Below are 288,358 nucleotides of genomic sequence, written 5' to 3'. Positions count from 1 at the left end.
GGTTCTACAGAGCTGGACAGAACTGGTAGAATTCCACCCCTGCTTGTTACCTATCATGCTGTAATGCATTACGTGGTAAGTAAGTGTTTAAATTACAGTAAGACAGATTCTAATAGAAGAAAATATTTGAAGCTCAAGGCTGAACTATGGGGATCTTGCTGCTCTCTGAGCTTGGTTGTTTGCTTGTAGACATGTACTGCTGATGTTACTTACTCAGGCAATGAAAGTTCAACTCAGAGAGCATCAAAGATTCCACAATCATATTCTAATATAACATGGATACAAATGTTCTAATAGCAAGAGCAGTTCAGCAATAAAATTAATTACCACGAGATGGGAACCTTCTTTCAATTGGATATGTTGAAGCAAGGACTGAATAACCATTTATTGTGGATACTTTCACTTGGATTCTAATAATGAGCAAAAAATGGTACCCTGTGTAATAGGTCAGCTCATCTAAATTTATGATTTGATTATCTATTTGCATATTTGACACCAATATTTTGGTTAGTTATCCTACAATATCCACTGTAAGATATTAGGTAGATATCCTACAGTATCCAAGCTTTTTTATAAAATGAAATCCCTTTCCTAGCATTCATAAATGACCACAGTCAATTGTTCTATTTTAGATAGAATTGTGTTGCTTTAAAGAGGGATTTATTTTGGTTATTAGTCACATCACTTTGTGAATGAAAAACAGAAAAAATCCACGCAAAGATATATGTGCATATTTCTTTTTTGATAAAATGTGGATAAAATGTGTTTAAGGACGCTTTATCGGCTGATGTTCTTGCCAGCAATAACAAAGAGAAATGTGTTGATAAATTGTGGTTTTATGCTTAATGAACAGTTGATGTCCATCTAGCATGAATCAGGCCATGCAGCTCAACTTCATTGTATTTATAGCTTGCTGGCTAAGGCCATTAAATTTCTGAGCTGTGGTCTGTTGTCCTTATCATTTTATTACATACTTTATTGCCCATTGTTCATGGACAAAAAACAGACATTAGATTTAAAGCCAATGCTATATTTATGTTAGCTCACTTATAGGTAGTAATCTCTGTTCTTCTCTTTTATCTTTCTTAATTCCAGGATAGCTAATTCGGCCAGAAAAGTACTATAAGTCATGTCATGATACTCCACAGACACAGGAAGGTCTACGGTTTGCATTTTACTCAGCTTAGGAAAATCAATTCCATATCAATTGTGTGTCACTTCTGTTGACCTTTAGGGAATCTAGGCTTTCCCCCTCCCCTTTCTCCTTTCATTGTTTTGACAATCAATCTTGTTTTACTGGAAGAAGGAAAAATATGTCAGTAAAGACACACACATACATATAATACACATAAGGAAGCCTTGTAGAATCAGGCTATCCTCCCTAATCCTAAAACATAAGCACACATAAACATGCATACAGAGAACCTAGAGTGAATATTATGGTCATCCATTTCAAAACTGTCATTGATTAAGTTTCTTGAAATTTCCAGAAGTCATTTTTAAAATTAATGATATTAATAATAGTTTCCATCCCCATCCAATGTCCACTTGTCATTGGATTATACACTTGCGGGCAACATTTATTTTCATTTATCTTTGTTTAACTGTGAGAGTGTTTCCAACTAAAGCTAGGATATAGTGGCTTTTAAATAAATATATAAATAAAGCATTTTAAAAGGCCAAATTTGGCTATACCTAATCAATCCTGGCAGATCTCAGAAAAGCTAGAGCTAGAGGACGTCAGATCTGATTAATACTTGCATGAGATACTTCCAAGCATTATCAGATGCTAAGAGACTTGACTGAGAAGTTTGTATTATATATATATATATCTGTTTGAAAGCAATTATGAAAGAATTGTGTTTGGGAGAATTACTGGTAAAAAGAAACCAGGCCACCAAAAAACACAATGGTTGGACTCCATGAAAGATGACACTAGTCAGGGCATAGAACAACTCAAAGAAGTAGTGTAAGATTGGAAGATGTAGAGACACCTGGGCCAAAGAATCATCAAGAATTGGACTCAACTGAATGGATAACATTATCTAGCTAACTTTCCATCTAGCTATCATCTATCTCCTATCAGGTGGATCTCATGTGTATTCTTGCCATAGGCGTGTTATTGTGCTCATAAGGAGCTGTCTCAAAAGTGATTTTCCTTGTATGCATGATGTAGCATTCCTTCCAACACTAAGTAGTATGGAAACTTACCACAACATATTTACTTTTGGAAGATAATTTGGGTCAAGAAGAAAGGTTATCCCAAATGTCAGTTTTAACATCTCTTTGCATACGAATAGAATAGAATAGAATAGAATAGAATAGAATAGAATAGAATAGAATAGAATAGAATAGAATAGAATAACAGAGTTCGAAGGAATGTTGGAGGTCTTCTAGTCCAACCTCCTGCTTAGGCAGGAAACCCTACACCCCTTCAGACAAATGGTTATCCAATCTCTTCTTAAAAGCTTCCAGTGTTGGAGCATTCACAACTTCTGGAGTTGCTCCACTGATTAATTGTTCTAACTGTCAGCAAATTTCTCCTTAGTTCTAAGTTGCTTTTCTCCTTGATTAGTTTTCACCCATTGCTTCTTGTCCTACCCTCAGATGTCCTGGAGAACAGCTTGACTCCTCTCTCTCTGTGGTAGCCCCTGAGATACTGGAACCCTGCTGTCATGTCAACCTAGTCCTTCTTTTCATCAAACTAGACATACCCCGTTCTTCATGTTTTAGCCTCCAGTCCCCTAATCATCTTTGTTGCTCTTCTCTGCACTCTTTCTAGAGTCTCCACATCTGTTTTACATTGTGGTGACCAAAACTGCAGTTTTCCAAGTGTGGCCTTACCAAGGCATTATAAAGTGGCATTTTGTTACTTAGGTCTACTTAGTTCAGGAACCTGGATAATTTTAAGATTGCTAAGTATTTTCACAATAAAGCTTTCTGTAATGGGCTATCAGTAAAACTTTGAGGAACAGGAAGAGCTGCAACCAAGACAATGGTCAGTTAAGAGAAATTTGAATCAAAAAGAGGATGTAATCGGATGAAACAATAAGATTTTATTCTTCCTAATTCTCTTGAATGTAAAGGCAAGAAGGAGAGAGGTTGTTTCATACCACCCTCACCACAATTAGCATCACGACTTAATTGATTTTTCTTTTTATGTTACTCTTCCATCTGGGGGATTTGAGAAACATGCACAAAAATAACAGTCTTCAATAATACAATTTAAAAAAACAATTAATAAGACAATGAATAATTACATTTTTAGCACAAGACAATAAGACAAAAAGGAATATGTTAAATTTAATTTTAAAATAACAACAATCTTGGACCAGTAGTCTTCTTGCAAATATTATATTATTTATTTTAAAAAAAATATTTTTGTATCTGATAACCTTGATCAGTTTGCCAGCAATACAAAAAAGTAGAAGAGAGAACTTTCAAGGTCTTTACTTAAATATTGGCAATCTAATTTACTGAAATGGAAGTGATGGAGTTGAGTTATAAAAGGTACCGCTGTCAACTAAAATGACAGCAAACTCTATTCCACTTTTCATTTTCTATGGGATTAATGATGACATTTCTGAATACAGGGGTTTGCAGATGTTTCAAAAGTGTAACACTCTAAACCCTTAATAGAAATTCTAGAAAATGTAATCCCAACTTGTTTCCAGAGTGCCGGGTGAAATAAGATAGCAGAAAAGATGATAAACAAAGAGCTTAATTAATACTAAATATTGAAATAATGTTAAGTTATACCCATTAACAGCATGCTGCACTTCCTGTTTCATGGGAGAAATTTGTAAACTGTGATTTAATAAATTAATCTAATACATAATCTAAGCAGCATAAATTTTACATGAAAATAATTGAGGTTTGTTTTTTTTACATCACAACCCTCACCACAGGATTCATTAGGCATTTGCAAACTTTAAATAATTTATGCCTTGTCCCCTGTAAAACAACCCATTCCCTGCCTTATGCCCATTTGGCAATGTTAGTCTTTTTGCTTGCTTAGATTTCATTGAGGGACTATCTGTATCAGCTGCCTTGGTTCAGTAAATATAAAAAAACAACTTGCCAGTAACATCCAAGGTGCCAATTGGTGGTCTTGTGAGCATAGCTTTAACTGCAAAATGACAATCTGTGCTTCCAGTTTCACCACTGCCTTATTCATTATATATTACACCTCCCAATTCTTGTATGAAGAATAATTTTTGGCTGCTTTGTTCTTGTAACTCTGATATTGCTTTTGATGGGTTTGCAGCTCCTGGAGTAGGGAAATGAAATACATCAAATATAAGTGTGATGACATAAAGTTCAAGAAGGGATTCTACAGGATTTGTTATAACTGTTTATTGACTTTCATATTTTGTTTAATAAGGTTTTGCCTTAGGACCAGACTGGGAAAGGCATATTTAGAAAAGATCTAGCAGCAATAAACAATTTAAAAAGGCTTCCATCAACTGCATTGACTAAAGAAGCTGAAATAGACTCCCCCAATCTGATGTCCTATAGGGAATGCATTTCCCAGAATTCCAGGTTCCTGGTGTCATCTTTGGATAATGGCCATATGGTCTTCTGGGAGCTTTAGTCCTAGCACCCTTTGTTTTCTCTGCTGGAAAAAGAAATATGGTGGCTGTCTATTTCAATGAATCTGCTACTCCTGATTTACCTCTTTAATAAGTGCTATATAAAAACTCATCGGATGTGTCTTTGCAGAAATTAATCACCCAAAGGAAATTTGGATTTATGAATAAAACAATGTTTTATTAAGTTGCTAATAACTTTCAATCGAATAGCACTCAGAATACATTGAAGCAGACATACTCCTGCAAGTAATTGGCTTGCCACATCTGCCTTCCTTTCTAATTGGACTAATTATGGCAGTGTAGGATCATGTTCATTGCTCCACTGAAAGCAGGAAGCCTTGATTTACAGCAACAGGCATGGCAATTAGAGAGAATTAATTCATAAGGCAACATCTAAATAAATCATATTATGAGTAGGCAGCAATGTAATTACTGTGACTGGTAGTTCCCTTGTGGAAAACATCATGCCTCAACCCAAAACGAGCTTTTGAACCTTTCCAAGAATCCAATGCAGCATTTCCTCTTTCAATAACATTTGGTTTGATTTGATTTTGTTGTTTCTGAAGATCTAATTGATGCAGTGTCAAAAAGAGGAAGACCTGAAAATTCTCCTTGAGCTAAGATCAAGTCCTTGTTAGTTGCATGTTTGTACTTCTGCTGAATTAGAAGCATATTCATCTCCAATGAATCAGAGAAGCCACTTGTTGTAACCAGTGAAAGATGAAACCTAATATTTTTATTGTATAAAGTTTCATGCCTCTGCTTGTACAACATATTTCTCTATTTTAATAATACTGTTGACAAGCCTAGACTATTAAACTCAAGGTCTGGTATGGAGATGATTCCCCCAACTTTTTTCTTTATCATTCATTTTGTGACCATATCTGGATAGCTAACAGGGGGCAGCAAAAATGTTAAGAGAGTTTTAAGAATATCTTGAAGTCTAGATTTCCATGGTCAACTAGATCAGTCATCATTTTGTAAGCTGATAGCAATGAGAAGGAGCCTGACAGGATCCTTTCAGACTAACACATTTTATTAAAATGCATAAGCTTTCACGAGCTACAGCTCACATCTTTAGGTACATGGAAAGCTTACATTTTTGAATGCATTCTGTTGGTCTAAAAAGATGCTAGAAGACTAGTAGATTTTTTACTACCATACCATAGACTAAGAGAGCTTCCTTCTACAGTGTAAGTAAAGAGTATGTCTAGACAGCTTTAATAAACTGCTCCATTGATTTCTTATCATCAGTCTTCACTTGTGTTATTTCTGCCTTGTTATTACAGAGTTTTTGGTTCCTTCTTTTTTTTTTCAGACACAAGATTCTTATATTAAAAGTGCCAATCCTTAGTACTTCAATGCTTGTCCTAATCCGTGGCTTGTTTCACATCTGAAAATATGAATGTTGCCACTTTCTTAAAGTTGACAAATTCTTAATCTGAAAGGCAAACAATGATTCCCAAAGGTATTCATGTTCTGCCATAAAGTAGCACAGATGATATGCACTACTAAAGAGTTAGATTCATATGCCAGGAAACTTGAGAGATCACCAATTGTCATATACATGTTTTTATAGGATGTGTGTCTTCATAGTTTTGAGATTATTTATAAGTGCGTCATGCATGTCACCTCCTTTCAAGAGAATCGTTTTAGAGGGGATTATTTCTGGATGCTGTTTGTCATATACTAAGGATTCAAAAATGTAGATACCTACGTGGGACAACTGGGTATGAAATCAGACGTAGAATATCAGCAAAACTTTGTAATGACATTCCTTGACAACTTGAAAAATTTTGGTTTAATTGCTTGTAATCAATAGGTGAACAAAAAGTCTTTTTGACTACATCCTGTGGATATCCCTGACTACTACCAAAAAAATTGGGAGGGAGGGAGGGAGGGAGGGAGGGAGGGAGGGAGGAAGGAAGGAAGGAAGGAAGGAAGGAAGGAAGGAAGGAAGGAAGGAAGGAAGGAAGGAAGGAAGAAGGCTCTGTATTTCTTTTGATGGATAAAAGTTTTTTAAAAAGATATATAAGGGGCAGAGAAGTCGCATTATACTTGTGTCAGAAGCACCAAGGCACTTCTGAGTTGAAAGAATGAGCCAATGACATACTATTGCCCAGGGGATGCCAGTTTGGGACTCCTTTCATGCTCCTGGCAGGAGCTGAAATGAAGGACAGGAGGTCACCCCAGCTCACAGCTGCACTTGGGTCTTCAACACAAACTGCTGCTTGTTAACCCAATGTGCTCCTTAGGGGCAGGAAGTGAAACCATATTTTTGATGTTTTGTTTCCAACACACTTTTCCTTCACCAACTAGTTCTTTAATGAAAATAAGCCCCATTAAACTGAATGGGGCTAATGACACAAATGATCATAACTGGAAATAGAAATCACTTAATTGAATAAAGGGAACACATTGCAAGAGAATATATTAGTACAAAATGAATATTTGTGCTGAATTCCTGGTATCTGCAATCAGGCCAACTTCCCTAATCACCCAGTAATTAACCTTTAAAGTTGTAGCTGCTATTGCCGCTAAAAATTAGAGGTGAGGGCATCCCTTCATTTTTTTCCTAAATGCTAGGCAGTCATTTTCTGTTATGTTGAGTCATATCATACATATGCACATGATGAGAATTAGCATAATATGATATTGTTTATATCTGGAACATGACATGTCATAAATCCCTCTCATCAAGGAAACTAGGCTCCACATTTGAGCAATTATCCACTTTTAGCAGATGCCTGATCCATTAGAGAGTGGGGTGATAAATTACCCGCTAAAAAGAGTGGAAATGTAGTCATCTTGATTTGCAGTATCTTCATTTTGGCAGATAAACACAGCCATCAATTATATTATCTGTAGACATAGGGAACTTTGCAAGAACTTAAAATTAACACTGTTACATATCATATCGCATTGGTTTCCGATAAGGTAAACATAAAGGTTCCCCTTGCACATATGTACTAGTCATTTCTGGCTCTAAGAGGTGGTGCTCATCTCTGTTACAAAGCCGAAGAGCCAGCACTGTCCAAAGACGTCTCCGTGATCATGTGGTCAGCATGACTAAATGCCGAAAGTGCACAGAACTCTGTTATCTTTTCATCAAGTGGTCCCTATTTTTCTACTTGTATTTTTACATGCTTTTTGAACTGTTAGGTTGGCAGAAGCTAGACAAGTAATGGGAACTCACTCTGTTACACAGTGCTAGGGATTTGAACCACCAAACTGCTGACCTTTCTGATTGACAAGCTCAGTGTCTTAGCCACTGAGCCACTGTGTCCCTTCTTTGGTTTCCTATAAAAAGGTAAAGGTTCCACTCACACATACGTGCTAGTCATTTCTGCTCTAGGGTGTGGTGCTCATCTTACAAAGCTGAACAGCTATACTTACATCCAAAAGTTCATCCCTCAAATTGTTTTGCTATAAATCCCATGTTAATTTCAGTAGAAACCTGAAAGATCCCTTTGTTTGTGAGAATGGTGGTGGTTTAAGCCATAGTACCGTGTTTCTCACAAAATAAGGCTGGGCCTTATTTTTTTTTGACCCCCGAAAAAATGGCTAGGCTGTCTTTTTGGGGGTGACTTAATTTCCTCCCCCACCTAGAGCAGCCCATATGCACGTAACTCACCACGAGGCCGCTTCTATCGGCCCCACGAAAGCTCCCCGAAGGCAGAGTCCCCAGCTGCTTCAGGGCATGGCGTGGCTGCTAGTGTCCCCTTGCCTTTAGGCAGTCTCTTTCGGGTGATGGAAGCTCCCCAAGTGCAGTCACCAGCCACTTCGATTGGCTGGCAGAAGCGGCTTCAGGACAAGGGCACATTCGCACTCCCCTCGCCGCAAGGCCATTTCTACCACCCAATCGAAGTGGCTGGTGACTGCACTTGGGGAGCTCCCATTGCATGAAAGAGACTGCCGAAAGGCAAGGGGACATGGGCAACCACACCATGCCCTGAAGCAGCTGGGAACTCTGCCTTCGGGGAGCTTTCGTTGGCCGATAGAAGCAGCCTTGAGGCGAGGGGAGTTTGTGTATGCTCTCACCCGAGCCACTTCTACCGGCTGATCAAAGTGGCTGGTGACTGCACTTGGGGAGTTTCCATCACCCAAAAGAGACTGCCTAAAGGCGAGGAGACACACGCAGCCACAACATGCCCTGAAGCAGCTGGGGACCCTGCCTTCGGGGAGCTATCGGCTGATGTTCTATTGGTAGGCTACTTGCAGGGCACTCCTAAAGGCAAGTTTTCTGCCCACCCGCCCTTCCCCCCATTTCTCTTCACCTCGTGTAGTTCTAATGAATGATGTGAAAAATGGAAGGGAAATGCATGGTTTAAATAGGCCTAAATTTAGGGGGTGGGGCTTAAATTCACCTCATGCCTAAAAATCATGCTGGGCCTTCCTATTGGTGGAGGCCGTATTGTTGGAGAAACACGGTATTTAATGGAATATGTCAAGACCCATAATACTCTTCTTCTGATTAATTTGAACTCATCCATATTGTTTAAAGCCCAGGACCCTCTATTAACCAGCCCATATGTCCATAAATCAAGGTTTAATTTCATGTTGTGCTTGTCTTTCCTACAGGTAGCAAATATAAACATATTTTTCTGTAATCTGTTTCTTTGAAGGACAACACTAAGGGTTCCCACATCTGATACGAAAGTGCTGTTCACATTATCATTCTTTTCAGATAGTTTTTCTTTAAATCTCTGTTCTATGATTGTCAGCTCTGCATTGACTTATACCAGAGATACTACTTTACTGAGATTTTCTTTCAATAAAAGTAGGTTCCAGGAAGAAATCCAGCTGAGACAATAAAGCTACCACTAATTGCATATCTGGTTTCATATACTACATTAAGCCAGAAGATTTGGTTAGTCCCCCAAACCTGGGCAGTGGTAACCTGGGCAGTACACTTAATAGCTTGGCATATTATGTGAACCTAGTGCACTATAGTCTACTCAATAAATATAAACCATAATTTAGTACAATGTGAAAACACAGCCTGTCTGAATTCAAATGAAATTATTTCCAGGAACTATATATTACACTGTACACTCAGTTAACTTGGTCACTTTTGTTGAACTTCTGGTCAAGTTGCCTCCTCATGCAATATCTTGTTGGATGAATAGGCAAAACTGAGTTCAGTTCTGTGAAACTCATTTGATTCCTATCAATTAAAGCACATACTGTAGGCCCATTGCATGAATTTTATCCATGTAGAAACAATGAATTAAAGCAACCAGATTAATTTTTTTGTGAATAGAATAGGATAGAGTAGGATAGGATAGAATAGAGTAGAATAGTCATTTTAAATGTATACTAATTGGCATTCATTAAAATGACATTTCTTTGCATACAGTTGTCAAAGGGTCATCACCTCCAATATATACTACATAAACATGAAAAAATATGGATATACCCACCATTTTAAAGGAGAACATGAGGAATATGTTAAAGGCATGAACCTCTGTGATAGAAACCAGATAAATTAATGAAATAATTGAAGTTGCTAATGATCCTTGTGAAAAAAAGATTGCCAAAAACTGAGTGACAGAAAAAAGCAAACTGGATGTCAGAACAAACTATAGAAATTGCCAAGAAGATAAAACAAAGACAAAAAAGATAAAAATATTAAAAAGGAACTTAACAGAGGTCCAGAGACTTGTAGAAGAGGTAAAAAGTATAGGTAGTCCTTGACTTAGTTCACTTAGCAACTATTCAAAGTTACAGTGGCACTGAAAAAGTGATATATGACTGTTTTTCACAGTTATGATCTTTGCAGCATCCCTGTGATCAGATGTTCAAAATTCAGATGTTTGGCAACTGACTCATATATATGACAGTTGCTGTGTCCCAAGATCATGTGGTCAGCTTTTGTGACCTTCTGACAAGCAATGGGAAAGCCAAATTCACTTAACATTTGGGTACTAATTTATCAACTGCAGTGATTTACTTAACAACTGTGGCAAGAAAGATCATAAAGTGGGGAAAAACTTACTTAACACATGTCACATAACAGAAATTTTGGGCTCAATGGAGGACTCAATGGAGGACTATCTATAGTATTACAACAACATCTCTAAAGAGATTGAAGATAGAAACAGACGGAAAACCAGGAAAGTATTTATGCTGAAATTAGAATTAACAATTGCTGGTTTTGATAACATCTCTAATATTCTTGATAAATTTACACTCAAACATATTATGAGAGGAAAATGTGAAATAGACTTGTTATCTCTTCCACATCTGAATTTGAACTCAGATGGTGGTTCCAAACTCAAACTGCTATGCCAAAAGATAAATCTGGCTTCCCCATTGACTTTGCTTGTCAGAAGGTCACAAAAGGGAATCACATGACCTTATGATTATGTAACCATCATGAATACATGCCAATTGCAGAGCATCTATATTTTGATCATGTGACTATCAGGATGCTACAATGGTTGTAAGTGTAAAAAAAACAGTCATAAGTCACTTTTATCAGGGCCATTGGAACTCTGAACAGTCACTGAATGATTGTAAGTTGAGCACTACCTGTACAGTGACAATGTGTACCACTGGAAGAATAGTTAGGGACAGATTTTCATGGGATAAAAATCTATGTGGTCACTATGAGATGACACTGACTTGGTGGCACTTAATCACCTTCCAATAGCTTTATGTTCTTCATCTTCTAATCAAACAAATTTAAGCAGACAAATTTGCTTAATAAAAATATTTCTTCTAGCAATTCTCTGTATTCTTGATGCACATATTTCCCAAATACATGTTGTACACATTTTAACTGGAGAGCTAAATTATAAAATGTTGAAAAGTATCTACGTTCAATTTGGATTCACAATTAATTGTTGGTTTTGATAACATCTCTAATACCCTTGATAAATTTACATTCAACCTATTATGAGAGAAAATATGAAATAGACTTATTATCTCTTCCTCTGAATTGCTTTAAGATGTCTAGAGATATTTTTCTAGAATACAGAGCTATTGGAATCACTAAACTGAGAAATCCTGAGAAATCCAGCAATGAAACAGTACTTTTAAAGCAGAGAACCAAATCTTTAGAAAATTAAACTGGTCTGTTCATAAAAGGTAGATATTTATACTAGCTCCTATTAACTGTAACATTCTCAACAATTCTTATTGTTGAGAATGAGAATAATAATGAGATTCACAATAGAACAAAAGGAGATTTCCAAAAATAAACACATTCAACTCTCACAACGTTAGAAGCATTTTCAAGGTAAATGACACAGCTAATAATTCACCCCATTAGTCTTTCATCACTGCAGAACTGAAAGCTGAGACAATTGCTAAACTGCAATTACAACAGATTTGCATTGAAAGAGAATTTGCAACTACATGTCCTCCCTCTTTCTTTTAAAGAAAAAGGTGGGTACAAAAACAAATGAAATTTAAAAGAAAAAAAACCTTCACAACATTTTTAAATTACAAACTATGGAAAGCAAATGTGGAATCCATAGAAGAATTTAGTTGCTTGAATTAATATTATCTAAGCAATTGACTGCAAAACAGGAGACATGTCAAATGGATCATGATTGGAAATATCTTAATGATACTTTGGGCATATGGTAGCTAAATAAATCCAACCTATAATTCCCTTTCCCCACCCCCAAAACATTTCATGCTGCTATTAGTCATACCTTTCCCTATGTAAGTTATATATACACAAAGGTTTTCTATGGAAAACATGGAATACTTCCAATGCATTTATTAACATAATTATATTTCCAAACTTTTTAAAACTATTGTGCATACATTTCTACACTTGTTTGGAAATACATATCCATTCTTTTTATATTTTAACTTCTGTAATGGCATAATATATGGCTCCTTTTTCTTTTCTTTTTTCTTTCTTTCTTTTTTTTTTTTTGTAAGTTCACACGCTTAAGATTCCCAGTATATTTCTTTTAGATGTTTTGAAATCTTATAGTAAGACTTTTAGTACATGAGAATTCATTTTAAAAAACCAAACTATTAACCTTAAAAACTATATATCCATGTGACATTTGTAAAATCTGCAAGATTTTACTACTAGAAATACTTCTAACATTACCATATCCTCAAGAAAGAAGGACAGATTTTCAGCTTTAGTTAGTCCTCTCTGAAGATCTAATTGCCAAAATAACACTTACCTTTCTTTTTTAAATGTTTTCTAATGTTTCTTTTCAATTTTCATTGTCAGCAATTATTTATGTGATTGGGATTTCAAAATTGAACATCTTATTCTACATTTATAGCAAGAGGATGATTGTGTTTAACTTTCACAAATACCAACATAAGTCTGTCGGATTCTTTGATGAGCTCACCTGTCTCCGACATCTTACTTGGATTTCTGTCACTCCCATTAATTTGGAATCTACATGCCCTAAACACAAGATTCCTCTATACTAGAGGGAAAAAAACCTTTCAAATAGATGGATCCAGTTTTCCTTTTTAACCATGGTTACCAGACTTAGGTAGTTTTGCCAATATAAGAGAATACATGTAGCTAAAGATTGAATTGTAGCAATGGAGGGATTCAATTTTTTTTACTACCGGTTCTGTGGGCATAGCTTGGTGGGTGTGGCAGGGGAAGGATACTGTAAAATTCCCATTCCCTCACCACTCCTGGGGGAAAGTTATGGCAAAATCCCTTTCCCTCCCCACCCCACTAACCTTCTTTCCAGTTTCATTCTCCTGTGCAGGGCAACAAAAGAAAACTCAGGTGATCAGCCTGGACTTGGGAGGCAGAAAATAGATGGGGCAGAGCCAGTTCTCTGAACTACTCAAAATTTCCATTACCGCTTCTCCAGAACTTGTCAGAACCTGCTGAATAGCACCTCTGAATTGCGCAAAAGTCATTGAGCAAAAGGAAGCAGCAGAAGAAAAATATATACCCTGATGTAACTGCTTAATATTTTAGCACTTTTCTAGCTCCTCTTCACCAAGAGCTTTGGGGCAGAAGAAGTCCAGTCAAACAAACTGTTTATTAACATTCTTACTTCTCTGAAGACCTGCAGCCAACATTGGCTAGACAACAAAAATAGGAAATCTTCTAATTCAATTCACCTCTAAATCCTCTCCTTTTCTCCAGAAAATCCCAATGACTTTGGCTGTAAAATACATGAGTCATCATGCAGCCCAAAAGTTCCTAAATACAGTACAACTATAGAAGTTTCTGATGGGTGTTTTTTTTTTAAATAATGGAAAACATGGATAGAAATACATCCTACTCCTCATTCTTTCCCATATTTAACTGATATTAAAGTATAGGAACGTGTACCATTCCATTTTTGAAATAAATTTTGTACAAGATAATTCATTTAAAAAAATTAAAATAAATTTCATTTGTTGAAATTTATGCACAGTACGCATTCACAGATAAATTGGATGAACAACTAGAACCAAATGGAAGATGTTATAAACAAATTATTTCTCTCTTTTCTCTTAAGTATTTTGTAGCTACAATTTAATCAAGTTCTGGAAGCTTGTTGATGTTATTGAGTGACTTGCAAGAATAAGCATTGGTTGGAAAAAATGAGATTGGGAAAACTATCTAATCAGCAATGCTTCCATTCAGTAATATAGCTTTTCCAATTTACATACGAACTGTAGTGGTTTTCAAATATTCAGATTACTGGACAAAGTCCTTGCCAAGGATTAACAAGAATATCTGAATAAATTGAATAGGAATGCTAAATATGGGATTTGTATTCAGTGAATTTTAAAACAAAAGATACTATTTAATTAACCTCATTTGTGAAGTTCGACATTGTTACACTCTGCAGAACTGATAGCAAAGCTGGATGTCACCCCTCATGTTTTAAGTATCATTGTTGGTTCAACTAACGAAGAATTGAAATGTAGCAACACACACTCAGCCTCCCTTGAGAAATATTGCTGGCTAGAAACACAAATAATGTAATGGAACTTGGAACTGCTTGTTAGAAGCAAATATGAAAGGGAAAGCATTGTTAACCAATTTCTGTGCAAATACCCTTCCTCGTTGCAGCTACTTAGGACACAAATGTAAAGATTAATTTATCCAACTCCTTCATCTCAATGTCATAAGGTTTTTATTCAGTTAGAATTAATACAATGGAAATTAGGTTTAAATGCATAACTACAGCCTCAACAAATTATATTTAGGAAAGAGTCATCTCAAAAAAAGTTGAACAGCTGCTATCCTTATCTGACCTAACTAAAAAAAACAGGTACTTTGTTAAAAGGAAGGGAGGGAAGGGGAGAAGGATTTAGTCCAAAGTATTCATTACTCATTAGTACATTCAGCACTGTTGAAATCCTCTTTTCCAGTGAATTTTCAACTTGAAGTGATTTTACTTTAACTACAAATGAAATATTGTTTGTTTTCTTATTTTTCAGTGATAAATGTTGAATGTGTGAAAAGTAAAAATGTGTCCCTATATTCCAGTTCATTCTCTTCTATTATATCATCCGTGCATATGCAACACTATTACTGGGAATCATGCATATTTAACATCTTGGAGTCCCAGTGAATGGTTAAACATGAGCCAATAGTGTGTAGCAGCAGCCAATAAAGCTAATACAATCCTTGATTGTATAAATAGAGACATAGATTCAAAATCACATAAGTATTAGTAGCACTTTATAAATCCTTAGTAAGACCACACTTGTAATACTGCAATATGTTTGGTTACCATATTACAAAAAAGACATTAAGACTTTGGAAAAATTGCAAAGAACAACAACTAACATGATTAAGGGCCTAGAAACAAAAACATATGAAGAATGGTTGTGGGAATTGGGTATGGCCAGTCTAGAGAAAAGAAAGACTAGGGGTAACATGATAGCAATATTTCACTATTTGAGGGACTACCACAAAGAAGAGGGGGTCAATATATTTTCCAAAGCAACAAAAGGCAAGACCAGAAACAATGGATGGAAACTAATCAAGGAGAGAAGCAACATGGAATTAAGGGGACACTTCCTAACAGTGAGGGCAATCAACCAGTGGAAAAGCTTGCCTTCAAAAGTTGTAGGTGCTTCATCACTGGAGTTTTAAGATAGGTTTTTAAGCTATCTATCAGAAATGGTATAGGGTCTCCTACTTGAAGACTATGTTGTTCCTAGAGAATGACATTTAACAGACTTAGAGTAAGATCAGTGGGGTATAATCCTGCATATAAAAATGCAATATTTGAAATATTAAGGTATCAGCCCCACAGTTGTTGAGGATGGAAAAAATTTAATATGGTTTCCATCTCATCCAGGTTACATAAGGATATTTCCTCATCTCAATTCTCGCCATGAATTTCTGTCTGCTGGAAGATTTGTGGAAGCGGTAGGATTTGTCCTCTGGGAGCTGGTAGAAGCTGTTGCATTCAGCAGACTGACCTGCAGTCTTCACTCCGGTCCATGCTTCTAGGGGAAAGCCCATGCCTTCCACTCTGTCAAATCTTTGCTCACATCCAACACGGTACTAATACAGTTCAATCAACAGCTGCCTTTAGTTCTAGCTGCAGACACTTCTCCTTTTGGCATAGGGGCTGTTTTGAGTCATAGACTACCAAATGGTTCCGAGGCACCCATTGCCTTTTTCACCAGAACCTTTTCCTCAGCCAAGCGCAACTACAGCCAGATTGACAAGGAGGCTTTGGCTACAGTTGCTCCTGTCAAAAAATTTAATGAGTTCCTCTATGGACACCATTTTGAATTAGTCACGGATCACAAGCCTCTGTTAGGCTTTTTGTCTGGTGAAAAACAAACCCCTCAGATTTTGTCTCCAAGGATGACCTGGTGGACTTTATTTCTGGCTGCTTATTCCTACACCTTTCATCGTCCTGGAAAAAACCTTTGCCACGCTGACGCTCTCAGCCGCTGCCCTCTGCCTGTTCCTGTTGAAGATCGTGCACCAATTAATGCTGTTTTCGAGATCAACAATCTCAATCTTCCCATCACTGTCCATGACATTGCTACCCACTCCTCAAGGGACAAGGTAATCACCCAAGTTCTGGACTGGGTGGGAAGGGGGTGGCCAGCAATCCCTTATGCCCCTGAATTCCTGCCTTTCAAGACTCGCCAGCAAGAACTATCATCTCTGCAGGGCTGTTTACTGTGGGGAATGAGGGTAGTCATCCCTTCCAAGCTGCAGGGCTCAGTTTTGAAGGTCCTGCATGAAGGCCATCCTGGCATTGTCAGGATGAAGGCCCTGGCTCGCAGTTACGTGTGGTGGCCAGGCATGGATGCCCAGATCTCCAGCTGGGTGAGCGCTTGCCCACCATGCCAGGTTACCAAGCCAGCTCCATCCACATCTACTCCTGGCAGGTGGGAAGATGCTGGGGCCCCTTGGTCCCGGCTGCACATTGATCTAGCTGGCCCGGTGCATGGGTGAACATTCCTGGTAATGGTAGATTCCTTCTCAAAGTGGATAGACCTGGCCCTGTTGCCCTCAACAACCACTCAAGCTGTTACAAGGGCCCTAACTGGGGTATTCATCACCCATGGCCTCCCTGACACCATTGTGTCTGACAACGGCCCCCAGTTCACCTCCTATGAATTTGAGGTTTATTTAGCCAACTTGGGAATCAGACACGCCCTTACAGCTCCTTTTCACCCTGCTAGTAACAGGATGGCTGAAAGGGCAGGCAGGTCAGTAAAGGAGGCCCTGGAGAGGTTTGGCCCAATTGACTGGCACTCCAAGCTTTCTAGGTACCTGTTAACCCAACATACAACCCCCTGTGCCACTACCAACAAATCCCTGGCCGAGCTCCTTATGGGCAGATGCCTGAGAACCACCCTGGATAGGCTACATCCTCATTATGCCCCAGTTACCGCCCTGGGATCTGATAGCCAGACCAGGGAGTTTGCCCTGCATGACCAGGTCTATGCACGTAATTACTCAGGCCACCCCCTTATGGGTGCCAGGGCAAGTCATGGCAGTAACTGGACCTAAGTCCTACAGGGTCTTGCTGGAAGATGGTCGTACCTGGCGCAGACACATCGACCAGCTGAGAAGGCGCTGGAGCATGGCTACTGACAACCTGTGTTACACGCAGAGTGAAACGGACCCACCGACACATGCTGAGGCTTCCCCGGAGCACCTCGAGTGAGAAAGCCTACCTGGACTGCTGCCTGCCCCTCTGCCAGAGTCACCCGATGATGAGGCTCCAGTTCCTTCGAGTTCTGACATGGCCCAGCAAGCGGAGAACTTCATCCCTGCTGCAGCTCCACCAGACTAAGGCGATCCAGCTGCCTATGCAGACACCCGGCCTACTTGAGAGACTACGCATGCTCCTTGCTAGGGCAAAGGAGTGTTGCATTCAGCACTGACCCGCAGTCTTCACTCCAGTCCGCGCTTCTGGCGGAAGCACAGACTGCTCCCATTGGTCGATGCTGTTTGACAGCCGGCTATAAAAGGACCTGTCAAACGGCATCAGCTGTTGCCGCCAGCTGACTGCCTGTTAGCCTGGCAGCCATGGCAACCCTTTATTCTTTGAAATAAAGTTACTAGATGTTCGCTCCGTGTCTGCCACAGTGATTACCGCCCCTCCACAACAGAAGCTGTTATAAAATGCCTTGTGATGTTCAAATTCTTGCTCACCCTCCTGTGCTCCATCTGTTACTGCAAGTCTTATTTTTGTGCAAAAGAAAGCAAAATAGAATTTGAATAGCTTGATGAATGGTCAGTACCGAATGGTCAGTCAGTATTATTCAAGTAAAGGATGATCATCTGTAAGGCTGTAATGGTCTAAAATTTTAGGTCAAGACAAAACACTATATAAGAGAAGGAAATCCATTAATTAAAGTTCTCAGTAAGAACAACATTCATAAGGGACAGTTTGGAACTTTCATTCCCTTACCAGGGTATTTCAAAAATTTTGAAATGGCCTATTGGTCTCCATCAGTTTCATCTGCTTAATTTTACATTTTTTACATTCCACAAACTGCTTCAATTCCCACAAACTCAGAGGTGGTATCCAGCAGGTTCTAACCAGTTCTGGAGAACCGGTAGAGGAAATGTTGAGTAGTTTGGAGAACTGACAAATACCACCTCTGACTGGAGATTTTATAGTATCCTTGCCCTGCCTTGCCCACCAAGCCACACCCACAGAATCGGTAGTAAAAAAATTTGCATCCCACCAATGCATAAACTGATAAGATGGAAACTTCAGCTTCATACATTCAGAAATATATTAATCTGATTCAGTTCCACCAAATACTAATAGAAATAACAAAACTAATCATGAGGTTTATAAAGGCAATTTATTTAAAAAATGTCTCTACAAAGCTTCAGATATTTTAACTGATCCCAAAATTCCCACATTTTTTATGATCCATCTATGTAGAAGGGAATCAAATGTTTTCTCCTCACTAGCATAGAATAGAATAGAATAGAATTCTTTATTGGCCAAGTGTGATTAGACACACAAGGAATTTATTTTGGTGCACGTTACTTTTAAAAATTACTTTAGCTCATTTTGAATATTTTCGCATTGCTTTACCTATAACACCAACTAAGTTTTAGTTCTTTGTGAATTTTTGCTGTTTTCCTTTTGCTGACTTGAATTGAGAGAATTTTCTTCAGATTGAATTTGCTGTTATACTTGCAGACATTTTGAACAGGATATGTCTCCCTTTTTGTTTTTCTTTATTAAAAAGATGTTTTCTGTTGTCATACAGTCTTCATTTGTACTTTAGTGCAAGAGTAAACTGATCAGCCAACAACGTATGGTTAAATATTAAAGCAAAAATCTATTCCATTCAGTACCAGATACATTTTAATTCTCGATTTTCTATAAATGCTTCTGAACCATTAATTTCCTTGTAATTAATCTTTGCATAGTTTTCCTTTGAAATTAATTTTCTGTAGGATAAATCCATTGTGCCCTCTTGTTAGATCCAATTGGGCAATATCAGAATATTCTCTAAGGTGCAAGACTTCTTCATGGTCAGGTTTCAAGATATTAATTTCACTTTGATGGTACTTTGAGCCAAATTACTGTCCTCTGGAACACTATTCCCCACCACCCTTGCTCAATTTAAATAAACCATTCAAACCTGGCTCAGACTTCAGGTCTTGGGTCAGAGTGGGTGATGGATCCCTTGTGTGTTTTAAATGACTATTGATTTTTGTCTCACATTCTCTTTTGATTATATAATTCTGTATTTTATTATTTCTAGGGAGACTATAAATCTCATCAATAAATAAATCCATCTCTGTTCTATAAAACTGAGGATGACTTGTTATAAATATAAGTTTGGTTCATATTGGTCTATGCAACATATAATGCTACAATCATTTGTTTTAGTTATTGAACTTTAGCTATGGCTTTAATTCCAATGTGATTTTTTTTTGTAAGAACCAGTTTCAGTATTTCAATTTTCCAAGTTTCATTTTTTTTTCAATTCAGCTACAGATTTTTCTTGGTTTTGTTTTTCTCATTTTCAGTTTCATCATCATCATCCTTGTTATCATCACCATCATCATCTCAAATTATAACCTAGGCAAGGCAGGCATTTATTCATGACCTTGTAATGTTTCCATTAATCAAAATTCTCATACCATTTGATTTGATTTATTATGGCTCTTATAGTCATTTTACTCTAAACATATATCTTTCAGAGACAATCTTAATGAATGGAAGGAGGTCTTCTTAAGGTCTCATACTACAAGATTATCAAAATGGTAATAAGTACAAAAAACAATGCACATGAACCATAAATGAGGAAAATGTATATATTGACTGTTTCCTAGTATGATTTGATTGCTTACTGTACCCTATGACTATTATTAAGTGTTGTATCTTATGATTCTTGACTCTTAACAAATGTTTTCTTTTATGTATACTGAGAGCTTTTGCACCAAGACTAATTCCTTGTGTGTCCAATCACACTTGGCCAATAAAAGAGTTCTATTCTATTCTATTTTATTTAAGGAAAAAATGAATATTAGAAAAAAAATTGGCTAATATTACCCATGTTGCCTCACAGCTTCATGAGCTGCACTGTCTGCCAGTTTGTTTCCAGGTACAGTTCAAGTTATTGGTTATGACCTTTAAAGCCTTCCATAACATAGGTCCAGACTACTTGGTGAATTGTTTCATCCTGTTAAGACAAGCCCAACCTAGTCATGCTGGCAAAGGAGGCCTCCTGAGGATGCTGTCGGGCAAGGAACTCTTACTGCTAGGATCCAGGAGAGGAATCTTTTCTGGGCTGTAGCACTGACCTTCTGGAACATCTCACCCCCTGGGTGAGACTTGCCCCCACCCTCCTATCCTTCCACAAGGACCTGAAGACCTGGTTCTGCCAGTTGGGCTGGGGATTCAGGAGGGGAGTACTTCGTTGGAGGTGGTTGCTGGGTTAACTAGTTGACCTCACCCACTTATGCTTCTTGTTCCCCCTCTGTTCATCTTTTTAATGTCATATTACTGTACTTCCACTGTTTATTTTTATTGTTTCACTCCTTTACTATTGTTATTTTTACCATTTTATTGTTGTTAGTCACCTAGAGTAGCTCCACAATGAGATGGGCACAAATACATTTAACAAACAAATGAATAATGAATTGTGGGCTTTATTCAGATAAATTTATATTATAGATGAATGTGGCAAAGCCGTATCTGTGCAGCTTCCTTTCCCAGGTTTGTAGTACTTATTCACAGTGATGAAAATGAGATACAAATGAGAGTTTGTTTCATTTCCGGTCATGTGAACATTGAAAATTAAATTGCTCCTTCCCAGATTTTTTTCCCCTTTTGCTTGCTAAGGGCTTCTTGACTGAACTTGGTACTCAAACATATATAAATATATAATACCAATTAAATATACACGTAATAGTTCTTTGTGGTCCTTATATAATATTACCTTTTTCCATTTTCTATCTCCCTTTGGTAAATCTTGGTAAGTTCATAATATTGATTAATATTTTCAATTTGCTAATCCTATTATTTTCAGCTAAATTGGATGTAGCTGGCTGAAAGCCTAAATCATATGAACTAAAATGAGAATGCCGTGGAGGGAAAACACACACTTAGAATTTCTGTTATTAGGACACCTTTAAAAAAAAACTCCCAGAGACCCTATTTCACTATAATAAACAAATAAACAAATAAACAAATAAATAAATGAGGGTGTTTATACTTTCTTTCAGCAAAGCTACCAAGATGGCACAAAATTGTTCAGATAATGGTTTTTCCTGGTGCCCTCTATGAAAGAAAGTTGGTTTTTCAAGAGTTTAGGAAAGATATTGATGCTTTTAAACTTTGGTGTGGGAGAAAACTATGAAGTAATTCTAGTATTAGGAATGAGTAATATTGCTTGCATTTTAGGAAATCTGAAAGCTTTATTACAGATCAGTAGAACTGGTTACTATCAGTAGAACAGATAGTGGGATGGTGTGAACAATTGAAATAGAGATGCTTAGAAAATGTCTTGTAAACTCTGTTTAATTTGCTGGAGCACTTGCCTCTACTCACTTGTCTTATCCTCCCTTTTCAAAGACTCATCTGGAGCAGGAAAATGGAGACACAGTAACAGATTCAATGAATTAGTAAAAAAAAAATTTTGTCTGCTGAGAATGGCATCAAAAGCACAAAATCCAAAGTAAATATCATATTGTTTACATACCACAGAGCTCAATTTCTCTAAGAGCTATTGTAAAAGTATATAGTCCATCTTCTCCCAAGCACTCATAGAAAAGAGGTACAGAGGTTACATTATGCTTCCATGTATTTTACATGATTTCCATCACCTCAGAGGAGGATGAAAATTATTTTTATATACAGTTATCGTGACCATAAGAAAGACAATATGTCTGCTATCATGCTATGGGGAAAAAAATCAAACATACTGTTATGTCTTTGGGACTGGTTGGTGTCCCCAACCAGGTCCACTGTTTGAGCGGGAGCACCAGCCGCTCCCATTGGCTGGCACAGTTTGACAGCCGGCCATAAAAGGCGGCTGTCGAGCAGTGCCAGCCCCGTTGCCGCCAGCTAACCTGCCTAGTTAGGAGGCAGACGCGGCAACCCTTTATTCATTGCAATAAAGCCTTTTACGTTTCACTCTGGCTCAGCCTCGTTCCTCCGCCGCTCCACAACACTGGCGACGAGGGCGGGATGCGATCGAAGGCTGCCAGACGTGCAATTCAGAGGAGCTGTGGTCACTGAGAGTGAAACCACGGGCGCTGAAGCCGCAGCCGCCGATGCTCACAAAGAGCGCGAAATTCAAAAAAGCCTCCGTAGCTTTTGAGCTGTAGTCACTAAGAGCGAAGCCACGGGCGCAGCCGCCGGCGCTCACAAAGGGCGCGAAATTCAAAAAGCCTCTGTAGCCGGAGAGACAGACACCGCCTGATAAGTGCAGCCGCTAGCGCTCTTCTAAGAGCACGAATTTTGAATCACGACTGAAGGGGACGAACCCTGCCGCTTCAAAAATCAATGCCAATCCGACATTCCCACCATTCAAGCCAGCCGAGGAAACGTGGGACTCATACAAAAACCGTTTCAGCTACTTCCTCGATGCCATCGGTTTAGCAGATGCTGCTGAACACAGGAAAAAATCCTACTTCCTCAGCTACTGTGGGGCTGCGGTTTTTGACCACCGCTACAGCACTAGTCGCCCCTCGCACTATCAGGAGCATACCTTGGGATGAACTCCAAGAGATCCTCTCCAACCACTACTCACCTAAACCATCCCAGATAGCCAGGAGATATGTTTTCAGAACAAGAAGGCAGGCTGAGGGAGAGTCAATTAATGAGTATATGGCAGCTCTGAGGACAGCTGCCTTACAGTGTGGTTTCAGAGACTACCTAGAAGACCTATTATTAGACCAGATCATCTGTGGGGTTAGAGACCTTAGGCTTCAAAGATGTTTGCTAGCAAAAAAGGACTTAAACCTAGCTTTAGCCGTGGAGGAAGCCCAAGCTGCTGAGCTCTCTGCCCAATCAGCAGCTGAAATTCAAGGAACTCCTTTAAAACCCTGCAGTTCCACTATTCATTCAGAGGAAGTTTCCTCTTGAAGAAGACCCCATAGACTCAACAGACATTAACCGCCTTAAGCAACAAAAGCCTTCACAGGTAGGAGCAGGGCAGAGAAACAACTTCGCCCCAAGCAACCTCCCATTTGCCTAGCTTGCAGGGGCTCCCACTCTAGGGCATCCTGCAGGTTTAAGAACGCCATCTGCCTGAATTGTCAAAAGAAAGGCCACCTCGCTAGAATCTGCCAAGCAGGGCGAACCTTTCCTCAAAGACCTCCACCACCTACTAATTTTCAAAGGCAAGTGAAGGACTGCTATACCTGCTACCACGCTAACCAAACTTCCCAGACTTCTAATAAAATCAGTATTTCTGTTTCTTTAGACGGTAAGCCCTGCAGGATGGAAGTAGACACGGGATCTGCACTTTCAATCATCTCCTGGGAAACCCTAAAGAAGATTCATCCCAGATTTGCGAAGAAGAAGCTGCAGAGATGCCACCTGACACTGCGGGACTACCAGGGCAAGAACATCCCTGTCCACGGAAAGGCAAGTTTTTAGTTCAGTTCCAAGCCTTTAAAGGCCATTTGCCTTTGGTGGTTGTTAATGGTGCCCTCCCCAGTCTGTTGGGGCTAGATTGGTTCCCCTCCTCGGCCTTAGTATAACTGGGATCCATGCTGTCTCAACTTCTGACGTAGACGCCCTATTCTCAGATTACTCTGATGTTTTTAGCAGCGAGCTGGGCTGTTATTCTGGCACCCCCATCTCCTTCTCTGTGGACCCCAGGCAATTCCTCTTCACCTTAAGCCACGCAGAGTGCCTTTCGCCATCCATCCCAAGTTAGATTTAGAATTAGATAAGTTACTAAAGCAAGGGGTGTTAGAACCAACTGACTTTGCCAAATGGGAGACCCCCATAGTCACCCCACTCAAGAAAGATGGCAGTTTAAGAATCTGCGCAGACTATAAAACCACCCTCAACCGTTATCTGCAGGTCAGTGCCTACCCGGTCCCTGTTATTCAACACCTGTTACACACCTTCGAACCCAGCACCATTTTTGCCAAATTAGACATGTCCCAGGCATACCAACAGTTCCCTGTGGATGATCAGACAGCTGAATTACAAACCATAGTCACACATAGAGGGGCATTCAAGTGCAAACGCCTCCAATTCGGTGTGAGTGTAGCCCCGGGTATATTCCAATCACTCATGGAAAGGATTCTCCAAGGTCTCCCAGGGGTTGTCCCTTATTTCGATGAGATCTTAGTCTCAGCAGTTGACAGACCTCAGCTCATACAAAGGGTCAGAGCAGTCCTGAGAGAAGTTTAGGCAGCATGGCCTCAAACTTAAAAGGGAGAAGTGCGCCATCGCCACTAGGCAAGTGGACTTTCTGGGATATAGGATAGATGCCTCTGGCATTCACCCAATCGAATCCAAAGTAAAGGCTATCCATGAGGCGCCTACACCAACTAACAAGACGGAGCTCCAAGCCTTTCTGGGGCTACTAAACTTTTACGCTTCATTTCTCCCGCACAAAGCATCTATTGCTGAACCCTTACACAGACTGTTAGACAAAGAATCCCCTGGCATTGGGGACCCAAAGAAGCCCATGCCTTCAAGTCAGTCAAATCCTTACTCACATCTGATGCAGTTTTAATCCAATATGATCAATGACTTCCCTGGTCCTAGCTGCTGATGCATCCCCTTTGGGATTGGGGCTGTTCTGAGCCACAGGCTTCCCAACGGTTCCGAGGCACCAATTGCTTTCTTCTCTAGGACCTTCTCTACTGCAGAAAGGAACTACAGCCAAATAGATAAGGAGGGCTTGGCTGCAGTAGCTGCAGTAAAAAAGTTTCATGAATTTTTGTTTGGGCACCATTTTGAACTTATAACTGACCATAAACCACTCCTGGGGCTGTTATCAGGGGATAAGCAAACCCCGCAGGTACTATCACCTAGAATGACCAGGTGGACTTTGTTCCTGGCTGCTTATTCATTCAAGTTGGTGCATCGCCCTGGAAAAACTTGAGTCACGCCGATGCCCTTAGTCGCTGCCCCTACCAGTCCCAGTCGAAGACCCAGCACCTGTTCATGCCATTTTTGAAGTTAATGAACTTAAATTGCCGGTCACAGCCGAGGACATTGCTGCGCACTCAAAAAAGACAGAATAATTGCCCAAGTTATGGACTGGGTGGGAAGGGGTGGCGGAACGCAATACACTGCTGACTTTGCTCCTTTCAAAACCCGTAAGCAGGAATTGTCGAAACTACAAGGATGTCTGTTGTGGGGGACAAGGGTAGTCATCCCAGCCACTCTTCGTGTACCCATCCTGAAGGTACTTCATGAGGGCCACCCGGGCATCGTAAGGATGAAGGCTCTGGCCCGCAGCTACGTTTGGTGGCCCGGCATGGATGCCCAAATCTCCAGCTGGGTAAGCTCATGCCAACCTTGCCAAGAAACCAGGGCTGCCCCACTAACAGCTACGCCTACCAAGTGGGAGAGTGCTAGTGGTCCTTGGTCTCGCCTGCACATCGAGCTGGCTGGACCAGTACATGGCAGGACCTTCTTGGTTGTAGTAGACTCTTACTCCAAATGGATAGACTTGGCCCTACTACCCTCGACAACCACTCAAGCAATCGTTAAGGCTCTGACCCGCCTCTTCGTTACCCATGGGCTCCCTGACATGCTGGTGTCTGACAATGGCCCCCAGTTCACGTCGTGTGAGTTTAGCATGTATGTTGCCAACTTGGGCATCAGACACATCCTTACAGCCCCCTTTCACCCCGCTAGCAACGGGATGGCTGAGAGGGCAGTCAGGTCAGCAAAAGAGGCACTTGCCAGGTTTGGCCAGGAAAACTGGCACTCCAAACTGTCACATTACCTCCTGAGCCAACATACGACGCCATGCACCGCTACAAATAAATCCCCTGCTGAGCTCTTGATGGGGAGACGCCTTAGGACCACCCTGGACAGGTTGCACCCCACTACTGCCCAGACACCCCTTTAGGATCTGACAGTTTGGTCAGGGACTTTGCCCTGCATGACCTGGTGTATGCCAGGAATTATGCAGGGGATCCTCTGTGGGTACCAGGTCAAGTTGTGTCAGTCACAGGTCCTAGATCCTACAGGGTCCTCCTGGAAGATGGACGCCTGTGGCGTAGACACGTGGACCAGCTCCATAGACGATGGAGAAGCACAACTGATACCAACCCAGCCCAACCTCCTAGCACCGAGGACTCCCTGCCGGTACCAGCCTACCCAGACGGAAGCTCCCTGCAGGATCCGATCTACCCCATCGACCAAGAGAGTTTGCTGGAGGGTCCGAGCTACCAACAAGGGACACCGAACCAGCAGCCAAGCGAACCTGTCTGCCGGCCGGACCAAGCGACTCGCCAAGGTCAGCCCGAACAGGGGACTTACCTAATTCACAGAGCACCACACCGGACCGAGCCCACTCCCAACAACCTCCGAGACGATTCCTGGGGGCAAGGACTTGACGCCCAGCCAGCAGCTTGCCTGGGTTGCGACGTTCTTGCCGCCAACGCAGACAACCAACTTACCTGAAGGACTACGCATGCTCCCAGCTGGGGGAAAGGAGTGTTATGTCTTTGGGACTGGTTGGAGTCCCCAACCAGGTCCGCTGTTTGAGCGGGAGCACCAGCCGCTCCCATTGGCTGGCACCGTTTGACAGCCGGCCATAAAAGGCAGCTGTCGAGCAGTGCCAGCCCCGTTGCCACCAGCTAACCTGCCTAGTTAGGAGGCAGACGCGGCAACCCTTTATTCATTGCAATAAAGCCTTTTACGTTTCACTCTGGCTCAGCCTCGTTCCTCCGCCGCTCCACAACACATACTATAGGTATGCAAAAGTTATTGTATGATGTTCCAAACTTGTACCTGGAATTAGACTACAGACCACTAAGTGTCAGGAACTAGATAGCTGCTAAAGTTATTGTACTGGTTACAGTTGTCTAAAGTACAAAGACAGTTAAATTCCTGATAGATGCTCTCAGCCACACAGAATAATCTCTGGCCACCCACAATCAGTAAAATAGAACAAAACTGGTCACATGGTATGCTTAATTGACCAATTTTCTTTAAACTTGATGGGTTATTATGGTTCTGGATAGACATAAAGCTCACAAATGAAATTATACATCAGGTATATAGAAGGATGTGCATGATAACAAAAGCATTTCAGCATGACAGAAAGAAAGAGAGAGAAGTGCTCTGGAAAAATGTATAATATTTTGCATATTTTATACAAAAATATACAAATATTTTAAAATAATATTACAAAGATTATTTTCAGACTAAGCAATTTATTTCTTATTTAAAAGAAATAAAATAATGGAATTGTCATACCCCTGTTGGTGACTGACTCCAAGGGAGAGGAGGAACATCCAACAGGGAGTGGAAGTGTAGCTCTGGAGGAAGCTGGGGAAGGGCACAGGCCGGCTGGGCAGTCAGAGGAGGACCCAGGCCATCCCCTCTCCATCCTAGGTCATGCAGGGAGGAGAGGATAAGGGAGAAATGTGAATAGTGTGGTCTATGGAGGAGGAAAGGGTCTTGATTCCTCTTCATGGGCTGCAGCTGTGAGAACTGGTTAAAAGGACGGACTGCTGAGCCAGTGCTGGAAACAAAGTGTCCATTCTTACCTGAGTTTGGTATCCTTCCCAGTGTGTACTCCAATATCTGTGTAGATCTTCAAGTCGTTACCTTGCCTGGTTCCCTTAATTGCTTCAGTGTGGTTTGAGTTGTTTTTTCTATTTATAATTTATAGGTATTTTTAGTTTAAATGGCATTTTCTCCTTTTTGCAACTGTTTTTGGGGAGCTTTTTGTTTCCAGTCAAGGATATTTGGAGCTTTGAAGGAAAGTTGAAGGAATTAAAGGGACTTCACCTGTTTTGGGGCTTGTGTTGTTTTTGTATCCCACCCTGGGTCATCACAGGAATTTTGCAGATTGACCCTCCTGAGTATATTGATTTTCCATCTGCCTTCCAACTTAACTATTACTGAATCTTGTATTCTGCAGGACTTCTTCATATAATATCAAAGTTCACTCACTGATCAACTCCTAAGTACTGACACACCAGTGAAACAGACTAGTGACTGGGGTTTCACAATTGGATATTTCTAACAGGTCCTTCATGATTTTTATTTATGTTTGCAACCAGTTTTTGCTTAAACAGATTGAATAACTAACCTGAACTGAATGTTGAAAAACTCATCCTATTATATTTCACCTCTGTGCAAGAAATATTTTTGTCTTGTAGGTGATTCATTAAGTATTGAATTGGTTATGATATCATTATTCACAATATATTTGAATTTATGTTAGCCATTCTTTAAATTTTCTTTTAAAGTATTCTGTTTACATATTGGTCAAATTGAAGATTCTCCTTACTCACTCTAGAATATTATCTATCAATCAATATTTCTTTATATGTAGCTATGAAATTTTCTTCAATATATTTATGGGGGAAGGAATCTAACTAGATCTGACATACTAAGCTTCAAAATATATTGTTACCCACTGAGAATACAGCTTAAAACTTCAGTGAGACTGAACTGATTGCTACTAAAAATATTTACTTCAATTTAAGCAACTTTTGATGATAGGCTTTTGGTTTTAAAATGTTTTAAAGAACATCCTTGAATTGACTGGTCATTTCTAGTCTTTGTATTTCATGAATTAAATATACACATTGATTGCAGTGAACTTAACCAATTTGTATAATGTAATGAACATGAAAATCATGTCATTTTATAGTCTATAATTTTGTGCCACCCACATGAATACAAATGTTGATTGAGTCTCCTAATTTGCATCCCTAATTTTGCTTTAATCTTTTCTATGGAATTTGAAATGCTTTTTTTTTTTTAGAAAGAACAAATAAAATTGTTTTCTAAGATAAAAGTAGTACTGTGTTTCTCATATAATAAGGCCAGGTCTTTTTTTTTTTTTTTAGCCCCCCAAAAATGGCTAGGCCGTCTTTTCGGGGGTGACTTAATTCCCCCACCTTGCATCCTCAGGCAGGCGGGTAGAGACGTCTTCGATGTTGACCCGGCATTGGTGGGACACTTTGTATCGGGAGACCTTCTGTGACCGTTGCCTTCCCTTCTGCCAGTGCTGACCTAACATTTAGAACAACGCTGTGCTGTTTGGCGCAGCCACGCAGCATTTGGCACAGCCATGTGGGCTGGCCAGGGTTCCTTCCTGCAAATGGAGCCCAGCAGAGATACTCAGCTTCAGGCACTCCTGTCTCCACCTTCCTGGGCATCGTTCAAAGGCAAAGCCCATTCTTTTAAAAATGGCACCCTACTACCGGTACGACAAAGCCTGCCCTACCCAAGAGGGCAGCCCAACCCCACATGGGGAGGTGAATCTCCAGGGGCCACAGCACAGGATCAGCCCACCCCGGGAGAAGTGCCCAGCTGCCATCCCTGCCTGGCGCCGGGCAGAGTGCGAAGAGCTTCGCCTGGGGTGCCCAGGGCAGCTGACAGGAGGGCCCTCCTGCCTGGCAGCGGAGCTCTGGCCAAAGCAGCGAGCACCTCCCTGCTGGACTCTCCACTCATCTCGCCAGGGCCACGCCGGAGCTGAGTAGGGTTGGCAGAGCCGGGAAAGTGAGACACTGGTGCGTACCTGCCTGCCAAGCGAAAGAACCGGGCTGTCTCAAGCTTGGCTTCCTTCCCAAGTCCCTCCAGCCCAACCCACTGGGAGAGGCCGCCCAAGGCAGTGATAGCGCTCACTCATCCATGGACAGGGAGGCAACCTGAGCCGCGTCCTCCTCCGAGCTGAGGCCTGCCAAGTGAGCGCCTCTGCCTGATGCCCATGCTGCTGCAGTGTTTGGAGCTGCCGGTGAGTTTGGAGATGCGTGGGGAAAGGGATAGGCTGGGTGAGGAGTGGAAAGGACGGGTGGCTTTGGGCTCTCTCTGCTGGACCTGCTGGCCAGGGAAGCAGCACCTGAAGCCACATGTCTCCACCAGGCTCCAGTTGCAGGGAGGAGCCCTGGCTGGCTGCGCGTGGCTGCACCAAACTCCACGTGGCTGCGCCAAACACCATGGTGTTGCTCCAAATGCCACAGCAAGCCCCCCGCCATTCCCCCCCATTTCACATGTTTTAATATAGGCCTTAATTTGGGGGGAGGGACTTAATTTCATTTCATGCCAAGAAAACATGCTGGGACTTCCTATTGGGGGAGGCTGTATTGTTGGAGAAACAGGGTAGAGAGAATAGATCAAAGCAAAAAATACTTAAATATATTTGTCAAATATTAATTATTGTATTTGTACATATATTTAATTCACAAAAATATGAATGATTTCTATTTTTATTGAAGAACATGTGTACTACTTTTAGACACCTTGGACAGAAGAAGGCACATAAAAATAGACTGAATAAATAACCAGAATACAGAATGCTCTGAGATAACTGAAGACAAATAATGCTAATTCAAACTGAGGGGAATGCGGTGTAGAAAATCTTATTCCAAATCAATTTTATTTGCTCTGTTTGCATATTTGTTATCATCCAGCAGGTTTCTATTGCTATATTAAATATATTAATATATTAATTTTTTGTTCCTGTTTTTTAAAACATAATGAAATGGCTTCTGTAAATAAGTTAAAGAATAATGACAGTCCTGCTATTTTCAGAGTTTTTGTGATATGCAACTTACTAGTGTTCCAAAAATGTAGCTGCATAATTTAATGGAAGAAGCCATTAATGGTACATATATAGCACTAGAAAAGAGGGAAATATTGCAATATTACAATCCCTCATAATCAAGCCAACCATTTATATTATCCAGTGTGTAGCAATATCAATATCATTTAGACTTATATACCACTTCACAATGCTTTACAGCCTTCCCTAAGCGGGTTACAGAATCAGCATATTTCTCCCAACAATCTGGATCTTCATTATATTGAACTTGAAAAGGTGGATGGCTGAGTCAACCTTGAACCAGTGTGAATCGAACTTAGTCTGCAATACTGAATTCCAATCACTGCACCACCACCACCACACCAGTGAATATCACAATCATAGAGATATCATATTCAGAGAAAGTTAAAATATTCTGACTAAGCTTTTTTTTCCATTTACAATTTTTATTCCCATGGGACAATGCACAATTATGTCCTATTATTAAATTGCTCACTGTGATAGGAAAGTTCTTATCTATATGAAAGGGGAGTTAAGCTTATTATCTGATAATACTGGGGATAGGAAAAGAAACATCAGGTTATAATTAATAGAAAAGAAATCTAAGGAGGAATTTCTGATGGCAAAACAGAGGGCAGGGGGCGAGGCATGTGTCAATCTGGACCTCATTTCTTGGTTGCCGAGGGCTTTCCAGAAGGCTTCTCACATAAAAACAGAAGCTGGGGATGACACACACGAGCAGCAGCAAGATGCCCCAGAAGAAGTGAGCCAACAGCAGGATCCTGCTGGGCAGGGCTGTCATTGCTGCCACCTCAAGGTGAGTCAGTGTAAGACACCCTCCTCCCCAAAAATAAGACCTGGTACCTTTTTTGTTGGCAAAAAGTATATATAAGACCAGCTCTTATTTTCGGGAAAACATGGGTAGGACAAATGCTATTTTCATTACAAATCCTTCAAATCTAGAAAGATTTCGTGACAACCATGTAGTTCAAAAAAGGATACAATGCTACAAAAGGATACAATCTGAGTTATTTTCAAGTCATTTCTTGAGGATTTAAGGAAAAGAGGTCTCTGACATTCTTCCAATATGACAGAGGGCTTCCAGTGGGCTGATTTCTTGCAGAGACCATTGAGAAATGTAGTCTGTCCATAAAACGGAACAGCCTACTCAGTCTTTTTGTCCCAGGCATCCATCCATCCAGTTCCTTCAGAATTTGTTTAGTTCTGCTTGATATATGTTACTATTTCAGTCGTGACAAAAAGATACACCATGCTGCATCTTCCTTTTTACAGGAGAAATAAACTACTGTATTGTTTTCCCTGAAAGCAAGAAATATCCTATTATTAAAAACTCTCTGGCTAAATGTGTCCAATTAAATGCATGTGCCATGTTCTCTAGATAGCTTGTAATAGATGAGCTGATTTATAGTCAAGAGGAACTGGTTCGCTGGCAGGCAAAGAGCCAACTGGTAAAGAATGCCCTATTTTAGCATGATTCCCCCAGAGGCAAACTTTAAACAGTTGCATTTACAAACAACTTGATTTCATATTAACCCAGTTTTGCAATTGCTTCCTTGGGAAAATATAATCAAGGTTTCTATATCCTCTCTCCCACAACTTCAGGGCATTAATATGAGCAATTAAAAGGGAGGGTGTTAGAAAGAATTGGGTGGAGAACAGCTGGAAGCCATATGCATTGGGGACATCTAAAAGTGTTAAAAATATCTTTTTAAATTGTTCCATCTATATATTAGGGAGAATTCATTATTTTATTTCTACCAGCCCAACATGAGGTGGGTTTTTTTTGCCACAAATACTTTTTATAATTTCAAAGGGATTTTTAAGATTAGGGTTCCACTTCAGAGAAATGCCCATGGAGGTTATCCTACAATTGTTTGTAGAAATGTTGAGAGGGAGAAGAAAGGAATAAGACAACTCAACATGATACACAAAACACCACCCCATAAAGCCTGTATATCCAGAGTTACAACCCTGCAGTTATGGTGATTATCTTCACTTTTTGACAACCTCCTGAGAAAATGCAAATGTTTCTGGTTAATTCATCCCTGGAGGCAGGGATGTCTCTCCATCTTTCCTCAGTATCACATTTAAATGATCCCTTTTTTAAAGATTACTTAATACTTAAAGAAAATGTATTGATAAGAATGAGAAATTAAGTATATGTTGGCTGCAATGATGCTGACTTGTCATCAAGCTCTTTCTTGCAACAGGTCAAAGAAAAATTAAGTTCACAAAGTTTATAGGATAAAACTGAGAAACATGAATAGAATGGAGTGTTACAATAATGGATATTAGAACTTCCAATGGTCATATTGTCTTCCTGTCTCCTTTTGAATCAGCAGTCTTGTAGCTACTACCTATTGTATTACCTTGTAGCTATTTTCTTTGCTGCAACATTTTTCTTTACCAAAGAAGTAGTATAAAATGGTTTGTTCCTTCAGCTACTTTGTGTTAATTACCAGTTTCTATTTATTTCCTTCTGACAACCATGATTAAACTATTCATTAAGAACATAACTATAACTTACACATAGAAATGTCTATTGTAGCATATATATGAAGTATTGTCAATATGAGATAGAATGTATATGGAATACCTAGATATGGTGGAAGATGGTGAGAAGGAGAAAGTAGGCAAAGAAAAAGTAGTATTGTATGTATAGATGAGCGAAGAAGAGAGAGAAGTGGATGCTACCATTTGCAACTACTGAACTGTAGCAATAATCCCTTGCTTGTATTTCTCCACTACATGGCATAGGTTTAAATAAAGGGTTAAAAACTCTAATTTAGGTATGCTTATCAAAAGTGGTATTGCCATTTGTACCACTTTTATATCACAATGATTTAATTAATTAGCCACCAGTTAGCTTCCAGGTGCATTTTAAAATGTTACTTTCAATCTATAAAGTCCTATATAGCTCCTCTATTCTGAATCAGTATATAAGATCAGTGGTCCGCAATCTTTGTGGCTTGTTGACCTGGCTGGGAGGAGAGGGAAACTGGGCCACACAAGCAGTGGGCTGGCATGTATGTATGTGCACATACAGCCCTTGCACAAGTTGTGGGTTGGTGTGCATGAGTGTAGCTTGACTTGTGGGAGTGGCGGGCCTATGTGTAAATGCGAGAGTGCCCATGAGCCCACTGCTTGTGCAAGTTGAACTGTGTGCACGTATGCACTCTGGTCAGCCATTCGTATAATCCAATTCTAAATAGACCACAACCCAATAGAGGGCCTCAGGGTTGGAAACCCATTTATTAGATCATCTAGGGAAACAATACCCCTGGTGCTTACCAATGGGAATTAAAAGAAGGTATAGCAAGGAAGTGCTGGTTTTGGGATGGCAGTATTAATCCTCTGGGAACAGAGGATCTCCCTACAGAGATCAGGCTAGCACCATTCCTGAGTGCATTCAGGAGGATAAAGCTATTCTTCACAGCATTTCAACCTGTTCTAGGGCATCTTTTGTTTTTTATGTTTTGTTTTTATTTCAATATCATAAAATTTTATATTTTAATCTTTTTTCTTATCAAGGATGTTTTACATTTGTTTTCCACCATATAAATCACCCAGATTTGAACTGATTGCAGGAGAGCATAAATACATACTGTAATCAAGTTAACTTTGCAGCCTATCTACAATTGCCCAACATTTCAATCACTGCCACCAAACTTGTAATACACCTTAGATTTTCCCAGTAATATACTGAAATTCAGCAAGGTTGACATTTAAGGATTAGCTTAGTACAAAATTGGCCATGTATTGGTCTATTTTCTCTCATACTGTTTCTAATTCAAGGATAGACTTGTCCTTTCTGAAATGCATATTCTACAACTGTTCTTAGAACTTTAGTCAGGCTTGAGAGCTTTACACAACAATATTTTTAAGTATATATAAATCAGGGGTGTCAAATTTAATTTCATTGAGGGTCACATCAGGGTTGTGTTTGACCCCCAGGAAGGCCAGGGGGCATGGCCAGCTCGATATAATTCATGCCAGAGGTGCTGGTGGTGGCCTGAGCACTCTGCCAGCAAAATCAGGCTCCCAAGCTCAATTTTCAAACCTCCTGCAACCCTCTGCCAGTGAAAACAGACCTTGGGAGAGCCACCCATGCCCCTCCCAAGCTCTGTTTTAACTGGCAGAGGCACCACAGGCCAGTCCTTCACTGTTTCCAGGGCAGCCCCATAGGCCAGATCTAAGCACTCTGGCCGGATCTGGGTTGCGGGCCTTGAGTTTGACATCCCTGATATAAATTATTCCTTTGAAGATTGATTCCAACTGACTTTTACACCCCTTTCCATTTTCTCTTTCTTTTATTCTTGAGTTAATCAAGAGCATCTGCGTTCTGTTCTTTTAGTTCTGTTCTCTCTTTTCAACTTCTCCATATATATTGATTACCTATCTTTTTAGCTGCATAGATAATTTCTTGCAATTCATAAGTTCTACCCTTAACACTTTGCCAGTTACTGGATTATGCTTGAGGGATTTTCTGGGATTGTATTTCTGGTCATAACTTTCCCTCATTTAGAATTTGTCTTGTCTCATAAGTGGTTGCTTGTAAATGATAAAGTTTTTATATCAATAAGAAAGCATAGGTTGGGTGCCAGAGCCCACTTCTGAGTCCCCCAGCAATCATCAATTATAACATCAACTCATGTCCAGGTCCATTATGGAACTTGGTTCTAATATACCTCTGTTCAGTGAAATACACAGCCTTTGCATTTGTAACAATAACTTAATCCATTCAAACTTCCAAGTTAACAAAAAAAGTTCATTCCTGAAAATCCATATTTTAATAGTCACACGTTCAATGCTGATTTGAAGAATGAACTGGATTCTTAATGACATTCTGTGCCTTTCATTAGAAAATCAGAGATGTTACAAAATGACCTTCATGCCAGTTTAACATCAAATTACAAATGGTTTCATAATACTGAAAAGAAAAATGTGTATCAAATTAAAATCCATTTTATATTATTTTTTTCCTTTTTTCTTCATATTTGCAAATGGAAGTAGTTATAAGACAGACATTACTTTAAGTTGAACTAGACAAATAAAATAAAAAACCCAGTTAGAAAAGAACGAGTGACCCACTTTAAAAGCAACTAAAGAAAGAGATGAATTAAATTTCTCCTCTACTGAAATGATCAGATAATTATAATTGTGTGTTCTCTCATGGACATTCATTGGTCAAATGGCAGAAGAGTTTAATGAATATTCTTAAAGTCACAGTCAAAATTTATATTGTATTCTTGATTATTTTGAGAAACTATTTTATGTATACCTATGGTTCCGATGACAAAGGAAAGCTATATTAAAACAAATTGTATTTTTATCTAACAATGAATTTTTGGGTTTTACTTGTTGAGAGAGATGGTAAACCTATGACTCACTTTTTAAAGAAATTATATGGCCTATTGACTGATGATTATGGCATTTGTTATCCAATGTTAATGGAAGAAACCATGTTAGAGAAGATGGCCCAACATATCTTAGATGAGTCTTTCATCAATGAAAATATACTTAATGTATATTAATGTATTTAATGTATAAAGTATATTCTAGTTTAGTACTGTATGTATTTCACTACATTTAGGATCCCAAATTATTAATACTAGACATAATTAAAGGCTGATTTTTTTTTAATATGCATTTTTCTCCTTTCAGAAAGCAGACAGCAAAATAAGTTCACCTTGCTTTCAACTTATCTCCTACCACTCATCTCTTTTAAGGACTTGTCCAGTTCTTATGCTACAAGATTACTGAAACTGGTTGACCTCTGACCAGCTAGCATATATTAGTATAGTCTACTATGTGTATTCATATATATAGTTAATTCTGCCACCTTGTCTTGTCATTAGCTATAATTATCTAGCACAGCAAGTCAGATATCTTTAAGCTGTCTAAGGAAAGTTCTGAGCATGATCCATGATGTAGGTACATACTGTACAATCATGAGAATTAAAACTTCGTTCTCACATCAACAAACTTGCTTTACTTGATAAAAATACTAAGTCATCTGAACTCATATCTCAGAGTCATAGATACATTTCTGCTGAGAATTAATGAGCAGGTATAATAGAAAGCTACAGTAGATCGTATCAGCAACTATAATATACACCCAAGGTCTGCATTCTTTAAAAATGCAGTAGGTACTTTTTCTTCAAACCATTTGCAGAAAAATTATATCTGCTTTTCTTGATAATGCTGATATAAGCTTAAAATCATTTGATTAACATTCATGAAATTGCTCATTTTTAAATACCTATATAGAAGCAGAATGGTGACTGTGTATTTAGTATATTCTTTGAGTATTTAGTATTTATTTGATTTGTCAATTGCTTACAAAATACAGGTATAAGAATAAATATAGTTTTGAATACATGAGATTGATACTTATAAGAAAAATAAATAACAATAGGACAGGGATGGTAGGCAAAATTGGTGCGCTTATGCACGCCCCCTACAGACCTCTTATGAAAGGGGTGATGTCAATAGTAGACAGTCTAAGGTTAAAGTTTTGGGGGTTTGGGGAAGAAACCACAGAGTCAGGGAGAGTATTCCAAACATTGACCACTCTGTTGCTGAAGTCGTATTTTCTGCAATCAAGTTTGGTGCGGTTAACCTTGAGTTTGTATCTATTGTGTGCTCTTGTATTGTTATGATTGAAGCTGAAATATTCATTTGCAGGTAGGACATTGCAATGTATGATTTTATATCTATATTTAGATCGGACCGGAGGCAGCATAGTTCTAGATTTTCTAGGTCTAGAGTTTCAAGTCTGGTGGCATAAGGGATTCTGTAATGAGCAGAGGAGCAGAGAACTCTTCTTGTGAACTCTTCTTTTCTGGACTTTTTCAATTGTGTTAATATCAGATACATGATATGGGTTCCAGACTGATGAGCTGTATTCAAGTATAGGTCTAGCAAATGTTTTGTATGCTCTAGTTAGGAGTGTGATATTACCAGAGAAGAAGCTACGTAAGATTAGATTAACAACTCTTAATGCCTTTTTAGCTATGTAGTTACAGTGGGCTCTAGCACTTAGATCATTTGAGATGAGTACTCCAAGGTCCTTGACAAAGTGTGGATCTTCAACAAGGTCTTGACTATTTAGCTTGTATTATATTTTCTGATTTTTTTCTGCCAATATGTAAGACAGAGCATTTATTTGTTGAGATTTGAAGTTGCCATTTGGTTGACCATTCTGATACATAGTCAAGGTCTTTTTGGAGGGTAGTAGTATTGTCTGTGGTGTTGAATAGCTTTACATCATCAGCGAATAGAACGCAGTTTCTGCGTTCACAGAAATCATTTATTCACAGAGGTCATTTATGTAGAGTATGATGAGAGTTGGTCCTTGGGGGACTCCACTGTTGACAGGTACAGAATTTGATAGGATGCTCCCAATTTTGACCATTTGTTTTCTGTTTGACAGGAATGCTTCTATCCAGTTATGTAGGTATCCAGAGATACCATAAGATTTTAGTTTTAGTAGTAGTTTGTCATGTACCACTGAATCAAAGGCTTTACAGAAGTCTATGTAGATTGCGTCTATTGTTTTGCCCTGGTCGAGTTGTGTAGTCCATATGTTTTTGCAATGTAAGAGTTGCAGATTGCAGGATAGTGTTTTTCTGAAACCAAATTGTTTATTAGAGAGTAGGTTGTTTGTCTCTAAGTGGAGGATAATGGATTGGTTAATAATTGGTTCCATGACTTTACAGGTGACACAGCATAAGGAGATTGGTCTGTAATTTTCAACTAGGCTGGGGTCTCCCTTTTTGAAGATGGGGATGACCGTGGCAAGGAGCTGGTCCTGAAAGATTTTTCAAAGATTATTCTTAGAAGTTCGGCTCTGGCAGTGGATCGCTTTTTTAAGAAGTAGGTACATATTCCATCCAGTCCAATTGATAGGGATGGTTTTAGATTGTGCAGTGCTTTTTCAACAATGTCTTCTGTAAAATCAATATGTATGAGATCATTGTAGTTGTCTGTGGTTTGACTAGGAAGTACCGGGCTTGATCCATTGCTGTTTACAAATACTGAGCCAAAGAATATGTTAAAGAGGTTTGCTTTGATGGTGTCATCGTTGCAGTCTTTGCCATTAGGTCCTTTCAGGGGTGGAATGGACCTTGAGTCTTTTAGTTTGTTGTTTACAAAATTGTAGAAAGCACAGGTGGAATTTGTGCATAGAAGGTTTTCCTCTTGTTTAATGTGATAATTAGTGCATTCAGTTTCTATCTGGTGGCATAGATTTTTGTATCAGCTTTTGAAGTTGGCAACGTGACCAGATTTGTTTTTTCGCCAAAGTGATCTCTTTTTGGATTGAAGCTTCCTTATTGTTATGGGTGATTTGTTTTTCCTGGTTTTGGAAATTGTTATTTTTACATATAGTTTGATGGCTCTTTTGATTTCTAGTAAGAATATGTTGTAATGGTCTTCAACAGTATTGCATCCAGTGAATACAAATTGCCAAACAAGGGATGAGAGATCATTGTCTATAAGATCATAGTTGCCTTTTTTGAAGTTATAATTGGGGATTTTGTCGTTGTGATGATTTTTGTGTGGATGTATGTTGAGACAAAAGTCAATCATATTGTGGTCACTTTTGGAAAAGGGTTCTTTAATTTGTATTTCATAAATTGAATTCAAACTATTGCAGAAGATGAGATTGAGGCAGTTGTTAAGCCTAGTATTGTTGGTTACTAGTTGTTCCAGTCCCAGATTTGTTACAGCATTGTAGAATGTTGCATGTATGGGTTCAGTTGTTTAGGCTTCAGTTAATATGAGGTAGATTGAAGTCACCAAGAAAAATAAAAGCATGTGGGTAGGATGCTGCCCAAGTTAGTAGTTTATTTAGCTTGTTTACATGTTCGATGTCATAATCAGGGGCTCTGTAACATAGTAAGAACCGAAATGTGATATTTAAGGTCAGTTCAGAGATAATGGTCTCAGGAAGAGCAAGGTCCTGGGTAATTTGGATGTATTTTAGATGTAGGGACTTTTTATAGAAGATAGCAACACCACCTCCTCTATGGATTTCACGATCAGATCGGTAAACATGATAGTCTCTTACTGTGATAATGGAGTCAGGGAGAGATGCATTGAGCCATGTTTCACAGACAAATATGATGTCGAATTTAGCCATATATAGTGAGAGGAAAAATTCAGGTATTTTATTTACAAGGCTTCTTGCATTGAGTAGGTTGCATTTAAGGCCAGTTGTAGTTTGAATTGAGGTAGTTGGGGGCATGTGTGCCTAGTCTTGGGTGATGGTGGATTGGTTGAAGAAGGTTTGGATGCTGAGTTGTGGGTTGTGTGACTTTCTTTTGATACAGTCTGCATGGTAATCAATGTACAGATCCTTCTCTCCATTGTCTAGACAATTTTTGATTTTGATTTTACAACATTTTGGGTGGTGGCATCTTACAGAGAAATCCAAAGGCTTTCCTCACAGTTCCTTTAAATTGCTATCCACCATTCCTGAGCCAGCAGATATCAGCATAAAATTGCTGCCTTCATTGCTGGGTCCTGTTTATGATAGAAAAAAATGTCATCAAATAATGTTGTAGAGGATGTATTAAGACACAGATTGAGGGACCACCCTGGCTTTGTTATCCTCCTCTGTAACTAAACTTTGTTACTCTCAATAGGGCATGGAGAGCAAGCAAGTTTTGATGGTTTGCTGTCTTTGTAAGTTTAGCTGTCCTTCAACATTTTCTCCAGGTTTTGAAAAAGTATTCTCCAAAAGTAACAGCTGGGTTAATAGCTCTCTTTGCATTGCAGAACCTATCCCACATGGTTAAAAATAATCCAGTGGGGGCTGATGGGTAATATGCCAATCAAACAATTTGCAAGACAAGCTGTTATGGGTAGAACTTAGGAAATGCAAGAAATTACCTAAGCAAGTAAAAAGAGATTCTACTATGCATTCTCCCTACCATTCAAATGAAGCTTTCTAGATCCATTAGGTGTATTTATAGCCCATATTTTTTTTCTACAAGAACTCCCTACTCCAAATTTCCTTGTAACAGCAACACTATGACATATGTTAGGTTGAGAGAGTAACTGGTCCAAAGTCATCCACTGAATATCTATGGCTCATAGTGGACTAGAATCCTAGTCTAACTTTAACTACTACAGCATGCTCTTTCAAAGTTAGGTCTCCCAGCCAGAGATTGCAGTTAGGATTTATCTTGATCCCATATAATTTTTTTTCCACATATAAAACTACCTTTACAGAAAATATCAGAAAGAGAAGAAAAGCTACAGTGGAATAAATAATCTTCCAGAAAGGAAGATTTGCCTGTTTGCTTGCTTGTTTGCTTGGAGCACTTATACATTGCTCTTCCATTGAAGAACTCTGAGATTCATTTGCATAATGATCAAAGCAGAGAGACTCTGCTTCACAATATTAAAAGAAGTGACACAGGGGAAAAAAAGGAAGGGAATATATCTTAACATTTTAGCATTCCTGTAATAACTATTAGTAATAAAATAGGCTACTCAGGGAGTTTCAGATAACACCATTATTGTTTGAGTTGATGGACTTGTTGCAATTTTTCACATGGCAGGTGGTCTCTATAACAAAAGGTAGTACAAGAGTTTCATTTGTTATAATAACAACAAGCAGAAATGGCAGGTCCTCACTCTTAAATTCTTTCTCATTTGGTCTTGGTAGCCTTTGTGAGAAGGAGGAGCTCGGCCACAGCTTCTTGTGATGGAGCCAGTGATAAATTTAAACATGTGTCATGACACCAGTATACCATGAAGCAAACTTCACTTTTCTGTACTTTCATTATCTTGGCATCATTACAGTTAGGAATGGATATCTGTTAGCCCAGCCAATCTAATAACAGCTGTGACAAACCAAGAATTATAGGCTTACAAACTCTCCTTCAGTTGCTGTTCCATGATCTTTTTCACACAAAACACAACATCCTGTTAATATGATTTGTCTGGCTATGAACCAGAGTCTAATAATATAAAATCCAGTGACCACCAAGAAATTAGTATGGTGATTGCCCTTCGGTATTGAATACTAATCCTTTTTTGCTCACATCAGAATATAAGACCATGGGATAAGGCCTCATTATAATCACGATAGCTGGCATTCTAACAGAAATAGTTAACTCCACAACAGTATCTATTATGACTATATAATGGAGTGTAATACATCCAACCCCACCCAAAAATTCCAACTCAGCAAAATATAACAATGGTAATTTGATCAACTTGTTAGAGGCATTTTTGGTGCAATGTTAGTTTGATGCTCATAAGAGGCATTTCCAACTATTTTGCTGCTCTTGATGAAATCTAGAGTAGTACAATATATTTTCTAGAGCAGTGGTTGCCAACCAGTGGACTGGGGACCACTGGTGGTCTGCGAGAAAATTTTGATGGTCCACAGAGAAATGTCCCCCTCCAAAGCACTTCCCCCAAAGTAATTTACTGCACAGGAACACAAGGCCGCGCCACCCACGTGGCTTGGCCACCTGCTGGCCTCCACCCTTCAGCTGAATGCAAACCTTATCTTGAGTAGAGCCATGCGAGCTAGAACTGGAAGGTAAAACCAACAGCGGGGGAGGGAAATCTTTGAGGTGGCTTACTGACATTGGTGGGAAAGTAATCCAGAGCTGCAGTAGTCACAAGACTTGCCCTTTGGTAATCCCAGAACAGCTTCTCCAGTCCATGGCAGGATGGTGCACCCTGGTGGAGGAGCAGCTGCTCCGGGATGACCAAAGGGCCAGTCTTGTGACTGCTGCAGCTCTGGAATATGGGACTGACTTTTCCACCAATGTCAGCAAGCCACTGTCCGTCAAAATTCATATTAGTGGTCTGCGGGATTTAAAATTATTAGTTTGGTGGTCCCTGAGATCCAAAGGGTTGGCAACCCCTGTTCTAGAGTGCTAATCTTAAAAGCCAGGAAGGTATTACCCATGAGAGAAGACAGCCCAATCATGCTATATACTTTGCACTTCATTAAGTTATGCCTTAGGCATCTAAAAGCTACAGTAAGGCACCTTTTGCATCATTTTTGTGCATTTAATAACCAATATTGATTTAATATCAAAAGAAGCACTGAATGGTGTCCATTAAAACAAAGTATCATGGGCATTTAGATACTTATCTATAGACATGCAGTAACAAAGACATTGAAAAAGATAAACATTCATCTTAGAAATGACACTGTTTTGCAATTCCTTTGTTCTAGTTAACAACAGTAAACAATGTTCCACTGACCTCCAGTGGAAGCTATTGGAAAATGCATCACTCTGCTTCTTGAAGGTGATAGAGGAGATGTCTTCCTTTCATATTTGTTTTCTTTTGTGTTATTCTAATAACACTGTTCTAATCCACTCAAGCTAATGGTGTGGGTGATTTCAGAATATTTACTTCACCCAGTAATGTCGGAAAGTTCCCAGGAGAATCCAAGAACCTGCTTCTTCACCATATAAACTTGATGGCTGGAAGCACCGAGGATATTGTTTTAAGGTAGTGAGGTTTGCCCACATAAGCGTGAGAAAAGTAATATTGATCAATTGATAAATTTATCAACAATTGAACATACCCATGTCTATACAATATGATAAATTATTTTCTAGTTGTTATTGTTCCCAGTCACCATAGAGTTAAAGTCAATTTTACTGGGCCTCCATTTTACTAACAACTAAATATTTTTAACCTAAAATATTCAATTAAAGCCAGAACTTTTCCTTTTATGGTTTATGGATAAACAGTTACCAGGCTCAATAGCAGTAATATGAGCCAGCAGTGTGCAGCAGCAGCCAAAAAAGCTAATTCAATCCTAAGTTGCATTAACAGAGGGATACGATGAAGATCAAGTGATGTCAGCCTCAAGATCTCTTCGGGTACCCCAACTATTATCCTTTATTTCTCCCTTAGTATCTCTACTACTAGGCTTACTTCTTTCGGCTGTCATTAGCAACGGGGGAAGAGAGCTGGAAGTGTTTTGCATTCTTTTACTGTGGGCAGAAGAAGGGGGATTTCTTCTTTCCAATTTTCCATTTCTTTCCTAGCCTCTATCCTTTTGCGCAGCTGCGAGGTCTTATCAAAATATGTCAAGGTCAACGGACAGAGGCCTCATCACTACCTGAAGATGCTCACATGATCACATTCGAACTTTTAATTGGCAGAGACTTCTGGACTTTGGGGGTGGGAACAATTCCATTTCTTTGTATGTGTGATCTGCGCCAAATTCTCACTGAATTCCATTTGTAGCTTCCTTTTCATCTTCCAGTAAAAGAAGAACTTTGCTCTGAACCATGGAGTCTGAGTATTTCTTTCTTGGATTTTGAAAGGAGCACATACCGACATTATTCGAAAGTCCCCATCAGCCCACCCGGAGAAAACACCAATTTTTCTTCCGAGGGGTTTTCACATCATGTCATCTCCAGCCAGCGAGGAGGATGAGCAGGAGCTGTGGGGGCAGCAAATGCTGTTACCAGAGATGCCAGCCACCGATTTGTTAGCTGACCTTACACTGGAAGAAACTCCAACCGAGATGCCCAGATGGTCGTTAGGAGTTGGATGGAAAAATCCGGAAGACCCCCTCCTGGAATCACTGTAAGTCGAAGAGGTGCGAGGGAACGGCTGTGGCAAGGGGGAGGAGATGGAATGCAGGCTGATCAAGCCGGGAAAAGCTTTAAGGATGCTTATGAGAAACCCGGCAGGGCTCCAACATATGAGGGGGAAGAGAGAGCGAGTTCAGCCTGGGAAGTCGGGCTGCCACCACCCCCTGGCCCATCCCACGCCGGCGCAACCACCAGCTCCCGTCTGGGAGCCCCAGCAGCGGGGTAATGCCTAGAAGACGCCACCTGCCCTCCTTAGATGTGAAGTTTGGAGGAAATCCCAAGGACTTGGGGTTTTTCCTGGTGCAGGTTGGAAGCTATATGGCAGAATATGAAAGGGAGTTCACCTCTGAAGCAGCCAAAGTAAGATGTGTTACCAGAACCCTGGAGGGGATGGCAGCTGACTGGGTGGTGACTCTGTATAATGATAACTCCCCCAACTGCGAAGCCTTGATGTTTTTATGACTGCCTTGAGGAGGAGGTTTGAAGACCCTCTGGCAGAGAGAAGGGCCAGGATCAGGATGAAAACCATAACTCAAGGGGGAAGATCAGTTGCTGACTACACCCAAGAGTTCAGACAGCTGGCATATCGCATTCGAGGCTGGTCCCAGGAAGCTCTAATAGAAGCCTACAAAGATGGCCTAAATGAAGAGGTATACCACATGTGCATCTCCAGAAGGGATCCCCATGACTTGCAGTTGTGGTACCTGTTAGCGGAAGAGGTGGAAATAGATCTAGCCCGAAGTAGACGCAGAGGAGGCTCCGCATGGAGCACCATGCTCCCTCCTCGGCCCGAGAGATCCCTAAGCCCCGGAAGGGAGGGGTGATGACAAGGGCCAAATCCACTGCCTGTTTCCGTTGTGGGAAGGAAGGCCACCGAATTGCGGATTGTCGAGTCAAACCAGATCCAAAAAGGACGGGCCCTGAAGGAAGCCCGAATCCTCCCAACCAGGCCTCGCGAAACCGGGCTAACAATAGGGAGGTTGTAGAAGTCACTCCCCAGCGGAAAAGAGCTGGGACCCCGACTCCTCCCGACGAGAGTGAGACCGACTCGGAAGATGATGTCTCGGTAAGTCCTAACCGAGGCCCCCTTACCATTCCAATTAAATTAAGGGTGCCCACCTGGGTACTGAGGGGGAAATGCTGGCCTTATTGGACTCGGGTGCACGAGGTGCCTAATTAGCATGAAAGTAGTTAAAGGCATGGGCATTGACTGAGAAATTTGAAAACGCCCATATCCTTTTACCAATTAGATGGGTCTGAAGCGGGGTTGCCCTGCACGGTTTATAACGGAGCCCTTAGAGATGACCATGGGAACCCACAGCGAGACCTTGTGCTTTATTGTGGCTCCCGGGATGGAACACTCCCTAATCTTGGGATTGCCCTGGCTTCGGAAATGGAATCCCCAAGTAAACTGGAGAAAGGGGTGGATACGGATTCGTACTGACCAACCTCCAGGAAGGGAGGAGCAAACCCCCTTAAACCGGGAGAATCCCCATCCCAAGCCCCAAACCCCTGCTGAGACAGCTTCCACAGGGGCCGAACGCATAGAAGGGGAGGAGAAAATCCCAAAAGAGTACTGGGACCTAAGAGAAGTTTTTAGCGAAGAGGCCTCCGATGAGCTCCTCCCCATCGGTCAACCGATTGCAGCATTGAATTTCTACCGGGGTGACACTACCAAACCAAAGATGTATTCGATGACCCCAAAGGAGTTAGAGGAATTGAGATCGCTTATCGACAAGAATTTGAAACGAGGGTTCATCCAACCTGTCAGACCTCGAGTGGCGGCCCCTGTGATGTTCCGCGAGAAGAAAGATGGCTCCAAGCGCTTGGTGGTGGACTACCGAAATTTGAACGCGGTATCTGTGGAAAATGTGTACCCCTCCCTCTAATGAAGGACATGTTGGCTCACCTGGCCAAGGGGAAGATCTTCACGAAACTGGACTTGAGGGAGGCCTATTACCGAATCCGAATTAAAGAGGGAGACGAGTGGAAAACTGCATTCAACTGCCCAATAGGTTGCTTCCAATTCAATGTTCTCCCGTTTGGCCTACAGGGGGCACCAGCTGTCTTCATGCAATTGATCAACCAAGTGCTCCACGAACATTTATACAAGGGGGTTTTGGTCTACCTTGACGATATCCTTATCTACTCGGAGACCAGAGACCAGCATGTGAAACTGGTACGGTCCGTGCTGCACAAATTGCGCGCTGCCAAATTGTACGCCAAACTGTCCAAATGTGAGTTCCATCAAGAAAAGATTGACTACCTGGGATATCGTGATCTCACCCGAGGGTCTTGAGATGGACCCGGAGAAGGTACGAGCCGTATTGGAGTGGGCCCCACCAAGAACCCGAAAACAACTTCAAAGTTTCCTTGGATTTGCTAACTTTACCGGCAATTCATCCCATGTTTTGCTAAAATAGCCATGCCTATCACCAACCTCCTAAAAACAAAGGGAGAAGCGAAGCCAAAGCCTAGCCAGCCGTTGAATTGGTCTATGGAGTGCCAAGCCGCTTTTGAGAAGCTAAAAGACTATTTGCTGCCGAGCCAGTGCTAAAGCATCCGGACATGGATGTCCCCTTCGTGATCCAAGCTGATGCAAGTGATGTAGCGGTAGGAGTGGTCTTACTTCAATTAAACGAGAAGGGGACACTACAACCGTGTGCCTACACATCCCGTAAATTAACTGACACTGAACGTAGATGGGCTGTCTGGGAGAAAGAAGCTTTTGCAGTCTGCTGGGCTCTAATGACCTGGAGGCATTTTCTAGAAGGCGCGAGATACCCATTTGAGGTTTGGACTGATCATAAAAACCTGGAGGCCTTAAAAACGCCTCGGAAACTATCTCCTAAGCAAGTTAGGTGGGCCCAGTACTTCAAACGATTCAATTTCTTTCTGAAGTACATCCCAGGAGGAAAGAATTTTATGGCGGATGCTTTATCTAGGATGCCACAATACAACAGTGTTCGAAAAGAAGTGATAAGTCCGATTGTGCCCACCACACAGCTGGCAGCACCAGTGGTCACCAGGGCGCAAAAGAAGAAACAAGAGGCAGATCTGTCCAATGATTTGATCGAACAATTTAAAGACGCTTTGAAAACAGATGAATGGTTCCAGGCAAATGCAAATAACTGCACTGTTAGAGATGGGTTAGCCTGGATGGGAACGAAGCTGTATGTACCTAAAACATTGAGGAGCCAAGTATTACAACAAACTCATGATTCCAAGGCAGCGGTCACTTTGGTTTCGTGAAGACCTTACACCTGGTGAAACGGCAGTTCTGGTGGCCCTCTTTGAAAAAGACATTGAAACTTATGTAGCAAGCTGCCCAGTTTGCGCCTCAGCTAAGAGACCTCCCGTAAGCCGCCAGGTCTGTTGCAGAATGTGGCCAGGCCAACTGCCCCTTGGAAGGAAATCTCTATGGACTTTATAGTAGATTTACCTGAGAGTGCTGGGCACACGGTGATCTGGGTGGTGACCGACTTGTTTTCCAAACAGGCACATTTCATACCTTGCACCAAGATTCCCCAGCGAAGTCGTTAGCCAAACTGTTCATTATACACGCCTACAGACTGCATGGTGTTCCTGAACGTATAATATCAGATCGAGGAGTTCAATTTACCTCGAACTTCTGGAGGGAATTTTTGAAGTTGATAGGCTCCACCCAAGGGTTAAGCTCCGCCCACCACCCCCAAACTAATGGGGCCTGCGAGAGGACTAACGGGGTACTAGAGCAATATCTCCGATGTTACATAAATTATCAGCAAGACAACTGGGTGGACCTGCTACCTTTGCCGAAGTAGCGTATAACAACTCCGTTCACAGCAGCACTGGTTTTACCCGTCAAAGTGGCCACGGGACAAGATTTTGTACCCATACCTGAACTTCCTCGCGAGAAACCCAATATCCAGTCATTGGATGACTGGATATCTCAACTACAACTCAATTGGCCAGTCGCCGCAAAGCTCTGGACGAAGCGCATCAATCCCATAAGAAGTTTGCAGACAAGAAAAGAGCCCCACAACAGTCGTATCAAGTAGGCGACAAAGTATTCCTCTCAACCAAGTATCTGCAAACCACTCAGAGATCAAAGAAGTTAGGCCCTAAGTATGTGGGGCCTTTCCTATTGAGCGAATTGTGAATCCCGTGACAGTTCAATTGACGCTACCAAAGACTCTTCGTCGCATTCATCCTGTTTTCCATGTCAGCCTGCTAAAACCCGAACACACCTGTACATTGAGACCGACCCAGACTGATCCCCGTCCCATTGTTGATTGAAGGTGAACAACATTTTGAAGTTAGAGAGATTTTAGACTCTCGAAAAGGAGGGGTCGCCTACAATATCTTGTAGCCTGGAAACATTTCCCCCTCTCATGCTGAGTGGGTGAACGAAAAGACGTTAGAGCTCCTGACCTGCTAAAGAAATTTTATACTAAGTATCCTGATAAACCATAAGAATGTATGCAATGCTTAACATATCTTTTTATTCTCTCTTACAGGGACTAATGTCCTTTTTTCTAGGGGGGTCCGAATGTCAGCCTCAAGATCTCTTCGGTACCCCAACTATTATCCTTTATTTCTCCTTAGTATCTCTACTACTAGGCTTACTTCTTTCGGCTGTCATTAGCAACGGGGGGGAAGAGAGCTGGAAGTGTTTTGCATTCTTTTACTGTGGGCAGAAGAAGGGGGGGGATTTCTTCTTTCCAATTTTCCATTTCTTTCCTAGCCTCTATCCTTTTTGCGCAGCTGCGAGGTCTTATCAAAATATGTCAAGGTCAACGGACAGAGGCCTCATCACTACCTGAAGATGCTCACATGATCACATTCGGAACTTTTAATTGGCAGAGACTTCTGGACTTTGGGGGGTGGGAACAATTCCATTTCTTTGTATGTGTGATCTGCGCGCCAAATTCTCACTTTCGGAATTCCATTTGTAGCTTCCTTTTCATCTTCCAGTAAAAGAAGAACTTTGCTCTGAACCATGGAGTCTGAGTATTTCTTTCTTGGATTTTGAAAGGAGCACATACCGACAAGTGAGGTATTAATGCCACTTTATAAAGCCTTAGTAAGACCACACCTAAAGTACTGCATCCAGTTTTGGTCACCACATTATAAAAAAGATGACTCTAGAAAAAGTACAGAGAAGAGCTACCAGGATGATTAGGCGACTGGAGACTAAAACATATGAAGAACGGTTACAGGAACTGGGCACGGCTAGTCTAGTGAGGAGAAGGACCAGGGGAGACATGAAAGCAGTCTTCCAATATTTGAGGGGCTGCCACAGAAAGGAAGGGGTCAATCAATTTTCTAAAGCACCTGTAGGCCAGACAAGGAATAATGGATGGAAACTGAACAAGGAGAGATTTAACCTGGAAATAAGGAGAAACTTTCTGACAGTGAGAACAATCAACCAAAGGAACAGCTTTCCCTCGGAAGTTGTGGGAGTGTCATCACTTAAGACTTTCAAGAAGAGATTGGACTGCAATATGTCAGAAAGGGTCTCCCGGTTGGGTGGGGGGTTGGACTAGATGGGTCCCTTCCAACTCTAATTATCTGTTATCTGTTACAAAAGAACAGTGGAAAATGATTTCAATACATGATTACTGAAGCGAGATTACTATCTGCACAAAGAGGGAAAGATTCAGCATTACAGTAACCTACCATGGATTACTGAAATTGACAGAACTTGCTGAGATGGATACATTGACTTCTTTGATTAAAGAAATGTCATTTTTTTGACACATCAATGACTGGAGACTTCTTGTGGTTGTTTTTTTTTTTTTTTTTTTGCAAATGGAAAAATGATTTTGTGACTTGTGGTTTTAATGATTAGAAGGAATAAATGATAGAAGGAATTATGATGAAATCTCGAGACTTCTTTTTTCTTTCTCACATTTCTTTATTTTTCTTTACATGTATTTCTTAGTGTTATTTAAACTGATTTAATAAAAATATTTTAAAAGAAGAAACATTGGTATTAACAGAACAGCCAGAGTTGCTTTCTTATTATTTTTAAACAAGTAAATTAATTTCAAAATAAGTCATGCTGGACTTGGAGAGAATGAGAAGCCTAGTCTCATTAGTAATGATGGCTCTGAAAAACGTCCACTGGGAAAAATGTGACACGTATATCAATCATCAATATATCATCTCAAAGATATAGGCTTGATTCTCAAAATATGGCAAGGATCAAATAAAACAAAGAAACTGAACTTGCCTTCATATTACAAGAAATCACTTTCAGTAAGAATTATGCTACTATTTACTGTTTTCTCTTTTGAGAAAACAAAGACAAAGAAAGCTAGAAGCAGCTAATTATTTCTGGTTTGCTATAACACCCACGTATTTATTCTCGGTTCCTTACCGCAAGTTCCACATCATTTTCAATAGAAATGGAGTCCCTACCTATTTCCCTACAGCAGACTTTGGAACAACAAGAGTAAATACTTTTATGTAAAGATTTTACATAGATATAACATTTGAATGGGCATAATGTTGACAACAACATCAAGTTTAAATAGGGATGACATCAGCATGAGTAGTAGGAGATTGGGCTCTATAAGTAGATTTGCAGAATCTGCTGATGCTGAACAGAAACCTGGTGGGGCAAATTCTGAGAGGGAAACATTCCCTTCTCCAGTCTTGGTTATGCATGCCAGATCAGCATCCTCAATCACAATAAGATCATTTATTCTAAACGACAATAAGATCATTACAAAACAGATTTATTGAAAAGCAATTTGCATTCAAAAGTAGAAGCCAGAATCCATAGCTACTGAGGATCTGATTAACAGGTAGAAGAAGTAAATGCTGAGGATCAGACATCAGGATCAAATGGTGTCCCCAGCATTCTCAAGTAAAGCAGTCTCCCAGATTCCCACATTTTCCCTGCCCATCACAGCATTAAAGATAATACTTGCCTCTCCTACCCCCTAATCTGTCTCAGCCACAGCCCCCATGTGCCATGCTGAGGCACACATGCTGTATATTAACTCATCACCATTCTAATCATGCCCACACAAATGCATCATCTTAGCCCCTACACATAATTATCCTATGTTAGGTATTATATTTCCACTACCCAGAAATATATAATCAAACACACACTCTAAATTGGCTGATTGTATTGTATTGTGCTATATTTCAATGATTGATCAGCCAATTTTGGAATCTTATATTTTGATCCAGAGATGTGAGGTTATAAGGCAATATCTCATCTCATTCTGATCCATTATATAACAAAGGGTGCACTTTGATCTTATCAGTCTAAGTAAAGATGACTTAAGAAGATTTGATCAAATATAAGCAGTGGTTTGATGGTGATCTTTACCAAGCCAGGAAAATATTGATTTGGACAAAATATTTTTTCTAACATTAATATCTCATAAACTAGAGCAAATTCAGATGCTCCAGTGTGGCATTAAAATGCTATGCTAACAGTCCTTGTAAGGAGCCACATTTAAATGACTGCTGATTCACAGGGACACTAATTGGATTCTCACAGAAATGTTAGTCTCTTTTTATTCAACAAAATGCCAATCATACGCATAATCTGTATCTTGTTAAAATGGTGCTATTTCATAAATCTCGCCCTTTCTTCCAGTCATTTTTCTGCTCATAGGCTGAAATTATTCCCAGCCTTCATCTCAACAGAAAAAGAACATCCTTCTTATCTATCCAAAGGCCGGGGTGAGGGGAGGAGAGAGACCACTCTTTCCATCTTATTGCATTAACATTCGGCTCATGGGTTACAGGTTCCTCATCCATAAATAGATTTAAAATTTAGATACAAGTGTGGCATGTTTTCTCCTCCTCCTCCTCTTCCTCCTCCACCTCCTCCTCCTCCTCCTCCTCCACCTCCTCCTCCTCTATCCCAAAGCAGGCTATAGATTATCAGTTGGCTAATTGTTATTTACTGGAACATGAACTATACTGTTATAAACTTAAACAAGTCATGTGGAAATCTGCCTGCACAAGGCATGCCCAAAGACACAGTAATATACAAGCTTCATTTGTGCAGAAAATGATATAATTCTCACTCCAAGCAATGTCTTCCTCAACTAGAAATTCAGTTACATGAGTTGAAAGCGGCTTTTCTTTAACAGGAAAAGACATGCAAATCTGCCCAACATTAAAGCATCAGAAGAGCATTTCATTTTAAAAGAATTAACTCACCTTGCTTCCAAACATTTCATATAGTTCTAAGACATCATGAACAGATTATCAGTTTTGATATTTTTTTACAATTTCAATTTTTTGTTGGTTAAAATTCCATACCTCTATTCCGTCCCAAAAGGTTATACTTACATAGCTGCTTTAAAAAAAAAAAAAAAAGTCTGTTTAAAAGCAAATTTGGGTGGGATGGAAGGGAAAGGATTCCAAATAATGCCCGTGGCTCCTTCCTCCTCCCCCCCCACCGCAAAGTGGCAGGCAGTTCCTTAGGTCAAATGAAGAGCACCCACACAATTGGCAAAAATTAGCACCTCGGGTTCACATTACCATTACATTTTAGAACTCAATGGGCCAAATCACTGATTCATAGCCTACCTGGCTTATTAAGAAGTTAAAGCACCATTCATAACTCCATGGGGATGTGGAAAGATTGCTGATATAAAATATTCATTCTTGGTTTACTCACAGATTCCATGTTGGAAAGGAGAACTTAACAAATAATTGCTGGCATGCGAGCTGCAATATTTGACAGATAAAGGTATTTTTATTCCCTGCCTCGTTCCCAGCAGAGCCCAAAGCAAGCCCTAGCAAGGAGCCTGTGTAAGAGTTACTGAGGGAAAGGGGAAGTAAAATAATCAAGATGGTGAACACCGCCATGTGATTGAAAGTCCATATTTTTTAATGTATTTTCATGTGAAAAGGTGCAGCCCTTCAATCATATAGTCATGTCCACAAATTTGACATTTTAATATATATAATCTTAGTGCAGTCACCTCTTAGCTGGTCAATAGAAGCTCATATTGGAGCATCTGTATGATGGTATGAGTGGTTTTAAGATTCTTACTTTTCTCATATTAGTTCTTAAAGAGAGCAAACCAAAAGCATCTTTTCTAAAGCCTCGTTGATTTCAGTCATTAAATGAATTCAGGAAGTTTTGTCTTGTCAATCAATTAGCTCCAATCACCCTTGCAATCAGTTTAACTCTTGAAGAAGGAGAAAATTAGATGCATTGACTCATGTTGCATGGATGTTATACAGAAGAAGAAAAAAAGGAAAACTTTGAAAAAGAAGGAGTATTCATTCAGCAAGACCTCATTACTTTACTAAACATCTTTAGTGGATTTCACTTGATTCTAAGCACTTTCAATATTACACCAACTTAACCTTTTAAAAGGGCTTTTATTGATAGTACAATACAGCCATTCTTGCTTCCTGGGAGTTTGAAAAAAGGGAAGGGAGAAAATTAAATTACTTAACTTAGTGGTCTTAATTATCAGAAATAATTACCTCCACTCAATTCTCAAACACGAACTCTCTTGAGAATGAAACATTTTCACTGGGGGAGTCAGCAAGGAACTGAGTCCAGAGGAACCTGTTTGTAACTTATTTAGAGGCTTCTAATTAACCCACTGAGTGTATAATGCAATCAAAGCTTCTCTGTTAGACTTAATTATTAAAAGCTATTAAAGACGAGAAAGCATGTGCCTCGAAAAACTGTGTGTGTCCAATATCCCCAAAGACAAGTCTACTTCTGAAAGAAAAATGAAGCATGCAACACTTTGCAGGTAAAGCCTACATGAAGAATAAGCTATGCACAGTATTCTAGAAAATACATATGAAATGAATTTTCTTATGCCATCAATCCATAAAGGCTTGGCCATCCATCACTTAGAAATGTATCAGCCAAGATGGCAGCTGTAAGGATAACACTGGGCTAAATTTACAGTTACCATCAACAAGGAACGCTGTTTATTATAAACCACCTATGCTGATCTTGTACCTGTCTACAATTTTCTGATATCAAACTGGCCATTTTAGGGATCTATCCCATACTATAAGACCACATATATAAATGACAGCCAGAGATAGAAATATCTGCTTTTTTGAAATTCTGAAAAGTAATGATACATTTAACTTGCCTTCCAGTGCTTCCTAAGGATATCAGATGACTGAAATATTTTCCTGTATAATATTTTAATATTTAATTTGTTTTAAATATATGGTCCTTGAAATATAATATTGCTTATGAACAAAATCATTACCATATTTTTAAGATGTGGAATATGGGAGAAGAATTGGAAATTCTATAAAGAAAAAATTACCAAAATTAAACATTAATTGTTATAAATTTATACTGATTATCTTAATTCAAAATCTTGGGAAAAAATGCCTTCACCACTTAAGAAGGACTCCCATTTACAAATTTAGTGAATCAGTCTACTATTAAACAGTAAGAGGATAGGCAGCATTTTTAAAATGGGATCCAGGAGCACAACAATGGATAAAAAAGATTAAACTCATGGCCCCAGTGGGGCCTTCATGAGAGGAAACAGGAGCAGGTAACAGGGCATTAAGGGAACATAGACATCTGCTACAAGCTACAACGGTGTCAAAATGACAACATGTGCATCATTACCTATCATGCTGCCTAAGAAATTTTCATCATTTGCACAATGATCTCTTTATGTATGCATCATAGTTTGAACTCTGTACATGTCTGATGCCAACACGTCAAACAATCTGAAAGCATCAAGATCTACCTGAGTTCTTTCCTTATGGGATTATTCAATATAATATAGAATATCTATTATATGCTGCTAAAATTCTCATTGTCGTGATTTGTAACTCGGCGAAACAATGCATCATAGGACATTTCTTGAACCAAGGTCCCCCAAATAGGCTAGCTTACATAATGGGTACAAAATCTAGGATTTATGACTACTACCGTGTTTCTCCAACAATATGGCCTCCACCAATAGGAAGGCCCAGCATGATTTCTAGTCATGAGGTGAAATTAAGCCCTGCTCCCAAAATTTAGGCCTATTTAATCCATGCATTTCCCCATTTCTCACATCGTTCATTAAAACTACATGAGGTGAAGAGAAATGGGGGAGAAGAGGAGGGAGAAAACTTGCCTTTAGGAGCATCCTGCAGGTAGCCTAGGGTAGAATACCCCAATCTACTACTGATAGAACATCGGCCGATAGAAACTCCCCAAAGGCAGAGTCACCAGTCATTTCTATCGGCTGGTAGAAGCAGCCTCGGGGCGAGTGCCCATGCGCAGTCCCCTCACCATGAAGCCATTTATATTGGCCGATGGAAGCTCCCCAAAGGCAGAGTCACCAGCTGCTTTTATTGGCCAGTAGAAGTGGTTTCATGGTGAGGGGAGTATGCGTGGGGCACTCGCCCTGAGGCTGCATCTACTGACGGATAGAAGTGGCTGGTGACTCTGCCTTTGGGGAGCTTCCATCAGCCGATAGAAACGGCTTTGTGGCGAGGGGAGTGCATGTGGGCACTCACCACGAGGGCGCTTCTACCAGCCGATAGATTTCCTCCCCCCACACACACACACACCTAGAGCGTCCCATGCGCACTCACCTCTCCACGACGCCACTTCTACCAGCCGATAGCAGTGGCTGGTGACTCTTCCTTTGGGGAGCTTCCATCGGCCGATAGAAGCAGCCTTGTGGAAAAGTGAATGCACATGGGGCACTCTAAGTCGGGGTGTGTTGGGGGGAGGAAATTAAGTCACCCCCGAAAAGATGTCCTAGCTGTTTTTTCAGGGCTCAAAAAAGAAATAAGACCTGGGTTATTTTATGAGAAACACAGTAAGAGAATGAAATTTGGAGGAGTTGTGGCTGCTTCAATGCTGTGGTTGCTGCTGAAGTCACATGATCTTCATTTCCAACGTTCTGTGATAATTTTCCAGCAAGTGCTGTTAAGTTGGTATTGATTTTCTCCAGGATGAGCTATCCACAACTTGGGACATAAAGTCACCCAACAAGTGCATCCATTACTGTTGCACTTTCCTATTTACCAGATTGGAATATTTGCATAGTATGAATAAGGTAGATGTTATTTGTAGCCATTTGCAAAGCTATACTGTTAGATCGGTGGATCGGTTCACATTAAGAGGCGAGACACGAGAGTGAACATTCAGCTCTTTATTGTAGCTTAAGAAGAGGAACAGAAAAGGCTTGCGAGCCGCTTGGCTTTATACAGCCGGCCGGCAGCTCGGCGGCCAATGGCAGCGCTTTGAATCTCCCGCGATCGGCTCAGCCAATTGCGGTAGATTCTTAGCGCTCCAATCACAGGAGTTCAGTAAGCCAATCACGTTGCAGTCCGGGTGGACCAATCGGAATGCGAGTCTACAAGAATGCTAATACAGAACACCCCTCCCCTCATGGTTTCGTCCAACGCAGCGTGGTGATGTAGTCGCGCCGGTAGGTGGGGCTCCGTACCTGCCTAGTTGACCTGCGCGGCTCAGTCTGTGTGTGATCGTCGGCCGGTTCGGCCGGGCTCCGCGTCGCTCTCAACCCTGTCGATGGAACCGCCTGGAAGGGTGAGCCGGGCCTGTCGCTGCAGCTCCCGCCCGGACTACCTGGGTCGGTCGAGCTGTGGTTCCTGCTGCTCCCGCCTGGTCTTTCTGGGCTGGTTGAGCTGGCTTGGCTGTACCTTCCAGGTGAAGCTCCCGTCTGCGACAGCTCACGGTCTGCCGGTGAGTATGGTTGGTTTATTTGGACGTTGCTATCTTTTGGTGGGGGGTGTTCGGCTTGCGTTTGGGGGTGTACCACTGGCGTTTCCGGCCTTTTGTTGTTCCCCTGCTTGGTTGTTGTGGTTCCCCCTCCCTCTCTGCTTTCTGTGGTTGTCGTTGTCAAGGCGTCGGGGGTGTTGACGGCTAGCCTGGACCGTAGCTGGTCGATGTGCCGCTTCCAGCTTCTTTCATCCGTTGTTTGGAGTCTGTATGACTGGGGGGCGGTTACCTGTGTTATTTGCACAGGTACCCAGAGTGGGTCTCCCGTGAAGTTCTTTGCATAGACTGTGTCCCCGGTGTTGAATTCCCGGTGCCGGCTGGAGGAATCCGGGGGTTTCTCTGGGTTGTAGGTGGGGTGTAGCCAGTCCAGCGGTGACCTCAATTTCCTGCCCATCAGTAACTCTGCTGGGCTCTTGTTTGTGGTCGTGCTGGGCATGATGTGCTGTATGAGAAGCATTCTGTTTATCTTTTCTTGAATGTCGCCGGTTTCAATTTTCTGGTTGGTTTTCTTTGTGTATTGGACCATCCGTTCCGCCCATCCATTCACCGCTGGGTGAGCCGTCGAGGTTAGGGCGTGTCTGATGCCCCGTTTGGCCATGTATCTTTCAAATGTCAGTGCCGTGAACTGCGGGCCGTTATCCGACACTAAGACATCTGGTAATCCATGTGTCGCAAGAGTCTGTTAAGCTGACCGCTTCTGTTGTTGTTGTCCTCATGGTGCTTACCTCCAGCCAGTTGGAGTAGGCATCCACGGTGATGAGAAATGTATGCCCCTTGGTCGGCCCGGCGAAGTCTATGTGTATTCGCGACCAGGGTCCTCTGGGGGTTTTCCATTCCAGGACTGGAGCGGCGGGGGGGTGGATCTCATCTCTTGGCACCTCTTGCACCCGGCAACCCATGTCTCGATTTGCTTGTCCATCCCTGGCCACCAAGCATAACTTCTGGCCAGGGCTTTCATCTTGACAACGCCCGGATGCCCCTCGTGTAGCATTGCCAGCACTCTTTTCTGTAGTGTCTCTGGTATAACTACCCGGTCTCCCCAGAGTATGCACCCTCTTTTTGTGAACAGCTTGGTTTGGCGGTTTCGGAAGGCTTTGAACTGTTCGCTGCCCTCATTTTCCGGCCACCCCTGCTCTACCCAACTCAATACCCGCGCCAGCTGTTTGTCTTTATTTGTTTCTCGGGCAATGTCTGGCGCGGTTAAGAGCGGGCTGGGTAGAGTCTCTATTTGCAGGGTCGTTGTTGTGGGCGCTGGTTCGTCATCTAAGTCTGGTAGTGGTGACCGGCTTAGTGCGTCTGCGTGTGGGATATTCTTGCCGGGCCGGTGTGATAGTTCATATGAGTAAGCGGCAAGGAACTCGGACCACCTTGTCATCCAGGGTGACAGGATGTTTGGGGTGGCTTTGTTCCCTGCGAGTATTCCAAGTAAGGGTTTGTGGTCCATAATGATCGAAAAGGTCCTACCGTAAAGGTACTCGTGGAACCTTTTCACTCCGGCGACGATGGCGAGGGCTTCTTTGTCCAGCTGGCTGTAATTTCTTTCCGGTCTGGCCAGCGTTCTTGAGAGGACTGCTCCGATGCTGAAGGGCGATGCATCGCATGTCACCGTTAGCGGCAGGGTCTCGCTATACTGGATTAGGACTGCGTCTGATGTTAGCAGGTTTTTTGTCTGTTGGAATGCAGTCTCCTCCCGCTTCCCCCAGGTCCAGGTGGCTGCTTTATCGAGTAGCCGGTGCAGGGGTTCCGCCACAGTCGCCTTCTGGGGTAGGAAAATATTGTAAAAGTTAAGCAGTCCCAAGAATGCCTGTAGTTCCGCCTTGTTTGTTGGTGTGGGGGCTTCTTTGATGGCTCTGAGTTTCTTTCCGGTTGGGTGTATTCCGTGCCAGTCTAGGAGGTACCCCAGGAATTCGACCCTCTCGGTGTAGAGTTGGCATTTGTTTCTTTTGACTTTAAGGCCGGCATCTTTGAATTTGTTAAGCACCGCCCTTAAACGGGTTTCCAATTGTTCCTTGTTGGCAGCTGTGACCAGCACATCATCAAAATAGGGGACCACTCCTTTTATTCCCTGGAGGAGTCTTTCCATGAGGCTTTGGAAGACTCCTGGGGCGACGCTGACTCCGAATTGGAGTCGGTTGCATTGGAAAGCCCCCCGGTGTGTGACAATCGTTTGCGCTTCGGCTGTCTCGGCATTGACCGGCAGTTGCTGATAGACTTGCGCCAGGTCGAGTTTTGCGAAGACCCGGCCACCCCCCAGTGAGTGCAGAAGGTGCTGTACTACTGGGACGGGGTAGGCGCTTTGCTGTAGCGCGTGGTTGAGGGTGGCCTTATAGTCACCGCAGATTCTTATGGAGCCATCGGGTTTGATGGGGGTGACTATGGGCGTTTCCCAGCGGGCATGGTCGATTGGCTCTAAAACCCCTTGTACGATGAGCTTGTCTAGTTGCTCGTCGATTTTCGGCTTGAGTGCGAATGGCACTCGCCGTGGTTTGAGGCGGATCGGGGCGACGTTAGGGTTAAGGTTGAAGGAGATAGGGGCCCCTCGGTACTTGCCTAGATAGTCATCGAAGACCTCCTGGAAGTCCTTCACGAGCGTCGCTTCCAAGTCAGCCTCGTGTGGTGGATGCCCATCACCTCTATTCCCAGCAGGAAGAACCATTGCAGGCTGAGCAAGCTGGGGCGGTCTTTGTCCACGACTGTGAGTGGCAATACCTTGGTGTGGTTTTTGAAGGTGACTTTAAAATGTCCGATGCCGGCCGCAGGGATGCGGTTTCCCTGGTAGTCCTTCAGGATTAGTTTCTGGTCGTCTAGCTCATTGCAGCGGATGGTTGGTACTAGGCGCTTGATTGTGCGCCAAGAGACCATGGAGAGGTAGGACCCGGAGTCCACTTCCATCTCGCAGGGCTGGTCCTCGATGCTCACCTCCACGTGTACCTTTCGGGCGTCCATGGTCGATGAGTGGCCGATGACGACCGTCTGCTGGGTTTCTTCGCGTCGCTGTGCTTCACTGAGTCATCCGCTGCAGCCATCGCAGCTTCACCAGCTCTCGGTTTGGCGGTCTCGGTGCCTGGGGGGGTGCTGTCTCGTCGTCAGGGGCTGTTGCCTCGTTGTTGTGGGCTGTAGTTTTTCTTGTTCCGGCACACCTTGGCGATGTGCCCCCGCTTCTCACAATGCCGGCAGATGGCGTCGAGGAAACGGCATTCGGAATGGGGGTGATCGCCGCCGCAGCCGGCGCAATGGAATCCTGACTTACGTCCCCTTCGGTCCCGCCGGTCGCGCTCGGCCTGTAGCCGATGGATCTCCTCTTCCTCATCCTCGGTGTCAGATTGGGGATCGATGTCGCCGTGATGTGTAGTTGTTTCTCGGCGACTGGCTTCTCTGGGCTTTGCTGGTGCCGGGGTCGCTTCGTTGTTTGGCGGCCGTTCGGTTGTGTTCGTCTGCCGCATCTGGGCTGCTGATTGGCAGGTGGCCTCGGCTGCAGTTGCCTCGGCAAGGGCATCGGCAAGGGAGATGTCGCCCTTGGCCATCAGCCGGCTCTGCAGCATGGGGTCTCTGAGTCCGAGGACGACTCGGTCACGTAGCGCCTCGTCCAGGTCGGCAAACCTGCATAGACCTCCTAGGTTCCTTAGCTGGGCCACGAAGTCGCCTATGGTTTCGCTCTCGCACTGATCTCGCCGGTAGAAGTCATGCCTACAGATGAATATGGGCATGGCAGGGGCATAATGGCGGTGCAAGATGGGCTCGAGGTCAGCCCAGTCCATTTCTTTTACATCGGCGGGCTTGGCCAGCACCTTGGCCATCTTGAATACCGCGGGGCCACAGTGCGTTAGGAACACCAAGAAAATCCAGTTGCTTTTTGGGACAACTGTGAAAATCTCCATAGACATTTCTCCCAGATACCTTGAAAATGTGACTATTTTCCAGTGGTCAGGTGGTCAAGACCAGGGTGAAGTACATGTAACAGTTAAGCAAACTATATTCAATAAAACTTTTATAAGTACAGGAAGACACTGTGTGCTGTGTGTTCATTACCACCTAATCATATCATTACTTCCTAAGACCTTGAATTCCTGTTTCACTTAGAACATAGAATAATAGACTCTCCATTTAAAGCACCCAAGTATATATCCATCAAACACTTCTTCCCAACCACTGACCAAGCTGTGTAGCACAAAGCTTCCATTGCACCTTACCAGTGTCTGGTTTAAAAAGAAAAGAGAAATGGAAGGCATATGTCAGAGAGATGCCTGAAGGTAATAGTGAATGAATGAAGTATAAGTGACAGAATTTTCAACAGAAAAATGAGTGATAGTAACAGCTCAGAAGCCAAGGCCATAAGAGATTATACATAGAAGGTAAAAAAGAGGTAGTTACAAGTATATGAATAGAGAGGCACACACCTTTCCAAATGAGGTCCAGTCTATTCACAACCTCATGTAAGTTTTTAATATCATAGTTCAGTTTCCCTAATATTGGCAAAGCGACATGACACGTGCAAGCAAATGAATATGAGCAGTTTTGTCACAGACTGAGGAAACTGGGATCCAATCAGAGTGTAGTTTGTTGTTGTTGTTTTTGTTGTTGTTGTTGTTGTTGTTGTTATTTGTGCCATCACTGAGTAAGAAGCATCATTATGAGAAGACCACTTAGTTGTTCTGGTATTGTATCATTTTTCTTCAAAATTATTCACAACCACCACCCCTCAAACCTCTCCTTGGTCACTCAAATGTCTGTTCCCCATGACTTTCTCTGATGCCGGACCATTCAGCAGAAGAAAACACTGTTTGCACATCCTGCGCCTGCATACATTTAATGAGAACAAAATGCCCCAAATATTTATTGCTTGATCTATGCACAGCAGCCAGCAGGGTATTCTCATTTTTCATGCAAATGAATGCTTCCTGTTCAATATGTCAGAGTTAGAGCTATTCTGCTTTGCTAAGCCTGCACAGTCCACCTTAATCATAAGCCTGGGCTGAGGAAAGATTCATAGCTCTGTTCCTACAGGGAGCTAATCATAGGCACACACACACCTACACACACTCACCTACACACCCATACATACATACTTACTGCAATAGGGCATACAGAAAACCAAGGCTAGTTAGAAAATATGGCACTAAATCTCCCAACAGCTTTTTCCCAATGAACGTTTCATATTTTCTGTTTACCAAAAGAGAAATCATCTCAGGCCAGACTGACAAGAAATCTTGCACTACAAATTAATTTAGTCTTTTAATTTTATTTCAATAACTTTCAAAGAAACAACAAGAGGGATATCCTTAAACAGGTATTGTTATAGGCCTGTTTGGGGATCTGCAAGCTTTTTTTTTTTTTTGCAGCCCAGACAAAAAGAAAATATTTCATTGGTTTTAATTAATTTACTTAGCACATATGGGAGGCAAAACTGCAGCTTTTACTCAAGGCAAATAGACCAGACAATTCATTTGCCACAAGGGAGGAGTCACTATGGAGAAAAGCAGCCATACTGATGGCAGAAAATTATATTGTGTGTATTATCCTAAAATGCCATATGTCACAGAGTTTATGGTGCCAATTGTCTATGGGCACTGCAGGTAACTTTTTGAAACTGTGGCTTTCTTTTCTCTCCTTCCCTTTTATTTTTCAGTCACCTCTTTCTGATATTTTTGCTACTGTGGTAGAAAATTGAGAGAAGGAAAGAAGCTTTACTGATTTCCTGGCAGCATGTTATCATTCAGTTAAAAAAATGCCCCTGAGATTCTGCCTTATTTCAGATGATAGCTTTCTTCAGGCTCTGCAGAACAATGTACAGTATACAAGCAATCAAGTGGAGAAAGAACATGTGTATATCTCTGGCACCTTCTGTTACTGCCTTTTAATGTTCAGGTGTCTGCCAGAGGATGTTCTGCTGCTTATGGAACTGCTCTGTAAAACCCTGATTTTCAAAGGTCCTCAATCAGCATTTCTCTGGACTCCAACACTTTTTGCAGCAGCATGGCTAATTCTGTAAACTGGTATCTACATGTATGGATGGCTACAAGATTAGGGAAGGCTATCTGAAACAAAGGTTGCAGACAGTTGATTGTTGGAAGTTGAAATCCATCCCCTCCTAGGAAAATGAAATATTTTAGGATATATTAAAAGGGCAGAATATTTTCCCTAAAAAAGAAGTAGAAACTCAGAGAGGCAGAAACTTAGCTCCCCCCACCTTTGTTAATATGCCATTAAGGCCTGGGGCAGTCTATTCTACATAACAAAGATCTACCTCCTTCAGGCAGAGCCATAAAAAGAATTGCCCAAAGCCCTTTCATTGCATCACTCACCAAGTTTCAACCAAACTTAGCACACAGACAACCTACAAAGCTAGTTATGACCTCTGACAGCAACTAATCAGGATACTCTTCCTGTGCCCCAGGAAGTTCAAAGCCAGAGAGGGTATAAAACCCAGGGACTCTCAGCATCTCTTCCCTTTTCTGCCCAGGCACCCATCCCATTCATCAGTCACTTTTCCAGCAGTCACCATGTTTCCAGTGTCTTTCTTCCCCACTTGAAACTGAACCCAAAAGGATATTTCTTCCAACATGATCTTAATGTATACACCAAGTGATCATAGAGAAGGTGGAGATGACTGATTACTGATGATACTTCTATTCCTAGAAATTGTAAGGGTTAGATATTACATTTAAACCATGTCTGCACTGATTTAGAGTTTGTTCCTTTATTTAGATTTTAAGGTTTTCTCTTTTCTTTTCCTGGAATATTCTGATTTTTTTTCTTTTTTATATTTTTAGCAAGCAGTTAGATAGTACGGGCCAAATTATTTAGCAAATTATATAGATAATAGAGGCCAAATTATTTAACAATGGTCCTATGTGTAAATATCAGGTTTTACAACCAGCAGTTGCCAGTCCATCCATTCTGATGGATAACCGCAATATGGTAGCTGTCTTATAACTATTACATGAAAATATTTAAAATGTACACTGGAGCCCAACACTTAGTATGCATTGGTCAAGGCCAATTTATCACTTCATAGAGTGGCATAGGTCACCTGGACAATTATTTGGAGAACCACTGCTATATGCTTGTTAGGTAAGGATTGTTGGAATTAATGAAATAATAGAATAGGGGAAACTGTCTTCCTTGGGACTGTTTTTTCCTTCAGTTTCTACACCATGTTTTTAATGGTTACAATATCTCTAACCCTTGTGAACATGTAAAGCTATTCTAGCCAGTTGTACAGTATATTGATATAAAATGCTGTTCCACAAAGCAATTTTATGGTGCAATGGTGAGGAAAAAGCAAAGAGTTCCTTATGAGTAACAGAAGCAAAATTCTGCTAGATTTAAGTGCTTCTCAACCAAAACACATTAACCTCTGTTCTTCTGGTTTTTCCTCCTGTTCCATTTTCTCCTCCCCAAGGACACAGAAGAGAAGGCAAGAAAACCTCCAGCAATAATTAAAATGCTTCAGGTGGTCCAATGTAACATTAGAAGTTAATATAAAGCAGCACAAAAACAATCTAAGCATACATATTCTAGTAAATGTTCAGCATTTGGTTTTTACTTTAAATGGGTACCAAATACATTGTTAAATCTAAGTTGCATTAAGATTTATGAAGTTTCCCCAGGGTAAATATTCCTCTTCATCCTAGTGCTCCACCATGAAAGTACTTAGTACTTATAATAATGCAATTTTTGGAAGAACACTAGATCACGTTCACTTTGACATCCACAGGACTGAGATCAACATAAAAAATAGCATTCTGAACCTCAGCTAGAACAAAAACCTTTAGAGATGTTTTCTAAAGAAATGTCACACTAATCCATTGACATTTTTCCCACTACAAAGCAAGGAACTTGGGTCCCTCTGTAGTTCTTGAAAAGATTATGATCACTTTAAAAGCAATAACTTGTCAGTTTTCCTGACTGTGCAATAAGGCCTGATTTTCTTGGCTTTCATTTTTATACTATGTAACTCAGTATCAGAGAATGGAAAAGAAAGAAGGGTGGAAATGAATCAGTAGCGAAATGAACAAATATTGGATCTTGAAAGGTTACATTTACGAATGAACTGTTGCTGATAAACTCTGTTCCACTGTCAGAATACAAAATGCAGACATAAACATGTGACAAGAATACAAGGAAAGCCAAGTTTATAAACTGAATCTGCAGATGAAATTTATCAAAGGCCTTAGCTAGTGACATTTCTAAATCATATTCGTATGCCGCATTGGGACCTGCTCCTGCTGCAACTTCCTATCAAAAGGAACAAGTCTGATACGGATTATTTGCTTATATAATATTTGAAGACATAAGCTTACTCAAACAGAGCGAAATAGCAAATATCTGAATTATGTATTTGTTAATTGCAAATTAAAAGAGTCTCTCCATAAACTTGTGAATTATTTAGAAAATGCATGGATCCAGATGTTTCTGTCTTTCATGATTTCACTCATTCTCACCCCATGAGTTCTGAAAAATGGTGGTTGCACAATAGTTTCTACTGATTACTTCAATATTTGGGGTGTAATTATTTGACCCTGCAGATTCACATTCTTTTAAATTAGCTAACTTATTTCTTCCTTTCAACTTTTATCAACCATGTTAGTATTTGCCTCAAACTATATTTTAATTTATTTTAACTGCTGCAGCATTATATTTTTGAACAGTGGAACACAACAGTTAAACATTCTATTTAACCCATTGGATAAGGAACATGTAGTCTTGTCAGTTGTTGCTGAACTACAGCTTCCAGCAACTTTATTCACCATGCCAATGGTAAGATTGCTATAAGGTATAATTAGAAAGCCACAAATTTCAAATTCCATTTACATAAGAGTTGGCAATTCAAATTTGTCAAGGATTTGCATTTTAAAAAATGAAACTTATAATCCTTTTACATTCTGAAGCTGATACAATAAAGTGTTTCCAATAGAAAAATAAGATACCAAAAGTGTGTGTGTGGGGGGACATTAAAAACATCAGGAGGAATTTTCAATAATTCTTTACCTTCTAACTTTCTACCCACTAATCACTACTTAAGAATTTATACTTTCTTGAAATACTGGAAATGGTTGGTTATATTAGACTGCAGCAAACAGTGCTTCCAGGATGTTTTTGCTACCACAGTAGTAATAGCCTGGACTTTTGCAGCATAGATATGGTATGTTAAAGGTGTAAACAGATCAGAATCGGTTTTATTAAAATGTTTGGTTTAGTGATATCATTGCCACAAAAACAACAAGAGCACATTGTAAGCCATCTCTCAGACCTATTTCATTTTTTAAAGTTCAGATATAAAATTCTAATAAAACAGTGCGTGGGGGTGAGTGGGTGGGTGTGCGCGCGCGCACACACACACACACACAAATATACAGCTAATCTTTTTCAATATAAGCAATGCATCCCTCCATTTGGCTAGTGGTCCATTTTGTCTATTCTTTGAAGTTTTTTGTTTTCTTTTGGTTTCAATTTATTTATACTTTATTATTTTTAGTTATTATTTTTATAACTTCTATCTTATAATTTTTGTCTGATGATGGACATATGTTTATCCCAATCACATTTAAATTTAGTTACTGATGAGTAACTCGCTACCTCCTCTGGAAGCTGGTTCAACCTTCTAGGAGAATTTTCTGAAGTAAAATTTTATCTAATCTGGCTTTAAGTAGAGGAGAGAAATAATATATAATTAATAATGGAGAATGTTTTATATTCTTTTTGATACTTAAACTTTCCCCTCTTATTTTAATCATAAGATAAAGAAAGGCCAGAACAGGAAAAATTTACAAAACGGAATATAAGAGGAGAAGAAAGAAGAGAGGAATTTTGATTCTGACTCATCTAAAAAAAGTTATATTTTGTATTGTTTCATTTGCTCTGCAATATTCTGCAGAGAAGCAACATTCCCAGTGTTGTATGCAATGAAGGAACCACCAAATCATTTGTTTCTGTGTATTAACAAACATATGCTAACCTGCACATATCCATATGCACAAATAGTCATTGGAATGGAAAACATTTTCTAAAATGTTGCATACATAGCAGAGCCAATATATGTACCATGTTTCTTTAAACTGGGAAATACCTATTTCTCGGAAAGGAATGATCATGAGGATCCAAAGAATTAGCATGCAAACCAGTAGCATGTACTGAATAGTAGATTTGAAAGCAGGTACTGATAATGTGATTAAAATCTCAGGTAGTGTCTATGGAGATTCTCAGTCATGGTTGTCCCATGTTGCTTTGTTAAAAAAGCAACTAATTTTCTTTGTTTTTCTTGAAGATGTTTCGCTTCTCATTGAAGAAGCTTCTTCAGAACTGAAAAAGCAACTTCGATGAGAAGCAAATGTCTTCAAGCAAAAACAGAAAGTCCAGTTGCCTTTTAAAAAAGCAATCTCACATGGTGTAGGTAGGGTTGGGATTCTACCAGTTCGTACCAGTTCAGGCAAACCAGATGTTAAATTTGCATCTGGTTCGCCCAACTGGTGGATGGCTCCACCCACCCTGCCCCTCCCCTCCCAGGAGTCTCCACATGACCCATTTTTGATACATGTAAGTGCAGGGTCTGTGCAGAGGCAACTAGGCAGTGAACCAGTTGCTGGGATTTTTGAATCCTACCCCAGGTGTAGGGAAGAAGGACCATAGATGACCAGGACTCAAAGCATTAGTGTTTTACAAAACCAGTACTTTGATACTTGCCATAATTAACTGACAGGGCTCTCTCTCTCTCTCTCTCTCTCTCTCTCTCTCTCTCTCTCTCTCTCTCTCTCTCTCTCTCTCTCTCCCTCTCCCTCCCCCTCCCCCTCCCCCTCTCCCTCCCCCTCCCTCCCTTTTTTTCTCTCTCTCTCCATTTTAATTTGCTAACAAGAGCAAAATTTATTCCAAGAACCATCTAATCAGCTTATTTATAAGCAATGGACTGCTGCTTTTCATGTTAATCCAGCCTGAATGATTTTGAAAATATTTCATGTCTGTTGTGGAAATCTCTGCTATCTCTTCACCCTAATATATATATAGCTTAAGAATGGGCAGAGGAGTTACATTTTTGGCTCAGCTTTCTCATTTATTAGTCTCATCAGAAGATTCCTAGAAGTTCCATAACCAAAGAATAAATATTAATATAAATATTAAGACATGCTTTGCTACAGATATCAAAAGATGGTTTAAGATGTAATTGGCCTCTATCTGCTAACTATTGATCCCTTCTTTATGGAGGTAACCTAAAATCTTGCTTAGGACTCTGTTCAATTTTTTTCTTGCATTTAGGCAAGAAAAACAAAATGCCTAGGTACAGTATATGTGACACCTTGTTCAACAGTAGTAATTGTGATAGGGATCTTGGAGTCCTAGTGGACAACCATTTAAATATGAGCCAGCAGTGTGCAGCAGCTGCCAAAAAAGCCAACACAGTTGTAGGCTGCATAAACAGAGGAATAGAATCAAAATCACGTGAAGTGTTAATACCACTTTATAATGGCTTGGTAAGGCCACACTTGGACTACTGCATTGAATTTTGGTCACCATGATGTAAAAAGATGTTAAGACTCTAGAAAGAGTGCAGAGAAGAGCAACAAAGATGATTAGGGAACTGGTGGCTAAAACATATGAAGAACAGTTGCAGGAACTGGGTATATCTTTAATGAAAAGAAGGACTAAGGTTGACATGATAGTAGTATTCCAATATTTCAGGGGTTGCCACAAAGAAGAGGAAGTCAAGCTATTCTCCAAAGCACTTGTGGGTAGGACAAGAAGCAATTCGTGGAAACTAATCAAGGAGAGAAGCAACTTAGAGCTAAGAAGAAATTTCCTGACAGAAGAATTATTCAGTGGAACGACTTGCCTCCAGAAGTTGTGAATGCTCCAACACTGGAAGTTTTTAAAAAGATGTTGGATAATCATTTGTCTGAAATGGTCTAGGGCAGGGGTGTCCAACCTTGGCAACTTTAAGACTTGTGGACTTCAACTCCCAGAATTCCTCAGCCAGCGCTGGCTGAGGAATTCTGGGAGTTGAAGTCCACAAGTCTTAAAGTTGCCAAGGTTGGACACCCCTGGTCTAGGGTTTCCTGCCTAAGCAGGGGAAACCCTACACCACTTCAGACAAATGGACTAGAAAAACTTCCAACTCTGTTATTCTATCCTATCCTATCTTATCCTATCCTATCCTATTCCATTCCATTCTATTCAAGTCTACTTAGAAACTAGTTATTTTCTAGCCGTTGTCTCTTGGTTATATGTGTATAAAATTCAAGCCTACATGGCTGCAAATAACAAGAATGGATTTTGAAAAATCTCCTTTCCTAAATGTTTAAATAATTGTGGGGTAAATAGAAATTTACTAAAAATATTCTTCCTTGGGGTTGAAATACAAAAACCAGACTCTATAACTATTTCATTTTATTGTTACATGTTAAACAATAAAAAGCCATCAGAAAAAGCTGCCAAATATTAATTATTATATCCACATATGTTCTGCAACATCCATTGGTTTATTACATTTTTATGAAATGGTTTCTGAAAAAAAGTAAAAGATTAACCATACTCACTTTATAATACAGAATGATTATGTATTAGAATTATCGAGAGCTGTGTAGTTGTTTTCATCATTCACTTCTAAATAAAAAGCTTAACATGCAGAACCCAAGAGCAAAAGAATGGATTGTTTGAAGTCAGACACCCAAAAGTGGGCTTATAATGTTACTATCTAAATAATGAATGAATTGTATTCCAGTCACATTAGGAGAGCGCATTGAATCCCTTGAGTGATAAATCAAAGGACGACAAGTGGCCTGCTAGCTAGCACCACAAAACTGATATGCAGCTTTATGAGAAAGGATTTAGGCTCTCGGAAGGATAAATCAGTGTAAATCTTAGTGGATTTGAAGTTATAGCACTTGGCAATGCCAAGCGAAGACCCTGTAATAACTCAGGCCCTTTATATGGGAAGTCTAGTGCTAGTAGATGAATTTACAGACTGATATAAGCCACCTTAACACTTGTTTATATTTCTGTAATAATAAATTACATTAAACATTATGTTGTTCACCAATTTTGTGGAATATACTAAATGTCTCTGATGGGAAGTGCTAATAAAAAACAGGAAATTGGAAAATTGGCTGAGAAGGAAGCACTTTTCTGCTACTTTAGGTCCAAGTAAAACTCTTTGGGTGTATATAATAATAAAAATGATGCTAGATCAGGCAAGGTCAGGAAGAAACAGCCTGAATACAGTCTAGGCTATAAGCCATACAGATGGAAACAATTCCTTCTGGCTTAAAACCAGTGGGCTTGAAACCCTCAAGACCACTGCACTGTGCAGAAAAAGGAGCCAGAATTTGAGCCTTCATTGTGATACAGGTAGCATTTTGTACATAGTAAGCACTGGAAATCTTTCCAAACATTAGTTTGCTCATAATAAAAAAAAAACTACATATAAGGTATTTGTATCCTTAAATGCCTGCACTTTTAGTTCTTGTATTTGACAAGGAAAGCCTCAATATTTAGCATACTTACTTTGCTTGGTCCGTGGCCCTATGGACCACACTTAATAAAGCATAGCTTGGTTTCTTATATACATATTGTAATATGCTGTAATGCCGCATCATTGACTTGATAGTTATGGAAAATTACTATAGCAGAAAGGAAAGGTAATAGCAGAAGTATTCAAGTAAATAATTAACCAATTTATTCTCAAATCAGAATGTTGATAGTATTAGACTATCATTGGCTGATTCATAATGTCTAGGATGGTGAACATAGTTTGTGATTTGTGAAAGGGGAGAGGGAGGGGAGATATAATTTTGCCATCTGGTAGAATAATAGGAAAGAATGTTTGCAACTGGGAATTTGAAGAAAAAAGAGATGAGATGAGTAGGGAAGAATAAGTTTTAGCCCTGAACAAAATGGAGTTGCAGAAAGAAAGACTCAAAGCCTGCTAAGCAATGATAAGAGATCTTCTGATTGATAGAAGATTACTCAGTAATTTTAGAGGAGAAGCACATATCACAACTGTTTATTTGCAAACGATTTACCAATAAAAATCATGTATGTATTATGGAAAGGGAGCCACCCAAGTTTCCCACACCTAAATAATGAATCCCTAAAGAAGAAAGGAATAAATTAAATTGCAGAACCTAATTAGGCATAATGCTGAGTTATGCACCTAGATCTACCTAGGATGCTTCAAAAGAAAGCATCAAATTATAACAACAATAATGAAAATGATATGGCACTGTCCAAAGAAAATCAGTCTGAGGAATCTGAAATAGGATCAGATTCAAAAATGGCTGCTGACACATAACCAGAACTAGAGCCTGAGTTAGGAGTAAAGAAATTTCAAAGATCTAATCAAGATCTGATGCCCAGTTACAATAAGAAATGTGCCTTGTTCCAATTCATGGAAGAAATACAGAGAGTGCCTGCACTGGAGCACAGAAATTGAAGGAAGCTGAACAGGAGGATATAGAATCCAAAACATGGATTCTAATATAACTAACAAGGGGCAAGAAAGCCATAGGCTATAACTGAATTTTCAAAACATATCATAATGTTCATGAAAATGTGCAATACCAACAAGCTAGGATATAAACAAAGGGCAACCCACAAAATAAGACTAGGATTATGATGTTTTTGTATAGTTAATATGCAAGCATCAGACTTTTACTACATATAGCAGCATTTGGAAAATTGCATGTGAAATACTTAGATATCAGGATAACATGTATGTGTGGTGATATGAAACAGAGGATTTACATCAGGTTTTGAAGAGCCAGGCAAAAAAAGAGATGTGTAAATTGCAAAAATCCATTTATGTGCTTAAGCAAGCAGCCAAAGCACAGTCTGATTAAATTAAATTAAATATTGCAAAACATAGATTTTGAACAAGTAAATGCTGACCCAGGCTTACATACAACAGTAAAAAAGGACCTCTGTACATTTGTATTAGGTTAATGATTTAATTGTATGTGCAGAGGACAAAAGAGACAGCTTTGAGATAATATGCAATTTAAATAAAGAAGTGGAGTACAGCCTCTTGGAGATATTAGCCACTATCTTGGAAGTGAAATAAAAAAGGAAAAAAATGGAGGGAATTTGCATGGCTGCACAAATTACCACAAGACTTTAAAATAAAAGAACCAATCTCAATGTCATTATTGGAAGACAATGCATAAGAATTGCAAAGACAAAGCAATCCAGATCCAATATGAAACACATAAATATTAAACTTCACTATGTGAAGGAAATACACTTTACCATTACTATCAGGAACAAGTAAAACTGAAGTATTGTGTGGACCAACTGATGCAGATTTCATTTCCCTGCTCAGGGATCAAATTTTCAAACACTGGGACTCAGAGGATGAAACAGTGCATAGTAGTACAACCTATTAGGCTGCACAGATGGGTGCACAGAGCTGATGAGAAGGAGAATGTTTGATACCACATTCTTATCTACCAAATTGTTTGTTTAATGATATTGAATAGAGGAAGGATATCCTGGCATCCCACTTTCCACCTTTAGTCTCCTGCTATGAAATACCAAAAAGGATTTAGGATGGGATAACCAAAAGCCACTGGATGTATATAATCTCTGTCTCCATTGAAAGTCAGTTAATAGGAATAGTACTGTATGTAACTAATATGGACCGTCCCAAAGTATATATCTCATTATTGATATTTATATTATCCATGTAGATAATATTAATTCTCAACTATTCAGTCTCACACTTTTTGTTTTTACTTGCATTTTATCCAGGGGTGGGATTCAAATTTTTAAACAACTGGTTCTGTGGGCGCGGCTGGGTGTGGCCAACTCAATATCACTCACATCAAGGCACGCATCTCTTTGCCTGGCCTCTCATGACTGTGGGGATGCTGTTGTGAGTGTGAAAAATGTCATAAGTCACTTTTTTCAATGCCGTTGTAACTTTGAATGGTCACTCCACACAAGCAAAGTACCAGCAAAGGAGGGGAAAAAAAAACCTCCAGAGACATTTCTGAGACAGGAAGTCTAGTCCTGCCAAGGATGTAATAAGGGTTAATGGAGAGGCAGTTTCTGTAAGCAACACCAGAATGTTTCCTTCCTGCCTTCCATACAGGATTAGGCCAGTAATTTCTTCTAACAATTGGTTCTCCAAACTGCTTAGAATGTTAACAACCGGTTCTAGCGAATAGGTGCGAACCTGTAGAATCCCACCCTGATTTTATCCAATTGGTGTATAATAAATAAATATCAATCTGTATATCTCCCAAATGGGATTTTCTGCTGGAAACCCACAAAAATGTCACAATTGTTAAATGATTTGTTGTTGTTAAATGAATAGCTGTTAAATGAGAACTACCTATACGTACATCTATATGTACTTATTTCAATTATCTCGCAGCAATCTATGATACTTTAAAAAGTGTTTTAAATAAACCACTAGAATTATAAATACTATTTATAATGATGAAATAATATTTCCTCATTTCCTCATGTCTCTCAATTTAAAATTGTAGTATTCATTTTTATGAATCCAGTTTATATGAGGTACATATCCAATTTACAACAGTAAGATCCTAATCAGAATAACTAATGTTTCAAATTGATATCAGTGGGACCTATGAAATCAATCTATTTTGTTTTCCATAGATAAATAGATGGATAATAGACAGACAGACAGACAGGCACACAGACAGACACACAGACACACAGACAGACAAATATAGTTTTTTCAGAATTTGTATGTACTGTTAGTGAAATGAGAATCAGTTGCTTTCCATTTTTTCCTTACAAATCCTCAAAATGTCTTTAGGAAAGTTTGGGGGGGAAATTGCAAGAGAATCAGGAGGCTCAGAGCAAGGTTTTCAAGAGAAGAGATCAGGACGAACATCTGTTACATGTGCAGATTTCTATTTGTATAACAGTAAAAGTTATTTACATGATAGAAAATGTAAATATTATTTACTAAGGGATCAGCTATTGAGCCAAAAATATCATTCCGTAGGAAAGCATTCCACAACTAAGAAAGCAGTTTGCTGCAAAAGTTTCCAAATATCATGAGTACTGAATATGGAAACTCAAATTCCGGATAAAGATTCTAATCTACCAATAATTTGCCATGTCATTTTAATGGCTTCCAAACAAATTAGCCTCAAATTCTATTTTGTATTTTAAAAAGTTATCAATCGCCTTAAGATATGATTTATTTTTCTGTAGTTTAAATTTTAAAATAATAATACTCTCACTGCTATGATTATCTGCCCTGAGAGAACAGAGTCTGAAAAGATGGAATTCAAATTTTGTAAAGCAGGCAAATAAAAAGATAGATGATAGTTTCCTGAACCTAGAAAATGTTAATTGCTAGAAAGCAACCTGAATTAATCTACATGCCATAAGCCCTTGGTTTGTGTAGGTAGGTATATGTACAGGTCTGTGTGAGTATATGTGCAGTAGGATATCTCTGAAATTGAATCATTAGCATAAATAATGAAATTGCTCATCATTATTTATCTACTATATTAGATATAATAGTTAATACTTTAAAAGTATGTTGTGTAAAATGGAAGTGCTGTAATTTCTATTAATGCTTTGATTTCTATCAGTTTTCTTATATTAATTTGCGTTGTACAATGGGGATTCTGTGCTCTCAGTATCATGCAAATTTGCAAAAAGTTTCCCTCCAGATTTCCTCATTCAGTCATGAGGTATGAGAATAAAAGAAGGGGGAATGAATAGAAGGAAGACATAGATCAAGCATCAACCTCCAAGAGGCTCCAAGACAGATGATATATTTTGCCTTATAAAGCTATGTGAGGAGGGCTATCAAGGACACTATTTCAGCAAAACATCAGGTATTTTTCTGGATGTCCTCCATATTGCAGCAAATGCCAAGGTCAATGGGGGATAAGGTGATCAAAGAAGAATAATTAATTATTGGCAGTTTTAGCACTAACCTTAAAACTATAGCCATTACCTTTTGGGCTTGTTATTTTGTTAAGCTACAAATAACTTACAACAGTGTAAACTTTTTTCTCCAAATATATAGTTAGCCAAAATAAGAACCACAATAGTAAAAAAGTAATGTTTTAAAACCATAGTAACAATGTTTGATATTCAAAAATTATAAATTTGATCATTATTTTCAGAAACGGTGATGAAGATATATTCCATTTTCCCATTTTGTATGTGTTTGTGGTGGTGTGGGGTATCAGTGACAGTCACTATATGTAGCATTTGCTTAATTGACTCAATAGAAAACACCTTCATGTATGCAAGCAGCATTAAGCTTTCCAAATCTTAATAGCGGTAAATGTAGACATTTCAAATTCAAATATATAGGTAGCTAAAGTCAGGTATGTGCTTGTGTATACAGAATTTATGCATGTACACATTTTGGTTTTTTTTTTTTTTTGATATTTAAATGTAACTTTTCCCTTTTCTTATTTTTAGCAATTGAGGAAGTGCTGTATGATATTAGAATGCATGAACATGTTGGTATAATAATTACAATAAAATATAGTGGAGATTTCAAACATGTGGTTTTGAGAAGCTAGAATAGAGTCCAGAGGTCAATAAGTGAACAGATAAATTAAGTCCTGCTCTTCCATAGCTGAGAGTCCTTACAGAAAGGGATGAGTCTCTTGACCTAGCCCAACTCTCAACATTTTTACAATGACAGTCCTAAAAGTAAAAGCTTTAAGCTCCAAAGGGGTTTGTAGTTTCATATGAGATCAACAGAGGGAGCAATGGACTAAGAAATTTCACTAAGTAGGACGGTCACTGGAATTTGCCAAAAAACTATCACATTGCTAAGTGCATGTGATGAATAAATAGGGACTGAGATTCAGTTCATGCATTTGGGACATCTGTTTTAAGGTTTAATTAATTATCTGCCAGGTTTTAAAGGAATTGATTAAGTCCTAAATCACATTTTTAAACCCTTCATTAGTATTCTTTCTTGGTGGCTTGGTCCTCTAATTATTTTTTCATTCTCTTTTTATTTTAATAGTGCCTAAAACTTTGTTCTGGTAATAAAATGCCCAATTAATCAAGCACTGATTTGAGAGTGTTATTTTGAAATATATGTCTGTTGGTTAAATTACAGTATTCTCTTGCAGAACTGCATTGCAACAAAACAAGGAACCAGCCTCTAGAATCATCTTTATTTCCAAGAGCAGTCTTCAGTTACACATCGACCAGTAGATATTTGTATGTGTGTTGCAGGGGCGGGGGGAATGAACAGTAATAGATGGTGGTTGGAACCTAGTATTTTTGTTATAAACATGCCAATCTGCCCAGGAAAAAATATATCAGACATAGCAAGACTGGGAGTTGAACTTGATAATGGGAGATGGGGAGGTTAGAACATTTTTTTTTTCAAACTTGGCAACTTTAAAATGTGTTTTAAAAGATGTGTTAAGATTTAAACTTGCTGACTGCATGGTGAAGCTGACACATCTCAATATTGCCAAATTTGAAAAACACAAGTGGCAAGGAACAAGCTCAACAGTTTATCTTCTGGCATGCTTATGTTTTTTCTAGCTACATTTCAGTGGCAGCCGTTTTGTGAATGGATAGCCCATCACCACCATGACAGTCATTTACTTTGAACTTCTATGATCTGCTTTCAAAATGTCAGATATGTTCAGTAACCCCCGAATATTGAAGAACCTGCATTAAAAGCCATGGCGGTGCAGTGGTTAGAAGTCAGAAGCAGGCTACTTCTGCTGACTCTCACTAGGCTCATAGTGAGAGGCTCATAGTTGATTCAAACTTCCATCCTTCTGAGGTCAGTAAAATGAAGACCCAGATTGTTGGAGACAGTATGCTGACTCTGTAAATTACTCCGAGAGAAATGTAAAAGCACTGTGAAGTGGTATATAAGTCTAAGTGCTATTTCTAATGGAAGCTCACTGCCTTATTTCACTAAAAATTAAACCACTTGATTCAATAAATATTAAATATCTCTGTCATGTAAACATGAACCAGATTTGCTGCATACGGCAATCATCAGTACCTGAGGGAGAAAGGCTATCTCTATGAACCCTGATGTAAATTTTTAATTTGATTGTGTTATTGTTTTAGAATTTATTCATCATCTCAAATAGCTCTGCATAGAGTACATTATTTATAAACACCATAAACAAGGAGATATATATTCTTGGTTTCTTTTTAGACATTGTGTCAGCTTTCACATGCCTTTTATATTGGTCATTTCCGATTCCAGCTTATTTCTCTATATTCATTTCAGCTGTTGTACCTACCCTACCATCAGCCTAAAGTGAAAAGACACCTCTCCTGTGGCTTGTTTAGCTATTTGGTGAATTTTACATGCTGACAATAGCTAGTATAGTAGGTGTTCTGTCCATCATAATAACTTTGTTTAAATTGTTTTGCAAAATATCTTCCTGTGGGCAAATCTGCTGCCCAAGTTTTTCTGGAACAATTGAATGTTCCATGAAAGGTCTCCCATGTAACCCTTTGTTCATTTTCTCATCAGTCCCAGCTGTGAACTATGCAGTCATAGTTCAACCAAACAACTCCACTCTTCTTTGAATTTGGCATAATGTGAAAGGCATACAAAAAGAAAGATTGACTCTAAGAACTTGAGCCAGTGAGCCAGTATTGCTGCTACAGTTACATTGGATAACACTATTAACATATTGGTATACATGAAGGAAATTCAAATAGATCTACTTACTTACACATTTTCCTTCTCTTTTGGTTGCTTTGTTTTTTTGTTTTGTTCTTCAAGATCAGTCGTGTCTCTGACATGCCATAACATGCTCCAAAGATAGTTAGGATCACAGTAAAGAAATGATGTAGGCAGTCAAAAGCTAAATTTAATATGGTTGACATTATTACTTTCCAAATTATTAATTGAATATGGCCTCTTTGTAGAGCATTCAGAAGCTACAACTAGTGCAGCACTGCTGTTCCGTGAGCTGCACTGGCTGCCAGTTTGCTTCCAGGTGCAATTCAAAGTGTTGGTTATTACCTTTGAAACCCTATATGACATGTGTTCAAGCTACTTGAGGAGTAGCTACCATCTCACTTCAGTGGGACTGGCCTACCCCACCAATGCTGGAAGAAGAGATATGCTGAAGACCTTACTGGTCAGGTAATTCCAGTTGGTGGGGTCCAGGAGAAGAGCATTTTCTGCCATGGCCCTGGCCCTTTGAAACCTCTGGTCCCTTGAAGTGAGATTGGCTCCCATTCTCCTGACCTTCTGCAAGAGCCTGAAAATCTGCTTTGCAGTTGGTCTGGGGCCCCAGTGGGGGAGTATCTGGAGGTAGTTGATAGACCAATAGGAGATTCCCCCCCCCCGCCCCTACATTCATTCTGCTCTTTCCCTCCCCATCTTTTAGTTATATCCTGTTTTATTTTTGTTGTTTTACTGTGAATATATATATGGTCTTTATTGCTTTTAATGTTGTGAGCTACCCAGAGTCACCTCATAGTGAGATAGGTGGCAAACAAATTTAATAAATAATAATAAATAATAGAAAATACAAAAACTTGTAAAATAAAAATAGAATGACTGTGGCAAAAAAAAAAATGTAGTACCAATAGACGTCTTAGGTGGCAAACCCAAAACAATTGGAGGACTACTTGAATATCATCAGCATTGAAAAATTCACCAATCAATCAATTGCAAAAGGTAGCTTTACTTGGAACAGTTTACATCCTGCAAGAATACCTCTAACACCATAAATCATCCACATCTGTCTATCCCAAAATCCTTGGAAAGGACTTGATAAATAGACACAAATGTCAAATCCAGTCTGAACATCTGGCTGACTGTTTGAAGAACTATCATAGTCCTCTTTTAACATTTGGTGGAAGATTTCTGGGGCTAAGGCCATGTTTTCAGGGACTGCATGAATTTCAGAAATTTCCAAGTATCTATTCCTGCCTTTTTTCTTTTCTTTTCTTTTCTTTTCTTTTCTTCCAATTTTATCTTTAGTATAAAAGATATAATTTTATATTCTTCGGGGACTATAATGGGTTTTAGAGGGGCCCAAAGGTGGGTTTTCACAACAATGTTTTCAATAGCTCCAGAGAAAGCCTAATATGGACTGCTTTGCCTCTATTCCTATAAAGCACTTGGAAAAATTGAAATCTGAAAGATGTTTAAGTTTTTTTTAATTCACAACCAGCAAAGGGCAAATTGCCCTGCACCATACACTAGGGAGCACTGTTACAAAAGGTTATCTAAAGTTTGGGTTGGAATTGCTCTACTCAAAATCTCTCAGATGCTGTCTCTAAAAATATTATTTCAAATTTGCCATAAAATTTTGTGCAAAATGAATTTGGAGGACAGACCTTATCCTAGGCATTCTTAATCCTAGCTGCTACATGAAGTATCTCCTCACTCAAAAAAAAAAAAAAAACAACAACCAACCCCAGTAATACTGAACAGTAGATATACTCATGCAAATACTTATTCAAGCTTTAGTAATATTTTATGAATAACAGTTAATTAGTTTTAACAATATAGATGCTTTCTTCATTCAAATTAGTTGCAAGGTGATTTTCAGCAATTAGAACAGAACAAGAATAAAAAGAATTGAAATACAGTGGAAGTCAGTAGTTGAACACCATCCTTATAATAAGCAATCAATTGTATTTTTTTTTAAAGTTTGAACAAATAGAACAATATTTACTTAGGAAATAAAATTAAGTAAAGAGATTATTAAACAAATATTAAAAGATTGTGTTTTACAGCTGAAGAATCACAACAGGAAGAAAGCTCTGCTTGAAATCCATTCTGGTCTTTTAAAGATGAATAAAAATAACAGATGTACAAATGAATCTCCTGGAAGTTTCTGCATTGAATTTTGTCTGGCACTTCCCAATACTCCTCAAAACTTTGCTTTAAGAAAATAGGAAGTACTACTATTATTCATCTTCCCTCTCCTATCTCTCTCTTTCTCTTGTCCCAGTTAGTTCTTAAGCAATACCACATTAAATATACAAAAAAATCTTCCACAATAGTTTATGTATTGAACAGCAAGATTATTGTCATAATTTTGCTGTTCAATATACTATAACCTGAATCAGTCCTGACTCTGGTTTCTGAATTTGCTGGCCTTAGCTGGAAAGCTGACAGCCTGGGATCGAGATTCAAGTGTTTTGCAATGGGGTGAGCTTTCATTATTTGCCACAACTCCTACCTGCCTACCTAGCAGTTTGAAAGCATGTAAATGTGAGTAGAAAAAGGGGTACCACTTTGCTGGGAAGTGAACAGCATTCTGTGCACCTCAGCATGCAGTCATGCTGGCCACATGACCATGGAAATTCTTTGGACAATACTTGCTCCATTGACTAAGAAACAGATTTGAACACCATCCCCTAGAGCAGTGGTTCCCAAACTTTTTCAGTCCACTGCCCCCTTGATGCTACAAACTCATCCTCGGTGCCCCCCACCTAGGGGTGGGATTCAAATTTCTGTGGGCATGGCCTAATTTAAGGGTGTGACTTGCTGATTATGTGACTGGGTAGGCGTGGCTTGCTGGTCACGTGACTGGCTGGCATGGCTTGCTGGCTGGGCATGGCTTGCTGATCACATGATTGGGTAGGTGTGGTTTGGTGGTCATGTGACTGGGTGGACATGGCCAAGTGACTGGCAAACAAGTGGTCCTCACTTAATGGCTGGTTGTTTAGCAAGTGTTCTAATTTATGACTGGCCTCCCCAGAGATACTTGATCTGTTTTTGGAGTTTTGATAGCCATGCACACACATACACACACACTCCCTTCTAACACTTCTAACCCTGCTGGAGCAGGTCATTGGACTAGAATCAGCAAAGCATCTCTGATTAGATTCTTTTCAAACATGCTGCCACTGCCCTGTTCTAGATGCCAGCCCTCCAGGTCCACCCCATTGAGCCCACTGCACTGGAGGGACCTGCCCAAGCAAGTCAAGTCAATGGGGTGAGCCTGAGAGAGAGAAAAAGAGAGAGAGAGAGAGAGAGAGAGAAGAGAGAGAGAGAAGGAAGAAAAGAAAGAGAAAAGGGAAAGAAAGAAAAAGGGACAAAGAAAGAGGGGGATGGATGGAAGAGACAGAAAGAAAAAGAAATAAAGAAGGAGGGAGGGAGGAGAAAGATAATGAGATATCTATTCTAGTCCAATCACCTGCTCCAACAGGGTTAGAAGGGAGAGTGTGTGTTTGTGTGTTCTCCTTGTAATTTACCAGTACATTTTGGTTTTGCCTTCTTCAGAATTGGCACTGTAATACATTGGGGAAAAGTAATTTTTAGGGTGGAGATCTGGTCCAATGGATCCTGTTTAAAGCCTTAACAAAATGTGAGAGCTTCCTGATAGTCTTGACCATGTTTTCGTCCACTTCCTCCCACCCTCCCTCCAGATTAGCTTTGCTCTACTTTCCTGATGTGCCTGTGGGGCTGGCACTTTGAACATGGATGGAGGGATGGATGGATGGAGAGAGAGGGGGGGAGGGAAAGGTAAGTAGGTAAGTAGGTAGGTAGGTAGACAGGCAGACCTTTTGGATGAATGTATGGATAGGTAGGTAGGTAGGTAGATTGGTAGATAAGTAGATCGATAGATAGATAGATAGATAGATAGATAGATAGATAGATAGATAGATAGATAGACAGAAAGAAAGAAAGAAAGAAAGAAAGAAAGAAAGAAAGAAAGAAAGAAAGAAAGAAAGAAAGAAAGAAAAACAGAAAAACAGACAGAAAGACAGACAGAATGAGACAGCAGTGGCACTTTGGGAAAGTAGAGCAAAGCCAGAGTGGGAACTGAAGTCCACACAACTTGCCAAGGTTGAGAAACATGGGCTGAATATATCAACCCAGCCATTCTGGTTAGAGTTTAGCATGCTGTTTGATTCCAGCTTAGTCAATAAACCATGGCTAAGATCTTCCTGCTCCTTAATGCAGCTCCCACTCTGCTCCTTTCCACCACTTCCCACCTCCCCCCCCCTCACAAGCTTGGCAAGGCTCACCGCACAAAGGTTCCACATTCGAGGCACTGGCTACAGAGCGATGAAACAGTCAATGGGCTGTGTGGCCGGCAGTCAGTGAACCTGCGGGTCCAGTACCTCAAATGCCCCCCTGCTGCCTCTTAGTCACCTCCTCCCCCTTGCCTCTTAGCACCCCCCTAAAGCATCCCACCAACCCCTGGGGGGCGGTACCGCCCACTTTGGGAAGCACTGCCCTAGAGTCACAGACAACTTTTAACCTTCAATACGTTTAAAAGAAAAGAAGTTGCCAGGGAGAAATGCAGGCAAATGAAGTGCAATGTTGCTCTATTTAATTTATGGTTTAATTATTAATATTTTAATTCTTTGAGATTTTATTGTACATTTTAACTTTTTATTTTATATTTAAAAACTATTGTAAATTGCTTTGAATAATAGATTTTTGAAGAAAAGGTGAATACATGTTCATATTGGATTTGCCAAAATTGTGCTTGGATATCTTCATAAAATGTAGATCCTCTCATTCCATGTTTCTGGGTTCTCAATCCTCTCACACTTCCCACATATAATTACAATTTTGTTTACAATTTTTGTTGTCATCACATCCTTGTCACATGATATATCACAACTAATTTCCCCTTTGCTAAACTGGAAGTGAGTGTGGATAGCGCATGACACATCTGGCCCACAGGCCGCAAGTTTGACACCCCTGGTTTAGAGATATAACAGATATGCATACAAATTGTATTCTTTCTCTTCATTACTTTGGAAAGCTTGAAAAAAGTGATAATCAATACATAATAAATGAAATTTCTATGAAATTTCCTTCCGCTAACCATTTTCATTTTTGCAGTGAATGCATGGCCTAGAAAGGGGACTGCATCTGTTCCTGATATAGATAACAATCACATACTTATCCAAAGATTGTACAGTAGCTATGTGCATGTAAATGGTACACAAATATACATTCATAGAATTATATTTTATATCTGGTTAGACCAGATAGATTAGAGATTATTTAATGTAATCCTGTGGTTCAATCTGTAGACCCTGTGATACGACAAGAATAATGCAAAGAAGAAGAAGAAGAAGAACCCTGTGGCTCAATGCACATCCCCAATTCCATTGTGGAAGTAGAAGTCTTCAGAGTTATATAGATAGCTGGCAAAAGAAAGCAATTCTTTAGAATAACTAGGAAACTTTTGGTCCTATCACTCAATCTCTATCCCAGGCACATTGTATACATAATACAAGAGACTAAGAATGCTTTTATAACGATTGTTGTTTCATCTCAAAAGAGAGTCGAGCTCCTGAATTAGCTGTCATACAAATATCAGTGTTAGGAGAAAGGTAAATATCTGTCCTTGCCTGAAAGTTTCTCGATTTTCCGTTTAAAAAGAAAAAAGAAATAAACATAACTCCAGGGAATGCAATATCCCCACTGTGAGATTCTTTAAAACCTCAGAGCTGTGAAAATCAAATTTATTATTTTACATGTACATAATTAACCCCTTGAGTATGTATTCAGCTAAATCTAAATAATTATGGTACTTAATGTTCCAATAGCCAATGGAAATCTCTTTTAGCTCCTAATTGGCTGCCACCTTCTATTAGACCTCACTTTGAGCATTTAAAGTGATCCACTTGGAAAACAGACTAGTTCACTAAGAAGAGATAAGGCCACAGCTGATAGAATGAGCTATGTTTTGTTCTCTAGGATAAAGTGCACAGCTTAGTGGGAAATATTTTATCTAAGTGATGCAAGATGTGTCACCAAGCCACTTAAACTGACCCAGTTAGTGGATGAATAATGCATTCCACGTAGGTATAATTAGGGCAGAGAATACCAGAAGCCATTTTCTGTTGATGACAATTATTCAAACTCAATAAAGATGATACCTGATCTCCCTAAACTACAACTCTGAGCATTCTTTACCTTTGAGTATGTCTGGGAAGAAAAATTACACTTTTTGTCCACCCTTCATGTTTTTAAAATGTGTTTGTTTTCTGCTCATGAACACTATCCTGCATTTCTGATTAATTTTTGATTTTCAGTTCCATTATTTAAGGCTATTTTTTTCACACTACATCTGCTTACTAAAAACATAACAATGCAGTATATTTAGAAAAAAGAGAGATTAAAAAAACAAATACAAGGAAAAAAGGGGAAAAGGCAAGGGGACATACTTACATACCAATTAAGCCAAAATAAATGTACCATTAAGGTATCTGTAGAAGCCCTAATTATTTTTAGTATTTTAACATTCTAAAAAAAAAAAAAGATTTATGTGGTCAAAGTAATAAAAAAGTTGCAAAATAAGAATTGCTTGCAAACAATTAATTAATACTACCCTGATCATGATCATTTAGAGAATATTGTAAGAATATATATTTATTCTTGGTTATCATGTCTAAGGAAAGTGAACCTCAATGCATTGGCAAACCCATGAAATAAATAAAATTTGTTACATTTATTGAGATATATGACAAATAGAATATAAATCAGTTCCTGATGTGAGTTTTTAGATGTTATGAAAGAAATATATCTGTTTATTCATTTTTTTTTCTTTTTCATGGAGCTATCATAAAAGCATGAAATTCTACCTCTTTAAGGAGGAAGCATTTTTCAACGCAGCAGATGAGTCAATTTAAAGGTCACAGAAATCATTATCTCAAATTGAAATTAAGGATGATGTGCTATGTTTAGAAAGTAGATCAGGTTGATTACAATATTGTAACCTGCATTGCACCATTATATTTATTAATTTACTAGGAAATTACATATTTTTATTATTAGTTACATTGTTGTTTCACCAGTTTCCCAATGTATGATATACTTGAATGAGAATGGATGTCTACATCTCTTGATCTTACTAATGCAACATCCTGAGTTTCTTTCAGAATCTTTAATTCACCCACTCATCCTATTAGCCCCTCAGCAGTATTAAGAAAAATGTGTATTTGATAACAGTAAGGAAGAGAAAGTAATACGAGACAGGTATTGGGGGTAGGGAAAGGGAGGGGAGGGAAAAAATATGAATGACTCAGATGAAATCCAGATAGATAGATAGATAGATAGATAGATATAGATATAGATATAGATATAGATGTGTGTGTGTGTGTGTGTGTGTGTGTGTGTGTGAAACATGAATAGTTGCATATGGACATAATGTGAAATGTTATGCCAAAATCATGACTATTGTACAATGTATTTGTTAAAAAGTTATCTTTATGCCATGGCTTATTAAAATAGAATTTGGATTCATCATGAGACAATTAAAAAAGCCCACTTTGGAACAGATGAAAGTTAAGAACTTACCACTAGTGGAGTATAATGAAGTATTAAATTGTCTTAGAAAAAGTGTTTATTTATACATCCCATTGTGAATTTCTAACTACTACCTGAAAAAAAGCTCAACTGAACTTGACAGGATTTAGTTGTCTGTAAATATAGTTATGGCTTACATTAGAAAAGCTAAATTTTCATTCCCTTGGATAGAGACAGAAATAATTATTTTAAAACTTTGCATTAAATCCTTGTTATTTTTAAATTCCTGTTGCCAGAAATCAATAATGATCAGAAGCAGCTTGAACCAAAAACTAATTAAGATAGATTTAAATCTGTATTTATGCTGTTTTGCTCCTATTTATTCCAGATGGCTAAAAGCAAGAACTTACCATTCTGTATATTATGGGTTGATACACTATTCCATTATTTAGCTTCAGTTAACTCTTGTACTATAAAACGATTGTTGAATGCAGAGGTACACAGACTGCAATGTTCTTACCCCCTCACAATAAGCCTGTATAATACTTAGTGCAAGGAGAAGAGAATTTTTTAAAATATGAGACTGAAGAGCAATTATGTTAACCATTTTTATATAATGCATGGAAGCATTAAAAAAATAAAACCAAGTTCAGTTATATATTGCTGGATTTAACCAGTACATTTTGCTCTGACATGAGACTGACATCTGACTGACCACCATGTCACTACCCCAAAATAACCCCTGGTTAACGTTCAGACAGCTATGCTTATTGTCTGCTATTTGCAGTAGAAATGAATCTGTGGGCATTAGATTATTTCTGCATAGATACAATATCCATATGATAATTTTAGAAGTTGTACAGTTTAAGCATTATGTTCTTCAAGCCTCAGAGCCATCTTCTCCTTTTCATGGCCCATGATATTGAGATGAGAAGAAGGAAGATTTTTTTTCTAGGCACAGCTAATGATGACTTGCTAAGTCATGCAGAAGCCCAAGTCTCTCTTATAGAACTAGTCCAGTTGCTGAGTACTTTCGCTACAAAACTTTTCTTTTTACTCTTTGCTCCTGGTGTATAAATAAATGCTATATATGAACCAAAGCTTCTGTATTCCCACTGCTGACTGTCCCATTGTTAAAATATCTGCGACCTTGCTATCAACAGAACTGTTCCCCTGACTGGATTGGGAGGAAATATTTATCACATTTGCAATGTCACATTTTTCCCTTCTCCATAATTTATATAATTATCATTTCTATTTCTGCTTAATCTCTGCAATTGTATTTATGTTGTGACTTTGCTTTTGGGGCTACAGGCATTGAGCTAGATACCTAATAAGGAAAAGTGAGGATGAACTCCTTGCTTCCTGCTGCAGAATAGCCTTAATTAATTAACTTCATTTCCAAACTTCTTTTCTGTTCAGAATGAACATTGGGTGCAACTTATAATTAAAAAATACATGCAAGCACTAAGTAGAAAAAAATTAATAAATGTGAATTGACACATGAATAATTAAATTCTGATAATGGAAAGTGATTTCATTAGGCCAGCAATTCCTGCTAGATTGATCCTTGTTTCGTTCTTCTATCTTGAAGGCTAGGCCAGGCCAACCTCTGAGTGCATTTTGAAACTGCTACGACACTTGATAGAACCTAATTTCAACTAAATGACTGGTATCTGCAGTATCTTACCTAATGAAGAGACCTGAATTGAACTCTTATACATTTTTTGATAATTTTTAGAAAGTCTGTTAAAAATAATACATTTGCATAGATAGCTTCTGAATAATGTTGATTATGCCTTTTCCTTTGATAGCTAATTATACCTCAGTCTTTATTTCAAATGCAGAAGAGCAGGAAGGAATTCTTGGGCTTTATAAATCACCAAAGCCCTTTTGAAAATACCACTGAAAGACTTTCTACTAGTTCTAGCTGAAAGACTAGCTCTACTTATCATTGGGCAACTTGGTCCAGTGACTATTTCCTAGCCCACCTTCCAATGTGGTTGGTAAGGGGGAAAAACGGAGAATGAGCTGATACAACTATATAGTAATAGTACTTGGCAGCAATCATTATAAAGAATTGGCACTGAATTTTTTTAAAAAAGAAAGTATGTCTCACTTTTGTGTAAAGTGGCAATATCTTCTACTATGGTTGCCTGATAGAATAACAACAATTAAAATTACTATTCTACTGAAAATTTTTCTTCAAACATTTCCAATTCCATTGCCTATTATTTGGTTCCATATATGACAAAGACTTATTCCTTTGTTTGTGTATAATTAGAATTTTTCAGATCCTAAGTTTCAATAAGTACAAACAAAGCATTAGAAGTCTAAGCAATCTAAATGTGAAATATTACAGTATCTTAATTGAAAAACATAAAAGTATTGATATCATTAGAAACTCAAAATGAGTTAGCATTAGACTCCACTGCAGTTAGCACATACCATTTCTTTTTGAAAGTACTATGTTAATAGCTGCCATTTCAAATTCATATATAAAAATTGCATGGGTAGTTAAGAAGAGAGAGGAAAATAATTTGGTTTTTGATTTGGCTTTTTCCTATCATTCTTGATTTGTACAACGTAAGAGATGGAAAATAGCAGGTTTTGTAAAATTAACACTATAATTGCAGAAAAAAAAACCTCTGAGTTCTCCATATATTATGGTAACAATCACACGGTTTCATATAAATTCATTTATTCATTTATAAAATACATGGATCATATCCATCAAGACCATTAACAATATTTGAAAAATGCATATCTTAACATTATATAAAAACATGTATATTAAACATGACGGGGTCCCTGGAAGATTTTTTTAAAAGTTTGGGAGGATGATTTAGGCATTGAATCTCATTGAGTTCTTTTGTGGCATAGAATTTCTTTTAAATATGCTTGTCAGGTTTCCAAGTGATGAAATCCATTTAAAAAGAAAAGAATAAAGTCCATCTTCCAAAACAAATTCTTCTATTTAGGAAAGCATCATTGGCAAAGTCTGTGGTAATTCTGGATCTGACACAACCCAGAATTACCCCACAATATTACAAGTTAGAAACAACCCCCAAAAATCGCATTCTCCAATGGAAGTAATTCAACTGTTGCTTGATGTCATAAATCTCCACTTCAAGGGGCCCGTTGAAAGATCACCTAGCCAAAACACTCTCTTTATCTCCACTCCTCCCCTCTTAGGAATGTGGCAAGACCGAAACCCTTCCCCCATGACTGCCACAAAGAAAGTAAGAAAAAGAATATACACTAAACCTAACTAAAATGTCTACACATGTCAATTTTGAGCTTGACAATGCTACTTTTCTAGATTGTTTTTGTTAAGTATGGTCGGTGGGTCCCATAAGAACGAGGCTTGAGTAGTGAACAAACAGCTCTTTATTTAACAGGAAGAATTCTGAGACGAAACCCTAGCACACGGCAGCTCTTCTTATAGAGCTGGCCGCGGCTAGGCAGCCAATGACAGTTCTTTGAGCTTGCCGTGCTTGGTTGTAGCCAAACGCGGCAAGCCCTATACGAGCCAATCAGGGGTGTTTAAGACATCCAATCACGGTCCGGCTTTTCTGGACCAATAGGAATGCAGGTCTTCAAGCCGGCTAATATGGAACAGTTTTCATTGGGGTTATAAACCAATCAGTACATTTGCATATGTCCATTAGTCATATTAGCCCATCTTAATAAAGTGCATTTGAAGAATTTGGGGAAATCAACTAACAATATTTTGTAATGAAAATTGAGATTGGCTTACTTGTCTATATCTCTCAAGACCTATAGATTGATCCAGGATTTTTTAAAAAAACCTGATTTTATTTGTATTGTTAGCAAATAATAAATTCAGTAAAAAATCACTATTTGTTAGCTATACCATCTATATTTTCTACTAACAAATAAGTTTTGTCCAACAAAATTCCAGTTTGGATGAAAATATGTGGTTGTTTACAATAGGGGTGTGTGTCCCCTCAAAACTGCGCCAAAAGTTTCAAAACACCTTTTGGAAATAGAAATATCATATAGCTATTGGTTGTTTTAACAAATCAAACCAAAGAATTCATTTGACATTTATCAGTGGTAGAAGTGAGAAATAAGTCAGTCTTGCAGATGAACTAGCAATCATGTTTTTTCTTTTATTGTCTTTAATCTTAATTATCAAACTCATTACAGATGGAGGGGAACATTCATTAATCAATACAATTTAGCAGTTTTGAATTATTTCTTACAAGTTTGAAATAAATAATGAGCTTCCAATTAGAAAACAATACAAATGCCACTTCACCTTTTGAAATTGAATTGGATAGCCATGGAAACATTAAGCAGTTTAGGACAGTGAATTTGGATTCTGCAGAATTCTGATTTATAACTAACTACTTTTGTATCTCTGGCAAGGTCCTCCTTTTTCTTTCTTTTTCCCCTAGCTCATTATTCTTTTTCTTTTTTAATTATCAGGCAAACTATCTCCATCCACTTTGATCCAAACTGGATTTCAGACATAATGATTAAAGTTTTCAGTTCTTATAAGATCTAATTACCCACCTACTTTCACAAATTTTTAGCATCTGCTGCAAACCTATCACCAAACTGTCTTTGAAAAGCTGCCAAGTAGATGTCAAGATAGAAATGGTTATCAGCCAGCATGAAATGAAAGCAATCTCCTGTGCACATATTCGTGTCAGAATTTGGCAGTGTAACTGGAGGAACACATCTAGGGACATGACTGGAAAGCTTATGTCATTGATGCAGGAGAAAAGACTACAAAGTGATTCCATCACACTAAGTGAGCCTGTAGCATTCTAAAGAGACAGAAACATTTTTATCTAACATATTAGGTTCATAACAAACTCCAATGAGTTGGAAAAAAAATCTGACAGAAAGTGAAAATAAATAAAAAAGTCCAGCCTAAAAAATTTTTTTAAGTCATCAGTCAGATTGTGGCTTAGGAATATGATTCTGTTTCATCTCAAATTAATTACCCAGATTTATTTTATTTTAGATTCCCCTTTAAAAGTACTCAGGATAATGTTTATGCCTCATGTTCTTCTCTCAATAGTTTTGTGAAGTAAGTTAGTCTGAAAGATTGTGACTGGTTATCATCCAGCGATCTTCATGGCTGAATGAAGATTTAAATTCTGGTAAGTTTGGTCCTGATGCAACAATCCTGATACACTAATTGGCTTTCTATGGTTGGGTTTGCATTTTGTAATCACCCCATAGGTTTGTTTAATTCTGGCTAAATGCATGTACAAATCCATCCATCTAGGATTGTAAAACATGGTTTATGACTTAAGGTGTTGCATAAACTGAACCACTTTAGATTTATTAATAATTCATAATTAAATTATAAGTTATGGTCATTTATTTAGTATTGAATACTATTTTATGTGCCTTGGGATTCTCAAAATTTCCTAAAGCTCATTCTCCATCCAAAAAGTAACACTGGTACCTAAGATGAAAGTATGACCTAATCATTAATAAGTTTAACTAAAAATTATTTCCACAAGCTTCAGTTAGACTATTAGAGTGCTTTAAAAAATAATTAAGGATAATATAAAAGAAAATATTTGAATTCATGTATTTCCCCCCCTTAATACACTCAACAAAGCACTGGTGTAATTTTATATTCTTAAACAACTGTACCTTTCCATTTTTTTAGTAAATAGATTGGCATGAATTATAATAACCTTAATAGTTTATAGTGATAGCCAAGAAACCATAACAAGAAAACAATATGCAATATGACTTGGTGATTTAAAGCACATTTTTCCATTTCAATGGAATATATATATTAACCACAAAGAGTAATTTAAAAAAAGGCTACAGAGAACTTCTCTGTAAATTAGGATAGGGAAGGAGGTATAGAAAGACCTCAAGCTGAAGCTTAGGATAAACTGTTGCTTTGTAATATACCTGCTCCTGGACTCTGTCATATCTTTGGCTCACATTCATTGATGGTCAACGAACGTGGAAATACTGACCTTTTTTTGTAAGACAAAATACATAATAATGCACAGAAATTACTAGATCACAGAGAGAGATATTATTCTAATGTACAAGACCTGCTGGTTTGAAATCATTACTCATTTTTCTCATTATATTTCAGACCTTTGTGCATCTCCTATGATAATATAGTCTGGTTACAAATGCTATGTGGCTTAGCAGTTACACTTCTTTAGCAATTAACAATAACTGTATTAAAAGGACCATCTCATAGTTTAAAAGCTAGTATTTTAACATATTTATCTCTACATGATCCTCTTAGACTTTGAGAGAAATAATGGACTTCTTCTATTTCAGAATATTGCCATTCAGCTGAAGTTATCTTAGTCACATGTAGATCATTATACACTCACTTCAACTATTTCAATAAGTAGTTTGGTCCATTTCTATGAGTAGTGCTATTGGCACAACCAAAATGTTCTTATCTTGGTGTATAACTAAACACTAAGTGGGGAAGTAAGAAAGAATTATTGCCTTTAGTATGCCTGGCACTTTGCAGGAAAAGGGATACAGGTCTAGACAGACATTCTGCATGATCCATTAGGGGTTGCTTCATGTCTTCATGTATGGTACTCCAGTTGAAAATGTTGCAAGAAATAAAATTAACAATCCTAGGCATGAGATCTGAGTTATAATTATTTTGGGGTACTATGTCAAATTTCCCTTTTGCATGTTTAAAAACTTGTTTCCTAGCCAAGTTTCTTCTTAGTAGATACAGAATGTCATTTTCTTTTCTAATTGGAAAATAACAAAAATTATACATGGTTGAAGCAATATTGCATACTAAAGTAGAGTTTCAGAAATTAAAAATTATCATCGCTGCTCCTATCAGCAAATGCCAGAATATTTACTTGGTAGTAGATCTATAGTCCATGTCCCAGGTATAGAATCTAGCAGCTGAATCTACAAAAACAGACCACTGATCAATGATTAGTGGAGAAATAGGAAAAGAACTAATACATTTACTATTTGTAGGATAATTTTCCTCAGTTGTAGCGGTCAGCCTCTTAAGCAATACTCAGCTGGACAATCTGCAGCTTTGTACAAGACAGAAGTAACTTAAATATATTACCAAAATTTGTAGAGGTTTCTTTTTTAAAAAAAATCCAATTACTTTAATTCATGTGTTTTAATATATTTCCTATTTGTTCAATATTTTTGTCTTGTAGAATCAAAAGCCAACAATCTTCCTCCAAAGAAAGCATCTGTTATAAAAATCTGGTTCATCTTAAATATGCTTGGCATTTCCCTTGACACTATAGGAATCCTGAGAAATCTAGTTATCCTTTATGCTTTCATCAGAGCCATCTGTCAGCAAAACATCATTCCCAGTGAATTCATTTTTCCAAATCTGCACTTGTTAAACTTCTTGTGGATACAATCAAGGGGGAAGGGCCCCACTGACTCTTCAAAGAGTGGAACCCACACCATATATAATGATTTGAACTATGCCATCATGCTCTGTATCTGTTATGTGAGCAGAGCCAGGAGTATCTTCTAACTTCCATATTAGGTTGTTTCCAGTGTCTCTATTTTGCTCTGTGTCCACTTCATATTTATGGCTAAGGCACAGCATCCTCATAAGACTTCCTTCCATCATGATTTCCCTTTTATTTATTTTTTTCACCCGACTGGTCCGTTGCACCCATTTGTTTTATTCTATGCCTCACACTGGCACTAATTGCACCAAAGAAGACATCATCGTCATATATGACTTTAGCTGTATGGTATTTCCTAGCAGTCTTTTGTACTTTGGAAATGGAGTGACGTTTTTTGCCCAAGATATGTTCTGAGGATGATGACCTTGTCTAGTGGCTACTTTTTTCTTTATTTTTATCAGCATGAAGAATGGATGAAACATTTTCCCATCATACAAATGAAACATGCAGTAATGAACTGATTCTGTACCTTCTCAGCTTTGGGCTAGACAGCATCTTCTGGATGGTCAATCTTTGCATATCTCCAGTCTCACTGAGGTTTGCTAAATCATATGTGGTTTATTTTAATATATTCATGCTACTGTTCTGTTAGTCCACTGTTGATTATGTTTTAAAAACAGAAAAATTAAATAAAGCATAAAATGTGCCATTTGGAAATCAGGCATCAGCAAATCTAATTCTGTTTATTATTCTGTAGCTTCACTTTCCAATTTGTATTATTTTTCTTTTAATTAGAAGTCCTGAACAGTGGCTTGGTGCATATGAATTTTTTACAGGTTTGAAATGATAATGGTAAATACAATAATGGTAAAAAAACTAAACAAATGAACAAACTTGGGGATCCTATTTAAATAACATAGCAAGCATTTCTTATGTTTTAACACTAGTATGTCCAGTCATACTAACTTATTCTTGTCTATTTTTTTCACTATTTGAATGAAATTCCAGTGACAACTGCAGCTTTATTAAAGGCTTAGAATATCCTGTCCCTGAAATCAAAGGGCAAATTTCAAATAATAAATCACTAGTTATTTATTTCTTTAGTAAAGAATGAATACTAGAGATAGACTATACTCTAAATTTGTTTAAAAAATTTCTTGGAAAGGAACCAGTTCCAACCGGTTCCAACAATTAATCATTTCACATTATCCATAAGCTATGCTTTTCATATTATTTAAATATGCCAGACGTCTTCACATTAAAAATGAAATGTTTTATGGATGTGCCCTGTTGAGGTAATTCCCCGTTAGGAGAATGAGCGCACACAGGGAGACATAGTGAGAGTGGTGAAGAATAACACGCACACAGCACACAGCTACACTGTATTGTAAAATGTAGGTTTTTACTTCCAGTAAAACAGTTAAGCAAAGTTAAACGAACAGTCCAAGTCATTCATAGTTAAAGCAGTCAGTTTTCAGTCCAGGGATAATCCAATAACAAAGTCCAGTATCAAAAACAGTTCAGTAACAGACTTACATCAAATCCAAGACTAACGATGATCAGCAACAGTCAATGCAGGAACAGCAACACTCTCAGCAACAGGACAGAACAACCCAGGTTTCTGGCTCCATCTTATGGCCATTTGAGGAACCATACCCAATTACAATTTTAGCTTTCCTTTAAAGAGACAGTATTAAAATGTGTATCCTGGTTTATATATTTTCCAACCCAACTGTTAGGTGACTTACATTCCTAGCATGCCCATTTGGACCAATGTGTTGATAAACACTGTAAAAAAAAAGCTTATTACAACATTTTTCTTCAGTCATGTCAATGTAGATAAAACACTGTATGAGTATCCTAAAAACTAATTTACAAATCTGAGCAGCTCCAAAGTGTAGCATTTGACAGGTAGTTTTAAAATGCTTGTAAAAATGTTCCAGGAAGTAATTTTATAACTTTAGTGTTATAAAGCACTTCCATACCACTAAGGTCTCCGAGCCCCTCCTCCCCTCAGTCTTTCATAGTATGGGAGTAAATTATTATCTCATCCCATAATAACTTCACTTATGCCATCCTTGAAATTCAGGAAACATTATGAGCTATTCACTGATTTTTGTTGTTTCCTATATTTGATCAATACAATTGTGCAAACAATGTCTGGAAATGTAACAAAATTCACTCATCTCTCATTTCTTATTAAATGTGCACATACACTCTTCTATTAGCTTACCTCTATTTGTGACATCAAAATCACAGATCATACATTGTTATGTCCATCTGTTTATATTTGCATTGTGATGCTCTGACACAAGTTCTCCCATTTCTTTTTTGTGTTGTGATGTATGCAAGTATATGAGATGGAGTTACTTTGGTTGAAAGACTATGATATATGTTTTCATGAAATGAAAATACAAAATATGTTAGCTATGTCTGATGAATTTAAAATTGCTGATGTTTGAGGAACCACAAAAACCTTTGTTACCTACCCTAATGCCCACATTTAAGATGGAAAAGAAATGGAGAAGGGTAATACCATTTATAATCTGTATCCAAGAAGTATGTCTAAGATGATTCAACCAGTCATAAATCATCTAACTGTTTACCTTTCTGGTGGCAATATTTCATACCCAGCATGTATATGCCTTCTGGGAAGGCCTTTTGAAGGCAGCTTTTCTGGAGGTCACAAGGCAGCATGGTAGTAATGGAAACACCTGAACATCTGAGAGCTGATATCTGTGAGCCATTTATCCAAGAGTCTAATTAGCTGTGCCCTTATGCACAAAGAGCTGCACTATGTGATGCAGACAGGGACATAATCACCTCAGTTTGTAAATTATATGATTTTGACATTTTGAGTAGAAAATGTTGGCTAGCTGGGACAGGAGATCACATAATCTGGGAACTAAAAATTAAATACTTAAAGTGCATATTGCACTCTAGAGTCAATCACATAGGTATGCTGGGACCCTCGGTTAACTTTTTAAATATTTCTCAATAGGAAGCTAGTTATTCTAACTTGTTTTGTATGCCTGGCTACAAAGCAATAATGGTGGAGGTGGTTTATTTAATTTTCCAAAGTACCTTACAGCTCTGAGATTTCTCGTCAATGGATTTCCCATCCAACCCAGATTTGACCATGCTTAATAATTTTGAGATTGCTATGGTTAACCAGGTTACCTTCTGCAACTAGTCTGTCTTGGCTGGGAATTCTGGGAATTCACACATCTTGGTCATCAAGGTTGAGAAACATGACTATAGAGTGAGCCCCCAAGTAGATGTATTTAAAACAAAAATTCTGCCTCTGTCAAGAAATATATTGCCTATCCATCTTGTGCTGCCCATTGTAGCTCTCATTGTCTCGAAAACTGTGACCTCCAGTTACCAAAATTTCCACACCCATATGGAAATGGAACTTTAGAACTTCCATGCAGTCTCTTGCCTTCAGATGATCATAATTTGGTTCACCCATACAGGGGTGAAAGCAATCTAAACTTTTGAGACTTTCCCACTGCAATCATTCTTCTCTATTTTTAATAGCTGTAAAGAATGAGAACTGTTCTAAGTTTGACTTATACTGTCCTTGAAGTGTTGTGCATTGGCACCACAAGACAGCAAAAACAGGGCCAAGAAACCAAGGAATAAAAAATAAATTTTACTGCAAGCTTCCAAAAGATCTTTCTTGTGTTTGAACATTACAAATGGTGTTTTTCTGAACTTTTATTGACTACATTCTTCCTCCAAGGATCTTGTCAGGGAAATAATATATATTTTGAACAATTGGAATACTGTGGCATTATTACAGTGGGAAAGACCATTACAACTACCTCCAGCCAAAAAAGAATGTAAGTATTGACTTCACCTACTCACATATTATTATTGAATAAGGTCACAGAAAGCCTGTATGTTTTATCAAAAGTATTACTGACAATTGAGTCATTTCCATAATAGTTAAAGATCAAATATGAAATACAGTCATACTGCAGACAGAGATGCAGGAAAAGAACCTATTGATATAGCCTTCTTTGGTTGAAGATATTGGTAATGGTCAAGGTTGCATCTTCAACTGATTTGAAAAATATTTTTCATACCTGCTGGATTTGAACAAATTGTGAAAATAAAAACTGTATATTATATGATATGCAAGATTACAATGCTGACACTATTTAAAAGCATGGGAATAACTGTATGAGTTTATTAGGATTCCTCCATCTCAAAATTTTATGAGACTGCAAACACACACAGTGCTCTTAGAAACTCTGTCTTTCTTTGAAGCTTGATTAGTTCTAAATACATCCAAACTGGAAGTTATAAACTAATTTATAGTCACTGAAGCAGAAGTATATTTCAATCTAGGAAATAACATTTAACTGTGGTCAATTTCTTACAAATGTTATTTCAGTCAATTGACAGATTCAATACTAAATTAAAATTCCCAACCAATATTGTTCAGGCCCCCTATACACTATAAAGTTTAGCAATCAATCTTACAAAATGTCTGACTGGTGTGTGTTTGGGCCATAAACATTAATAAGTCATTTGATTATCACAATTTCTAACAACATAAGTATTCAAAATGTATTGCTCACCTTTTTGCAGAAAAAGGCTACTACAATTCATACCCTTAGAATGAAATGTTTTTCATCCAGAAAAACTCTCTTTTTGATATGCCTCTCACAGACATTGGCCATTTCATGACAGAAAGAATGAATCCCACTATATGAAAGGATAAAGTCATAATAGTAATACTTCAGAAGCCTGAGGAAATTGTGTTTTTTCTAATATCCCACTTCAAGATGCTGAAGAGTGTATTGATGTGCTCTGGAAAAGGGGCTTTATGCCATGGCAGCAATATTGTGGTTCACTTGGTTTTCCTGATTTCTCATGGAAGTGCCCATTCCATTGCTCAATCCCCTTTTGGCTTGGGTGGGATCCCAGTACTGTGGTTCACGGAACATGTTGATGAGCCTTCTATTATCTGTTCTCCACTGCTCTGATATTTATGCAGTATAACTCCAGATTATTCATTTAACTAAGCAGACTTTTCCCATGGCATGTTTGGTCAAGCATGAAAATTCCACATTTAAAATACCTTGGTACTCTTATAATTCCATTCTAAATACTATTAACCATGTATAATACCTTTGACACTTGCATTTTCTTTGTGCCCTTTGTTTCTTCTTTCTTTTCTAAGTTGGATTTGATAAACTTTACCATTCTCCATGCTTAGAAATACATCCTTAATGATTGTGGGCCAAGTTTTATCATTTTTTATAATAAAACTTTATTTTTCCTAAGTAAGCTATACTGTGGAACAGCCTTTAATATAAAAATACAAATCAATACCATTTAGAGGAGGATGTGTGTAGATATTCACTTTGATTAAATACAGTTCTCTCCAAGATGAGGTCTAGCCAAAGCATCAAAGTTGTACTGCCAGCTTCTTAAAATTCTCATAAACATTCTTTCTAAATGTTCTCTATTTAATTCATTAAAACTCTGTGTAATCTAAGTTTTCATTGCTTATAGTCTACTGCCTTCTAATGGTTAGAAAGAGCCTGACAGGTTTTTTTCAGGCTAACACATTTTATTAAAAATATAAGCTTTCTTGAAGCTCAGGTTCACTGCAGACCTATAAAAGCATATGCTTTTAATAAAATATGTAAGAATGACTTCTTCTGATTTAAACTACCATAAACTAAACTCTCCTTCTATAATAACAGTCCTTAATATGACAACTAATTTTTAAGTCATCCATAGTGGATACTCAGGGTAAGTTTGGATATTTAACTTATTAATTGCTTACAGCTTTTTTTTAAAAAAAGGAAAAGTCAGAATAATGAAACAGTCATTGCAAAGAAAGCTGATTTGCTAGAGTCCTCCATAGATGCACCAGACTTGTGGGGGGACACCCAATTGATCAAGGTAGGGTCCTCTCCCTTTGCATTTTTAGAAAAAAAATGATGACCTTTTTCTGGTGGCATACTGTTTACTAAATCAGATAAAATAAAATAATGAAACACCAGATATTACAAGAATTAACACTTTAGCAAATGTTCTACAATCTGGATATTAATTAGGTATCATCAGCATGCTCATGATACGGAATCCAAAACTGAATACACCTTCTCCTAGTGTTTCATATTAATATTGAATAAGGGGATAGAGAGACTAGAATCATATGAGTGAGGCTGAAGGAACATTCTGCCCACCAGCACCATTTCCAATCAGTCATGGAGAAAGAAAAGAACCATGGTAAAATAGTGATTCCTATCTCTAGCCCCCCGAACAAGCTCAGAAGGATATCATAGTTGATGGTATCAAAAGTCACTGGGAATTAAAAAAGCACCCATCCTGAGTCCACCATATGTCATCCATAAGTCTAACCAAAGGTATCTCAGTATTAAATCTAAGCCTGGAGCTGAACTGATCTAGCCTGGGAGTTCTAGTAGCATTTGAAAATAAGAAAGCGAAGGCAAGAAAAAATCCCAAGGGTAACATTATGCCTTTTCTTCTCTTCTCCAGATCACCTCTGGGAAATTCCACGTTTTTACCCATTTTGTTAATTTTCATGGAATTCTCATTTTCTCAAAGTTCCACAAATGAAGAAAATTAAAGACAGCAATCATTCTGAACAATTGATACCACCTATTAGCATGCTTAAATTTTCCACACTGAAAGTTTCAAATGGCTATCACACCGTAAAAGTGGTCTCTAGATACAACTCAGAGGGAAATCACTGTTGAATTTGGAAAGAACCGATGTTGTTCTGCTACTGATTAGTCATTCTGTACGCAAGCCCCATTCCTGTAGCAACTTAAAATTTCGAAAAAGCCTCCCTCCCACCCTTTTAATTAAGATCATATATCAGCTATGTATGAACATTTTCAGACAGCCAACTGTTGACTTAACTGCTCACTGCAATACTTAAGAATTACCTGGTACACGTAGGAGACAACAAGAAGAAGGAAGATAAATAAATCGACTATCTTTCACAAACTAGAAAAATGATTAATCAGCATCTTTTTGGGGAATTTTGGAATGCTAATTTGAAGAAAATTGCCTACTTCTAGTAACAAGAGTACCTGAGTCCTCTTTTTTGAAAGGATAGTAATTCCCAAGTTTCTGATACTACCTATTCAGCTTGCTTTTCAAATTCAAACATCTGAGGCTGCTCTTGGATAAAAATGAAATATAATTTTGCCATCTGATATATTGGAGGTCAATGTCTCATATGCCTGTTTTCTCTTTTCTAGCCTCCCTCCCACCCTTTTAATTAAGATCATATATATATTATTCATTGCAAACCCAGACCCAGGTCAGCTAAAATGAGAATATGCAACTGTGTATGCCAAAGTTGAAGGCATTTCTGGTTTTTTTCTCTGCTAAATTTGGGAGACAAACTGGGGGAAGTGGATTGATTGATTGATTGATTGATCAATTGATAGTTTTATGCAATTTAGATGGCTACCCAACTTGCAAATAGCAGCCTTAAGGAAACATTAAAAATATAAGCAATGAATCTAAAAACTGTAAAAGCAAAAATACAGTCACACAAACACAATATATTCAGCAAACGATTTGCCCCAAATCCTGGAAAAGTACCTTTTACAGACTTATGGATGAACAAGTCTAGTTTCTAGGAATTTATGTATTTATTTCTATCCCACCTTTATTATTTTTATAAATAACTCAAAACAGCAAACATAGTAATACTCCTTTCTCCTCCAATTTTCCCCAAAACAATTCAGTAAGGTAGATTGGGTTAAGAAAGAGTAATTGGCCCAAAGTTACCCAGCCGGCTTTCTTGTCTGTGGCGGGACATTATTCCAAAAGATAGGTGCTACAACAAAAGAGATATGCTTCCTTGCATCCCTTTAGATGGCATTGTTTCATAGAGATAACTATTATGTTGGATGTCATGGGACAAGCAGGCACAGTCAGCCAAATGATAGATGGTTGATGTGACACATGAGAACAGAACACATTTTTCAAATAGCGTCTTCTTTCTTGCATTTGTCTTAAAATAGCATGTCAGCATTATAATCGTTAGCATATTGCAGAGAATCAGAGGGGAAAGGCGCTAGAGATTTCTTTGAGGATTTGTGGCAAAGTTTACTGCACTCAATTCTTCACTTCTTAAGAATCATCATTTTGCAATATTGTCCTGATATTTCAAATTGGACTGTTGCTGATTTAGCTTACCTAATAAACTCATGGCAGACAGAGCAATGCTATCGTAATAAATTCTGAAGTACAGGAGCTCATTACAACAAACCTTATAAAACATCAGTTGTTCTGATCCATTACACACATATATTATAATGTCTGTCTAACTTTGGGGAAGATGTCTAGAAAAAGGCAGGTCAGAGATTACTGCCTGAAGTTAACTGATTGCATGAAGAACAATGACAAATAGGGATATTATCACAGAATTATGCTATTTTGTGTCCTTTCTCCACTACGTCACTGGAGTTTAAATTTAACATTTAATTGTATTTTTGTCACTTAGTCATTCTGCAGTGATTCATCTGGTTTTTGTTCAATTCATAATACCAAGTTAATAGATCAAACCAATTCAATTCAGATTATAATGTTGTTTATTTACATTCTCAACACACACAGTGGTGGCTCAAGGTATAAGAAACTTTGTTAAATAGTCCATAGTCCAAAAGATATAGTGGTAACCAAGACAGAAGAGGACTCTCTGCTACTCAACTACAAATTTTACCAGTAGCTATGAATCAGAATCTCTTATTCTGTGCCTTGAATAACAAATTAGAAAAACAAAAAAGCAAAGCATCTAAGAAATTGCCATCTTCTTACCACACTTTTTCTTGCTTTTCTCAGGACAAAAATCAGTGCGATGATCAACAAACTTTAAGTCCTCTACAGTATAATGAGCAAATTATTATAGTAATCATAAATACCAAGTTATGAGGAGTAGGTTTGCATATAATTATCAGCCTAATTAAAAACAATTCTGTATTCTCATGATTAGAAAAATCAGTCAACTGTGGAGGTTTTTAAAAATTATGCCAATGCAAATTGCAAATGCTTCTTCTTTTTCTTCTTTTTTTAATCTGGTTAATGGGTTGCAATTATAAACTAAAAATCCAAAAAAGCTGAATTCAAAAGATTGGCTCCAAACTTCCTTAGGAAGGGAGCCAGTTAAATAGAAATTGTCATCATGTGGAACATTTTAGGATATGAATGCCAAAAAGGAAAAGAGGACACTCTTGAGATACAGCTGACTCATAAGATAATAAATACACTGAATGGGTGCGGTTTGGTATTAGTTTTATGTTTTATATTTTTAAGATTTTAGGTCCATCTACAAGATACTCATTATTTTAAAATATACAAGAATTCTAGACTAACTACACAATGTTGAGTGGGAGGGAGGGAGAGAGAGAAAGAGAGAGATAAACAACCTTTTCAACAAATACAGCTGTAAAATTCAGTATATTCAAAAGACAAGATAAACAATTTGGAGGGAAAATAGGATTCAAACAGACTCAAGATAAACAATTTGGAGGGAAAATAGGATTCAAACAAACAGTAAGCAAATTAAATGAAAGAAATACAACAAATGAAAACAACTATATAAAACAGGCACTTGAATCATTATAAAAGCCCCAGTATTACAGAACATGGGCTATAGATTCAATTACTCCCTCACTGGGCTATAGATCCAATGATTTCCTCGCTTCAAAGGCACATTCTTAGCTTTCATAAAGTCTGTTTATATTTTCTCCCCAGAAAGCTGCTGGGAAAGCATTAAAGTGTGCTCTCCATAGTTTGAGAACTTACACTGTTGCAATTTTCACAAGGATGATTTTTTTTTTGCATGTTAATTCATAATTATCTGCCATAATCAAAGAACTCAGATTTTCCCAAAGAAGCAATGATTTTAGCCAGTGAACACTCATGTAATTCTGTACAATAATTTCCACTTTAGTCAGACTATTCTCCCTTTTTACTGCTGCATTAGTACACCTGGGGCCACTTGAAAGACATTCTGTATTGACTCAAATGAACTCCAAACAAAAGTTATATGCAAATCTTCACCAAATATAAGTTTAACTCTGCTGGAATATGCTGTGGAAAAATTTACAAAGAATTTTAAAAACTAAGAATCTTCTAAAGCCATATTTTTTTTTAAATTGGGATTAATGAACAACTAGAAAGAGCCATGGAAGATTATTTTTATATACTATCACTGCAGTGACACAACAAAATGCAAAAATAAAATAAAAATGGAAAGACTCTGTAATACCCACAATGGAGATTGATTGGTGAAGAAGATGGCACTAGCAGAAATAGCAAAATTAATTTACTTGCTTAGAGAAATATCAATTACTATATTTATTGGTGACTGAAAATCCTTTGTGGACTTTTTATTTATTTATCATATTTATATGTTATGACTCCCCTTCGAAATTCAAATGAACAAAACAGAAAGCAGCCGTTTCACAATTAAATCAAACGGAAAGAAGTCTTATTAGATAACGGCTGGCAGAAACCACAGCATAAATCTTACTCTGTCCGGCAAACCAGTCCTGGCAATAAATCCTCAGCCTCAGAGCTCTTTGCTGTAACGTCCTCACTCAAATAGTCATTTTGTTCCTGGCGAAATGCACCAGCTCAGCTGTGTCCTTTTATACCCATTAAGGCAACGTGCTAATTAACTGGCTTGCCCTTCAGATTAACGTTTCCTGGTTCTGATGTCAATCCACGATCTAACAGTCATCAGAGTCAAAACTCCCAACAGGACCGATCCTTGCAATCACAACACTATCCCACACCGCAGGGCCCTTCCCCCGAGTCTGATGATTAACTTGACGATGTTTCGTTGACAACCCCACTCTGTCTCCCACAACCAATGAAGGTGTCGCTCGTTCCAATTGTCTCAGGTGGTCTACACATTGGAGACTTGGAAAAGAAATACCGTTCTGCGACCAAGCCACCAACGGATTGTGCAAACGCAACCAGGACATTCTGAGCACCAAAGGGAGATGAAGGTTCGAGGTGATATAAAAACTTATCGCCTCCTCATGATCCCCAATGATCATACGCACTGGCTGGGTGGCGAAACGAATGGGCCCAGACTTGAGCTCACGCCCATCCACGGTTTCCACCTTAATGGGTGGATGTACAGCAACCAATGGGATCCCATAGTGCGTAGCAAAAGCTCGGTCCATAAAGCTGGTTGTAGCCCCTGAGTCCACCAACACAACAGCGGGAATTCCCTCCTTCTGTGACTGTAGAAAAATTCGAGTGTCCAAAAGTAAATGCCGAGGAGGGCCAGGATTTACTTCAGCAATTTGAGGTGGGGATGTGAAATGTGTCCGACCTAGGGTTTCCTTGAGGTCAGGTCTACCCTGTTTTCCTGACGAGCCAAGAGTGGTTTCAGGTACGGGTCTGCGGGTCCCTCTCTGTTTGCAGTAATTAACAAAATGTCCCAGACCCCCGCAATAAAGGCACAAGCCTTCCTGAAACCTTCTCGAACGTTCTCGCGCCGTTAAGCGAGGGCAGAGTGCTCCCAACTCCATCGGCTCCTCTGTCTTAACTGTAGCTTGTGAACAAAAAAGAGAAGGTGGTTCCACAACGGGCCGTCTGCTTCCGCGCTGTTGTAAACGGGCTTCAATCCGTAAGCACTGAATTATTAATGCATCCAGAGTTAAAGCCCGCTCTGCATGGACCAGCTCATCTTTGATGGCAACAGACAAGCCTTCCTGGAATGCAGCCATATGAGCCGGTTCGTTCCAGTTAGAGTCCAAACACAGCAAACGAAATTCTGCAACGTATTCCTGCAAGGAACGTTTCCCCTGATTAATGTCCCGTAACCGTCTGTCCACAGTTTGTATCTTAATTGGGTTCTCAAACATCACTCTCATTTGTTGAAGAAAACCCTGGAAATTATTCAACAACGGGCTATCTTGAACCAACAAGGGAGTAGCCCAATTAACAGCCTGCCCGGTTAATAAACTGATCATAAATCCTACTTTAGACTGGTCAGTTGGGAAGTCTTCAGGCCTCAGAGAGATAAACAATTGGCATTGACCCATAAATGCCGGGAACCTGTCCATTTGCCCAGAAAATTTCTCCGGCATGGATACTGGGCTTTTCCTCACAGGAGGGGCAGGGGGAACAGCAGCAGGGCTTGGTAAGCTGGAAACATAATTCAGCAATTGTGTTACCTGATTCTGAAGCGTCACATTGCTTTGCAGTAGCTGATTAATTTGTTGTTGTTGCTGCTCTACCAAACTCTGCAGTTGATTTGAATACATCTTGCCAGGAACAATAATGTTATGACTCCCCTTCGAAATTCAAACGAACAAAACAGAAAGCAGCCGTTTCACAATTAAATCAAACGGAAAGAAGTCTTATTAGATAACGGCTGGCAGAAACCACAGCATAAATCTTACTCTGTCCGGCAAACCAGTCCTGGCAATAAATCCTCAGCCTCAGAGCTCTTTGCTGTAACGTCCTCACTCAAATAGTCATTTTGTTCCTGGCGAAATGCACCAGCTCAGCTGTGTCCTTTTATACCCATTAAGGCAACGTGCTAATTAACTGGCTTGCCCTTCAGATTAACGTTTCCTGGTTCTGACGTCAATCCACGATCTAACAGTCATCAGAGTCAAAACTCCCAACAGGACCGATCCTTCCAATCACAACATTTATATAACTCTGAATTTATTATTTGTAATTTTGATGTTTTTAGTAAAATAAATGTACCTTTAATTGCTGTTAAAAAAGACTATTAAGCCATTTCTTTATCATTCTTTCTTTTATTATTATCTTTCTTTTTTATTACCTTTGCTGTATTGCTATGACTTTTCTCTATTTCTCTTATCTTTAATTTAAAATTTGCATTGTATTTACACAGTGGAAATCTTATTTAATCTACATTGGAAAAATGGAATGACTATATGGATGTCTGATTTTGTATTACATAATTTGGATGTGTCCCAATCTTGATAGAACGATGAAAAACTACAGCCAAATATTTAAAAGTTTTAATTTGTGTTATTGTCAAATTATTTAACTTCATAACTTGATAGAATTATGAAAAACTACACTCAAATATTAAAGGGTAACTTGCTCTATTGTCAAACTATTTAACTTCAAAACATGCCCTATTTTTTTTTTTTTTTTTTGCAAAAGTTAGGAATTTCGTTCTAGTGTAATTAACCTCATGTGTTCCTCAGAAGATATGTGGCTAGTGTCAATTATAGTTCAATGGCTAATACATTCAAATAAATAAAACATGCCTCAGAGCTTACTTAAATGCAGTGTAATAAGACCACTGCATCATTTGCAAACAATAAGATTGCAATATGTTTATTGGCCAATTTGTAGTATGGATTAATTTGATCACAAGAGATTATAGTACAAATGTATCCCTGTCTTATTCTTTATTTAGAATTTCTTTAGTATAGTATATTTACATACTACAGAGAACCCTTATTGTAGAATTTTTATGGAATTCCTAGATTAACAGAAGTAGTTATCTATCATAGGGTTTTTAAATTTTGTTCTGGAGGTAAGATTGAATGTAGAGCTAAACTCAAGGCCTGAATTAGAATATATAAGGCAGAAGCTATTTTGGACAAATATTTTTCAGCTACGTGTTATAAAATAAAACAAGGGCAAAAATTGAGTGTCCAGATCTGAAATCTACTACCTCAACTACTATAACATGTTTATTCAATAAAATGATTTATTATATAAATGCTTAGCATTAACTTTTCATATTACACTAAAAAGACTGATGAGTTTGCACAGCATTTAACAGAAATAGTTTGGTTGCTCTTTTTCTACATAGGTACTATAATAGCTAAACCCCAATTCTTTGATATTGAAAATGTGCCATCAGTATAACTAAAAAGAAATCTAAAACAGGGATATATCATTCCAGATTGCTTTTTAAAACTTCAGCAATAATAAAACCATTACCTGGGCTATTAAGCACAGTTGAACTAATTGGTACTTACTTTCAAGTACACATGTATAAAAGATGCTGCTGCCAGTCACTTATTCCCCAGACTCCTATTGATCATCTTTTATACTGTAGGGGCTTGTGAGGTACAAGGGATTGGCTCAACAGAAGCCGCCCTGGGCCAACTAGTAGGACCTGAATTTCCAAAATAATTTCAAAGAAGCGTTCATCAAATGGGGCAAGTTTAAGATGTGTGGATTTCAACGCCCAGAATTCCCCAGTCAGCATGCTAGGAGTTGAAGTTCACACATCTTAAAGTTGCCAAATTTAAACAATATTTTTCTAAAGCATGGGTGTCAAACTTGCTGCATCACATTGCTGTCATGTGACATATGTCAACGTTTTTCCCCTTTGTGGAGCTGGGGTGGGTGTGGCCTGTGTGTGATGCATGAGCCTTGGCAGGCCACCAGTTTGACACCCCTGTTCTAAAGAGGTAAAATATTAGGGGGAACATTTTTTATTAAAAATCATGAGCTATCAGACTCCTCCTGATTTTCAACTACTGCAATGTCTAAGGAAGCAAAAACGCGATTAGTACTATATTCCTCACTGTTTTAAATGCATCAATTCATACTAGATAGTTGTGCATTCTATTGCTAATCTTAAATTATCATTGGAATACATTACAATAAAGCAGGTTAGGATTTTCTGATTCATTTTACCATGTGCTAGATCTGCAAGTCAATAATATCTATTTTGACTGGGATTCATTTGGATGGGGAGAGTATCGTCTTCCAGATGTCCAAACAGCCTGGTAAACGATGAGGGATTCAGAACTGTTTAGGAACTCTTGAAAGCTGTTCTCTCTGTGTAATCTTCATAGCCAAGGATATTCAGGGAGCCAACATCCTTGATAAAACAACAAATTGTAGCAGGAATCAACAAATGGAAATTCAGCTAGAAAAATGCATGGATTAAAATGATATGTCTGAGATTTTTGTATGGTGATGATAGCTAAACTGTTTCACAAAATAATTACCCACTTAGGTCATCCTGAAAGAACTGGGTTTCATATGGTTGGGTTATTTTCTATCTCCTCGGTAATGTAAGAAAGGGAAAAAAGGTTTTATCTTACTGACTTCCCATTTTATATATATATAAAATAGTCCCGTCCCCATGGTGTGCTTTTCTCCTAAGCTAGAGTGCCCTCCAGTGGTAAGAAGGAAGTCTACATTCCAGATAAGAATTTTATTAACCAACTCTCATTTATCAGTCCAGAAAATATTGGCTTTAGCAATTACCATTTCCATGTTGCTTGAGTATAGCCACACTAAAAATAATGCAGAGCAAGCAGACTCTGGCTCATGAAGATATTGTGTTAGAATATTCGCTAATGCCATTCCAGAAGATGATAGCTATTTATGAAACCATTTGATGGATTATTTTGCCATCATTGCTATTCAATCGTTATTGTTGTTGATGTGTTCATATTTTACAATATTTAGAAATTATGTTTTTTTACTTATTGTAATTAATTTATTTACTGTCCATGTTTTGATTACTTGTACTACAATTGCTTTAGTGGTCAACTGGAAACTGCCATGATCCTTGGATACAGTTGGCAGTATAAATATAGAATGGATAGATGGATGCATGCATGCATGTATTTGCATGTGATTGCTTGTCACCTTTGCTTTGAGATTGGAGAGACTGGTTTCTCACCATTGCCATTTCTTTCAGCAACCTTCTGACAGCTTCAGAAAGCGGTTTACCCTTTACAGAAGAAGTGTACTCTCCATTCTTGCCCCAAATCTATGCAGCTGCACTTATGAATGTTAGGCACAAGTAACTAGAACCACATATTTTCCAGATGTGGAAAATCTCAGGCTGAAACTTTATTGTTTATCACCTACATTACAAGACTCTAATCAGATTACTTGCCTTCCTCTGAGAATGACTAGATAAGGCTTCATGGAACTTGGGGGGACCTCATGTTTGTGCTATTTACAGCAATACAGCAAGGATTCTAAGCTCAGACCTCGTTTGTCCTCTCCCTCCAGTGTAGCTGGCAATTCCTCCACATCTGTAACTATCCTTTGTTAGTCACTGGACCCTCCTGGAAAGAGAGGGTTATAAAAACTACTTCAGTTATTGTATAGAACAAGAGATTGTCCTGAACTCATGCCTGCTAAAATATATTTTAAGCTCCTTCTCAGATTGTCCTTTGGATTTTACTCTTGATAAATAATGATGACAATTTGGTTCACACATTGTAGGAAAATATGGATTGTTTAATTACGGATTTCTGGATGAATTATAAATGGATAGGTTTGAACACCACATTATACTATATAATGTCATATGGTTCACAAAACACAGTGCCTAGGTTCACACATACTAAGTCAAAAGAAGCAAACCATATTATAATTTAGTGTAATTCTCAAACTCATTGCAAGGTCCATGGGAGAGCTAATTTGTTATGCAAAGGTTGGCACAAAATTTTTTTCCCTTTTCTTAATACCAAGGTCTTTAGTAAGTAAAAACGAAAAAAAAAGATTATCAAATATGCACTTATTGTTCAAAAAGTAGTGAATTGGCCACATTTGATAGCCAGAGTACCACATTTTGATTTTATTGTTGTTGAATACCTACAAAACTCATGAACTTTGTATATTACCCAAATCTCTCTGTGAATCAGTAGTCTCTAAATCTGATATGTAAATAATTAAATCTAATCTAATCATCTGAATCCTAGTAGGATTTATCACCTCAGAAGAGGCAACTATGCCTAAAAAATACCGTACCATGTTTTATTGAGTGTCATCCTCTCATAAGAGGGTATAATTTCTGGGAGTGCTACTTAACTTCAGATTTCTTTTAATGGAAAGAACATTAAAAATGGTTAAATTTCAGTGTGTGGTACAGGAAAGTGGGGATACATGAAGTGATAAGTTAGTCCCAAGAATAGGAGAGATCAGTTTCTCTGTGTTAGGGGAACCCATCAGGCACACTCCTGGAGATGGGCAAGAAATTGCTTTGTCCTGGAGCGATAGCATCCTCTCTCCAAGAAACAGAGTACAGTGGGAGTACCTCCTTCTTGCTGCTAGTTCCACCTGTGATCAGGAGACTTGCTCCTGAGCCCCGCTTGACCAAATCATCAGGATTTGCAGAGAGAGGCTGCACCAGTGCTGCTTTTTGCTTCTGTCCTTCTCCCCTGCCCTAATAGTTGCAGGGCCAAGGAGACATAAGTCTTCACCTTACCCTCCTTATTGTCCCCCTCTCCCTAGCTGGGGAAGTGGAGGGTATCTACTAAAGGTCAATACAAAGGGAGGACGTAGCAAACAAATGAGCTTCTCTGCTCCCATCACCCTAACTCCAAATTGACCAGTTCCAGCCTGAGTTGTGACAAAACAAGGTAGGGCTAGAAATGTGGCCTCTCCAGACCAGTATTGTAGTCATGCCTTTCTCATAGCGTAAGGGGTGATGCATAGGATCTGACAAAATTTAGCAAGTTGCTGCCTTATTTTCAACCATTGCTTTTCTGAATACGCCTCTACGAGCCTCAAGTCATACAGATCGCCTGGAGGCCTTCGGTGCAACCTGTCACTTTGAATCTGGTTCAGTATAATGCAGAAACTTACTTTATTGCACAAGCCTTTTGATCTTGACTTGCTTTGGTCCTAAGCTCTAACTCAAACTAGACCACTATTTTGGCTTCTGCTCCTTCCTGCATTTCATTTTCTGGCATGCCCTCCTGTTTATGCTTGGCACAGCTTCTGGTTTCCTGATCTTTCATAATGCAGCTCTGGCATCTGAAAGCACATTGGCATTATGTGGGTAGAGTGAGTGGATGAATGTCGTTATGACTTTTCTCATATCCATTTTTCTCTTTTCTTTAGTTAGTAGAAGAAGCAACATAAATAAGCTTAATCACTGGATGGGTAATCCTGTTCACCTTGGGCCCACCTCTATTTTCTTCTGTTTTATGGAACAAGAATGCAATTATATCATTTTTAAAAAGTATATGTTTCAACCAATTAATTAGGAAAGCTGAATTTGCCATGTTCTCAGTGCTGATATCCAATTATCTGTTCCAGAAACATTCATTTAGTATAAATCAACATTTACATTTTGGATCATTTTTCAGTGTTTGGAGATGGAATTTGGAAATAGAATGGGAAACATTTAGACTTTTGGCCTTTGTTCCTTAAAACATTTTTTTAGTGGGGGTGAGAAAAACAATTAAAATAAATGTTCCCATGCCTTCAATTATGTAACCCCATTATACAGTGTTCTCCTGTTCCCATGCCTTCAATTATGTAACCCCATTATAAAGTGTCCTCCTATAGCTTTGCAGAAGGACAAGAGGCTGACTTGCATCTTTCAGCCACAAATAGTGCTTACCCCGATCTGAAATTCTCCTAAGACTTTTGTATGATGACCAGGGGTGTGGCACGAAGGCAACACAGACAGAAAATAGCTATGAGTCCCTTTATTTGCTCCACCTTTGCCTCCAATATCCCGGTTATTCTCCGGCCTAGAGAAAAGCTCTCCCATGAACCTACAACAGCCTCTGGCTGCAAATAACTCCAGTCCAAACGCTGAAAGCAGAATGACTGCAATCAATCATTCCAGCAGGGCAAGATAATAAGTCCAATAATTCCAGCAAGACAGATAAGTACACAGAAGCACAGCAATAATTCACACAGACAGGAGGAAGGTCAGGAATTCAGGCTAAAACTCACACCACTAGATGAATTCAGCGATTATTCCTGACAAATGCTCTTCCCAGCTGCCTCTCCTTTCAACTCCACCCCAGATGTGCCTTGTGAAAGGAATCTGGGCCCTTTCCTTCCTCGTAAGACACGCAACCCATGTTGCTCTCTTCTGCTTTCTTCCCTGCGTGCCCTAAGATGAGGAGGGAATGGGCCTTGGTCTTCCTCTGAACCCACTCTCCCCTGTTCTACCTCTCCCCTACTCTGGCCAGCCTGGCTTTTCCCTTCCCCAGTTTCCTCCACAACCAACAGAGCCACCACCCCGGTCTCTGTCAGCTGTTGTCTTCCCCCCTCAGATTCAGACTCTGCAGGGGTCATGATATTTTGTTTGAAATTCAGAAACGTAAGACAAAAAGAAAAACTCTGCTACCTCAGATTAGTGGCTTATCTAGTACAGTATTTCATTCACATAGATGTATTAGGAAGTCTATTATTACAATCAGAGATGGCATCTACCTTACAGTTTATAACCTGATATCAAAAAATAGTTTGTGCTTTCTCTCAAATTCATCAGGACAGGATTCAGCAGTCCATCTGCATCTAAAAACAAGGGTCACTCTTTTGAAGACAGCAAAGTTCACACTTTGGACAGAAAGGACCACTGGTTTGAATGAAAAGTCAAAGAGGTAACCTGTGTCAAAATTGAACAGCCTTCCTTCAACAGGGGCTGGGTGGATGAATTTTCTTTTCTTTACAATTTTCAGCAGTATCAAGATTTCAAACTCATTTGTGATCTGATTCTGATAACTCCAAGAATACAGACAAATCCCCGAGTGGCCTCAATAACTCTCAGAGAGTTAACAACTGACCTTTGAGTGCTAAATACAGATGATTGCAGTCATCTGCAGCTAGCATCTGAGGTCAGTTGTCTCCAATCAATTAGATTAGTTGTCTCCAATTAATTAGAACTGAAGAACCTTCTTGGATGAGAAGCAATATTTTTCAAAGGGAAAAAAAACCAAGAAAGTCCAACTGACTTTTGGAAAAAGTACCTTTGAGGCAACCATGACCTGGATAATTGAGAATTTTCATAGACTTTCTCTCTGAACTGCATCATCATTGGTCTGGAGTCTAGGGTTCCTTTTACTCTAAACACATTGTAGTTTAAAATGCCACCTCTATTACAGGCAACTGAATTGAAGGGGATGAGCATTTTTAATAGGAAAAAAATGTACCAAATCTACTTGGCGGGGGTAGATGGAAATATGACTGGCTCTACGTTAGCTTTACACTTTTTATTGGACTTAAAAACTATGGAAATACTTTTAAACTTCAAATACAAGTATATCACAGTTCAAACAATCTGAAGCCTTTACTCCATAAATCACTTTATTCCAACAGTCCATAAAGCACATGAGTAAATAAAAAGAAAAGAAAAATACTTGTTCGCATTAATAGTGGGTTTTCTGAGATCTGAGTTGGTGAGTAAATCCAGCTGACTGACTGAAATTATTCCCTACTATGGCAAATCCCTGGAGAGCTATCACTATTAAATTGCAGCATTTTCAAGGCCAACCTAATGTGAGGTGGCATTTAACCATATCATTAGTCCTTGAATGCTAAAGGCTTTTATTTTTCTCTTCAAAAACAACTGACTACAGTAAGAAGATATAAAGACTCTCCTGGGGCTAGTGTGGATTTAATCTATTACCCCGTGCTGTGATCCAGTTTGGGGATCGGCCATATAGTCTTACAAATTGCATTGTAAAAATAGGTCTTCTGTGAAGCAGGGAAAGTTTTTCCTTCCAATGAAAATTGCAACAGGAGAGAATTGGTGACAATGATAGCCACAACTTGTTTATTTTCATGGCCAGGTCCCAGTCTGTGGCCCCAATTCCTATACATTGTGCTAAATACATGTGGAAAATGAAGAAGCTTTCACCAATGTAATTAATATCTCAGTCTTGTTCTTTCCTTTCTTTTCCTTTTCATTTCACTGATCCTCTTCCTGAAAAACAGGTTCCGGGTTTATGGAATTTGGAATTAAAGGAACAACCCAGGGATTAATGAAATATTGAGACTCTTGGCTTGGTTTGACTTTTCTTAAATAAACTGCTTTAAAAGAGCTTAGGGAAATAAATCAAAATAAAATTGAATTTTATTTTAAGGGACTTCCTTGTGATAACCTGGTGATATATAACACTGTATTTGCGGTCACAGACCAAAACACAAGTACAACAAAAGAAGAACATGGGAAAATTAGTCATGAACAATTGGTCACCAAAAACTTGACTAAGGGGAATTACAGCATTCTCCTCTGATGGTTATGGCTCTTTAAAAAAAATTGGAAACCTGAGAAGTGATGTATCAGGAGCCATCCCCTAGACAATATAAGAACAAATGACTAACATTGGGTCTAGAAGGGTCTGTTTCAAGGAAAGACAGTAACTTAGATCTGACTGTGTTATACATAGGGCAATATAAAAGGACATGCTCCACAGTTTCAACCTCAGCTCTGTCACAGGGGCATAGCCGCTTGTTAATCAGGAGCCTCTTAAATCGCCTATCCAGTAGTGCTGAGGGCAAGACATTAAAGTGAGCTAGGGAGAAAGCTCTTCTATACTTGGGAATGGTTAGAGTGTAAAAATAGGAAGCCATCCTCAGTCCATAATTATTAAATTGGCTGAAGATCAGAGGGGAGCAAATTTTGTTATCTCTGGGTCGTAGATAGTCAGTGTCCACAAGCCGTTGGACTACCCTAAATTGGGCGTCCTTAAGGCCATAATCTCCCAGGGCATCCCCCGTAAAATCTAGCAAATGTAATTTCTTCATCAGCTCCCTCTCCCAATGAGAAATATGAGAGTCAGCCAACGCCAGGGAGAAGTAGCTACTAGGAACTGCCAGAAAGAGCACCCAAAACCACCATAACCCTACCATAATAACTTTGGGGATAAGTTAAAAGGGAGGAAAGTCTTTGAACTAAGACTTGAAAAAGATTTCCCAGAATATTTTTTTTTTTATTTAATAGACATTTGAATTCAGCAGTCTGCAATGTGCTTCATTATCATTTACTCCTAACTTAGTACCACTGTAGTCTTACTTATTATGGCCTATGTAACAATCAAGACTGTAATATTAAAGTGCATGTGCAACAGATAGCAGTGACAGGAATTTTAATGGCAATATTCCCCCTTTATATATAGGTTTAAATTACAGAGTCTTCTGATATTATTTGTTTAGAGAAGTCTGAAGGGCTACTGATTTTACTGAAAAGTAGTAGTGATGAATAAAAGCTTAATTAATGTATTTCTCCTGTACTATTTCTGATTAAACATGACATGTACACAAACTCAGAGCTAATACTAATTCAGTTTGAGAAATGTATTTTCTTAATACTCTTTATATAAGACACAAGTTAGAAGAACGTTAGAAAAATTAAATTGCATGTTTTATCCAGCAATGTGGATAAAATTGTGAATTATTGAGCTTTGAAGTCTGCCCATTATTCACCCCTAGAGGGCAATGTTTGATCACACATTAGGAAAAAAATAATGATAATTTAAATCATAAATATTATATTTCTTCATGTTAGTTCTCAGATATAGGAATGTTATAGTGGGAAAAGTGACTAATCTTATCCTTTTGCCCTCAACTGCATTTAGATGGCCAGTAAAGTTGTTTTTAAAAAGTTGTATTTGTTGTAAAGTCCTTCTCTTAACATTAATATGAAGTATGATTGCACAGAGACCATCTGTTCTAAAATGTGTATACCAATTTCTGTTGAAGAAAAATTCCATCCTCCCTTCAGAGTTGACCAAGGAATAATAATGCATTGATGAATCTGGATTTAGTCATGCTTACAAATGACTCACTGAAGTTAGTGCAACTTGAGTTATGGTTAATTGAAGTTTGACTGATTTCAATGGAAGTTCCAACTTGACCTGAGGATTCTTTGGTTCATAGGCTAATAATATGTTAATTTCTTTTTGCCTAACCAAGTTTCTTCCTGCCTCTTCCTCCAAACTTCTGTTCATGCTTTAGGTTTCCAAATGAATGGAGGTAGATACTGTTTCCAAAGATTTATCATTTGTCATCATCCAGTAAATCAGTGGAATTGCATATGGGAAGAATCCAACCCTTTTTGCCAGATTCAAGTCTCGAAACTATGATCACTTAAATGTATCTATGATTCATATATTATATTAAATTATAATGTTGCTCGTTTGGTTCTAGCTAAGCATGATGTAGGTATCCAATTTGGATTACGGTTTGGCATGATTTAAGAAATTAGATCAGGTCTGGCTATAATTCCAAATTTTTATTAGAATTTGGTTGTGTGAAATATTATCTCTGAATCTTTTTAATGTACATTTCATTCACTACCATGTAACCATTTGTCAATGATAAACCTTCCTTTCTTCTGAAATTAAAGCTGTGCATTTCAAAAATTAATATAATCTCACACTTGATCTAAGATAATATAACATTGTACAATAGCCATATTGCTGATTTTTCCATCTTTTCTCATTATTGATGGTATCTTTTAGCATGAATGGCATGGACTTGACAGGATAGAATATTGTGTATTTGCAGTGGTGGGATTAAAAAAAATTACTACCAGTTCTGTGGGCGTAGCTTGGTAGGCATGGTGTGGCTTGGTGGCAGGGAAAGAATACCGTAAAATCTCCATTCCCTCCCCACCCCACTAACCTCCTTTCCAGCTCCATTCTCCTGTGCAGAAAAGCAGCCAAGATCCAGCCAATCAGCTGGGACTCAGGAGGCAGAGAATAGATGGGGGCAGGGCCAGTCAGAGGTCATATTTGCTGGTTCTCCGAACTATTCAAAATTTCTGCTACTGGTTCTCACCTCTGCGTATTTGTTCATATGTGTATGTTTGGCTACCTAGTTTCCTTGCAATTTATGCAATTGAAAAGGATTCTGTGTTTGGTTCCTTGATCCTTTTGTTTTTAGACTGAAATTTAATTTCAGCACCATTTAATTTCATTTACTTTCAGCCTCCAGAAATTTGCTTTGGCAGAAATGTGTGCCATAGCTGGGGGAGGGGGAGGGGGGGCAGAGCTTTACTAGAATCCTAGCAAGCAAGGAAAAGGAATATGTATCAAATGCTGTTTTGACTATTCCAAAGCAAAAGTAGACCCACCTACAAAAAGGGCTTGGAGTGTTTAAGGGCAAGTGTAAAATGCCATTTTTATTATTGTTACAGAAACACCCACCAAGAAGTGCATGCTGCTGCTAAGTCATCACCCTGTGAGAGCTTGCTTAGCTGTGATCTCATGAAAGGAGCCTCCTGCTTCCCTCCCCTTTAATCTTGGTTTATTGTTAGCATTAATCCCTGTAGACCTGTAGGAGCTGAACAGGCAAGTCAGAGAACAGAAGTTCCTTCGTTTTAGTCTGGGGGTAAGTCGATCCTATTTTCTTGACAACCATTTATGTTCTGTGTCTGTTTTGTCAAAACTATAATGTGCATTCTGTTCAGTCTGTTTCAGAGTATGTTTGCCGTTTTCATCATTACAGACTGCTTTACTGATTTTGTATCCCAGCATAATACTTTTCTCTGTCATTTTGCTTATGATTGAATAAACTGTGGAACGAGACGAATCACAGGGCTAAAAAATCTTTGCAAATGCTTGTAACAATTTGAACATTAATACCAGAAGTAATTTTGAGTTCTTTTTTTCAATGACCTCTAGCAAAATGTATTCCTTTGGCATCAATAATGTGGTCTCTTGTTGTTTACTATATAGATTAAGTTTTCTTTTTAGCATGTAATCAGTTGGATATATACTGGAGACTGCAGTTTTCTTAGTAATTAGGATGATGGAAAGAAGAGCTGTGTTAATGATGCATTGGATTTTAGATGAATTATTAAGTTTTATTATACAAATGATTCGCTTTACATCCACTCTTTTGGGTAATATATTAAGAGTCACAAAAGGGGGAGGAGAAATCACATAAGCTTTATTTTGCTTTTCTTTCCATTTCAACTTTGACTGAGTTAATTCCTGTGTTTCTGTAGTTTTCCTAATATATCCTTTCAGCAGCCTATGCTTCGCTGCTTGTGCTATAGGATATGAATGCTGAACAATTTTTACCAGTGAAATATTTATCCATGTTATTAGATTGTATTGCATAGCACATTATTCTCTGTATCAAACTGAATAAAGCAAGTCCTATACTACTTTGGCTAGGAGAGATAGAGTGGGAAGTTAAGCTTCTGTCATCTCTTTATGCAAAATACACTGCTCAAAAAAATAAAGGGAACACAAAAATAAGACATCCTAGATCTGAATGAATGAAATATTCTTATTAAATACATTGTTCAGTACATAGTTGAATGTGCTGACAACAAAATCACACAAAAATTATCAATGGAAATCAAATTTAGCAACCCATGGAGGTCTAGATTTGGAGTTATATTCAAAATTAAAGTGGAAAAAAACACTACAGGCTGATCCAACTTTGATGTAATGTCCTTAAAACAAGTCAAAATGAGGCTCAGTACTGTGTGTGGCCTCCACGTGCCTGTATGACCTCCCAACAATGGCTGGGCATGTTCCTGATGAGGTGGCGGATGGTCTCCTGGGGGATTCTTTCCACACCTGGACTAAAGCATCCCCCCAACTCCTGGACAGTCTGTGGTGCAACGTGGCGTTGGTGGATGGAGTGAGACATGATATCCCAGATGTGCTCAATTGGATTCAGGTCTGGGGAATGGGCGGGACAGTCCATAGCATCAATGCCTTCATCTTGCAGGAACTTGCAGACACACTCCAGCCACATGAGGTCTAGCATTGTCTTGCATTAGGTGGAACCCAGGGCCAACTGCACCAGAATATGGTCTCACAAGAGGTCTGAGGATCTCATCTCGGTACCTAATGGCAGTCAGGCTATCTGGCGAGCACATGGAGGGCTGTGCGGCCTCCTAAAGAAATGCTACCCCACACCATTACTGACCCACTGCCAAACCAGTCATGCTGGAGGATGTTACAGGCAGCAGAACGTTCTCCATGGCGTCTCCAGACCCTGTCACGTCTGTCACATGTCCTCAGTGTGAACCTGCTTTCATCTGTGAAGAGCACAGGGCACCAGTGGTGAATTTGCCAATCTTGGTGTTCTCTGGCAAATGCCAAACGTCCTGCACAGTGTTGGGCTGTAAGCACAATCCCCACCTGTAGAGGTCGGGCCCTCATACCACTCTCATGGAGTCTGTTTCTGACTGTTTGAGCAGCCACATGCACATTTGTGGCCCGTTGGAGGTCATTTTGCAGGGCTCTAGCAGTGCTCCTCCTGTCCTTCCTTGCACAAAGGTGGAGGTAGTGGTCCTGATGCTGGATTGTTGCCCTCCTATGGCCTCCTCCACATCTCCTGATGTACTGGCCTGTCTCCTGGTAGCACCTCCATGCTCTGGACACTACGCTGACAGACACTGCAAACCTTCTTGCCACAGCTCGCATTGATGTGCCATCCTGGATGAGCTGCACTACCTGAGCCACTTGCGTGGGTTGTAGACTCCATCTCATGCTACCACTAGAGTGAAAGCACCGCCAGCATTCAAAAGTGACCAACCCATCAGCCAGAAAGCATAGGAACTGAGAAGTGGTCTGTGGTCACCACCTGCAGAACCACTCCTTTATTGGGGATGTCTTGCTAACTGCCTATGCTTTCCACCTGTTGTCTATTCCATTTGCACAACAGCATGTGAAATTGATTGTCAATCAGTGTTGCTACCTAAGTGGACAGTTTGATTTCACAGAAGTGTGATTGACTGGGAGTTACATTGTGTTGTTTAAGTGTTCCCTTTATTTTTTTGAGCAGTGTATATGCATCCAAATTGAGACCCAAAGGGAACAGTTTTAATTCCTATGTAGTCTTGATAAGTAGTAAAATACATTAATGGATTGTCCCATAGGTGATTTTTCAAAAGGTAACTGGATTTTGATTTTTACTTGAAAATGTTTCACTTCGCATCCAATAAGTTTCTTTTGTTCTGAAGAACTGAAGAAGCTTCTTGAATGAGAAGTGAAACTTCTTCAAAACAAAAACAAAGTCCAGTCGTCTTTTGAAAAGCACCTTTGGGACAACCATGACATGGATGACTGAGAATGTTCATAGACACATTAATGTATTATGCGCTTTTTACCTTTATATAAGGCTCTAAGGATCATTTGTTTTAAAATACAGTTTGGTAGACTCTTTGTGCCACTTCATGGGCATTTGATTTATTAGGGCTATGAAGGTACACAATTAATTGTCCATTCTTACACTGACACATAGGACTTGGCAAGAATATTTTGCAAATCATTTATCTCTTATCTTAAATCTTAAATGTATCTTAAATCTGTTCTCTGTATAATTTAATAAACTTATATTACATGCATACTATGAAATAAATTGCATACTTTATTTCCTGGTTCTATATTTTCCCTCAGTTTCTTTCCTGAGGGCCACCTCTTTATGAGGTATCAATATAGTTTCTTTTAGTGAAAACCAAACAACAGTGAAATAGAAAAAATGTGAATGATTTCAATATATTATATTACATGCTTAAAATGTTTTTTTCATTTTACTCAAAAAATGTAACACATTCAACGATGTAAATGAACATCATGCATATTTGCAAAACAGGTGACAAGGGGAAAAAAAGACAAAATGGAAACTCTGCTTTCTCCCAAATGCCTGTTTATATATTCTGTTACATGCTAATTCCACATGTTTAAGAATCATCAAGATATCAATGTCAGATGGTATACTGCTATCTAGACCAGTAATTATACTTCCACACAATCTGCTTCATTCACAGCTTCCTTATTTCATGCCTGATGATTACATTAGTTTCTTGGTTGCTCATCTTTTTTGCTGTTCATTCAGAAGCTTAATCAAAGTAACTTTTGGAGCTTAGCCTTATTTAACACCCTGGTGATTAACAGGGTACATGCTGACTAGTCTAAGGCTACCATAACAGACTAGTCTAAGGCTACCAAGAGCCCACTAAGATCTAAGTTTGTTCTGTTTCCCTTTGCTGCCACCTAATGGACACCTGGGTTTCTGCATCTCAGATATAATAGCTAGTCTGGGACCAATTTGTTTTTACGTATGCTTGTTCTGTATATTTTTTGGACAGAATTTATCGTTACAAATGTATTTCTAAAATAAACTAATTAACTAGTTGTGAAATGGCTACATTCTAGAAGCTGCCAACTTTAACTGGGTTGGCATCAATTTCTGAAATGAGTTATTCATGACCATAATGTTACACTTATCATAAGAATTAAGCCACCACATCAAATTATCCTAAATTTACTAAAATGAACACTCACCAATAGCTGACTATGAAATAAGTCAGCTTTTTATGAAATAAATGGCATAAATTTGTATTTAGACTAAGATGTCAGGCTTTACTCATAGCAGTACTCATTCAAATATACCGCTGTCAGAAAATGCTTTTATTGTTGATATAGCACTACCTTTAATGAACAGACATTAGTAAACAGACTACTGGAAAATCTACAACATTCCACATTTCTTTTTCCTGCCATCACATTAAAAAAAAAAGATTGACAGCCATTTGTTTTTCAAAAGTAAGAACTGGTTGGCGCCTATGTGTTGCTATTATAGCAGACTTGTCTCCTGACTCTCACTTAACTCTTTTTTTTTTTTAATGAAAGTAAGTAAACAGGCCAAGAAGCCACAGTTTGGCACAACTTCCCGTTGCATCAAGTATCTTTAAGATTAATGGCTCCAAATAAGTCAGGAAAGGGAAACACTTCTGAAACCAGGGTTATCTCTATGAGAAGAAGATAATGTGAGACAAGCTGCATTAATAAAATGGTAATATATCTAACTGATCTAGAATAATTATTTTAAAACCTTAATTAAATCCACATTTTATTAGTATACGCAAAGAAAATTAGAACGAATCGTCATTGTTTTAGTGATGCATTTTCTTTCATATATTCATATATATTTTGGCAATATATATGGCCATTCTATTTTCACAAAAATCAGAATGGAAATAGAAAAAATGATATAAAAGGCAAACACTTCAGGTACAATTTTATATTTCAATATTCCTTCGTTTTTTTAAAAAAACAAATAAATAAAATCTCTGTAAGGATAGACTAGACTAGAATTTGTTCTATCATGTCCTAACCTCTGCTAGAGTTAACAGATAAAATAGAATGTAAAAGTTACATTCCCACCTTTGCAATTTATCATTGCATTTTGGTCCCTCTATTGTCTCATATTTATGGGCAATGGATTGATCAGGCACATAAAGATCACCAGAAATATGGCTTTTTTTTGCAGAAAGGAAGCTAGAGAATATAGGACTTCTCACTAGGTATGTTCTATTGCCACATGAATCTCATCAAGAAGAGGTCTTTCCCTACCACCAAATCATCATGCTAAAAGAAAACTATACTGGTATAATTCCTCTTTCTGCCAACTGTTTGACTTCTCTTCAAGATAGGGAGGATAATCAAGCCTAACAGATTTTACCCACCTCAGTACCTGCCTTCAGTTTCTTCAATCAGCTGCATCTTTTCCCAGGGTCACCTGCAGCTGACATTGGGAAAAGAAATACCTGCTCTACTGGTTCTAATACCATTTAAAGCATCTTTTTTGTCTGCACAGACCTATAAACTAATTTATCCTGGATTTATAAGACAACATCCTGGGATGAAACTAATGAAGTCATTGCTGCTACAGCCAATAATACAGCTTGAACTTGCCTTCAAGGCAAATGCCATAGCCACGATGATAGCCACTGATATGACCACAAGATAGGGCAAAAATGTTAATATGGAAGCCAAATTGTGGTGTGATCAAAACTCTGCCCCCCCCCCTCTCTCTCTGTGGCACAGTAGCAGCTTTTGGCATATTTATTTGCAGTAATCTGCCTAGGCCTCACAAAATCATATTGGCATTTCTTTTGGAAGATAGAATAGAATAGAATAGAATAGAATAGAATAGAATAGAATAGAATAGAATAGAATAGAATAGAATAGAATTCTTTATTGGCTAAGTATGGTTGGACAAGGAATTTGTCTTGGTGCAAATACTCTCAGTAAACATAGAAGAAAAGATACATTTGATAGATATTTTTGACAAACCATGCCCACTCTAAATTCATGATTTATCTTTCTTGGCAGTTATTTTTGAGTGTGCCTGTTACACGATCCCAGAATTCCAAACATTTTCCTAGCCTCCAAAAGTTGAATCACAATGAATTATGAGAGTATTATTTATTTATTTATTTATTTGTTTGTTTGTTTATTTGTTTATTTGTTTGTTTGTTTGTTTGTTTGTTTGCTCATGGAGACTCAAGGCAGCTTACACAATGTAAAATCATATTTAAAACAAAAAATAAAAACAAAAACAGTAAGAACTAACAAAAAGAATCAAATAAATTAGTAAAGTACAATAGAACAAAAATTGGGGGAACCAACTCCCACCCCCCCATCCCGATGACAGCGGGTCACACTAGCCATTAGATGGATTCCATCCCTCTCTGGGTTCCCCAGGCCCACTGGCAAAACCAGGTCTTCACTGCTTTTCAGAATAGTATTGATGAGGGGGCCATTCTAATCTCTGGGGGAATAATGTTCCAGAGAGATGGAGCCACCACAGAGAAAGCCCTTCTTCTAGGTCCCACCAGGTGTATCCCCTTCAAGGGTGAGACCCACAGTATTCCCTGCCTCCTCGCTCTAATGGGTTGGGTAGATGTCACTGGCAAGAGATGTTTCCTCAGATAACCCAGACCCAAGCCATGAAGGGCTTTAAAGGTGACAACCAGTAACTTGAATTGCACCCGGAAGCAAATTGGCAGCCAATGAAGCTCCTGGAGGAGATGTAATACATGTGCACACCAGGGTTTATACTCTTATACTCTTATGCAGCTTTCTCCAATCTGCTAATTAAACTGATGTTATAGTTACCTTTCCCAAGTTATAGCCATTCTTATTGGGAATGATAGTAATTGCAGTCCAACTGCAGGACACCAGGCTGATGAACACTGTCTGCTACAAAAATAAACAAACAAACAAACTTGGTAGTCCCAAAGGTGCCTTCTCAGGAGGCAACTGGACTTTCTTGTTTTTTCTTTGAAGATGGTTCATTTCTCATCCAAGAAGCTTCTTCAACTCTGACTGGATGGTGGGGAATGGAAGGATTTAATTCCTTGCAGACAGCTGATCATTTGCATTCTTTCAGAGAGTCGTTGAGGCCACTTGGAGGTTTATTTGTGTCGTCAGGGTCACCTGAGTAGTGTGAATGGGTGTGAAGCTTTCTTGGCTGCAGGATGTTTTCTGCCCTGTGCTACTTCACTGTTGAAGACAAGTGCAGGCTGTTGGGGATGGATCTGCATTGTCTGCATCTCAAACTGAAGTGCAAATGGTTCCTATAGTCTGCATTTTTCCAGGAAATCCATTCATTCTCCCACACCATTCGAAGTGTGTTCATCCCAAAGTGCATAGCTAAAAGTCTGTGGATGTTCTCAGTCATCCAGACCATGGTTGTCCCAAGGGTGCTTTTTTAGGAGACAACTGTACTTCCTTGTTTTTTTCTATGAAGATGTTTCGCTTCGCATCCAAGAAAGTTGTTCAGCTCTTCCATTCACCACCATCCAGTCAGAGCTGAAAAAGTTCCTTGGATGAGAAGCAAAATGTCTTCAAAGAAAAACAAGAAAGTCCAGTTGCTTCCTGAAAAGCATCTTTGGGACAACCAGGACCTGGATGACTGAGAATCTCCCTAAACAAACTTGGTACTTTCAAATATTGTCAATAAACCACTTCCTTTTTCGCATTCTTAAGCTCTTAAGCTAAATGTGTCTATCTAGAGAAATATACAAAATATATAAAGAAATGCAATTCTTAACAAGATTTGGAATCTAATAGTTGACTAGGGATCAAGCACTGTTTCAAACATATTGGGTTTTAAAGGTTTTATAGACTGAAAATGTCATTCTTTAGCAGCTGAGTCCATTTCTTTTTTACCATGCTTGAATTAATCTTTGATGTTCAGTTCTGGGACACTCAAAAATTGTGTAACTCCACAATTTTTCATTATAGGTGGCAAATACTATTTCAGTGGGAAATGAAAGCCTTAACTACTTGCCACAAAATGTATTTTTTTTCTTCCACTTTTTTTCCCTGTGCAATAATGATTCCCTCTGTTCAAAATGTCCCTCTTTTTAACAAAAGATTCCATTTGGCCATTGGCAAATGCAGTCATGTGTATAAACACTTTTGCTATTCCTGAAAAAGAAGAAAGTGAAGGAAGAGTGATGGTGCTTCAGCCTGTGAGCAATGTTGGGCTTTGCACCGATCTTCCAATTCAGTGTGTTTGCTCACAACAGGACATTTCCAGGGCTTCCATTTAGAAATGCTTTCAGAACTCTCTTTAATTGCAGAAATTATTGTTAAGTATAGCTGAAAAAAAATCCTGATATGTTTGCATTTTGTCCCATAAAGGGCTTCTACCTGTGTAAGTCAAATGTAGCCATGGTGATAAATAGAGTTACTGAGAAGATCTGAATTCAGTCTGGAATTAAGAGCTCCCTGGAAGATCTATAGATAATGGTAGTGGGACAATTAAAATTAGTCAACATCTTGATATGCCTAGGCTTGAGAAAACATACAGCATCTGTTGTTTTCATTTAATTTCTATTTAATTCTCAGATCAAGGCAGAGCACTTTGTAAACTTCCTCAACACATTTATACTCTGTTAATAAGGCAAGTCACTAGTAGAGTGTAGCCTTGTTCCTTCCTATCCATGTTTCCGCTAGTCTGTTCATTAATTTATTTAATATTGATTTCCATAAAATGCCAGTCTCCAAGAATACACACAAAGTACAGCTTTGTGAAGCCTTTCCTTTTATATATATGTGTCAATTTCTTGAAGGTCCTTAATGTTGCAATCTTATCTGTTACCCTTTGGAAGTAAGCTCCTAATAAATGCAGAAAATCAGGCGCTGATCCCCACAACTTACCTGCCACTCTGCTGATCAAGGAAGCAGCATAAAGTTTGCCTGCTGGTTGGTGCTAGGCTTCTTTGGATTTTTCTTGTCAAAGGATGCATCAAGCAATTTCACCTTTGACTGTTCACCTTTAAATACGATTCTGCTGATATTTAATGAAGCCAGCACTGGTTTTATACTGAAATTATGATCCAAAAAGAAAGTATGATGCAAAAACAACTATGAGATTCATTCTCCATTCTTAAAAAGCACCCATTTTTAAAAAGAACTTGGAGAAAAAAAATAAAACTTTTATCAATCAAAATTTTTAACGTTTCATTGCTGTTTAACATACATGGTAACATCCAAACCTAAGCATTGAAAATTCCCGATTATCCAATTCTTGAAAGCACTCCCAAAAGACAAATGTTTAATGCTCTGGATATAACTACCATTCAATTTGTATCAAAGTAACACTTTGAGTTTATCTTTCTTTCAGATTACTCAAGCATTAAGATTTATAAACTGATCAGTTAAGTGGCTATAAAAATTAGAATCTGTGTAGCTTTATCTGCATCTTCTATGTACTCTAGTGGAAACAGATGATAGCTCATTCTGGGCTCGAAGCACCATATACAAAAGAACAAAAGGCTATTCCTCCATCTTATCCACTCAGGATTTTTGTTAGAAAAAGACACATGCAGATGCATTTGTATATTTTTTTTAAAAAAATAAAGATTTATTTTAAAAATAACTTCATATGATGAAGAGCCTTCTTGTAAACAATGTTACTCTGGAAAAAAGATCAAGCTTTCTTCTCATACCAATAGTCCTGATTCAAATAAAAGCTTTACTCCCCTCCTCTCCCTTCACCATCGTACATTACAACCAGGAAAAGAAAAGAAATAGGTAGCACAAAATATGTTTTAATTATCATGTAGTTTTGCCCTAAGCCTCCTATTTGAGTGTGTATATGTAAAATGCTTTAATTTAATTACTGTTTGAAGAAAGGTTTATTCTGTGTTGTGATTGTCTGATTTTGCCCATTCTTTTCTTACAATGAATCTGGTCTGTACATTCTATTCAATTCACAATTATATAATCTGTTTCAGTTTGTGTTAGCTCTGAATTCCAACAGTAGACTATTAACTTAGATGAGCAATAAGATTACACAATCTTTAGAAGCAACTATAAACTAAAATCATTACTAATGAGTATGTTAGCAACTAATATCCCTGAGTTTTACATTTGGTATAAAATGTGGATCAATCCTAATAAAAATAGCAGCCTAATTATTATTGCACATTTTATTGCGATTAAAAGGAATGGAATTTAGATTTTCTAAGTGATTTCCAAACTAGCTTTACTGAGTACATTAATACTGGTACTAAGTACATTAGTCTCTAATGTATTTTATGATGATAGTCCTATACGCTTTGTCACAATGAATAACAAGAACCAGCCATCTAGAATAATAGCAGCAATTATTTCATCATCACCCTAAAATAATCCTACTTTGAAATTTGCAGATCAACACTGTATTTTCCAAAGCCTCTGAATCACCAGATCTAAATTTTCATATGCCAAAATACAAAATAGTCCAGAGGAATATTTCTGACTCTCAGTAAGAGTTAGAAGCTCAGATGACAAGTCTTTTGACAATTTAAAGCTTCATAGTGCTGAAAACCCTCCTGGGGCTTACAAGTATTAGGAAATGCTGCCCATTAACACAAGAGAGTAGTTCAGGCCCATAAAGAAGAATAGGATAGATGATGACAGTATCAGCATTGTTTTATTCTACTCAGGTTTGTAATTTACAGAAGAATTCCAGAGCTTGGATAGTAACCAGGAGATCAAATTGTAGAAATTAAAAGGTAACCAGTAATAAACAATTATTACCGAATGTTACAATCAGTAGTACTATTACCACTATAAACAATTACAAAGACAGATTCTTTTCTGCTGGACTGCAGTTGTGTTAAAATCTGCTAAAGATGCCAGAAACCTGACACAGAAAAATGTGAGAACTAATTAACTAATATGTTGTCATTAATAACTGTTTATAATAATAGTTCTTCAACCATTATTATATCCTTTCAGAAATTTCAGCATAAACTCTGGAGAAGATGGGTTGCAGACAAGAGGATGACAGCACTTCCTGGAAGAAACCGACTGCCAACATCAGAAAAACATTCATTTTCATGGAAGTACTTGGATCGTAAGTGTTTGCTGTTCCTTTTTATTTTTATTATTCACACTATTTCATTTCTAGCTGTAACAAAGCTAGAAGGATACTTTCAGAAGCAGCTAACAAGTGAAGAGTGAAGGAGCTTTGGACCTTTGGGGAAGATTCTCCTTCATAGAATGTTGTTCTTCAACTCAGACACTTTACCTCACATGGTGTTCATACAGGGTAAGGGAACAGTGGTGATATTCAAAAAAATTTACTACCGAACTTCTGGTTTGTTCATCATCGTACTCAGAGTGGAATCCATGATTGTGTGTGGTTTCACCCTGAGCTCACTTGCTGGAGGGTCCCGTTTGAAACCAGAACAACCCTGGAAGGGTGGTGAAGAAGTGGGGAATCACCTGGGGGGTTGAGGGGAGCTGCAACTCCCCTCCCTGATAGGAAAAATCCCTCCCAAAGGCAAGCTGCAGCCGTGGTCCTAAAATGGCCACCACGAAGATGAAGAACACGACAGAGACAAAGACTGTGCTGGAGCGGAGAAGCAGCAAGCGGAGTGTGAACCAGGCAAAACACTGGATTTTGAGGTATCCTGGTATTAAAAAATAAAGGACTATTTTGAAGAAAAGTGTGTGGAAGCAGCGACCAGAGAAAGTGAGAAGGAAATTGGATTTTATAAAATTGGCTTGAATTATTGTATTGGATTAACTGGGAGGAGAAAATTTAAAGGAAAATATTTGAACACAACAAAGGTTTAGAAATTAAACTGGACAACTATTGGCACTTAAAGGGCATAACTAAATGCTGAAATTGAGTATGTTGAAAAGAAAAGAAATAATAGCTAATGATTGAAATTAGTGAACTTAATAAAAGTACTATATTTAATAAAGAAAGTTAAAGTTAAGGAAGGAGTGGATTGTAGAAAAGACTCAAGAGCACCACCTGATGGTACAGGAAAAATGTCAGTGACTTTAAAAAGTTCTTGGTCTTTCTAAGAAATTGGACTTTGGAACTTAAAAGAAAGTACAAGAAACTCCATTATAGTAAAAATAAAAATCCTGGAAAGGGACATCAGAATATTTCAAAGGGGAAGATATTTGAAAATATTGTCATAGAACTACCCAGTGACTATGGGAAACAGTTGGGAAAGGGCTAATTAGAAGACCTGGAACAAAGACTTAAGGACATTGATTGTTGAAAATAAACTTAAAGGACACTGGCTGAAATAATATACTGGACTTTGGGATTGAATACATCTATTAAGGAAGAGGAATATGTCTATTAAAGAAGAGAAAAGAAAAGGGAAAAGGAGAAGATATAATGGAGGACTTATTTATTTAAATAAGATTGGACTTGCAAGATATAAGGGAAATGATGAAAATTAAACTTGAAATGTGCAATTACATTTTACAGAAATTAGAAATGGCAACTCAGCTTGTAGAAGAATAAAGTAAACCAGAGGGGGAGGAGTTTAACAAAGAAGAAGCCAGCTTTGAAGAACGCAGGGAGCAACAAGCAGGAGGGAAAGGGGGGAATGGTTCAGAAAATGAAAAAAAGGAGAGGGAAAAAGCAGAAAAGGGAAGTACAAAAGAAAGATCAAAAGAGAAAGGGAGATAAATGTATTAATTGGAATGAGAAATGGAGCGGAATAAGAATGGGGGAAAGAGAATTAAGAGAAAGAACCAGAAAATAAAGTGAAACGGGGAGCAAACAAGGATTAAAAGAAATTTCATTGTTAAAAGAGTGAGAGATAATGGGTAAAAAAAAGGATAGGGAAGGAGATTCCGCAAAGTAATATGTTGTGATATATAAGAATAAGTACTGAAAATAGATAAATATGTAACTGATATGGTGGGGGTTTTTTAGTTTCCTTTTTTCTTTCTTTTTTCTATTAAAGGATTATAGCTACATTAGACATAGAACTTAATGAAATAAATATGGAATTGGGAATTTATAATAGGAATATTATATATTAATTCATGATTAGTGATGTATAAGAAAAGGAAAAAAGGGGGAAATGATGAAATGAGAACCATTATGGAAAGATTAATATCAGTTGCTATAATTAATTGATTAGATTAATATTTTTATAATGTATAAGGTGATTGAGAAAATGTAATGTGGAATCATATATATATATATATATATATATATATATATATATATATATGTATGTATGTATATGTATAATATATATATATATATATATATATATATATATATATATATATATATATATATATATATATATATATATATATATATGGTATTCAGCTTTGTTTGGGTATTTCCCCATGTCATTATAGTTGTGCTTTTAAAGTTGTAGCAACGTTTCGGCATAATCTCATCTGCAATCATCAGGCTTCTGTATTGTGTTCATCTGCGAGTCAGACTTTCACAGCCGTTTCATTTTTAAATTTGGGGCTAGTCTATGCTGTGCCAGAATGGTTTTTTTCTTCATCCTGACTGGTTGGGAGTCTTGGTCTGTGTTTATTGGTCTTGGAGTTTGCTGTGTTCTGCTTGATTGGTGTTTCTAATATCTTCTGTCTGTTTTGTGGCTTTTTTTGTCTTGATTGGCTGGCAACATTGTGTTCCTGTATTGGAGGCTTTTAGTGCAGCTTGGCTCCGAGTAAATGGACGGCTATCATTTGTTAGGAAGCTAGGTTTCATCTGGGTGCCTGGTTGGGATGTGTTTGAGCTGGAGGTATCAGGGGGGATCTGTTTCTGCCCAGGTGTTTGCCTGGCTAGTGGTGTGGAGATTTTTTTTTTTTTGTATATATATATATATATATATATATTTTCTTAAGTTTTCGCGGGTACTTACATGTATGGCATTCGGCTTTGCTTGGGTATTTTCCCACGTCATAGTAGCTGTGCTTTTAAAGTTGTAGCAACGTTTCAGCAGAATCTCATCTGCCATCATCAGGCTTCTGTACATCCAGTCCAAAAAGTGTAAGAAGGCAGAAACTTGGAGAAAGAAGGTCTACAATGCTTCTTGCTACAATAAATAGCACCCTCTCTTCTAACTGCATTAGTCTCCATCAGAAAATGAAATAGAATTTTATTGTACTTTAAAATGAATCTATTTATCATTGCATAAGCATGATATACTTCTGAGGCATCTGATGAAATATATGGTGATCCATGGCAGGTTATGGAAGAGTAAATGCATTAACCTTTAAACTGTCATAATATCTTTCTTTATTAATAGTTTCCCGCACATTAGTATACATGGTTGTTAGGGTGCTTACTCTCATGCTTCCTTTAAGAATAACAATGTCAGCTCTTAAGCATGTGTAGCTGAGAGATTAATTTTTCTCCCCCAGAACTATTTTATTTCTAAAATTCCTCTTGCTCATCAAAGCAATCATCTTGTATGTTTTCTTTTTAAAAAATACTCCACTGGCTCTGCAGTTGGTCTCTTGATTATGATTACTAAGCTGAACGGTCAATAGATTGTTCTTCACACTTTGCATCCACTTTATTTCTCTCTTGACATTGAAGTGACTCCAATATTGTATCATAAATGTCATTTTCCTCCTCCCTGAAGCCAACAAGGGGTCTGAACATCCTATCAATTAGCTTTTTCCACCAACTCTCATTTTATCATAATGGACTTTTAAAAGCATTCCATTCACTGTATGAGTTAACATTTTCCCCAAAGTTTCTTTTTATAAACACTCTAAATAACTTAAGAATGACTCAAACTGCCTTTTAAAATGCTTCAACTCCACTGCAGTTCTGCAGTTATTTACAATTCTAATCAGAACACATTTCTGAAATGCTGAGAATTGCCTTGGAAGAATGCAGTGTTGTATATTGATTTGGGTGCTAGAAGAGCACTAGGAAAACTCAGGTCTTAGTCCACCCTGAGCTATTAGAAGCTCTCAGAGTGACTGGATAAGAGACATTTTCTCTCAAACAACTTACCTCACAGAATTGTTCTTATGGAGGAAAGCAGGAGAAAGTAGGGATATGCATAACATCTTTGGCTCCAGGATGTTTGAAATGGGTCCCAAAAATATCTAAAATAAAATAAATATCAGGAACAATTGGGATAGTAATTGAAAAGATGTCTACTACTTGATCTCTTTGATATTTTATATTCATTCTAAAATAGTGGAAACTAAATCAAAGATGGTTCATATTTTCAGATGATGCAATCTGAATCCATTTCCTTCTCTAATATGTAGTTCTGAACAATGAGGGAGAAGGTCTAAGGATGAGTTGTAGCAGCTAGGAGTTCTCTCCACTATTTTGTAGTGTCCAGGTGCTGTGAGACTAAAAGCTTCACCATAATTAGAGAAGGAACACTAGGCACCATAGCCCATTTCTAGAGCTGGCTGTTAGTATTGCAAGGTAGTGTACACGAATCACGTTGTCACATGTATTCCCAATGAAAAATCTTTCATTTTTACCATTTCATGGCTCCTTTCCATTCCATTCCTATTTTGTCAGTGATAAAAACTGAACTAATAGTTTCCAAAGAGGTATCAGCTTTGATGGCAACATGGCTGATCCAGCATTCAGTAGTATGGTTATTTTTTTTCCATTTATTAAGTCACTTCCCATAAACTAAACTCCAGCCAGATATGAGTTATCGACAAATTATTGGCTACTCTGCATGGAGAGCTGCTACTACAATAAAAATTTCTATTTGAGATGCATTTGAGAATTTTCCCCTCAAGAGAAACAAATGGAGAATTCTTATTTCCCTAAGTTTAGATACAAAATACAGAGAGAAGCCATTTAATGAAGTAAAAAATATATTGGTCCTACTTCCAAAACCTTAATTGGAACCTGATCAAAACAGACTCTCATTGTGTTTATGTTTATTCAAGAACAGATCTTTTTAAATCTGGGAAACAATATTTTGAATAAAGATGCTTAAATATCTAGTTGAATGTATATAAATCCTGCCCAAAATTAGTTGGGTGTCAGTAGGATCAAAAATAGTGGCATCTACAGTACTCCTGAGCTATAATATATCTGACTAAATTATGCCTTTATTTTTCCAATTAGAGTGAGAAACAACACAATTGTAATTTTGCTATATTTATCAAAAACTGGATACACAATCTGAAATGCCTAGTTTCTTATTGCATGTTAGATGATGAAGTTACAGAAAATTTTTTGCGCTAACTGTTCATTAATTTACAATTTAAATTCCAATGGATATCCCTATTGCTGTGTTCACATCATATATTGGAAATTAGCCAATAACACTTTAGCCTGGCTTACTGTGTGAATCCAGGCAAAGAGTCATGTGGATAGATTAATATTTTACTTGCTTGTTTTATTTTTAGTCTATACTTAGTGGAAGACACTGCTACTGCATTGCTTTAATCCAGTTACTAATTCCTTACATTAGTCCATCAAAACTACACCTTTGCAGCTTGAAAGGGAGAGTGTATGTCAGAGTAGATAGAAAAAAGAAGGATAAATAAACTAATAATAAACATATTTTTCACACAATACTTTGAATAAAATAACCTCCAAGTTCGTATATGGTAAAGCCAGAAAAATCCCACAATTTAAACCTGCTATTTCATTTGGCAGACTTTCGTTAATATAAATGAATCTGGAGTTGTCAAGGACATTGTAACATCTGTTCTTTCAAACACTCAAGAAAACATGTCTCTTCTACTGTCATTCTGCTTCACTTGTGCCTCCAAATGCAAATGTTCTTAGTCTGTAATGTATTCATGGTTAGTCAGCCCTTTAGATTAAAATGGTTATCCAGAGCCAGTACCTTTGTATTTCATGTTAAAAAAAAACACCTACAGAAGCTTTTGTTTCCTTTGCAACAGCTTGTTGATTCATGTGGTCTTAAATGTGGGCTGTAATTATCATAAACTGTTTAGGAATGAAATGTGAAACAGATGTCAGTGCATATGATCTGTGGGATGATGATTTCCTACTATCTTCAATTGTGAATTTAGGAATTATTACAAATTGTTATTGACTTTCCCAATGCAATAGGAATTTTATAGAAAGAAGTATAACTGAAAAGTTCAGAAAAAAAAGAACTAAAAAAAGTAAAAAGCAGAGAATTAAAAAAATGAAACAGTATTAACATGTTGGCAGTATTATGCTAAGTATACATTGGTTTTTATTGATTGTGTTGCATTCTGGTTTAGCTGATATATGAACCAGGTTTCTATGGCTCATTGAACAAATATTACTAAAATTATTATGTAAGATTTGTTGGTCTATGTTACTGTCAATGTGTGAAATTAGGTATTTTATAGAATGCCCAGAAATCTGTAGAATGTTAAAAATGGGGTGTCAAAATATAAAACAGTTAATGTTACATGCATTTCCTAGGTATTCCAGGCAATGCCAGAAGGCAAACCACAAGGTATAAAATGCCATTCTAGCCTTCCTAATTGCAACAAGTAAGTCAATACTGGTCTTTCTCTCTTGTTTTGAATAGGAAAGTCCTGTACTTTACTTTGCATTTCTTCTTTCATTTTCATATATGTCTTTTCAATAAAGGGTTAGGGTTAGGTAACTCTATTTCTTTTCATGACTCTCTTTTCATACTTTGCCTAAACATTCCACATAATGCCTAGGTATTATATATAATGCCTAGGGATAGTATGTAGCAGGGGTGTCAAAGTCAGGCCTGCAGGCTAGATCTGGACTGTGAGGTAGTTGGGTCCGGCATGTGGGGCCATCCTGGTCTACCCATGTTGCTTTGGCTTGGTCTATTCATGTCACTTTGGCCTGGTCTACCCAATGCAGAGAGGAAAGGTTAGGCTAGCAAAACTTCGCCGGTCTACCTAATGAGAAGAAGAAAGCCAGAGAAGCTTCGGCCCAGTCTACCTGGTGCAAAGAGGAAAGACCAGGCCAGCAAAGCTTCAGTCCGGCCTACTTGGTACAAAGAGGGAAGATCAAGCCAATGTAGCTTCAGCCCAGCCTACCCAATTAGGCCAGCATGGCTTCAGCCCAGTCTACTCAATGTGAAAAGGAAACATGCCAGCAGTTTGGGGGTGACATCAAGCTGGCCATGCCCATCTAGTCAGCCACATCCACCCAGTCAGCCATGCCCTCCCCCACCGAGGTCAACCACAGCCCTGATGCATCCCTCAATGAAATTGAGTTTGACACTCCTGGTATATATTATATTAAAATAACACAGACATTTCATACTTTATCTAGAAATGTCCCATATTCTATAGATTTCCTAAGCATTCCATACAATGCCAACTTTTCACACATTGCCAGTAACATTCACAAATCCAGCTACAAAATACTCCCATATAATCAACAGAACTTAATTTAGAACTTCATTAATTTTAGTCTCATTTGAGTCCACTCCAAGCATACATGCAAATGTGGTTCTTGTATGTAAATGAGATGAATAAAGAATATAAGAGAGAAATTCAAAAATCTATTTACAGTCAAGAAAAATAGAAGCAATGACCTCTGTTTTTTAAAGTCTTAGTTACTTAGACTAGTTTACTTCTAGATATTTATGCTTCAAGTGGATATGAACAAGAATCAGGTGAAATAAATATGAAATGAGTTGGAGGAAAGGATAACAAATGGAATAACATCCTGATAAATGTGATTACAGCTTATATGCAGTATCTCTAAGGACTTTGAATAAAGTCTACAAGTGGAACATAGCTTGCTATTAACATAAAATAAATATGCCTTGGAGAAACTGTTGCTTCCCACTCCCCTAGAGAATAGCATGGATACATTTGTAACATTATATAATGTTTATTACCCCCAGTTGAAAAAAACCTGTGATGGATCTTGCTCAGGATTGCTAAACTTTGTCGTCAACCCCCATTGTACTATCTCTGCAGTTCAACTTCTCAGATGTTGAGAATGTATTTTCAGTGACCTGATAAAGTAGACAACTACATTTCAATGAGATCTGTGCACAGTGCAGTCTACGCAAAGCACTGATTCACAACTTAAAAGAGTTACAAATGATCTTTCTGACTCGAATGAAGGATAATTGACCTTCAAATATCCAATTTTCATTGTTTTAGATGGAATAAAAGTATTACTTTTCCACTGTTCTTTGCTCTTCACACATTTGCTGTCCATTATGTGGGCTAATGACTATTCCCTCATTTTGTTTTTTCCTCCAACTACATTTTTAGTCTTCTTCCCTGATTTTCAATCTATTTCTGTTTAGTTCTCCTGATCTTAACAGGCTAATTATATGTATTGACCTGGAACTGATTTCCTAAGGTAGGAAATCTAAAACAAAAAAAATCTAATCTGGATAGTTTAAGTGGCCATTTTCTATTCATTACCTTATGAAAGATTTTGATAAGACATAGCTACTAAAGGTAAAGGTTTCCGTTTACCTTTGTGTCTGTCTGACTCTACTAACTATACAATATATAACAATTTGAAGTTTATAAACCATAGTCACTGGTTCTTAATCCTGGAAATTGTGTTTACATTTAAATCTATAACTGATACTAGACCACCCATGCTCCACTGAGTCGTTGTTTCAGAGATATTTCCTGGCTCGGAAGCTGGCTTGGAACATCAGAAATCTTCCTTCCTTTCTCCCTTGCTTCCTTCATTCCTTCCACCTTCCCTGTTCCTTCCTCACTCCCTCCTCCCCTCCTTTCCTCCTTCCTTTCCTCTGCACTCCCATCCCCTCTCTTCACTCCCATCCCCTCTCTTCCTCCCCTTCATTCTGACCTTATCTTCTTTTCTTTCTTTCCCTCCCTCCACAGTTTGAGAAAGTGCATGGGAATGCATAATAATTGTCCTTTGGCTTGGGCAAAGTGTAGGCAACATGAGTTGTGGGAATGGGAAGTGGCCAGCAGAGGCCAGGAAGGGTGTATGGTGGTTCATTCCTCCCTGTTCCTTTCCTCCCTTCCTTCCCCTTTTTTCTTCTTCCCTTCTCCCAAGTAACTTACCCCCAAGTAAGTGGTTGCTGCTGGATGAAAAAGGGAGAAAAGGATTGCAAGAATGGCTGGGAAACTGTCATATACCATTTGAGATGACATGATCACAGCAACAGCCTCTTTTGTAAACCCATTTTTCATGCCTGGTATTATATTCTTCATTTTGCTTCTGTTTTACATATTGTTTTGCAAAGCAAATGCAGAAAGTACAGACACAATTCTCATATAGGCATCAATGGTACATAAATGTTTTCTTCCATCAATTGTATTTATAGCTAAAAAGCCTAAAAGCAATTTACAAATATAATATAAACCTGGCATTGATAAAACATTTTAATGAATAAAATATTTAATAAATATTACATAATGTTTTCTTTAGTTTCTCTGCTTGCTTCTGAAAACACCAGGTGTCAATTTTGTTTACTGCATAAACTGGGAAGATGTCTCACTATTAAACTGTCAAGCTCATAAATATTTACAATTCTAAATTGGACAGCTTTGTACATTTGATTTATAAATAAACATTCCTTTTAGACTCTAGATTGACAAAAGTTAGAAAGGCTAGACAGAAAATTTTAGGATGTTGTCATGTCATAATAAATGGTAGCCAATAGTTGCCAACTCCTGTGATAAAAGAAAGCATAAGGATCTTGATCATCATACTGTATAAAAGTAAAGGTTTCCCCTGTCCAAAGGTGCTTTTTCAAGAGACACCCTTCTGGTTTTTCTCTGAAGATATTTCGCTTCACATCCAAGAAGCTTCTTCAGCTCTTGGACTGAGAATCCCCAAAGACATTTCCCTTGTCCAGTTGTGACTGGCTCTAAGGGCAGCGCTAAGATTTTCTTAGCTGAGGGTACCAGCATTGTCCGAAAATGTGTCCATGGCCATGACTATACTCAGAAGCACAGAGAACACTCTTACCTTCCTATTGAAGGGTACTTATTCATCTACTTGTATTTGCATACTTTCAAACTGCTAGGTGGGCAGGAACTGGGGCAAGTGAGCACTTGGGCCTCAAATCCAGGCTGTCAACTTTACAGCTGACAAGCTCAGCATCTTTAACCACTGAACTATTGTTCTCCCTTCAACCTGTGCACAGGTTTATAACATAGATGCAATTGTCATTTCAAGTTACAGTTCATTCCAGAGTTGATGAGATGTAGAACAGACCTATTTTAAGTTTTATCCCAGGAAATCCCCATCTAATTTAAAACTTACTGATTTGAGTTAGGTTTTTCTAATTATGAATAATTTTGGATTTTGCTTAATACAGTGAAAACTATTAAAAGTAATAACAATTTTAGCTTAAATTTCATCCCTTTCTTTTTTACCATAGTTTGCTGGGAAATGCTGTAAAAAGCTGGAATACTTTGTTCCTCAACTATCTTTCTTTATATAATTTTGTTCTCTTTACTTTTCACCAGCAAAACAAGATTACCTAATTTGAGAAGCATCCTTTCTATTTATCTGGGATGCGGACTTTTATGGCAGAATGTTGTAAAAAAATTTGTAATGCCTTTTTTATTTTATTTTTCTGACTTGCTTTCTGTTGAAGTCTCTTACTTGGGAGTCTGAACAAATGAACAGAACCATTTCAGGATTTTGTGGAAGTTGTAATTTTGGTTATACAAAATGAAAAGAATTTGCCCCTGTAGGAAGTCAAAGTGTTTCCTGGAATCTTCTGCTTTACTGCTGCAGAGAACAAAATAAGTGACTTTGATAGAAACATGGCAAAACTGTTACCTAGGCAAAGAAGAATTAAACTTTTTCAAGTCCTGGTAAGCAAGGTAATATTCAGAAAAAACTCAGGCAAGTGCCTTCTTCATTCAGTGGGATGTAGGAAGAAGTGATTTAGACGTACAAATAATTTGCAGTTAAAATCTTTCTGTGGATTAATTTCACTATTATATATTAGGGTTTAAAATTACAAAAAATGTTAGGGTTGTAATCTGAATGATGAAAAACAGGTACTATTATATCCAGAAAGCAGAAAAGTCTCTAAATTTATGTAAGATTTTCAGTATTGGTATTGTAGAGATTCCCTTGAGATCTGCTAATCCTGGTGCCAGAATGGAAAAATCACTTAACAATGAATATTACCACTATTGTGCAAAGATATGTAGAATCCTACTTATTCTTCACACATTATAACTTGACAATTAACATAATGATAAGTTATCGTATGTTTTATGTTCTGTTACATAATTGCTAAAATTTAGCTGATGTACCTAACCTTATTTCTATGCCATGGTTTCCTGTCTATATGGCCATTGCATAATAAATAGAACTCAAATCTCACAGGGGATTTATCCAATTAATACTCTCGAATTTGCAGCCAAATCCCTGGATCGAAATAGTAGCACCATCTGTTTCTGAAAGTAGTGTTAATGTATCACTATCTTCTTTGCAGGGTATTTAATGTGGCAGTCTTTATGTCTTAAGAATTAAGTCAACTACTGCAGTACAATGCCCAGTCTTTCATCTTTGTTTTCCTTACAGAGGGGCCTTTTCAGAAGTTTTCCTGGTGAAGCACAGAATCACTGGCAAGCTTTTTGCTTTGAAGTGCATTAAAAAGTCACCAGCCACCCAGGACAGCAACCTGGAGAATGAAATAGCTGTGCTGAAGAAGTAAGTAGAGTTGGGAATGCATGACAGAGTTCAATGTTTCTTTCAAACTTCTTCAAGAAGTCTACAAGTTACTTATTTTAGAAGAATTGGGAGGGCAGTAAACTAAAGATTGTCTCAGCTGACTGAAGGCTTCACAGATGAAACATAAATATTTCTGCTTAAAATCCACTAAAACAGTGCTTTCCAACCTTACCAACTTTAAGATATATGCTAACAAATGAGGGCTACTGGACATGAATGGTAAATAAATAAACTGTGCATTTAGAGTAAACTGTGCATTTAGAGTAGTATTGTATCAGGAACTGTTTTCCAGTTTAGCTATAAAAACACCCATAAAATAGTCATCTCTTTTACTATAGATAGTCCTCACTTAACAACCACTCATTCAGTAACCTTTTGAAGTTATAATAGTGTGGAATAAGTGGAACTTGCTACCAGTTTTTGCATTGTTTACCATTGCCGCCATGTGGCCAAAATTCAGATGTTTGTTGACCAGCTTGCATTTCTGACCATTGTAGAATCCCATAGTCATGTGATCACCATTTGTGACTTCCCCTACCTGCTTTCAATAAGCAAAGATCAATCTGGAAGCCAGCAGGAAGTCACAAGATGCCTTCATAATCACACAAGGTCTTTGTTTAATGACCAATGTCTTCACTTACTATAAAAATGCTATCTTAAGTTGTGGTGGTCATACAGGTCTTTAGTTAATGAATAGAGTTTCCAGTCACAATTAGTGTCTTTAATTGAGGACTCACTCAGGTTTTCAAGGTACATGACTATAGCCTTGGGAAGTCTATAGACATCAACAGTACAGATCCATTAAAAAGACCCTGCACTGAAGCCCAAAGATATTGGCATAGAATAAACAAATGGTTAGAGGAAATAACGGCAGAGCAAATTGAATTAAAACCAGAATTCTTCTTATTGGGGATATTTAATAGACAAATTTCTAAAAAAGTCAAATATTTAATACACCACATTCTTACTGCAGCCAGAATAATCTTTGCACAATGTTGGAAACAAGCAGATATTCCAACAGAGGAAATGTTATTCAGAGGCTGTTATTCAGAACATAACAGCCTGTGCAGAGATGGATAAGTTAACCTTAGCACTTAAGGAAAAAGAAACATCAGAATATTATAGAAGCTGGGAATGCTGGTATGACTGGATAGAACAAAAATAGAAAATATATTAGTAAACAATGGAAAATGCAAAAGAGGTAGTAATTATGTATTCGCAATAAGATGTATTTGTAAATATATCACCAATATTGTAAATATATCACAAATATATAACCAATATCTCCAATATTGATAACAAACAAGGAACCATAGACTGTCGATAGGCAAATTGTTAGTTTTTAATCATTTTCTTTTTTCCTTTTCCTATTTTTTCTGTGTGTTGTGTATGTGGTTGTTTGATATTTTAGTTCTATAATTAATAAAGTTTTTTTTTTTAAAAAAAAGACCCTGCATTGTGGTCTAAAATCATACTATATTTGATCAAGCAAACCACATCCACATCAGAACTCAACCAACATTCCAATTCCAATTCCCTGAGCAAAAGGCAGATCTTCACAACCTTCTGAAAGACCAAGGTTAAGGCTATCAATATTTTAGAGAGGAGGCTATTTTCCAAACAGGCCCATGACAGAGAAAGTATATGTTCTAGAACCCACTTAGTGACATTGCTTCTCTTACAAGACAGACAAAACCATCAAGGATAGGATTCATTTTGTGAATTTTAATTTTATAGTTGGAAATTGTGATTTAGGTAGATCTTCAATCTGATCCTTCAAGTATATTTACATTATTAAGAATAGAGAAGAAAGAAAATGTAAGAATTTATTTTTAGAATAACGTATTTTAAGAAAGCTATACTAGTAAGAAATCTTAAATCTTGCCTCCTTATAATAGTGTATGGAACATAAGAAAAAGTCCAGTCATATTCTCCTAGAAAGAGTACAATTTCTAAACAAGAAAAAAATGAAAAAAAAATGTATGGCTAACCCTAGTGGGGAAAATGGATCTCTTGTTATTAGAAGCTGAAATACATGTTTGTTCCTTAAATGAAAGAACCAGAGTTTAATCTGAATTAAAAACATCTGGCACCAAAGAGGAGTGGATGTTAGCTTGCTTTTTAATGATCTCTTATTCCATCAGATCAACATTGCATTCTGTTTTTGGTTGCAGAATAAAGCATGACAACATAGTAACACTTGAGGACATTTATGAAAGCACAACTCACTATTATTTGGTAATGCAACTGTAAGTATCAACATATAATTATGTAAAAAATAAATGTTGCACAATTTTTCAAGACAAGAGTCAGTAGCTTTTGAGAATCATAGCTGAACACACCTGGGTCACACTAGGTTGTAGAAAGTGGCATTAAACAGTCTGGTAACAATGTGGGAAAGTTTTTGGTTTTTATGGGAGCATTGTAAACATCTCTGTTTTTATGCTTAAAAGAAAAATGGTAGCCGTAGAGATACAGCCCAACCCAGCAGTCTTCATTGTGACATCAATACATTCTCTCTCTGTGTTGTAAGTTTACAATGCAAATATAACATAAATTATGTAAGATAAAGTTGCAAAAAATGTAAAACACTATTCTAACAATTTAAAATAAAGGGTTTCTAATGAATTGGACCACTTTATCTTGTTGATCTGATTATTTTTGCCCTTGATTTCTTAGGTTCTATCATAAACTAACATATAAAAGATCTAAGAAGAATTCTGCTTTCTCTTTTTCTTTCTTAGGATTCTTTTTAATGGCTTTATTTTATTCCTTATTGATCAATTGTTTGTTCTTCCTGCACTTGACTTTAAAGCACCAAAAAATCTCAGACAGTTGAAGATTCTCTCCCCCTCTATCTCTTTCCCAAGTAGTTCAAATTGTTTCTCCAAAATAAATTCATCAAGGGAAATCTTGAAATTTCACAATATATCAAGTTTTTTGCAGTCTAGTTGTAGTCTAACCCTTCTAGCCTTGCAGTAAAGAAACAATATTTTCCTGTTTGGGTGGTTCTAAAACTGGATTGCCCAAAATACGTGAATACAGCCATAAAAGCAGCTTCATTTTTATAGTTTGTTTAGGTATTGTAAAGAATGAAGAAAATATTGTTAATAACAGTATGAAAAATATTTTATATCAAAATTGCATTATTTTATACTGTCTCTGATCCCCTTTTTTATCATTTTCATGACCCACAAGTAACCAAAACTAGAAAATCATGTTGCAAAGATTACTAATATACTTCTTTCCATGATAATTAATGACTGGGCTAAACTAATTAATCTGAGAAAATAATAGCAGACAGACAAAAACTTTACACAGTACAGAGTTTCCCTGGGTATACAGAAGTAGTACCAAAGTCAACACATAGGCACATATCAAAGGGGAACAGATCTACACATTCAGCAATATATATAAGGGCATATTCACACACACATACTAAAAGACTATGCCTATATGTTTCCTATAAATATTCCCCAAGTTTCTGTACCCCAATCTTGTAATCTACTTTCGAGGATTTATGTCTCAAATGAAAAATTTCCTTTTCAAGTAGCATGTCTGCATTTTATTCTGATTTGTTCTTGCACGACCCCAACTTGGATCAGGACTTCAAATACTTATAACAATTTGACAACCCAGCCAAGAGTCTGAGACTAACTTGGCCAGGTGACGCAGCCCGGGTAAGACTTCACCTAGATGGCACCAGACCTTTTTGTCTGGAGGTACTGCTTTCAGACCCTGCCCACTTGGCACTACAGGTAAAGGAAGTTCTGAGCTTTGAACCAAACAACTGCTTGTATGGGAAATAATCAGCAAGTACCTCATTTTTTGTGTGTTTGGGCCCGGGGAGTTGGTGGGAATGTATGTGTATCCCTCTCCATCTCTTTCCTCCCAGTGCAGCTGAATCTTACTTCCAGTGCCATTCCCAGCCGTACCCAACTTCCTACAAGCCCTGTCAAGATTTAGAAGAGAAATAAGAAGAACATGGTATCTAATTTGTAAAAGGGATGGCCAATATTAAGAATTATGCAACATAACATCCATGAGTAGGAGAATTGCTACACAGCAGACAGATGAATCCTGCACAAAAGTAGCATGGATTCACTCACATTCAAAAGTGGAAGGAATTAATGAGAAAATATATAAGTTTTGTATGCTGAACCTTTAAAAGGGAAAATAGGTTTGCTTGTCAGCAATAAACCAGGCTCTGAATTCAAAGCTGAATTGGAAGTAAATTCATCTAATTAAGATATTTCCTGCTAATTATGTCCTAGTAAATTACATCAGGCAAGAAGGAACTTCTTTATATGCCAGATTTAACAAAAACAAATCCTAGGCATTTGGAGACAGGCACAAGCATTGCCTGATCTAAGGCTTAACTGTCTTAACTGTTTGATATGTCTTGTCCTGTATTATAAGCAATCCATTTTTCTTTGCAGATCCAAGTGTGATACAGACCCATAGGGAAGCACTTGCAGTTTATTTCTAACTGAGGCCTCAAGTTGTTTAGTGGTGAAACTGAGAATTAAAATTAAATGTGTTTATTTATGTTTGACTTCATATATAAATTGAGTAGTATTGAGGGGTGGAATTAAAATTTCTTAACAACCGGTTCTGTCGGCATGGCCTAATTTGTGGGTGTGGCTTGGTGGTCACATGACTGGGTGGGTGTGGCTTGCTGACTGGGCATGGCTTGGTGGTCATATGACTGGCTGGGCATGGCTTGTATGTTAATATTGTAAATATTTGTGTAAATATTGAATTTTTTATTTAAAAAAGAGCAACTTTTATTTAAAAAAGAGCAAAACAGGCAAGCAGATTGAGTTGCTCACAGAATCACAGATTCACTTAGAGATCTATCTGCAATCTGCTACCTGAGTCTCTCACATAAAATTGTTTGCAAGCAAACTCATAAAATTAACTCACAACACACCATGTATGTAAATATTTTAAAAAATTATAAAAAAAGAACAACTTTTACCCAAAATCAGGTAAAGCAGGCAGGCATATTGAGTTGCTCACAGAATCACAGATTCACTTAGAGATCTATCTATCTGCAATCTGCTACCTGAGTCTGCACTGAAAAATAGAAGCTTCAATCCTAAGGAAGGTTCAGCTCTACTTTTAGACTAGCTAGAAAGCAAGAAATTCAACGATTTCCTGCTTTCTAGCTAATCTAAATGTCTTGGCACAGCAAAACAGCTGATGGTCAGGGGGGAAGGAAAAATAGCAACTTAGCAGGCAAGTTTGATAGTGCATGTGCCAGGTAAGGAGTGGGTGGGTGGGGAGGGGAGGAGCCAGCCAGTGGTGCAATTTGCCAGTTCTCTGGACTGGGCAGAATAATAACAACCGGTTCTATAGAACCATTCAACCAGGTAGAATGCCACCCCTGGTAGTATTGCTAGCACTGAAGCTTTACAGGAATATTTTTTTCTAACCTGAGAATTAGAAGTGACCCAGCAACAGGTCCTACTTCTATAGTTTAGCATCTAGGTTTATAATCCCATTCATATGACGAATAAAGCATGTAAGAGGTACAAAATTTCCCAGTGTTACCAGTAAATTAACTTATTTGACACTGTATATAAATTAACACAGGAAACAGATCATAGAAAAGTTAAACCAATAAGATTCTCTCTACATCAGCATGTAATCCAAACTGAATTTTCTTGCACAGAGTGTCTGGAGGAGAATTATTTGACCGTATTTTAGAACGGGGTGTTTACACTGAAAAGGATGCTAGTATTGTAATTCAACAAGTCCTGGAAGCAGTGCATTATCTTCATGAAAATGGGATAGTTCATCGAGATCTAAAGGTATTTTTTTTAATGATATCTATTTAGATATCACTGTATTTTACCTATAAGTCATGCAAGTATCCATGAATTTGCAGTGGGTTTTTTAAATCACACCTGCCTCCTAATATGCAGATACACACACACGTGCACACACACACACACACATATATATACACATGGCTCCCTCTCTCTGGAACACTATTCCCCCAGAGATTAGAATGGCCCCCTCTCTAATACTCTTCCGGAAGTCACTGAAGACCTGGTTATGCCAGGAGACCAGAGTGGGATGGAGCCCATCAAATGGTTCATGTGATGTGCTGTTGTCGGGGTGTGGGGGATGGGAGTTGGGGGGTGATTTTTTTTATTTCAGATTTTTTTCTATTGTGCTTTATTAATTTATTTGATTCTTTTTGTTAGTTTTTGTTTTTTTGTTTTGTTTTTAAATATGGTTTTAAATTCTGTAAGCTGCCTCAAGTCACCATGGGTGAATCAGTGGCAATATTCTATTCCCTAACTTTAGATCAACTATATGCACAAAAATTTAAATTGCATACTCTGGTCTTGGAATATCTAGATTCCTTACAGCAATCTTCTGTTTTTAGTCTAGAAAAAAAATTAATTTAGAAAAATTTAGTCAAACATTTTTCGATTGTTCAGTGACTTTTGCCATTTTATGACCTTTCTTGCCACAATTATCAAGTGAATTAGAGTTAGTAACATAGTTGTTAAGTGAATCTGGATTCTACATTGACTTTGTGAGAAGGTCACCAAACGTAATCACATGATCCTGGAACACCACAACTGTCATGAATATATGTCAGGTACCAAGCATCCAAATTTTGATCCCATGACCATGGGAATGCTGCAACTGTCATACATGCAGAAAATGGCCATAAATCACCTTTTTTTCAGTGCCATTATAATTTTGAACAGTCACTAAACTAATGGTTGTAAGTTGAGGACCACCTGTATTGAATATCAGATAATTAATTTTCACCTTCTTATCCATAGCCCGAAAATTTACTCTACCTAACTCCAGAAGAGGACTCCAAAATTATGATAACAGATTTTGGTTTGTCTAAAATGGAACAGAATGGCATCATGTCTACAGCATGTGGAACCCCAGGATATGTTGGTAAATAAGAAAATGGAAATAACTTTTAAATTGTAATTTTATTTTATTAAAAATTACAATTCGCAACAATGAAAACTAAAGCAAACTAAAAAAATAAAAGAATAAAAAGAAAAAATAGAAAGTGCATTAAAAAAGAGAAAAAAATAGAAAATGTGTAATCTCAGTGTCTTTTGGACACTGGGATTACACACTAATGGCACTGAATGTGTTTTAAGCAAGACAACTATTTACTCATCTCCTATAACTTTTAAATGTATTGGAGATTGTTGCTTTGCAGTCTCCTTGTCAGGAACAGCTCTCTGGAGCACTTGTGGGCTATCTCAAGTTTTCTCCTCATTGTATGCAACTGTATATGCAAATTTAATTCTCTATGTGTCAGAGTACGCACAGTGTGACTAGATGAGACAACCCAGGAGCAATTGCAGTACACAGAGGTTTGTAGTTTAAATAGTGGTTTATATCTACAAAGACTATATACATACAAGTACTAGCCAGAGGTCAAAAAATTGATCAGCAATCAGCTATAGCATGGAAGCACACACACATGCACACAGAGATACACCCTAATATGGCCTCTCTTATAACACAGCCTCTTAAAGTGGTATCAGCCAAATAACCCTGTGACTCATTACTCATCATTGCACCATCATTACAGCATTACAACATTACAGCATTACAGCAGCTGGTCAGCTATTAAATCATTTAATCAAGATCAAGTATATCTGCTTTTGTAGGGATAAAACCACTACATGTAAATCCAAGCCTGTTTCCTCCTGGGTTGTTTAACCTAGTCACATTGTGCACTCTTTGACACTATGTGATTGGGACAGATTATGAAAGAAACACTTATATTCCTCTTTCTATATAATTGTAGGTGTAAGGTCTGCTGCAAGCATAGTAACTAATGCTTACAACCTAAACACAAGTGATCTGAAAACTATCATTTCATTTAGACAATATTTGAAAGAACTATTGAAACCCATTGATTAAATTCTGCTTTATATAAAGATGTATAAATTGCAGTCTTTATCCATAGAATCAAAGCTATGCTATGGAGTACTAATTAAAACAAAATTTTATCAGACCTATAAGAGATATGAAGACTATATACTTTGTGGGGCTATGTCAATATATTACAATTTCAACAAATATCACATTGCCCTACATTCCGCAGCTATCTGTGATATATACAGTATGTATGTATCTTATGTTATACTCCTCAGCCTTCCAGAATAAATAATGTGTGTCATTGTTTATGTCAAGCATGCTATTTTTCTTTGCTGTACGCTGCTACACTGAAATAATTCTTGAGATAATATAGATTTGGTTAATTTTTCAAAGATTGGTTGGTCATATCACCAGTAACTTGGGTTTTGTCATTTGTTCACTGCAGCTCCAGAAGTGTTACAACAAAAGCCATACAGTAAAGCTGTGGATTGCTGGTCAATTGGAGTTATTACCTACATCCTGTAAGATAATCTGTGAATTACAACAAAGTTGATAATGTCCCTGAAAAGTCTTAGGTAGTCCTTAGAAAAGATATATTAACAGCATGCTAAACCCAAATAAAAAGTAGAAAGAAAGCATTAACACATAGTGGCCTATTAAGAGTCAAAAGAAAACAATAATTATTATTCACTGTATTTTAGTATCTTCTATTTGGTTGCATATTTTTGTAACAAGTTTTATAAAGTTTATGATTTCTTAGAAGTGATAGGAGGGGTTATAAACACCTTTTCCACTGCCATTGGCTCACTAGTTATAGCCATTTCTGGATTGGGTCTAGACAGAGCAATCCATGTGCTGGTAACCTCAAGACTAAATTATTATAAACTTATTAGGTCTATTCTTAAATCTGTGCCTGCTGCAAAATGTTGATTACTAAATATTGAGACCAACAGTGGTTGTTTCTATATCAAGCCACAATCTACTATATTTTTTTTTATAAAGTTTAGAATCTAATCTTCTGCCTTATGCAATGTCTTGGAACCAATTTGGTGTTGATACTACAATCTGAGAGAAGGTATTCTTGGCATATGTATTATAGCAATGAATTCCTCATCCTACCTCCAATTCCTCAAGTTCATTTAACCTTGCAAATATTCAATACAAACTGAAGACCTCTTCAGATCTTTGGTTAATACTGTGGTGCTTGGTTTGTCATATTTGTCATATTTTTTTCTGGTAGTTTCACCCTACCATGATTTTTTAAAAACTGGTTTGAAATATAGGAATTTTGTAGGGTTTCCTTCTATGAAAAAGTTTTATTATAAAATGCTCTTCACTATAAACTACATAGTTGAATTTGTTTATACTCTATTTCCAATTCATTTTTTCCTTTCTAGCATTTTTCCACAAGTGTAGGGTCTGTTTTTTTCTGGCTCAAACAAGTGTTGATCCATTAGTAATGACTGGAACTGAATAACTAGCTTGGTCGCTGAACCTGACATTATGGGTTGAGAGAAGGGGCTGGCCCAAACTCTCCCAAGCTTGCTTTCATGCCTAAGGCTGGATTAGAACTCAGGGTCTCCTGGTTTCTAGCCTGATATTTTAATCACTAGATAAAACTTGCTCTTCCACTTATAATCCAATGTATTATAACTATTTATAGATGGATGGGGATGGTGTGGAGAGAGAGACAGACAAACAGACAGACAAACAGACAGACAAATCTCTCCTTGGCCTATTTATTTTTTGTTTTGTTTATGTCTGCATTGTGACAGCACTCAAATAACCTTGACAGCGAATTATGCAATCTAAGTATCTGTCAGCAGTCAATACATCAGGAACATGCACTGATGCCTATCATAAACTTTGTTAATTTGATGAACTAATCAAGTTAACTGATTACAGCAATTACACCAAGATGAAATTTGAAGGCTGGGAAGGTTCAAAAACTGTGGTTTCCTGGATCTATTTTTCCCCCTTTTGAAGATGGGAACCACATTAGCTCCTTTCCACTCCTCTGGTAGTGTTCTATTGCTTCAGGATTTTTGAAAGATATGGTTCAATATTTCTGAGATCATGTCTGCCAGCTCCTTCAGAACTCTGCTGCCCATTGCTTCTTTACCATCTGGGATTTCTTTCTTTCTTTCTTTCTTTCTTTCTTTCTTTCTTTCTTTCTTTCTTTCTTTCTTTCTTTCTTTCTTTCCTTCCTTCCTTCCTTCCTTCCTTCCTTCCTTCCTTCCTTCTTTCTTTCTTTCTTTCTTTCTTTCTTTCTTTCTTTCTTTCTTTCTTTCTTTCTTTCTTTCTCCCTTCCTTCCTTCTTTCCTTTCACAACAATGTCAACTTTCCCTGACTGAGAGGTTTTATGCACATCCTTGACTAAACTCCCATCAATTCTGCCTAGATGAGAATAATCCAATAAAACTTGAAGGCTTTAGTTTGAAGATATCTGTTCCAAGGATATATTCTATAATGAACACTGAATCTGACTTAATATTAAGATGCCATCTCTACAGGCTTTATACATGTTATTCAAAAGCCTATGTTCTTTCTTCTCTGGAGCATAATTATGCTTGGATAGAAACTTGTCTTTTCCATTGGCAACTGACATCCAATATGGAACCTCTCCTCCTTTTTTATAATATCAGACTATAGCTATAATGAGCTATGTATAGTTCACAATTACCCGATATTAAATATCTATCTACTGATCAATCTTTTTGAATTTGTATAGAAAAGGAATATAAATGTCTTTTGTTTTTTCCTCTCTCTTTTCCAATTTAATTTAGCCTGTGTGGATACCCTCCTTTCTATGAAGAAACAGAGTCCAAATTGTTTGAGAAAATCAGAGAAGGATACTTCGAATTTGACTCTCCATTTTGGGATGATATCTCTGAATCAGGTATTTTTTTTAAAAAAATATCTGCTAGCATTGTGTCTACAGATGAGTATATACAGTAATTACACAGCTATTGAGTAGTCAAGTGGTTTTTTAAAAGTATGTATTCAATGATTTGGGGAAACTACTCTGATTCCTGGAACTGCTGTGCCATGTTTTTGATAGATGTGTGCGTGTGTGGCTGCGCAGGGGACAAAAGCTGTTGCAAGCATGTGCTGTGTTCTGTGATGCTGTGTCCCATTGAAGCATTTGAAGGTGCAGGTGTTCTTTCAGAACCTGCAGCACAATTAATCATGTTGATTATTATCAGACGCCTCCTTGTTTCTAATAGATTTTGCTTAAAAAATAAAATAATTGAAAATAAATTGATAAGATGAATTTTAAGTACACCCTCTTTTTAGAAGAAACAGTTTGGCAAAGAAGGTTTTAAGCATGTATGTGCAAGGGGAACCTTTACCTTATTATTATATGGTACTCACTGTAATCTTTTTATATTGGCTAGAGGTGCATGTCATCAGTTTGATCCCTAATACTCAAACCTAATGCTCTGGCAGATTGGTTTTGGCTTTTGGCTTTTGTGCTAAAGCCTCTTTCTCTGTTTCCTTCTTTTTTCATTCCTTTTAAACAGCCAAAGATTTCATTTCTCATTTACTCGAGAAGGATCCAAATAAGAGATTTACCTGTGACAAAGCCCTCAGGCATCCCTGGTGAGATGGATAATGTTATTGCATTTTTTTAAAGTGCAATTCTGTGATACAGTGAGAATTTTTTTAATTATATTCATGTGGAATTAGCAGTGTATCATAAAAATAATTTTTGATGATTTTTTTTTCAATTAACTAATATGGATGTCAATGTGCATAGGAAGCTATTATATTACTTAGACTTTAGGTGTCTTAGACTTCAAAAGATCTTCAACAAACTTAGAGAGAGCTTGAGAAAGATTCCATGGATGAAAACCTTAAAGGAGAAAAGAAGCTTGGGAAACTCTGAAAAATGTGATTATAAAAGCCAGTCCATCACAACCATGTGAAAAGAAAAATAAGAAATCCAACCATAAACCAGCATGATTGCATCAAGAACTTTCTGATAAACTGAAATACAAAAAGGACAAAGCTAAGGCTTAGAATGAATTAAGGCTTGCAACAATTAATAATGTTTTGTCAACATGTAAAAAATAAGAAAAAAATCAAGGAAATATTGGAATATTTCCACTAATGGAAATATTAATGGAATATAGTGGAATAATTCCACTAATGGGAGAACATGGTAAAGAAGCGATGGGCAGCAGGGAGAAAGCAGAGTTACATAATTGATTTTTAGCAACTGGCTTTACCAGAGGGAAAAAATAGCCTATCCTACCAGAAGCAGAACCATAAAAGACAGACTGGGAATTCAAATTAAATTAGGCAAGAAAATGGTAAGACAACACCTGTTCTTCCCAGACTAGTTCAAATCACCAGGACCAGATGGATTACACCTCAGAGTTCTGAAGGAGCTGGCAGACATGATCTCAGAAATATTGAACCATATCTTTCAAAAATCCTGAAGCAATGGAGAACTACCAGAGGAGTGGAAAGGAGCTAATGTGGTTCCCATCTTCAAAAAGGGGAAAAATAGATCCAGGAAACCACAGACCAATCAGCCTGACATCTATACCAGGGAAGATTCTGGGAAAGATAATCAAGCAACAGATCTGTGAACACCTAGAAGAAAGCAAAGTCATAATGAGAAATCAACATGGGTTTCTCAAAAAGAGATCATGCCAAACAAATATTACTGCATCATTTGACAAAATAACTAAATTAGTAGAACAGCAAAATGCCATGGACAAAGTATACTTGAATTTCAATAAGGCATTTGACAAAGTAAATCATAACCTATGTATTGGTAAGTTAGAAAAATGTGGGATAAACAGCATCACTACTAGATGGATGTATAATAGGCTGACAAACTGCACTCAATGTGTAATTCTCAATAGAACTACACTTACATGGAGGGAAGTATGCAGTGGCATATCCTAAGGTTCTGTCTTAGCAACAGTACTCTTCAAAATCCTCACAAATGATTTAGATGAGAGAATAAAAAAGGAATTCATCAAATTGCAGACAACACCAAGCTGGCAGAAATAGCCAACACCCCAGAAAACACACTCAAGATGTAAATGGATCTTGACAGACTTGAACATTGGGTTCTAGCTAACAAAATGAAATTCAATGGCAAAAAAAGTAAGGTTTTACACTTAAGCAAGAAAAACCAATTACAGAGGTATAGAATATCTGGCTCAACAGCAGTAACTGCAAGAGGGATCTAGAAATTCTAGTGAACAATCACTTAAATATGAGACAGCAGTGTGCTGCAGCCACCAAAAAAACCCAATGCAGTCCTAGACTGCATTAACAGAGGGATAAAATCAAGATCACATGAAGTGTTAATATCCCTTTATAATGCCTTGGTAAGAGTTCATTTGGAATATTGCATCCAGTTTTGATCATCATGATATAAAAAAATGTTGAGGCTTTAGAAAGTGTGCAAGATTATTATTAGGGGGCTGGAGGCTAAAACATATGATGAACGGTTGCAGGAATTGGGTATTTCTAATCTAGTGAAATGAAGGACTAGGGATGACATGATAGCAGTGTTCTAATATTTGAGGGACTGACAGAAAGACTCTAGGGTCAACCTATTCTCCAAATAGGTTGCAGGACAAATAGCAGGACAAGAAGCAATGGATGGAAACTTAACAAGGACAGAATCAACCTAAAACTAAAGAGAAATTTCCTGACAGTGAGAACAATTAACCAGTGAAATGGCTTGTCTCTACAAGTTGTGAATGCTCCATTACTAGAGATTTTTAAGAAGTGATTGGACAGCAATTTGTTGAAAAGGTATAGGATCTCCTGATTGAGCAGGGGATTGGACTAGAAGACTTCCAAGGTCCTTTACAATTCTCTTATTCTGTTATATTCCTTTACTGAAATTACATGCAAGAGATGACATGGCACTAAGTGATGATTCCCTACTCAATACTCATTGTGGTCAGCCATAATAGTTCACTTAATTAATGTATACATTTTATAGATAGTAAATAGAACTTCCGGCTGTTATGATAGATAGACCTTCTCAGTCTTAACAAGATGAATAATATGATATACTGTATATACCTCGCATCTGGCATAGTAACTGTCCTTGGAACAGTGCAAAGCTTCGGAGAGGTGGTCACTTTAGCAATGCTTTGAATGATGCAGTTTTATAAAATAGAACAGTCTTCTGTAATAACAAAATATCCACTTATTTTACATTGCCTTATTCTTGAACTTTCCCTACTTCCTAATAGTGCATGCAAAAATCTCTACTGATTCCTGGAAACTCAGATGAAGACTTCAAGGTGATACAAGTCACCTTATCAAGTACAATCCAGTTGTCTCTGCAGTACAGTCAAAACTATGTTGCCTCGGCAAAAGTACCTTTTTGAGACAAACTCAAACCACTCAATCATAGAAAGATGTCAGCCAGAAGTTACAAGAATGCAAAATATATCACTCACGAACACTATCTGTCTACATGTCTGTTCTCCTCTTACTTAATTTGCAGGATTGGTGGAAACACAGCCCTCTGCTGTGACATCTATCCATCTGTCAGTGTACAGATCCAAAAAAATTTTGCAAAAAGCAAGTGGAAGGTAAGTAACTTGATGTTGCTGTCCTGGGATTTTATACTCTGGTGTACTTCTGTTAGGAGCATGGAGATAAAATTTCCATTAAAGCTCTCTTTACAAAAGCCCTGTAAAATACTACTACCCAGGTAGCTAAGGGTTTAACACAATTTTGGACATGTCATATGGTAGCCATAGCACTTAGACTTATATACCTGCTTCATAGTGCTTTACAGCCTTCTCTAAGTGGTTTATAGAGTCAGCATATTGCCCCAACAATCTGGGTCTGCATTTGACTGACAAAATATAAAATGAATTTCCTCAGTGGATACAGAAATATTTGGCAATTAGTTATATAAAGAGTTATATTAAGGGTTGTATAAGGGTTGCTGTGTAAAGAGTTAATATAAGGGGTAGAGCACAATGGCTTATCAGTTAAAGATGCTCAGTTTGTCAGCTGGAAAGCTGGCAGCCTGAGTTCAAGACCCAAGCACTGCCCAACAGGGTGAGCTCCTGTTCCTTGCTCCAGTTCCTGTTCCTTGCTTCCTTGCCCATCTAGCAGTTTGCAAGCATGCAAATGTGAGTAGATTAATAGGTATCACTTTGGTGGAAAGGTAACAGCATTCCATGGCATATAGTCATGCTGGCCATATGATCACAGAAACTGTCTTCAGACAATGCTGGCTTCTTCTGCCAAGAAATAAAGATGAGCACCACCCCCTAGAGTTGGACATGAGTGGACAAGGGAAACCTTTATCTTTTATATAAAGAGTGGCAAATATAAAGGGCTGCCATGAATTTCAAAACATCCATCTGCCTTGAAAATATTATGACATCTTCACTGCATAATTTAGACTGCAGAAATGGTGGGTGGGCAACCAGTGGATGCTTTTTCCTTTTGCTCCTTTTTTATATTTTTGGTGGGGGAGGGTTCTTATTACATATTATTTTTTAATGTATTGTGACTTACCCAGAGTCATTTGGATTTGATGATTGATAGAGATAAGCGATATGAAGTGGTGCAGTGTGGTGCGGTGCAGCGCACTGAGGTGGAGCTCTCACCTCAGAATCAGGAAGCTATGAGTTTGATCCTAGATAGAGGCAGACATTTCTCTCTCTCGGCTCACTGAGAATATACATCTGCTGAACAAAACATGAATATACATCTGCTGAACAAAACTCCACATTGGTGAAAGGAAGGGCATCCAGTCATTAAACACTCTTCTAGCTTCATTCAGTTGCCCAGACTCCACCCCTCAAGGGACTGTGGGGTCATTAAAAGATGATGATGATGATAGAGATAAGAGATATAACTAAATTTTATATGTACTTCAGTGGTGGTATTCAGCTGGTTCACAATGGATCAGGTAAACTAGTAGCAAGAATTTGGCATGGGTCACTGAACCGGTAGTAAGTTCTGGCTGGCCACGCCCCCCACCCGGTCACCCTCCCACCCGATGCTTGCTCACCCTGCCCGTCTGCTTGACATTCGTCTAAGGTGTGTATTTCTTTTTTTCCTCTCCCGATAATCAGCTGTAGATAAGATCAGCTGTGCCAGGATTCCCCTTGCTGAGGCCCAGGAAGGCAAAAAATGGAAGGAGGAGCTCAGCCCCCCCTCTCCATTTTTTGCCTTCCAGAACCCCAAAGGAGCCTTAGGGGAGCAAAAACGCAACCCCAGAGGCTTCTCTGAGACTAGAAATCTCCCAAACGGAGCTTGGAGGAGTGCTGCATGCCCCTCCCATGCTCTGTTTTTTTCCTTCCTGAGCCCCAGAGGAGCCTTAGGGAAGCAAAAATGCCCCCCCCCCCCCAGGCTCCTTTGTGGCTAAGAAGCTCCCAAAAACGGGTGGGAAAAAAAAGCCATGCCCACCCAGTCACATGGCCATGCCCACCAAGCCATGCCCACAGAACCAGTAGTAAAAGTTTTTGAATACCACCACTGATGCACTTACTAGGAAATAAGCTCAATTGAACATATAGGATCATTTGCTCTCAGACAAGCTTCGTAGAATATCGTAGAATATTTACAAGCGCTTTTGTAAATTTTTGTTGCAGGGACAGACAAAATACTTGGTAACTGAGTTTGTAAGTTTGTAAACATTCATTTTAACTATCATGGGCATCAGGGAGCATTTTGAAGTCATGATGACATGAACAGATCTCACAGAGAACTTTTAAGCCCATTTTTTTCTTCTTGTGAATTAACCATAGGGGGAATAGTGGGAAATATATTTTTAGCTGCGCTATTTCAGAGTAGATTCCAAATTCCTGTTAAGACACTCTTCTTCAAGAGGTGTAACAACAATAAAATATTGTTAACTGAATTACATTGATCAAATTTCAAAAGTCTCTAAAGGGTCAGACAAAAATATAAGCAGTATAGAGGTGCTTATAGTTTGTGTTCCATGGTTTATCTACCTTTGTTTTATTGTACATCGTTCTCAAGCCTTCATACCATATTCATATATAGTGTCAGCTAAGTTTCCTTGTTACTTTTTACCAGTAGCGAATGGAGTACTAGTGAGATCACAAGAACTTGAGGTCTGCTTCCAATATCTTTCTAGGTAAATTTTCAGCAGCAGCTGATGAACATACTCAGCATTCTTTAGTCTGGTTTTGTAGAGAACTACAAGTACGTATATAATTCTCATAAATCTGGTGATCTTCTCCTTTACTAGCAAGCCTTCAATGCTGCAGTTGTGGTCCACCATATGAAGAAACTACACATGAATGGTCATCATGCAGAGGATAATGTCAAAAGTCAAGTACAAGTACAAATTACATCAAGGCCTAATACATCATCCATTACTTACAAGGAACAATCAAGTCAAGATACCAAGAATTTGATCCCGGTATTATCCTATCAGAATACTTCAGATCTTTGTGGCCTACATGCCAAGAAGACAGAAAGTAAATATTTAGATAACCCAGGTAGCACGTCAGTCCATGTGACTTCTGTAACTACAACAGATGGCCAGAGCCATCCAAGCAGACCTTCAGTTAGCTGTACTCCAGAAGGTGGGACACGTGACAAAGTGAAGGCAATGTTTTGCTCAGAAGCAGTACTCATAAAAAGGGATGCCAAGACACAGTAAGTGTCCTTTGGAATGATCACACTAAGTTTCTAACTGCCAAGTAGAGATTTCAGTAGCTTTCCCAATCTGCAATTTCTAATTGTTGGCTACGCTATCTAGAAATCATAGTAATTGGGGTGTCAGCATATTTGAACATTTGGCAAACACTTGAGTTGATGTAAGTAATGTGGCATCAGGAAAGGAGAAGAAAAGCAAAAATCCCTCTTTAAGGAAGATGGGCAGTTCAGAAATATGAAATATAAATAAACAAACAAACAAATGAATAAATAAATAAATAACCGTGGATTAGGAAACAGCAATTTCTATTTCACTTATTTTGAAATGCATACATTTCCTTTAACCAAGGGAACTCATGATATAACAATAACAGAAAGAAAAACAACTGTTGCAGTAAATACATGAAAAATAATAAAATAATAATACTTATATAACAATACAATGTTTAATAATGAAAAATATGGAACATCATTATGGTCCAATTAATTTTAGACTAAAGATCTCTGGCCATTAAATGCTAGCTAGAATTTATGGAAGGTAACTGACCAATTGAATCTGAAAACATTGTCTAAAATGAACTATGCTGATAGGCATATATCAGCATAACCATAATTATGTGAAGCTCTATGATTGCATTTATCAATTCAATGACAGTTGTATTATGATTTTATCTCTCTACATGAAAAGGTCAGGATGGAAGAAGCATGGTCTGAATATACATTGCCATCTTCCTCCATAATGTGAAAGCTTTGCAATACTCCTATAATATCACTGCATGCATAGTGGAGGAAGATTCAGAATAGAAAATCAAATAGAATAGTAACTCCATCTGTAGTGCATTAATCCTATTGAATTCCACTGAGCAGAATAGATATGCATCTTATGAAGTGCATGGTAGTTTTCATCACCTTTCCAAGCCATGGGTTAGTTCATGTACAATATATAGGTTACAGTATATAGCATGTGTATCTCTCTCTCTCTCTCTCTGTGTGTGTGTGTGTGTGTGTGTGTGTGTGAGAGAGAGAGAGAGAGAGAGAGAGAGAGAGTGTAAAAATCATCATACACTAACTGCAAAACAACAACAGTTTTTTGCTTTGTTTTCCTTTCAAACTTTTCTTTCAAACTCAGTCATTACAACTCAGAAGTCCTTGTTCCAGTCAAAGCCACTAATCACACTTATTTTGGAAGTGGGCAAACTGGTGTTTGCTTGGTAATGTGATTGAAAAGAAACCTACTATACGTATAAAACATATATCTTTACAGGTAAGTATATGAGTGCAACTCACATTCACTTTTCTAGCAAAGAATAGTAAAGGATTTAAATATTGCTACCATTTCATGATCTCCCAATTATGCTGAGTACAGAGCAAGGAAATGTCTTTACTGTCACATCAGCAGTTTTGTTCATGGAAAAGTGTACACCCCAGCCTTCAATATAGAGATGTCAGGACTACTTTACCAAAGCTGGCAGGGTAGGGAGGCAGGAAAAACCAAACTTGGATCATCAGCTTATTCTACAGATACCCTGAGAGTCATATTCTGATACAGTTTTTCCAGTGAGTCCCTAATTGTTCCAAAAGCATAACACCTTTTTAAAAATAATTAATACACCTCTTCTAAAATGGCTGGTGTATTTTTTTTCTGCAAGTTCTCTCTCAAACGATACATATTTCTATATACTAAGGAACATCTTTGAAATCTTCATAACAAAAGAAAAATCAACCAAAGGCCATATCAGATTCAAAAACCAAGACTGACACATGGTGATTCTTCCAAGCTGAGTTCTTTAATGACACATGCTGAGTTCTTTATTGTTTCCACAACTATAGATAGAATCTTACCAGACTAAACACTACTGTCTGCATGTTTTTTCCCAAAAGCCATTACTCTGCTAAACAAATAATTCCCTCAACACTGTTCAACTATTTACAAAGTGTACACTACTGTTACTGTTAATCTTCTCACCACTCCTTAACACCCATCCCCTCCCACTTGACTATTTCCTAGTATGATTTGATTGTTGATTGTACCCTATGACTATCATTAAGTGTTGTACGTTATGATTCTTGATTCTTAATTAATGTACCTTTTCTTTATGTATACTGAGAGTATTTACACCAAGACAAATTGTGTGTCCAATCAGACTTGGCCAATAAAGTATTCTATTAACATATACCTTGAGAACTATTAGGAGGAGCTGTCTTCACCCTCTTTCTCTCACACAAAATATCTGGACTGAGTGGTCTGTTATTTCTCTGAAATATACCCCTTCCCTTCTTGAAATCCAGCTTGCTACACTCCATCACTGGCAATAAAATTATCTAGGATGTGCTTTGTTCCAGATAGCTACCATGAACTAATAAATTGTTATTTTTCCATTATACAATTATATTTTATATTATGCATTGCTTTCACTACTTGATTTATAATCTCAATATTAAGGTTGTTTATATATAGATATTACTATTTTAATATATTGTGTTAACAAAACTAGCTATTAGATATCTTTTATAGTTTTCACTGAAATAATGGTAATTTTTATTGATGTTTTTAAATGCTCTTCCTATGACCCCCAAAGAAATGGATTTTTATGAGACTTTATAGTTATCATTTTAATAACAGTATAAATAACATATAGAATTTCTGCTAATTAATTTAGTTTAATAAGGAAAAACAGACACAAAACAACTTTTAGTTGGAAATTATTATATTGTGCATAAAACCATATAGTAGTTTTTGCCAAGTTACTTTCTTCACCACAGTTCAGTATCTATTAGGTAAGAACGACAAATCTCTATAAATCTTTTTTCAAAAAAACCCAAAATTTCCTGGATCTTTTTCCCCCAATAAAATGTACATCATATGAGTTCTGTTTTTCTCCTCTCTTTTCAGAAGGGCTGCTTGATATTTCTATTTAAACTGACCATCAAATATCAACCATGCAGAAAGGGAATGCCTGTCTTGAACAATGCCATTGAGGACTATGTTCCTAGATGCCCACAGCGGATATTTTCTATAAAGCACATGCACAGAACTGAGAGTTCATATGGTTCAACTATCTTGAAATATTAGAGGGTTGTTTCATATAAACTGGAAAACAATTCTTAAAAGAAAGGTTCTGTAATCAATGGATAAACATGATCAAACTCTTTCTTTTTCCTTTATCGGAAGGTGGGGATACATGTTTGTACATCTGTGCTTGTTCAGTAGAATAAAGAGCAATTGCAAGGGGTGCAGTGTTGTTTTTGTGTTGAGTCCATTAGAGCAGTTGGTTGAAGCAGAAAATATCGCATGCTGGCTTGCTTGTGGCCCTTTAATTCTGTATCATGATACAGAAGCAATTTGCTCAGAATGCTTGCTGACACTGCCATTTGTTCTAACACAGTTTGCATGAGTTGATTCCACAGGAAGTAAGGGGACACCATCTCTACTTCATTTATGAATTTCTGCTTGTGTCAGTTCTGGCATTAATGTAATATACATTGTTCAATAAAGTTTGTTGGTTCTTAAGTGGCTGATAGTTATTTATTGATGGATTAATATAGGTTCACTGTCAGATTTGTTTCTGGCAGTACAGGTAGTTCCCCAGCTTACACAATGGAGCCCAACATTTCTGTTGTTAAGTGAGTCATTTGTTAAGTGAGTTTTGCCCCATTTTATGACCTTTCTTGCCCCAGATGTTAAGTGAATCATTGCAGTTAGTACTTTTAGTAACCTGATTGTTTTTATTTTTTAAAAAACAATTTATTAGTTTTAATAGTTAAAAACAGCCAACAATACATATTCAAATAAATGAAAGAAAAAAAAAGAAAGAAGAAAAGAAAGAAAAGAAAAGATTGAAAAGCAAGGAAAAAGAAAGAAAAAGAAGGAAAATTAAAAAAACATTCTTATTTTACAATAACCTGATTGTTAAGGGAATCTAGCTTCCCTACTGACTTTGCATTTCAGAAGGTCCCAAAAGGGGATCACGTGACCTTGGGACACAGCAATGGTCATAATCATGAACCAGTTGCCAAGCATCTGAATTTTGATCATGTGACCATGGGAATGCTGCAAAGGGCGTAGCTGTGAAAAACAGTCATAAGTCATTTTTTTAGTGCCATTTTAACTTTGAATGGTCATTAAATGAACTGTTGTAAGTCAAGGACTACCTGTAGTTTATCTGCAAACAGATATTTTATATTAGTAAAAAGAACTGGTGTTGGATAAAAAAAAGTTTTATAATGGGCTATGAGATCCAAGAAACGGATACCCTTGTTTATTTATATTGCTTTCTTAATCTTGCTTGAATCCAGATTCTGCTTGTATGAAACTTATGCAAAAGTATATCTTCCTATTAAAAATTTTATCAAGAATGTTTGAATTCAAGTGATTAATTTTAAATATTATAACAAATAAATTAGTATAGCCACTTCTGGGGTTTTTTCCCTAAAGCTTGACCTATAGCAATGTATCAAAGCTAGAGAAGATGGAAATATTTTCTCTGCAGACATGAAGAAAGCAATCTTAATAAATTAGGCAGAGGGAAGGATTCATCAGGAAAGGAGCAGAAACTGTTCTAATTTGTGCAACTGGCATAATATGCAACTTGTCGACTGATATAATCACGAATTGTTTCCACTTTTTTATCCAGGCCTTTCAGCCTGTCTGACTTGAGGATGAAGGCATTGTTACTCTCCTGTAGCTCTGTTTCTAAAGCTGAGGAATGAAACAGAAATAGGTTAGATGCAAAGAAACTCTTTTCCTTCTCTCTAATTCATTATAACATTATAAAAGTGACCATTCAGCCTGTTCTGATTTTCTATAACATCTTTTAACATGTATTCTTTTCATGCATGCCTGTTCAATACAATAAGGCAACCCATATGCAAAAACTATTAGCTGCGTATGCTTGCCCCTCCCTCTTATTCTTTGTAGATCTGTTCCACCACCTCAGCCTCTAACTATCCTGTATTGAATGTTAAATGAGGACAATTCTACTGAAATTTGTTTGAAAGACAGTAAATTATATGAATAGGGTACCCTGCTTAGTTTTCTGACTTTGCAGAATGTTGCTCAAACTCAAATGAGCAAAAGAAGAACATCACAGAGCAGAATATTTTTAATTCAGGGTTGAAGTGTGGGATCCTTGGGGTTCACTGAGCTTGATTGTTTTCTTGTAGACATTTCATTACTAAACTAGGTGATGTCATCAGTACAAGAAAGGAGTGAGGTTTGCTCTCTTTTTATATACTAGTGGCTTGCCCTATCAGTGTTGGTGGGAGTGTTCTTGGTGGTTCCTTGATTAGGCTGTTGTTTATGGTTAGCTTATTTGTCTGAGTTGGTAGTTCCTTGACTGGGGTATTGTTTATTTCTTGATTGTTAGTCTAGTATTAATCTTGCTGTTAACATCTAGATGAACTCAGATTACTCAACCAATCTATTATAAGTATTTATATAATAAATCCTCTACATAGCATTATCTGTTGTTTTATGAAGCAAAATAATTATTCCTAGTTCTATTTCCATCTTCCATGTCATATGTCAGTTTTGGAAGCCATATTAGCACCAGACGCTTCCACAATGCCACATTCTTAAGCTTAGGAAAATGGGAGGGGGGGATTTTTTGGAGCATATGTGGTTAGACATAATAGCATTCTTCTTCTAAGTCAAGGTCATGTTATTTCTGCACCTGGTTGAGACGTCATCTCAATCTGGGACGGATGGTGATTGGGGCATGTGATGCAATGGGGGTGTGCAGTGGGTGGATTTGTAGTTTTTACTTATTGCAAGGAAACCCGGAACTTTCAGATTCGGGATTTCCCAGATGTGCCAGTTTACTATTCTAATAAAAAGAACTTTGTCTCAGAGTTATTTGTTGGAGTGGAGGTTTTCTGGAACACTGATTTTTCTTCCCCATAACAGTAACAATAAAGAAATTCATTCAGCTTCCCTAAATGATTGGAAGAACTTGACCCAACATTAAGGAACTGCTGTCTGTCACATAACATCCAAAATCAGTTTTGCCTTTCTGTCTGAAAAAGCTTCATCTCCTTCTGGTAAGACCAAATGAATGTGGACATTGACGTCAGCCAGCACTGCTAAATGTATGCTCCTCATGTTTTGCATGAGAAATTGTCTGGTGGCCTATTTAGCAATATTAACATTCATCACTGCTTTCAGCCAATTCTGAGCAAGAGTAACTGCCTCTCATCAGCCAGCTGCTAAATCTCTGGCTCTGAGAGGCACCTTCAATGAAAGACATTCATTAAAACTACAGCTTTATCAATGAAAGCAGTAACACTCCTTTAAAAAAAAATATATATCTGGCTTCAAGCCACTTAGTTATTCATACTACACCTGCCACAGGAGTCAGAGCATTTTGTCTACACACTGGCTGCTTCCCAAAACATATTGAGCAAAGTTATTAGATCTGAAAGCTTTAAACTGAAGTGTCTAAATAGACTGTCAAAAATTGACTTGGCAAGTCATTATTATGGAACAAATCTGTGACTGGCTGTATAACACAATATTTATATTCTTCCTGAATGTCCATTCCATTAAAAGGGCAAGCTAAAATGCCTCACAGGATCACTATAGTAGCTTTTTATCTCTGTCTCTCTATAAAATCCTGTGGCTTACTTAGACCAGGAATGAAATATCCAGATTTAAATGTGAAAAGTACATTCACATTTTGTTTAACGTATACTTGGTATGAAATTATTAGATTAAATGAAATTATTATGCATGAAATTCTGTAATATTATATATGAAATTACTAAGGTTCAATAGTAAATTTATCAGAGAAGAATCTTGATATTTTTTTCAAAAAATCCACAATCCTGTATGGAATGCCAAGGCAATGAAGATAAGAGTTGTGAGGTCATTTCTGATTTAGAGAGTTGCCATGCAAGTAATCCTTACCAGCCATTTTGGCCATCATATTCAAGGCTTCATTCAACAGTGTGTTGGCTTCTGTGTGAGCAGTTTGAATTCGGTCACCTTGGATGCCTAAATTTGACCCTTGTCCCATTCGCCTCTTCAGGTCCATGTATTTGCCATTCAATTGTAAAAATACCTGAGGGGGCGGGAGGGAAATGAGAACTAATCAAACTTCCAATGGATATATTGAAAAAAATAACATCAGAATTCCCAACTCCAAATCACTAAACCTGAGATCATATGATGTTGGATAGCATTCTATTTAATCAGTGTTCCATTTATACGTGTATCAGATTATTAAACGCTGCTTTTCCCTCTTGCCTATTCCTTTTCTTCTTCAATAAGTGATAATTCTTTTTCACAACAGACTGTTTTCTGAGTTCTTCTGGCTGCACAGAACACACCTTCTTTTCACTGTGATATATTCCAGTTTGTCCACTTTGAAGAGTTTTCTTTTTCACTCTTATTCCCAAGCCAAATTCATGCATCTTTTATATAAAGATGACAACTGCATTGTGCAAGTTTTGTTTGTTCTGCAATAACCAATTGTTTTATTGAATATAATCAAACAAAGTTTGATAAGGCAAATATCCTTGTCATTAACCATTTTTATTTGGAGAAAAATCCTTCGGGATCTATGATATTCCTCTGAGTATGATTGGAAACAATGAGAAGCCAAATGCTCTTAATTTCCCTTGCTACATCCTATCTTTCCTTCCTTTGTAATTAAAATCATCTCAGGTAGGACATGGAATCTATCATGCAAAAAGAAGATGACTTGGTGGCACATTGTTATCCAAGGGTAACATGTTGGAGAATCCAGGTTAAATTATACTTGCAATGAACAAATTATGTTTGTTCTTCAATATCAATTGTTTACACCTATAATTAAACAAAGCTTGGCAAGATAGATTGTCATTCTGTTGAAGAACAAATAAAATGAGGAGTGAAAGAGATAGTAAGAAATAATTTCAGGGTTTGTCCTTTGCTGAATGAATATGTCATGACTGGTCATGTGACTCTGTGATGGCCATTTTCTGAGAGTGTACAATATTTGTTCTAAAAATGAAAATGGATATGTTCTAAAAAAATGCAAAAGGGAAACATATAATAGGACTAAGAAGGTTGGGGACTTTTGCATTAGCGTGAATAGCCAATGTCATTGACAAGTCTTATGGCTAAACTGAGACAGACAATCAGAACATTTACCAAGTATTTTTCCCAAAGACTGGTTGAGCAATACTGTAGCTTAAAGAATGCAACCCACTAAAGTAATTTCCTATTTCCATACCTGCTGAGTGTTTTTTGCTTGTGTGTGGGCCTCTGTTGCTTGTTGATGAGCATCTGCAGCCAATAACTGATTCTGGCTTGCCTTGTACTGTAACTGGACAAGCATTTCAGTGAAGCTATCCAGTTGACTGGTGATGTCCCGCACATTCTCCTGAGCTGGAGTGAGGATAGTCTGGATCTGAACATTCCAGAGATGAAACTTTTTAGAAATTTTATAAACATCCCAGAAAAAAATACACAAGTAATATTCTATTAAGGTAATAAAGTAATCACCTGTGGAAGCCACTATTCTAGGAAACAAAGGAGGTTTATCAATATGAAAGGAGAGTAGGCTGGTTTAGAGTGAACAACTTAGATGTTCAATGTCATAATCTTAAGCACAAATCACTTACTTCATCAAGGCGATTTTGGATACGCTGGAGGGGGAAAGCAGAGTCATGAATGGTAAGTTCAGCTTCTTGAAGTGCTATTTGTCCTTGTTTCAATTTCTGCAGCACATCTTCCACATTGCCCTCAATAGTACTGGCCTGGTTCCTAAAAATTTTATATTAAAGAAATAACATAAAGAAATGCTGCTTTCTTTTCAAAAAGATGCCATTCTATAGGTAATATATAATGGTGACTTGTTGAACAGAATATGAACACATACAATAAAAAGCAGCATAACATTACAGTTTCCCAAAAAGTCAAAATAAAAGTTTTAATACCATTGAAATAGCATTAAAAGATAAATTTTGCAATCTACAGTATCTAGGGAGCTGTCAGGAACAGATGTAATCTGAAAGTAAGATTTACAACTAAGAATATTAGATAGCTTCCCACAGCACTCCTCATGCTATTATATGTTTCTATATATATCGTGTGTTTCAATTCAATTAGTACAATACATAATCAAGAAGGATAAATGAACCAGTTATAGGAACTTATGGGTTTTATATTAAACAATATTTTGTGTATTAAACTGCACAAGAACAATTTTTAATGAAACTTCTAGAAGACATTTTTGTACAATAGAATTCCCAAGAGTTTAAAATTATATATATATTCAGGAAGAACTTCTGCTAAATGATACTATAAATAAATGTATGTCAATTATTACTTTAATAATGGATCTATTTTCCTCTACTCCAAAGTTATCAAACTCTTGGCCCCAAATCAGTGGTGGGATTCAATTTTTTTTTACTCCTGGTTCTGTGGGCGTGGCTTGGCAGGCATGGCAGGGGAAGGATCCTGCAAAAATCTCCATTTCCTCCCCATTTCTGGGGGAAGGTTACTGCAAAATCCCCATTCCTCCCCATCCCCACTAGCCTGCTTTCCAGCTCCATTCTCCTGTACAGGGCAACGAAAGAAGACTCAGCCAATCAGCTGGGATTCAGGAGGCAGAGAATAGATGGAGGTGGGGCCAGTCAGAGATGATATTTGCCAGTTCTCTGAACTACTCAAAATTTTCGCTACCGGTTCTCTGAACTACTCAAAATTTCTGCTACCTGGTCAGAACCTGCTGAATACCACCTCTGCCCCAAATTGGAGAATGAAATACTATGTATACTAATTTAATTTCCTGAATGGAAAGCGGGATATAAATTTAACAGAAAAAGAAATGAATATTACCTGGCTTCTTCAGCCTCCTGCTGAAGGTATTTGGCCTTAGCTATGTCGCCAGCAGTTTGGGCAATGATGCTGTCAGGACATTGCAGCTTAGCAATCAAATTCTGAATCTCAGTGATTTTCCTGAGAATTGTGCCAGTGTCAATTGGAAGATTAAGGGACAGGATATAATTGCTCACTTGCTGAATCGTGGTAATATCAGCATCTGGATCTGAAAAGAATACTACAGTAAATAATCTAACCAAGACAAACTGCATCTCTAATTCAATCAATAAAATATTTGTGATAGGCCTAGATCCCCACAGCATGGATATTTAAATACATCAACCAGCCTTTGATCAACCAGCCTTTGCAAGTACCATAAACAAGCTTTTAGGTTATGAAGAAGATTAGGGTTTTAAAGCAAGCCAAATAAAACAAACATTATATCATGTGGAACAGGGAAGTCAGCACCTGTTCCAATTAAACAGAACAAACTTTGCTAGACACAAATTTTACAAAAGCATATCAAAATCCAAGTAGCAAAGGGCTTCCAAAATTCAATCAGTGTGAAATATCTATTAGCATCAGCTGGAAAGAAAATGTTTATCTATATACTGACAAAGGTTCTGTGGATTTGTAAAAAAGGAGAGTAAAGCTCAAACTGCAGTCTCTATTGCCTTTAAAGAAAAACCCAGAATGAAGGCTATGGTTTTTCTACAGACGATGCTCTTGTTATGTACATGTATACAATTTTCTGAATTAAAGGAAAAACATATAATCATAAACACACCAAATGTATCACTAAAACATGGAACCTTGAGAGCACAGATAAGTTATATTTTCTCATTGTCCAGGACAGATAATCATGTGGTGACTTAGCACAGGAAGAGTTTCAATAGAGGGTTTGAGCTGAAAGACATATTACAAGTATACTTTCAAGAAAAATGTGGTCCAGATTTTGGTGAATGCTTTGAAGATGAGGAGTGACTGCAGAAACTAGGCTATACTTAACAGACACTTTTTTCATCACATGAATCAGTTGAACAATACTATGCAAGACACTGGAGAAAATACTTTGAGTTCAAGTGACAAGATTTGCATTTTTCAACAAGAAGATGAAACCAGAATGTCAGAATACTGCCAGATGAAATCAGAATGTCAGAATACTGTTACTAATACAACCAACACCAACCTGGTTTGATAAAAAGATCTAATAAGACTAAAGTTTTATGAATAATTCCACAGTGACACATAGACATTTCTATTCAATCTTTACAATATGATGTGCCGTGACTTAAAAGAAAACTCCCACATATTTTGAGCACAGTATGGAATGAAATCCACCTCATAACCTTTTGGATAATATTCTGTACATTTCAGTTATTATGCAAAATGAATTCTATTTTAGTTCTGTCAAATGTAGAAAAAAGAAAATTGATGGGACATATTAGTGCTTAAAAAATTGGGGTCAGAGGCATTGTGATTCACTGCTGTTTGCTAAAGTGGAAAACATTATAAAATCCCTGCATTTGGATAGATGAAAACTTGTTCCTGTTTTTCATTTGCTCAGTTCCAAAGGACTTGAAATAAGCATGCGTAAACTCATTAATTTGGGGAGTTTGTTTTTGAAAATTGCTCCCAGAAATTTCTGAACCACTCTTAGGAGAGCATGGAAGTTTCATATGGTCTTAGAGCATGTACACAATTCACTGTTTCAGGAATGAAATCTTCCATAGAATTTTAGGACATTCCGTTCTCAGTGAGTTTTGCACATCCATAAGTTAAAGTACCTAAAACCAAATAACACCTGTAGGAAAGAGCCCTTATTCATATTGGATTAAAAGATACATTGAAATGTTGAGAGCATGTTATGGATACTCTCAGGATAACAAAGTTGGAAAGGACATTAAAAGTTTTCTAGTCCAGAGGTCCCCGATTCCAGAGCCATGGCCAACTGCCAGGCCTTGAATCATTGGGAACTGGACTGCAAAAGTGTGTGTAGCCCCACTTCAGGTGCTTTGAAGAATAGGTTGACCCCCTCTTCTTTGTAGCAGTCCCTCAAATATTGGCATACTGCTCATCACTTTCTTATCATTTTCTCCCATTAATGGACCAATCAGTTCCTTGACTTTTTTCTTGTTTTTTACATGTTGGAAGAAGCTTTTTTTTTTTTTTTTACTTTTGATGCAAGCTTCAGGTTGTTTTGAGCCTTAGCTTTGTTGACTACATCTTTGCAGGTTCAAGCTATTTGCTGATATTCTGCTTTATGTACTGTATGTGCCAGTGATGGGATTCAATTTTTTTTACTACCGGTTCTGTGTGGCTTGGTGGGCGTGGCAGGGGAAGGATACTATAAAATCTCCAGTCAGAAGTGGTATTTGCTGGTTCTCTGAACTACTCAAAATTTCTGCTACTGGTTCTCCAGAATTTTTATCCTTGTCTTTTTTTTAATCTTTCGGTATATCCAAGCATTCTTTGTGTAGCCATGCTGATTTCTTTTATTCTCCTATTTCTTTTATTTTTCCTATTTTTCTTCTTCATTGGAATTGTGGTAGACTGGGATTTTAATCTCACTTTTCAAAGTTTCCCAGGCTTCTTGGTTGTGTATATATGTATATACAGTATGTATGTATGTATGTATGCATGTATGTATGTATGTGTATATATATATGTATGCATATGCATACGCATACGCATACGTATACGCATACACATACACACATACACACATACACACACACACACACACACACATATGTGGGTCTAGGTGTGTTCGGGTCTTTTCCCGTGTAAGATTAAGAGTATCTTGGCGACGTTTCGGCGAGGTCCCATTCGCCATCCTCAGGCTGATGCTTTCAGCTTCATGCCAGTGCAAGCAGTGTGTGATCAGAGCTGCAGTCTTTTTATAAAATACTGGGGGGGCTGGTGTGCTGGGCTGGTTGGCTGTGCTGCTGCCTCTTGATTGGTTGATAGAGTTGATGTTGGTATAATGGGCTGTGTGGTGGCCTTGTGAGTTTTGTTGTAGAGATATCCTGGATCTTGTGCTGTAATCTCCTGGGTCATTTGTTTTGTAGTGATCTTTTTTCCATTAGCCTCTCGTGTTTTAATGGCTTGGTAATGGGTTGTGTGATGGGCTTGCAAGTTCTTTTGTTGTGGTATCCTGGGTCCTGCGTTGTAATCTCCTGGGTCATTTGTGTTTTGATCTCTTTTCCATTAGCCTCCTATGTAGTAACGGCTTGGGCAATGGGTTGTCTGATGACCTTGTGAGATTTATTGCTGTGGTATCCTTGATCTTGTGCTTTGGTATCCTGGGTCATTTGCTGTGTTGCAACTTCTTGAGTTCTTGTGGTGTAATTTCCTGAGTTTTTTGATGTGATGTCCTGAGTGGGTGGCTGTGATGTAGCATTCTGGGTTTTAGTCTGGCTTCGAGTTTGGGGTCTGGGTCTGTGTTCTTGGTGTGTGTCAGCTTGTTTGGTTTTGGGGTCAGGGGGTGCGACAGCAGGCGAGGCAGCCGTGAAAATCTACAAATATATATATATTCACGGACGAACACAATACAGAAGCCTGATGATGGCAGATGAGATTCTGCCAAAACGTTGCTACAACTTTAAAAGCACAACTATAATGACGTGGGAAAATACCCAAACAAAGCTGAATTCCATACATGTAAGTACCCGCGAAAACTTAAGAAAATATGTATGTATGTATGTATGTATGTATGTATGTATGTATGTGTTGTGGCTCCGATTCCCGAGCCTGTGCTGTTAGAGGAAGAGGACTCGGAAGATGAGGAGGAGGAACTGGGAATGCCTTCCTCCCCAGGATCTTCCTCTCTGGTAATGCCTTCCTCCCTGATAATACCTCAGGTTTCATCAGACAACCGAGAGGAACAGCCTGAGATTAATCAGGAGGAGGGCATATCAGAGCAGCCCCTGACAGGGAGTCAAGTGGATGAATGTTGGCTTAATTTTAGGCAGCATTGTAGGAAGAAATGTGAGCTGCAACATAGGAGGTGTGGGACGGTCAGAGATTGAGCTGAGCCATTGAGACACACCCCACAGGGGATAAAAGTGGGTGTGTTTTCTCTGGAAACTTTGTACGGGACAAAGTTTACTTCTCTTCCAGGTTTCGTTGTGACTGTTTTTTGTGGTCTGCTTTGGAATCTTCAGTGAGTAGTTTTTCTTGTTATCTTTTTGGACTTGGCAGGCAGAGTGTGTTGGAATGCCAAGGACATTATCAGTATAAAGAATTAACTCTGTAAAGTCCGAGTCAGCTTGCCTACCTGTGTTTGTGTGAGTTTGTTCTCTTTCATCTTTTTTGGAAAGAAGAAAGGTGAGACATAACATGTATGTATGTATGTATGTATGTATGTATGTATGTATATGTGTATATGTATATGTATACACACATACACATACATATGTACATATGTATATGTATATGTATACAAATAAATATATATTGGATACTTCAGGAGGGAGGAAAGTCCCCCTTAGAGTTCCAACTGCTACTCAAGGATTTGGCAGGAGGCAGATGAGAATAAATTCTCTATTAACTGGAAGAGATTCTGCATGAAAGATTTCCCACATTTCCCCTGTGGGAAAGCCACTATTGAATTTGGCTCTTGAGTAACAGCAGGTGCAACAAGAAAGTTAAATTACATACAGCAAAAAGATTGACTAGTGCCAAGGTATGGATTGTTAGAATGTTGGGATTTCTGATTTTACCTGATAGGAAGTTGCGAACTTGGCGGATGAACTGCTTAGTGCGCTGGATGTCTGCCTCTATCTGTGTCCTGATGGCGCTCATTTGATTTCTCAGATTTTGGGCATTTGTCTGAATCTTGCTGGAAGTTATTTCAGCAGCTCTGATCTATTAATAGGTGAGGCAGATTCAGTTTCCATATGGTATTTAATATAGCTCGTAAATGTTTCAAGTTTTAACATTGTTCCAGATAAGTCCACAAGTAATAGTATTCATCTCCCCAGGTATTAATTACCCCATTCATTTCTAATATTTCTGATGCAAGTTTCTGGTTAAAAATAATGCATGGAAATTTTGAATATTCAAATAGAAAAAAATGGCATTGTTTAAGCACTTGTGTTTTTATAATGCATGTATTTTTCTGACTTGTTCTTGCTTCTTATATTTTTCAGTTATGTTTTTAAAAGCAATAAAAGTAATATATAAAAATAGCTTTAAAATTTTAAATTACTTGAAAATTACAGGTAGTCCTTGACTTATGAACATTATGGGGAATCAGAGTTTCCATTGCTAAGCAAGGTGATTTTTATGTGAGTTACACATGATTTTATGACCTTTTTTTTACCACAGTTGTTAAGAGAATTGCTACAGCTATTAAGTGAAATATATTGTTGTTAAGCAAATCTACTTAACATTAGCTTTGCTTGTTGGAAGCAGCCTGGAGAAGGTCACAAATGACAATCACACACTGCAATCATTGTAAAGATATGCTGGTTGCCAGGTTCCTGAACTTTGATTATGTGACTGTGGAGATGCTGCAATGGTTGTCAAGCATGAAGACCTATTGTAAGTCACTTTTCTTGATATTATAGCTTTGAATAGTTGCTAAATGAACAGTTATACTTTGAGGACTACTTATGTTCCTTTCATGAGGACATACAAAACATTTTCTAGGTAGATTATTTCAATTGAAAAGTCACTTAAATAGGACTAGAGTTTTCACAAAGTGAAAATACCAAAACACTACTTTAATCAGTTCTATTAAAGAATGTCACCTTTTGAAATAAAGATTCCATCCCTTCCCTTTTGCTTTCTCCATTCTAATTACATACCATTTGTTCAGTGTCCTGAAGCTGGCTGTTAAAATTGCGGAATTCCTGCATGTTTTTCCTGGCAGTTTGGATAGAACTGCTGGAAAGTGCAATGATCCCTTTGCAGCTCAGTCCTGGACCACATTCATTTGCATTTTGATGGGGACACAGGTACCCAATACAATCACTAGGAGTGCAAACTTCTGATCTCACAACACTGCAAATCTAACAGAAAAAGTCACATGATCAATGAAGCTTTACAGAAAAAGTAAAGCAGTCAAATACAGTACAAATATTTCAGATAAGATTCAGTGAACTTATTTTATTTGTTTCTTTATGTATAATGTTTCTAACTTGCCTATCATTAGTTGCTTCTAAATTCAACCTTCCCTGAATTTCAAAACATAAGATTCCAACTGGATCAGTCAACAGACTTATCTTGTTCATCGTTGTCTTTTACTGTTCAAGATTCAAACAAAAAAGATGCATTTGCTGATATTCAGAAATATGCAACTCTCATACAAGAAACAATGTATAGCAATAGCAATAGCACGTAGACTAATATATTGCTTCATAGTACTTTACAGCCCTCTCTAAGCGGTTTACAGAGTCAGCATATTGCCCCAACAATTTGGGTCCTCATTTTATCCACCTCAGAAGGATGGATGGATGGATCAACCTTGAGCCTGGTGGGATTTGAACTGCCAAATTGCAGGCAGCCAGCAGTCAGAGATAGCCTGCAGTAATGTATTCTAATCACTGTGCAACTGGTGCTCATTGATCACTATGACCATTTGCTAATATCTAAATTTGCTAAAATCCTTTTAAAGTTACTCTCATTGGCAGCTGTCATATAAAGAAGCACTGTAACTGAAATAATTCCTATTTATCTGAAGTATAATTCCTATTTATTGGATGTATTTGATTTTATCTGGAAATTTCATACATTTCAACATATTTTACACATAAAGATGGCAGTTCAACAATCCAAAATAAATATGGCTGAATCAGTGAAGATATGCTGAGAACCTGTTCAGCATAAAGATTAAGACATCAGGCAAGAAACTGGGAGACTGTGGATTATAGTATCACTTTATACACAACCTCAGCTGGGTGACCTTTGACTAGTCACACTCTCTCAGCATGGGCTTCTTTCTATATACATCATATTCCTTTAATTACAACTCATCTGTATTGGGGTTTGTGCATGAGAGATAGAGAGAGAGAGACAGAGACAAAGACAGAGAAGGAAAGGGAGAGAGAGAGATGGAATCTGTAAATCTAAAACTGGTTTCCACTGTTAATATCCCTTATTTATTTTGATACTTTGGACTTTCTACTTTTTTCCCTCTATATCAGTGGTGGGATTCAAATTATTTTTACTACCGGTTCTGTGGATGTGGCTTGGTGGACATGGCAGGGGAAGGATACTGTAAAATCTCCAGTCAGAGGTAGTATTTGCCAGTTCTCCAGAACTGGTCAGAACCTGCTGAATACCACCTCTGCTCTATATATAAAGTAATTACAGGTTGCATACTTCTGGAACAGTAAGTGTCCTTGGAGAACAAAAGCCTCTTTGTTTTTAAAATCCAAGCCTTGGTTTAACTGCACAAACATATTCACTGTTTATACATAAATATAAATATATAAATATGTATATGTAAATATGTAAATATGTACAGAAGCCTGATGATGGCAGATGAGATTCTGCTGAAACGTTGCTACAACTTTAAAAGCACAACTACAATGACGTAGGAAAATACCCGAACAAAGCTGAATGCCATACATATAAATACAAGTAAATATATTTAAACAGAATCTATTATTGTCTCAGTTTTTGTTGTTTGTAGAAGTAGGTCTGCTCTAGAGCATTAGCTTTACCTTATTAATTACTGGAGTCAAATTGGGTGTGACAGCCATTTTATTCTGAAGTACTTCAAATCCTGAATCAGGGTCTGTAAGACGACTTTCAAGCTCTTCAGCATTTCTCCTGTATTCCAGAGACTCAGCAAGCAGCCCAGAAGAACCAGCTATGCGTGCACTGGCATTGGAGGATGTGAGATGTGCAGACCTGATAGTCTTGAACGCCCCTGTAGGAATAAAGGGGGATTAGTAGTGGGAATTGATAGCAACTCAAAATACTTGGTTTTTTCTTCAAACACTGAGTACTGAATTTTACTTTTAAAAGTCACATTACAGAAGAAAGGAAGCAAAACTGCTTCATAAACCTGAATTGACCAGTTACCTAACTGAATAATCTTGCTCTTGATAAATATTCTAAAGAATTCTCACCCATCTTTTCAAGAGGGCTTTAACAACAGCAGAGCAATAAAAATCCAAGAGTATATTTTCTTCATTATATCTTCTCCAAGCCAAATAAAATGTTAGCAATTTTCTTGGGAATCATATCTGTCTTCACAAAAAGAAACAGAAACAGAAGAGTGGCCCCAGGTCAGAGTGGTATTCAGCAGGTTCTGATCAGTTCTGGAGAACCAGTAGTGGAAATTTTTTAGTAGTTCAGAGAACTGGCAAATACCACCTCTGACTGGCCCTGCCCCCATCTATTCTCTGCCTCCTGAGTCCCAGCTGATCGGCTGGGTCTTTAGTTGCCCTGTACAGGAGAACAGAACTGGAAAGCAGGTTAGTGGGGATGGGGAGGAATGGGGATTTTGCAGTAACCTTCCCCCAGAAATGGGGAGGAAATGGAGATTTTATAGTATCCTTCCCCTGCCACACCCACTAAGCCATATCCACCAAGCCAGGCCATGCTCACCAAGCCACACCCACAGAATCGGTAGTAAAAAAAATTTGAATCCCACCACTGCCCCAAGTCCTTTTTAGAACAGAATTGTATAAACTTTGAAATACTGATTAACTAGATGAAAACAAGGGTTTGTCTCTCACATTGTCATGATAGCCAAGCAATACATCTCCCATAAACTAGAAAGAAAGACTTAATGGGAATTAGCCTTCTGAATTTAGGATTGTTTTTCTCCTCTAAAATGTAATACAAGATAATTGTACAAATATTCATTCGACTATTCCTGAAGGGTAAAATCTTCAGAAAACAGAATTGTTTTACAAAAACAAAGTTCTTATTAAATTTATAATAAAATGCTTCTTCAGCAAACCCAAGTATGTGAAAGTTTGAAAAGGAATAATACTCTATAACTGCTAGGACATCAATTCTGCATCTTTGTACCAACTGCAGAGTAAATATTAAGTTGTGATAAACTCAGTCCAGGGAGGAAAGGGCTGATATCCAGAAAAGGATTCCTTAAGCCAGATTCATTTCTGGTTGTTTATGAATATGTGTCAAACACTGCTGTGCAGAAAAAAATCTTCAGTAGAAACAAAAACTCAAAATAAATTTTCTTTATAACAAAGCTTTTCTATGGCTGTTGAGTCACAATATCCATAAAAAGGCATGTAACATGATGTGGCAGCACTGTTTTTTTCAGCTTCATCCCACAGACAGCGCAGGGAAAGCCATAGCAACAAGGCATATAGAATTCAAATGAATTACTTTTACTTCCCTAGTATCATACAACATGTTCATGTGTGATCTAAAGGTACCTCTGAGCTTCTATCATGTCATAAGTGAATTCAAATGTGAATTCAAGCCAGCAGAACTCTGACTTTCAGATTACAGGGAGAAGGAAGAGGATGAGCAAACTATGCTGTTTTATACATTAGTTTTCTTTAAACTATTCTAAGGTATAAGATGGTGGTTTTCAAAAAAGTGAAGATGGCACAGTTAACACCTTGTTCTTGGAGTATATAAGCCACTACCCAATTTGTTGCTGTGGTGAGATGATATTCCATATGAACTAGACAATTTGGTGACCATGTTTTAATAATATATAACCAGAGTAACATACCATGAGTATGTACTACTAAATGTTTCTTGAGGACAGGGAAACACAATATTGTTGTCTACCCACCACCAGCTTACTGGGAAGGCAATCTCCATATGCTATTGATTTCAATGCATCAAAAGTAGTTTCTTCAACTTATGCTGGGTTAAGTTATCCTGTGAAGTTCACTTGTTGGGCTTTATTTCATGATAGATAAATGTCTCCATTCCGACTGACAACTGTGAATTGTGGCTGGAACTTCCTATTGTCTACCATTACTAGTTGTTGCCTTTTATTGCCATTAGGTTTCCAGACTAGGAAAATTCTGCACCTTCCTTCTTTAACCAGTTCACAGGTAGACAATGAAAGGTTTGGCATTTTTTTAAAAAATTATTTTTTAAGAACTTTATTGATTAAAGAGTAAACAGTGGCACTCTTCTCTTCAACCAGATGAAACTGAAAAGTGTTCTATAAGTTTTCCCTTATAATTCTTCCATTCTTCCTCTCTCCCTTCTGCCCTTCCTTCCTTCTTTCTTTCCTTCCCTCTCACAGATGAAAGACTGAAACAGTAAACCTCTCATTCTTCTTCCTGGTAAAATTACCAAGTTCTGCCATCTTGTTTTCCTATTCAGTGTGACAGGAAGAAATGGTAAAATGACAGTGCATTACTTCTTCTTTTTTTAATAGAAGTTGTTAAGAAGTTTATTTAAGAAGTTAAATGTGAGTGGGATTGATACATATGATTAGGGTTAGGGGTTAGGTTAGGGTCCATAGAAACTACATGTCTTCAAGAGCCAGCCATGGAAAAGAAAGGAATTGGTATTTGTTTTCCCAGCACAGATGGAAGGGGTAAAGAGGGATTCGCCAATCAGGAACTGTGGAAGTATATTTTGGATGTACTGTAATATTAACCCATCACCATGACTAAAGCAAAGGGAGAGGCTAAAATATAGAAAGAGCTTTCTTAAACTGATTTTATTTCCATCAGTTTATACCAAGGAGTCATACCATTTTACATACAGAAGACAAATTAAGAATACAGTGTACACAAACACTTAAGGCACTACTATTCCTGTAGTGGTTCCTTCATGCTTTACCAATTGGGCTAGGAATTAGGGAAGAAATTCATTATTTGTCCTACTATCATCCCTGGTTAATATATTCTTTAGTCTGTTGAAGTCCTATATAACCAAGAAAAATTATATACTACGGAAATAGTAAGATGAGTGAAAATGTAATTAACATTGATGTCTGTTTCCTATCATATCTAAAACTAAGAACAATATTGTCTCCTGCAGAAATATGTTACAGTTTAAACGTTATATTTATGAATTGGAATATGGCCATAACTTTATTCAGAACACAAGCAGAAAATGTATACAATGTAAAAAATGCACATTCATCAGGTATAAGTACAGTGACTATATGTCCTTTATTATACAGGCAGTCTTTTATTTCAGAAAGATGTCCTTTTGTTTAACTTAATTATTTATTTTCTTGGTTTTGCTTATGAATTTTTGTAAAGCAAACTTATTAAAACTTACCTTTGAAAAACAAACTTATTAAAACCATTTTTATCTTATGAACCTTTTGGGGGGGTTGTCTTTTATTTTTTTCAAGAAAATATGATAATTGTAGGTATAAGTTATTAATTCTTAGAACTTCGATTTACTTTCATGGCAGGAAAAAAAAAACCAGGAAACTTGTGATATTTTAATTTTATACCAGAAGATGAATTGCTAAGACTTTTCATACCCTTTCTGGCAAGCCAACAACAATCTTGAGGGAAATATTCTTAACTAGATGTCCTCTGCATTGCAATAGGACTAATAGCTAACCAGGAATAGGAAAGATAGTTAAGTTATTGGCAGTTGAAACTTGAGGGTTATACCTGAGAGATCTATGCTGCGTCTGGCTTCAAACTGGGCCTTCTTATTTTGGTATTGTTCAGTGATTAGATGCAGGCTTTTATCAAGAGCATCCATATCTATGGACAGGGAAGAGACTTCATCCACAAGACGTATTTCAGAACTTAAACGTTCAATGGTCTGCCTGGAATTAGTATAAGAAATATAATATTTATATACACATTTTTCTGTATTATTACCTCTCCCCTCTAATTGCTTTCCTCAAATATTAGGGCAATTTGGTCAAAGGATGTAAAATACATCCTGAAAGGATGTAAAATAGCATTTATGGGAGCAGGACTTCATGTAAATCTTTATCTCTCTGCTCTGGGGACTTAAGGAAAGGTGGGGTGAATATACCACTCTGACAGCCTAGAATAACATGGATAGATAAAAAGAATCATTTTGTCATACAATCTGTAGCTGGAACTCATTCTCACAAGCTATAGTAGCAGTCATCAATTCAGGTAGCAGGAATAGATAAATCCAGAAAAGATATGACTATCATTGTATATCAGTCATATATTATCTCCAAAACCAAAGGCAGTTGCTAAGCAACACAAGGAGGGACCTACTATATGTTCTTGGAGTTCTTGATTGGTCTGCCAGATTAGGTAGACCATATCTTTCTTGCATTAAAGCTGGAGAAAGATGTAAACATAGGAAGTAACAAAACTGCTATTTTAAAACGTTTTCTATGTAAATAGACAACGGATGAAGTTGGCAGAAAAAAAAGAACCATTTTGTTCAGAGTTATGCTCATTTAGAGAGTACTTAGGAAGTTCATTTATAAGCAAAGTGTTTTATAGTTCATAAACTCTGAAACAAATGAGAGTATGTGATTTGTATTTTCATTTTTCATCTGAGTGCCATAATACAATTTCCCTAACCATAACATAGACAGTGCTTGTGAATTTGGGTTTGAATGGAGTTAAATAAATTCTTTTTAGCAACCAAACATTGAAATGTTATTTTCTATATACTTGGGGAGGGGGCACTCCTTTGTTGCTGGTAAATCTAAAGAAAAAGCAAGCTTACCTTATTGTAGCAATATTATTGGCCACCTGGTCCAGTCCCTGCTCAGTAATGAGGGAATTGTCCAATATGTGTTGAATGTGCTGCATTTTTCTTTCCACTTCTAAAAGGCGAATACTGTAGCCAGTGGTCATTGTCTCTCCTTGGAAGTACTGTGTCGAATTTTTCAAGGCAGCCTGACGTAAGCCAAACCTTTGAATGTCATCATCATAAGCTTGGAAACAAGGATGGCATGTCTCACACTGGTGATAGTTGCCACAGTAGCCCCGTTGGCATTGGTTACACTGGGGTCCTGTGAACCCAGAGCGGCAAAGGCAGCTACCAGTCAGTTTGTTACAGCCCATTACCTCTGTGCCTTGGAAATTGCAGTCACAAGCTATAAAGACAGACCCCCCCCAAAAACCCCAACACAATTACTTAGAGGTTTGTATTCATATGCTGCCTTCAACCTTCAGTAGATTCATCATCATCGTTACCGTCATCACCATCTAAGCTGGCCAGGTCATCTGAGAGCATTTTGTGGGAGGAAGCTGAGAGCAAACTAGTCTACAAATATACCTTTTATCAGGAAACAAAGCGATGACGTTATTATCTATCTACAGAGCAATGGAAATATTCAGCCAAGCAAATATTCAGAAGCATAAACAAAAGGGGAGAAAAGCATTTTTTAAGCTCTGGAAAAAGAAATATTATTGTGAAGAGACTCAGGTTTTTCTTTCTTTCCTAACTCCCTGGGATATATGAGGGAGAGAAGGAAAACTATAATTGCTTTCAAGGTTTTGTTGCTATAGCCTATCTTAATAAAATAGAGTTATAGTCAGTTTCTAGTCTATTTTACCGAGATGTTTCAACCACCCATGCAGCCTCCAGAATTCTACTTAACAGATTGAGTCTTTTTTTTCTTTTTTCTTTTTGCAAGGCATACCTTTTGAACACTCTGTGAAATGTTCAAAATGAACCCACAGTTTCTTCCTCAGAATGGCTAGGAGACTGTTACTACAAATTAAAATGATACTGAAGGGTGATACATATTTTGCTGCATTGTATTACATAATATAAATAATTATATATTATATGTAAGAAATTAAGTCAGGTGGGAAGAGAACTAAAATCCAATAATGGAAGTAACTACAGGCACACTTTTATATTATTATATTGTATATTACAAAAAATAGGAATTATGCAGAAAAAGAGACTAAATGCTGAAATTTATTATCTATAAAATATGTAACATATCCATCTTTCTAAGAGTTAAATTATATTACAATTAAATTCACATTACAGAGAAGGAAATCCTTCTAAACAGGAAGAAAGGAAGCAGAAGGCAAAAACACTACATTCTATACATAAACACACACACACACACACACACACACACACACACACACACACACACGGGTTTTCAAGGTTGACTAACATCAAAATATCCTCTCTGGGCAGCTTCCAGTACTTTAAAAATTACACAATTTAAAGGAATATGAGTGACTGGATAAAAATACATAACACTCCCCTATCCCTTATATTTTTAAGGGTGTTTTCTCATTTCATACTCAAACTAGGATAAGCTTGCTATTAAATGTTTGCTAAATTTCTACCCTATGGACTACTTAGAAAATCATGAAATAAGCTAAACAAGTAGGAGGAACTCAAAAGGAAATGGTTACAAATCTCTGGTAAGAACTAGAGCAGAAACAGAAGTCAGCAGAAAAATGCTGATGTTGAGGACAAATGGTTAGTAATGAAATATACAGATGTCACCAAGCAGATATGTCCAACTTTCCATACCTCTACATCCAGTCCTAACATTTCCAAATGTCTGGTGTGGACATTCTTGTACTTCAACAGTAGAGCATGTCAGTCCACCATAGCCTTCTCTGCATTGACATTGCCCTGTAAACTACAAAAAAAAAAACATCCAAAATGTCACTAAGGAAAAGACATCAACACAGAACTACAAAGTTTTGTCCAATAATCTTGGGAACAGAACAGGCCAGAAATGGCTTGGAAGATAAAGCTCAAGCTGTGTTACAGAAGAAAGTAGGGTCTTCTGGTAGGTAAGGTCTTGCTCCAAGCCTAGTGTTGGATTTGGAACAAGAGGAAACCGCATCTGAATCCTTGCTTGGTTTTGAAGTTCAGTCATCACAACAATATATGTCTTTCAGATTAACCCATATTTTCTCAACCAAATATAGAAGTAGAATTGCTGCTTTAAGAATTAGCCAGTCCAGTCTTTGTAAGTCAGTCTGAAAAGGAGGCATTACAATTCCACTACACTAGAAAGGCAGTAGAAGAGTTTAAATGTTAAATGGCCCCTAAGGTTTGAATGAATCCCAAGTTCCATGTGCTTTATACAAAGCCTATTCAGGCACATTTCCTCCAGCTAGGAACTTCGGTAACATAGCCTAATCAAAGCTGCCATCTGAGGTACAGAGCTGCAGATGGCACCAGCAGTTCTTCCATATTTGTTCTCAAGGGAGGGAAAAAGCAGAAGCAATCTCATTTGAGTGCTTCTAGGAAGCTATCAAGCCTCTGAGGCTGGCAGACTCAGGAAATAAGAAATACTTGGATTTCTGGAATGATCTTTATTCAAGTAATAGTATCAGAATGAGGAGACATCAAATCTTGAAAGCCTGTCAAAACAGTTCTCCAGATCTACTTATATCTAGCATTCTTAAGGCTCTTTCTCACACTTTTTACTCCCCAGAACTAAGGACTCATCTTTGTAATATCTCCCTCCTTTCTTTATGTCCCAAAGTTGTTAGACATTCCATCACCCTCTCATAAACAATAAAGTCTAAGAAAAGATATTCTAAGATGCCAGGCTTCTAGTTGGTAGCTATTCTACCTCCCATCCCTCAATGAAATAATTGTGCTAAAAGGAAAGAATGAAAGCTACCATGGGAAAACCTCAAATGAGTAATCCTTTCAAAAAATTTCTTCCTGTAAATTTTATGTGGATGAGACTGGAGGATTCAGCATCATCTAGAAGCTTCTGTAGCAGAAGAACAAAGCACTATCTTCCTCTCAGCAACAGATTGTTGAGTGCCCAGCTTATGGAGCTGTGAATTGCGATGGTTTCATATTCCCCTCTGCCTTCCCCACCCTCACAAATTCAAAGCAGTTGCTATCTTTCTTCCTTGTAGTTGATACCTGGTTGCACTGAAGGCTGAGTGAATTCTGAGGGTGGCAGTTGCAAGGCCAGCAGCCCTCCCCACTTGCAATTTTCCAGTGATTCACAGCACACTCATCACACTTCTCTCCCACCACATTAGACAGGCAGAAGCAGCGTCCAGTTTCATCATCACAGGGCACATTTCTGCGACTGCCCAGGATGTTGCAGGCACACTCTGAAAAACAAAATGGAGCCAGCTGCTTTATCAGAACTGCTGGAAGGAAGAGGGGGAAGTATCAAAGCTTTTTGATACAAAATAGTATCAGACTGAGGAGACACAATTCTTGAGTACAATAGTCAAAGGTAGCAAAAGACCCAGTTTCAGGCTGCCTTGCACTACACTATTGCTCCTAGCACTGAATTTGTGGAATTCATTGCTACACCGTAGTTATTTCTATGAGTTTAGATGCCTTTTGGAAAGGGATTATAACAGTTTGCTGGAGGAATAAAAAGTTGTATAGTTCTTCCAGGAAATAAATTTGGAAATACTGAAATCTCCAATCCAAGGATTATAAATTTTGGTATCTGGAATATAGTTTCAAACTGAGAGCAGGAAGGATGTTTGTGTGCACGCTCTACTAGCCAGTTACTGTATTGTGGCATTTAGTTAGTTAGTTAGTTTACTTTATTGTCACTGCACCTCGTACAACGAAATCAAACACCGTCTTCAGTGCACATCATGACCATGAAAATAAACACAAACACACATCCTTCATGTTAGATCTGGGAGGATGGGTCCAAGAATGGAGACAAGACTCAGATAGCAACAACAGCTCTTTATTAGTGACTTCAGATCTGAGCAAACTATCCCAGCCACAGCAGCCCCTTATATAGGGCTGGCTGTGGCTAGGCAGCCAATGACGGCGATTTGAGTTTGCCGCGCTTGGCTGGGCCAATCGCGGCAGCCCCTTTACTAGCCAATCAGATCAGTCTGCGGTGACCAATCACGATCCGCTATAAGCGGGCCAATCAGATTTGCAGGCTTTCGAGCCTGCTAGTCCGGAACACCCCTCCCCTCTCGGTTCTGATTAAGGGGCAGAGTTATGTAGTCTCGCAGGTAGGTGGGTCTTCGTACCTGTCTACCTGACTTGCATAATTCCAATTGACCGTGTTCAATTTCGGGTTCAGACGGACTGCTTGCTGGATCTAACTGGAATGGTGAACCGGTGCCATAGTTGTGACTCTCCTCTGGGGACCTCGGGGTGATTGAGTCATCAGCTTCGTTGCTACTGCTATGACTCCCCGGGCTCGCTGAACCTGCTTGGTTGCTGCTTCTAGGTGAAGTGTTCGTTTGCCCAGGTTCAACTACAGTTGGTGAGTATTGTAAGCTATGATGTGGTGATCTCGGGGTTAGTTCTGATAGGACAGGTGTTGGTTCTATTTCAGGACTCACGGCTTCCCCTTCCCCCCGCAGTGTCGAGCTTGGGGTCATTGATGGAAGTTGTGGTCAGTCTAGAGCGTAGCTGGTCAATGTGGCGTTTCCACGCTCTGACATCAGTGGTCAGTAGGCGGTAGGAGCAGGGGCCCGTGACTTGAGTTATTTCAGCAGGAATCCAGAGGGGATCCCCTGAAAAGTTTTTTGCAAATACAAGGTCTCCTACCTTAAAGGCGCGGTGCTTGCTGCTGGAGCCCAGGGGTTTTTCCGGGGTGTAAGCAGGGTGTAACCGGTCTAGAGGCGATCTGAGTTTCCTGGCCATCAGGAGTTCAGCTGGGCTCTTGTTAGTCATGCTGTTAGGTGTGATGTGCTGGAGAAGAAGCATCCTAGTGACTTTATCGTGGATGTTTCCTTGTTCCATTTTTTGTAGAGTTTTCTTTGTGAACTGAACCATTCGTTCAGCCCTACCATTCGCCGCTGGATGAGCCGGCGATGTTAGTGCGTGTCGGATGCCCCGTTCAGCTAGGTATTGTTCAAAGGCTAAGGCAGTAAATTGGGGCCCGTTGTCGGATACCAGGACATCGGGTAGGCCGTGTGTTGCAAAGAGTCTGTTTAATTTCTTGATGACTGCATCCGTAGTGGTTGTTTTCATTTTATTAACCTCGAGCCAGTTAGAATATGCGTCTACTGTTATTAGGAAAGTGTGTCCTTTAGTAAGTCCCACAAAGTCAATATGAATACGTGACCAGGGACCTCTGGGTGTTTCCCATTCTGCTGGTGGAGCTTTTGGTGGAGCTGAGCGGTTTTCTTGGCATCTGTTACAGGAGGCGACCCAGGTTTCAATTTGTTTGTCCATACCTGGCAACCAGGCGTAGCTCCTCACCAACGCTTTCATATGCACGATGCCCAGGTGTCCCTCGTGTAGCATTTGTAGGACTTTTTTTTGTAGTTTAGTTGGTATGATCACTCAGTCTCCCCATAATATGTACCCTTTTTGTGAGAAAAGTTCTGTCTGTCTGTTCTTGAAGGGTTTAAAGGTTTCCTTGGGCTCGTTTTCTGGCCATCCCCTCTCCACCCAGCCAAGAACTCATGCCAAACATGAGTCTTTTTTGGTTTCAAAGGCGATGTCCTGGGCAGTCAGTGGAGGTGAGGGAATTGTCTCGATTTGTAGTATTGGTAGCATGGGAGCTGGGTCATCTTGCAGTTCAGGTAGTGGAGAGCGGCTCAAGGCATCTGCGTGAGGAATAGATTTTCCAGGGCGATACTTTAGTTGATAGTCGTAGGCAGCTAGGAACTCCGACCACCGCGTCATTCTTGGGGATAGAATGTGTGGAGTAGGTTTGTCACCTGCCAGGATGCCAAGTAGTGGTTTATGATCTGTGATGATGGAAAATGATCTCCCATATACATATTTGTGGAACCTTTTGATTGCAGATACAATTGCAAGGGCTTCCTTGTCTAGGTGGCTATAGTTTCTTTCTGTCTTTGACAAGGTTCTCGAAAAAAAAGCAATTGGTGCTTTGGTACCGTTTGGTAGGACGTGGCTCAGGATAGCCCCCACCCCAAAAGGTGAGGCGTCACAAGTAACAGTCAATGGGAGTGTTTCATTATATTGTATTAGCACTGCATCTGAAGTGAGAAGGTCCTTTACTTGTTGGAAAGCATGTTCCTCCCGTCATCCCCAAATCCAGGAGGCCCTTTTATTGAGGAGTCTATGAAGGGGTTCAGCAACAGTCGCCTTCTGTTATAATGTTAATGTTATAAAAGTTAATGAGTCCCAGGAAGGCTTAAAGGTCTGTTTTGTTTTTGGGTCTTGGGGCATTTTTGATGGCTGCCAATTTCTTTTCTGTAGGGTGAATTCCTTGTTTGTCAAGGAAGTAACCAAGTAATTCAACCCTTTCTGTACATTACTGGCACTTTTCCTTTTTAACCTTGAGGCCAGCATCTTTGAACCTTTGTAGGACTGTTCTGAGGCGTTTCTCTAATTGACTCTTCGTTGGGGCAGCTATTAATACGTCATCAAAATAGGGCACGACCCCTTTTATGCCCTGCAATAGTCTCTCCAACAGGCTTTGAAAAATGCCTGGTGCTACGCTGACTCCAAACTGGAGTCTATTACATTTGAATGCGCCTCGATGTGTAACTATAGTTTGGGCTTCTGCAGTCTCGGAATCAACTGGCAGCTGTTGATAAGCTTGGGCCAGATCTAGTTTTGCGAATATTCTGCCACCCCCAAGTAAATGTAGGAGATGCTGAACGACTGGTACGGGATAGGCACTCTGCTGCAGTGCGTGATTGAGGGTGGCCTTGTAGTCTCCACAGATTCTCAGGGACCTGTCAGGCTTTATGGGGGTGACAATTGGTGTCTCCCATCGGGTGTGGTCAATGGGTTCTAACACGCCTTGTGCAATTAATTTGTCCAGTTGCTCATCAATTTTGGGTTTGAGAGCAAAGGGAACTCGGCGTGGTTTTAGGTGAATGGGCGCAATGTCAGGGCGGAGATTAAATGAAATAGGGGACCCTTTGTACTTGCCTAAATTTTCGCTGAAAACTTCCCAGAAATCTTGGATGAGGGCTGCTTCCCAGTCATTGTCTTCAGTATGGTGGATGCCAGCCATTCCGATTCCTAATGGCGCGAACCACTGAAGGCCCAGTAGGCTTGGACGGTCTCTATCAACAATTGTGAGCAGTAGTATTGCAGTATGTCCCTTGAAAGAGACCTGGAAATGGCTGGTGCCCGACTGAAATCCGGTTGCCTTGGTAATCTTTTAGTATGAGTCTCTGACTGCTGAGATCTTGGCGGCGGATGTTGGGAATCAGTTGTTTGAGGGTTTTCCAGGATACCATGGATAGGGAAGACCCAGAGTCTACTTCCATGATGCACGGTTTATTCTCGATGGTGACTTCTACATGGATTTTTTTGTATCTAGCGATGAAGCGTGGCCAATGGTGATGGTCTGATGAGCCTCTTCTTGTCTGGGTACACCATTAAACCTTCGGGGTCTGTTGTACTGGTTCAACTGGTTGCTAGGGTGGTCCCTCTTTGTGGTGGGGTTGCCATCAGTTCTTTTCGGGCTGTTCCCCCTCTGTCTGGGGCTGGAGCCTCTTTTATTTCTGCATACCTTAGCAATATGTCCTCGTTTTTCACAAAAACGACAGATGGCATCTAGAAATCTGCATTCGGATCATGGGTGGTTCCCTCCGCATCCGGCACATTGGTAGTTCAATTTACGACTCCGCTGCTCACGTTCTGACCGGAGTCTGTGGACTTCTTCCTCCTCACTGTCTGAGGAGGACTCGACATCTTCATGATGGGTGGCCGATGTATACTTGTCTGAAGGTTTCCCAGCATCTTTGGTGGGTTGGCGGTTGGTCCCACTTTCGTGCTGCTGATTTACGAGTGGCTTCAGCTGCAGTGGCGTCTGCTATGGAATCTGCAAGGGAAATGTCTCCTTTGGCCATGATCTTGCTTTGGACAGTTGGATCTCTCAGGCCAAGGACAATTCAGTCTCTCATGGCTTCTTCTAGATTGGTGAAGCCACATAATCCGACCAGGTTTCTCAGGTCAGCCATGAAATCCCCGATGCTCTCACCATCTCGTTGGTCCCTCTGATAAAACTCGTGCCTGCGAATGAGAGTCGGTACTGCTGGGGCGTAGTGGTTGTGAAGGATGGGAGCAAGGGTATCCCAGTCCATCGTTTTGACTTCAGCCGGTTTCGCTAGTGCTTTAGCTATTTTAAAAATGGCGGGTCCGCAATGCGTTAGAAAAACGGCTCGTTTCTTGCTGGGCGTGGCATCCTTAAGGTTGTTGGACTCCAGGAACATTTGAAATCTGTCCATATATGAGTCCCAGTCCTCACTAGCTGGATCGAATGGGGCGGGTGGTATAGCGCTGCTGGCCATGTCGCCGATGTTGCACTTTGTCAGCCACGTGCTCCTTCAGCTTAGCAAGTGTTCAGCAGGTTTCATTGTCTCCGCATCCCATCCTCGTCACCAGTGTTAGATCTGGGAGGATGGGTCCAAGAATGGAGACAAGACTCAGATAGCAATAACAGCTCTTTATTAGTGACTTCAGATCTGAGCAAACTATCCCAGCCACAGCAGCCCCTTATATAGGGCTGGCTGCGGCTAGGCAGCCAATGACGGCGATTTGAGTTTGCCGCGCTTGGCTGGGCCAATCGCAGCAGCCCCTTTACTAGCCAATCAGATCAGTCTGTGGTGACCAATCACGATCCACTATAAGCGGGCCAATCAGATTTGCAGGCTTTCGAGCCTGCTAGTCCGGAACACTTCACACTCCACACATTGAACCAAAACCCCCGAACACTGCACTATACAGCAGAATTCAAAAGAGCTACTGCCCCTGCCCTGGGATAGAAATTGTTTTTCAGCCTATATGTCCTCGTTTTTATTATTCTGTACCATCTGCCAGATGGTAATAATTCAAAAAAAGGGTACCCAGGATGAGATGGATCTTTCAGAATGTTTTGAACTTTCTTAAGACAGCAGGAGCTATAATGCTCTTCCAAGGAGGGGAGAGGGCAACCAATTATCTTCTAGGCAATGACGTTATGCCTCTGGAGTACTGTCCTATCTGCCACTGTGCAATTGGCAAACCATACAGAGGTGCAGTAAGTTAGGATACTCTCTATGGTGCAGCGGTAGAAAGTCACCAGCGGTAGAAAGTCACCAGCAGTTTTTCATTCAGTTGTTTTCTGAGAAGTCTCAGGTAGTATAATCTCTGCTGGACCCTTTTGATCAGTGCTGTAATGTGAGCATTCCAGGTCAGGTCCCCTTTTATGGTAACACCCAGAAACTTAAAACTGGTCACTTGCTCCATTGATATGCAAGGGCTGGATGTCTGATCTGTTCCTTCTATAGTCCACTATAAGTTCCTTGGTCTTATTGGTGTTGAGGACCAAGTTATTGTCTCCACACCATAAAAACAACAGCTCATCTCATCTCAGTAGGCAGACTGATCCAGAGATGAGTCCCACCACTGTTGTAAAATTTAGTAATAGTATTACTAGCATGAATGGGAATGCAATCATGCGCATAAAGAGTATTGAGTAAGGGACTCAACACACAACCCTGTGGTGTACCAGTGTTAAGAATAAGGGCTGAAGAAGTATGATTACCTAATCTGACCCTCTGTGAGCATCCAGACAGGAAATCCATAATCCAAAAGCAGATTGAATGAGAAAGTCCAAGGTCCAGAAGTTTAGACACTAGTCTATGTGGAGGAATTGTGTTAAATGCAGAACTAAAATCCACAAAAAGCATCCTCACATAGCCCTCCTGCTGTTCTAGATGAGTCAGAGCAGCGTGAAGAGTGATGGGCTATCGCATCCTCTGTAGATCTATTTCTTCTGTATGGTGTTTATCAAATGTATGTGGAAGACTAGAAATGATGTGCCGGCAGACTAATTTCTCAAAGCACTTCATGATGATAGGAGTGAGTGCCACTGGTCTGTAATCATTGAGGTTATTGATAGGAAACTTCTTTGGCAGTGGAACAATGGTGGAAGCCTTCAAACAAGATGGAATAGAGGACTGGAATAAAGACCGATTGAAGATCCTAGTAAAGACTCCAGCCAACTGATCAGCACATTTAGACTGAAACTTGGTGTAAATTCTAATTTTTTTTTCTTTTCCTTAGATTAATAAGCTAGATAGGAAACCAGGCTTTTAGGAGGAAAAAATTGCTGGGATTTTATGTTATTGTTTGCCTGATCAAATTTAACAGTTGCTTACTGCCATCTCTTGGGGAGTAACTGAAGAATGGCATTATTGCTCGTATATGGCTACTGCTTGTGACTTCACTGAAGTTCAAATCAAAACAACATTTGCACAAGAGATTGATGCTGCTGAATGAGAGTCATTCTAAAATTTACATGTAAGAAGTAAGTTTAGTTTAGCAAACTGAAGCTCATCTTAAAACACAGAGCCAAGTTCTCACTATTGAGACCTGACAAAGAAACATCTGGATCTGCAAATATGAATGCAAGTAGAATTGACAATTTTGAAATTTTAAAAGATAAAACCACTTCAAGCTTAGTTTTAATATCTATTGCAAATCTAAGGTGGTGAAGTTATAGCCGGATTCACGCATTTCTTCATGAATTGTTTATTCAATAAGTTACAATTGTCTGAGTTTATATAACATAGAAAGCTGTAGACCATTATTTATAAATGTGTATGGTAATTCTCAATCATACAGGTCATGGCTGTTCTAAAGACCCTTTTCAAAAGGCAGCTAGACTTTCTCGTTTGTTTTTTTTTCTTGCAAATATTTCACTTCTCATCCAAGAACCTTTTTCAGTTCTGACTGAAGCTCCTTGGATTAGAAGTGAAAAAAACCAAGAAAATCCAGTTGCCTTTTGAAAAGCACCTTTGGGATATTATTTACTAACAAGGAATTTATATTAGCCATCTATGCACAACACAACTGAGCAAGACTTACTGCCTACTTATTGCAACTCCATGCATTGGCAGGCTCTACTGGAGATGTTGATCTGACATCCTCCAGATATTTACAGTCCTCCCAACCATTGCAAAAGTGACTAGAAGGTTGCTTCCACTTTCCCCCCTTTTGGGATGACTTTTGTTTGTTTGCCTGCTTTTCTCAAGCAAAAAATAAAATAAAATAAAAATCTTCTAAGGTGCAGTTGTAGTTATTAACCAATAATAATGTTTTCCTCTTTTCCCCCCTTCTTCTTTACACAACCTCATTAAGCTTGTTGGTTTAGTGTAAAGTTCCAATGTAATCACTCGGACTGGCTATGTGAAAAAAATAGGTTACCTTTTCTTGTACTATATTTATTGTATAATTGCAAACTCATTAAGGGAGTACACACAATCTCATAAACAAAACTTAATTTTCTATTAATGTACTAACTTTCTAAACTGGCCAGTGAGCTAAAAATAACTGAAAATATGGAAAAAGGGAATCAAAATGGTTAATTTTCCACCAATAAAGAACTGGGGTTTTTTTGGTTTTTGTTTTTAATATACAGAGCATTTTATAAGGAATGTGTGTGTTTTATCTAATGCTGGAAAGAAGTACAAGTCACACTAGATTTTAATATTAATAAATGGAAGATTCAACCACTTCCTTTTCTCAATAATTCATAGGATAACCTAAACCCTACATGTCTCCTGATATAGCCTAGGGTATATTAAAAATTGAACCATGCAAATTTCTTTTCTTTCTATTCCTAATGAAGAGATTTGTAAATCTTAAAGCTTTCTCAAATACTGTACATTTTAAGCAAATAATATAGGTTGACTTGTGGTACACAAAGGATCAGTTTTAGGCTGCTTATATCACATGCTGAGGATAAGGCCCGTATCTAGTCACAATGAGGGTGTATTTGTTTCTCATGGTGTTCTAATGCCAATGTAACCCACTTTATGAAATGCTTTGTGTCATGTAGATTGCAATAGATCCTCTTGATCAATTTCAGACTTTAACCTACCTCTGCAACCTTGGGGGTTAGAGTTGGTCAACTGAGTAAAGCCAGGTTTGCAAAGATGACAACGATCTCCTTGCACGTTGTCCTTACAGACGCAGCGACCGTTCATGCGGTCACAGCTAGATTCAGGAACAGTGCCATCCGGGTCACACTCACAAGCTGAAAAGAAAGAAGTTAAAACTTCTAACTTTTTAAAAGTTGCAGCTCTATCATAGAAACAACATCAAACTAAAGAACAGTTTGGGATTTTACATGGGAATTCATTATTCTTAATTTCCCCTTTATTTCTTTTACTTGCTCTTTTAAGGTGTAAATATGACTGCATATTCTTGTTTTTTAAAAAAATTATGGAGCAAGGCCTAATGTCCAGACCAAAACTTGGACAATAATGAGCTGAAATAGAGCAAGAAATGCTTCACTTATCAGTGATAAAAACTTACTGATATTATAATTATGCATGCCAGAGTGTTCCTGTTAGGAATAACATAGGTTACCTAACGTAGTTTGGGTAAAATAATATATATAAACTATGATAGTAAGTTTAAGTGTGTGTCACTTTAAACTGCAAAGCATGTAATTTTGGGTGCCATGTGAAACCGCCATATGAGGGAGCAAGAGAACCTGATGATGGTTTGATGAATTGATGGTTTGTTAACTGCGTGTTTTCCCCTACTGCTGAGTTGCTGAAGGAAGAGAGGAGTTTTGACTTCTTCATATCTCTACTGCGAGGAGATATATTACTGGACTGATATTTGTAAGTTTACTGACCTCTCTTTTTCGACACTGGAATTTGCAACTGAATAATCCCTGGACAAACTGAATTAGTGAATGATATATGGACTGTTTGACTATGCTATAACTCTTAGTGGAATAAACTATTTAACTAGCACGGTGTATCTGTTTTACTGAGTGTAAGCTACAAAAACGTCTATCTCATATATTTTGCCTGCCTGCCTGACTGCCGTGAAGATTCTGCTAGGGTGTATCCCTAACAGTTCCTCATCATGTATCTTCTAATCTTAATAAAGAATTAACAAAGGAAGCAAAGTAGGCAGGTGGGTAATGACAAAATGGATTATGATCATCTAGACCCACAGGAAAAGCAGGGCTTGGTGGCAACACAAAAGACATTTTATTATACATTTACCATTTTTTGAAGAATTAGTCAGTTAGGAGGAATACTGGTGATTCACACTCATCTTGCCTGCTATGTTTCCACACCATTCTGCAACTATTCTTAGTTACTGTTAAGAACAACCACTAGTGATCTGATAATGATTTTAAATTGGCTCCTCTCTCTCCTTTATTGTAATTCCACCACATCTCTCAAATTAGGCCAGGCTATTTTTGAATGCTTCATTTCGTTTTGCAATAGAATTTTTTGAGCAATGAGCTGAATTGGAGCAAAAGGAAAATAATACTTTTCTATAATGCAGCCACCAAAGTGGGATACTACAAGTGAAAAATAAAATAAAATGGCAAAAAACCCATCAATAATTAAACTATCCTAAAATTGGTTCTAAAGAAGAAAGGTGAAAGAAAAAGGAACAGGAATATATAGAAGGAATATTGAGTGTATTTATTTGTCAGACTTAAGTCAGTTCAAAGCATCCTTATTTCCTAAGCAAAATCTGAGAACTGCCTGAAAAAAGAAGAAATTAGAGGTTCCCATCAGAAATTCAATGTATCATCAGCAACCTTTAGTATTCAGGTTTCTACAGAGTTGGTTACTTGAGAGAGAAAAAATAACTCGGCCAAGACCTTCCTGGAATTTTATATTTCTATTTCTTTTGCAATTCCTTTGCTTGTTTGCTTTGAATAAATTAAATAGGAACTTTTAAAACAAAGAGAAAGTAAGTGTGGGGGTTTTTTTTTTTTTGAAGTTTTTATCAATAAAATGTATTCTGAGAAAATATATTATGAAATTGAGAGAAGGCTTAAACACCACTTACGGAGACAGACCTCTGGATGGCCAAGATCAAACCGTCGGTTACGAAAAAAGTTTATTTTGCAAAATTCACAGTTCCTGCCTTCTGTGTTGTGCTGGCAATCTTCACATACACCTCCACTTTTTCCCCCATTTGCTTGGTATACACTTTGGTCAAAATGACATTTATGGGAATGTCCATTACAATTGCATCCTAAATGAAAAGAAAGTAACAATTCCTGTGATGCTCAATAAAAGAGAACGATCTTTTTAAGTTTTCAGTTTCACCACTAGATGGCACTTTGCTCTCTTTTATCAATCTTAAAAGTACAAAAAAAAAAACTATCAGAGAAAAATCTATGTATCAGGGTTCTTTATAGAAATATGATATCTGTAACTTTACATACATTCACATAAATATAGTCTTAATCCATGGTACCAATTTTGGTGATTTTTTAAAAAACACATAACTTGAATTTGTATCTGTACACAACCAACATGTGCATTTTGTTGATTTCCAACTTTTACATTTTTCCTTTTCCATGGTCACTGAGGAAATATATATTATAATTAATGTAACTACTCTACTTTGTTTTCTAAACATATTGTTCTATCCCCAGACCTTTTATGTCGATAATACAGAAGAGCTATAGTAAACATGCTAAAATAAAACTAGGAAAAATAGAAGTAAAAATGAATACATTCTCATAAGATCAGCAAATCTTTGGTTATTCTCATAAGATTCGAAAACTAGCAAACCTTACCCATTTTTTTAAAAAAAACTAAATCAAATGTACTTAATCTTAATACTGGACATCATATTGATGGGGAATTAGGATGACATGGCAACTGTAAATATCACATTACCAATCCTTGGTTTTCACAAAGATCTGCAAAAATGTTTGATGATTATATCAGCAAAGCTTGGTAACCATTTTTATAGAATGTGGTGGAAAGCTATACTTAGTTTGGCATATTGCTTTGGTTTCTCAGAGGAAAACCAGAGTTTGTTGTGCATGCTCTGAAGGTAATTCAGAAGTGCTTCAGACCTAATGATAGCATGACGGTATCACTCCACTAACATTGTTTGATATTTTTTTAGGCTTCTACAAGACCCTGAAGTGCCACATTTTGAGGATTTCTCTCCTTAAACTTTGTTTATTCCCTGCCTTTGTTTTTATAAATAACTCAAGGAGGCACAAAAACACAATACTCCTATTTTCTCCGCAACAACTCTGAGGTGAGTTGGGCTCAAACTTACCCAGCCAGCTTTCATATTTAAGGTGGAACTAGAACTTACTGTGTCCTGCTTCTAGCCTGGAACATTAAGCACCAATCCTAAATCTTTAAAGTAACAGCACCTTTATTTTTCTAGATTGCCAAAGATGTCAGAAAAAAATGACAGAAAATGCCTATTAAAGAGCAAAGTCAAGTCCACAGTTCTTAAAGCTACCAAGTTTAGAATACAATATGGGGCATGCATAAGCACACCAACATGCCTACCGTCCCTGTCCTATTGTTTCTTTTATTTATTTTTCTTATATGTATCCATGTATTCATAACTATGTTTTTACTTATACCTATTATCTTGTAAGCAATTGACAAACCAAATAAATAAATAAATATGTTAGTGCAACATTTCCAACATTTCTTCAAAACCACGGGGGGGCGGGGGGGATTTTCATGTTAAGAAACCAAGGAGGTATTATAAGTAAAAATAAAGCAATAAAAATCAACAGTAACATTTAAAAGAGAAAATAAAATATCCACCAATATGAAAAGTATGAGCTTTAAGATGTGTAGATAAATTATTGCCTCTTCTAATATATCTTAGCATTCTGAAAGGTTTAAATGTTAGTTATGTCTATGTTCAGTTATCTTTTCATGATCTTCCCTTTTTCTGATTCTGTAAGTCATACAACTAATACTTGCAAAGTTTTCTGTAATTATAACTTATACTACCTATATTTTTGGAAAGTTTTATTAAATAAATCTTTTCCTGGGAAATCAAATAGGCATACATACTACAACATTCATTAGGATTGTCATCTTCAGCAGGTCTCCATGGCTGATCATTGTAAAAAGATGCACAGTGATCACAGTTTGGCCCAGCAGTATTGTGTTGGCATACACAACGCCCATGAACCTAGAATGTAAGCAAAACCTAGTTTTAATATCATGGCAGCTTCTCCTGCTGCTGTTGCCCTACAGTTGCTTCTCATATTTATTTATTCCTTACATTGTGACTCTTTCAACCTAATTTGGCAGAGAAAAGTTCCATTTTGGCTTCTTTACAAGATTACTTTCCAGTTCTGTCTATGCTAATACAAAGAGCTTTTTGTGCAACTCAGATGCTGTTTCTCACAGTTCATATTTAACTCTGAATGCCAAACTATTTAGCCCTTGAAGGCATTGTTACCAAGCCTTGTAATCCATACCTGACCAGGAAAACAAAAAAATATGCACTTCCCTCACTAGTGCAAATTCAAAAAGCTACTAAATGAAGTGTGATTTTGAGGTTCTTCCCATAAGAAGCTCAGCATCTTGTCTAGCTAATATTCATTCTGTCCTTCTGACCATAATGTGAAATGGTGGAAAGAAAGAAAAAGCAGCATATGAACAAGATAAGCACTAATTATATATAGACCTTTTAGTGGGGAAGCCTCCACAGATCTACAACTACTCAGATCCCTTCCAACTTTCTTTGCTGCTTCTGACCTTTACTAGTTTGTTGCAAGACTAAACAATACAGATTTTTGTCAGTGTAAAAGCCAGAATGTCAGCAGCTGCTGCAAACTAGTATGAGGGAAAGGGCAGATTAAGGGGGTGGTCTCAAATCCCCCTTTAATTTTTCTTTACGGTATTAACAAACATTGGCAAACTTAAAATTTGTCCATCCTTGATGCTCTTTGAAGCATTTCCGACATCTGGAAATTGAATTCTCCTCAGCTCTTCTGCCCCAAACCATAAACACTGAGTATAAGAAAATGCTACTGACTGAAAGGTAAAGAAGGCAGATAAGTAAGCCTCTTTCCAGTTTTTGATTCCCTGTACTTTCTAAGTTAAATATTAAGCAAACACTTGATGTTTTTTTTAAACCCTGGCAGCAGGAAAGTCAGGGCAGAAGTCTAACTAGGATGGTGGGCACAAAGCTTTAAGACAGTCAGAAATGCATTCTGAATCAGACTAACTCCAGCACTGGACCAAACTGTTTTGAAATCAGTCTTAACAGATAGGCAGCAAACACTATCCCCTCTGACAATTAGACAATGCACAATGCAGGAAATGCTCTCTGCTTTTCAAAAACACCAAGTATTATTAGTACATTAGTGCACACCTGCAGAAACTTGTAGAATGATATCTGTCACTAAGAGATCAGATTGCAGTGCAGGCTCACTAAAATGAAATGAGAACCTAGAAAGCAACGTTTCTTCCCATAATGGATGAATGACTGGAAAACCTAATGGAATTAGCAGAGATGGCTAAATTGCCTGCTCTAATAAAAGAAAAGAATACATTTTGTTTCTGCTTGAAAAACACTTCTAAATTTTGTGTTTTAGATGGGAAAAAATGAAACTTTGACTTTGGGTTTTGCGGATTAGTTTTGTTTGTTGATATAGAAATAGCTAATATATATTAAGTATGTAAAAAGTCGAGGCAATGTTATTATTTTATACCACTATACTAAAAAAAAAAAAGAAGTCAATGCTTTTCTCTTTTTTTCTCCTTCACCATACATTTCTGTCTTTCCCTTCCCCACTTTCCCACTATTTTCATATTCATTTGTATTTTATACTTTGTTAAGTGTAATAACATTATTTTTTTTAAAGAACAGCCTTCTCTCTCTCTCTCTCTCTCACCATAGCCCTGGGCTCTCCAGAAGAGGCATCAGGGGCAGCACAGCGATCTGCATGCCCATGACAGAAACAGCTGCCTTGCACCTGCATCTCATTTAAGGCATAGAAAGCACTGGGTAAGCGGTACCCCTGATGTGGAAAACGGGTCAACTGTGTGAAGTTGATTCTCAAGTTGGTGAATTCAGCCAGATCTATTTCAGATGAAAAAGAGAGAAATTAATAGAATGCTGGGACAAGTTGGCAAAATAAAACCCAAGTTCTTTAGCTGTGTTATCAATGACACACAGACAGGGATAGGCAGGTGTAATATTATTTGTGGAACAATTCTTGGGAGAAAGAATGAGATCATTAATGAGTCTTAACAGTCATGGATGCATTCATATATGTATGCACGAGTGTGGTGTATGTATGTATGTATGTATGTATGTATGTATGTATGTATATCACACACAAATACTGCACATAAGCATGTATCTCCAAATAAGTGGGTACAATGCTCACAGCTTCAGTACAATATTGCTTTGGAGAAAAGCTTTTTCAAGGGTATTAAGATAAGTTTAAAATAGCAGTTGGTATATTTATAATTGTACGTAATACTGCATGTGCCCAACATTCCTTATATAAATAGGTCCAATCCATGCACACAGCTGTGCAGGAAATAGCTGGTGGTGCATATCATGGATGTTTTTGTGTGTTTGTAAAATGTGATGCAAAACACAATGAAATACCACATATTGATGCATTTTCCTCTTTTATTAAGACATCAAGCAGCATTTTTTGGGGGGGTCTCACAATCTAGTTCTACAACTATAATTTATAACTTGAATATTGAATTCTTTGCCCAGTCCCTGATTCCTCTCTCTGATTAGAAATTAAATCACAACAGTGGTGTATCTAGCTGTGGATCATTTTTAACACCAGACTCATTCATTGCTAAAACTTGGGGGTAGGCATTAAGACTTCTAGTCCTGCCTTAGTCACAAAACCGGCTGAGTGATATTAGGCCAGCCACTATTCTCAGCCTGAGGAAGAAGGAGCTGGCAAGTCATTTCTGAAAAAGGCTGGCAAGAAAACTGTAAGGAACAACCATCAGAAATCAAAGTAATATGATGATGATTTTCCCCCCATCCATCATTGCTGTGCTACCACTGATCACCAACAGCAGATTGACACACATTCAACAACAACTCGATGCCATAGCAGTTGGTAACCTCATGTTTTTGGCAGCACATCCCTTATTGTTATATACTAGGGGTAAACTGCCACTATGTCATTGTATCACAGTGTTTCAAGACATTTTAAAGATTGTTTTTGTCTACTGAAAATATTTATAACTTGTGACATTAGCTTAATTTGAATGCACTGTATACCTCTCAAATCTTAATTAGCTCTGTTTAGAAATAGGATAAGAGCTAACTTTCTCTCTTTTAGTTTGAGATTGGTTTTTCTTTCTGTTTAGACATTTGTTCTTTACCAAAACTAATAAAAATGTTCAAAACTAATAAAAAATAACACAATCTAGATCCACCTTAGATTTTCAACTATCATACCTTTTCCCAGTTTTCCTACAGGGAAAATCTTCTTAAAGATTTTAAGAAATTTAGTTAACTCTCCTACACTCAGATTCAATCTATTTATCCATAAAATTAAAAGAAAGTGTTTCCTTGGATGCTTGATTGGCTCCATAAGGGTCTCAGAGAAACACACAGACTTGTGCAGGCTGTCATTGTGAATGCCTATTTGTTGGAGAGATAGGAAACACAAACTAATGATAAAGCAAACCTGAAAACATGATACTGCCATGTTTCAATCATAACTTTATCAGAATTCTTTTATCCAAATGTGCAAACAAAATATAACAACTTTACCAAAAAATGGTAACTTCTGAAAAATATAGTCAAGCCCTTATCTTACCTAATTTCTTATTTTAGGCAATAATATTATATACAATATTTATTTCAGTACATATTACCACCTAGCTGTGATCCCAACCTAAGAAGGTAGAAAAAAAATGTATTCATTTGAGGTACTAGGGTCAAGTTCAACATAGCAACCTAGAGTTCTTCTTCTTGTAATAGTCCAATAAATCTCAATGATATCAAACCAAGCTAACATAAAAAAAAAACTCACTGTTAATTCGTTGGCTTTTGGATGTTCTCATCCCTGATGTAAGGTCTACAGGGTTGAACTTAATCTTATAACAAAGAGAGAGAAAAAATTATTAAAATCACAGGTAGAGTTCCTCTATCCTGCTTTTATAAAAGCCATCAATGAGCTGGCTCCAAGTCATGATATTCTATTTTAAACAATGGAAACTGTTATGTCTTTGGAACTGGTTGGAGTCCCCAACCAGGTCCGCTGTTTGAGCGGGAGCACCAGCCGCTCCCATTGGCTGGCACCGTTTGACAGCCGGTTATAAAAGGCAGCTGTCGAGCAGTGCCAGCCCGTTGTCGCTAGCTAGTCTGCCTAGTGAGAAGGCAGACGCGGCAACCCTTTATTCAGAGTAATAAAGCCTTTTACATTGCACCCTGGTTCAGCCTCGTTCCTCCACCTCTCTACAACACTGGCGACTAAGGTGGGATGCGATCAGAGGCTACCAGTAGTGCGATTCTGAAGAGCTGAGGCCACCGATGCTCACAAAGAGCGCGTAATTCAAAAAAGCCTCAGGGCTTTGAGCTGTAGTCACTAGAGCGAAGTCACGGGCACTGAAGCCGCAGCCGCCGACGCTCAAAAAAGGGTGCGAAATTCAAAAGCCTCCGTAGCCGGAGAGGCAGACACCGCCGGATAGCGCAGCCGCAAGCGCTCTTCTAAGAGCGCGAACCTTGAATCAAGACTGAAGAGACGAGCACTGCCATTTCCAGAATGAATGCCAATCCGACATTCCCGCCATTCAAGCCAGCTGAGGAAACGTGGGACTCATATAAAAATCGTTTCAGCTACTTCCTCAATGCCATCGGTTTAACAGATGCTGCTGAGCACAGGAAAAAATCCTACTTCCTCAGCTACTGTGGGGCTGCGGTTTTTGACACCGCTACAGCACTAGTCTCCCCTCGCGCTATCAGGAGCGTCCCGTGGGATGAACTCCAAGAGATCCTCTCCAACCACTACTCACCTAAGCCATCCCAGATAGCCAGAAGATATGCTTTCCGAACCAGAAAACAGGCTGAGGGAGAGTCAATTAACGAGTATGTGGCAGCTCTGAGGACAGCTGCCTTACAGTGTGGTTTCAGAGACTACCTAGAAGACATGTTACTAGACCAGATCGTCTGTGGGGTTAGAGACCTTAGGCTGCAAAGACGTTTGCTAGCAAAAAAGGACTTAAACCTAGCCTTAGCCGTGGAGGAAGCCCAAGCTGCTGAGCTCTCTGCCCAATCAGCAGCTGAAATTCAAGGAACTCCTGTAAAACCCAGCAGTTCCACCATCCATTCAGAGGAAGTTTCCATTGAAGAAGACCCCATAGACTCAACAGACGTTAACCGCCTTAAGCAACAAAAGCCTTCACAGGTAGGAGCAGGGCAGAGAAACAACTTCGCCCCCAAGCAACCTTCCATTTGCCTAGCTTGCAGGGGCTCCCACTCTAGGGCATCCTGCAGGTTTAAGAACGCCATCTGCCTGAATTGTCAAAAGAAAGGCCACCTCGCTAGAATCTGCCAAGCAGGGCGAACTTTTCCTCAAAGACCTCCACCACCTACTACTTTCCAAAGGCAAGTGGAGGACTGCTATACCTGCTACCACGCTAACCAAACTTCCCAGACTCCTAATAAAATCACTATCTCTGTTTCTTTAGAAGGTAAGCCCTGCAGGATGGAAGTAGACACAGGATCTGCACTTTCAATCATCTCCTGGGAAACCCTAAAGAAGATCCATCCCAGATTTGCGAGGAAGAAGCTGCAGAGATGCCACCTGACACTGCGGGACTACCAGGGCAAGAACATCCCTGTCCTCAGGAAAGGCAAGTTTTTAGTCCAATTCTAAGCCTTTAAAGGCCATTTGCCTTTGGTGTTTGTTAATGGTGCCCTCCCCAGTCTGTTGGGGCTAGATTGGTTCCCCTCCCTCGGCCTTAGTGTAACTGGGATCCATGCTGTCTCAACTTCTGACGTAGACGCCCTATTCTCAGATTACTCTGATGTTTTTAGCAGCGAGCTGGGTTGTTATTCTGGCACCCCCATCTCCTTCTCTGTGGACCCCCAGGCAATTCCCCTTCGCCTTAAGCCACGCAGGGTGCCTTTCGCCATCCGTCCAAAGTTAGATTTAGAATTAGATAAGTTACTAAAGCAAGGGGTGTTAGAACCAACTGACTTTGCCAAGTGGGAGACCCCATAGTCACCCCACTCAAGAAAGATGGCAGTTTAAGAATCTGCGCAGACTATAAGACCACCCTCAATCGTTATCTACAGGTCAGCGCCTACCCTGTCCCTGTTATTCAACACCTGTTACACACCTTCGAACCCGGCACCATCTTTGCCAAATTAGATATGTCCCAGGCATACCAACAGTTCCCTGTGGATGATCAGACAGCTGAGTTACAAACCATAGTCACACATAGAGGGGCATTCAAGTGCAAACGCCTCCAATTCGGCGTAAGTGTAGCCCCGGGTATATTCCAATCCCTCATGGAAAGGATCCTCCAAGGTCTCCCAGGGGTTGTTCCTTACTTCGATGACATTTTAGTCTCAGAAATTGACAGACCCCAGCTCATACAGAGAGTCAGAGCAGTCCTAGAGAAGTTTAGGCAGCATGGCCTCAAACTTAAAAGGGAGAAGTGCGCCATCGCCACTAGACAAGTGGACTTTCTGGGATATAGGATAGATGCCTCTGGCATTCACCCAGTCGAATCCAAAGTAAAGGCCATCCATGAGGCGCCTACACCAACCAACAAGACGGAACTCCAAGCCTTTCTGGGGCTACTAAACTTTTACGCCTCATTTCTCCCGCACAAAGTGTCTATTGCTGAACCCTTACACAGACTGTTAGACAAAGAATCCCCCTGGCATTGGGGACCCAAGGAAGCCCATGCCTTCAAGGCAGTCAAATCCTTACTCACATCTGATGCAGTTTTAATCCAATTTGATCAAAGACTCCCCCTGGTCCTAGCTGCGGATGCATCCCCGTTTGGGATTGGGGCTGTTCTGAGCCACAGGCTTCCCAACGGTTCCGAGGCACCAATCGCTTTCTTCTCTAGGACCTTCTCTACTGCAGAAAGGAACTACAGCCAAATTGATAAGGAGGCCTTGGCTGCAGTAGCTGAAGTAAAAAAGTTTCATGAATTTTTGTTTGGACACCATTTTGAACTTATAACTGACCACAAACCACTCCTGGGGCTGTTATCAGGGGATAAGCAAACCCCACAGGTACTATCACCTAGAATGACCAGGTGGACTTTGTTCCTGGCCGCTTATTCATTCAAGTTGGTGCATCGCCCTGGAAAAAACTTGAGTCACGCCGATGCCCTTAGTCGCTGCCCCCTACCAGTCCCAGTCGAAGACCCAGCACCTGTTCATGCCATTTTTGAAGTTAACGAACTTAAATTGCCGGTTACAGCCGAGGACATTGCTGCGCACTCAAAAAAAGACAGAATAATTGCCCAAGTTATGGACTGGGTGGGAAGGGGGTGGCCAGAAACGCAATACACCACTGACTTTGCTCCTTTCAAAACCCATAAGCAGGAATTGTCGAAACTACAAGGATGTCTGTTGTGGGGGACAAGGGTAGTCATTCCAGCCACTCTTCGTGTACCTATCCTGAAGGTACTTCACGAGGGCCACCGGGACATCGTAAGGATGAAGGCTCTGGCCCGCAGCTACGTTTGGTGGCCCGGCATGGATGCCCAAATCTCCAACTGGGTAAGCTCATGCCAACCTTGCCAAGAAACCAGGGCTGCCCCACCAGCAGCCACGCCTACCAAGTGGGAGAGTGCTAGTGGTCCTTGGTCTCGCCTGCACATCGACCTGGCTGGACCAGTACATGGCAGGACCTTCTTGGTTGTAGTAGACTCTTATTCCAAGTGGATAGACTTGGCCCTACTACCCTCGACAACCACTCAAGCAATTGTTAAGGCTCTGACCCGCTTCTTCGTTACCCATGGGCTCCCTGACACACTGGTGTCTGACAATGGCCCCAGTTCACGCTCATGTGAGTTTAGCATGTACATTGCCAACTTGGGCATCAGACACATCCTTACAGCCCCTTTCACCCCGCTAGCAACGGGATGGCTGAGAGGGCAGTCAGGTCAGCAAAGAGGCACTTGCCAGGTTTGGCCAGGAAAACTGGCATTCCAAACTGTCACGTTACCTCCTGAGCCAACATACGACGCCATGCACCGCTACTAATAAATCCCCTGCCGAACTTTTGATGGGGAGACGCCTGAGGACCACCCTGGACAGGTTGCACCCCCACTATTGCCCAGACACCCCTTTGGGATCTGACAGTTGGGTCAGGGACTTTGCCTTGCATGACCGGGTGTACGCCAGGAATTATGCAGGGGATCCTCTGTGGGTACCAGGTCAAGTCGTGTCAGTCACAGGTCCTAGATCCTACAGGGTCCTCTTGGAAGATGGACGCCTGTGGCGTAGACACGTGGACCAGCTCCGTAGACGATGGAAAAGCACAACTGATACCAACCCAACCCGACCTCCTAGCGCCGAGGACTCCCTGCCGGTACCAGCCTGCCCAGTCGGGAGCTCCCTGCAGGATCCGAGCTACCCCATCGACCAGGAGGCTCTGCTGGAGGGTCCGAGCTGTCAACAAGAGACATCGAGCCAACAGCCAAGCGAACCAGCCTGCCGGCCGGACCAAGCAACTCACCAAGGTCAGCCCGAAAATGTGGACTTACCAAATTCACAGAGCACCACACCTGACCGAACCCACTTCCCGACAACCTCCGAGACGATGCCTGGGGGCGAGGACTTGACGCCAGCCAGCAGCTTGCCCGGGTTGCGACGTTCCGGCCGCCAGCGCAGACAACCAACTTACCTGAAGGACTACGCATGCTCCCAGCTGGGGGAAAGGAGTGTTATGTCTTTGGAACTGGCTGGAGTCCCCAACCAGGTCCGCTGTTTGAGCGGGAGCACCAGCCGCTCCCATTGGCTGGCACCGTTTGACAGCCGGTTATAAAAGGCAGCTGTCGAGCAGTGCCAGCCCATTGTCACTAGCTAGTCTGCCTAGTGAGAAGGCAGACGCAGCAACCCTTTATTCAGAGTAATAAAGCCTTTTACATTGCACCCTGGTTCAGCCTCGTTCCTCCGCCGCTCTACAACAGAAACTTACTGCAATTGGTCATATATGCTAATGTCAGCTATCCAATCAATCCTATTTGATCTCCCTTATCATTAAACAAATTAAGAAGCTTTTATCTAATTATTCTTTTAGCTTTACAAACCCTTGCTTCTGATTAAGAGAGTAACAAGCAATTGATCTCTACCTGGACGCACATGTAGTCCTTGACTTATGATCACAATTGGGACTAGAATCTTCCTAACAGTTCATTAATGCTGAATGAACAGTCATTAAGTGAGATGTCATATAATCGCTTTGCTGAATGCTACAGTCCTGACATTCTAAGTTGTGATCATTGAAGAAGAATTACACATCATTAAGTGGATGGAATCCTAGGAAAGAAGTATTAAGGTGCCTCACATGGATAAGTGAGGTGCTGGGAGTTCCAACGCAGTCTCTTTGCAAGTTGGGGTGCTTCTACAAAACAAAATCCACCCCTGGAAGACAAAACTACACCCCTGGATGAGGAAAAACAATTTCTTTCATACGGCAAGAATGGGTGTTTTCAAATATGACTGTTTTCAAAATGAATAAGTCAACTGAAAACCTAGAGGCAGGACTTCTGAAACTGTGAACCGGTTATTCCTTGTGGGTTCATTACCGTTTTTATTGCATAATTCTTGTCAACTTCCTGGAATGTGATGCAACAGTGTATAAGTACATGTAGTATTGTGGACTAATGTGATAAAATTTATATAGATGTATGCACACACATACACACGTGTGTGTGTGTGTGTGTCTACAGTACATACACATATATAAATGATACTGTAACTTTGAGGTCAATAAATCCTATGTAATCTTAGCCCAAGGAGTACTGCATTTTCAATACCTTTCCCCCATTCTGAGGTTGTCTAGGTTGACTCTGTATGTCCTGGCAACGGACATCCTGCCACTTCTGAGGCAAGCCCTTGAGGATCCGGGGGAAAATAGTAGAACAGTCTGTGGACAAGTACTGATAGATCTTCCAAGTTGTGCCAAAATCAGTAGAACGCTCAATCACCATGCCACCTGGCAAAGGACTCTTAAAGAGACAGAGGAAAGAACAGACAACTAGAATTCAATAGTATTGCACTCTACCCTTAGCAACAAAAAGGAGAGAGAGGAATTAATCAGTGTGATTGATCCAGAACCCAGATAAGCTAACAGTTGAAATCAAAACTGTCACTGGCTTGCAAAGGCCATTTGAATCAAATTTATTTCCCCAAGAAGAAACAGGAGAGCTATGCACATACCCTGAAGTCCAGCAGGAGATTAGCAAGCTGAAATGTATTGTTTAAATCTAGTTGGAGAGAAACATGTTTCACATCTGAGGAGACACAAAAAGCAATTATCAGAACAGTGGGCCATGAAGATTATGAAACTAAGGGCTTTTTCTAAAAGCTAGATCATCCATTTCCTCTTTGCAGTTAATCTATTAAAACTCAGGCCCTATTTACTAAATCCACACAACCCTTGTCCCTCTCAAATCATTGTTCTACTTTACAGCACGTCCACATCAACCTCTTTCCTTCCCCCCTCCTCTAAATCAGGGACTTACCATTCTGAGATTGCCACCACCGCTTGTGTCCTGTAGAAGAAAGAACATTTTCCACCTGGTGACTGTTGAATGCATGAGGGGTTCTGGAATCACATACGCAACATTTCATTTGCCACTGAAACAGGAATAAAAGATGGCCATTAGATTCATGATCTCAGTGGTGTGGTGTTCTACAGAATTAAACCCAAATGATATAATAATGCAAAATAGTTTTAAATGTTACTTCCATCTTTTAGAAACTAGCATTCTATTTAATTCTATTTAATAGAACTAACATTCTATTTAATCCTTTCCTTGAATAAAAGATTCATTGATTGAAAGTTTGAATTTTAATCAAGTGGATGAATAAGCATATGCATTTTCAAACTAGGCTTCTAATTTATTTCTGTGTAAAAGTATATGGGGATATAAATGCAGGGGATCTTGTGTTTTTCCACTTCTCATTTTCCTTTACAGAGAGGTTTTTCCAACTGCTCTGACTGTCCCATAAGATGAAGAGAATTCACATGCTCTGGTTTTGATCAATTAAACAATGTCAACTCATGGAACCATGGAATTGTACCTTCTCTTTGTTACTCCTTCATTTTGAAATATTTGTTCCATGCTCAGGATTTGTCTAGCCCCAACAATGACATCCTTTAGAAAAGGGTGGCTTTCTAAATACTTATATTAATATATTTCAAAATATTTATATATTAATCTCCTTTTCTTCCCTAGATGCATACCCTTGACCCAAACAAAATCTATCATTTTTATCAGAACACAAGGCCAGGCTTGTTTAAGAGCCTTATCCCTGTTATTTACAAGCCCCTTCTTCCAATTCTTCTTTGGCAAATGTTTACTTTGTAAGGACTGCTCAGTACAGTACCTTAAAATTGGTGAGGCTATGGCTATTCTAACTAAATCTGATCTCCCAAAGGAGATCTTGACATTTCAAAAGCAGTACATGATTTAAAAAGCTTGAAAATTTTAATTAATTTGGGCGACAAATTACTTGTCAGTTTTTACTGGAAAACAAGCTCTCCAAATTTCGCTCTAGGTTTTATATCTTCCCTTCAAAGGGGCAAACATTACATTTTGGGTTACATGCTGGGTTTTTTTCTTCTTTGTGGTAAGTTCATGCCAGAACCAAATTTCTTTTTTTAAAGCCGAAAACAAAAAGCCTGGAAATTGTTGTCTACCATTTAACAGAAGAACGGGTTTTTATATATACAAATTCAGATCAGCTACATTTGACTAAAACACCCAGGGAGAATGAATATTTCTGACAGGCTTGCTATGTTGTATCTTTACTTTTATTATAATGTTAAAGAAATTCTGTACCTTCAACATTACATGAAAGTAAATCCAAATGTTGAGTGTGACAGTATTAGTCACGCATAAAACAAAAATGGCAGAACTTTGCCATGTCACCAGAGGAGGCTTTAGCAGAACAAACTTGCATTTATTTAAATCTCAAAATAGATTGAGCTAAATCCATCTCAACTTCCTAGATTCAGAAAGCATTAGAAGGCAAGTGGCTTTAGTGAGTGAAAGGTTAGTGGGTGAAAAGTCAATCTTCTTCAGCCTGAATGAGTAATTCAAGGAGTAAGTCAGACTGGGCTATCTCAAAAGGTTTGTGCACAAAAGGCTTAAAGAGACTTCAGCCCAAACTTGACAAACAAATACTAAAAGATAACAGATTAAGTTAAATCCTGGCTTTTACATTAATTCCACTCATTCTAACAAAGGCATGTTGAAAGAAATGATGTAAAACAGACCAAATGCCACCAGAACAAGAGTCTACTTAGAATAGGATGTATCGCTACTTTTTCCCCCTTCGCTAAATCGGGAGTACGCATGGCCAGTGCATGACATATCTTGCCCACGGGCGGCAAGTTTGACACACCTGGCTTAGAACATTAATATGCATTAACAAACATAATCATACTACTAGTAGCAATCACATGGTTAAAAATAGTTGCAGGGTGGAAAAAAAATATGTTGCTAATCTGAATATGGTTGGACAGACTCTGGAAGGTTGTAATTTGGAAGAAACTGAAACATTGGTGGACAAAGAGATTCAGCAAACACACGACATTAATGTATTATATTGTTAGATTCAGATGAAAATCTATAAGGCGCCCAAGTTAAATTCTGAAAAGGTTGTCTTTACCACTTCTGTATACTGGAGCCTAAAATATTTGATTGGATAGTAGAATGAGTATAACTTCAGATACATTACAGTAGCAGCACAGAATAGATTGCCTTTTTGTCAAGTACATGGTAATTAAAAATGGCTCCATTTTAGCACAACACATTGTATTTTGAGAAGGATCTCTCATCAGCTCATATGGTCATGCCTTGACAAATGATTTGTGTGCTGAGCTTGGACTTCTCAGAATTTGGATCTGACATACAACATACATGGACATGTGAAACCTGAAACAAACATTTCACAAGACAGCACACTCCAGTGTTGAAATCCTGCTGTATTTTCAATATTTGGGAAACCTAAAATTAACACTGGATGCAAATGTAAGGGTTGACTGCTGTACTGAATAAATTGTGTAACATTTTATTGCTTAAGAGATAAAAAATGTCCTTGCTCCAAACTAGAGTTTGCCAGAGGAGGTGTGTATCTCAAAGTTTCCTGGGTCAGACAAAATTTCTGTCCAGCTTTTATTTTGGCTCTCCTCAAGGTCATGCTGTTTTGGAAGAGCTCTCTCCAATGTTCCTCCTGCCAAAATGTTGGATACATTCCCATCTAGACATTGGCTTTAGGGAGAAATGTGTAGATCCTTCTCTGTATTTGTTGCTGGGAATAAGGACCCAGCACAACTTTTGTTATCAAGAAAGCAGGTACATGCAGGATTCATGGAGTTATGCATCCCTGCTGATACTATAGATCGCTGAAGCAGAATCTACACTATATATTAGATTAAGGAAGGGAGGTTGTTCAGCCAACCACCCAAATGATGGAATCAGACAACAGCTGTCTCCTTGTAGCAGTTGAATTGACCCAAAATAAATGGAGGCCCAAAGAGGTCCCTACTTAGGAGAAATACATATATTTTACTTGGTCTTTTTGTAATCAAAGACTTAGTCCTCAATACTAATAGTGCAATCAAGAAAACTAGAATGTTCCCCAGTTAAATTCCCTGTCTGTTGAAAGAAATAGAAAATAATTTCCCTCAAATTATTGTTCATCTTTATCCAGGCCAGAACAATAGCAAGAGTAAGCCGCATGAATCTGCTTAGGAAGTTGTCAAATCACAAAGCAAAAGACCAATTTATATTTCACAAAAGTTACAGAAATGCCACACTAATTTCCTTCTATGTGGGTGTGAATTAGTTAACCTAACATTTATGTTGTGCTTTATCCTCATAGCAACCATTTTGTAAGCATTGCTCTAAAATATCAGAGTGCCATTAATTGAGTAATATTTCCTATCACCCTGGACTCCCTGTGACTTACTTTTCTTCCTACACCTATATTTTCAGCACGAACAGAAAGAAGAACCTATGCTTAGGTGAAAGAAACAAGAAAGAAAAACTAGAAATATGCAGATAGAAATAAAAGAATGCTGTAGCACTATCCTTTAGGTGTGTGCTTTTCAACTACAAATAACCATACTGTTCCGGACTAGCAGGCTCGAAAGCCTGCAACTCTGATTGGCCCGCGAATAGCGGGTCGTGATTGGTCACCGCAGACTGATCTGATTGGCTAGTAACGGGCTGCCACGGTTGGCCCAGCCAAGCGGGGCAAACTCAAATCGCCGTCATTGGCTGCCTAGCCGCAGCCAGCCCTATATAAGGGGCTGCTGCGGCTGGGATATTTCGCTCAGACCTGAAGTCACTAATAAACAGCTGTTGTTGCTATCTGAGTCTTGTCTCCATTCTTGGACCCATCCTCCCAGATTTAACATATACCATCCTAATTTGCACACAAAAAAAACCCCACAGCCTTGTTGTCTATCTACATAATTTTATATATATGAATGCAAATTTCCATCTCTTTCCATTTCTTTCAGTTATATGTTTCTTTTCTGGCAACATATAACTGACCACTGTATGGCGGGGATGAGTGGGACCTTTATCCTAATCTCTGAAGCCACTTTAAAAGAATGCTATCTGTAAGGGATGAGTACATGTCTTCAAAAAAATATGTGTCTAATTTCATTTTCATAGTCTCAGGCAGTGGTGGGATTCAAAAAAATTTACTACCGGTTCTGTGGGTGTGGCTTGGTGGGTGTGGCTTGGCTTGGTGGCATAGCTTGGTGGGCATGGCAGGGGAAGGATACTGCAAAGTCTTCATTCCCTCCCCACTCCACTAACCTGCTTTCCAGCTCCGTTTTCCTGTACAGGGCAACGAAAGAAGACCCAGCCGATCAGCTGGAACTCAGAGAATAGATGGGGGCGGGGCCAGCCAGAGGTGGTATTTGCAGGTTCTCCAAACTACTCAAAATTTCCCCTACCAGTTCTCCAGAACTGGTCAGAACCTGCTGATACCACCTCTGATAATGTATTTTCATGAAAAAATATTGTGCTTGATGTGTGAGTACAATGTCATTTTGAAATATAAGCATTTAAATATTGTTCAGTTAGCAACTTTGCTTTTACGGAGATCAAATTGTATCATAAGTTCCCTAGTCATAAAACCACTTTATTACACAGCAATGTTTAAATTATATTTCATATATGCAGTGTTTTATTTCTGGAATGTTAGTTTAGATGATAGTTGTTTCTATAAATTTGGTCAACAAAGAACCTGGCATGAAAGATGCTTATAGAAAATAGTTTGATCTTTTTAACAATATGAAAATGTCACTGAATCATCTGGAATTCTTATTCATACTAGTTATTGGCAGGTGTGTGGGTGGGTGTGAGGTTTCACAGATTTTGAAATAATGTTCAAATTATCCCTATGACCAGCAGCAATTAGCAAGTGATATTTAGTTCAGATCTATGAAAGCAGAATAAATTTCTGTGCATCACATCCTTATAAAAGGCCCAGGAGGAGGAGCAGGTTTAGTTGGTGACTATTTCATTGTCTGAAAATAATTTCTGCAATATTCTCAAACAGATAATAGTAGGAAGAAAAACCCTTAAGTTCTCATTAATTGCTGAGATGGCAAAAAAGAATTACCCAAAACAAATGAAGATTTGTAGAAAGTTGGGAAATGGATGATACCTGAAAATAACATTCACCAAGAGTATTTTACATTCTGGAGAGCCATTTAACTGACTTTTCATAGTTAGCAAACAATGCAATATTAATAAATAATGAACACTTAATTTTGCAGTTGAGAATTCAGTTAAAAACCGACATTAAGCAACAATCACGATCATAGGAACAGCAGCAAGAATTAGTTCCATCAGGGTTCGTATTAATTATTTCATATATAGGCTGACATTTTAAAGAGAGGAAAGAGCAATGGACTTTGTTGTTTAACTCAGAGTGATCCCTGTCAGTTCACTGTTTTTCTTTCTTAAAGCACATATTTACACTTTATCTCATAATAAAATTAATAGCATATGCCTTGAACGTAACACTAATTTGAAAGGAACATTTGATGGCAGCAGAATATTACTAAGAGCAAACACAAAACGTACATGAAAGACAAATTAGTGGGCCAGTTCTAAGGAGTTTGATTCATATTGGACATGGTTATCAAGCATAATAACATGATTTTGGGGGGGGGGGCAATTCCAGTTATTTTTATGTTTGAGGCAGAGAACAGGGAAAAGCCCTCTCAGTTTTCATTTACCAAAACTGACTGACAATGTTAACGAGCAAAGTCTCTGCTAAACCTGAAAGCAGCAATCTGAGTTGCTAACAGTTTCCCAGCTATTCCCTATGTCATTCTGTTCAATGATAGGACTGGTCCAGATGAATTTTGAAAATTACTATGTTAAGATGCACATTTTCTATTTTCTGGTTGCAAGAACAACCTGATCTAAATGAATTCTGGGAATGGGAATGAATCACATCAAGATACTTCAACAAAGCCAGCTGGAAATAATATTTTACAAAAAAAGTAATTATTCCTGACATCACTTCCTGTGTTCAGCTGTTTTGCTTGCTTAAGATTATTTGTTTCCATCTCTTTTTCTACAACTTAATTAACACTATAGTACTTATTAATCATTGGTTCTTCAAGGAAGTCCATTGTGTTTGTTTTTACCTAAAAAACAAATATTTAAAGAACTAAAAAATATACAGCATCATTGGTGCCACTTGAATTTGGTAAATCAACAATTTTCATACCTCTCCTTTATAAACATGTCAGTGCTTGTCTTTAAGGTGCATTCGTTAAACATTTTTGCTGCATCAAAAAAAAAACTGACAAAAAACTGCTTATCAAGAGGATATAGGAACCGCAATACGAAAGAATTATACCTCCTAGTATAAGACAGAGAATTATGAAAGTTTTCCAACCCAATGACATGTACTTGAAGATTATATGCTTCTGTAGCAGGTAATACTCTCAACAGATGAAGTAACCAGAAAGTGGAGCTGTACTATTACAACATGTGTTTTTCAAAAGCTATACAGATAAGAAATGCCCAGCTGCAAGGGTAATATGGGCATCTTAATTCTGTGTTCTAAGTACAGCAACTATCATCATTTTCTATATGTTAGATGGCACTAAGAAAATTGCTTTATACAGATCTCAGTTCTCTAGCAAAAAATATAATAATAATCTACACACCAGGATCGTGACGTTGCTTTGTAATAAAGTGGTTAATGTTTCAGAGTTCTTTACACAGTCAAAAACCATATTGTGCATAGTAGAAAAATACATATTAATAGACAAGTTTTGTGGGATTTCTATACATGGATGAGAAAGGGGTTGTCAGCAGGAGGTTCAATAGTTACACAGTCTTACCTTCTGTTTGAAAAATGGTCATCTGTTTCTATTGTTTTTAGATGTGAGCATTCAAGCATGCTGGGGTTAAAATCTTTCACATCAAATCACTTTGTTCTACTACAATGAAATGTTAATTTTATTCAGCCACGCTGATTCCACTTTCCCCTGCTGATTTGCTTCTGTATATTGGTTCTTCATATGCCAGCAATGACATCAGAGAGCTCTTCTCCAACCAGCTGCAGTAGATTTATAGCTACGCGAGGATTTAAATTTATGTTTAATAGGTAGCAGCTTTTCACTGATCTTATTTAGGCTTGAAAACTATTAAACAGGATTGGAGCTAGTCAGTATTCTGATAAGGGATTACCAGGGAATTTACACTGGAATTTACACTGGAATGGGAAGCCACTTCTGAATTATTGACGAGTAAAGTACATGGTTCAGTACACGGGCCGCAAGTTTGACACCCCTGGCTTAGAACATTAATATGCATTAACAAACATAATCATACTACTAGTAGCAATCACATGGTTAAAAATAGTTGCAGGGTGGAAAAAAAATATGTTGCTAATCTAAATATGGTTGGACAGACTCTGGAAGGTTGTAATTTGGAAGAAACTGAAACATTGGTGGACAAAGAGATTCAGCAAACACACGACATTAATGTATTATATTGTTAGATTCAGATGAAAGTCTATAAGGCACCCAAGTTAAATTCTGAAAAGGTTGTCTTTACCACTTCTGTATACTGGAGCCTAAAATATTTGATTGGATAGTAGAATGAGTATAACTTCAGATACATTACAGTAGCAGCACAGAATAGATTGCCTTTTTGTCAAGTACATGGTAATTAAAAATGGCTCCATTTTAGCACAACACATTGTATTTTGAGAAGGATCTCTCATCAGCTCATATGGTCATGCCTTGACAAATGATTTGTCTGCTGAGCTTGGACTTCTCAGAATTTGGATCTGACATACAACATACATGGACATGTGAAACCTGAAATAAACATTTCACAAGACAGCGCACTCCAGTGTTGAAATCCTGCTGTATTTTCAATATTTGGGAAACCTAAAATTAACACTGGATGCAAATGTAAGGGTTGACTGCTGTACTGAATAAATTGTGTAACATTTTATTGCTTAAGAGATAAAAAATGTCCTTGCTCCAAACTAGAGTTTGCCAGAGGAGGTGTGTATCTCAAAGTTCCCTGGATCAGACAAAATTTCTGTCCAGCTTTTACTTTGGCTCTCCTCAAGGTCATGCTGTTTTGGAAGAGCTCTCTCCAATGTTCCTCCTGCCAAAATGTTGGATACATTCCCATCTAGACATTGGCTTTAGGGAGAAATGTGCAGATCCTTCTCTGTATTTGTTGCTGGGAATAAGGACCCAGCACAACTTTTGTTATCAAGAAAGCAGGTACATGCTGGGTTCATGGAGTTATGTATCCCTGCTGATACTATAGATTGCTGAAGCAGAATCTACACTATATATTAGATTAAGGAAGGGAGGTTGTTCAGCCAACCACCCAAATGATGGAATCAGACAACAGCTGTCTCCTTGTAGCAGTTGAATTGACCCAAAATAAATGGAGGCCCAAAGAGGTCCCTACTTAGGAGAAATACATATATTTTACTTGGTCTTTTTGTAATCAAAGACTTAGTCCTCAATACTAATAGTGCAATCAAGAAAACTAGAATGTTCCCCAGTTAAATTCCCTGTCTGTTGAAAGAAATAGAAAATAATTTCCCTCAAATTATTGTTCATCTTTATCCAGGCCAGAACAATAGCAAGAGTAAGCCGCATGAATCTGCTTAGGAAGTTGTCAAATCACAAAGCAAAAGACCAATTTATATTTCACAAAAGTTACAGAAATGCCACACTAATTTCCTTCTATGTGGGTGTGAATTAGTTAACCTAACATTTATGTTGTGCCTTATCCTCATAGCAACCATTTTGTAAGCATTGCTCTAAAATATCAGAGTGCCATTAATTGAGTAATATTTCCTATCACCCTGGACTCCCTGTGACTTACTTTTCTGCCTACACCTATATTTTCAGCATGAACAGAAAGAAGAACCTATGCTTAGGTGAAAGAAACAAGAAAGAAAAACTAGAAATATGCAGATAAAAATAAAAGAATGCTGTAGCACTATCCTTTAGGTGTGTGCTTTTCAACTACAAATAACCATACTGTTCCGGACTAGCAGGCTCGAAAGCCTGCAACTCTGATTGGCCCACGAATAGCGGGTCGTGATTGGTCACCGCAGACTGATCTGATTGGCTAGTAACGGGCTGCCACGGTTGGCCCAGCCAAGCGGGGCAAACTCAAATCGCCGTCATTGGCTGCCTAGCCGCAGCCAGCCCTATATAAGGGGCTGCTGCGGCTGGGATATTTCGCTCAGACCTGAAGTCACTAATAAACAGCTGTTGTTGCTATCTGAGTCTTGTCTCCATTCTTGGACCCATCCTCCCAGATTTAACATATACCATCCTAATTTGCACACAAAAAAAAACCCCACAGCCTTTTTGTCTATCTACATAATTTTATATATATGAATGCAAATTTCCATCTCTTTCCATTTCTTTCAGTTATATGTTTCTTTTCTGGCAACATATAACTGACCACTGTATGGCAGGGATGAGTGGGACCTTTATCCTAATCTCTGAAGCCACTTTAAAAGAATGCTATCTGTAAGGGATGAGTACATGTCTTCAAAAAAATATGTGTCTAATTTCATTTTCATAGTCTCAGGCAGTGGTGGGATTCAAAAAAATTTACTACCGGTTCTGTGGGTGTGGCTTGGTGAGTGTGGCTTGGCTTGGTGGCATAGCTTGGTGGGCATGGCAGGGGAAGGATACTGCAAAGTCTTCATTCCCTCCCCACTCTACTAACCTGCTTTCCAGCTCCGTTTTCCTGTACAGGGCAATGAAAGAAGACCCAGCCGATCAGCTGGGACTCAGAGAATAGATGGGGGAGGGGCCAGCCAGAGGTGGTATTTGCAAGTTCTCCAAACTACTCAAAATTTCCCCTACCAGTTCTCCAGAACTGGCCAGAACCTGCTGATACCACCTCTGATAATGTATTTTCATGAAAAAATATTGTGCTTGATGTATGAGTACAATGTCATTTTGAAATATAAGCATTGACGAGAAAAGTACATGGTTCAACTCATGAAATTACTACAAGTGAAAATTTTATCTTCTTAGTCCTCGACTAATAATTTACCAATGCATCATGTTGCCTTTCTAAGAAAGTAAGCCAAGGAAAGTATAAATATGGTAAATTGCTTCATAATTAAAACATAGTACCACCTGCCTTGAAAAGCTCCATATTTCATGATTGATTATAATGTTTCTCAGTCTTATACTTCTAAATATGTAGGCTCCTCCACATTCTACAGCAAAATCATATCCTGGCTGCACAAATATCTGCCTTAGCCCAACAACATTGTCTTTGTCTTGGCCCCACCATGAGTGAGACTGGCTTAAGTTGGAGACAGAAATATAAGCTCCTCCTCTTCCTCTCTGTTAACTAGTTAGTCTCCACCTGAGACATTTATCTTCTAATGCAAAGGTCTTCAAACTTGACAAGTGTAAGTCTTGTGGACTTCAACTCCCAGAATTCCTGAGCTAACATGACTGGAGGAAGAATTCTGGGAGTTGAAGTCCACAAGTCTTAAAGCTGTCAAGTTTGAAGACCCCTGTTCTAACATTTGTTCCCTCCATTAGCACTTTATTTCCTGAATTTTTTTTCATACTGATCAGGTAACCTCAACTGACCTGCAATTACAATTGTGCTTATTTGTCACCTTTCCCATATTTGCCAGTTAGTTTCAGTCACTTCCTACCCATTCTAATCTCCTTGTGATGTAAGCAATAGATTGCCCAGCAGCTACTCAGTTTGAGTTATCTCACTTTGCAGAACCTACATAGTTGCCCAATTATGGCAGGTCCTGTCCCACTCCCACTCCATTTTTCTTGGGACTAGTCACCTTGAGGAAGTTCCTGTAGGTTTCTTCATATCCCATTACTTTAAATTGAGCAGTTATAGAAGAAAGGAAAAACAAGTCAGTCTATAGACAGGCTCATTCCTGCTATAGTGCCCTTATTAGTGGGTGTTTTCCTGGCTGGCTGGAGTCAGCAGCAATGCCAGGACAGTAAAGGAGTAACCCAGTCACATTGCTTATAGGGAGGACACAGAACAAGATCATTCAGGACTGATGCAAGAGAGGCAGGATAGGGATTAGCGATGGGGACAACAAATTTTGTGCAAACAATTTTCTGCCAGCTGAGGTCTGGAAGTCAGAAATTTAACTCAGTAGAGGGAAAGGTCATTTGAGTAATAGCTGAGGTGTATCAAGAAACTATCTGAAACTTTTTCATTAGTGTGGCCATGTATCTTATCTCAGATGATAAAAGCATCTTCTCACCTTTTATGATTATCATGTGCTAACTGGTTTTTAGTCAAGATAATCAGGAGAGCCAATAGCCTTGACCTAAGGCAAACAATGTCTTAATATTCAAGGCCTTTCATTCTATAAGCACTGAGAAAGTTATGGTACTACTTTTTATTAGTAAGTCTCCAAAATTATCTACTTCATTACTAGAATGCTGAGAAGCACTTCACACCAAGATGAAAATGTATTTTTAGTAATGTTCAATAGTTGAACCTAAACTAGGGAATGGGGGAGGTTATTGATGGATGACATCTGAATTTGTATTGATCAATTAGAAAACATTTATATTCTTTTATATTTATTTTGGCTGACTGAAAACAGTAGCACAATGTACCCATGAAAAAGGCAGATTACAGTACATTGAGAGTGAGAAGACTGACATTAATGATAGCAGTAGCAATAGCACTAATGATGGTACAAGAACACTGTATATATGGTCACAAAATCATATTATATTATGAATCATATAAAACAGAAAGCAGACAAAAAGGTCATCCATGAGTGCTAGAACTCAACCATGAAAAAATGAAACTTTTAGTTTAAAAAGTATTAAGGTACATAAAATTATGCAGAACATAAAGAAAGTAAAGTTGATTCTGTCCCATCTATTCCTCCCAACCCAGAACCCAGAATTTTCGGTAAACTATAAGCCCAACTAAGCATGTTATGATACCAAACTTATAAACTTTAAAAAGGGTGCACACAAACTTACAGAAGATGCTATTACCAATGACTAGTTTGATAGCTCTATATTACTACCAGTTCTGGGATATAGGATCTAAATACTAGTTGCTGGAAATATGTGAAAAGGTATAATTACACTCAGCATAGCTTATGAGTTTCTCATGGGTACCTGGCTATCTACCAAGGAAACAGAAATTTGGACTTGATGGGATTTTGCTCAGAAACTGTACAGAACCATATATTACTCTCTCCATCAGTGCAAATGATTTTCTCCTTACGGACATAGTCAATTTGTTTGTTTGTTTTCTCTTTTACTGCATTCTGTATGATATTCAAGTCTGTTTTAATTCTGAGTGATTTAATCACTCTTTTTAGCAATTTGGAAAACTCAGGTAAAAAGCTGAATATATACTTCCATAAATGAAATATAAATGAATAAACTTATTCAGTGCAAGACTGCAGTGTCTGGTTGCTTAAAAATTGTTGTCTTCTTTTAAAGACTTCTGATGAATTCCTAACTATGTAAATTTAGGCAATCTTTCCTTTAAAAAACTGCTAAAACTCACATTCCTCATTTTATATGAATGTATTCAACACAGGTAGATGGAATATCCTTTAGTGAAATCAAATTTAATCTTCCAGCATGCAGGGATTGAATAGAAGATTTCCCAATATATTGTGTTATATAAGATAGATAAGATGCACTAGACCGGTCCAACAAGCTTCCACTGTGGGGGTACAAAGTATAAAGTTTAAAAGGAATTGCAGCCAAATTCAAGACAGAATTCTGGAATATTTCCATCCGCAGGAAACTTACCAGGATTGCAAAATAATCTGGGACACAAACATACACTTTGGGACACTTCTTGGATTGGCACTAGATTTAGACAGCACATGCTGGCCAACAGGGCAAAATTGGAGGAAAGCAAGCAAGCATGGCCCCTCCTCTCATACCCTGTGCAGAGGTTGCAAAAAAAAAAAAAATCCATCATCCAGCAACCAAAAAAAGTTTAATTTTTTTTAACTTTTGATAGCAGAAATAGGAATTTATATAGAACTTTACCTTGCAGCAGAAAGATGAAAGAATATAAAACAAGTCTCACATTAAAATTATAGCATTGGCTCAAAAGCTACTCAGCAGTAAAAGAGAAAAGGCAAAGTAGGATAAAGAGTGGAAATGGACACCAGGGCTGATATCAGAATTATATTCAAAGTATTATTCAATTTATTTGCAATTATTCTGTATCAGTTCCTGTTTTCCATTACAAAAGTTCAGTGAGGAGTAATGGAAAGATACCTAAATTAGGCAGCTCATAAATTTTTACTGTTCTTCACTGAAAGCACAGTCAAGCTCATTTGGAAGAGATGGACCAGATTACTGGGCTCATACTGCCCATGGTTTGTAGACTGCCTTTCTACTCATGCTGTAAAGCAAATGCTAGTAACTGGTGGACCTTTGCCCATACAGCTCCCAGCATCTTTTATTGCACAGATTATGGCTTTAGGCAGCTGTATTTTATCAGCATCTGTCATGCCAGAGGTTCCCATACCTTCTCTAAAATATAGGTATTTTATATAAATATGGGGGGAAGCAGTGTGCAGGTCACATTTTAAATATTGAAATATTATCCATATACATAGAAAATAAATAAGGAGTACAAACTCCACTTAGAAAATAATGACCAATGTTAAATCTTTTGTACCTTTTTAGAAATAATAGACAATAACTGGTTATACTTGTAGTAAGAGAATCAGTTTGGTATAGTGGTTAGAAACACCAAGCTAGAAGCTAGGAGACTCTGAGTTCTCAAGCATGAGATAGTTGAGATGACTTCAAGTCAGTCACTTTCAGCTGAAGAAGGAAGGCAAGCCACTTCCAAAAATGTTGCTAAGAAAACTGTAGGAACTTGTCTAGGAAGTAAGAATGATTTGAAAGCATGTGCACACACGCACATGTACAAATGCACACATGCACACAGACAGGAAGGGAAGGAGGGAGGGAGAATAAAGAATAGGGGTTATCATAATAAAAGAATAGGGGTTAAGGTTAGTGTTGCCCCCTCTTTCAAAGATTCTATCAGGGCACAGCTGGCATTTTGATAGCAAGACCATTATCCATTTGGGGATTTAATTTCCATTTTAAGGAGTAAAATATCTAACTTAAACATCTTCAAGGGTTAATGCATTGCTTGCCCTTTAAAACTTCTCAAACTTCCTAAAACAAATAGCCCGTCCCTCTTTTACTCTGAAGGTTCCCTGAGGACTACAAAAGGCATGTTGCAGATCCAGATCTAATCTTGTGAGCCACACTTTTTGCACCTTTGATGTAGCAAGTGAATCTCTTAACATGAAAGTGAACATTTCCCCACTATATTTCTTTTTTAACACAAATCTGTAGCAATGCTAGAATTGAAAAATGTGAAATCAGAAAAGTACTTTTTAACAGCCAGAAAGTTCTGATTTGGGTGGTCTATAAAATTTTATGTATATAATACAAGGTGACCTGGAGTCATCCAACAGTATTTTGGTTTCAGAGTTCCCTCCTCGGTCTCTTCTCTCTTTTTTTTTTGCAAAATATAGAACCTGAACATTTAATCACAGATCTACAGTATGTTGTCTAATCTAATTTAACCCTGAAGCCCTGCAACACAGGGGATTAAAAGAAAGCAAACAAATGAATAAATTGGAGCAAAATATATAGAGTTTAAAAGAAGGATAAGTAATGGATGGAAGAGAAAAGAAACCAGCTAAGATGGAGCTGTTCACAGATCAAAAAGGAATGAAAATTTAGAAACTTTGCAGAGATGACAGCCAAAAGACCATCTATGCCAGGGGTGTCAAACTCAAGGCCCATGGGGACACCTGGAAACAGTGAAGGACTGGTCCGTGGTGCCTCTGCCAATGGGCTCTGAGCTCTGTTTTCGCTGGCAGAGGGTTGCAGGAGGCCGTCGCAGTCAAAAACAGAGGTTGGGAGCCCATTTAGCACTTGGGCCACCATAGGCACTCCCGATATGAGTGATATCGAGCTGGCCATGCCAATCCTGGCCACGTCCACCCCACCCACCCACCCCCAAGCTCAAACTCAACCCTCATGCAGCCCTCAATGAAATCAAGTTTCACACCTCTGATCTATGCTGTGAAGTAAAAGAGAGAAGCAAAAGCATCTGGACAGATAGAGAAACTATGAAAATGATTACTTTTTTCTAAGGGGCATGACAATGTCAATTGATCACAGGAAGCAGAGTAGGTATGTTCAACTTTCTTTCTCTTAAGTGTTTGCTTTTGTTTTTAAAATTAAAATATTGTTTGAACATGCATGTGCATACCTAAAAGGACAATCAAGACCAAAGAGCTATAAAACAGACTTAAAATAGAGCTGCATTAGCTGGTCTGACAACGACCTTTAAATAGCATTCTCTGAAGTGCAGATCAGCATGTTGAATAATAGGTTCTAATCTAACCCATTTGAAATTCATATGCTTCAAAGAGGGCAGGAAAAATCTTACAATGTCTAGCAATAAACCTTTCAATCAGTAGTACTCATATCATGAAATATGAGTCAGTCTCAGCCAATTTAATGATGAGCTACAGAAATCATAGCAGATATTAAATCTCCTTTAATCTAATTTTTAATGCTGGTCAGGGTAATTAAAGATGAAGGGAAGGGCTACTTGTCCAACTTTATGGACAATCAGGTAGTCTAATTTGGCATATTTGTAAGTGAGTTGTATGTTGATATAATTAACATGGAGCGCTGACATGTATGCTATTCCCAAAATCCTTTCTCAAGTACAATTTTAAGCACTATACCAACCACTTCCTTTAGTAGTGCTCCTTGAAAGTCATGTGGATTCTGCTGGATAAAAGACTTCATATTCATAGACACCTAGAAATGTCTACCAAACTCATGTCAGGACATAGAAACAGACAGCATTACCAGCCACAATGTCTGTCCTGTGGCTAACTAATTTATATAGTGATTGAATCAGAACCTATTCCCATTCAATGAAATCACTGTTATGAATATTTGGTAAACAGAGAACAGTGCCAAAGAATGAAATGGCCCTTGAATGAGTAAATTTTTCACTGGACTGAAGTTATGGCTCTTAGTTTTACCAGAAGAATTGCTTTCCTCACCCTACTATTTAGTGAGAAACGGGGAGGTTAATAGAAAGATCATTGTTAATTTCCCATTTCCTCTGATCCAATGATAATAAAAATGTAAATATTAGAACAGATTCTGCAGGGAATCTTGGCTCATAAATACTTCTGAAAACACTGGTTCTCATTTAATATTCTGTTCATAGTGGAGGAATTTATACAATCTCAAAGTATGTTCCTAAGTTGCATTCCTCCTCTATATGTGCAACCCACTTAACATCTGTTTATTGGAAAATGAATGGCTACTAGTTGCTCTGAAACTTAAACACACCAAAAGTTTGCATTCATTTTGGGCATTCATTTTAAACTGCTGTACAGAGATTTATAAAATTGGAGGGAAGGGGATATTTTTATCTGGGTTTTTTTTCCTAACACAGCTTCTGTGCCTTAATAACTACTTCATATGAGAAGATTCAACAGTTTCATTTTTTTCCTGAAGAAAGAAAATACTATTTTAAAGTAGAAAATAAGTTTCTTGCAAAAATAAATGTGAATCTTGGGAGTAGTATTAGTTAAAAATATAAAAGCCTCCTGCAGGTCAAGCTTGAGTCCCAAGTGGATATTGCAAAATTAGGGGACTTATGTGCACTATTTTCAGTCTTGCTTCCTGAGGACCTTCTATCCAAATCCTAGCCTGCTTTAATCCTGCTCTTCTTTTCAACTACAGCTCCAAGCAGTCTCGCCAATAGAAGCAATGCAGAGAGAAGCAATATTTCAGCGAGTGGCGGGGTAACACTAGTTCTATCCCTGTTCTAAACCATTATTCTCTGCACTCAGAAGTGCCTGCTTCTGGTTCTTTCTTACACATTATGTGAAATTTTATGTGCTTATGAAAGTTGTTCTGGATATTAGAGTTTTACTCCTACACAGGATAGAGCCACCTACCAGTGATAGTCCCAACAGGTCTCTGCTGCACCAGCATTCATTCAGAATGTTGATGTGAAGAGGATATAATCTGAAATTTGCTAAAGGAAAGGCAGGAAATGCTTTAATCTAGAATTTTAAAATAGTAGGGGAGGAAAAATATCTTGACCTCCTTCCGCTTTTTAAAACGTGTGTAAGAAAAGGAAATCATCCTTGTGGAAGAGCCGTGTTAGTTTGTGGTGGTCAAAAATCAAGAAGAGTCTGGTAATATCTTTCCAGAATAGCAAATTTTATTTAAAAACATAAGCTTTTAACTTATTTCTTAGTCTGAAAACTTGCTACCAGACACCTCTTGATTTCTGGGAAACTTTGAAAATAAAAATTAATAAACAAGAAATTAGATATTCAATAAACAAGGGCAACATGAAAAAGTTATGAAAATAGTTGACATGAAATCCATTTGATTTTTAGTTACTGTGGTTTGTAGGAGTTGACTTAAAAGAAAATGTAAAATATCACTGCTTATCCCAAAAAAGTCATTCTTATACAGGATGTGTTGAGGGCAGAGAAAATATCCTCTATCTACACCCAAAACATAGAATGAAATTTCACTGAAGTTAGGTGGACTCCCAAATTTATTTCCTTAGCAAACATAATGACTTTACTTTAAAATTCTGACTTTAAATTCAAATAGGTGACTGCTTGTGCAATCACCAGGAATCAAACATACTCAAGTACCTAATCCCTGTTTTGTTTAGTGACAAACCACAATGCTACTAAGTTATGAAAGTCATGTTCATGCCGAATGAATAACACTTGGATCATACATACTTCTCCATATGGAGTACAAGAAGTTTCAGGTTGGGTAAGTCCACAGGTGGAGGAGGCCTTCAAATAATGGATTCTTCCTATAAGAAGATCCTGCACAGGTGGATAGCAGGCCCCATGCAGACAGGTTCTTTGTGCAACCAGGAGATGTGGAAAAGCTAGAAAGAAATTCAAAATTGACTTTAGCATCCATTAAGACAAAAGAGGGTTAAACTGCTGCCCTTTTTTGTAGCAAGTAAAACTTCAATATTGAGCAATTTCGGAAAAAAATAATGCAAAATAACATAATAGCTATTCAAATTAAGTGACTGTCTACAGAATTAAGGAACTTCTGCTTTGAATTTCACTTCTACAATAAACTAGCTATTAAATGGCTATACGAAAGTCATTAAGGACATAATCATGTGTGTATATCAGACTAGAAGTTAGAACCCCGTGGAGCTTCCTACTGTTAGCCTTAACTTGCTAAGTTGCAATGTGTGGCTAATTCTATGGCTTTACCTTATAGCACTGTCATAAAGATTAGAGAAACCATGTATGCTAAACAATGCAATGGTTGTAAAAGCAGTAAAGACCTGCTAAATATTATTCATCCATCCAACAAATGACTTAATTTTCTCCCATTGCAGACACCAACAACATGCAATGTCATTTCATTCATTCCCAAATGCTCTTTTCAGAAAATAATGCAAAAGACACACAGACCAGGGGTGGGATAAGACAGGGTTAACTACCGGTTCGGGATTTACGAGCTTCCCTGCACGCTGTGAGCTGCATGCCTGTAAATCGTCATCAGCATGCTGTGTGCAGAGACGCAGCCTTTGAAACAGCCCTCTTTTCCTGCTTTTTTAACTGCAGCTATGCCTCATTCGGCAGCTGAAGTTGAAAAATCAGGAAATAAAGATCAGGTAAGAGCCCTGGTGGGCAGGTGGGCAAAAACATCAGCAGACATAGAACTGGTTCTGCTGCTCTTCAGAGCTACTGGTTCTACAGAGGTGGACAGAACCAGTAGAAACCCACCCCTGACAGAGACCTAGAAAACATAAAATAATCTGAATCTCTGAATCTGTAGCTCCCTTATGAAATATATCCTTAAAAAATATACCACTATATTGGATAAGGTGGGTTCATTCCAGGTCTCTACTCTTAAATGTTGTCATCTAGTGGGACCTAGGAAGCCAGCCATTTCTGTAGATGGATCAACCATCTAAAATAGCTTCTTCCTGTTATGGGGTGGACCCCTACACTCCTTACAGTCTGGAAGGCCCTGAAGACCAGGTTTTTCCCTCAGGTGCTGAACCAAGAGGGAAGGGAGCTCTGTGATTGTTCTTTGTGTTTTGAAAGGTTTTTTTATTATTATTAATATTTTTTATTTGTTCAGTTGTTGTTAGACAGTAATATTACTTAATTTATTTAAGCTACAAAGCTTGTGTCTTTGTAAACTAAACTTCCCTTCTAACCTACTTCCCTTCTAACCTACTAGATACACCCTGAGAGATTCTTGGGTGTGGCAATCCTGAATCTCTTCTTCCCTTCCTTCCATCCATCTCAGGACGGTGAAGTCTCTTCATCTGAGCTTCTCCTTGGAATGCACTATTTCTTCCCTGGGAAATCATGGTGCTCATGGTCAGGATCCCCCACCTCCATACACACACACACATATACACACACTCCTTCTCCGGATGCACATTCCATCACACCTTGAAATAATTTGCTTTTTCCAGTGTTCTCTATATTACTCCACTATGTTCTCCACAAAGGGAAAGTTGAATATAGGATTATTCAGTATAAACAGATCCAAGGCAGTTCTCTTGAGGTCAACCAGCATTAATAGGCGATATTAGTTATTGCCTTGATCTACCTTATCAGGTCCATCTAATATTTTTCACTTGCATACATAGAAAATACTTACCCGGAAGAAGGAATATCCACATAATGATGGGGTTCACAACATTCATGAGTTACCTTAAATGGACATAAACCATATATTCAATAACAAAAGTGATAACATGGATATGGTAAATTATCAGCACTTCTTTAGGATTGCTTTGTAATGTTATATATATATAATTGCAAACCAGTCCTAAGAAGAGAGAGAAAGTATTGATGAAAGAAATTACACTTGGCAGCCAAAGTAATAGAGATGAAGTGCCTACTACCAAATCGAAACATGAAAAACCAAGCATACACAATAAAGCCATGGTCACCACTTTTAACCCTGCTTCCCAGATCCAATGAACAGTAACATGATTCATTGTTAAGATCAATAAACAAGCACAAAGGCAGCTGATCATTGGTGAAGACCCCAAGAGTATAAGCAGAACAACAATCTGGGAGCCCTGTTAGAAATAAATGGGAAGAAATAAAAAAAATGGGGAAGATAAGCAGTGGAAACACAACATGCTCTGTCTTTCATACAGAAGATGAAAGACTGTTATATTGAGGCATTCTATCATGGTTGGTCATGAATTTTCATCAAGACTAATAGACATAAATATTGGCTGAACAGTGACACTGAAAACCTTGATCAATTCTGGAATGATTTTTTTTTCTAACAGCACAGATGTCAAAAGAAAGATAAGAATATAGCTAGGAATTAATGTCATATAATCCATTGCATTTTGATGTAAACCGGTGGTTGACTGATCCATGGCCCACTGAAAAATCACATGCTATACTGGGCATTATTTTTATGTACATCCCATGCAAAACCAGGCCAGAAATACACATAGTCTAGTCCATGCAGTTGCCAGGAATCAACACTGACACAAAGGCATAAAAATAATAGCCTTTCAGTCTTCCTGGTCAAAGAGGGGAAAAAACAATTCTAGAACATTATTTTCATATATGTCCTCTATCTCTTACCATTTTTTCTCCATTAACCTTTTGCCCATTTATTTCAAATCGCTCAGGGGGAAAATTCTTACAAACATAGAACTTTATTCAAAGTATTCGCCATTTTCTTTCAAACATAGCACTTTATTCAAAGTATTCACCATTTTCAAAGCATTAATCAACTGCAAAGCACTAAGCACTAAGCAAGATTTAATCTATTCTTTCCAAGGTGCAAAGAGTACTATCTGACTTCTATCTGACTTTGAAAAATCTGATTATTCAGAGATTTTTTCTACCTTTGAAGCACCTGGTATAAGAACAAAGCAGATCACACTGAAATGCAACTCTCTAAAGCAAGCAGGAAGCTTTTAAAAACTTTACCCGGAACATGTGCTTTAATCCCTACTTTTTAGTTCTTTTTAAAAAATATGTTTCACTCTGGGTAACAGCATCTCCTTTATCTTTCCCAAAAGCTGCAAGTCTTTTAAGATGAATGATTCCAAACCAATGAAACCAATTAATTTTGTTAACAAATCCTTATAACCATGAATCAGTAGCCTCCCAGCTAAGATTCAGAAATACTTTATCCCTCCTGATGATTGCTAAAGGAGATGATTTACAGTTACCAACATTGTGCTACATAAAACATACCTGCACTATTTGTCTTTTCCCCTCTCTTTTGTGCAGGGGGCAACTGGAACCCGTTGCCTGGCTTCTTTAACTGTAGTCCTTCACTCTCCGTTTTAAACACATCTTACCTGGGGACGTAAATTCCTGTGGGTGTAGTAATAATGATACAGGGAGTGATTCAAGGCCCTTTTCAGACAGACACACCCAGCTACTGTAAAATTCATTATAGAACCTAGACAATAAAATTGTGTTAGCTCACTGCAATGTGAAAGAAAAAGATCTTTGCTATTATACATTCAAGAATACACATTTCAATCACTTTGCAAACACTATGAGAGCAGTTTTGATATTGTTTCACTGCATATAGCCAAAACAATTTTTTTCACTGAGTGAAATGGTTAAGCAAAAGAAACAGAAAAAATTGGAAAAACAGAATGTAATCTTTTCATAGAGGAGTATACTCAAGGAAAGCAATTCATAACCTAGACACCTTACACTTCAGATTGTGTGTGTGTGTGTGTGTGTAGTGCAGAGAGAGAGAGAGAGAGAGAGAGAGTAAATTTATATATTAGTAGAATTCCAGTTTATATAACCAATGTTATACAATGTTAAACTACACATATGATCAAATAAAATGGGGGAAAGGTAACATGCAGCCATTACACTGCTACTTTACACAAATCCTTTAGGATAGGAACTAGATACAGCTATAGATATACCAATACTGAAGTTTGCATATCTATGGCTTTTACAGATATCATTACTGATAAGAAAAATTACTGGAAAGATGAGCACGCTATTTCCAGAAAATAAAAATAACAAGCTTTAATCAAATTGATGTCTTCCAGCTGAACTTGAACTAACTTCCACATTCATTAACACCATGGACCTTTTTGGGAACTGGTCCAAACAGCAATCAAACTAGAAGTCAAATATTTTTAAGAGCATTGACTTGTCTATTACAAACAGCATCAGCAATGGGCACTAGCTTCGAAATGGTGAGTCCAAAGGGATGGGAATGTAGTTTGGATTCTCAGGAGTGAGGCAGAGATGGCAATGCCATGAGCCCCTTTTTGCTTGTCTTGAACCTCCTACTATGCTACTTGAACCTCCTACTATGCTTCTGACTATAAGAACTATAATGAGAACCCAGATTGTTGGGACAATATGCTGACTCTGTTAAAGCTCTTAGGGAGGGCTGTAAAGCACTGTGAAGTGGTATATAAGTCTAAGTGCTATTGCTGTAACAATTGAATCCACACTACATGCTAAGAGTCCTAAAATAATTTGTTTGATTTTAATTTATTATGTTGTATGAATCCTTGGTTAAACAAATCATGAGTTAGTACAGGTGAACCAGCTACCCATTTGTTAAGATTTTAATTCTTAAAATCCTAAAAACAAGATATATATCTTATATATTTGAAAAAAAAAGAAAAAAGAAAAAAACACAAAATCAGTTTGTGTCCCTAGGCGTATAAAACCTGAAGGATTATCTGGGGATTTTCTCCATTCCTTGGGTGTGTCAAGAATGCTTGATAAATGGGTAGAGATCCTGGGTGTGCCTGCTTTTGTACTGCTTGCTCAGACTCCAATTACTGACACCTTGATGCCAACTTTTTCTGTGGAATCTTGACTCAACAAATCACCTTAGAGACAACAGCTCCCAGCATGCCAAAAGAAGATTTGCAGAACTAGAAAAAGACAAAATAACATCCAAAAAAACACATTACATTAAAAAATAATTCCACAAAGGAATAAATCCAAATAGTATAATCAAATATCAGTAGCAAATAGATTTTCTTTTCCTTTTTCTAAATTGTCATACAGTATACAGAACTATAGGAAGAAAAGAGCAACTAGACAGAACAATTAAATATAGAAGTGTACCTGTGATTGATCACTGAACAGCTTTCATTCAGTCTACCATCTCATGCATCTATATGAATCAGCTATAATCCAGTCTATCACTACTTTAAGCCCACTTGAGCTAAAGTGTTATAATGTCCAGCTAGCAAATAAGAAAGGGTGAGAGTTGTAATACTACAATCCACCTTAAGAACACTGAGGTTCAGGGCTACATGCAACAAAGGCCTTAAGTTGCCATCAAATGGTTATTTTTAATGTACTAGAAGAGGAAGATTATTAATTGTATGAATACCTATAATATTAACTATACATAGTTATTTTAATTTATAACAGAACAACATAGAATAACACAGTTGGAATGGACATTGGAGGTCTTCTAATCCAACACCCTGCTTAAGCAGGAGACCCTGTTTCAGACAAATGGCTCTCCAATCTCTTCTTTAAACCTCCAATGTTGCAACACCACAACTTCAGAAGGCAAGCTGTTCTAGGTGGCTTCTTTCCTTGATTAGTTTCCATCTGTTACCTCTTGTCTTGTCTTCTGATGCTAAGGTTGAATGCCCCCCCCCTCTTCTTTGTGGCAGCCCCTCAAATATTGGAACACTGCTATCGGCCCCGGTCCTTCTTTTCACTAGAGTAGACATACCCAATTTCTTCAACCATTCTTCATATGTTTTAGTCTTAAGCCCCCTAATCATCATTGTTGATCTTCTCTGCACTTTTTCCAGAGTCTCAAAATCTTTTTTAAATTGTGGCAGCAAAAACTGGATATGGCATTCCAAGTGGGGTCTTACCAAGGCATTATAAAGTGGTACTAACAGTTCACATGATCTTGATTCTATTCCTCTGTTAATGAAGCTTAGGATTGTATTGGCTTTTTTGGCAGCAGCTGCATATGACCAGCTCATATTTAAATGATTGTCCACTAGGACTACAAGACCTATCTTGCAGTTACTGCTATTGAGATAGATTCCAGCTATTTATACCTGTGAATTTGGTTTTTCTTGCCTAAGTGTAAAACCTTACTTTTCTCACCATTGAATTTCATTTTGTTAGATAAGGTCCAGTAGTCAACTCTGTCGAGATCCATCTGGATCTTGAGCCTATCTTCTGAGGTGTTTGTGATTCCTGCCAGTTTGGTATCATCTGCAAATTTGATGCGTTCCTCTTCCATACCTCATCTAAATTGTTTATGAATATATTAAAGAGTACTGGGCCTAAAAAAAGAACCTTTGGGTACCCCACTGCTTACTTCCCTCCATGTAGATGTAGTTCCATTAAGGATTACACATTAAGTGTGGGTTTTCTTTTTTAAAACTAGCATTTATTAGCCAAGTGTGATTGGACACACAAGGAATTTGTCTTCAGTGCATAAGTTCTCAATGTATATAAAAATACATTAATCAAGAATCATAAGATATAACACTTAGTGATAATCATAAGATACTAAATAAGCAATCAAAATCATACTAAGAAACTAAATAAAACAATATAATTGTAAAGATATCAGCAACAAGATTATAGTCATAAGTAGAAAGTGATAGGTAATAGGAAGAATGTGAAGAAGGATAGTAATATAGTCTTAGTACCATATTTTTCAGTCTATAAGATGCTCCAGACCATAAGGCGCACATTAGCTTTAGAGGAAAACAAGAAAAAAAATCTGCCTCTGTCTCCCAGCATCCATCCATTAGTTTTCAGATGGCTAACATCCTTGCAGCAAACAACAAACAGCCTGGTTAGCTTCAGCACATTATCACAGCCCCAGCACATGACTTGGCAGGGCTCTACCCCATTGCGCCCACCATCGGTCAGCTGAGCAACAGCTGGATCCCAGCCTCCTGTAGCCCCACTGATCAGTGAGCTGGCTGACTGGAAATGCTGCCATTGCTGCCTTCTCTGTGCCTGCTGCCTCCGCCCGGGAATGCTGGAGTCTTACATGCTGAGCAGCTGATTGGCAATTGGATCAGCCTTTCAGAATACTGCCGATCAGCTGTTCTAGGCAGCAGGGATTGCTACTGCCATCCGCCACCTATTACTGTCACTGCCTATTGACGTCTATCATCACCACCCGATTGCCACCACTGCCATTTAGTAGGGGTGAGCAGCAGCAAGTGGCAATGGTGGCAATAGGCGGAGGTGGTGAATAGTAGCGGTGATCCCCACCACCTAGAATAGTTGATTGGCATTATTCTGGGAGGCTGATCCAACCACCAATCAGCTGCTTGGCAGTGAAGGCTCCAGCATTCCCTGGTGGCAGCAGCGGTGACAGGCAAAAATAATGAACACTGCCCCAACCCCCCTTCCCCCTGCCACAATATTAGCTCCATAAGGCACATAAACATTTCCACCCACTTTGGGGAGGTGGAGTGCATCTTATAGACCAAAAATATGGTAAATAGTTTGACAGTATTGTGGGATTTTAGTTGTTTAGCAGAGTGATGGCATGCAGGGGAAAACTGTCCTTGTGTCTAGTTGTTCTAATGTGCAATGCTCAAAAACGTCATTTGGAGGAAAGGAGTTGAAACAGTTTATGTCTGGGATGTGAGGGGTGTGTAAATATTTTCACAGCCTCTTTTTGACTCATGCAGTATACAGTCCTCGACTGAAGGCAGGTGGGGTAGTAATTGTTTTTTCTGCAGTCCTAATTATCCTCTGAAGCCTGTGTCTGTCCTGTTGCATTGCAGAACCAAACCATACAATTATAAGAGGTGCAGATGACAGACTCAATAATTCCTCTGTAGAACTGTATCAGCAGCTCCTTGGGTAGTTTGAGCTTTCTGAGTTGGTGCAAAAAGAACATTCTTTGTTGTTCTTTTTTATAACATTTTTGATGTTCAGTGTCCACCTTAAGTCTTGAGATATGATAAAACCTAGAAACTTAAAGGTCTCCACGGTTGATACTGTGTTATCTAGTATTGTAAGAGGTGGTAGTATAGTAGGGTTTCTCCTAAAATTTACGATCATTTCTACTGTTTTGAGTTCTGGTCACATCACAAGGCAAGTTGTTCAACCTCCCGTCTGCATGCAAATTTATTGTTGTCTCAAATAAGACCAATCACTATTGTACCACCTACAAACTTCAGTACTTTAACAGATGGATCTTTTGAGATGCAGTCATTGGTATATAGAGAGAGGTGGACAGAATACACAGCCCTCGGGGTGCGGGGGGGCTTGCTAATTGTACAGGTATCTGATGTGATTTTGCCTAGCTTCACCGGCTGCTTCCTGTCTGTTAGGAAATGTGGTTTGTCATCCAATTACAAATCCATATAATGGTGATGCTGTCTATCACACATTTTTCCAACTTACTAAAAAGTAGATTATGATCTATTTTGTCAGACGCCTTATTGAAATCCAAGTATACTATATCCACAGCATTTTGCTGGTCCACTAATTTAGTCACCTTGTCAAAGAATGAAATGAGACTTGTTTGGCATGATCTGCTTTTGACAAATCCATGTTGGCTGCTGGTTATAACTTTGCTTGCTTCTAGATCTATTGCTTCGTTATCTTTTCCAGGATCTTCCCAGGAATTGATGTCAGCCTGAGTAGTCTGTAGTTTCCTGGATCATTTTTTCCCCTTTTTTTGAAGATTGGAACCACTTCAACTCTTTTCCAGACTTCTGGTAGTTTTCCAGTACTCCAGGACCTTTGAAATATATGGCTCAATGATTCCGAGATCACATCGGCCAATTTCTTCAGAACTCTGGGATGTAATCCATCTGGTCTTGGTTTAAATTTAAATTATATCAAATTAATTAAAGTAAACTTTATTTAAATGAAAAAAGTTTAATATTTGTTCTGACTCCAGTCAAGCTTTTTGCTGTTGTTCTGGTCTACTACTAGTAACATTGCAGATGTGAAGACCAACCGTTCCAAAATACGTCCCTGCTCTACTTTATTTGAATAAGGCAGAGGGGGAAGCATCGTCCTTACTAGTCCCAGTAAGAGCAGAATTAAGTAATCCTGGGGACCAAAAAAGCAAGAATGATAACAGGAAAAAATGTATGTAATTTGTAAAGATAAAAATTGGATTTGGTGGGCGGATTAAAATGCAAAATCCAGTCTAAACCTCTGTCTGACTTGTGGCCAACCATAATAAGACCCTGTAGTCTCTTGGAATGGGAATAATGGGCTTGAAAAACTTTGTATCAAATGCTTCAAAAGTGAAAGGAGACGTCTTGGAATAATATAGTAATTGATCATTTTGGGTCTCCGAAAATAGAAAAGCTGGTTATAATGTGTTCCTGAATGATGGGAAATGAATTGAAGACTCTCTCCCTCCCTTCCTCCCTCTATCTCTGTCTCTGTCTCTCCCTCCCTCCCTCCCTCCCTCTCTCCCCTACTTTTGTGATAATACCAGAAGAGTTCTGTTGATATTTAGAAACTGGGTAAAAGTTCCAAAGTTCAAAAAAAAATCACATATAAGTTTACTTGAAACATATTGAAAAACATTTAATGGCAATCAATTCTTTATATAGTAACTTTCCTTAACAATCTGCTTGTGTCTGATGTCAGAACACAACAAAAAGCCACTGCCACGTCACAGTGCATCTTTCATCATTTGTGAATTATCAGTTTGTATTCGGTACTTATGTTCTAAAGGTATTTTTGCTCTTAAACTAGCCCCAATCTTGCAAATGCCAGGACAAAAATTACAAGATAAATTCTGGTCTACTCATTTTGTCACATTACCCATTTTAGGACCCTTAGTACTTCTGGCATGCATATCATTCTTGCTCTTGTATCTTATCTTTGTTGAAAAATATAATCCTCTTTACCAGACAGCTGACCTCAGTCTGGCCTATTGCAGGTCAGCCGACCAAGGTGTAGAAATATGAGTCTACTCATGAGGTTTATTACTGGTTTGCTTAAGTCAGACCAGTAGGGAGGAGCATTCTGAGCTCATCACTATGGTGGGTTTTTTTTTAAAGTTAGCAAACAGAACTGTTTCCTGTTTGGAATTATTGACTAATATTCAATTTGACAGCTGCATGTAGCTATTTGAATTCAAGCATCTTCTGCCTAGAAAGCGTTTATTTTAATGGAAAAAAAGTCCAAATGTAACAATGATCAAAGGCTGGAGAGTAGAAAGGAAATATAGCTCTGAGAAGAATGCATGAAAAGATATTTTCAGCTTCTTTCATAATGCAAAACAGAGTTCAAGGGCTGCAAAGCAACTATATGTTCCAGTCCATTATTATGATTATGTTGTGCCTTCACAGTCCATTATTATGATTATGTTTTGCCTTATGTTAGTGCTGATTTCTGGAGATTCCCTACACAGTTGCCTGCAATTTTCTTTGCAAGCTTTTGAAGAAGTGTTTGTCATTGCCAACTACCTAAGGCTGAGAGAGAGTTAGTGGCCCAAAGTCACCCAGTTGGCTTTGTGCTACAGTGGAATTAAAATTCACAGCCTCACCTTAGTCACTAGCACTAGTTCTCCGTTTCAGTCTATAAGATTTTTTTAAATGTAGACAATGACTTTAAACAGTACAATGTCTACATGATAGGTGATTTACTTATGCCAACTGAATTGCAAGGGGTAAGCACTAACTCCATCTGTAGTAGATGAAAGGCTATGTCCTCAATGAGAGGAATACCTTCCAGCATTTACAATTGTAAGATATGATCCTAGATTTCTCATGAAAGAAAAATGGAGAGGGAAATACATCTCTCCTTCACCCCACCCCAAAATTTGCAGATATACCTAGATTTTTTTTAACATTAGAAAATTGAAAATTCTAGATCAGATCTTTTTTCATACAATTTGCCTTTTGGGGCTCAGAAATGGTAAATGCTAACTGACACAGCCAGGTAAAGTTATAATAACTGATTGTTTGGTGTAGATGGCATCAATAGATCAAAACTCAGTCAAGGCTTATATGCTCTCTACTCAAACAAGTAGCAAGATCAAACACTGTCTTACATAAAGCTACATTTTCTTCGTTCTGCTACTTTCTAGTTTGCCGGTGCTGGTAATAAAAGCAGACATTGGTAAAGTTCCACATCCATGAATTCCACAATTTGACATATCAGTTCAAAGACTCACATCATGACCTTGTTTTATCTCTTCTTCTTTGCCAGAAAAAACAATAGAGGACTTCTTATGAGTCCTACAGCTCCAAAAAGCAGAGAATCCTGATATAAAAGGAACATTATGTGAGTTGGATGAAGTCTGATATTACCTTTTTTTGTATCTTGTTGATCTTTTGACTGCACACTTTTTTGCTGCATTGCATAAGATGTTGATGCCCTCTTCCAAAAATGAAAGGCAAAGTGTTAATGCAAGAAAGCAGGACCAGGCTTAAGACAATTAAGGAACTGTTCTTCCTAATCCTTGAAGCTCCTCTCCTAAATCTGCTGAGAGGAGTACAATGGTTTCCTTCTTTCTTGTTTCATATATTTTGAGAACTGAACTCTGCTGTACTTCGACAGACAGATTGTACAGTTAAACTTTATTAACCTCTGCTTACATTACTTCTGTGAATTATAAAGGGAACAATGGAAATGCAAAAGCAGCCAACATTCACCTTCTTGAATCTGGTGCCTTTCAGATGTGATGAACTACAATTGCTATCACTCATCCTTAGAGATGGTTGATGAAGCTGTAATCCAAAAATACCTGCAATGCATCAGCTTGAGGAAGATTGATATACAACAGACTCTCTCACCTGCTGTCTTCTGCTCAAATGTTACCTGTCAGAGGATGGGGGGAGGAAACAGGACTCACTGATACTTTATCACAAAATGAAGTATCTTCTAATTTGGGGAACAAATACTTAGATCAAATATTGAATTCTGTCCAAATATATTTTTGATATTTATAGTTCTGTCCTATGCTAAGGTTATGTGTTTTTAAAACTACTCAATTGCAGTGTGTTTTGATTCCTCTCCTTCCAGTACTTTCTCTTTAGCCACTTCTAGATTCATTGTCAATCCACACAGGGAATGGGGAAGGCTCATGTGCAGCAACTTCCATATATTGATAAAGTTTGGAAGTGGTCTCCGTCATTCTTCCCCACATTGCCTCTTAGCTAAAGGTATGAAGCAAATCACATTTTCCCACATTCTCCATCCCTGACTTCTTGTTAAGGTGTCAGATTTCCAGGAAATTTTGAAGAATGAATGTGGTAATTGGGGTCAGGGAGGAGATGGGGGAGAAGAAATTAATACCCTTCCTTCCACAATGTTTCCCACTATTTTTCCAGTCTTTTGTTTGCCTATCCAAGCCAACTTCAAAAGGTCACATCCAGTGGTAATGCCTAACATCAAGAGGATGGCATAATTTCCCTCTCAGTCAAATCTTCCATTAAATGTCTCAAACAATACTTATTAAAAAATGTCCTACCCCTACCAGATTCAGATAAATCCAGCACTTGCTATTTAAACTAATTTAAAAAATAAGGAAAGAATAAATAAATCTCCATCACCCAAATGGCCACAAAATAATATGTTGTTGTTGCCGTTGTTTCCCCCTCCAAATTGTACTAACAACTAGCATTTCCTGGATCAGGATTCTGCCGCCTTTATTATGTAATCCCAAATCCATGCCAACAATCATCAGACCACTTGCCTCTAAAAACCAAAGTCCGCATGCTGATGGCCTTTGCCCGTACTGAAACCATGTGGAACCAGGCGATGTGGCAATGGTCTCTTCTGTCTTGTCAGTACAAGGGTAAAAATAACACTGTGCAATATTTGGGAAGCATTGCTGTCTGTCTGCATAGCTAATGCAACTTCTTATAACATTGGGAAGAATAGCATCAATTATTTTTGAAACTCCATTATAGAAGTATTTTGAAATCTAACAGCAGAAAATGTTGCAATTGGGGTTTTTCTAAAATCTTAAATACCTGCCAACTTCCATTTAAATTAAATTAAATTAAAAGCAATTTTATTCATTTGGTTTCAGAGAAATAGCTACATATACACATACACATGCACCACGCACTATTTTTCACTTGAACCTATACATAAATTCAGATTTGCAAGGGAGTCCAATTTCTGCAAGGGAGAGTTTATACTAAGGACTTGTTTAAGGACTCTAATTAACATGCATTCCATGAGATGAACAATGAAAAAATAGGAAGCAGCAAGGCCAACATGGTAATGATAATGATGATGAATTAGGAGAACAGTTTTTAGGATGATCCATACCTGAGATTTTCTTTAATTGATTTTCTGTTCATTTACATTGCTTGAACTGTACTTGGCCAGAACTTTAAAGTGCAAAACTGCCAGTATGTAGTACTACAGTATATCTTGATATTAGTGGCATTTTACATCTATCAAGTAAGTAAATAAATATGCTTTGTTAGGAAAACTGCAAATTTTGAGCTATTAACCGTTGTCCTTAAGTATGGCCAAAGAAATCTGAAATAAAAGATTCTTTCCACTCACCTCTCATATTTTCTGGAATGATTTAACAGAGGGGAAGCTCTAAGATAACAGATTGACAGACTGAGGAGGAAAGAACTATACTTTCACCATGTAGAATTATTTTAACTGAAACATTATTCTCTTAGAAATCTTAGAAATCATATTGGGATCAGTCAAGATGTTGACATTGCATCTTTCCATGTATAGCATTTGTGTAAACTATTAATCTTCTGGACAGAAAGAAAGTCCAACCCAGATAAAGGCTGCAGCATTCCATTTTTTTCCTTGCTCAGATAATTGTTACATCACCTGACTCCTGGTGGCATTGGTATGGCCATGTAGGGTTTTTTGTTTTAATGATGTGCAACTGGATTGCCACTACTTTCTCTCAGGATGTTCTTGAATTCGCAGTCTAACCTTCCGACCTGGACCTCTTCATATGGTCTCCAACTAAGCAGGCTAACCCAGTTCCAGGTCAGACAAGGTTTGCTAGCCATATTACCAAATGTTTTCACACAGACACACCTTTCACTTTGTTCCCCCACCCTCTGCACACACTAAAACTTAGCAATCATGAAAATATAAGATAGAGCTATGAAAGTTCTTGAAAAGAGTTGCTGTGCAATGTGCTGGTGGCTATGCAAAACTTATCTTTTAAAATCAATAAATGAGTGACCACTTTTTCCCAGGTTCTTGTATTGCTTCAGAAATTGGTTCTAGGTAATTGCACATGCATTGCCACCCCATTTGATAAATAGCCATTCAAAGCTTGAAAATATTGCTGTTTCAATCACTTGAAAACAAGTGCTTTCTGTGAGCTGCTGTGCAATGTGAAGCACCTCTGTCAAAAGCTTTGCACAGTGCTGACATGAGATGGAGTAGCAACTTATCCACCCAAATCCTTAAGTAAAGTCCAACATTATACTTTATGCAGGTTTTCATTAGCCCATATATTTATTGCTATCCTTCCACACTCCAATCCCTGAAGTCTATTTTTAATTGCTTGCAGATATATTTCTCATTTTCATTTAAAGGAAAACCATTCCAATATATTTTGCAATGCAAAATTTTGTGCAATATTCAAAAGTATATTTCCTACAGCTAAAAAAACAATGGTCATGCTAAGGACTGGTATGTAAGCCCTGGTATTTCCAGTATAAGTATAGGCCACCAACTGTTTCTAGAAGGCAAAAAAAAATGATATCATCCTTCCTTGCCAGCTGGAAAGGTATGGTACTTTCTACATGTCTTTTCCTGCTATAGTGTTTTCAACCTTGTATTGACCTGTTTGGGGTGACTATTTTACTTTAACTTCTGTGCTGCCTATCTACTCTGAACTTTTTTTTAAAAGTTTACAACAAAGGTTCCTTTTTTAACCAGGTACCATTGCTAAAGTTCTGTGAGTTTTCCTATCTAGCCCAAGGGGCTAGAAAAATGATAAGATTCTTTTTATCATTAAATATACCAGATGGAAAGGAATCGTGTACAAGGGTGAGTCAAAGTAAAAAAAGGCTTTATGCACAAAAACCATGTTATCTTCAAAGAGCTGCCCATGGAAAGAAAAGTGATCGGTGCTTGCTTTCCTGGTAAAGATGGTAGGAAGCAGATGGATTGACTAGTCAAAGGCTATGATAAGCATGTCACAAAAGTGGGGGAAAGGGCTGAAGTCTGAAAAGGGATTTCTTAAGCCAGCCTCATTTCTAGCCAATTTATGAATATAACTCAAACTGCTGGACATCCAATGTACCAGATTTAAGACTAGAAAAACTGAGAAACCAAAACATTGATTCCCCCACCTATATACCTATGGAGATCCTCAGTCATCCAGGTCATGGTTGTCCCAAGGTGCTTTTTTCAAGAGGCAACTGGATTTTCTGTTTTTTCTTTGAAGACGTTTTGCTTTTCATCCAAGAACCACCATTGAGTCAGAGTTGAAGAAGCTTCTTGGATGAGAAGTGAAACATCTTCAAAGAAAAACCAGAAAGTCCAGTTGCCTCTTGAAAAAAGCACCTTTGGAAATCCATCTGTTAAGTTTGCTTGTATCTTCCCTGCAGCTCTGCCTAACTTAGATTTCCCCAAGATGGATTCCCTTCAAATGTGTGGATTTCACCTGGCACAATTCCCAATTGTGCAAAGAAGATAATTTGAAGGAGCCCATCTGGTGGAGGTTGGCTTAGGCATTAGCTACTCCCTAAATACTTCACTGTAACAGTCTATGTTGTGGACGACAGCCGAGTAGCATGTTACAATGACAGGTGCAGATACAAAAATTATATGCCTTGTTCTCTTGTTGATATCCTTTTATGATTGCTGACAACTTAATCAGGATTAGTCATCAGTACTATACTTCAGTTCACATAATATTTACAAACAGTAAAGATCAATAAGAAACTCAGCTGGGTCATAAAACTTTATAGCATGAAATTCTTAATGAAACATCAAACCTGCAATCACCTATTGTAGTTGCTCTCTGCTGATGTGCCTGAAGTCATGAGCTGCTGCAGGTCCTGTTGCAATTATAAACATTAAGTAGGGGACACTTTCTTCACCACAATCTGTCTTTCTTTACAAAGGTAGTTAATAAAAATGTGTGTGATTTATCTGCATCCATGAGTAGGGAAACGATAAATGCACTTTGGAAATTTGCTTTTAGCAATGGGTGACAGAGATTTCAGACAGTCATAATAACCAGGCAGGACCTTCTGCTGAATTGAAGCTTGTAGGATATATGAATTAATTCTGTATATTACATTATACATGAGTACCCCAAACTATTCAAAAAATTGGTTTTGCTTGATATGTCATGGCTCACAGGGACATGTAAATTAACTGGAAATATGAAGAAGCATTATTATTTTCCAAACAATATATTTGCAGTGGTAAATACAAATATATTCCATGAAATGTTTTGAAAGTGGGTCATCATAATCTTTATGAAACTTTCCCAACTTGCTGTCTTTTTTTCTACAGACTGAGGTCCAGCATGTCTGAAAGGCATAATGTTCTTACTTCATACAATGTAATGTGAATACAGAATTGTAACGTTAAAACCTTAAAGAACCAGTTATCTAAGCTTATAGTCCTATACTCAAGCCTCAGTAACAGCATGATCCTATGATGATTACTTACACAAAAGTTCTGACGTCAGTGGAACTTACCTTCAAGTCAATGTACATAGAATTAGAATTTTAGTCTTATGGATTACCAGTGTAACTGACTTTAAAATGAAGAAATGTAGAATTGCAACAACTCAGTGATGCAGCACTGAAAAACACTGTATTTCTAGTGAACTTCGTCCTGAGATATCACACATCTTTGGTGGGGTTTTTTTCTTTCTGCATTAAAGTAAATCCACAGCTTTCTAAGAGTTAACAGGAAAAATACGTACAACCATATATCATCTCTGAGTTTATAGCCAATAGCTTTATTATTTTTGACTCAATTTGCAAATTATTAATAAAATACACCTCAGATAGCTTGGTTTCTACAAAATCCAATAAAATGTTATTTATAACCACAATAACCGAGTTAATGTAATATACTATAGCAAAACTAGGAATGGAAGCAGAAAGCCTTCTTTGTGAATGTTCAACCATCCAAACCACTTTGGTATTGAAAATTACCTGCAGTACACACCTGTAAAACACACAGTAAATGAGGTGCATGTGACCAACCAAGCCATCTCCTGAAGCCTTCTGGTAGCTCCTAGTGAAGCTTGTGGGACCTGAAGGGACTTGGCAGACACTGTATGAGTAGAGCACTGGCAATCAAGGAAGGAAGATGAGGTTTGCAGCCTCAGCACAGCCATTAATGGGTACCAGGTCCAACCAAATTTTCTAAATCACTTTAGATTATAATTATTTAACAGCTAAAATAGATATTCAGACCAGCATTTAATCTGGAACTCCAAAAGAATGTTCCCATGGCCTGTGGCATGATTAACAGATAAGGAAAAGAAATAAATATAGGATTTTAAATGTATAATTTTTAAAGCATATTAAGTGATTAAGTATAAACAGATAAATGAAGCCATGGGGTTTTTTGAACTTTGTTCTGAGTTCCTTTGAATTAATTAAACAGCATCTACCTCCTTAGAGAAGGAAAATAATTAGTTTTATAAGACAGAAAATATTTTGTGGAGTTTTTCTGAAACTGGACAAGAATGAATAGATTGTTTTGGGATTTACTGATTATGGGAAGAAAGGAACCATGATATACAATTTGGGATGGTGGAAACAGTAATGATCATGTTTGTAACTAATGCAACAGACATCAAAAGTCATTGTTAAAGATTTTTTAATTCTTTTTTCCTTGACCTTGAAACTTTTTTGTTTATCTTTTCAATATTTTTTTTTTCTTCAACTCTTTCTGGGTTTTTCATTCTTCACATATAATGCTTTCTCAATAAAAGTATATTTAAAAAAATAAGCGGAGAAGGATAACTAACTAAATTTGCTGTGAAGATCTGATAGTGAATTCTAAATTAAAACATGGAATGTCCTTTGTCAGAAGAAATATGGCAAGCAGTTATAGATTATTGGCCCTTACATGCAGATGTACATCTGCTTCTCTCTATGAATCACACATACATTTCTTTGAATAGGGAACAAAGAACACTGTTTCTCTGCACAAATTAGTCTTATGGGAATTTGATAAGACCAATCTTCCACTGAAAACCATTTCAAGCAATTGTTGCCATTCTTGCTAAATTCTAAATGAGTCACCCAAACCCTATGTAACAAAAAGAACATATAGCAGAAACATGTGCTTTCTCTGTAGTGAGCAAATTCCAGAACCGAGCATTACTCACCAGGCGAAGTATAAAGGAATCACTTCCAGTAATCTACTTTACAAATGGTATGAACTCTTGCTAAAGTTTCATTTCCACGGCTGTCAAACCATGGGCCGAGTTCCCCAGTGAGTTTTAGTAAGGACAGAAGAACTTTCTTAAAGAGAGTGTGCCTACCATTTCTCTGAAAAAAAATTATATAGATTTCGCACATCTGTATATAAGGGCAGCCAGTATCTTCCCTTTTTCTCCCCAGGTGCCCAGTAACCTTTCAAAATAAAGATGGCCAAATATAAAGAATGCATCTGAGGGTCTAACAGATGCTTTTAAGAAGAATGAGTGAGCATTTCATTTCCAACTATTCCTCCTGATACTTGACAGAAAAAAAGAGGATACAAATTGCCTGCTTTGAACAAGGGATAACTGGGATGCGGGGGCAGGGGTGATATTGAAAATAGTTACTGGTGCAGAGATGGATAAGTTAACCTTAGCACTTAAGGAAAAAGAAACATCAGAATATTATAGAAGCTGGGAATGCTGGTATGACTGGATAGAACAAAAATAGAAAATATATTAGTAAATAACATAAAATGTAAAAGAGGTAGTAATTATATATTCACAATAAGATGTATTTGAAATATATCACCAATACTAATAACAAACAAGGAACCATAGACTGTCGATAGTAGAATTGTTAGTTTTTAATCTTTTTCTCTTTTCCTTTTCCTTTTTTTTCTATGTGTTATGTGTTTGATATTTTAGTTCTATAATAAATAAAGTTTTTTTTTAAAGAAAATAATTACTGGTAACAGACTTGATACAGTGGAATGAGGTAACAATGCAATATAATGAAATGCAGGAAGGGGCAGAGATAAGAATGAAAAGGTCTGTAGAAGCAAGAAGGTAATACAGTAAAATGGCTTAAGAAAGCCTGTAGGAAAAGCCTGATAGCAGAAAGAGGAACAGGGAAGTTTGTGTAGATATAAGAGGTAAATTGGGGAAATGATTGCATGTCAATGTCAAAAAGAAATGATTAACAGTAGGTTTTGCTGGAGATGTGAAATGAGGTTGAGTTTGTTTAGGATTGGTATGAATAAGAGAAAAATGAAAGTACAGAACTAGAGGTTTGTTTTTTAATATTAATTCTTAAAAACATTATATGTATGCCCGAGATTCTAATTTTAGAGTTGTTTTCACCTCTCCAGCCAAATATTATGCTTGTTTTTAATTTTTAGAACTGGCCAAAATAATGCATATGGAAGAATGATGTAAAATATATTGCAGCAATCCTTGGAAAAAACATGTAGAAAGTGGCATACAAATTTTAAAAACAGAAATAATTGTTCTGTCTTATTATTATTATACAATGACAATAAAGAGCATTTCCTGAAATATTTAAATCAGAGAGAATACTTGATTTCTGGAACACAATTATTTAAAAATAATTGAATTGAATAATATGAATCTTTCACATTTCTATTTCCATTTAACAGATAATCAGAGTTGGAAGGGACCTTGTTGGTCAACTAGTCCAACCCCCCGCCCAAGCAGGAGACCATACACCATTTCTGACAAATGGTAGTCCAAGCTCTTCTTGAAAGTCTCAAGTGATGGCACTCCCACAACTTCCGAGGGCAAGCTGTTCTATTGGTTGATTGTTCTCATTGTCAGAAAGTTTCTCCTTATTTCCAGGTTAAATCTTTCCTTGTTCGGTTTCCATCCATCATTCCTTGTCTGGCCTAATAACATCCATACCTCATAATATTTAATAACATTTAATAATTTACTTAATATTTAATAACATCCATACTTATGTTGGGTCATAGAAGGAAAAAAATCCAAATTACATGGTTGTATTATAGTATAGTAATATGAGGCTGACTATTAATTACTATTCATATCTGATTAATACTTTAATAGATTATGGTTTCAAACACCTTAGGACATACCTGATATTGAAATGGATCAGCCAATTGCTATCTTCTATATGCTACTACAACTCTAGTTGTCATGACCTTTATCTAGGCATACAGATGCATCGTATGACAACTATTTTTGAACCAAAGTAACTCAGATGAGTTAACTTGAAGAAAGTGGTTCAAATTTCAGGATCTATGATTCCCAAGGAAATGAAATTTGGATAAATTCTGGTTGCTTTAATGCTACTGATTACTGACTACTGCTGCTGCTGCTGCTACTTTCATGTGATTTTCAATTTCATTTTCAATGTTCCATAACAGAATAACAGAGTTGGAAAGAACCTTGGAGGTCTGGCCATGCCCACACCTGGTTTAGCAAAGGGGGGAAAGGTCCCAATATATCACATGACACTGCCATGATGACATGAGGTTTTTTTTCACCCCTGCCCTATAACATTTCAGACAAATGGTTTGTCTTCTTAAAAAACCTCCAGGGTTGGAGCACCCACAACTTCTGGAGGCAAGTTATTACTTTGTTTAATTATTCTAACTATCTGGAAATTTCTCTGACAGTTGGCTCTCTCCTTGATTAGCTTCCATCCATTGCTTCTTGTCCTGCCTTCTGGAGAATAGGTCGACCCCCTCTTCTTTGTGGCAGCTGCTTAGCTATTTTAACACTGCTATTATGTCTTTAATGAAATTTAAACTAGACTCATCCAATTCCTGCAACTGTTCTTCACATGTCTTAGCCTCCAGTCCCCTAATCATCTTTGTTGCTCTTCTCTGTAGTCTTTCTAGAGTCTCAATGTCTTTTTAATGTACAGTTTCTCACCCAGTTTTGCAATCCTTTGCTTCCTCTGCCACCCATCAGCAGTTACTTACCTGCATGCTGGGAAAGGAAGGGAAATATACAATGCTCAAGGAAACTCAATGGGGAAGCTGGCAAGAAATTGAAAGTCGCTCCTGCTCCCAATGCTTTCTTGCCTGTCTTTGCTCATTCTGTTTCTGTTTAGGTAAGGAAATATTTATGAAATGATTCAACAGGGCACAGATTTTCCAGTGAATTCTTAATAGTGTACACATAAATTGTTGCGATGTGTACAGTGTTCAACTGATACATTATCACACATATAAACAGATAGAATGGCTTATAGTTTGTTGCCCTGATTATGTTTCACAAAACCCAAATTGGTGAAAATAATTGATCAAACCATAAAGACTAGAATCTTTTAAACTCTGTGTGTCTTGTCCTTCTTCTTGGATAGCACCACAGGGAATATTTTATTTTATAAATAAAAAGAGCTATCCAATCTGATCACTTCACAGGTGTTTTTCAACACCTCTTATCTTGGCCTCCAACTTGGCAACAAAGGTTAGTCAGTGTGTATGTTTAAAACGTATTTCCTTTTCTCTGTCTTGAAAAGTGAACATTAACATTAAAGGTAACTTCCACAGCATTGGAAATAAGACAGGGAAAGTTCAAGGACAGAGTAATTTGTATCAGACAAGTGGTTAGACATATCACCTGTATCTCGTAAGTTAAGCCACTGCTAATTCTAGAAGATCTACATAAGGAGAAAGATCAACTCTCAGCTGAGAAAAGCATTATCCAATCAGCTGAAAAACTTCTCACTAGCTCTAGAATGGGGAGTGGGAGGAGTGAGGGGCAGCTGGAGATTGTAGGGGAAGGAATATTAAAGTCCATTGGGATTTTTAAAAGTAAGTCTGGAAAAAAAATAAGAAGGAAGGAAGGAAGGAAGGAAGGAAGGAAGGAAGGAAGGAAGGAAACCTCCCATGCTCCCTACAAGCTTCCCACAAGGAAATTTGATGACAAAGTCAGAAGGATACTTGCCCTGTTAAAGCCTGGAATGCCTGGAAAGGCCTCTCACAAATGACATCAGTTGCAATAGATACTTGTGAATTGGGCTCATGTGAAATCTGGAGTTTGCTAATGCAGACATTAGAACTCAAACAACCAATGTTCACCTGCATTAAATCAGGGATTATGGCAGGGATTATTCTGAGTTAAGCAATGAAGGCAAAATACTCTAATGAAATTGTTTTGATTTTTGCACCTAGTAAAGGGTATGTGCATCTTTATGGTGCTGTCTTGGTGAGTATTTCCAGAACATGCTGTAGCAATACATTGTTCTTCTCCTACAGCAATAACAATATTCTGTATTGTTTAATGCCTATGTGAAAGTGCTAATGATTCAGAGCAATGTGTTCTTCGATGCTCTATTATCTGCCTCCAACCTTTTCTGTTTTATTTGCTGCAACTCACGAAGTTCTTAAAATAAGGAACAGGTTTTGTAATGAATAACATATACACTAATGTTGTAGGAGAAATGAACCACAGACCTTGTGCTCAGTTTCAACAAATGGGAATGAAATTAAATTTAGTGGTGTTTCTATACTCTATTGTGTCTGTGTGACAAAATCCTCTTTTCCACAACATTCTCTGGCAATGCTCTTTCCATTGTACCTTGTGAAACAATAGACTAACAATCTCAATACAGTCCAAAAGAAATTGAACAGAAAAGCAGGAGGTTGTAAAAAGCATTTTCATATATATACTTCATCTATCTATGGGGCACTCAGACAATGGGGTGGGTGGGGGGTGAAGCTATAAACAGATCCAAAGATACAATGTCAATTGATTCAAATAGAAAAGGCATGCTTAAGGAAAAGCATTTTAACAGAAGAAAGGGTTACATAAATAATCTCATTGAAATAGAGAAGAAAAAAAATACAGTAAGAATCCTGGTTCTCATTTACCCAATAAACAGCTTCTGAAAGAAGGGCCTTTAAGAGGGCCTCTTCTAATTTTTATTTCTTGATTTTCATGTCTTGAGCTGAGGAGGTTGAAGCTTAAGTGACCTGATAAGCATCTTTAATCCCTGAATCATCAAGTCAGTTTCATTTTGTGTATCTCAACAAAGAGCAACAGCACACTGTCAAATGTGTGCTTCTTGATCAGCCTTGAATGATGTCAGATGACCATATTTATCCAAAAGTCTAGCCAGTCAGTAGACATGTTCTTATCTGCACAATGATGAATGATCCCTGCCTCCTGTCAGCTATTCATGAGGGCATGCTTTTCTCACCTACCAACAAGCAATATGGGCAACAGAAAATGAGCAATAAATTAGATGAGTGAAACATTTATTCACCTGAAAAGCTAATATTTTATTGCTCTTTGTCTTGAAAAATGCTGCTGCTCTCTTTTGCATTTCCCAAATTAGGCTTCTTATTTCATAATAGTTTCTTAATTCTTTGGCCAGTGATGTATGCTCAAATAAATCTGCCAAACAGAGGTAGCAGTACCATTAGACAAATGACTCAACTGGCAAATTTGGCTGACAATACAAGAGAAGTAAATGGAGAGCCACTTAATTTCTCATATGTACTATGAGGGAAGATGAAAAATAAGTTGTGAAATTGTTTGCCTCTAGTATCAAATAATTTTGATGTTGCTAGATGGATCGTTTATTTCTCAGCTATATGAAGAAAAATATGGTAAGCTGGTCCTATAATCAACCTTGGATAATGGTTTATGTTCATGACAGACTATGAAAAGTTTATGTCTTTAAAGTCCCACCTATGTTTTCATTGTACATACTTATTAAAGCTATGCAAAGTGGCTTAAGAGTCAGTTTAATGTAATGGTTAAGCCATCTGGGTAAACTTGGGCCAGTCACTTGCTCTCAGCCCTAGCAAGGAGGCAATGGCAAACCACTTCCAAAAAACCTTGCCAAGAAAACTGCAGGGACTTGTCCAGGCAATCTCTGAGAACTCAACACAACTGAACAGAAGAAAAGATGCATCTCAAAAAAGAATTTTTAGCTGCCAGAGCAATGTGATTTTTTTATTACTGCAAATAGCCAGCGCAATATGGGTCAACAAGATGTTTCTTGCAACCTAGATCTGGTACTTAAAATAAACAGAAGAGGTGGTAAGCATAGAATTGGCTGATTGGTTTTTCAAAAACTGTCCAGGGAAAAGAAAGAAATGTTTTCTGAAGTGCAGGAGTTCCTCTTAGCAATAATATGAGCAACTCTATTGAAGAAATCTAGTTGTGGGATTTAAAAGAAGTATGGAAATGCACAAAGACTGTAGATCCCTGAGGACTGCAGTGAATAGATATTCACATGTAATTCTTGGCCATCTTGTAACCAAATCAGTGCAAGAATGTCACATTCTATCCATTACAATATTGAGATTCTCTTATCCTTCAAAATCATTTTTATAACGCTCTTTTTATCAAATTGAATGAGAGTTTATTTTAAAAAGGAAAAGTTACTGTCTAGCGCTGTTCCTGAATCTGCTTTTTTATTTGGTGGACATCATCTGTGCTGATCAGTGCTTGTCTTTTAGGGTAAAAAATAAAAATAAACACTTTGATTTTGAAAATAAAATCTTCTAGCGTTAGAAAATACAGTATTGTGTATTGCTCCTATCCATCTTCCAGACTATGACCTTTCAAAGAACACAACCAACCTATTTCTTGTATGAAGTAAGATAACGGCAATCCGAGGTCATGTGGTGTTACCGAAGCTGATATAATCTGCTTTGTACTGCTGATGTAATAAGTAATAACACAGAGAGACAAAAGCCAAGAAGTGTAAAAGGAGAAGGGAAAGAGCCACAATCTCTCACAGAATGTGCTGTACCTTCCTGTTGTGACTCATTGACTGAAAGGCAATAAACAGGCTGTTGGGTTCTCTAAGATTTCATGAGAAGGAAACTCTTATTGTGTAAGGAAGGGCTTCAGGAGAAAGGAAAGGAAATGGTAGAATGCAGAAGCATTCATTTATGAAACTGCTAAAAAATTTATTCTTGTGGCTGTCATTATAAATTATTTTATCCTGTGTTTTTTATATATAACTCAAGATGGCAAACATACCTAACAACCCTGCCTTCTCTCTTCCAAATAACAATAACCCTTGTCTGGTGTTTGGCCTGAGAGAAGATGACAGGCCCAAAGTCACCCAGCCGGCTTTCATGCCCAAGGAAGAGTTTCCTGCTTTCTAGGTCAGCACCTTAATCACCATACAACAATTTGCCATTTATTAGGTTGGAGGCAAATCAGTTTTAAAAATAACAGTACAAAACAATGAAAAACAGCAGAACAACTAAAATACATTCAATAGTGTATGGAAACAGTTGTTTTTCTCCCTGCACAGTTTCAGCAAACACATACATAGTTTTGTGACCATATTGCACAGCAAGGGACAGTCTATAACCTGTTAAAAAACTTTTATTAAAATGTTTATTACATTATTTTCCAGATGCAATATCTGTGCTGGGAGAAGGTAAATTGCAATTATACGTATGTTACTTGGCAGATATACATTTCAATTTCACAATGGTTTCTTCCCCATAAAGCACTTCTCCCTCATCCTTATACTTGGAATCCAGTATTCAAAAAACTTAAAAGAACAAAAATATTGGAGGAAAGGGATAACTAACATCTATTTATGTTCAGACTATCTAGTTAAAAGAAAGACAACCAAGAAAGAATACTACAATACTATAGTCCCAATTCAGAAATATTATGACCTGCGTTCACCACAATGCAAAAATCAGTAGGAAGGAAAAACTTTTGTGCATCAACTTATTTCATTATCCATCATTGTTACATAGAACCCCAGTATCTAGGGTGTTTGCAACCTCTGGGTCTTGACCCTAAAACAGTGTTTCACCAACCTTAGCAAGGATGCCAAGGTTACCAAGATATGAGGACTTCAACTCAGCCAGAAAAGGAAATTTCCCAGTGACATAAATATTTTTCCTTTCTGGAGTCAACCTATAATTATAGTTGAATGACCTGTTAAATAATTGTAGCTGTGTGCATGTGCTTTCAAACCAGTTTTGACTCCTGGTGACTGCCTGGACACTTTTCTTGGCAAGATTTTTGAGCCACTGTGACACAGTGGTTAGAGAGCAGTACTTCAGGCTACTTCTGCTGACTGCCGGCTGCTTGCAATTTGGTAGTTCAAATCCCACCAGGCTGAAGGTTGACTCATCCATCCATCCTTCTGAGGTGGGTAAAATGAGGACCCAGATTGTTGGGGGCAATATACTGACTCTGTAAACCACTTAAAGAGGGCTGTAAAGCACTGTATATAAGTCTAAGTGGTATTCCTATTGCTATTTTTCACTTTGATAATGCATGCTTTCTAGCACTGAAAAAAGTGACCGGCCCAAGGTCATCAGCTAACTTCATGCCTAAAGCCTGACTAGAACTCACAATCTCCTGAGTGCTAGACTGGTGTTTTAACCAATACACCAAACTGTCTATAATCTTAACTGCAGCTGTGCAAATAAGGCAATAATTGAGCAGAAGCAACATGGAACGACTCACAAACATGGACTGGAGAGATTTGACTAAACCAATGTTGGCAAACCTTTTCGGCACCAAGTGCCAAAATGGGAGTGTGTGCATGCAGGGGAGCACCAGAAACCAGAAGAGCAGCTCCCTGGCACAAGTAGGGAAGTGCTGGAAACTGGAAGAGCAGTGCCGGAAGAGCAGTGCCAGAAGAACAGCGCTGGAAAGCAGCGCCAGAAACTGGAAGAGCATGCACACCAGGAAGCTGAGCTTCCAGTTGCTGATGCACACATGCACCCCACCACCTGGTCCTCCACTTTCTGGGGCACATTCGCATGCAAAGACCAGCTAAACCCGGAAGAGCAACTAGAGACAGCTAGCATGCCTGGAGAGGTGGCTCTGCATGCCACTTCCAGCACATGTGTCATAGGTTCGCCATCACGGGCCTAGACAGTACCTATGTCTATCAAAAACAGAGCAATTATCTTCCCCAAAACTGGAAACAGCACCTGCAAGCTTATTGATCATCACTTGATCTTTGAGATTTGAAGCTCAGATCCAAAGGCTACTAATTAATCTTTACACTTCATCCAATATCAGTGATCACATCTTTATTAATGCAGCAAAACTCCTAGTTATTCTCTTAGAAAATTCTATATTTAAATTCATTCCAATGTAAATTTGCACCTGGGTGTACATGTCAGTATATTATATGGCTTATGGGATGCCAAATATTTAGCGCTACTCACTCCAAATTCTATGTAGTATCTGAATGCAATGGAGGACCCCAGAGTACTAAAATGAACTAAGGACATTTCCGCATGGCAGCCATCTTTTCTATAAGTATCTTGCCATCGACTCCCCCTCATATTTAATACCTTTCCATTGATAGAAAAGAAGAAAACACAACAAAATATAGGTAGTCCTTAACCTACAGCAGTTCATTTAGTGATCAATGTTACAACAGCACTGAAAAAGTGACATGATCGTTTTTAATACTTATGACCTGTAGCAAGAAAGGCCATAAAATGGAGCAAAACTCACTTAAATGTCGCACTTAGCAACATAAATTTTGGCTTCAGCTGTGGTTCTAAGTCAAGGACTATCTGTATTGACATTGTTACTTGGAGTTGAAGAAGTAAGTGACAGAACGTTTGTCAATTTCACAAGATTAAAAGGTGAGAAAGGAAGTCCGGGTTTTCACATTCCATCAATGATTCCACTGGTGAATTTGTAAAAATGAAAAATCATGAAGGACTATTCTGAGGGGCGAAGTCCAAACATCTTAAAGTTGCCAGGCTTGACAAACACTGATGAGAGGTAGTGATCAATGTCCAGAGGGGAGCAGGAATTCCACTGGCAAAAGCCAATTGCTATGCAAGTGTTCATCTACAATGAAAAAAACAAACAAACCTGAAATGAAGCAGAACAAAGGCTCCCCACTTGAACACAGATAGAAGGAGGAAAACAGCACTTTGAATCTATGCCAGGGTGGCATCATGAATTCCTGCTGGGAAACAGTCAGTGGCTTGTACTCACACTGGAGCAAGGTGATTATACAGATTAGTCCTAAGAAATCAATATAACATCTTTGTACTTTTTAAGATCTCTTTCCCTTCACCAACTCCCTTCAATCATTTAAAATCAAGACTTATAGGAAAAGATCATTAAAGACCGACCTCTACTCACTCACTCTGCTACCTTCACTAGAATCTGAACTTGGAAACTTCTACACCAGGGGTGTCCAACCTTGGCAGCCAGCTTTGCTGGCTGAGGAATTCTGGGAGTTGAAGTCCACAAGTCTTAAAGTTGCCAAGGTTGGACACCCCTGTTCTACACCTTATTTTACCTTCTCAGATTTGGGCAGTTGTTATGTCAAGGACTGGATATCTAAATGAGGACTCTGAGGATAGGGCCACGTGCCTAGCTCCAGCTGCCCTCCCTCTCTTCCATCCATTCTAAAAACCTGAGCCAACTTCTATTAGTTGTTGTTCTCACTTTTCAGACCCTTGTTTATATGAATCAGCTGTTAAAATCTTTTTGTAGCTACAAGGGCCATTTTTGTAACAGGCTGCAGAGTCACAATTCCTGATTGTCCAAAGAGACTGCCCAGACACTGGGTGAGAGGTGAGAAGGCTTACACAAGGTTGCATGGTAGCTCAGTGGACAGAAATAGAATGCAGATCCCTGGAGTAAAGTCCCACACTCATGCCCTGTGTACAAAAGGGGAACTGACTCCTAAACATGCTGAAACCACATGCATTTAAAACAGGGGGAAAAGAGGGGGATACTTACCTTTCACCTGGATGAATCAAATTGCACACTAAAAGAAAGGACTGAAAAGGTCTCTGGAGGAATGGCTGACTTTCACCAGCTTTGGATTCTAAACGTACTCCTTTAATCAAAATAACTGGCTCCTAACACTGAGAATTTCAGCAGTGTAGAAGAGTAGCTATTGAGGCTTACATTCAAATTCCCCTGAGCCACATAGCTCACTGATTTCAGCTAACATTGCTCTCAGAAATGGAGTAGAGGCGCCTTGAAAAGAAAGGACAAAACTAAAATGTGTGTGTGTGCAAGTGGAGGCTGTATAATCAAGAAGCAAATGTGGCAAACCCCACATTTGTGCTGAGTCAGTTAGGGGAAACAGATTCAGTGTTGTTGGCTACCATGGAAATTCTGCCAAAGTCACAGTACTTATACTTCACCCAGCTGCTCTAAAGTGTAAAACCAAAATGGATCTTGTATGTACATTTCCCTTCTCTCCATGGTGATGTAATATAATTGGACAAAATGCTATCTTCTCTAGACAAAAGGCTGTAAGGGGAGGAAAAAGGTAGGCCAGAACTTTATGAAAAAGTTATCCCCTCTGGCTACAAAACTCCATTCAGCTGTAAAATGGAAGCAAAATTGTGACAGCCAAGAAAAATCTGTATCCCTCTGGTAGTCATAATGGTGTTTTAAGTGTCTATATATGGGCATATCTTGCCATTATGAGAGTAAGACCAATATCTAAATCAGTGTTTTTCAAACTTGGCATTTTTAAGATGTGTAGACTTCAACTTCCAGAATCCCCTGACATGAATGCGGATAAAGGAATTCTGGGAGTCAGAAGTTGCTAGGTTTGAAAAATAACTACCTAAATAGTCTTACCACAGCAGCTAACCTGAATCCTTCAAATGGAACTTAAGAACAATTAACCAGTGGACCTGCTTGCCTTCAGAAGTTGTAAGTGCTTGCATCACTGGAGGTTTGTAAGAGATTGGACCAAAGGTGGTATTCAGCAGGTTCTGACCAGTTCTGGAGAACCGCTAGTGGAAATTTTGAGAAGTTTGGAGAACCGGCAACTACCTCTGACTAGAGATTTTACAGTATCCTTCCTCTGCCACGCCCATCAAGCCTCACCCACGGAACCGGTAGTAAAAAAAATTGAATCCCACCACTGGATTGGACAAACGTTTGTCCAAAATGGTATAGGGTCTTCTGCTTGAGCAGGAGGTTGGACTAGGGCAGAGGTCTTCAAACTTGGCAACTTTAAGACTTGTGGACTTCAACTCCCAGAATTCTCCAGCCAGCATAGTTGACTGAAGAATTCTGGGAGTTCAAGTCCACAAGTCTTAAAGTTGCCAAGTCTGGGGACCCCTGGACTAGGGTCCCTTAGCCTGTAAAGTGCCACAGAGGTTTCCAGGACTTCATTCCTCAGCAGTTGGCATTTAGAGGCCTTGTGTGTCATCTGGTCACCAAAAAACCATTAGTAACTTCCTTGTATCTAATTGTTTAAATCAGATTCTTTCTCTTTGAAAGAATCGCCCCCTTGAGCCACTGAGGAAGTTATCATCGCCTCCCCTCCCCCAACATAACCTCTCAATCACAACACAGGGAAATAATTCTTCAATTTATGCAAACATGTTTTCTTTAAAATTGTCATCAGGACATATCCATGCAAATAATTTATTTCCAGTCTTTTTCCCATATCTCAACTATGTGAAAAATTCTGATGCCACCCATCACTTTACTTCCAAACTTCGTGATACATGTATTTCATTATTATCTCATTTATTCAAGACACTTAAATGCAATGACCACTGAAAACAAAATTCAAGTGCAAGAAAATGAAATGCCCGAAAAAAACAGTAACATTTAATGATTTAATTACAAGTGAATTTTAAGACCCAAAGGAATATAAAAAGGGCGTAAGAACAAACCGCAATGCAGGAACTAAGAATTTCAAGACGAATACCCTGAAACTAATTTAAGATTCGAGGAAAATATATATTCATGCACACTGTAAAAAGGGTTAAAAAGACACAAAGAAAAATTTTACGGAAGGAAAGCAACAAAAATCAGAGCGACCAATTTAATGGGTAGAGTGATAGAGGCTGCTGCGCAAGGCGCATGAAGATGAGCGTTGCGTATTCACATATGTACGGCATTCTGAAGCTAGCTGGAGGAACATTTTAAAACACAGTTCAATCCACTAATAGCGAGCGATCTGATGTTTTTGTACAGCGGTTCACCGTACGAGGTTAAGAACCACTGGTTTAAAGCAAGGGGTCTCCAGCCTTAGCAAACTTTAAGACTTGTGAACTTCAACTCCCAGAATTCCTCAACTAGTTTTGCCGAGGTTGGAGACTTCTGGTTTAAAGCCACGTTAAAATCGAATCCCGGGTCTGTCTTTGGAAAAGTCAAGGAATCTTGATATTCTGTAGCCCGCGTTTGCAGTAACCTAATCTGAATCGTAATATCGGGTCGAGTTAAATTTCAAATCGTTTCATAAAGCAAAAAAATGCAGCGAATCACCCATTAAACCTCCTCTGAATTGCGCAATGTCCGTTTAAGGCAATGCGGTTTTAAGGGAAAGAGTGAAGGTCACCCCAACACGAGCCCTGGCGCACGTCGCTCAAGAGTGATTGAACAGTGAGAAAGGCCGCCTGGACAGATGCTACGTGACTATCTCCAGGTTGACAAACGAACGCGATTTATTGCTGCTGCCTTGAACGCTTTGGGCGCCCTTCCCCGGCGCGTCTCCTTGGGGGCTGGCGACCACCTCCGCCTGCGCATTACCAGACCAGGAGGTTCTGCTTCTGGCCAATGGCTGTAGGATGGCGGCGTGTTCGGCGCATGGGCAGTTCCATTGGCCAGCCGCCTGCAGGAACGAAGCCAAGCGGTCGGTCCGGGCAGGGGCGGGGCCTTGAACAAGCGTGGGACTATAAAGTACGGAGGCCGACGGCTACTGTAGCAAGTTAACTGGAGTGAAGATACTCCTATTGTTGCTTCTGTGAGGAACTGAAAGAGGCGCTCTGATTTCAACGGCTGATAAAAGCTCCGAGCGAGACAGACGAGTTCTTACAGGTAAGGCCGGCCGATGTTTAATTTATTTTTGTCTTTTGATTGTCCAAGCTGCAGTGCCGGTTTAGAACCGAGCTGCGGCTGTTCTCCTCTGTTCGAAGACACTGAATTCATGGGAAGGATTCGTGGGGTTGTAGTGGACAGAAGGGCTATTATTTTATTTTATTTTTTAAAAGCCTAATGATTTTGGATTCAGGCTGTTGCATATGGTTGGCCACATAAGGAGAATTGTACTTGGACTGTATTAGAAATGCATCTACTGTAGCCTTTTTATACAGAATAACAGTATGGAAGGGAAAATGGAGACCTTGGAGGTCTTCTAGTCTAATCCCTTCTTCAGGCAGGAAAAAGTATACCATTTCAAACAAATGGACGTCCAATCTCTTCTTAAAAACTTCCAGTATTGGAGCAACCACAACATCAGGAGGCAAATTATTTAAGTTGTTTCTTATAATGAGGCTCTGTAAGCTGCTAAGCCTCCATTGGGGGGGAAAAAACTGTTCTTTCAGAGTAGGATGGCCTAGACTAAAAGGCTTTTCACAAGCTAAGCTGTAGCTGACCTACTTTTCTCTTGTTTCTCCTTCTAGGTGTTTCCAAGCAGCTGGACTATGGAGACAATGCAAGAGCTGATCCCATTTGCAAAAGAAATGCTGAGCCAGAAGCCCAATGGGAAAATGGTCAAGCTGTACATGCTGGGCAGCGTGCTGGCCTTCTTTGGGGTGGTTATCGGCTTGGTAGAGACTGTCTGCAGTCCTTTCATCTCTGAAGGGAAACTGGAGGAAGAGGAAGAGGAAGAAGAGGAGGAGAAAAAGAAAATGTCCGTTCTGCCACTGACAAAAAGAGAGAAGAAGGTGGAGGTTGTGGTTCAAAAACAGGAGGACGTGATCCAGGAAAAAGGCAAACAAGTGCTGACTTTAAGGAACTCTGTGAACAGGCAACGTGCCTCATAGAAAGACTCTTTCTTTGCTCTGCAGTTTAATTTAGGTTTGGTGGTGATCTGCAGGACATTTGTCCCTTCTTAAGGGACAGATTTGCAAATAATGCCTTTATGAGAGAACATCTCTGGGTTCGAAGACTGCAGTCCAAAAAGACTATTAACAACAATTTACTTTGCTGCTGTGCAGCAGTTGAACAGCACTGCCATTTAAAATCTTACATACCTGTTCTTTTGGTATGAAAATGCAAAGCTCTATTGTACCTTATCCCTGCCTATGTGGGATTTATTTTTTACTAATGTGTTTGTTTTACAAATATTTTGCATTTTAAATAAACCATTTTATACCTGACACTAACAGATGCTGGTGTGGACCTCTTGAATGTGGAGGGAGGGCTCTCTGAAGAGCATTAAAAAGAAGGGGTTTATTTCACTTTGGTGTTCTAGATTAAGCAAAGTTGGCTTACACATTGGGGGAAAATATTAAAATGAAGAGCATTGGTTTATCAATTTTCTTTATAAATAATTTCAACCAAAAGCAAGGACCAATTTTTGAAAGGAAAAAGTATTCTAGGATTAAAATTTGGACCTTAAGTATCAAAATCTGAAGTCCTTTTTCTGAATTAAACTATTTTTCAGTATCTGCTTGATAATTTACAAATTGGAAAATATGAATATAGGGAGAAAGAAAATTAGAGGCTAACTTGTAATCCACTTGTAAATGCACAAAGATGGAAGGATCTGATATTCAATGGTGAAAATACAGTAAAAGTATGCCTATTCTATGGTAAGGCATCTGTAGAAGGCTTAATCTTCATAAGTGTACTTCACAAATCAGTGGTATGTGGTGTCTAAATAGAGAATGTTCCTACATTAGCAAACATTGCTTTTGACAGAGATAGCTGTCATTATTTTTCAGTCATACAGTAGCATGGTCACAGTATTGCAAAGGCTTTCTTATCCCTAGATTTTATTGGAATTGACAAATAGACATATGTGCTAGCCATTTCCAGCTCTAGGGGCGGTGCTCATCTCCGTTACAAAGCCAAAGAGCCAGCGCTGTCTGAAGATGTCTCCGTGGTTGTGGCTGGCATGACTAAATGCTGAAGGTGCCCAGAATGCTGTTACCTTCTCACCAAAGTAGTCCCTATTTTTCTACATGCGTTTTTACATACTTTTATATGCTTTTGAACTGCTAGGTTAGCAGAAGCTGGGAGCTCATTCCATTACATAACGCTAGGGATTCGAACTGTCAACCTTTCTAATCAACCAGCTCAGCATCTTAGCCACTGAGCCACTGTGTCCCTAGTAATTAATCTTATCTATAACTAAATGTAGGTACCACGGTTCTTGTGACTAAGGATCATTTAGAGAAAAATCCCAAATCTTAACTAATTTATATAGCCATATAGAATATGCAAGTTTATATTTTGCTAATTCAGCAACGCACAGATTCTAAATCCCCACCCTACAGATTATTCACCACTTTGTTGGTGAATAATATGATTATAATATCCCAACATGATACAGAGGGAAATGGGTAAATTCTCCATCTGTAAGATTCTGACAATGTAATGTTTTACTTCCTCAAGGGCAGACAGGAATAAGCTAAATGCAACAGGAACAGTCCAAATTGAGGAATTAATCGACAGCAATTTAATCTCCATAATGATAATCGGTTTTACTGAAATGATATTCTCATATTATGGTCCCATTAATGTATTGACTTGTTAAACAGACACTATACTAGAATGATGTAGCAGCAAGAGGTGCTATACAACTGAAAGATTAAAAGTTGACAGCAAACTGAAGTTATACAAGCAATATTGATAGCATTGGTTATTATCTGTATTTAAATCACACCACTCTTTCGTAAGTCCAGCAGTGACCATATACAGAAAGAATATCCTGCTATAAAAGAACTGGATTTGCACCGATCACTGTTAACTACAATTTGGGGTTTTGTTTACCATCTGCATTACACTCAAAAACCTTTTGTTGGAGATTTGCCTCATTACTAACAAAAGAAAGACAAAGGAAAGAAATAAGCATCAGTCAATGGTAAACTTTGAATGACTAACCTTTCCTTCTTATAATGGTCATTTTAATGTTTTATATTGCTTAATTGTTCAATGGGCAGTGATTTACTAAGATAGAAGATGCTGCAGGAAAAAGATATGGTTCAGTTTGCAGAGCATACTTGGTCACAAACTAATCTATCACATTTTGATCTAGCATGGTATGCTAATACATTAATTTATGATTTTAGACTTTAAAACAAATACCATACATGTATGCTGTATGAAACCAAATAACTGAGTCAACCATGAGTAAGTTAGCCACAGTTAGGCATTATATGAATGCAGTTAATCTATGCCAGAGGTAATTTCAGGAAGATGAGGATTGGCAAGATTATGGATAATTCTTTCCTGCCTGACTTCCTGGAACTAAGCTGGGAAAGCAGGAGAACCTTCTCCATGCTGCTAGCAATGTGTATCTCTGTTATTTTCTTCCTTACTGTGTCACTCCAACCATAGATAATTCAGCACAAATCATTCATCTCTTTTGGCCACATCTGCTTTTTGAGGAGGCAAAATAAATCCTATGTTCTCTTCCTCTATATCTCATGCATTTAGTTATTTATTGTTAAATAAAAGCCACACATTGAACCATAGTAGAACTGGCTGAGCCCAAAAGGTAAATGCTTAGAAGTTTCGAACTTTATCTTCCAGAAGCCTATTTAGAAAGCCATTCTCCCTCCCAGAAGAATGAAATATTTTGAATATTTAAAAAAGCCAGGATAAAATATTTCCCCTGAAAGAGAAATAAAAAAAATCTCAAGGGAGACAGAAACTCAGAGCCCCAGCTCCCACCCCGCAGCAGATATTATGTGCCCATTGAGAAAGATTGGGGCAGCCTATCTCCAAAACAAAAGTCCTTCAGCTGGAGGATGATGGGATTAAGACATGGCCCTTCAAGACATAATTTATTTTATTTATTTATTTATCTGATTAGTCAATCGCTTACAAGATAATAGGTATGTATAAAGATCATTATGAATACATGAAATGGATACATATAAGAAAAATATAAAAGAAACAATAGGACAGGGACAGTAGGCACATTGGTGCACTTATGCACGCCCCCTACAGACCTCTTAGGAAAGGGGTGAGGTCAATAGTAGACAGTCTACTACATCTGTTAAAATACTGAAGTTTGGTGATTACACAACAGTGATTGGTCTAATTCGAGACAATGATGAATCTGCATACAGACAGGAGGTTATACAACTTGCCTCGTGGTGTAACCGGAACAATCTGGAACTGAACACACTCAAAACCGTAGAAATGGTGGTAGACTTTAGAAGAAACCGTCCCATACTACCACCTCTTACAATACTAGACAACACAGTATCAACAGTAGAAACCTTCAAATTTCTAGGTTCTACTATATCACATGACCTAAAATGGACACCTAACATCAAAAACATCATCAAAAAAGCACAACAAAGAATGTTCTTTCTGCGCCAACTCAGAAAGGTCAAACTGCCCAAGGAGCCGCTGATACAGTTCCACAGAGGAATTATTGAGTCTGTCATTTGCACCTCTATAACTGTCTGGTTTGGTTCTGCAACCCAACAGGACAGATACAGACTTCAGAAGATAATTAGGACTGCAGAAAAAATAATTACTACCCACCTTCCTTCAATTGAGAATACTGCACGAGTCAAAAAGAGGGCTGTAAAAATATTAACAGACCCCTCATATCCTGGATACAAACTGTTTCAACTCCTTCCCTCAAAACGACACTATAGAGCACTGCACACCAGAACAATAAGACACAAGAACAGTTTTTTCCTGAAAGCCATCATTCTGCTAAACAAATAATCCCCTCAACACTGTTCAACTATTTACAAAGTGTACGCTACTATTACTGTTAATCTTCTCATCACTCCCTATCACTCATCCCCTCCCATTTGTGATTGTAGGACTGTAACTTTGTTGCTTGTATCCTTACAATTTATATTGATTGTTTCGTAGTATGATTTGATTGTTGATTGTACCCTATGACTATCATGTTGTATATTATGATTCTTGATTCTTAATGAATGTACCTTTTCTTTATGTATACTGAGAGTATTTGCACCAAGACAAATTCCTTGTGTGTCCAATCACACTTGGCCAATAAAGCTATTCTATTCTATTCTATTCTATTCTATGGTTAAAGTTTTACGGGTATGGGGAAGAAACCACAGAGTCAGGTAGAGTATAGATCTTTGGTCCTTCGGGTTTTCTCCCGTGTAAGATTCAAGTATCTAGGCAACGTTTGATGAAGTCTCATTCATCATCTTCAGGCTTCTGTCTTCGGCTCTTGCTTCTCAGAGTGATGTGAGATTGCAGCTGCTTTTTCCTTTTAACTGCTAGTGGGGTGTGACTTGATTGGGTGGGGGCTTGGCTGTGTTCTGATTGGGTGGGGTGTGTTCTCATTGGTAGGGGTTTGGCTGTGTTCTGATTGGTTGGGGGGTTGGTCGTGTTCTGATTGGCTGGAGGCATGTTCTGTTCAGGTGGGGGCTTGGTTGTGCTCAGGTTAGTCTTAGTTGCTGGGGGATTTGAGTTGGTGAGCTGTGATCTTGCTGTTTGGCTTCGAGTTCGTGGTCGTGCTGCATCTTCATAGTGGGTGTCGATTTGCTTCATGTATGGCTCGAAGGGGTTTGAAGTGGGTAGTGATGCAGCTGCAGTGCAGCTTCTGGTCCATGGTTGTGTCTCATCTTCTGAGTGGGTGTGAGTCTGTTTTCTACATGGAAGTGTGGTGGTGGCATCTTGTGTGGCTCTCATGGGTGTGGGTCTGGTGTCATTCTTCATGTTAGGTGCTCGTCTGTTCATGAGGGCGGGTTTCCAAATGGCTGGAAGGCGGGAGGTGTCATCTCGTTTGTTCATGCTGTGTGGGCGTTTTTCTATCTCTATGGCTTCTCTGAGTATTCTGCTGTTGAAGTGTTCGGTTTTGGCAATAGTTCTGGTATTTTTAAAGTCAATCTCATGTCCTGTGGCTTTGAGGTGTTGGACCAGGGAAGAGGTCGTTTCTTCTTTTTTGATTGAGTTCTTATGTTCTTCAATGCGTGCACTTATTCTTCTGTTAGTTTGTCCAATGTATGTGGTGGGGCAGGCAGTGCAGGGGATTTCGTATACGTACAGCCTGAAGATGATGAATGAGACTTCATCGAAACGTTGCCTAGATACTTCGAATCTTACGCGGGAGAAAACCCGAACAACCAAAGATCCACATACAAATACCCGCGAGAACCTCAGAAAACAAATATATATATATATATATATGTGTGTGTGTGTGTGTGTGTGTGTGTGTGTGTGTGTATATATATATATGTATATATATATATATATATATATATATATATATATATATATATATATATCAATATATAGTGATGAACACTATACAGAAGCCTGATGATGGCAGATGAGATTCTGCTGAAATGTTGCTACAACTTTAAAAGCACAACTACAATGACGTGGGAAAATACCTGAACAAAGCTGAATGCCATACATACATATACATACATACATACATACATGTGTGTGTGTGTGTGTGTGTGTGTGTGTGTGTGTGGTTTAACCTACTAAGATACAGAGCTCACTACATTGCACAATCTCCTCAGGACATTGCATCACCTCCTCAGGACATTGCATCACCCTCACCCTCATTCAATCAAACTTCTCAAACAACCTGAGCTATAGAGCCAGTTATGAACCTTATATAACCCCTACATGGCCCCATAGGAGTCTGACAACATCCAATAGAATACATTGGCTCAAGAACAGGAAGCTCAAATACAAAGCCCAAGAGAAAGTATAAAAACCCCTCACTCTCAACTCCATGTGGTTAGCTGCACCATGCAGCAGAATCCATGTGGTTTGCTTCATCATTAAGCCATCTTTGCAATCATGTTTCCAGTGTCTTTCTCCCAGCTTGGAACTGAACCAGATGGATATTTCTTCCAACACCTGCTTTGGTTTAGCAGCTTAGTAGTTCCTGATGCCACCATCTATTTTCCAAAGAGAGATGCCTCACATTCTTTCCAATTCTGATATGGATTGAGAATGTCTGAACTAGCAACTAGTAGTCACTAGCAAGCAGATTGCTATATTCATAATATACACAAAGAAGCAAAATGGCCCATGGTTGTTGAACATGGAGGAGAGATAGCTAAATTTTGGGGGAGGACATATTGGTGAGGAAAACGTTATTTAATATTAGTTATTCTATTGCCTTTTTCTTAAGGTAAGCATGAAAAACTTTTTTTCAGTGCCATTGTAACTTTGAATGGTTGCTAAATGAACTGTTGAAGTCGAAGACTACCTATGTTTTTGTGTGTGTGTATATATACACATACATACAAACACATACACTCACACACATGCATCCTAGAATTGCTATCTTGGAAAACCCCGGTTTGCAAGGCTTCGGCAGCGGCAGGGATTCACGATACTGTGCGATCCCTGCTGCGCTCGCTGCCAAGGTGCCCCCGATCCATTTGGATTTGGGGGATATAGCTGCCCCGTAGAGGCAGTTGAAGACAGGAAGGATCCGGATAGGGGTTTGGGGGTGTCACAGACCCCCTCCCCAGCAAGCAAAACCCCCTTTTCCCAAGGCAGAGGAGCGGCAGTCAGTAATGGCCGCCACAAAGAAACCTGCATCTGGACAAGGTTGTGCAGGAGGAAGAAAGTCGGAAGAGTCGTGAAAGTAGTTTTTGACCAGGATAAAGTAAGAGAAAGTACCCTGGAATTTGAAAGTTGCCAAAGATAAATTGTTTCCAGAGAGAGTTGCAAGCGGCGAGTGGTTTTTGACTGGGATAAAGTAAGAGAAAGTACCCTGGAATTTGAAAGTTGCCAAAGATAAATTGTTTCCAAAGAGAGTTGCAAGCGGTGAATGGAATTCTAAAAGGGAAAGTTTTTGTTTCCTTTCTTTTCACTCTCCTTCCTAACGTGACAGTGGATGGAACTATAAGAGAAATCGGAAAACCTGAATTAAATGCTGAAGGGATAAGGATTTCTGAACATTTTAAAAAAACCTTTTTTGCTGTGAGTAGGAAGGGAGAGGGGGGAAAAAATGGAGCAGAATTTGAAAATAAGGAGAAGATTGCCTAGAATTTCAAAGAGTTAATAAGACTTCTAAAAGATATATTTTAAATGGAACTTTGTGACTAAATACTAACACCAGAAAGGGAAAGTGAAGAAGGAGAAAGTACTTAAAAGAAACAGCTTATTTGGATTGCTTGGTGATTTTGGAACTTCTGAAAACTATCTTTGATTAAAAGCACTTGGGTGGTTGTTTGGAAAAACTTTTTCTCTATATAATGGCATCACTTGTGGATGGATTGAAACTTGAATACCAAAAATATAAAAAAAGAACAAGAAGGGAAGGATTCTCTTGGCACTCTTTTTCAATTTTTAGAAATGGTGGTTTGTACTTATGAAAAGCTGACTGTGCAACAGGATGACTGAGATAAAGAAGAAGACATTTTTGATGAACAAGTGACTTTAGTTGGGGAAGGAAAGGAGAAAGAGGAAAAGGAAAGGGGGACTTTAAGATCTGGAAAAACAACCAAAAAAGAGAACAATAAGGTGAAAAGTGGATACTATGTTAGAAAACAACAGAAAGGAGGAAAGCAGAAGAACAAAAGGGAGGTGGAGAGACAAGGGGGTAAAGAGGGCAAGGAGAAGAATAAGCAAGGGAGAAAGGAAGGGATGAGAAGCCTCAATGGTGGGGAGCAAGATGCAAAGAAACAAAAGTCTTTTAGAGATAATGGGTAAACTTTATTGAAAAAGGGATTCTGGAAAGGTACATAAGATTGTATTTTTATGTTTGTACTTAGAAATAATCTTAGAATATTGGAAACAATATGTAATTTAATATGTGATAAAATATTTAGTGTAACAGTGAAATTTTTGTCAAGAAAAAGAAAGCAATGAAATAAATGGGAGAATTGGAGTAGGAAAAGGGGGAACATTTCAACGAAACAATGATTTAAAATATGTGATGTGTGGGGGGAAATAACTATGGAAAGCATAGTGTTCCCATAAAGGCATGATATTTAATTGAAATGGGTAAAGTGTTTAAGATATAAATGAATATTAATATTAATGATTAGATTGTGTTATCCCAGTGAAATTTTTTGTGACGGAAAAGAAGGCAATGAACTAAATAAGAGATTTGAAGTAGGAGAAGGGGGAACATTCTAATGAAATGATGATTTAAAATATGTGATGTGGGGGGGAAATAACTATGGAAAATAGGTGTTCCCATAAAAGTATGACATTTAACTGAAAAGTAATGTGTTAAGTGTTTAAGATATAAATGAATATTAATATTAACAAATAGATTTGTATTGGCATTGATAATATTGTATAATTTTAGAATGTACCAAAAAGAATCCCAATGTAAGCTATGTATTTTATATTAAGTATTATAAATGTAGGGGAAAGAGATAAAGGTGTCATACTCCAATTAGTGTACAGGAGAAGTTTTGTTTAAAGAAGAAAGATAAATGGATAGCTGGAAACAGAACAGACAAAGAATAATAAATATTCTGATTTGAATTGAGATGAGATAAATAAAATAAAACTAAGAAAATTTAAAAGAGATGAGAAGCTATATAGAAAATTGAAAATGGTAATAAGATATGGAATGGTATACAAAATGAATATAAATTTGAATTTGTTTCTGTACGAAGAGTTGCAACCCGGGACTAAGCAACTTTCAGAAAAGATGTTTTTTATGTTTCTATGTTTTGTGTTTTTGTGTGTTTATGTTTGATTGAGTTAATAAAACCTTGGAGGAATGTTAGAAGAGGATAGTTGAGAATAAAAGATAGAAGAGAATAAAGCAAGTCAGAAGAAAAAATAAGTATAGTGAATAAAAACATATAAAATAGTTAAATATAGAAAAGAAATACAATTGAATAAAAGTAAAGGGAGAAATAATGAGAAACTTAAAAGGATATGTATGTGTTTATAAGGAGATGTATCAATGGTGTACAGAATGTTTTATTCGTTTTGTTAAAATTTACAATTAACTTTCAGAAAAGAGGTTTTATGTTCTTATGTTTTATGTTTTGTATGTCTTTAAAAATTAATAAAATTTGTTTTTAAAAAAATTGCTATCTTGTAAAAAATGCTATGTTTGTATTGCCAGACATCCGGACTCCTGCAAAGGAAATCTGGGATATATGCCAGCAACTCCATTTGAGAAAACATCTTGTTTCCACCAAGATTTTGAGTGCTTGTTTCCTCAGGTAGACAAGAACCAAAATAATTAAATTCCTTACCAGAGAGCATAGAAAGAAGAACAAGGTTTACCTAGGATAAGTGCCAAATTGCTTTTGTCCAAGAATACTGAGAGCAAGTACTGAGATTTGTTAGCTATTTCCCAGCACTTAACATACTGTATATTTGTGTCCAAGAGGACTTGTTGCAAGAACATCATAATCAGTTTTTGCATATGATGATTCAAATGGAATGAGGAAATGGTGGGGGCTAAAGCATCAGTATAGTTAAAAGAAAGCAATCAACTATCTCGGAGTCCATCCATCATGGCCCTTCTTGACTCATGCTTTCAACAAACCTGATTGCACCTGATAACTACCATAGCTGTGAAGGCCCAAATGATTTCCAGACGGCAGCAAAGATCTACAGAAACTCTTAAAATTCCCCAAATTTTAAACTTTCAGACTAGTATCCTGTAAGAACATTCTAACAGTTGTTTCTATAGTCTCTCGGCATTCTAAATTTTCCAATTGAAGTAGGTTTGTTCATTTTGTCAGCCTTATGGATCTTAGATCTTACAATATCTAGTAAGTATGCCAATGTTCTATTAAAATATTTGGAAAAAAAGCATATAGCATTCAGGTTTTCAATTCACCAGTCAATCATGTCCTTTTCTATGATATTTCATTCCATTCCCCATTTACCTTGGTTTTCCATTTTCCAACAGACATTAAGCATATTATGTTCAATATCATGCTTTGTTGCAATTGGCTGTGTACTACTATCTTTCACTTCTACAATACATATAATTTTTTACCTAAGAATTCTTATTCAGAGAATGTCTCATAATATTACATTTACATGTCTGAATCATCCTTTAAGTCAGATGTGTATTTGAGAACCACATGCAATTCCTTAGATATTGTTTGTAATTTCAAAAGCCTTCTAGAAGTGGTCATCAATTTCTACTTCCCAATTTTGCTAGAAGGGAAAATGATGAAACGTGACTGAGAAGGAGTTGCCTTAAATGCTTTGGAGATATGGTTTATACTGTGCCACCAATGCCACCCCCTCACTACTCATAGGCCAAGTGCTGCCCTCAGCCTGTAAAAAGGTGCTATGCTGGTCAAGAGAAAAAAAACATCCAGAATTTTAATAGCTTCTAAGACCCATCTCAAGGACAGAAAGGCTGTTTACAAAAAAGCATAACCATGTGTAGCGACTTGGTGTCTCAGGTTCCCAATGTCATCCTAGAGAATTTAAAAATAGAGGATCACAAATAACAGTGGTAGATACTTGCCTGAGAAAGGATTCTGAGAAAACGTTTGCCAGGTAGCATAGTTAATTTAAGTACAGAGTTTTAAATAGTCATTTGCAGAAGAAACTTGAGATTAGGTCATTGACCATAGCATTCATTTCAGTGTCAAAGTACTAAATCACTTGGACTCAAAGGCATTCTGACTGTTGTATGTGTAGACAATCCTGACATTTGAATATCTTTTCCAAGACCTTCATGGCTGCCAAGACCTTCAGATCTGCAGCATAGTCCTTGACTGTTTGTTTCTTGTTGGTCAATCTAAAAAGCAAAAGCAATCTTTAATATCTTAATTGTCAGTTCGAAAGCTGGCTGTTGAAACTATTATCATCAGTTTGGTTTTTTTTATATTCAATTTTAGTACCATTTTTTTCATTCTGTCCCTTGAATTTTATTACTAGATCTTGCAGATCCATTGCAATCCTAGTCCCAAACTGATGTCTTAAATATCTTGCTTTTAATTTCAATTTTCAGCAGTGCTGCTCAATTATTTTCCCAAAGAAAGTTCAACAAAGCATCATTTTTGCATAGGTGCCAATTACAGAGCTCATTTGCACACCTCCATGTTCACTGAGCTTTCTCATTCAGATTTGTGGGATTAATAAAGTTAGAACATTAAGATAGAAATGAGTAGCAGTCACTTTAAAAACTCTAGAAAACACAAAGAGGATCATTTACGAAGAAGACATTAAATAATCCTCTCTTTCTACTTATTAAAACCACAGGGAGCAAAATACATGAAAACATATAATTTTACACAGCATGGATAATTTTCCCAGAGATCCAATGTTATAATAAGGCAAAGCTATACTCTGTTCCTTGTGATGGAATTCTACCTTATCCAAAGAATATAAACTCTGCTTGCTTTTTCTAAATGTCAAATGATTACAATTATGTGAACTGAAAATGTCGAGTAAATATCCCAATACAGATAGTCCTCGACTTACAATTGAACCCAAAATTTCTTTTGCTATGTGAGACATTTTGTTAAGTGAGTATTGCCCAATTTTACAATCTTTCTTGTCACAGTTAAGTGAATCATGGCAGGATTGGTTAGATGATCTTCAAGACATTTGTAACTCTATTACTTTATTCTTTTACCATTCATGTCTAGGCTAAAGGTAAATGTTTTCCCTTTCCAGTCATGTCTGATTATATGGGGCAATGGTCTTCTCCGTTTCTCAGCCAAAAGAGCTAGTGTTGTCCAAAGATGTTTCCATGGTTGTGTGGTCACTATGACTATATGCCAAGGCTCATGGAACGATGGTACATTCCCACCGAAATAGTACCTATTTATCTACTCACATTTGCATGATTTCAAACTGCTAGGTGGGCAGGAGCTCAGGCAAGTAACAAGAGCTCAGCTCATTATGCGGTGCTTTGGTCTCGAACCCTGGCCCTCAACTTTCTAGCTAACAAGAAGCTTTTACCACATTGGGGCACCATTGATCCTGATATGTCAGGTATTTGGATCACATTAAGTCTAATACACTAAGTGAGCATTTCCAATTCAAACATCTATGTTCCATATTGCAGAATACCTTATGCCACCAGACTTGAAATTCTAGACCTAGAAAACCTAGAACTATGCCGCCTTCGGTCCGATCTAAGTATAGTATATAAAATCATATATTGCAATGTCCTGCCTGTCAATGAATACTTCAGCTTCAACCATAATAATACAAGAGCAAACAATAGATACCAACTCAAGGTTAATCGCACCAAACTTGATTGCAGGAAATACGACTTCAGCAACAGAGTGGTCAATGTCTGGAATTCTCTACCTGACTCTGCGGTTTCTTCCCCAAACCCCAAAAACTTTAACCTTAGACTTTCTACTATTGACCTCACCTCTTTCCTAAGAGGTCTGTAGGGAGTGTGCATAAGCGCACCAATATGCCTACCGTCCCTGTCCTATTGTTTCTTTTATTTTTTTATTTTTCTTATATGTATCCATGTATTCATAACTATGTTTTCACTTATACCTATTATCTTGTAAGCAATTAACAAACCAAATAAATAAAAAATAAAATATGGAAAGTCAGGAAGCAAAATTAGCACATAAACATGACATAAGAAGCAGAATTTAATCATTCTGTATTATATGGATGTGCCTTGCAAAGTAACCCATGAATAATAATTTTATGTACTTAAGAAGCAAAATAAAAATATAAATTTTATTACATAGGTATACAGTGATTATTCAATCTAGTTCAGGAGTTGAATCCAGAGTTTCAGAAATGCCCCAGTTTCATCATGGAGTCTCTGTAATAGCTGAATCTGATTTCAAATCCAGACATGGCATAGAGAAAATAGTAAAACAAAGGATCTCTGCCCCTCAGTAATTTTTTTAAATAACAAGATGCTTGATTGCAAATATCATTCTGAATTTTGACGCACCTGTCAAAATTGATATATCCGGTCTATCTGATCTCTCATCATGGTGTATATGTAAAGATTAAAATGCTTTTTCTTATGTCATAGTGTCATGTACTATCACCCTTAACAGCATCTTAGAGAAACAGATCCGGAACAAAATTTCTGGATTTTCCTGTTCCACCCAAGAACATGAACTTCTGTTCTGATATTTCCAATTGGTAGTAAAATCCAAGGTTCATCCAAATCCATAGTATGCCTTTTCTTTAATAAGCTATATGGAAATAGAATGCAAAACTGCATTAAAAGGTCACAGTCTCCCTAGTGCTGTAAAGCTTGGTTTCTCTACGCCCAAAACAAAAGAAGAAAGGGGGATGGGATCATCATAAAGTTCAAGGAGCCGCTTCATTTTCTGCTAGTCAAAAGATACTGTACATGAGAGTCAGCTTCATGTAATCCAAAATCTTGCAGATAAGTGCTAATCGTGGAGCCTTTAATCCATTTAGTGCAAAATAGTTTTGAATAGTTCTGAAAGCATTGCAAGATTGACTAATGGAGTAGAAATAGCCACAGCTAAAGCTGTATTATGTAGCAATACAGTATGGCACTTTAAAATTCTCCAGAAAGCAATAAACTATTCCACCCCATCTCTATCCAAATTGTACACTAGGACTGAAAATGTACATCAAAACTCATTCTGTTTCATCAGATACTTCAAGTAAGGAAAGAAAAAATATGTGAGAGTTGATGCCTCATACCATTTAAAAAGGGGGTGGGGTGAGCAACTCTTTTACCTAGCTATCTCCTGCCTTTCATTCAGGAGCTCAAGACAGTATAAATGGTATATCTTTTAATTTTTGCCAGCAATCTAGTGAGGCAGGTTGGACTGATAGAAAATGACTAATCCAAGGTCATTCAGTGACCTTCTGTAGATGAAGTAGATTAGAAACTGGATTTTCCTGCTCCAATTCCTTAACTAGTATATCACACTATTTCTTCATGTGTAAAACAAGGACAAAGATGATTACCTTCACTTTTGCACCCTATATATTACAACAAGACTTTCAGCATGCCCTAAAATCATAGCTGCTCTCGCTGTACTAGCAGTGTGAAGCAGATGGCCTACAAAAGACACTCAACGATGTTGAATCAAGAAGAGTCACTAATTTGAGATAGGCGGGATAGAAATGTGATAAATAAATGAAGCTCTTTTGAAACTGGGATTTGGAATTGCAACAGCCAATAAAGAGATGACAGAAAATATCAGCACACAGTGAGATTGACAGACACACTTTATGGCAGGTGACATTTATTTAACTCTCTGCCAATGCTTCAGATATCTTTAATGCTACTGTTATTATTATCCTTGTTTTCGAACCTGATAGATGTGAGTTGAGTGATCCATGTGGAATCTATTGTATTTTTGCAGTGCAAAATGAATTTCACATATGATCTAATAATATTATGATATAAATATTATATTTATATTATATCACATTATATTGGGCAAGTATTTAGCATGTATGTATTAGCCAGGTTAAACTTTTTGCTATGTTTCCAAATCACTCTGGCTTAAAATAGAAATTGTGAAGGGGAACAGAAAGAAACTGAATGCTAATCATAAGATTCCTTAGTGCAACCTTCCCTAACATGGTGGCCTCCAAGTGTATTGGGATTACTCTCAGTATTTTTGTCATCCGGAGATTCATGGAGGGTATCAGATTGGGGAGGCTACCTTAGTATAAATGTCATGTTTTCAATCATAAAAATTATTTGCTAATGTCTTAACAGCCAGTTGCCTTAAGAGAATATGAACCATATGCAATATTTTATTTTTGTAAAGTAGAAAATAACTTTTCTCAATAGTGTATGGTCTCTATACACATGTGCAGCCAAATCTCATTCTGTAGTGAAAAATAATAAAATAAAGAAAGCTGTGTCTGAATCCTTCAGCAGCTATCATAAAATAACATTGAGACTAGATAGAGAAGTCTTGTAGCAGGCAATTGGAATGCAGAATATGCTGGTCTTTCTTTCTGGGGCTTTCCAATTGATAAACAATTACAGCATCTCAGAATTAGAAGTTTTGGTACTTTGGTTTAAGGATTCAGACAGTAGCCAATAAAGCAGTATTCCAGAATATTGATTTATCTGTAATATTTGAACTGTTTATGTTAAAAGTGCCATGGCAGAACTTAACACTTTTAACAATTTAAGCTATTCCACTTAACACTTTTAAGTTAAACCATTAATACATTATTGGAATAATGTACCTCTATGACTTTATTTTTCCTCATGGAAAATTATGATTTAATATTAGTTCCATCAATTTGTGGTTAGAACTCCTCTTTTGAAGCTCCCCGCCCCAGCTCCTGCCCTTTTTTTTTTTTTTGGGTAAAATCAGAAGATTAGAGTCTCTTAATTTTAAATGGAAAATTGGTCTGCTGCTAAGCATGATGTCTTGAGTTGTAGGTGTAGTATACAAGGAAACAGTAAAACTCAAGACTCAGATCTTTGCTTGAAACAATTGGCTTTTTAAATGAAACTCTATTTCCTTAATTTCTTAGTGATTGGCTTCCTTCCTGACCCAGGAAATCCCTTCTTTCCCGTCCCTTTTAAGACCTAACTATAACTATGTCATATAAATACTGTGTCAGGCTTTGGCATCCCCTTTGTTTTTAATAATCCTCTCGATAGGCTTCTACATGTTCTTACAAATAAAAATAAGATGTGGGCTGCAGCCAAATTATTTGAACTAAAGTGTTGCAACATGCCCCTAAAAAAGGAAAGGGGGAAACTAAGAATGGGAAGCAGAAGATAAATGAGGCAGAAAGAAACACTTAACTGTTTCAACAAAATTCCAAATGAGTTTCCTAGCTAAGAAAAACACTTAGGATCTGTGTTTTAATTTATATAGTTTTTAAGGGATGATGATATTATCTATTCAGTCAAGTCCAAGTCTTGGCAATTGTATGGGTCAGGTCTCTCCACATTTTCTGATCTTGCACTATTTCTTTGACTTTCTCTATACTCTGGATGATATCAGCTTTGATAGTATTCCACACATTTTATCTCTTCACTATCAATTTATATTTTCATGTTTCCCTTTCTTGCAGTGGTCATGAGCTTGGACTTTTTGGTGTTCAGAAAGAGACCAAAATTCTCACTTTCTTCTTTGATTTTCTGGATCAGATGTTCCAGACCTTTGATTTCTGAGAGGAGAATTGTATCAGCATATTGAAGATGGTTGATGTATCTTCCACCAATCTTTACCCTGATTTTTTATTCTTCAAGATCTAGCTTCCTTATGAACATTCCAGCTTGCAGAAGGAATAATATAGGGGAGAGAATGCAATCTTGTTGCACTCTTCTTTCTATCTTAAACCAGTCGGTATTTTCATATGATTTGCCAATGGCTTCCTGATTTGTATACAGTGATTGCCCCAAATTAATCAGATGTGCTGGTACCCCTACTTCTTGTAGGATTTCCATAGCTTCTCATGATCAATGGCTTTTTATAGTTAATGAAGCAAATATAAGTGATTTATTGATATTCAGGAGATTTTTTTTCATGATCCAACATAGATTTGCAATATGGTCACTGATGCCATGACCCCTTTGGAAGCCAGCCTGGGCATCTAATAATTCCCTTTCAGTGGTTGGTAATAAACATTGTTGTGTAATTTTAGCAGAACCTTGCTGATGTGAGGGATGAGAGCAATTGTGCGATAATTGGAGCAATCTTTGGTGTCATTCTTTTTTGGCAGTGGAATGAATATTGAGCATTTTCAATCCTGTGGCCACATGTTGGTTTCCCAAATTTTCTGGCACACATCTATAATGACTCTGGATGATCTCAGTAATTATGCAAGGAAATAAAAACCATAAAATCACAAAGTTATGTTTGACCCTTAATATTTTCATAAATGCTTATTTTCATGTTTGATTTTAAATGTGTATTTAAATATGTATCCATAGTATAAATATCCTATGCTACTTGAGCAGGATTAGAACATATTTCTTTTCTAAATGTTGAACCACCTCTCCCGATTCTGACAATCCTGACAAAACAGAGACAAGTTAACTCAAAACAAAAAAGAGGTTCTAAGAAGCATTATTTTCAATAAAGAAGAATAATTTAAGGCCAAACAAGTTGGTGTAAACAGGAATTATATGCTCTTAAAAATTATATGTAAATGAATGACTTGTTATTGCAATTGTGCTCTTGTTACATCAGATCCAAAAAGATAAGGAATAGAAAAAGCTGAAAACACTCTGCTAACTGGCAACAACAAGCATCCTAAGTTTTTATAACATAAAAACAAAGATGGCAGTCCCATTGTTGCCTTTTTTGACAAACACAAACATACACATATATACACCACAATTGTACTGTAGACACTAAAGTCCTTACTTGAGTTAACCAATCAAATCATATATTGTAAGAGAGAGAGAGAAATTTATAATTCAAATTTCAGATAGCAAATAGAAGCTTGCCAAAGGAGTTCATACCAAACTTTTCTTTTGAGATTGAGTAACCTAGACAAAGGAACAAAACAAAAAACAAAAAAAACCAGGAACAAAAAAGTAAAAGCTTTGTACTGGTACTAGCCTTAAAAATAAATGGGAAGATGAATGGATAAGATTCCATATCTGCAACTGGCAATGTGGGATATTTCCGTTTCTGACTAAAACTAGCATATATTTATAACAAGTGCAACATTTTAGTGGCCTCTGAAGGTTGATTTGAATAGTGAATGGTGATATTGTTGCAGGAAATTATGAGACTCAGATCACGGAGTCAAAGATAATTGTTTTATTTGCACAAAGGTTCAGAGATATTTAGCCAAGGCACACCTGAACATCTTCCTATGGGTTTTACAGTTATTTTTATGCACTCCAAAGGCTACAAACCACAGAAAAACAACTTGTCAATCATCCATTGGTTACTTTGAATTTCAGCTCCCCCTCCCCCCCCCCCCCGTTGCCGGGCGAAAGTCGCTGGGTTTTACAAAATCTTTGCTAACCCACTTGCTAAATCCTCTGACTTCTTGTACCCCTGTTTGTGGTTTTTGTTGCAAGCAAGATGTTTCCTTCTTGACAAATATGGGTGAATGACCAATGGATGACCTTTAATCTGGCATTTTTTCATTAATACACATATTTCATTATAAAGCAGAATCAAGTTAATATCTCCCTAAAAACATTATATTTATTCTTTCTGCCTTAATATGAGAGAATGGCGTCTGTTGGTTTGTTAGTTGGAATGCTGACATTAACAAACTCCAAACCAATAGACTCTGAGACAGGCATTTTCTCAAAGATCCATTTTATTAGAGTAGTCATATTGGTACATTTGGGAAAATTTTAATGTGAGAGTTCTGGGTTTTCCCTTCGTAATTGATCCAAAACCCATCCCCTGCACCCATCAGTCTAACACATGGTTCAATCACCAGCCGTCCCAACTGGAGACATCCCTCCAACCACTCCTTTCCCAGGTGCAGGATGGCTTGTCCTTGACTCAGAAGAAGGATGTTGTTATGTCTAAACTTTCACCTCTCTGTAAAATGCCCCCCCCCACCTGGAAGTTTCTAAGTAAAATATGGCTTCCAAAGCTGATAGGTTTCCCTCCCTCAGGAAAAAAAAATCACATCCTGGAAAAGAGAACAACAGAGAAGAAAATAGGCGGTTAATCTACACTTCTATTAGACAAATTAAGCCTTAACAAATCAAAAGAAAGCAGACATAACAAGACCTGACAGAAGAGAAACCTCTACGTCAGTAAAAAGAAGAGGAAGAGTTACCCCAAAAAACAAAAATGGAGAAGATATTCTGCAGTGCTGAATTCTCAAACAGCTTTGAACTTCCAGATAAGGAAAACATCTCCAAAAGAGCAAAAATGTCAAAACAGTAGGGACTGACAGAATGACAGCAAGCTCAATACAACAGAATATATATATAAAGTAGAGAACGAGAGATGTCCCACATGTGCTCTGGATAGCTGCTCCTCATGAGGAGTCAGCAGGATAACAGTCATCCAGAAGATCTGAACTTTGGAACATGGGAAGTCATCAAGCTGTCAGCCATGACAGAGCCTTTAAGGGCACTAGGTTCAACCACCTCATTTTCTAAAGAAAAGGGAAGTCAGAAAAATTACTTTATCCTAAAATAGAAGAAAAGCTATTAGCAATTTTAAAAATGTAAAGAATATAAAAATATAAAATGCACAAATCTGGATAAGAACTTAAGATGTTTTTTAACCAGATTGAGGCACCAGACCAATTCATAATATTTTGATTTTTGAAAAACTGAGTGAATAGAGAATACAACTTGTTTAGTCTAACAGGAAAGAGACCACTGATTAAAAGTTGAATAAAAAGAAAGTAATAATTAAATTTGAGGTGTGGTGCCAGTGCAGGTGGGCAGGAGAATGTTGTGGAGGACAAAAGTGTGAATGAATAGGTGTCTGTCTGCATTCACACTGCAACTGAGGTGCTCCTCAGCAGAAAAAGCAGTAGCAGCTGAAGCAACTTGCAGTCTCTTTCCAGTTTTCCCACTGCTTATGGAAAGACAATAGGGAAGACCCAAATGGCAATCTTGTGACCATGGGGAGGCTGCAACACCTACAACCTTGCAGATTGATCATATGTCAGCCTTGTTCAGTGCTATCCAAACCTTAAATGGTTGCTGAATGAGTGGCTTGTAACTCAAGAACTACCTGTGCCTGATAGTGGATCCTTGAAGAACAAAGAGGATACAGCTGAAGAAACAAAATAATTATGACTGTTCAGATTGACTATTACAAAGAGCTAAAGTAAATGTAACCCAAGTATTGGTTTATCTATTGTCTGCTTAGAATAAGGATCAGGGATGTCAAGATCTTCCAAGATTTACAATATCTACTGATGGTTTCCCCTTCATGATAACCCATAAAATGCCCAAAAATGCTTCCAAGAACAGCTATAACTTACTACCACTAATTAGAAAATCTACTGAAGAAAAGAAACACATGACTTCCTTGCAGTATTTTCATACATCTTTCCAGTTTGTGAAAGAGAACCAGAAATGGAAAGAACATTGTATGGCACGTCCCATAATAAAGCTGGGCAGTAAATCTGAGTTCTCCAGATATTTATTACTTTATTCAGAAAGAAACTTATTTGGCTGAACACTCTCAGGCACAATTCAGATAGTCTGTTCTTTACAAGATACAACATTAAGCCCATACACACAGAGATGATTTGCCCGATACAACACAAAGAAGTAAAAAATGTTAATATAGGTTAAGGTTCCAGATATTAAACTAGCCTTTTCACACTTTTTCAGGCTATTGGTATTTGAGATTTTGCTTATTTATTTTGGTGGCCCTGATACATTTACATATGAATTCTCTCTAGCCTAGAAATTACTAGTTGTTTGCTAGCAGGATTTAGTTCTTGGAGTGTAAGTGAATGACTGTTATTCTATGGTGTCAGAGAGAGTTTGGTGTCAGAAGCCATGGTCTTTGTTGGCAGGAGTGGATTGCATCTCACAAGGTCTGATTTTAAAGAAGTGTTTTGCTAAAGCACATTATATATGATCAGGAGGGTTTAAACAGAATTGAGAAAGGAATAGAGATGGAAGCCACAAGTAAGAATCTCAGATAAAGACTATGGAAGGAAAGTATGTCTATTGGAATATAAAAATGGAAGGATACAATTTGTTCAAATGGAATACATAACTACCACAATTGGAACTGGAAATTCCATTCCAATTTACAATCTCATTTCTGTCATTGTTAAGCAAATTGTTTCATTAGTAGAAAATATATGTAGTTCAAACTCAAACTGTTAGATTCTTGCAGATGTCAAAAGTACTGAAGATGTCACCTAGCTTAGTAATGAAGGAATGCAAGAAAGCAACCAATTTGAGAACACCAAGAGCAGTTCAGATTAACCTGTGTCACTCACAGATAGGCGATCAGATAAAGATATGAGGACATTATAGAAAAAAAGATGCTTTCAGGACAAGTTTATGTCATGATCAGGTGCAATCATAAAATAATATAATAGGATTGATGAGCCATTATAGAGTTTTTACTATCTAGGTCCCTTTAACAAGTATTTTCTCTATAAAGAAAATTATTTGGCCAAAATTAAGAATTTGCAAAATAAATAGAATGCTGGTTTTATGAACACAAATTTGGGTGGAGACAGTATAATCAGTGGTTCTTTGAGGAGTTGATGTGAGATAGTACAGTATATTTAGTTGTTCATTATAGACAGTGAAGATGAGCATAAACAATCTCAAATATTACTAAGTACCTTATATTCTAACATACTCACAAACATAATTGAAATATAACAAGTCTCTTTACCCCCTAGATAGTGATTATAGCAATAGATTTAATGGCATGCAATTAAAACAATTGTGACCATAGGATTGGTGGAATTTTACTAGGTGTACACCATGTTAATCATTTCTTAAAAAGTATAATATTGTCAGAGCCAAATATCATTTGTTAATTTGTAAATGTTCTATCTTTCCCCAGTGTGACTTTCCTAGTTCTCCTTCTACTCATTTTATCATAATACCACTTTTTGAGATAAGTTGGGCTGAGGGAGATTCACTGGCTCCAAGTCACCTAGTGACCTCACATAGCTGGATTTCCATAACCATAAACTGTATGATCATCTTGGAGAATGTCTATCTGTCTGGCTTTAAGATTCTGCACTGACTTGATATCACGTAATCAAATAAACAAACAATGCTGATTTATCATGTTGTGCAGTGGTGAACCATCTGCAAATCTAGGGTATCACTTATTACTAAAGTTAATTTGATATGTATCTTTGTTTAATTTCAGAATCCTCTATGAAAGAGGCCACTTCAAACTTGTGGCAGGAATTGGTTGGGAAATTTCCAGAAAGGAAAATGGGAGACCCCATCCAATGTTGACTCTGGTCTCATTTACTGGTTGCTTCAACCCCACCCCTGCATAGTTCTACAGATTTTCTCCCAGGGAGAAATATCCTAACTAATGCAGCAGAAAATTAGTCAAGCTGTTAAACTGGGGTTAAACATTTAAACATTTTTATTGCTTGATAATAATATTGTTTAATTTTTGGCTTATTTTTATTGTCAGGACTTGGCATAAATCACATAAAACTGATCCAAAAACAACAGCTAGAGACCATTAAACATAAGCATAATTGGCAGCACTGCACATAGGAATGACTTAATAATTTAATGTGATTTCAAATTTACAACTTTTGTTTTGGAATTATTATCAGTGAATGCAAACCTATATCTTTCTGTTCATGGCCATTGGGAATCTGTGCAGAGAACAACTATTTTAGTGTTAATTTTCAGTTAACTCCAAATGTAACAAGATATGCTTCTCCTTTCTTAAGTACTTTTTAATATGATTTTGGCAGACATAATTCCTCAGAGGGAGAATAGACTGTGGGAAAGATGTACTTTACACTAGTCACTTTTATATCCTTAAACCCCTGGCAACATTGTTTTTACTACAAAATACAGATTTTAATTCTGTGTTATTTCTCCAAAATTCTGTGGGTGAGTCTTAGCCTAGCTGGGGCCAAGTCTTGTCTAGCACCATTGTGGAGTTGTGTCCCAATTACTTGTAATTAGAGTAGTGAACATACACAAATCTTTGTTGCTATCAAGGAAGAATTAAATCTAGGCAGTGGGAAAGTTAAGAAAACATTGGCAAACAGAAAAACAGTAATGCCTTCATGTAACACCTTGCATTCAGAGATCTTAGATACTACAAGTAGTTCTTGACTTACAATGAACCCATGAAAGGGACTTAGGCCCAATTTTGAAGTTCTATGTCACACACACCCATGGTCACATGACTCCATTTTGAACAGTCAGCAACCAGTTGCATTTAAGGATGTTTGCAGCAACCTATTGGTACATGACTGTGATTTACGAATTTGTCAAAAACTGGCATTTACTTTCAGTTTCTGGCAAAAACTGGCAACAGTGAACAATAGGATCGTTTAACAATCATGGCAGTTGCTTAACTACTGTGGCATTTTCTGTCACAGTCAGTAACAAGGTAGTCGCTTAATGACCACTACAAAAAATGCTAAGACTAATTGTCAGGCTTAATATATCTTTTAACAGGTTCTGTAGCTTGATTAAGTTTGAAATAATAAAGAATATTTTCTTCCTTTCGGTAGTTACTCACAATCAATGTCAACTACAGGCATCTCTCCAATTGTACCTACTGTAACCACAGCACCAGCAAGCCTTGGCAGCCACTTTGTTTCTGCTGTGATTACATGGTGTAACCTCTGCTTCGTTCTGGGAAACGAACACACAAACAGAGGCAAGGTGGCTAGGCTAGGTTGCTCAGGCTTTCTTTAAAGATTTGTGCACTTTAAAAGTGACTGCTCAGCTCAGCCATGAAGCAACAGCTGTTGGCCCCTTTGACAGCTCCTTTTATACTGAGCTGTCAAACCGGCAACCAGTCAGGTTACAGCTGTGTGCTCCCTGCTGGAGTGGACCAGAGGGAGAACTGGAGACATACCACTACTTCCCACCTTGACAGTGCATGCGTATTCTTCAAGGTAGGCTGGGCGGCGGTGGATCCTTGTGGACCTGCACAGTGCTGGAAGCGGTCTGAGTCATCAAAACTGGAGCTGCAATTAGTGGTTGGGCAGGGAGTTGTGTGTTGAATGAATAGATATTGTGCTATTTTTGCTGGCCACTGTCCTGGGCCTATCCTGGCCAGGGCCTCCTTAGCGGACCTCACTCCTCGTTCCACCAGGCCATTGTTCAAAGGGTGAAAAGAGGACACTAAGGCATGTCTGATTCCCAGGCCTATAAGGAACAATTCAAAACTCCTGGATGTAAATTGTGGGCCATTATCTGAAACTACCAGGTCAGGGAGCCCATGGGTGTCAAATATCTTTTGTAATGCTACACTTATGGCCTCAGCTGTGGTGGAGGCCATCAGAACTACTTCCACCCATTTAGAGAATGCATCAACTACTATTAAAAAGGTCTGACCCTGGAAAAGCGCAGCAAAATCAATATGCAATCAGGGGCCTCCAGGAGCTTCCCATTCCCTGACTGGTGCTCTGGGACATAAGGGTCTTGATTCCTGGCATTGTTGGCACCCAGATACCCACTCTGTGATGGCCTGGTCCATTCCAGGCCACCACACTTAACTGTGGCCTAATGCCTTCATGTGCACTATACCTGGGTGACCCTTGTGAAGTGCTTCCAGGATAGGTTTGTGCAACATAGCAGGAACCACCACCTTGCTTCCCTACAACAAACACCCCCTGATGCTGGACAGTTCTTGCTGACGTATCTTAAATGAACATAAGTCAGAATTCACAGGCCCTTGTGGCCACCCCCTTTTCACCCAGTCCAGCACTTGTGCTAATTGTTTTATCTTTTGCTGCAATGTCTGCAGCAGTCATTGGGAACTGGTGGTGGTTTATCAGGAGGATAGACTCTTTGGTTTCAGTTTCCTCTGCAGCAGCTGGTAGAGGGCATCTGCTCAGAGCATCAGCATGGCTGAGATGCTTGCCTGGGCAATAGGACAAAGTGTAAGAGCATGCAGCCAAGAATACTGCCCATCTTTTCATGCATGGGGAAAGAATTTGTGGAGTTTATTTGTCCCCAGCAAAAATACCCAACAGGGGTTTGTGGTCTGTTATCAGTTCAAATTTGTGCCCATAAAAGTATTCATGAAAGCGTTTGATGCCAGTGATTGCTGCCAGGGCCTACCTGTCAATTTGACTGTAGTTTTGTTCTGCAGGCTTTAAAGTACTTGAGAAGAAAGCAATAGGGGCCTCAGACCCATTAGGCATTTTGTGGCTCAAGATGCCATTGGGAGAAGCACCACAAGACAGAACCAGGGGAAGACATTCATTGAACTGGATTAGCACAGTCTGATGTGAGCGAGTCTTTAACAGCTCTGAATGCATCAGCATCTTTCTTCCTCCAAACCCAAGAAGATTTTTTTATCTAAAAGTCTGTGCAGAGGCTCTGCCACTGAGGCCTTGTGTGGGATAAAATAGCATAAAAGTTCAGAAGACCTAGAAAAGTTTGCAATTCGGTTCTGTTGGCTGGTGTGGGTGCATTCTTGATTGCCTGAACCTTTCCTGTCATTGGATGTAATCCAACAGCGTCAATCAGGAACCCCAGGAACTCTACTTTGGAGACCCCTAAATGGCACTTGCTTTTCTTAAGCTTGAGACCTGTATCCTGAAATCTCCTAAATACCTCCCTTAGACTATTTAGAAGTGTGGTCTCATTGCTTGCTGATACTACTATGTCATAGAATGACTCCAGGAATACCCTGTAAGAAGCTCTGAAAGATTCCTATGGCTGCATTTATCCCAAACTGTAACCTCTTACATTTGAACGTACCCCTGTGCGTAACTATTTTTTTTATAAAAGTTTTTATTTTTTAAGACAAACATATACAAACAAAACATAAAAACATCTTTCATTTTATATACATTCAGTGTGTCAGTTGGTTACAAATCTTTTGTGCTATCCTTTTGTAGTCATTACCCCCAGTTTATATCAATTTTCACATTGTCAAATTATATATTTATCAATTATTAATCATCCATGACTAAACTATTTATTCCATCATTTTAAATGAGATATTCCAAATTTTGTTTTAAAATTTATATTATACTTTCATCCAATGGTTATATATGTCTATATTATATTTTATATCAATCTATTAGACTTCTATTACAAAATCATCTAGTCTATTACATTACCATGTCTTTTTGTCCAACCATTGATAAAACAAATCCCATATCACATAAAATTGTTTATCTTCTTGTTCTCTAATTTCAAATGTCAATTTACTTATTTCAGCACAGTCCATGATTTTCTTAATAACTTCCTCCTGCATAGGTATTTTATCATTTTTCCAATTCTTAGCAAATACAATTCTAGCCGCTGTTAAAACATTTACAATCAAATATTTCAGCCCTGTTGTATATTTCTGGTATAATTCCCAATAAAAAGATTTCTGGTTTAAACTCTATATATTGTTTTATCATTTTTTCCAACTATGTGTGGATTTTAGTCCAATATTTTTTTGCATCCGAGCATGTCCACCACATATGGTAATATGAACCAGGTATCTGATGACATTTCCAACATTTAGCCAATTTATTCTTAAACATTCTCACAAGTCTTGTTGGGGATAGATGCCACCTGTAAAACATCTTATATAAATTTTCTTTATATGCAGTTGACATTGTCATTTTATAATTTTGAGACCACAATTTTTGCAACTTTTCTAGGTCAATCCCGTATCCAAAATTTTTCCCACAAGCAATCATCATTTCTTTAACTTGTTCCTCCTCCAATTTAAATACTAGTAAATGTCCATAAAAATTTTTAATTATCTTTTCATCCGTACCCATCAGAATTTTATCTAAATCAGTCAACTTATCATAAATACCTTCTGTTTTAACATCTTTGTCAAATCTAGATTGCATTTGCAAATATGAAAACCAGTTCATTTTTACACCTTGTTCTTCCAACGCTTGCATAGATTTAAGTTCACCCTTTTCATTCAATATCTCACGATATCTAACTGTTCTTTTTTATATATTATTGGATAAGAAAAAGCTTCAATAGTAGATATCTATAATGGAATTTTTAAATAGTATTGTCTTCTTATCTTCTCCCAATTCAAAAACAATGCCTCTCGAATGTAATGTCTTCTAAAATACCCCTGTGTTTTAGTTCCCTTGTACCAAAGGAAAGCATGCCATCCCAACAGCAAGTCATGCTCTTCTAAAGTCAATAGTCTACTGTTCCTTAATGTTATCCATCCTTTACCCACATCACACTTGTCGCCTGGTAATACAACTCCCAATTGGGCAAGGCAAACTCTCCTCGTATTCTTGCATCTTGTAACAGTTTTAGTTTTATTCTTGCTTTTTTACCCTGCCAAATATATTTCAGCACAATTCTATTTAAGTCTTCAAAAAATTCTTTCCCTAGTCGAATTGGAATTGTCTGGAAAAGATATAAAATTCTAGGCAATACATTCATCTTAATTGTAGATATTCTCCCAATCAATGATGATTGTAAATTTTCCCATTTTGTCAAATCTATCATAATCTGCTGCTTGAGTTTAAGATAGTTGTCCTCCTTCAGCGTGCTACATCTTGGTGTAATGTATATCCCTAAAGACTTAACCTTGTTTGTGACCTGTATTTCTAAAACTTCTTCCAGCTCTTTTTTTCATCTTGCTAGTATATTCTTTGTTAAAATCTTTGTTTTATCTTTATTTTCAAACCTGCTATTTTTCCATATTCTTCTATTTTTTCTATTAATTTAGGTGCTGTTTCCAATGGATCTTCTAATATGAATACCAGGTCATCTGCAAAGGCTTGCAATTTATACTCTTTCTTTTTGATTTTCATTCCTTTTATTTCTTTTTCTTCTCTAATGTTCCTGTTCAACACTTCCAATGTTAACACAAACAGCAAAGGCGACAGTGGACAACCTTGCCTTGTCCCTTTTCTTATATCTATAGTTTACGTTAGTTCTCCATTTACCATAACCTTTGCAGTTTGTTCGTGGTATATCATTTCAATGGCTTGAGTAAAAAAATTTACCAAAGCCCATTTGTATCAGTTGAGATAAAATGAATCGCCAGCTCACATTGTCAAAGGCTATTTGTGTGTCTAGGAACATCAAGGCCATCTGCTTTTCAGGATGTGCCTTATAGTATTCCAGAGTATCCAGAATAATACTCACATTATCTTTGATTTGTCTCTTTGGCAGAAATCCATTTTGATCAATATGAATAAAATTATATAAATATCTTTTTAGTCTTTCTGCCAAAATCGAAGCAAAGATTATATAGTCTGAATTTAAAAGGGATATAGGTCTATAAATTTTAACTTGCTACAGGTCTGTATCCTCCTTTGGTATAAGTGTAATGTATGCTTCTGTCCATATTTTGGGTATTCTTTTCTTTAGCATAACTTCATTCATAATTTCTAACAGGTAAAGATTTAATATTTCCTGAAAAGTCTTGTAAAATTCTGCTGGTAAACCATCTGGACCTGGTGCTTTTCCAACATTCTGCTTTTTTAAGGCTTCAGTTAATTCCATCATCGTTATATTCCCTTCTAGCATTGTTTCAGTGTCTTTGTGTATCTGAGGTAAATTCGCTTTCTGTAAATACTGCTTGACTTCATCTCTCTTACTCTTCTTGGTACCTGTTTCAGTACCACAATTTTGTTGTCTTTATACTTTAATGTTTTCTCTCTTGCCACCTGCAGTATCTGTGTCTTGATGATCTTTTTAGTAAATCTGATGTGAACTTCTCTTGGTAGTCTGTTTCTCATTGCATATCTTGTATAGACCAGGAACACTTCATCCATCCCATCCGTCATTTCCTCTTTGGTTATCTCTAACACTTCTGCCAGTATTTCTGTCATTATTTCAACAAGATTTTCACATTTTCCTTCTTCTACATTTTGAAATCTTAAGTAGAATTCTGATCTATCAATTTCCCATCCTAATGGTTCACACCTGCCCTTCTCAACATCGCTCAATCGAGTATCAATATTTCCAATTTTCTTGTCCCTTTGTATATCTTCTTCCATTTTTTTTTGAATCTGTCTTTGTATTTCATTATCATCTGTTGAATATTTTCTACTTTCTCATCTGTCTTTTCAGTTCTTTGCTCAGTAATCTCCATTCTCTTTTCAATCTTCTGAATTCCTTGCATAGTCATCTGTAATGTCACTTCCTTCTCTTTCTCCTGTTGTAAGATTATCTGTATTAACCTCCAGATGGTGAAGAGGCTATTGGTATTGAGGAAGCTGGGGCTGTTCTTTCTGCTCATCTTATAGTTGTTATCTGTGAAGAAAAAAAGAGAAAAAAGAGAAAAGGAAAAAGAGAAAAAAAGAAAAAAGAGCACAGGCAGGCAATTGCCACTCCAAACCCAGGAAAAGCCCTTTTATTGGCAGTGGAGAGGCAGCCATTCAAGTTGCTGAAGCTGGGACAGCTCTGGAACAGAAGAGATTGAAAAAAAGTTGTCAGTTTGGTGAGATGAACTTTTACTTATTATTTTTTGAAGAGAACACCCTGAAAGTTTTAAAGTAAAATTAAAAGTGAAGAGAAAAGAGTTTAAGTGGCAAAATTAAGCTAGTTAAAGTGAAAGGTTTTTTTCCCCTTTTTATTGGAACTTTGAATTTGGCAAAGCTTCTTAATTTCAAACTGGACTGGTATCTTTCAAATTTTCTATTTTTGTTTTTATCTTAATTTTTTTGAAAGTCTGTTTTAATTAAGACTCTTCTGTTTTATTTGAGATTTACTCCTTTTTTTTTTTTAAGGAAGGATTTCATTTTCTCTTTTTGTTCCTGGCATTGGATACATGAGGGGGGAGTGAATGTTCCTGGGATCGACAGGACATGCCCTTATCAATCACCATCTCTACAGGATGGTTTAGGTCCATTGGAACCGTCCAGCAATGGAGATATCAACGGCAAACTTGGAGGATCAAGATTGCACATCATACCTCCATGACGCCCCCTTGTGCGTAACTATTGTCTGAGCCTCCACAGTGGCTGAGTCCACTGGGAGTTGTTGGTAAGCTTGTGCCATATCAAGTTTAGCAAAAATTTTGCCATTACCAAGTGAGTGCAAAAGATGTTTGCACAACAGGGACTGGGTATGTACTTTGCTGTAGCACTAAATTGACTGTACATTTATAATCCATGAACACCCTAATTGACCCATCAGCCTTGATGGATGTCACTATGGGGGTCTCCCATGGGGCATGATCCACAGGTTCTAATACCCCTTGAGCGATAAGCTTATCAAGCTCAGCATCAATTTTTGGGCAGAGTGCGAAGGGCACTCGCCGTGCTTGCAGTTGCCTTGGAGTGACTTGTGGGTCTAGATTTAGTGAAATTGGTTTTCCTTTGTATTTTCCCAATTCATTGTTGAAGACACTAGCAAATTCCTTTGCTAAAGTGCCAATGGTGCCTGATTCTTGGCCATCAGTGGCATGAACTCCACTTATGGCAAGACCAAGGGAATCAAACCAATCAAGGCCCAGAAAGTTGGGCAGTGCCCTCTCAACTACTATGAGTTGGAGGTGACCTTTAAATTGTTTAAATTCTACTGCTAACTTACACTTCCCAAAATGGGAATGTCATTCCCTTGGTAATCCCTAAATTTGAAAGAGCAGGATCTTAATCTTTTCTTTGACATCCTGGGCACTAATCTCTTGATAGTGCTCCATGACACCAAAGATAAGGAAGACCCTTTGTCAACCTCCATTTGGCAGTTTTGCCCTTCTATTTTAACTGTTAGGGAAACATTTTTCTTAATGGACAAGTTAGTTTGCCCTATTCTGGGGTTTATTGAGTAGTTGTTCCTTTGGATTGTGAAGCAATCCTCACCTTGCTTAGGGAACTTCCTGAGGGTTCCCTTGGTAGATTTTGCCTGAACCCTATCATCAGGCAGAATAGCTCTGCACATCCTTGCTAGGTGGTCTCTTTTTCCGCAGCACTGACAGTTTGCTGTTTTAAACCTGTAGGCTGCTCACAGATGATTACCTCTGCACGCAATATATGTTTGTCCCTGAGAGGTTTTGCTGATTGGCCATTTGTTACCTGACACTGTTTCAGCCAATGTATATCATCCTCACTCGTCTTCATCAGAGGCTTCTTCATGATGGACAGCTATGGCTTTTCTTCCAGCAGTTGGGCTGCTAGTGCCATGAATCTCAACAGTTGACCTATTTGACAGCTCCGCGATACATGCTTCGTCTAGAGCTGATTGAAATGTCAAATCTTTTTTGACTAGCAGTCTGCGCTGAATATGTAGGTCCCCTAGCCTGCTCACCAGCTGGTCAAGTAGGACATCATCTAATTCTTAAAGTCGCAGGGTAGGGCAGCCACTTGATGTCCCGCCATATATTCATTCACCAATTCGCCTTCTGCTTGGTCTCAGTGGTGGAAAAGCATGCCAGCAGGCAATTTGTGAGGGTGTTGGAGCATAATGGTTTTTTAGCTTAGCCATTAACTCCCTCCCAGAAACAGGAGGGAGAGTCTGAGGGACTAGAAGAGTGGTAGCAGAGTCAAACATTTGTTTGCCACAGAAGTTTAAGAACAGCATCCTTAGCTGGCTGCTCGTTAGGTCTACCAGATTGTTCTCCTCCAGGAAACAGTCAAATCTATGTATGACTCCCAGGTTTCTGTGGCTGCATTGAATTTTCCTCAACCACCGACAGAAACAGTTTAAAGTTGTGCTTGACTGAACTGGTTTTAAAATAATTCTGACAGCATCCAGTGGGAGCCTCAAGAGGTATAAAACCCATTAAGCCTTGTCAGGCATTTCCTTGGAAGAAGTCAGGTGAGGCATGATAAGGATTGGCAATGGGATCACCATGTTAGTATAATTTCTGCCAACTCAAGTGAGGATAATTGGCACTTTGACTTAGCAAAAGACTTATATCTTTAAAAAAAGATATA

The 288,358-nt window shown here is 38.1% G+C and overlaps 3 protein-coding genes across 5 annotated transcripts; 2 read left to right on the top strand and 1 right to left on the bottom strand.

The window, feature by feature from the left end:
• The first annotated feature begins 117,024 nt into the window (after positions 1–117,024).
• Positions 117,025–160,482, top strand: CAMK1G (calcium/calmodulin dependent protein kinase IG). 3 transcript variants are annotated; one of them, XM_026712982.2, is made up of 13 exons: positions 117,025–117,170; positions 127,829–127,946; positions 139,302–139,430; positions 141,626–141,700; positions 145,129–145,267; positions 146,261–146,384; positions 147,778–147,853; positions 150,119–150,231; positions 150,857–150,935; positions 153,823–153,910; positions 156,559–156,971; positions 158,101–158,235; positions 159,865–160,482. In XM_026712982.2, the coding sequence occupies exons 2-12, from the start codon at positions 127,855–127,857 to the stop codon at positions 158,189–158,191; spliced, it is 1,419 nt and encodes a 472-aa protein (XP_026568767.2). In that variant the 5' UTR covers positions 117,025–117,170; positions 127,829–127,854; the 3' UTR covers positions 158,192–158,235; positions 159,865–160,482. The 3 variants fall into 3 exon arrangements, with proteins under 3 accessions (XP_026568767.2, XP_087785468.1, XP_087785469.1); XM_087929342.1 differs by lacking the exon at positions 159,865–160,482 and adding an exon at positions 158,657–158,760 and having other exon boundaries at positions 117,049–117,170; XM_087929343.1 differs by lacking the exons at positions 117,025–117,170; positions 127,829–127,946 and adding an exon at positions 134,273–134,311.
• LAMB3 (laminin subunit beta 3) lies at positions 159,668–227,453 on the bottom strand. Its single transcript, XM_026713025.2, has 24 exons — positions 227,329–227,453; positions 225,755–225,807; positions 223,846–224,000; positions 205,989–206,103; positions 205,684–205,757; positions 205,281–205,472; positions 199,304–199,367; positions 197,177–197,364; positions 195,342–195,462; positions 193,342–193,530; positions 191,393–191,548; positions 182,518–182,714; positions 181,153–181,264; positions 179,371–179,743; positions 178,317–178,477; positions 174,450–174,658; positions 172,590–172,793; positions 171,501–171,645; positions 166,795–167,002; positions 165,576–165,717; positions 165,185–165,361; positions 163,876–164,029; positions 160,875–161,670; positions 159,668–160,687 (listed from the first exon to the last, which is right to left on the bottom strand). The coding sequence occupies exons 2-23, from the start codon at positions 225,798–225,800 to the stop codon at positions 161,531–161,533; spliced, it is 3,522 nt and encodes a 1,173-aa protein (XP_026568810.2). The 5' UTR covers positions 225,801–225,807; positions 227,329–227,453; the 3' UTR covers positions 159,668–160,687; positions 160,875–161,530.
• A 28,387-nt stretch (positions 227,454–255,840) lies between these two features.
• Positions 255,841–257,241, top strand: G0S2 (G0/G1 switch 2). Its single transcript, XM_026712990.2, has 2 exons — positions 255,841–255,952; positions 256,537–257,241. The coding sequence occupies exon 2, from the start codon at positions 256,558–256,560 to the stop codon at positions 256,897–256,899; it is 342 nt and encodes a 113-aa protein (XP_026568775.2). The 5' UTR covers positions 255,841–255,952; positions 256,537–256,557; the 3' UTR covers positions 256,900–257,241.
• The last annotated feature ends 31,117 nt before the right edge of the window (positions 257,242–288,358 follow it).

Source organism: Pseudonaja textilis, chromosome 3 (genome assembly GCF_049901715.1).
Source record: "Pseudonaja textilis isolate UNSWEBS1 chromosome 3, rPseTex1.2, whole genome shotgun sequence".
NCBI classification, from domain to species: domain Eukaryota; kingdom Metazoa; phylum Chordata; class Lepidosauria; order Squamata; family Elapidae; genus Pseudonaja; species Pseudonaja textilis.
This window is presented reverse-complemented; position numbering and strand designations above follow the sequence as displayed.

Coding starts and splice junctions, on each gene's coding strand:
- CAMK1G (XM_026712982.2), top strand. CDS start 127,855: ATGGGTTGCAGACAAGAGGATGACAGCACTTCCTGGAAGAAACCGACT. Junction 150,936..153,822: donor AAAGCCCTCAGGCATCCCTG/GTGAGATGGATA, acceptor CTTAATTTGCAG/GATTGGTGGAAACACAGCCC. Junction 156,972..158,100: donor AAAAGGGATGCCAAGACACA/GTAAGTGTCCTT, acceptor TTTCAAACTCAG/TCATTACAACTCAGAAGTCC.
- LAMB3 (XM_026713025.2), bottom strand. CDS start 225,800: ATGAATGTTGTGAACCCCATCATTATGTGGATATTCCTTCTTCCGG. Junction 205,758..205,988: donor GTGGTGGCAATCTCAGAATG/GTAAGTCCCTGA, acceptor GTGTCTCCTCAG/ATGTGAAACATGTTTCTCTC. Junction 182,715..191,392: donor TAACCCCCAAGGTTGCAGAG/GTAGGTTAAAGT, acceptor TTTGTTTTTCAG/AGTGTGCCTGCAACATCCTG.
- G0S2 (XM_026712990.2), top strand. CDS start 256,558: ATGGAGACAATGCAAGAGCTGATCCCATTTGCAAAAGAAATGCTGAGC.